The sequence below is a fragment of the Anopheles ziemanni genome, chromosome 2, assembly GCF_943734765.1.
Source record: "Anopheles ziemanni chromosome 2, idAnoZiCoDA_A2_x.2, whole genome shotgun sequence".
Taxonomy (NCBI): domain Eukaryota; kingdom Metazoa; phylum Arthropoda; class Insecta; order Diptera; family Culicidae; genus Anopheles; species Anopheles ziemanni.
In genome coordinates, this window is record NC_080705.1 from 32,374,883 (window position 1) to 32,632,850 (window position 257,968).

The following is a 257,968-nucleotide window of genomic DNA, read 5'->3' on the forward strand; positions in this document are numbered from 1 at the left end:
TTGCTTGTTTCTGTCGTTAAAAAAAGGCCCCAGCGCCCCTTAAACAATTTCAATGAAAACCTGCTGCTGGGTGTGGTCTACCATACGATCGAATAGCCACCAAAAACCAAGTTCATTAAGTTGACCACAAACACGGGAAAGGTTCAAAGTGGTACTGAAAAAAAACCAAGCAATGAAATATCAAAGTTGGTAAATACTATTATAAATTGAAAGCAAATAATGCTTTCAATTTTAAACCAGGATTCTAAAACAAACAGGAAAAATAATAAACTAGAGTAGCAGCAACCGAAAATAACTCTTGAGCCTGGACAAAAATTGTCGATCCAAAATTGCCTCCAATTGTAATAATGTGATAAACAAAAAAAGACTATCAAAAGTGCATAAAACCCTCTTCGGAATTCGACAAAAGCACCATCCCCGTACCCTTTTTCGGCTGCACAACACATGGCTTTGCAACCCCGAACCATTTCCTTCTGTCATTGCCGTGGCGGTGCAGTATTATTATATGCACCTGTGAGCGGTGTGTATCATTATTTTGCACTCTGCTGCCTTCGCCGTTATCCACACGATGGCAAAGGCTGGAGATAATAACATTTCCTGTATCCTCCCGCCGGCCTACTCTGTACCACAGCCACAGAGAGGCGACCGAGTTGATGATGGATGCAAGTACAACACACCCAGGGAGCCTCAGCCACACCAGCGTCAGCAGTCGAGACAGATGAAACTGGGCCCCACCCAGCCGAAGTGGCGCAGAACCGAACTGAAGAGTTAATTGCAAGCTACGTTGCATAATGTCCCGCCAAGCAGGGGCTTGCGATGGCAACGCGCTGACAGAGGACGGAAGACAGGTTGACGAGACACGGGCACGTGTACTCTCTTGTTGCCGGTGCAGCATCTGCGAGGCGTTGTTATATATGCTAGCCGTGCCGGGCGCCTTTTTGGACCATTTCAGACTGAGAGCAAATCGATTTGCATCACCACCCCACGGGGCGATATCGCGTTGTTGTATCAACAGCTCGCGGATGCAGGCTACCGAACAAACACAACGGAGAAAATAATTAGTTTGTGCAACGCGCGCAAAATTCATAAATGAGCACCCGAGACAATCGCGGAAGGCAATTTGGTGAGCTGTGCACAACAACAAAGAAAAGAAGATGAAAAATATGAAAACATTTCTCATCGGATTTGCGAAGAACAAAACCATCGAACACTACACGCTTTTGATTTAATTAAAAACAAAATTCCGAACTCCACCCGCGACAGGGCATGAATCAATTCACTTGCCAAATTTCAACACGTTGTTCGCAAATATATTCAACATATGCAATAAGCGGGATAGGTTCTGAAGAAAATTCCAAAACACAATTCATAATCAAACGAAATATGTTTCCGCTTTCACATGCTCCCATATGACAGAGGCGAAAAGCTGAGCTGAATATCAAACAGTTCACCCGACTATTCGCCGTACCGATTTTGCAACTCTTTTTCCATCCCATAATACCATCCGGAGCCATAAACATTGCTGTTTAAAAACCTTTCCCTTACCCATACAAATGTTTGATGCTTCCCCTGTGTTTCTGCCAAAATCTTACTTGACCTTTGACGGCTCAATCTTATACGGGCTTTATGATCCAGAAGCTCCAACCCTCGCTTTCCCCTGTCGATGGCATTATCTACGCCATTGCCATTTCGTCTTATCAAATACCCAACCCCACGGTGTCCCGAGGGAAACACAGCTGTTGCGCGCGAGACGACCCACGAGGAACCGGGTGTTCCAATATTTGCTACTACTTTATTTACATTTTAACTCAGGCCACCGCTTGTTGCGGAAAGAAAGAGGGTAGTGGAAAAAATGCAAACTCTCACTGAGCGCAAATAAACACTGGAAGTCGGCGCGCAGACCGAATCCCGATCAAACTGCCCCGTCTTTGCCGTGGCGCTTTCAAAATGGTCCCAAGGGAAGTAGAGGAAGTGCCGGACGATCGGAAAAGAGTTGACACCTAAGCAAACACATACGCTGGCGGAGATAAAGCTTGCTGGAAGGAAGGGAGAGAAAACTGAAGTTAAACATAAAAATAAAATGGCACACACAAATGACCACAACCCGGGCCCGATAAGCGCGTGCAACTGCAAGGGCGGAAGGAAGTGTGTACAGAAATTTCCGGTCTGCTGTTGACTCGCAAAAGGCACATGCATGTGCAGTGAGAAATGCAACGGCAAAAAAATCGGTCGATCGGTTGCTGCAGTCGGCGATAAAAAAGGGGACCGAGAAAATCCCAAAGTTAAATCATTCCCTTCCACATCGTCGTCGAAAGGGCGGCCATAACAACACAAGATGCCGATATAGCAGAGTGGCAGAGCTGTGTGGAAAAGTCAAACAAGATTTTACCAAAAGCGTACTTCGGTAACTAATTGCCATTAGCCACCGGCATCGGCAGCAACGCATGGTAAGCGCCAAATAAGAGCTTCGGTGTTCGTTGCGTGAACGATTCGATCGACACTTCTCATGCAGGGCAAACCATATCATCCAGTCATGGATGTGTCCTCGCTGGTGTTAGATAGACACACCAAACTGGTCATCGGTATTGCTGTGATTAAAAAGAAAGGTTTCCCAAACCCCCACCTAAGGCGAACCGTTTGTCAATATATTTTACACGAGGGTCATGACTAGCGATGGATGGCAATGGTATCGTCGATGGAGTTTGATGGATTGGATAGACACTGCTGGTGAGAAAAACACAACCGTGAACGTCTGCAGGGGAAACATTGTGGACAAATGTGTTCTGCTGTATCACATCCTTCTGTTTTTTGAGCCAACGAGAATTCCAATCAGTTCTTTATTGCTTATCACGAAAGAAGTATAGAGCAACAATAAGCACTCGATATACTTTTATAGGCCAAGAGTATAGTATTGGCAAGTAGTTTATCAAAAAACTGCCGTCATTCATTATCCAATTCTACTGAAGTAATCTATTTTTTATTGATAAATTGAACCATTTGGTGAATTAAAATAAACCAATCAAATAGACACAAATAATCAATTTCTTTTAAATACCAATTGGTATATTTAATGATAAGAACAAATTTGTAGCGTACTGTTGTAAAATGTTTTGAATTTGTCATTGAAATGAAATTGAAAAATCAGTATCATGATAATTGATTAACGAAATGTCAGTGAAAAGTATAGCGATCGATAAAATTAACCATGTATCTTTCTTTCACAGTTATAATATTGGACGATATTGCTCGAAAAGTTTGTATTTGCGGCCTAATTATTTATGTTTCCTCTTTAGCGATAGTTTAGTCGAACAAGTTAACCAAAAATGAACACTTATATCGCAAAATATTCGATAGGTCCCAGTGATACGCGAATCATCTGTGGGTGTTACGATATGTTTCCATATCAATACGCCAAAGTTTATCGAAGCCGTCCGGCGCCACACAAGTCCGACAAAGTAAACCAACACCCCAAACCGAACCGTTCGGTGTCAGGGTGAGATAGGAGCGATGCCAATGATCGATGGACATGTTTCTGTGCTACGGGCGGTGATGGCGATTGCAATGGTCACCAATCTCGTCGTGTTTCACGCATCGATGGCACTGCGAAGCATCGAAGGTTGTACCACTACGGCTCCCAATTATCCTTTTTCGGTATGTACCAAAGGACACCAATAAAACGCTTATGGAAGGTGGAGTTTCTTTAGGCTGTTGGCATAATGGCAGTTGGTGGAATGATTGGAATCTTAAAAACTAATTGAAGTATTATCTTAAGTATACCTTTAGATGAAATTTCTTTACTGAATATATAAGAAAAGTTCCCTTAGGGAATATGTATACAACAACGTTAACGTTAATAGAGTCACTAATCTTGTATTCGATGCCCCCGGGGGGTTTAAATATCTCCCCCACATACAAACACAGTTCTTGTGTATTTATTTGGCAAATATCTAAACACCTAAATGTTCAATCCAACGTGTCTCGCCTAACCTCCGCCCTACGCAGTCAAGCCGTTTATCGCCCTCGCAGTAGACTCTCCCCTGGAGGGTTTAACACAGCAGAGGGAGAGAGTGTAAAAATTGTGTTTACAGTTGCCTGTTCCGTCCAGCGTAATTTCCGCCAAGTCCAGCCCTCCATCTGAGAGATTTTCCCTTCATCTGAGAGATTTTCAGGAAAAACTTCCTCATAGACAAAGTTCTCGTAGAGCCCTCGAGGGTATTTTCAAAATTGCATTAAACTGGTTAAACGATGGATCGGCGGCTTTGGCCCGGAAATGGGACGAACACGTGGCGATCGTTTGGTTTATTGGGAGGAAAATTAAACCCCGAAAAACAACCCTCCTGCACAATCGACAGCCCGGATTTGGAGATGTCATAAGCTGATCGGACTCCCCCTATCGTCAAGCCAATTCATTGGAAATTAAGCTGAACGCCCTTCAAAAACACTCTTAGATGGGGAAGTCATAATCGGCATCCCCTGGCGATTACTTTATCGAAGGAACGTAGCCAAGGGCACTTCTGCTAATATCTAACAAGAATAGAACACATCTGGTGATAGTATAACGCTCTTTTGGGGGAGAAAACCGTCACCACGTGAAACACATTTTCCGCACAATTTGCTGACGACAATGCGATTGCGAAGAAACTATCCTTTTCAGAAGAAGAGAGTCAAGAGGACCCTCGAATTGTTTCTCCTTCCTTTCCCGAGGCGAATCGAAGCGACGCGGGTTTCAGCCAGGCCTTCTCTTAACATTTACACAGCAAAGGAAGATTTATGGCCGACCTCTAAATGCAAACTGTACACTCCCTGTGTTTATTGTACCCACACTGCCATCGGCAGACCAACCGTTTGTCGTTCGGGCGCGGCTTTGCTAGTTGCGTTTTTACACCACTTTCGAACCTTTCGACGAAAGCGCAACCTTTACCTTCGAGTGACGACCGGCAGCAAAAACTCCACGCAAGACGTCTCAAAATACATTCCCTCCTTTCCAATGGAGGTGGCGGCGTTCAGTCAACCGATGGGACAACAGGTGAAAACGGGGAGGAGGGGGCCACTCCACTGCACTGAAAGTCCGAAAATTAACCAACCAGACAAAACAATGTCATAAACCACCCTTTGGGGGGAGACCTTCACCACCATAATCAGAGCGCGGGGAAAACGCTTCAATTTTTGGGGTCTCTCCTTGCGAAGGTCGTTCGAAAAATGCCGAAAAAAAACCGGCGTTTCCACCACTCCATCCCAGCTGGGGGGAGGGAAGCCAAAACTGGTGACTTTGCGCCAAGAAAAATATAACCCCAAAATGCAACCGAAGCACATCGTCGTAAGCACCGCAAGCAACACATCCGACTCAAAAGCGCCGGACCGGTTCGTTTCGCGGCGGGATAAAGGTAAAAGTGTGCCATCGCCACACAATAAAACAGTGTCCAAAATCGTCTCCCCAAAATCCCCGAAAAAAACCCTCCATCGACCGAGGACGGTGGGTCAAAATGGACTTTCTTTTTGGCGCACTCGGCTTCCAGTTCCTAGTCTTCCTATTTTCGGGCGTCACTTTCTTTTTCTGACCAAACAAAGCAGCTAGCCTCACTCGGCCAGGAAACCTTCTTGCCTTGGGGGCTCCTTTTACTAGCAAATGTGTTTATGGCAATTTTGCTCTCGAGCGCTTTAGTTCCGCTTTCCTACGGAAACAATAAATAGTTGTGAACACAAAGCTAAACAACCCCTCGTACGGTTCTATGCTATCAAACATGCGCAAAACGCAAAGAATGTCAATGTCAGATGAAAATAGAAACAAGATGACGACATGCACAGTGGCTACGATTTCAGGTGCGTCACAGCAGTCTAAGGTATTGCAATCGCCGGGACCGGCGCTCGCACCGCAACAGTGACTTCAATGCCGGCAACGAAAACCGATTGACGACGAACCTCTGACAAATGAATTACTGAGGAGATTTCCACTCGACCCGTACAGTGGAGAGGGACTATACTCGCATTGCGTCGTGGTAGTCGTATGACTCATGATACACGAACCTTGCGTATTTTGAGTAAAATTTGTTACGTGATCCTATGAATCATATTTCAGCGAAACATTTTTACAATTACAATTGTACTCCGTGAAAGTTCCACCGAAAGATTAAAAAACCAATAAAAAAGAAACGAAACACACAGATGGTCATCATCTCAAGACTGGTTGTTTTACTTTCTTTGCTCAAAATTAGATTAAACCAGTCAAGAAGATAGGAATTTCTCCAATAACGAATTCTCGATCCTTGCCGAAGATAACAATGGCACAAACTAGACCAAAAGGAACCCGGTACATAAAAAGGATTCCCCTTCTGCCATTGAAAGCATTTTCAAAAGAACTTTGCCATTCATACGCATTTTTTAAGCATCAGAAGAAAGAAAAAAGAAAACGATGCGCGATGTGCTCTTTTTGTTCACTTTCCGGTTAATTTGTGCTCAAGTTTCTGCCGTCAGCATCTTCAATGCATTCATCCCCGCAAGGGGACAAACACATGGCAGCACGGGAAAGGTGGCAATTCGAAGGGCGGCAAGGAACAAAACCCTCTCTGCACAGCTGGGTACGAACAATTTACGCAGGCACATTCTTTAATGGTGTCCTTCCTCATTCAACGGGATGCGAGCCATTTTTACGGGTGGTATTTTTTGGACTCTCGAATCTAATGGCACGTGAAGGAAGGGAAATCCATGAAAATCTAAGTGAACATAAAAAAGCAGTTCGGAATACCTCCTTTCTTCTAACATTTTCTTCATTGAAAAATCGGAAAGTATCTCCGCTTGCACATGGTACGCCAATTTTAAAATTGAAAACATCGCTCACATTAAAATACACTCTCCCTCCTTGCATTCTGTAAGTAATTGAACCGACGAAAAGATGCACCCTACTCTTGGAGACACTTCATGATTGTGACTCGAGAGTCCCAAATTGCGTGGTGCTGGTTTTCTAATTTCTATAATGCAAGTGGGGTGAGTTTTTCATTTGCTGAAAGAAATTGAAACAGGCCGTGCCTGACTGTGTGAATTGCGGTTGCTGTAGCTGTAGCGAAGGTCCCATCAAGGGACTGCAAAACCAAAACCACCAATGAGAGATGTGAGGAAAGCATTTTATTGCCGACATTCTGTCTGTTATTTTATGACTTCTTGGCATGGAAAGAGAGTGGATGCTACGGCTGGGATGGAAATTGGAAGGATGTGACACTGTTTCACCCGGGAGCAAACAATCACAGAAGATGCCTAGTATTGCAAGCGTTGCGAGTGAAGATTAAATGGATATCGGAAGCATCGAAAAGACACGACTGAACGTTGCTGCACAGAAGGAGCGTTATTTTTCAATGAACATCAGAACATCCAATCGCTTTCAGGCAGAACTATCCATGCCAGGAAAATACCAGATCAAAGAATTGAAAATATACTGAATGAATCCATGTTTCCCGATGCAAGAATATTAAAAACTCCATGGTTCAAATGATGACTGCGCCGTACCTGAAGCCGAACACATGTTTCTCTGTATGAAACATGAACATGGCTTACAAAGTGCGCAGAATAACGCAGGGAGCACGTTCGAAATGGGTAAGATTCTGTTACATTTCATTTCAAAGTCCGTTTACTTTATTTGCCTCTTCCCTCTTCGACACATTACGAGTTTTCGCAAATTAGAACCAGCTGTCGGGAGAATAATTTTTCCGACTTCTGTCTCGTTTCCATTTTGGCTATGCACTATTCGCGCCACATACATGACTATCAATATGTTCGTCGGCGGTTGTGCCATCTGCAATGTCTGCTCATGGAAGACGAGGAGCCTTGTTACCATTCGTCCAGGCGCATCACAATGAACATGATCCGCAGAAAATGTGTCACATTTGAACAAAACTCTTAATATGTCTGTAGACACATCTTCGCCGACGTTTCACATTAAACAGAGAGCCTTTCGGAGCCAAAGGAAATAATTAAGCAAAAAAGTATCAACAAAAAATTAAAAAGCTGCAGCATGCAACATCCCGCAACATTTATCACCAAAAAACGTGAGCTTCTACTGGCAGACTTGCCGGCTCGAGACTCAAAGTAGCCGGCAAACGGGGTATCCGTCGCGACTAACTACTCGGTAGCTAGAAAGGCGCGGAAAACGGAATGGACAAGACCAAAAATCACGTATGCTGAAAACCATGTGTCGCATTAATAATGGTCCGTTTCTGTAACTCACGTCTCGGATGGAGACGCCAAATTCAAGAGTCATCAAATGGCAGCAGCTTAACATATTTGAGCGTGCCGAAACATGATTTATCCTGCAGCTAAATATGTTTTGCAAAAATTATGATGAGTTCAGCCATGCTTTACACGTTAATTGTCTTGACGTGTAACAAACAATTTTGTATCAAAGTGTATATGATCTGAAGAAATTTGGTTCTAGAATGACTTTTCAAAATAATACCCAAATACTTGGTAACTACAGAGAAAAAGAACCAACTAAGCCCATCTGGTCCTAAAGAAAGAATGCATTCCCATGACCAAGGCGCCGTTAAACTGTTAAATAATCATTCGCAAACCCTCTGTGCATGCACTCTTAGCTCAGCTGGCGTCATTTTCACGCCGATTATCTCCCCTAGTGGTGGTCTCCCGGTTCATCGGAATCGGCAACGCAATTCCAAACGAAAGACAGCCGGGGCACAACCTGAAGGGGTTTCGACCTATCTATCGACAGCTATCGTCGTGCACGAATCTTTAACACTTGAGCGAAACGCAGCTGTGTGTGGTTAAGCGAACACGGACGACGGTATCTGTAGAAGAGAAACCCCCAACCGACTGGTGACTGACTGGCTGACTGACTGATTGGTACCCCATTTATGCAAATATATCCAGAAATAAGCGCGACTTAAGCATGTCGCGCGTGTAACCACACACACATATACAAACACATACGCAACCATCTCGGTGGAAAATACCGACGAAGTTGGGAAGGGGGAGTGGTAAGCCAAGCCAGCCTTTCCGGTTTCGGACCATACTACCAGTCCGCCAGTGTTGAGGTCCCTCCATTGCTGACCCTGCAAAATATAAGACCGTCCTCCGACGGACGCCACTCGACGTGGCGCGAGGGTTAATAATAATTCCGGCAGACTGACTGGACTTGGTTTTGCATACACTGTCTGTACATACAGCTACAGCTAGAGTTACCATATAGCGAGTTTGATCAGAAAAGGCACATCACGCCGAAGCACATGCATCGGTTTATCGGAATGGTAAGCTCTTTTCATGGTCACACTCCAGTTGCGAGCAAACGTGTTCAATACGTAAGTTTCGAGTGCTAAGGAAGGAAAAACCCCTTCTTGAAAACATTCTTAGCTCGTTCCGCAATACGCGATGCTTATGATGTAACTTTAGAAATAAGCAGGTTAGTTAGGTTCGTCGACTGAAGTATTCTTTCTACATACGAAAAACTCAATTTCTGCACAATGTATTCTGTAAACATGTCTAGCAAAATGGAAAAGTACCAACCACACTACTCCCATAACTTTCAAATGGGTTGGGTGGTTCCACCGGTTGCACACATAAGTGCAGCAAAAATTAGAACAATTTTCCGTTAGAACTCCCTCCCACACTGGCGGCACACAAATGCGTTGTGTGCTACCTCACCTTCCGAAAACGGTAGCGTAGCCCCATTGCACCCTTTGCTGCCTACCTTTTGTGGCTAATTATGCATTTCCATACACGAAACCGTCACATTTGCGTTCACTTACCACCGCGAGACAAATGATTTCTTGTGCGAAAAAGGTATAGCTGTGAGCGAGGTGTCCAAAGAGGCAAGGGCGGCAAGCGGAGGACCACCACAATTGGTTGACAATTATTAGACATGAGAGACTGGCTGAAGAAAGACTGAGACTGTGGAACTTGTTCGTGTTTGAGCATAATAGACAAGCGGATAGGGAATTAAATTTAAACGTGTGATTACAAAAAATTCAAAATAAAACAAAAAACTTAAATATTACCAATCGTAAACTTTCCTCTTTTAAAGCCGGTAATAAATTAAAAGACGAACAAATTAAAACGGTAAACGTATGTCTTCATCCCTTTATCCAATTAATCTGTCCTTCCCGAGTCGATAAAGCGAATCTCACAATACAACAACAGGCCTCAACCCTCAAAACGGTGCGTTGTCATTTATGACATTATTAGCACACGCAGCCAAACAACAACACCAACAATCGCTTACATCAAACCCTCTCCCTTCTCTGAGTAGTTTTGGCTTAAAATGCCGACAGACAGGCTTTAAAAAAAAGCATCCACTCACGTTTCATCATCCTCCAACCAGGTGTACTACACAAACACACACCCCGTAGAGCGCATAAGGTCTCGCGGCAAATGTGCCCATTGTTCTGCGAGCTACATAAACCACATACCACCCACCCACTCCCTCCCGCTCTCCGATACGACCGCACGCGTAAGCAAAGCAATAAAGTGGTCGAATTTTATCTCCGTTACCTCACGATGCCTTGCACCAAAAGCAGGCAGCATCACGTCACTAATAAATCGTACTGTTTTACTCCGTTCGCGTCCTGCATATCACACTCCAAACAACCATGTTCTTTAACTCTTCCGTGTTTTTTTTTTTTTTTTGGGCCAAGGGAAAAACATGCGAAACATAGCGCATAACGCCATGTGTTGTCTGCGGTTTGCACGATCCGCGAGGGCACATGGTGTGAGGTTCTTCGTAACCGGTTTGTTTTTTGTGGTAACCGACCGAAATAATGGGTCATTTGAACTTCCCGACGATTGCGCCGCAAACCGATAAACACACACACAACGAATGAACTCGTGCGAAAGATCGTTGCATTGAAGTATGGTTTCCCAAAATTAAAATAGTTTGCGCGCCCTTAACGGCCTAAAACAAAGGTCCTCTCAAGAAGCGTCCCATGGGTTGTGGAAAGTGCATGTTTATAGCAGCGATTCGTAGACTAGAGACGAAGTAAATGCAAAACCAAAGTAACCACTAAGAACACACCATTGGCTACCCTTCGGTTACCTCGCGAACTTGAAGTTCACAGCAAACAGCTCGGATGGTGGTGGTGGTGGTGGTAGTAGTGTGCGACCAATTAGTGTGTTACATGGCGGCAATTGGTTTCCCTTGGTTTCTTCGTGGGGGCCAAAGTTTAGTCACCGGTTTTACCCAGCAAGGCGAAGAAAAGTCCGCAAACGATGCCTTGTTGTATGATTTTTAAACCCTTCATTAACTTCATCGGTAGATGTGGTTGGGGAGAAAAGGGTGGTGATGTAAAGTCTGACAAAGCCAAACATACTTCTTCTCACAACAAAAGGTTAGAGTTTCTGCTGTGAAGAAAAAAAAAACTGTGACTAGGAAAAAGGCTCGTTACCAGACGCAATATCGTTGGACTTTCAAACTCACCGCTATTCCGCCATAAGGAATGAGAAAAACGGCGAATGCTTCATATTTTTCGCTGGCGACACATTTCGCCGTTACATTATTGCGCTCCCCGGCACTATACGATGGGGCTGCGATTATGTTCGCTTGGTTTGTTGCAATTACAGCTCCGTGTAAAGGATGCGTTTACACACTGACTACACTTGCTGAGCGGAGAATTACGTTGACGTTTAACTATTTCCCCGTACTGGGTTACTGACTCGATGGAGAACATCATAACAGCAATTATAAGACGCACTAACCCTCATCAACCTAAGGCCCGGTGTGTTGTCCCTTTGCTAGTTACAGTTTAGCTAGATGTTACGCTTCTTGCACTTCTAAAAGACAAGCCTTTCAAAAGGAATGCACATAATGCACACCGGCACAAGAAACTGTCAGAATCCTGATAATACCTTAGGCTCTGATTATTAGGCGAACAAACATTTCACGTGGTAACTTAGTGGCCGAATGAGTTTTAGATTGACTTTGCGAGGTCTGAAAACACCATTCCACATTCCACACAGACTATTCATACCACTTTCGAACAACATCTAAGTCGAAATCTAATGATTATGGGACTACTATACACCCTTAATTAGCACCACGACGAACACAAAAATCGAACGGTATAAGTTGTCCGACACCACGACACATTCGGGGCTCGTCAATCGATTAGACCTATGCGTTGCAGCTGTTGTTCTTGGACACGGAACCGCTTTTAAGCTGTTGACGTGTCTCGTGCCGAAAACTGGGTTTCGGCGATAAGCAGCGCTCCGATGGCACACATTTCCGTCCGTTTGTCTTTCATAGAGGCCGGTCAGAAAATTTAAATCACGTTCCACAATGCAGCGTTGAGGCTTATCATCGGTAGTACGATTGCAACGAGCCTCCATTCGGTTTAGAAAAGTGTGCCGATAAAATGGAGAGTTTGGCCGACTGGAGAGAGGTGAAGAGAAATAAAGGCAGGGGACTCAAACAGCTCGGCAAGGGAAAGCAGGCTATCAAACAACAATTATCACCCTGGGTAACGGATCGTTGAAAATGAAACACATCACCCCAAAACTGGAGCATTTATATTTTACTTTCAGCGATGGAATGCGCTTCCATGGGCTGCAGCTAACGCAAGGCTGGGACAGTAGTGCTCGAAAGTATGATTCGATGCGACAGCGCAAGATTGTCGTTAGCTTCCGGAAATCTACCTCGTGGCAGATGCGATTCACGTGGACCGACGTCGATTGGACGAACGTGAGAAGTACGCAATCTTCAAACCATGCGCGTACCAACATACATCGTAAGTGAGAAGACGAAGTAATAGTTCCGGACGTTGCCAACTTCGGCCCTCGGTACGGAGATGTGTCTCGGTGCGGTTGCAGTTTCCTGCGGAACACAGCGGAAACCGGCTTGACAGTCGACCCTCATCCAGCGTACGATAAATGTCAAAAGTGTAGTACAGGAAGATGATTAAGTGCCCACTCCGTGGACTGTGGATGTCATGGTACGGTCCATGAGAAGACTCTTCACTTTCTCCTCATTCGCTAGACAAGCCCTTCTGGAGGTTGCCTCGTCTGGCTTCGTCTTCCACCCTTAGCAGCGCCTCCTGGCCAGACGCACAGAATGCATTGTGCCGGGTGACTTGCACGGATGGATGCTTTTATCCGACAGCATTCCCGAGTAGTGTGTTGATAGTAGCAAAGGCAAGTACATATCGCCCTCTCGCCACGGAGAACAACCGCCGAAGGGACAAACTTTCGCCGTTTTGCGGTGGCCACAAGCGCTGTTCTTCGTCGATGGCCGGAAAACTACCTTCCGGCAAGGCCTGCTTCGATATGACTGGCACTTTTTCGTTTCATTGTTATCGGCCCGGACTAGTCGGTGCAGCAGCGAGTTGGAGGAACAGGTCCACCCAGACAGCCGGCGAGAGCGAAACGAACGAGAAAATGTGTTTCATCCGACGTCAGTGGACAAAACTTTTCACCAGTAAGAAAGTTCGGGCGACATTTCCTGTCGCTGAATAGATGGCTCGCCGTTCGCAAATCATCCGCAAATCATCAAACAAAACAAAAAAGCACGAACAGGAGACATCATACTTCCGAAACACTTTTCCGTTCCACTTTTTTCCAAGCCCAGCAAAGTTGGTCGCCAACAATCCGAGGCCTTAATGAAGGCCGTCCTTCTGGATTTAAAGTACCATTATTTTCTGTTACAAGCTACGTAATAAACATTAAACATCCATGAGGCCGCCTTCCTTTCTAGAAACGTCAATCTTTTGGGGTTTTATCTTTATTTACCGAAGGAAAGAAAAATAAAACCCCTTAACTGTTGTCCAATAAGATGTGGTACTGGAAGTGTCTAGGGAGCTTTTCCGAGGAATGGTACTTGCGGACGGTATAGACGTCGCTCGGAGAGTTTTATCAATTGAATGATGAATTACAACCATAGTACCGCAGAAGAAAAAAAAGGAACACATCATCTGTCGTCTTCGTGCGAGTCTCGCGTTCAGTTCAGTGTGCGTCTTAATGTCGCCTCGCTCCGCCATCAAAAGTTGGCGGCTCAATGTAATGACCCCATTTGGATGCCTGGGCGACCGGATGCCCAGCACGGCAGCGCACGACAATACTATCTGGACAGAAATCTTTCCTCTCCGTCGCCACTGCGCCCGTCACCCAATACAATCTTCCGCCAGAAACCGATACGGACGACTATTATTCCAATCTTGAACGCCAGCTGCATTATGCGCACGCGACGAGAGTGAGTATGCGGCAAAAGTGCGAGTGTATGTGCACACTTGGAATTACTTGGTTCACTGGCCATCGACCAGCGCGGCACCAGGGGGTCACCGGAGTATTCCAGTATTGCCCATATGTGAATGGGTCACCGGCTAGCCAATCTTGAGACACATTCGTCAAACTCAACACGCCAAGCCTACAACTGGCGGTTGACGTTCTGCCAAAGATCAATTGGCTTGACTGATGATGATGATGATGTTGATGTCAATGCTCTCCCCTCCGCGACGACGATGTGGTTTGGCTTTTATGTCCGAAAATAAAAGCAAACCGCGTCGCTTCCAACATCTTCCTTCTGCTCGAAGCATTACATTGCATTTGGTCGCTGAAGCCATCATTTATCGGCATCGTAAAAGTTGCGTGAGAATGAAAAAAGAAACAAAGAAAGTTAAAAACTTTTGAAAGATAAATTAACAAACATGCGCCACAAAAAGGGATGGAAGAAAATTCAACAATGAACTGCAAGAATTATGTTCAATTCCCATGCCAACAAAAAACGAAGAAAAAACCCTCCGTGCATAATCATCCATAGCGGCAAACGCAAGGAAACATCGATTCTTGCTTGATCGTAAAATAAATCTTAGAATAAAACATTTCTCAACTATGAAATCGGTAATGCACGGACAACAGTGCGTAAGGAAGGCAGAACAAAAAAAAACATAGAGGTTTGAAGGAAAACGAATCGTTACTCAAACGACGCCCAGAGCCCATGACCAAACGGATGTAACGAAGGTATTGATCGAACGAAAATCAAAAACCCTCACACAGCCCACTTCTAAGCATAAACTCTGTGCATTGTTGTTACTTAATCTCCACAGCCTCCGTTCCTCAGCTTATTATCATCAATTCGGTGCGCCACTTCCGAAGGTGCGTTGCTACCACAGCCAATCTCCGCAACTTCCATCTAATGTCCCACCTTCATAGACCAAACTATGCGTCGTTACGCATCGTTATGTACGGGGGGGTTGCGAAAATAGATCACCTTCTTCTACACCTTTAACACGCTGCCTCTTTGCGGCCTTCGCGGCCGATATGCAATAATTGCACACATCATAACCGCTGTTTGGTTAGCTATTGGACATGCGGGCCGGTAAAATTTAAACGCACACCCGAAACACTTCATCCTCCCCCATGGACTCTTCGTCAGGTGAGGCATACGAATTCACAAATTAGCAACGATGATCTTCCGCAACATGGACAACGAGAGGAACAGCACAGGGGCAAATTGACGGCCGTTATAGCCGATCCCTCGAGAGGAGTGTGTTTTGGTGCTTTCGATGGCCACACCACATATTGCGTTGATTATTTTTCACGAGAAAATAACCATGCTCAATTTTCCAGTAGCCTCCAAAAGCTCGCTCGCTCCAAAAGGGGTTGCTTATATACATTGTAGGCAAAGCAAAACTGAATTCACCATCGCATTCCGCACATTTTAGCGGAGTCGAGGCGAGGGGTGAGTGTGTTTGGAGCACACATTTGGGCACCTTAAATACCCATTCCATGTGCCTGTTCGTGAGTAAATTATAGCGTTGCAAGCGTTAATGAAAACATGAACCATCGATGGGAAAGGAAAAATAACCTAGCTCAATTTAGATTAGTTTTTAGTTCTGCTAGTAGGTAGACGCGTGCCATGCGGGCTATTTGGATCCACATGACGCTCACCAATCAATGGTGTCTGTCCAAATGAATTCGCCTTTATTACGATTATTTTGGCGATAGGATTAATAAAATAAACAAAATACGTTCCGGCGACCGACATAAATGTCGCTTGGGAAAACACATCAGCCAGTCGCTTGTGGAGGATGTCTAATGAAATTCCTCACCATCAAAAGCCTCCCACACCAAACCAACCAACCGGCAGGTTGTACGGGAAACCAACGTGTCATTCGTTCAACGACGGCAAGGTGGATGGAATTCCGTATTCACCCTTGAACGTCACACACACGTCGCCTAAGGTGTCCCCAAAATCGAAGCCATCCAACCATTGATTAACGTAGCTGGTGATCTCATGGGGAAGTCATTCGCGCACTCGAGACTTCTCCGTTCGCTTTACGTCACGGATTTTTGCGATCGTAAGGTAACGCAAAAGGCTGGCGCCGAGCGACGCACGAACCAAGGGTTGTTATTACCGGTTTCGGGAGCCACCGTGGGTTCATACCCATCGTCCACCTTGGCCTTCAACTGACCGTCATCTACACGGTTGGTCTTCTAATAACTATGATCAACAGCTCTCGCAGCACCGAGACACACGTTATTTCACAGCTGTGGCATAGGAATCTCCAATAAATGGCGCTTATAATTTCTTCGCGTTTCTTATAGCCTCCGATTTTTGACCATTTTTCGTTGGTTTCGAATGTCGAGAAGCCCACCAAACGAGAAAACTGCATTCCATACCGCCCGCGGTGCAGCTGACGTTGATTAGCATCATTTAGAAAACGAAATAAAAATATGGTAATGCATACTCACGTTCACAACATCCGAAGAATCCGACGCTAACCGATGCTTGACCGGAACACAGAACAGAGCCAGACTGGCGGTCCTTTCACACCTTCCCGCTTGGCGCAAGAAGGGTCCACAATACTAAATTCCAGAACCAACAGTAAGGGAGGAGACTACAATCCTCCGATCCGATCAACGTTATCTAATTAGATGGGTATTTTTGCGTACACCCACCCACTGCACTTTCACCTAACGTGTGTTGTTTTCTTTGCTTCTCTTTACCACTTTTCACACCGCAGAATCGTGCGTTCTTAGTTACTTTATCGTGTTGTCGCTGGTGTCGTTTGATAGTTGCAAACGGCAGCACGGCGGATAATTGAATTTTTTTATTTACTTTTCCTGACACTCTTCTTCTCGACCACCTTCACAAACCGCGTGCGAAAATGCGAAAAAGATCGTGTACTCTGTGCACGTGGCGGTGGATTATTCTTCTTCAAACTCGCAGTTTACACCATATCACACACTTTGTAAAAATGATTTTCGTTCAGCTGTATGGGAATAAACAAGGGAAAATCAGTAAAAAAGAAATCACACTTTCCGCACAAAAAATGTAAATAACAGCAACGAGCACTTGGATTTTCACAGAACATAAGAAATCTTTTCGTTGACCCTTTCATCCGATTTTCAACTGTTGCTACGATATTGCGAAAGCCGATTACTTCTTCGCTAAACAGGAAAAGTAACGTAACCTAACCTCAAACGATCCATTTCCAATGCGCGCGGCTTCTCGCGGGTCGCTAGAAACCAGAGTATTATGGTACAAGATCATACATACACACACACACAACCCCTGAACACCGTGTGTTCAGATAATCCAATTTGCCGAGGTACACCCAAATGTGTTTTGTTTACGTGCCGTTCGCGACGCTGGAAATCGCCAAACGATACCGCACGCGCTCCTTTTGGTCGCGCTTTTTAAGGGGTCACCGCGAACTAAATCGTCACGCCGACGACGAAAGCGCGACTAGAGCTTCACAAGCGTTTTTTCTTCCTCTTCACAACTGTTGCCAAAAACCACATTCCAACGATGCCGCTTCCCTTCTTCCACCAGGCAAAGGCATCAACGGAACGCACGAAGGCTTCTTCCTTTCGCGACGCCACAATGACCGTGTTTATGTTGTTCCACTCGCTTCCTGTTTGGTGAGCCGCAAGACAGCTAACGCTGGCGGGTTATTTTTCTTCTCGCTTCTGGTACTGGAATTTTAGTTGATCGTAAAATGCCTATGCCTCACATTGATTGGATACACTTTCGATTCAATAGCCATCCCCGCTTGTTTTCCTACTGTTTTGCATGGTACATTTACAATTTTGGTCAAAAACTTAAAACTCTCCCCCAAGCATGCATGTTTCTCTAACAAAACAATGCAACAAGTTGCACTCACTGCATGTTACCGTGCTTGCACAACCTGAAGGGCATGCGGTTCGCTTGTAACACAATTTTGTTTATTTCATGTTTTTCTGATGTAAAGCACAATTTTTGCATCCAAACATACCAACACAAAACATCAATTATCGCGCTTGTAAGATTCGTGCCACTTTAGCTTGGACCAGGTATGACCGCTATTGTACGATCGTGGTTTCATAGATTTTTATCACTCGAACACAACAATCTAATAGAAAAGGTGTCATCCGTGAGGATACAACAAATTTATTAATTCGTTGATTTTGATGCGCCGCGTGCTTTGATTTCCGCCAAGCGACGAAAGAGACGCTCGTCGTTTGCTCAAAGCAGGCGATCCGCAATGCCGCCGACCAACGCTTCTGATACTCGCCTTTGCGTACTGATCTCTGATACTGAGTTTGATTTTGTAAAACTATAGATTTTACTGAAATACACTTCAATCTCGAAACACAAACAGCTCTCGGAAGGCAGACAAAGCTAAATTGTGGAAGATTTTTAGGGTTTTCCTCTAAGCCAACTGAACACCGAAACGTACGTCCATTCGCAACGACTGTTCAACTCAAACTAAACCAGAACTAGTGTTTGCAGAATGGGGATTCGAAAGACTCGAACATACGATCCGTGACGGCTTCTAAAGGATTGGATCCCATTTGGCGGATTCGGATCAGATTAAATTCGTTTGGGATTCAATTTCATTCGATTCTGACATGATTCGAATCTATTTGAATTTGATGTGACTCCGATGTAAAGACAACGAGAATGATTTCGGACTAGTCGTGGTTTAAAGCCATTTTACCATATTTTGATTTAAAATAAAACTTTTTATTGAGAATCTTTTTTAGTCAGAGACAAAGCCTGATTGATGTATTCGGATTCGGGTTCAAGTGTCTAGTACGGGTTCGAATTTCCCATCACTACAAAGAAGCTGACAGAGTATCAACAAGTCTTAAAGAACCTTGGTAATAATTTGAATTCAGCGAAATTCGGTCGTACTTCGGTCGGAATCGGACTGCCCATTTTCATACATATCACGCCAAAGAATTGACCGATTTGCTCATGTGTACCATGTTTATTCATCGTTTCTTGTTTTTGACGAAAAATTATAAACAATGACGGCCGTGTGTCATTTGAAGCATTCAGCACCGACCGGTATCGGTAAATTACCGATCCAATGACCTTCGCAAATTTCCCGTTAGCGGTTTGTTTACGGAGATAAGCGATTTGTTTACGTTTACTTCTGTGTTTCGGCATTCCATTGCATCAATAATTCCTTAGCCCTTTTTGTTTTCCGAAATGTCCATACACCTGATGTGCCTTACGTCCGATGGGGGTGTTCCCATTTATTCGAAGAAAAAAGGCGACAGTGAGAATGTAAGTTGCGGTGGCGCGTTTGTCGGATGCATCAAAATTCATCAAAAGTTCTCTTTTGTATGTTCAGCTTCCCTTCTCGACGACCGCTTCCTTGAATGGGGTGCACATGTTCTGCAAATCACAAGGTGTGGATCTACCCATTTCATATCTGGAAGACAGCATGATCATGTGGAAGGAGTATGAAGGAACCATCGTCATGATAGGCATAGCACGAGACATTACGGAGAAAACACTTCGCCACCTGTTGGATTACTCCTATCAAGCGATGGTGTTTTGCGTGGGCATTCAATCCATCAAGAAGATCAAAAACATCGATCGTTTTAAGCGCGAGCTCAAGAACTACTACCCACTGATAGATCAACTGCTGGAGGTGGTTGAGAGTGACCTCTTCCGGTACGTCGACTGTATTCTCTGTTCGGAAAGCATGAGCATGCTGACGAAGCTAAACGAATTTAGTGTTCAGGTCGGTTCACCCTTTTGTGCAATTCTCGTCCGACAACGAATCGCCTGCGGTACGGAGGGTTGGTGGGATTTGGATGTAATCGATCGAAAGCTACTCATGCTTCTGTTGAACGCATCCAGCACTATCCAGCAAGATGTGCCCGTTTATCTGCCGAAAAAATCACCCAGTATTGCATACCGCTTCATTAGCATTCCACTCACCCAAGGGGTCAGCATTTGTGCACTTTGCGGTGCCGAACCTCCGTACGATGTCCTGCAAGGTATGAGCCAACAGTTTTGGATGAGCGAACTCGATATGTTGATCTCGGCCGAGCAAAACTACCCGAAAAACTATCCTCAAACAGTCGAGCTGGACTCGCATATTTTGGGATTCCTGTTGCTCAACCGTGAACATGCGAAATACGTCATGTCGCGGGCTGTGCAAGGGACACTAAACAGTACGGCCGGAGGAAAACATCGTACTGGCACAATGGTGTCCGGTGGATCTGCGACCCATCGATTAGATATCCTTCGATCGTTCTTCCACCAATCGGTGGACGTCATGGAGGATACGCTACGTGAAGGCGATCGTGTTATCAACCTGGAACAGTACTGGTGCTCGGATTACCATAAATGCCACGCACTGATCGAGGGCAGCAATGTGCTGTGTGTCCTGTACACATCGGCTATTCCAACGCACATTATGAGGTATGTTCAATCTACAAAAAAAAATTTAGACGCTAATTGTTAAAATATGTAATTAAAATTGTATAATTTATTATCATTGGTTACACATTTGCTTACTTATGTAATGTCTTTTTTATGTCTTATGATTTGTCCCATGACTTCCGAGTACGAAACATACAATGAGGCCAATGTCGATCTTTTCCCTCTTTTTAATCTTTACTCTCACATCGCTTTTCACTTTTTTCTCTTCCCTTTACTCAATAGGATAGTAACACAAAAAACACTGAACACGTTAATATCGGATAAGGATGTGTGCTGGTAGGTGACTCGGTGGCCTACACTGGACTGGAATCCACCAATTGGAATTTGAACGCTAAGACTCACTACATTTAACTTATTAATCAGCAAAAAAGGACGACTATTTCTGACCACGTGGGTAAATTGTGTGTCCTTAATTTTACAACGTCTGCCAACTATTTTGCGTGGTAGAAGGAAGCACAATAAATTTTTGGGCTAGTATTACTATTAGCTTATGTCTACTGATCACACCCGAAATAGAGTATGTTTTTGGAGCTGGCAACAGAAAAGAAGAAACAGCATAGTTGAAAGAAACATAGAGCTTTTAGCACACTTATTATTGTCTTGAATAATTGAAACTGTTTCCGTACCAAAATTGGACGATAAAGCTTAGGAAGAATGATTTACTAGAATTATCGAAATGACATCTTTTACGATAACGATTTACGATACTCTTCGACTCCGCAATTACTCAATATAACAAACAAATTTTCTAATCAACGAAAAGGATAGTTTATATCAGATAACAGATTAGAGAAAGAGAGACGCCGCAACATTTCATTCCCTTTTGGTGCGTTTTCCCACTTCACGAATTAATTGTATTTTTAATATCGCTTAAATACTACTAATGCTGCACAGCTGTTTAAACCATAGTAGGCCCGGTTTTTTCCCCTTAAGAAAATGAAACGATCAAGAACAGCCTTTTCGTGATAGTGGCAATATGGTTAGTTGCGAGTAGCTAATAATTGCTAGTGATAGGAAAATTTGAGCCCACGTGTACATTTCAACCCAAACAGAAGAAACACCTAAATGCTCGCTTCGTATTATCCATGAGCACAAATGTTTGTATACCGTACAGATATTAGGTATACAATCGCTTTTCTACTCTTATTTTACATTATTATCACCTTCAAATCATGCACTGATGCAACCGTTCTGTTGTCCTTCCAAAAATTCGTATCCTTTCTTTATGGTTCGATTTCTCCTTGTCTTATTAGTTTACTTTTAGCACGCGAACCGGCCGTCGTTTCGTCTCTTGGGTAAATATTATTGTCATGAGCTAGTGTATCATATTTTTTGTAATTGAAATAAATCGCTGTACGTTTTTACATTGTTTTCTGTTTAAGATTGTTCATAGAATGCTATAAGATTAAGCAATGTTAGCATCCTGTTTTATTATGTATGCATGTATGCATGTGTATATCTTTAGCTTTTTCTGACCTTTATTGTGTTACTTGATGAGCATGTTGAATGGGGGAGTTGAATTACATGATTTTTCACTTTCACTAATTTTGTATTCCTCACTTGTTTCAACTTAACTAACTAATGCAAATAAATTTCTCTAAGACGCAACATATGACAGATGCACAATTAACAGAAACAACAAATCATGATGAGAAAATGGACAAAAATAACGTTACACCTACCGTACATATACCAGCAATGTACAAAACGAGAATATCTTTTCTTGTGTGTCCTCGGACAAAGTCCCCGTTGTAGCCTCTTGATGCCGCCAGTCGGAGTTTTAATTTAAATCCGGATTCAATATTTGTGCCACACTTGTGTACGTACCGAAGATGAAACCCAGAATACCGAACACCATGATGCAAACGTCCTTCCAGAGAATCCAGTAGTGTCGACCGAGTTTATCCGGCCAAAAGGTAACGATTTCGATCAGCGGCGGAAAGATGAGTGCAAGCGTTGAACTGCTTACGGCTCCCACCAGTGAAATGACTGCCCCGAGGTTCGGGATCATCGCGGCCAGTATGAACGTGAACACGACCAGCGAAACCCTCGTCAGATACTCGCCGATCAGGCGCGACTGTTCGGTGTGCAGCTTCCGGCGGATGTGCACATTAATCACCGACATCGGGACGAAGAATTGTAGCGAGTAGGAGAAGAAAATGGCCAGCGCCATCATGATGCGTACCAGCTGTGCGATGCTGCGGTGGAAAGAATAGTATATTATTAACGTGTACCTAAACGTCACGAACTTTGAGGCACCGTCAGAATCACTCACAGTTCCTCGCCGGGAAGGTTCAAGGTAATGCTTCCCTTGACCGCATCGCCGTACTTCAGATAGCCGAAGAAACCAACAGCCGTGTAGAGGCAGGTGACGATCACCATGCCCGTATTGAGCACACCGGACCAGCCACCAAAATCTTCTGGCGTTTTCATATTGTTCTCCAACGGAAGAACCATCCCGATACCTTCGAAGGCGTAAATAGCCGTGCCAAAGTAGAGCGGCAACTGAGCCCATGTCGCATACGGTTTAACCGTGTGCGTGTTAGGTAGATCCTGAAGCATATAGTAGAATGTACAGGTAAGTCCTGGGGAAGAAAAGAAACCAAAACCAGGTCAAGTAAACGGTGATACGGGTAATGCTACTTCTACCAGTTGCGTCTTACCCGCCACCGTAAGGATTGCTGCAATCAACGAAACCGGGGTCAAATATTTCAGATTCTTCACCAGGTTCAACAACACCATCGGAATCAGCAGCAGCAGCAGATAGACGCGCGTGTGTAGGTCGAAAAAGTAGTGCGCAACGACCTCGCGCAAGTTGGCCGCCACGAACACGAAGTACACGCAGCAGAAGCCGAGCTGCGTAATCACCAGGAACAGGTTGATAAGGTTGGTGGCCAGCTTCGAGTAGCGCCTCAGTCCGATCGGGCCGGACTCGAACGACCGTTGGCACACGTCGGCAAAGCTGAGCGAGGGCACCTGCAACCGGCGGCATAATTCGTGCGAGCAACGCACCAGCATGTGCATACAGTGCGTGCAGATGGCACCCATCAGGAGCGTCCCGAACAGACCAACGTACAGCCCGGCGTGTTTGAATGCGTCCGGCATCGCCAGGATGCCGGTACCAATGTTGCCCTTGAGGAGGTGTATCATCGTGTCCAGATTGGTTGTCGGGTGTTCCAGCGTTCGGTGCATCGACGGTTCGTACGGTTCGCCGGAGGAGGACCCATACGTGGGGTCTTCCTTCGCCACCAAGCTGTCGGTGTCGTTCGATGCATCCACGATCATGTTTTCAGGCGAGCTGCGCAAATCGGGCCGTGCCAACAGCTGCGCGTGTTCGGCCGCATCCGTTCCCGGTCCATGCATGTCGGCGGCATTTCCAAGCAGGGGTTCGCGTTCATTTTTCATCTTTCGCGAACCCTACGGTACAAAAGGGGGATAATAAATTAGATCTTCATAATAACAAATACTTAAAAGGTAAAGCTTAGGTTATCACCAGGTTTTTGTTAATACGATTAGTGCAATACGGGGTGTGGCAGTACGGAGATAAATCGGCAGGTACGGTGGTCACAGTGGAATATTGTGGGTACTGTGAATAATTGTGTAAATAGCAAAACTAGTGTTTGTGTGCACGTGTGCGTGAGAACTGGGTAAGTAAATCATAGGTATAAATCAAATATTTAAAAAAAAGGTTAATCAAAGTTATATTAAAAGAAAATAATTTAAAATTTAAACACCAGAGACTTGACAGAGACCCTTCAAGAACGATCGAGATCCCTGTGCGTCTAGATACAAACTTTCCATCCGTTTTTCCTTGTTGATTCTGTTCGCTTCACTATCGCAACAGTCCAGGCTTTTTCCGCACCAAGAAAATATGATAACCAGGATTGGGAAAACTTTCCATCGTGATTTCACAAGTACACGGAGGCGGATACGAACGGATGGATGAAAGCAAGAGAAAGGGCCATTCCTTCCTGTTTTGTTTGACCTACGTAAACAATTTCCATTTCGCGAACAAACACATGCTTAAGGGATAACGATAGCACCATTGGAAGATAGTGAGGTTGTTATACTTTGTTCATTCTGGAATTAAAGTAGAATATTGCTGACACTCACGTGATCAACAACTGATGTTAACGTAAAATTTCTTTGGAAGAGAGTGATTATCAGAAGAAGGGAGTTATTAGTAGAAAAAAGCCAAATTTGGGTTTTAAATATAAAACTAAATTAGTTTCAGAACATTTGCCTAAGATGACCACGATGCGACGTCTCTTTAATTAAACAAATTATCATTATTTGATAGTAAACAAAATTAAATTAAAACTCGTCCTCCAATCCATCCATTTACAGAATAGGTAACGTATTAAAGTTATCCTGTTGGAATCAAACCAGGAGTGTGCAACACATTTGGATAAAAATGCCTCAGCTTAAACAATTCGACGAGCAAATACGAATGGCAAAATTACATTCCTCTGCTGTGGCGGAATTCATGGGATGGCTCACGAACCGTAGCTCACATTCTTATGCCTCACTCGAGCCTCGAGGTGGTTGATGGAAGCTGAAACACCCCCGTTTTCTATCGTCGCCCAAGTTAGTCGATCCGTTCAATGTATCTCCCATAGTTGTGGGACTATGCCAAGCCTTCTTCAACAACTCTTAACGTGTTTGGCATAATTTTCGACCACGGCAATGCAAACAATTGTGCCACTGTTGCTTGTCTGCTGAAGTATTTGCCGCAAAGAACCCAAAAATACACCTTACAGTAATCATTCCACCCAGCAGATCGACAGAGCGAAAGAATAGTTCCAGAGAACTTTTTTCACAAGAAAATCTTTATAAGATTATGAGGGAGAAAAAAATGAGAAAAAAGGACACCCTATAAAATTGACAAACAATCCATCGTCGCTGAAACATCCATAGCTTAATCGAACAACAAGTCCTTCGAGAATGATGACACATCGCTTCTTTACATCCCCTTTCCCTCCCTGTTTTATCGTATGACCTAAACATCTCATATCGCTCGTCGTAAGCCTATTAGCAGTTGACGAAGGACACGAAACATGGATCGCTTCCAGCCAGCAGCATTTGCGATTTCAAAGAGCATTTCTCAGAAACGATACCATCATCAGTATGGTCATGTCGTTAGGTCCAACAAGCGCGGAGGACCCGCCCAATGCTGGCGACGTTCGATTGTATTTCTCGCTTTCATCTCATCTCAACTACAGTTTCCATTCCACTGCGGGGGCCCGAAAAAATAGAAACTAAACTTGAGCGAACTTCCGCGGTGTGCTTCCTGTTAAGCAAGTACCTGTAAAAAAAATTAAGCTTTTATTATAATTTTTGTAGTCAACAAGTTTCCTCTACATAAAACTCAATAGAAATTATTCGTTATACTGAACTGTGACAAGAATAACACTGAAATAACACCTTCGCGATGGTGCCACCTACAATCTTCAATCACCGGATACGGATTAATGAAATTCATTGAACTGAATTGAGTTCGATTTACAAAAAGACGAATGCAGCTAACAATGGGCAGACAGCATATACATAACTTGCTCAATTAGCATTACCCTTATCGCATTGCGTGACGATGATGATAATGATGATGATGCTACAGTCTCCAAAGACTCTGACTTGAACTTCAATTCGAAGTCAGCCATAGCCGAAAGAGGTCACGAAATCGGTTCCAGGCGGAGCAGATTACGTTTGAAAAAAAATTTGCCTTTTTATTCGAGGTATTTCAAGCAAGAAAGCAAATCGAACGATGAACAACCATTAAACGCCCTTATGGAAAGCTGATAATACATTACGCAGAGAAGTTTGGCGGGGTTTTAAATAGTCACTTGTTTATTTCCGTGTTTAGATGCCACGTGCCATAGAATTGTGCCGCTAATGGGATGTAGCGGAAACATTATCAGGACGCTTGAAAATGGAAAAGAGTTAAACAAGGCAGGCGATCGATGCGTTTTTTCAGCTTTTATTTGGCGCCTTCTGCAAGGAAGCATGTAATCGCGCTGGAAACATATGAGAGGGTTGTTAAAGAATTGTTTGTTTTCGCGGTACATGACCGGGTTGAGTCATGGATTCATTAGCAGTTAAAGAACGGTAAAAAGATCTGATTCCAGGAGTTTTAACAAGGTGGTAAAAAGACCCGATTCCAGGTGTTAACAAAACTGATGATGCTTGAAATCGACTCTTGGAGTTTAATGTTCTACGGACAGAGTATGCGAATGAGGTTTGATGTTCGTAACGTACATCACCAGTAATGACACAAGCTCAATTAGTATTGGGTTTGTGAAAATGGCACACGTGCCAACTATTTATCACCCCCAACATCATGAAAGCCAGCGTAAGTTCACCCTATTACGAAGAACATTGCGAGTGTACGAAGATAAGGACAAGGTCCAGTTGTTAATCCAGTCATTGGTATTCATGTGCCGTTCCGCAGGAGGGGTCCTTTTCCTTATTACCAATCCATCTGGGCTCAATGTGCCGCCTGGGTAACTTCGCAAAGTGCTGCGGAAAACATGGAAGAGATAAAAACCAGACTCCCTTTTTCAAAAAGGGTCATATTTCTTCTAGAATGAAAATACCATCTTCCGCATCAAAACGGTAGCAACAGGATTTAATTAAAACTCCTGAAGCATGCAGCCACTCTTCGTTGCAAAGTTCATCGGTCGTCACTGGTTGCTGCGTTGATTCAGTGGCTTTGACTCGAAGAACCATCCACATAAAAAAAGGGCACTAATTTGCACATCATGTACGATAGAATAGCCCGATAATGATGTCAGCTGTTGCTGTGGCCGCCCACGTTATCTGGCCGAAACAGCAACAGCCCGCATGAAACCATCGAACGTTAGGGGTGGTGACCATATCAACACAGTTTTTTCATCATGCCAACATGTAAGAGGAATCACTTTACCATTCTTACCAAATTCAACGGGAGGGAATTTCTGTGTTGGACAAGTGTCCCGAACAATTTGATTGTAAAAGAAACGATCAACATCAAAACATTCTTTACGTAGTCTTCTAATAAAATTATTAACTTATGTTATCCACCATTGCACTCAAACGTTGTTTAAAAAAGTTATGAAAATCAAAGCAACGTAGGTGGGATTGAGCATGAGTATGGACGAAAGTAAAGTCATGAATTAAGGCAAATAAGTGTTAGTACGGAAAAAACCAAACTACTTAAAGTGCAACGTAAATATAACTAAAAAGAAAGGAAATAAAAACTTACAGACAATTTGCCCTTTTGTCTTGCAAGGAGTGATTTGACGAGTTTTTGTTTCTTTTCCGCTAGATTTTTTTTGTATCAATCCTTCTTACAGTAGAGCCTGCTATGATGCACCGTAGATGCAATTCTTTATTATGCTCACGATGCTCTGCTTTCTTTCTTTTTTTACAGAAGCTTTTCTACCGCCCGGTCACAGCAATCTTTCGCATCCGGCATGTGAGTCAACAGGCATGGAAGGCTCCTTTTCGTTCCTCCAGCTAATTTGTCGGCCCGGGAGGAGTGAGTACTGTTGTGCTGCAATTATATCCTTTTCTCCTCGAATGATTCGGTTCTTTGTGGCCGCGTTGCTGAGGTCGTTTAGGTTGTGATTGCACGCATTAGTCGGAGAGTTTTTCAGCACCGCAGGGCCATAATGGGGGCTCTTTAAATGTTTTACTACGAAAGGCATGCGGATGAATAAAAAATAAAGTGAACATAACATTTTCATTTTGTTCTTCTCTGTTTCAGATTCTGTGAAGTGAAAGTGCTTGGAAAATAATACCACAGGTAAATTATATAACGTTGCCTATACGCTTTTCACGGGTTTCCCGTATGTTTCGCATTCGATTTCCTATACCCGCGGCTTTTAGGGCGATGCCCTTATTGTTGGAAGAGCCTGACTCGGATTCCCTCGTGAATGAAGGAATGCCAATGAGCTAAGATACTATCACCATAGTGTATCCTTTGCTTAGACGATTCTTCTGAAAACATCTTGCCTTGTCTCACCTAGTCCATCGGCGGTCCATAACATCTGTTCAATTTGAAAAAGTTGCCTACCTGTAGATTAATCAGTGGGGTAAAGTCTTCCATCGCGGTTGTACGCGCAAAATCGAGCAAGTTTACTAGTTGATGTAAAACGCGAGTAGTAGTCGAAGGTCACTGCGATTACGATATTTTCACATCAAAACAGGACATCGGTTGAGGCTGGTCGGGTTGGACACACTCAGTTAAACACTTTTAAAACACAAAGGTGATGATTCAATAGAACTTTATCGTAGCCACGATAGAAAAGGAGTGTTACACGATAGGACAAAAAAACCAAACACAACACACAACTCGACACAGCTGAGCGTGTCGAAGCAGACTTTATGGATCACAGATAAACGATAGCACTTCAATGTGGTCACAAAGAAACGCTAGCTTTATATTGTCGATGCAAACAGTCGATGTCGCTTTTAAATTTATTTAATGCTTCAAAGACGACTTCATATTTTGTACCACGAGCGCATCACACAACTGCACAATTCCCAGCGCTAATAAACACACCCCTGGATGAAAACAAACAGAAATTTCTTCTGGGCTGCGAGGAAAGAGGACTAGCGCGGACAACGACGTCGTGCGAACTGCGTTCGGTTTTTCGACCCGAGGGGGTGTCTTAATATTTCAAACAGTGCTTCTGACAGCTGTCAATTGTTCTGCGAAATGATCAGAATCGGTTCGTACTGGGTTCATATATTTTGTGGTTAACCTTTCTACATTACTGGCAAATATTTAACCTATAGTGTGAAGTAATAAATTATTGTTGAAGTAAACTACGCTATGCGTGGGTGCGCATTGCCTGCGCAAATTTTAAGCAATTTAATTCAAAAGTGATTTGAAAAAGTTTCATGATTCACTACAATGGAACGGATGCTAATGCGGATCTCCAGGCATAAAAGCACACGTCACAATAAAATAAAAGATTTGGAAGATTGTTCTGCGGTTTGCGTATTCTGCGTGGTGTAAAGTGTATTTTATTCCCTGTTGCCGAGCTCAATCGCCTCGAATAAAGTCAAAATGAAAAACGTCACGGAAGTGCTGCACAAGTTCTACGATGAGTATACCCACAAAACACCAAAGAAGCTGAAAATCGTGGATGCATACTTGCTGTACATTCTACTGACCGGCATCACGCAATTTGTTTACTGCTGCCTCGTTGGAACATTCCCGTTCAATTCATTCCTGGCCGGTTTCATTAGCACGGTGAGCTGCTTCGTGCTCGGAGGTAAGATGGGTGTTTTCGGTCGTGGCCTAAAGAGATTTTGAATAAATGTGTTCTATGTCTCTTCACAGTGTGCCTCCGCCTACAATCCAACCCCCAAAACAAGGACCAATTCCTGGGAATCTCGCCGGAACGTGGATTCGCCGATTTCGTGTTTGCTCACATCATCCTTCACTTGGTCGTGGTCAACTTCATCGGCTAGAATCGTTCGTGAAACATAGATTAAGATTTTGTAAGTTGATAAAACAATAAATCGAACAAGAATGTAAAGTACGGCGTGAAAGAGCCGAATTGAACAAAAAAAAGGTAAATTATCTTGACGTCTCAAATGTCACTACGGTATGATACATTCTTTGGCAATCTCGCGACTGGTGCGGAGTTTTTGTTCGTAATAGCAGCTGGACTAGATACTGATGCCACCGAAAACGATCGTCGTTACCGGGTTTGGACCATTCGTTGGTCATGAAGATCGCAACGCTAGTTGGGAAGCCGTACGCCTTTTGCCCGATGTGTTCCATTTCCGAAAAGATGCTTACGAAATCCAAAAATATGAAGTACCAGTGACGTACGAATCGGTTGATCGTATAGTTCCACGCATATGGGACTCGAAACCCGGCGTAAGTAGCTTCGTCCCTTAAAAATCGATTGTTACTGAACATTTTTCCCTGGCAGCTGGTAGTTCACGTTGGAGTCCATGGGAAAATCAATACAATCAATCTGGAACACTGCTCGTACGCTAGCGGGTACTGTAAGCCAGACTTCGCGAACCGTTGTTTGCCATGTGATAAGATAACTGTGAATAGTAAAACGGAAGAGCAAGAGATCTGCACAGTTCTACAAACTAATCTCGACGTTGAGCGCATCGCTCGGGAATTAAATCTCGAAACGAACGTAAAATGTTGCTGCTCCACTGAAGTTGGAAAGTAAATATGCTCAGCCGAGACGATCTTTCTCTTCCAGCAAATTATTGGATATTTTCCATTTCAGTTACTTATGTGGATACATCTACCTCAAGTCGTTGGATATTGACCCAGATCGGACACTTTTTGTCCACGTGCCACCGGTCGGAAAACCTTACAGCTCAGAAGAAACGATGGCGGCGGTTTATAACATCGTCGGAAAGTGTCTGGAACAACTGTTTGCCGAGAAAAAACTGCCTTAAATTGAATACTCTGGATGATTTTGTACCTATTTATACTAACAACGATTAACCAGAAGAAACCAAACCTTTTTTTCACTAACCATCTGATAAATTCACCCATAAGTGGGTTTTATTTTCCTTTGGATTTTAGTGTTCTGTTCACTAGTGTTTGCGTTGCTTTGAGCCTACTTTAATCAACTGTAAAATGTTTTTAACACACTTTTAAGCTCTGATTTTAACCCATCCACTGTTTCATGCTTATTAGTGTTTATCTGGAATGAAACAAACGCAAACGTAAATATATTGCTTTAAACTGTGCTTGAACTGAAGCTTACCGTTGCCTTTTTAATGGATCGATCCTCCAAGATGCGAGACTTCAGCTTCAACAATCCAACGGGAGTAAGCCCATCGCTCAGGCAATGTTTATCATCCATCACGTCCAAGTTCACCACAACACCATTCGCAAACTGCACCAGTATTCCCGCGATATTTAGATTCTTCACCGGAAGATTGAAGCGTAGCAGTGTCAGTGGCAGATCGCCGGCTTTTTTCATGTGGTTTAAACATTCAGCAACCTTTTGAAGCGCAGGCCGCACGAGGAACTCTGGTGCTGGACGATCCAGTACAAACGCGTCGCCAGGTTTCCTTATCGCCTTCACCATATCCATTGCCTCGGGAAGATCGATTTCGGCACAGCTGAGCAGTAAATCTTTCCTGGATTCAATTTTTGCACGTTCCTTACGAAGATTCTGCACCAGTGCACGATCCTTAAACAACAGCCGGAACAGGCCAATCGATTTACGATCACAAATCCACAAGGAGAGGACCGTATCGACAAGCACGTCCGGTATGTATCGATACTCCCCTGCTTCAACCTTCAACCGTATCGCCTTTTCGAGCATGTTAAAGTTTACCCCGGTCGCTTCCATCGGCACGGAGAGCGTGCCACAGCTCCACAGGAACGTTGCGATGTCTTTCGGTCGGCAGAATTGCGATTGCGTTTCGAAGCCGTTTGTTCGAATTTCCTGTTCAAATCTGGCCCAGCATCCTTCGATGAACAATGCCTCGAGCGTTTCATCCTTGATCCGATTGTCTGCAATGTACGCGAACAGGTGTGCTAGACCCCTGAAATCAAGTTCCTCCCGATGCCCGTTTGCCTGGACGTACGAGCGAACTTTTCGAACGATTTCGTCGGAAGCAAGTCGATTCATTCGAGCGCACTTTATCAGCGTTACCATCAGGGCCGGATCGTCCTCATTATCAAAGTCAACGATTTCTTTCACCAACCTGCTTTTGAACGCATCGGATTCTTCCGCTAACCGTAGACTCGATTTGTATGACGCGTTCGCCAGTATCGCAAAGTCCATTCGGGAGAGTTCCGGTGTTAGGTAGCGGTCAAGGTAGTGCTGCAAGAATTCCTTCATCAACAACGAACCCGTTTTGTTCCGTTTCCACATACCAAGGAAAAACACGATGGTCAGGAAATCCCGCTCATTCTCCGCACCCCCACCGAACAGTTCGATCAGTTTCGGCATGGCGCTTTGGTAGGATTTGAGCTGGGCAATTTTGTTCGGTAGCAGATACATGAAGCAGTGTAGCATTTCAAGCAATTCGTAAGTGGTCGAACCTGGAACGCGGCGTACGCACTCCTCGTCGAGCGCATTGACAATCTCCGCGTACGATCGAAAATCTGGTTTGCTGCGGAAATCGGTCGTAAAGGTGATCAGCTTGGCCAAATCTACGGTGGCCAGGTTGCGTATCTGCTGGCTGTACGATTCCACGTCCGGCAGTGGATAGAAGTTGGATACCTTGAATCCATACTTTGTTTTATCGGTGAAATCTCGCTTCGTAAGCGACACGTGCCGGGAGAACCGATGAATCAGCGTCCCGCTTTCACCGTCCGATGTTTCGTACTGAAATTCCCGAGGTGCAAATGTGCCATACCGAGCCGGGAGTGTAACTGATTGCACATATCGTAACGATAAGTTTCTTTGGGCAGTTGTTAGACTGAATAGTTGTACAAATTTCAACATTACACAACTTATTCGAGTAATACCGCGATTGTTTCTTGTTTTTAACGCTGTTCGCCGAACGAATGAATGTAAACAAACGCACGTGACGCCGACTGTCAAAGCACGCAGCCAAGCCAAGGTGGCGTATCTGGAGTTCATTTCGGTTCAGTTTTAAAATGTGATTTTAAAATTTATTCAATCTTTATTTTCGTAAATTTACTCAAAATTTCTTCGCAAACAGTTTAAATTGCACATCGTTTGATACATTTATTTGGAGACCACTGAATATAATTGATTCGTGCTGTTTTCCAATGCCATTATCTTTCTACTTCACCGAGTCATTGCTAATGGCATTTCTATGCTCGTGTATCGGTACAAAATATAAGGTTCTTTTCACCAATTTCAAACACTGATCACGTGTCTGGCAAAATCTAGCACTCATGTCTCTGTTTTTAATTCCTGTTTTGCCGCTAGTTTTCTGTTGAACCAATTTCTTCGCTTCTTTGAGGTGAAAGTAAATTCTGTTGGGTTGTTCGTTCGTAAAAAAGCTAATACGAGTTACTTGGAAAAATGTATGTTTCTGGTGATACGTGCAAGGGATAGGGTGCACCCTATGAACATCATAATGGTCCTGAACGGGTTCAGTATTTACAGAAATGGTGTATTCTACTCTACGGTTTTGCCTACTACTAACACTCTGTTATTGCTCTGCTCTATTCTAATGCATTGTCCGTATGCAAACGTTCTACGTGCGCTAGGATATTTTTGATTGCTTCGAGACATTAAATTAAAACTCCAACTTAACCCTACAAAGCGAAAACGTACTTTTATCAATCACTTAAAATGTTTTAACTAAAACCATACGCATAAACCTGAATACAACTGATCTCCTACAGCATAATGCGAAGTAATACTTTAATCGTTGGTTCATTTAAACAAACATATTTACACATTATTATGTACACAAACCCAACAAACAACCGATTCGATTTTCTTGTAAAATATAGCTTAACGAATAATACATGCAATATTGCTAACCGAACAAAGAAAACCCACGCTATAAAATTATCAACAATTAGTTAAGCTTAAGCTCGCATAGAATCTTTCGATTGGGAAAACCGATAGAGAAGAAACATGGTTGGAAAATTGATGTTGAAATCTCATATTGTTTTGAATCAACGGTTCCAACACAAAAGAGAGAAATTCGCATTGTTCCCCAAATTTTTCTTTAAAGCTTGTGGTATGAAAACGTAGGGAAAATAGTTATTGAAGCAAACAAGTTTATCCAATTATTCAAGTCACAAAAACAACTTGATGTCCTCTGCGCTGTACAAAAGGGTTGTCTGAGTAATGTGCAATATCATTTTAAAACACGGCGCCAGCCCAGAAAGCGTAGCAATGGTCAAATGGGCCTGGATTGCGATCTGTTAACTACTTTGGTACACACAATTACATCAATTCCTAGACAATTCACCCCTGTCTTGCTGTTAAGCTTTTACCCTATCCGATGGTAGATTGTTTGCAGAATCAATTCCGTGTAAAGTTGAGAGAAAACGGTTATACTTTAGCTCGTCCCTCAGGTAATCGTCCTATCTTTCTTACGACCCTTATGTTACCTGATACTTGCCACAACAAAGAAGCCATAAGAACGCCATACGTTCACCTGTGGTTTGCTTAAATACAATATTGGGAAGAAAAACAAAATTCCATGAGCACCGGCACCTCACAAAAAAGAACTAAATCAAACACAGAAATGTTCGAGCCATTTGATCACAAAAGATGGATTATTTTACCATAAAATAGTTTGAAACCAACACCGTTTCACTGGCGTTGGAATTTTTATGGTGGGAAAATCGTTGGTGCACGCATTGAAACGCATTACAATTGCATTCCGCGTAGCACAGCCAAGAGGTAAGTGTGGCAAAAACTAATTAGCGAAGGAACGATCATAAATGCACGATAATGCAAATAGGGCCTTCCATGTCTGGGCCTGGTAATGAAGTAGGCATTGGTATAAATATTTGATTCGCAACCTTGCTTGCCACCTACCCTACGCTTTCGCTTACGCTCGCTACGTCTTTAACCCGCTTCCCAAGAATCACTTTTATCAGCCTTAATGCAGGAGAGGTCACTGTTCGTCAAAAGTATGCATGCAAATGAAGCCTCCACAAAAAGGGTTCACACGTCGTGACTGAGCAGCGGTACGTCGCGATGCTTCCGATTGAGACTCGTACACGGTAACATCCACAGCATCGGGTGCCCACGGCCACAGACCTCCGCCAGCAGGGCCATCTTTGGTCGATGAATCCGGTACGGGCCCTTCTGCTGTACCGCCTCGACCGCCGTCTCGTCGTACAGGATCGCGTGCATCTGATCGACCATGATCGCTATCACGAACAGCCCGAAGAGGGCCGACTCCAGCAGCAGCAGGACACTGTGCATCATGCGGCTTTGTGCCTGCGAGACGTCTACATGGCAATCCTCGCACGGATACAGCCACGATATTACGATCAGGAAGATCGAGTACACTGCCAGGGCGCACACGTACAGTAGGAACTGTAGGAAATATTTCTGGTTCCGCTCGCCGACGCAGTTGTTAATCCACGGGCAGTGGTGGTCCATTCGGCGGATGCAACGTTTGCAGATGCGGCAGTGATGTGCCCTCGGTGGCCGGTACGTTTCACACCGCGTACACATGGTCCACTCTTCCCGCTCGTGGTTGTAGTTTTTCTCCGAGTGGAGGTCGGAAAAGTCGATGCGAATTTGGGGTAGGGGTACCGTTCCCGGGTCGAGCAGGACCGCCTTCAGATGCGCCATGGCCAGCAGGAACACTATCGTGTTGAACGCCACCACATGAAACGGTGCCCAGAGGCTATCGTGGAGGCACGGGAGAAATTGTAAAGTAAAATGGTTAAATTAAAGCATTAAAGCACGGCATTGAATGATTTGTCTATACAAAATTCGCAGCTGATAACTGATGATAAACGTTATCATACTGGGCCCTACCTGTTGGGCATAGTCTGTAGAATTATCCAATGCGTTACCACATAGTCTGCGTACAAAACGGCCATGTAGGTGACCAGCACACAAACGATGCCGCAAGGATCTTTGACGAAAGTCATCGTGCGCTCCAAGTCCAACACCGTATCCGCTGGTTCCCCGATGGGCAGCAATTTGTTTTTTTTTTTTAATAATTACTCCGCCACTATTGACAAACTACTTGGCTTGTCTGCACTACCGCTACCCGCTGCCTTGCTTCCACCACTCGCCCCTCGCGGGACGTTCCACTTTCTTAATCGCGAAAAAACAACTTCTACCTACTTCCACCTAATGTGACCCCCACCACAAACTTTTCACCGAAAACGATACAACACAAAGCTACACAACAAACGGCACAGGATTACCACTGATGGCGCTCATGCTTTTACGTCCAGCCAGGGGCCCTTCACGGATGGCGCAATGGAGTTTCGTTACAACGCCATCGTGATCAATTTGGCGAACGGATTAAATGCCTGCTTTTCCTAGCTATTTTTGACAACCCCGTACGCACAAAGCCGACACACAACAGACGGCTCCGCGCAAGAGCACACCGTGTTGATGGCGAGCGAAGGTTGTACTGTGTGGATTTGCTTTCGTCGCCGTACGTCCTTGCCCTCCGTTGCCTTCCTCATCATGCCTACAAAACATTTTTGTAAATCAAACTACTGTCAAACCAAACCGATGCTCCACTGTTAAATGGATCTACTCTTTTGCTTTTGATGAAAAATAAACTTTTGCACTACGCCGCAAACCGCTGCTTTTTCTTAGAAAAAATTAGATTTGATTCGAGCAACTTTTTCACAATTAAAGTTACAGGTAATACAACAAAATTGCTACAATTAGCTCACTCTTTTTAATTCACGATTAGCAGTGTATCAAAGGCAAACGTCAACATGACAGTTCGACAAAACGATAAATAAAACCCATGCAATGAAGTGGAAGAAAAAGAAGAACTGTCTGTCGATTTGATTCATCATCGCGAAGTTCGTAGAGAAAAGTAATCGTCGTCGCTGCTAGCTAACAGCCAGAAGGGATATTCCTAGATCAAAATTATGCATCCTCGTGAAGTGTAGTTACCGATCCAAATTTATTCGTTAACGTGTGCTGCCTGCTAGTGATCCTGGGTAGAATCCTGGTTTCCTTTCGGTACAAATTACCAAAGCTCTTTAATTCCGTGAACAAACGTCAATTGCGGGAACAAAAGAGGGTGAAAAAAAGTCATCCCCAATATATTATCGCCACAGGAGGGGGGAGAAGTGAAATTGTGTTGTGCACGGCGAAAGCCAGAGCTTGGCCAACCATCAAGCAGTGATTGTGCTGGATCAAGTGCTGCAAAACTTGATTTCTTTCTCCCGAACTGGACTTGAAAAGGCCTACGCAAGCATCAAACGCAATCCCCCCACGAAGGTTCGAGTTTTTGTCTCGTCGTCGTCGGTACGTGGCGCTGCTAGGGAGGTGCGCGGTGGGAAGGATCCGAACTTTGTCGAACCAACCAGAGCTGTCCCCTCGTCACCATGAGTCTGTTCGGAGCATCATCTTCACTCAACCAGGATATAGGTTGGTATTTTTGGGCTTCCCATAATCGTTCGATACTGCCCTGGGCATGTCATCGAATGGGAGAGACAGTTAAAACATATTCTCAGGTGAAGGACAACAACTTAACAACACCCTCATGTGACACGCCGCAGCATTGGAGTTGTTACTTTTTGGCCATCATCTACCAAACGACACCATTTCGCGACGTGTTCTTGCAATTGGGGTTTATTAATTAAATTAAGATGCAACCAAGTCACACCGTGGTGACCGCGGTTTGTAGGAAGTTGCACGGTGTTAGGTAAAGTGTGACGTGATACCCTTGATAACACAGTCACACTCTGCCGATATGAATATACTCACTATATACAGCTGGAAAATCAATATATTACGGTCGGTTCAATAACAGCACTGTATGCAAGTTTGCTACAAAGCAACTCGTTTACCCATGCTGCTCCACATCAAAGATGTTAGTAAAGTGAAGGTTGTTTGCATTGTTGTCTGGGATGTTCCGTACTGGGATGAATCATCAGTATTTAAACACCCCGGACAACAGGGTACGAACAGCAATTACTCTGTCTATTTTGAGATACATCTTTTTCTGCTCCTTATTTGACCTGAAAACGACCAGAATCAAGAATTACTCCATGGTACTCGTCAGCGAATCTAACGGCAAATGTAAAGACAAGTTTATTTACCGTGGGCCTAGATTAATGTGACTGCAATCGTTTTCCTTTTTTTTCGGTTGAGCCTACTACGACGCAACAGGAACGCGATTAACACAGTGCAAGAGAGATTACAAACGACTTCGGGACTAAAATAATAAGCAACCGATGTATTCCAATGTCTACGGGTGCTGACTAATACCCCAGTTCCATTCTGCAATGGGTTGTCCCTTATCTTGTGCTGTTCAGTTTGGTTGGCCTATCACTTCCTGGCTGTCGGCGGAATCCATACAAGTTTAAACTTTGGTAGAACTTTCGATTCGTTCTATGATGAAATTTCTCTTTTTTGTAAGCTTTTTGGAGGGGTTAACACAATTCAACGGGCATTCCCTTGGCAACATAAAAAAAGTCCAACCGCAGTAGAGATTAAAGGTTGATGTTGTCCAGCTGGGGAATTGGATGGTTTCTTGCCCAAAATTAACAAAAACGCAAACGAATCATTTGTAGGGATTCAACTCAGAAACTTGTATTTGAATGCCGTTTGCTTGGCATGGATCTTGCATGTGTAAGCAATACAGGCGTTGCGCAAGCTAGAACCACCCTCTTATGAAATTTGAGATGGTGCTTGGCTGATTCAAACCATAAAAAAAAAACATAAAAACAGCAGCATTCTGTTATAAACAACCCGGTTGAAATCAAATTAATGTGATCTTTACTTTTGTAGAAAAAGCCACCAGCGAAAATAGTACGACCGAAAACTGGGGCCTCATCTTGGACATATGCGATCGAGTTAACAACGGATCGGCAACTCCGAAAGATTGCCTCAAGTCCATCGTAAAAAAATTAAACTCTCCGAATCCACATGTAGTGATGAAGGCTATTACGGTAAGCTCATTTAAAATATGACCTTATGAAAAGATGTACTGCAACTAACCTTTTCCATTATTTTAGCTGCTCGATGCATGCGTCAATAATTGTGGCAAACAGTTCCATCTGGAGGTGGCCTCACGGGAGTTTGAAACGGAGTTTAAAAAGCTTTTGCAAAAAAGCCAACCCAAAGTGAACACGGTACGGAAGTGACTGTCTCAAGTCTGACTTGCGTTAGAAGTTTTATTTGGCTAATCTCTAGTTGCTTCCCACTTTCACAGAAACTGAAGCTCACGCTTAAACAATGGTCCGAGAAAGTGTTCAAGTCTGATCCACAACTCGATCTAATACCATCGCTGTACAAGAAGCTGCGTGAAGAAGGGCACGATTTCAGTGACCCTTCGGCGACACCAAAGCGCGAAACGACGCTCAGCAAAGACCCGAACGTCGTCTCTAGTCAGCAAGAGGAGGATGACATTGCGAAAGCCATCGAGCTGTCGCTAAAGGAAGTAAAAATAAACCAATCGCCTAAAATGCTGTCATCCTCTGGCACGGTAAGGATCGTTGGGAATAGTGAAGGGCTGAAATTGTTGTAATAATTATTTTTGCTTGTTTGATAGACTTCCTCGTCGTTGTATCCTTCCGCGTTGTTATCTGCTGCACCTGTGCCTGAACCGAGAAAGGTGAGTAGGGTAAAGGGAAATTATGAAGGGAAGTGTAAGATAATTCTCTTCAAAATCACATCGTACTCAGACGTTTGGTTTTGTAGTTCTAAGATTTTATTAATTTATATGATTAATTTGCTTTAAGGTGCGCGCATTGTACGACTTTGAGGCGGCGGAAGACAATGAACTAACGTTTCAGGCGGGCGAAATCATCATGGTCTTGGACGACTCGGATCCAAACTGGTGGAAGGGCCAGAACCAGCGCGGCGAGGGTCTTTTTCCATCGAATTTTGTGACCGCAGACCTTTCGGTGGAGCCGGAAACGCTAAACACCGTCACGACCCAGGGGGCGAAGAAGACGGTTCAGTTCTCCGACGAGCAACAGAAATCGGATAGCGACAAAGAACTGCTACAGGCGTCGACGACGGTGGAGATCAACGAGGAAAAGATCGACCGTTTGCTGCATCTGATACATGAAGCGGATCCGGAAGATCCGTCCCAGGACACGGAGGAGATGCTGCAGCTGGAGCAGCTGGTAAACCAGATGGGTCCGATGATCGATGCCGAGCTGGAGCGCGTTGATCGAAAGCATGCGCAATTAACTCAATTGAGCAGTGACCTGGTGGATGCGATCAACTTGTACCATAATTTAATGCGTGAACCTGACCGTACGTCGTCGATGAGGGCGGTGTCGATGGTGGCGATGGCGATAGGTAGTGGTGGACTGCAGGGTCCATATGGTTTACCACCACCACCACCGGGCGGTCATTCCTCGGGCCCAGCGTCAATGGGACCGATGTATGGAATGCCCGGAATGTTTCCAACTATGCCGGACGGTGGGATGTACCCGATGGGTCCGGGGCAGCAGCCGGTGTCAATGGATGGTGGTTCATCTATGCAAAGGTACACCACGGGTCATAATTATTATGATCCAGCAGCAATGAACGCAACACCGATGGCGGACCATTCTCAGTCGCATCAAACAATGCACCATCCTCATCCACATCATCATCATCATCAACAACAGCAGCAGCAACAACCACCACCACCACCATCCTCGCAACAGGTACCACTTCCGGTGGTTTCGCAAAATGGACCCATAACCAATGGCATGGTTCCTCCGCAAGCTAACGCCGCACCTGTAATGTCAATGGGACCGGGCGTTACTAGTCAACAAGTGCCGCCGCAGACCACCAACACGACAAACCCGCAGGGAATGCCACCAAACATGACCGTACCGCCAATGGCATACAATAATCCAACATCTCCACCTCCGACTGGACTTTCCGGACCACAGGCGCAAGCATTTCGCCAAATGCGACCCATGGGCCAACCAGGGCAACCAGGGCAGCAAATGCCACCAGTAAGCTTTCCGAATTACGTTCCCCAACAACCGTCGCATCAACAGTCGCAGCCAGCAGGGGCACAAATGGGGCAACCGCCACAAGGCGTACAACAGCATCAACAGGGTCCACCACAACATCACGTCCCTGTTTCTGCAGGATCGGCCGCACAGACGACGGCACCATCAGCTGCTAACATGAACCATCATCAGCATCATCATCATCCACAGCAGCAGCAGCAGCAGCAGCAGCACCAGTTTCCAATGAACATGCCACCGTCACACTTTCCTGCTCCCTCAGTAGCAGCAGCTCCTGTCCATCATCTTCAACAGCAGCAACCGCCGACGGTATTTATGCCCCAGATGGGACCAACTTCCAACCCGATGGGCAACTTTTCCATGGGACCGATGAGTATGTTTCCACCGGGAGCCGGAACTACGGGAACCGCGGGACCTTTATCGATAAATACCAACCATCCGGGGCCGCAAAACATTCCCATCTACCAACAGCAGCGGTAAGGCTGCAGTCTTAAGGCAGGACTGGGAAACGAAAATGTGCAGAACGTGTCAAAATTGAAAACACCTTTCCGTCACTCCAGCAACCACAACCACCACCACACCCCGAAAAGGGGGATGGATTTTGGATCGATGGTTGGGGTACAGTTTTGGCGGGTGATAAACGTTGTTAGCCATAGCTTGAAGTAGGGAAAGGATTGAGAAGGCAGTTTTTTCGGATTGCTTCGTTGTTTAATGCAAAAGTGTCAAATAAGAGCAAACCCCATTTAGGAGTCCTTTCAAGCAAAGAGAGACGACCAAAAAAAGGTTCGTTCGTCAGTTTCAAACAAAGTAGGTTGTTGTGGTGGAGGATTTGGTGTTTCCGGTACACAAACGGCTCGTTTAACCTGACGCGCCCATTTTTGAACTCATAGGTTAGCTTGGCGAGTGGCGAGAGAAGCAGGAGCGCGGTGGCAAACTGTTTGCTGGCAATAACATTACAATATATATTTTTTGTTTGTTTTAAATTCAGTGCGGCTAAATAAGTGGTATGTTTGGTATAGGAAGCCTTGTTCTGTGCACGTGTGCACAAGAAGCTGGTAGGTGATTGAATGGGATATCATTGACGAAAGATTATTATCAACATTCACAGAATCTACAAACGGATAGCGTATAACGTAACAATGATAGGACATGTATTTATACGATATCACGGCATAGAGCGGAGCTGGCGAGCATGTCGTCTTGTATCTCCGAACGTAGTTTTTCTTTTCGATTTGCAATATGTGCAGCGGCAATTCTGAAGCGTAAGGGAAACTACTGGATCTACTGCTGCTGCTGGTTATCTTTTGGAAGCTGTAAAATAGTTTAGCTATCTATCTACCAACCTACCTACACCCTGCGTACATACATACACGAAAAATAAATATTCTAAATTAATAAAATCGCAAACGTAGGCTTTCAATTACAAAACGGGCCCTCAAAAAGATTCTCATCATATTAAGGGTTTAAAATGTGGGCTTACATTCCCCCCTCCCTCTCTTCGTCTTTCTCCTTCAGATTGCTTAGATCTGTCAAACTGTATGTTTATATTTTGATACCGGCAAGATTTGGTGTGTTTTTAGCAGTAATGTTATCAAGAAATACACAGCGATTAATCCGTGCATTTTGCTCGAATAGCAATGCATCAAAACTGGTAGATACATACGGAATAAAGTCTCGCTCCCGGTGAAATCTCCCCAAATGCAACGGTTTTATTTTCAGGCTGAAACAATCGCTACGACCATCGGAGGTGTTGATAAGACAAGCGTAAGTGAATTGCTCACCACCGTGCCGCAGCTAGCAAAGTACACACCGGACCAATGGCAACAAACTCACAAACTACTCGCCTCCGAGGGTCTAGAAACGGAAAAGATTATCTCCATCATCGGCGGTCATCCGAGCATACTGACCCGACCGACAGAAAAGATCGCCGAGAGTCTGCACTGTTGGCGGTCGTGTCAATTTGGCGATTCAAACATGAAGGTGCTGATGGCGGCCCACCCGTACCTACTTGACTACACAAACCATGGCCAGCTGTCGCAGCGAGTCGCGTTCCTGCATTCACATTTTGAAACGCGCAAAAACGTGTACCGACTGTTTATGAACGCGCCAAATCTGCTCGTGGAGGAGCAGCGCGAAACGGAGGAAAAAATTGACTTCCTGATGGAAAAGATGGGCCACGAGGTGCTAGAGGTTGTGAAATCCTGCGCTTTCTCGCATGACCTTGAACATCTGCGCTGCCGGCATACGTTCCTCGAGCGGCTAGGGCTGTTTAAGCCCCGGTCGCTGAAGGCGGACCCAAACACTCCGACGGGAAATCCGAAGCTACACCAAATCACGGACACCAGCGATAAACGTTTTGCGGTAAAGGTTGCCTACGTCACGCTGGAGGAGTATGAAGTGTTTCAAGAGCTGTTCCGTCGTGAGATGGCCGCGGACGATTATGAGGACTGGCAGGATGAGTTCGATGGGGAGGACGAATCGGAGAACGAGTCGAATAGAGACACGTATCGCAAGAAAGGTAGATGAATGCAACATTAGCAAAAACGTTACAAATAGTAAGGTATAAGTAGCAAAAAAAGAAATTATCATGAGCAGCTTTTTGCTTATGTAAACACAGATAAAATAAAATTTAAGAAAATAGCAACTTTTCGTTGATAAAGGAATATGATTGGTTTCTGTTGCCTGGTGGCAAAGTATGACTCATTTATTAGACTTTTCTTTTAAGCGAATGATTCACTGGCATGCATCATACAATCAACGCTTGTATTCAATAGTAGTAATAAAATAATCGATATTTTTCATTATCCAATTAGAGCAGTTGCTTGTTTGTTTTGTTGGCGTGTGTATAGGTGTAAATCTTCATGGCGCAAAAATGGTGCAAGGCGATAAATAACTTGCTCACAGACAAAAACACACATCGATTCACATTTCACAGCTCGTTCCGTTTGATTTTGGCATCGAATTCGCGAACCATCTTCGCGAAATCCTCGTATCCCGAAATGTTTATCGCCTCCTCACACTCAAGCCATTTCATGTCCTGATGTTCGTCAGAAAGCTTAGCTTCCTGCGATGCATTTCGTAGTTCCGCCAGCCAGTAGACGACTACTTTGTCGTGTCCTTTTACCTTGTAGTGCAAGGTACAACTTTGTTTTCGGTGAATATTCAAATCGCTCTCCTGGTATCTGATGATCGCCAAAATAAATAGAAAAGAGAAAGCCACAAAGCATTAGTAAGTGAACAAATAAGGAAATAATAAAAACAACAAGAGGAAACGTTGTTACCCAGATTCTTCTGTAGTTTCTCGCAAGGCTGTCGCGTAGTCGTCTTCCCCTGGATCGACGTGACCTTTTGGAGGAGACCAGTGGTGCTGGCCATACGAGGCTTGTAACATGAGATATTCGATACGTTCGCACAGTCGACGAAATATGAGGAAGCCGGCAGCCCGTTTTGCCATCTTGCTATCTTTGTGTTCAATGATTGAAGATTTAAAGATACCGGAGTAACCGAAAAGGGTGCAGCGGCCGAATGGAGCCTAAGAAACACGGGAGAGATTCAACACCAACGTAATACGTACGTAATCCGTAGGAATTCGTGATTATTGAACTTTGTCCAATGCAATGCGGCGCGCTTGAAACGACCCGAGAAACTGCGGATGCACCACTATGAAAAACAAAACAAAAAGCATCTGTCTCTACCAAGGCAATGGATTGAAGTAGGTTAAATCAACCGCCACAGCTTGACAAATCGTTATCAAAAAAGATTGGTCATACAGTGATGAATGATTTTAAGTTTAGAAAGAAAGGACACAGAGTATTTCAGTGATTTTTGAAGAGATAAAAATTTCAGGCATTTGCGCAAAAGTATCCCGATAGTCCCGAACGGTCAATCCCGAACTTGAAATGTAGATCTTTTTGGCAATTGTGACGTGAGGCTCTTCAGCCATCAAAACAATGGCTGTCAAACGCTGACGCCTCATAATAAAAAAAAACATCTTGCGGCAAAACAACAAGAAGCCAATCTACTGCAGCTTTCGCAAAGTTTACGTATTTTTTGGTCACTATGTCGGGCCAATTTCCTGGAGGATACCAGAGCCCCAGTGGCCATCGTGGTAATTACAATAGTCCTATAATACAGCAGCAGCTGAACCAGATGAACGTCCCAAACCAAATGGGCATGATGGGTAAGCAGCGGAGACGCTTTTACTACGTATTCCTTGAAGTAACAATATCATACACAATGGCTCACAGGGTTCAACCAAAACAGTGTTATGAACAACCAACAAATGCAAGGTGGTCCAGGACAGGGTGGTCAGGACATGGGCATGAACCAGAATATGATGCAGCAAACCCACCAGCAGCAAGGTCAACCCCAAGGAATCCAATCCAATCCACAGCAGATGCCTAGCCAGCACCAACAGGGACAAAATCAAATGGTTGGTCAGAATCAACAGCATCAAGGGCCACAACCATCGCCCCAGATGGTCATGCAACAGTCCGGAGGCAATGTAGGACCAGGAAACGTGATGAACTCGCAAACTCAGCAAAACCAACCCCCACCAAATCAACCGGGTGCCGGGACCGCCGTTCAGCAACAACAAAAGGCAGAATTTAACCTGCTTTCGCTATGTCGCATTGGGCAGGAAACGGTGCAGGACATTGTGAGTCGCTTCCAGGAGGTGTTTGGCATTTTGCGTGCGATCCAACCACCGAATGGCACAAACCAGGGCCAGTTGTCAAGTAACGACAAGAAAGCTAAGGTGCAGGAACAGTTCCGGACGATCCGGTTGCTGTTCAAGCGCTTAAGATTGCTGTACGACAAGTGCAATGATAACTGCCAGCAGGGTATGGAATATACGCACGTGGAAAGCTTGATCCCGTTGAAAGGCGAATTGGAACGTTCCGAACCGGTCCACACGGAGGAGTACAAGAAGGCACTACAGGAGAACAGAGAGCTGGTTGCGATGGTACAGCTGAAGAACAAACAGTTGCGTGAGATTATAGATAAAATACGACTCACGATATGGGAGATTAATACCATGCTTAGCATGAGACGATGCTAATTGGGAAAGTTTTTTAACGGTGTATTGTGTAGATCTAAGCCCTTAGCAAAAAAAATAAACTATTGCAGTATACTCATCCAGCTGTATCACAAATCGTAAATGTCGGACTCCATTTATATTTTCCTGAACCTTTGTAGTTTATTGTTCAATTTAAAAATCAAAGTGCTTGTATTTCGATCAATAATTCTATTATGTTCGTGTCCACCATCTTTATGGGTCTAATGTTATATCAACATTACTGAAAAATCGTTAATATTCAACAATTTTTAGAATTCCATTGTACAGTTTGTTTCTTTTTTTTAAATTTAGGAATGGATTCATGGATATGCAATCTTTTATTTGGGTTTTTTAAGCGCTTCGTTATTCTACAAACCATGAACTCCGTACAGTGGGGCCGTCAGTTCGCTACGGCGCAACAAGACCTGGAAAAGTCCATACTCTTCAATCATTTGGGAAAAGCTAACGGCGCAACAATCGGAGCAGAATCTTTTTAAGAACCTCATAGGGAGCTTAGGTAGGTAGAGGTTACCTTGTGATCAACGTGGTCATTATAATATTTCAATTAGAGCTACTGAATCGGATATCGATTTTAAAGCAAAAGAGACTGTAGAGTAGTAGCTGTTGGCTGGAGTATTGTTGAGTTATAATGTAATTTCCCATGCTTTCCAGCATTTACTGAAACTTAATTTTTGAAAAACCAGAAATGGAAGATACACCGGATTGAGATAGCCGAGATATTATAACGAGCCTCAATATGAGCCACCAAAATTATCAGCAGCAAGGCACCGAAGGAATCCTAGCCGACTTGCCTACCAACCAACACCAGCAAGTACAAAATCAAATAGAGTGCCGAAATCAACAGCATCAAAGACTTATGCAACAGTGCGGGATAGGATCGGGCAATGCGATGAGTCATTCAGGCAGCCAGCAAAGTAAACTTCTGTCGAACCAACTAGATGGTGGAATTGCCGCTCAATGGCAATATCAAAATGAACAGTTCAACGTCCTCTCGTTGTGTCGCACTGGACAGGAAACGATGCAGGACATTGTTGGTGCCGTCGAAAATGTTTTTAACATTTTGCGTGAGATAGAACCACCGAGCGACATAGATCGTGAAGTGTCGGTTAACGACAAGAGAGCAGAGCTGCAGGAACAACTACAAACGGCCGGATTGCTGTTCATGGATTTGAGATTCCTAATGACAAATATAACGAAATTTGCCAGCGGGACGTAGATTGCACACACTTGGAAAGCTTGATCCCGCTGAAAGATAAACCGGAACATTCCGAAACGCTCCAATCAGAGGAGTACAAAATGTTACTGGAGGAGAACCGAGAGCTGGTTGCAACGGTTCAACTGAGGAACAAACAGTTGCTGGAGATCACAAATATTTTACATTTTTGAAGCGGTTAATGTGACATGAATATGTATTAATTTATGCTATAATATTCTTACATAAAATGTGTATATAAACATAACCTACAGAACATTTTATTTCGCACGTAAAAAATTCAAATTTGTTCAAATGTCGTATTTTGACAGTGCACCGTCTAGGATCCCCAACGAATCGTTGCACATGCACTCAGAAAGAACATCGCATCTGCGCTGGTATGCATGCTGTCAAAAACATGGAACGAAAATAACAACAAACGCGAACAAAAGAAATTTCTCAAGCTGTTGTGCACTTCGTCATCGTCGTCGCGTCGTAAATTTGCCTTCTTTGGCTTTGTCATCATCTTTTCTAATGGTTACGGGATTTGTATCTGTAGGAAAGTAATCAATTTCGTTAGTAATGTGTCATAGTGTCATAGGTTTAAATTGTAATTTATTACTGCCCCAGCTCGTACAGAGTAGAACGTTTTACGTGTGCTACAGCCTGACCTATTTCAATTCGTAGGAAAAAGTGTAGTGAAAAGGGATAAGGCCATCGCAGCTGTTTGTGAGGAACCCTGGGAATCGGTAGAATATTAAAATACACCGCCAGTACTGCAGAACGATACATCCCCGAGGCAGTACCCATCTGGGTTCCATATTGAACCAAGCAAATGTTATCTACGCAAGGCACCAAAAACAAAAGATAACATGGACATGCTTGACGCATACGTTGGTTACGACTTGAGTAGTTGCACCGAACCGGACGACATTCCGAAGACCAACGAAACGGTTTGGTTGCTTGGAACGCAGTATAATGCCACCGATGGTAATCTTCCCCAGCCAGGAATGCTGGGTCCAGTGTGTTTCCGGTAACGCAAATGACGCATCTACAAAATTGCATTTCTTCCCACGACAGACCTCGAAGCCATACGGGATGATGTTCAATCGCGACTATGGTGCACCTACCGCCGGGGGTTCGTCCCAATTGGAAACACCACGCTCACCACGGATAAGGGCTGGGGTTGTATGCTGCGCTGCGGTCAGATGGTACTGGCACAGGCATTGATTCAGTTACACCTCGGACGCGATTGGCGTTGGAGTCTAGATAGCAGGGACGAAACCTATCTCAATATTGTGAACCGATTTGAAGACAGCAAGCAAGCACCTTTCTCACTGCATCAAATTGCTCTGATGGGCGATTCGTCGGAGGAAAAGCGGATTGGCGAATGGTTTGGTCCGAATACGGTTGCTCAGGTGCTCAAGTGAGTGAAAAAAAACCCTTTCCAAAGCTTTGTCAACAAATTGAACGTTTAATTTCGTTCATTTTGCAGAAAATTGGTCAAATTTGATGATTGGTGTAAATTAGTGATTCATGTCGCTTTGGACAACACGCTAGCCACTGATGAAATACGTGAGTTTGATTCCAGAAATATTGTAAACTACAAACAAATTGACACACAGAGATGATAATTATTATTTTACCAATGCAGTGGAATTATGCGCAACCAAGGAACCGGACGCATGGAAACCCCTCCTTCTCATAATTCCACTCCGATTGGGTTTGAGCGAGGTGAATCCTATCTACATCGAGGGACTGAAGAAATGTTTCCAGCTACCAGGCAATTGTGGAATGATTGGTGGTCGACCCAACCAGGCCCTCTACTTCATCGGTTACGTTGGCGATGAAGCGCTCTACCTAGATCCGCACACGGTCCAGCGGGTAGGTAGTGTCGGTGATAAGCAGGAATCAACGGAACAGGAGCAGGACGAAACGTTCCATCAACGGTACGCTAGTCGGATTAAGTTCGCCTCGATGGACCCATCGCTGGCAGTATGCTTTCTGTGCGTAAATCGGCGCCAGTTTGAACTGCTTGTGGCACGATTTAACGACAGTGTTAACGGTGGCGGAAGTCAAGCCTTGTTCGAGGTCACGAAGACGCGCCAAGCACCGTGGACTCCGACGACCACTTCGTCCGCGTCGTCGCGCAAGAATAGTGGACCAATTGAGGCCTTCAATGTGATATCTGCCACAGAAATACCGAACGAAGGTAAGTGTGTTCGTTCGTATTTGGTGCACGATTTACGTATTCAGACGCATTTTTTTTTACTTTATTGCAGAATTTGAAGAGGTGGAACCGCGCACGTTGGATGATTCAGACGAAGAATTTGAGATTATCGCTTAACTGCAGGAAACCTTGCTTAAAGATCCCCGAAACGAATTGCGCAATATGAAAGCATTTGCTTTTCTTTAAGCTTCTTGCTTTTACCCGGAACCCCAAACTGAAGCTGCCCAAGTGTGCAGAATATGTAACGTAAGTGGCAGGGCACTGTTTTGATCCTTGCATCTCGTGTAATTGACCACAAATGGTGGGTTTGCTACGATAGCTTTTACGTTGTTTTTATCCATTTGAATAGGTTTTTGTTTGCAAAATCTTGTTTATCAATCATGACTGCACCTAGTTTCGTAGTAGGCATTGATTTTTTATTCTCAAATACAATTGTGTTTTCCACTCCGCCACATGATTCTTTCCGTTTGATAAAGTTTAAAAAGAAAAATGCAATCAGCCAACCACAACAATGAATGGATATGTTTCAATAAAATCTCGCGCAATATGTTTATTTGCTAATGCAGAAAAAGTAAATTGTATTGTAATTTCCACATCAATGTAAAATATGTCCTCTTTTGTTACACTGCTACCACATTTGGGAATGCATTTTGCTTCGATATGACCAACTTATTGTGCTGATAGCTTATATATCCTTTAATGCGGCTCTCGTAGATCAAATTAGCCACTATGCAGTGCGTCTCATCGATGGACACGTCTTCAACACCGGAAAATTGCAGTGCGGTATGTATGGCGTCCATGTCGATTTGATGTGTCTCCAGAATTAGATACACCTTCTTAATCAGATTCCGGTAGGTAATGATTTTCAGCTTTTCCACAATCAAATACACACCTGCGTTAATTAAGAACATTTCATGGCGTCGGATCGCTTCGTCGAACTTCCGTACGTTGCCTTCCTTCACGGCTGCGGCCAGATCGTGGAACTGGAGCAAATTGTACCGTTCCAGTATTTCTTTCCGGGGCATATAACCGAGCAACATTTTAACCGGCGTCAGATAGATCAGAATCAATCGCTTGTTCTTGGTGAATCTTCTCGGGCAGTTTTCGAACGCAAAGGTCAAATACTCTTCCGCACTCTTGAAGTTCGAATCGTACATTGCTTTCCGTCCGGCGAAGTATTTGTACGTTATACGTTGCGCCAGGCTAAAGCTTTCCTTAAAGTTTGAACTATCGATCGCCCGGATGAGGGGTTTGCACAGGTGCAGCTTGTTGATGCGAAAGTACACCTTCAGCAGTTGGTTGACGAGATTTAGCATGCCGAGTCGCTTGGTTTCCTCGTCGGATGACCGCGTATCGCCGGCGCACACTCGGAAGCATGACATTAGGCTTTCCGCTGCTTTCTCGAGAATTTCCCCAGCCTTCGAGCTCTTTGCGTGCATCTCGCACTTGGCCGCCAGCAGTCGCAGATCGATCGAAGTCACGTACATGATCGGTAGGACCCAGTTCTCTTCCTTGATTTGTTGTAACATTTTCACCACCGCCTGGATGCAGCTTGTTTGATGGCGATACGCTTCGTTGTAGTTGGGCGTGCTAGTTCGCATCAAATGATACACAGTCTTCAGGTGTGCGGTCACAATTTCGTCCAACGGAGACACGAGCTGGCGACTAACGACGGCATCGAGGTTCTCTTTGTGGAGGTTGGGATTGTTTACATGACTGTCCTGTAGGGAAAGGAACCGCGCGACCGCCTGACCTTCCTGTGCGTTCCACACGCGCATAATTTTGGTGAGATAATCGTTAAGATACATGATACCGGTCCGATTGTACAGTTATTTCCGTTCAAAACTTTTAATAACAATTCGCAACAAATTGTGTTGATACCGTTTACTACCCGACTTGGTAGGCGGCAATTTTTAATAACAAAAAACTGTCATTTTCCCCATGGAGTGCATTGGGTGTTCAAAAAAGTTTTGTCAAATCATTGACCTCGCCTACTCCTGCTGTCTTTTCGAACCAATTTCGTTGCTAGAAACAAGAAAGTTATTAGAAAGTCGCTTTTACGGTTTTACTCTAGTTGTACTAATTTGTTTCCATGTTCGTTAAGAAAGACTATTGCTACTGATTAATTATGAGTTTAAAGTAATCAACTATGCCTTATGAATGTCGGCATATCGATGTTTGTAAACAAAGCCATCCCGCATGGTTTTCACTATTTGCGAAGTCTCAGTTCGTTCGTTATACTTTCCGAAGCAAATTCTGATTGTACACCTTAAAATGGGTGTGCGTGGTTTAACAACGTTTATTGCATCCAAAGCGGAGATTTTCCTGAAACCATACGAGCTCCACGACACAAACTTAGTGATCGATGGGGATAACTTATGCATTCAGCTATTTAAAAAGAGTCAGCTCACATCGACCCCACTGGGAGGCAACTACGACCTGTACCATCGGATTGTGTTGGATTTTTTCCATATACTCAGCATGTGCAACGTAGTGCCGTACGTACTTCTGGACGGTGGTTACGAGGCACGGAAAATGTACACCGTGAAAGATCGTTTACTTCAAAGCACTCGCTTCATGAAGACCATGAACCATGGAGCGATCACGAGCACAAAGCCTTTGATGCTACGGGAGGTATTTGTCGATGCCCTACGGTGCGCCGGAGTAAGCTTTATGCGGTGTCCGTTCGAAGCAGACGACGAGGTAGCTATCCTAGCGCGTAAACTCAACTGTCCCGTCATGAGCTATGATTCGGATTTTTACATTCACAACGTGCAGTACATACCGTACGTGACCATGACGCACAAGGTGTACCGCAAAGTGACCGATAAGGAAGGGGAAAACTTTGAAATTGGCATCGTCGAGTGGAACCGGTCGAAATCCAGTGCAAAGAAAATGGAGCGAGTGAAATTTGTGGCACAGTATGGCGACGAAAGCGTGATCAATAGCGACGCGGCGGAGACGTACTACTACCTGGATTGCTGCATGTACACGATCGACAATTTGATTGGGCCAGATGTTCGGTTGGCGAAAGACATGATTCCTATGTTTGCGGTATTGCTGGGCAACGATTACATTGAGCGGAAGGTCCTTGCACCGTTCTATAGCACGATAAGCATTGGACGCGCGAACCGTGCGACGAGCAAACAATACAAACGGATAAAGATAATTTTGAAGTGGCTTCAAAATCACACGATTCAGTCGGCTACCCGAACCATTCTCAGCCATGTGCGGCAGGAAAGGAAAAGGCACGTGTACAGACAAATTCTGACGGCGATGCGTGGCTACAATTGTGAGGATTGCGTTTCGTTTCGATATTTTGGCTTTACCGATACCGTGTTGGAAGATGAAGAAATTGAAAGACACATTCAGGATGTTTTGGAATCGGATGATGACGACAACGATACAGATGCTCTGGCTGGCGAAAATGAATTCCTTGATGAGGAGGAAGAAGCGGAAGCATCGATAAACGAAGAGGAAGAAGGATCGGATGATTCTGGAACTGAACCAGAGGAGGAAATTGATAGCTGTGACAATGAAAATGAAGTCGAAAACATTGAAGATCGCCAAGCGAACGCACAGCAAAGTTCTGCAACGGACGAGCAGGACACGAATGACGAAGATTTGAAAAGAATGGTATCATTTCGTAACAAGTACACCGATCACGGTTGGCCAGAATGGTTTAGAGAGCTGTATGGTGGTGCAAAAGTGCCTCGATTTTTAGCAGACCTGTTGCATTCGAATGTGTACATCCACTACCCACAGGTGGAAGATATTACCAAACCGGACAGTAACACAATCAGTTATCCGATTTTAAGGACAATTTTTGCTCTTCTGAAGAGCTCATGTAGTCGGCCGGTGGATGCCTTTAAGTATGTTTCAAGGAGGGTAAAGGTGCCTGGTTTGCTCTACGTTACGTTCAAAGACGTCAAACTTCCTGACGGAGTTCGGTTCGATCCGGCATCGGCGAGTAATATCGGCGTTTTAGAGGAACTGTTTAAAGACTCTAAGATCGACGCGTGGCACGATCTGTTTCAATCGATCCTGATCCTACCAGACAACTTGCAGCTTTATTTCCTCATCATCATCTACTGGGCGACAAACTGCAAGGATGCTAACGTGGCGCACGTGCTGGCATTGATCGTGTGCATTTTGCAGCTGCAAATTATCGATCCATCGTTGAAGAGTAAAAACCGGGACGTGAAATTATTTCAAACACAGCATAAGGCCTATCTGGAAGAGCAGCGGAAAGCACTTAAAATGGTTAAAGTTGGCAAAAGCAAGGAGGACGATCAAACGGAAGAATTTAACCGAAAATTTTACAACCAGCTAAGTAGCACCACCTCCCGTTCGGAACTGATGCTTGCGTACGAGCTGCTCATCGGGCACTTTACACCGAACGAAAAACTGAATCGCAAACACACATCCATCGATCGGGAAATTGTGCACACGTTGGCCGAGTTTCAGTCGGTGTGCCATCACTTTTCTGCCCTGGTTCCACTGCTCGGCTATCCGTTTGCGAACATTCGCATGCATGAACTGTACAACAGCATGTTCGTATACAACCTGTACGATACCATGAAGTCCCGGGCGAACCCCATCGAGTACGCCTGCACTACTTTCTTCCGATCGTCGGCCAAGCTGCAGTCCGCGCTTCAACGGATGTGCAAGTTTGTAGAGAAATATGTTCCGGACTTGCAAGAAAGAAGGCGCACGGTGAGAGGTAAAGCAAAAGTGGCAGGAAAAAAGAAGACCACCGTGGTTGATAGTAAACCTGTGAAGCAGAAAAGTACTCCGACTAGGAAGCCAGGCAAACCGGACCCTGTAGGTCAGGAGAGCACGAGTGAAAGCGATAATGATGGTTTTATTGACATGAATAATAAATTCAGCCAACTTTTGTTGGCTTCTTAGTACGGTTTGCAATTAAATTTAGATTTATAAAGTAAAGATATGTTGTAAAGAGATATATTTTCGTTAAAAGTACTTTTAGTTTTGAATAAAATTTGTTAATTTTAAACTACCTCGTTTACCTATCTTTTTGAACATGTGGATAATTCAAAAATATGCTTCTCAGCAGTACTTCGAAGGGGGGACCATATTTAAACCACGCCTGCGTACACACGACGCCATTGTATGTGTGTCCATCGGATCCCCATCAGTTTCGTTCATTACAAAAAAAAAAAGTTGGCCCTGAAAAATGCGAGTGCGTTAAAAGAATACCGCCAATGTGTGCGTGTTGTATTCCCAAAAATTTTCTCAGGGGTCAAAAAGAGGCGAATATCGCGCAGTAAACATCAAACTATCGCAGCAGTTTCATACGGGCAAACAATCCGTACGCTATCCCGGACCGGTGGTCGACTGTTTTCGCTGTTCGTGCCAAGAGACAATTGTGCCTGAAACGAGAGGGCCACTGCCAGTGGAGTGTACTATCGCCACCGATGTTCAATCCGTATCTTTATCAACAAAATTTGCTTGCGAACAGTCCGTCGAAGGGATACGATGAGGTGTACAAGTGGGACAGTGCTCGGTGGGTAGAGGCGGCCGAAGGTGTGGTACCGCCGGATGCCGTGGTCGGCGGGTTCGAGGGTGGCGAGTACACCTACATTGGGCGCTGCAAGCATCACAAAACCATCACCCCCGGGCGCATCATTCCGTCCCGGAAGGCGTGTGTGATTTCGTACGATTGCCGGGAGCATGAAAAACACGACTATCAGGTACTGTGCGGGTACCAGGGACGGTTCGTACCGAGCGCTCACGGATACATTCCGGACGGAGCGTTGCGGGCCGGCGTGACGGAACACGGCAAACCGTTGTACATCGGATTGGTGCGGCTTGGGCTAACGTCGATCGTGGGCAAGGTGCAGCCCGATCACTGGTGCTGCTACATTTCGATGGACGAGTGGGAGAAAAAATATTTGGAGTATGAGATCTACGTTTCCGTCCACGACTACAGGGGACCGTTGGATTCGCCGTAGGGGCAGACCGGCCTGCTGCGCCCATATCTACCTCAGTGTGGTGATCGATCGATCGAAGGTTTTTGCCTGTTGTCTGGATCGTGAAACGCAAAGATGTGGAAGACAAAACGCTTGTGCTCTTAATTGCCTTTAATATTCAATAAAATTAAATACAGTTAGCATCAGCCAAAGCAGTCAAATGCATGTGTCTCAGAGTGAACCAAGATTAAACAGAGAAAAATCAGATGAATCATGTTCCGCAAGTAATATGTATATAAATGCTATGAGGAATCTATAAGAACCAGTTAAATGCTTTCTTTTGCTTAATACCATGCTTGATTTAAAAATTTTATTCAATCAATTTCGATCATATTCTAGAACAGCCCTACGATCGTTTCATAATGTTATAAGTGGTACCTATCATTCATAATATTGGTAACGAACCCTTTCGTTCTATGATTTTGGAACCATTTAGGGTAAATTTATTGGATATCAAAGTCGTCTCTGGTTCCAAGAAAATAATAAGACTCCTTTGGAGTTCCAACCGGAAAGGATTAACAGACAAAGATTTCATAATCTAAAAATCCCATTGCATCACCTTTGTCGGAAACATAACAACATCTGTGAGAGGGATGTACATTGCCCACCAGCGTACTACCTGCCAATATCACTCGTCCGATATACAAAGTTTCGCCGGCTTCGGATTGACCCGCCGGGAAGGCATTGGGTGGTATTTCATTGTTTTGCACCGGGACGAACCTTCCATTTACATTTATAAGCACTTCGAATTCTCTTTTAGGCCAAACCCTACCATCCCAAACAATAGTGCACGTTCTTTTTGATGGATCAATTACGCCCGGAACAATCCTTCTGTGAAGGTTAGTTCGGCCAATATACAGTATTTTCTCTGATGTACTGCTTACGGCAGGGACGGCATTTTGTGGTACATTGTCAAAAATGTAATGTACCCATCCACTGGTTGATGGTGGCACGATAAGGTTTGCAGGGTTTGTAACTTCGGGATGTACGGTAGATCCAACGAAAACATCGTATTCTACGAAGGCCCGCTCTTTTCCATCAATAGAGACATAGCACACCCTATCATGGGATCGTTGTACCTTTCCATAGTAAACCTGCCCGTTGTGTTTCACTCGGCCAAAGTGCAATGGTTCACCCTGTTCCGACAAACCGGCCGGCGTAGCACGCAGCAACGTGTTCGAATCACTAAACGGCACGAATTCGCCAGGGATGCATAGGATTTCTCCGCATTCTTTAGCGTGTCCTTTTCCACCCCACACGATAAAAAACTTCTTTTCCGATGCATCAAAATATCCTGGGGTCATGGATCCCTGGTACTCCGCCCGGGCAAGGTATAGTTTGGTTTTCCCGCGTCTTTCAATCTCGAATGCATGCGGAGGAATTATGGACCGGCTCCTTAATCGAACCCATTGCAGCTGATGCAACTTGTCCCATCGCAACAATCTAATGCGTGAAAGAGGCTTCGGTCTTTCTTGGGCAGGAGAGATACGGGTTTCATGAACTGAAATTATAAATTCGGGAAAACCCGGTTGAGATGAGTCATGGTTCTGAACTCATTGTGATAACTTACAGTGATTCACCATTGTCTGGTCATTTAAATTTATCACGCATGTGCTTGAGCAAATGCTACGTTCTATGGCGAATATATTATTCAAACACGGCGGCAGTTACGGATAATTGTTAAACTTTTCCTCGCAGTACGCCGAAGCTTCTGCAAACACCGAACTGAATCGTAAATACCAAGTACTGTAGTTAGAATAAGGTGGACTCCTATTGATCATGTATGACAACGCGACAATTCACAAGCAAAACAAGCGTGACAACAGAGGTCTTTTGAATCCATTTTGGCCAGTTCTTAAATTCAAATTCATTAAACTTAAAACAAATGTAGAAAAATAAAAACCCATTTTTCTCCCGTTCACCAATTTCTTTCTTCATATCTCCGATTATTTCACGCGTATGTGTTTTCCTAATCTTTTAAAATTGTTTATTTTATTTGTCTGTAATTTGTAAGTTGAAAGTGTATTCGGCTTTCTACGGATTACAGCACAGGAACCAACAGTACCAACCGCAGGTGTGGCCACAGGACCGGAACATTTGATGACCAGTAAACTTTTCCATTCTTGTGTACGGTGTTGGTCGAAACTCGAAAAACAATAAAATATGAATTTTTTAAACACCAAATTTACGCTTCCTTCCATCAGAGGGTGCGGTTTCGATTGGGACTCGAGCCCACGCGGCCGAGTGCTCCTGAAACTGGTTCTTCTGATGGTTGACAATTCATTCTTTTGTGTTAAGCGACCGGATGATATCACAGAACGAAAGTCAGAGTTTATAACAAAATATATTGCAAATCTGTTTGAGGTACCAACTGTTTCTAGTAAACATTATAACAAACCACTTTTGAACAGGGCTTTGGCGAGTTTCCTCAACCTTCACTAATAAAAAAGGCCCAAAAGTTAATCATTCAATTAAAAAAAAAGCAGGCTATGCCCATTACTCCTGGCCAAAGTTCAAGTTTTACCACCAATAAACATCGGCATAGTCTTCAAACCCCGTAGTTGGTGGTGGCTCGAATAGGGGTGCCGGTTTTACCGCAGATCTGATGAATATATCATATTTAGTGAAGGCGCGTTCTTTACGATTAACAGAGACATAGCACACCCTATCATGGGATCGTTGTACCTTTCCATAGTAAAACTTTCCGAAGCGTTTCACTCGCCCGAAGTGCAATGGTTCACCCTGTTCCGAAAAACCGACCGGCGTAGCACGCAGCAACGTGTTCGAATCCCTACACGGCACGAATTTGCCAGAGATACATAAGATCTCTCCGTATTCTGTAGCGTGTCGTTCTCCGCCCCACACGAATAAAAACTTCTTTTTCGATGCATCAAAATATCCTGGCGTCATGGATCCCTGGTGCTCCACCCGGGCAAGGTATAATTTGTATTTCCCGCGTCGTTCAATCTCGAATGCATGCGGTGGAATTATGGACTGGCTCGTTAGTCGAATCCATTCCAACTGATGAAACTTGTCCCATCGCCACAATCTTTTGCGGTAATTTGTCCATGGTCGTTCAAACTCGTCGAAGCCGAAGTATGCACGAAGCAGAACTATAAATTTGGGAAAACCCGATTAGTCAGATGAGTCAATGGCTTCGAACGTAGTTGGTCCCCGCTGTACGCTTGAGTTCTGATTAGTCAATTTGACTTTGTTTTGATAAAATGAAGTTTTTAATGTGCACTGGTTTCCTCTCAGTGTTAACTTTTCAAAATGAGGTTTAAACGATATGGCAGAGGAAATCCGCAATACGCTATTGCGTTCGGTTCCAAACATTCGCGTACTGCGGGGACCAACTGTATTATGAAAACTTACTGTAATTCACCATTCTGCAAAACACAGAAACTTTTAAACGTAGAGTTGAGAAAATAATACGTTTTATGTCGAGTATAACATTCAAACTTTGTAAGTTTTAAACGGAACTCAATGCACAATCGCAAAAATTTCCCTCGAGCTGCACCAAATGCATTTACGCATTTACGTTCTAAGAACGATCATAAACCAAGAAATTTGAATCAGGTAGACTAGACTGAATGTTTTGACAGAACGAGCAACAGCGAAAAATCACGGTTAATTAATGAGTATTACATTACCGCCCCGCTACACGAGCCGTAAACTCTGTTCCAGTTCGGCGTCGCATCAGAGCGGATGGTTAGCAGTGCACGAGGTTCCTAAAATAGTTAGCGGAAAAGTAAGGTTATCGCCGGTGTCGCCGAGCTGGAGCTCAAGTCAGAGAAATCCTAGCCGACGCACATCTCGTGCTGTTTGAGTAAACAAGCGGATCACGAGTTTCGTGCGATCTGACAAACGGAAGGAAATATTCCTTTCGTTACGGCGGGTGAACAGCCGCATTTTGATTACGCACTAGCGTGGTTGGCTAGCAGTGCTCCTGGCCGCATGGTGGCAGTCAAAATGTGACGCCTACAGAAAATCAGAACAACCACAGTAAATCAGGATATATGGCCTTTAGTGGCCAGTCCTTAACCAATAGAGGTCTATGTCTCCAGGTTAGGCTAGTGTCAGTGCTTTCTCGCACGATGTTTTGCCGGACGTCAGGTGCGCCAATTTTTATGTTATTTTTTTTGAATTGTAAGACAGTTAAATGAATTTGATTATTTTCTCGGATGGTCCATCCGATAAAATCAAATGATTTTGATTCTATTGTACGATAAAATCGTGCGAAGCTTGCAGCTGTCAAATCCCATACATTTTCGTCTGTCAAAACCTGACGCGGTAAAGCACTGACACCAGCCTTAGCTTGCGAAGGCCCTCGCCGAAGTGAAGAAGAAGAAGAAGAGCCGCAAACTCAACAAGTTTGCGGTGCAAAGAGGGGAACAGCCGAAAAGATTACGTCAAAAACTTTTCAGCTCCTTGAGCTGAAAACTGCTCCCCGCGTTTTGCGGTACCAATGCCGTCGCCAGTCAATGCAAGCGCAAAGTTTCTGACAGTCTATGCACGCGTCAGTCTCTGTTGTTTTTGTTTTTGTTATCAGTTAACTCCAAAAGCTTCCTTCGAAGCAAACAAGATCTCATCTTCAGTTCACACAAAAAGTAAAATATGCATCCATCACATTATCGCCTTATGCATTTGCACCGGGTGCCACATGATAAAATGACTAAATATTACCGTAACTACAAAATAAACACTTTAATTTTGTTGAACTTTGAACGAAATACACCAGCGTGTTATCTTTTATGGCTGATACACAAACGACTGACACTGAGCCGAGCGTTCCCCAACTAACAATTGACAAGCATCTTTGGAACATTCTGTCTGATCTTTAGAACGTTTTTCCACCTTCCAATAAACCGCTACATTAGGAAGTGTAACCCAGCCGTTTGAGTTTTGACAACTCATGGAGGCGGCCATTTATACCGACGGTCAAACCCGGTGAAAAAGTATAGCGATATGAAATAAAAAAAACGGTGAATTTAAAATAGTTTGTAGTTCCACTTGACGATCTTGCATCTCCCACTCTTTGGGATCAGCCGCTGTATTTCCACCGGTCTCGCTTGTCATTTAGTTGCAACTATTATTGTCCAACCTATTAGAGGGGAATATGGATCATTTGGTTCAAATCTTTTTATAACTAGTATTGTTACTTACTTGTGTTGGTGTTTGCTGCTTCTGAGACTCGAACTGCTTGGGACAAGAAGAGGTATGTTGTTGTCGGCTCACCAAATCACATGAGCCACGCTCCGCTTCGACGATTGGTAGCTTAATTGACAATATCTATCAACAAACATTTTCAACAGGTGATGACCACAGTTGGCACAACGAAAAGCACCAGTCTGTAACAGTAGCCGCAATATATCTGTATGTATCTGTATGCTGATGCACTGCTTTTGCTTTGATTCATTATATGCTGCCACCAAACGATTAAATCTTTCTTTTTGATCTTGGTTTTGCAGGTGCGTTTTGTGGATCAAAATTTGGTTGCTTGCTTTGGGTAATTCCGTGGAGATTCATGTCGGCGCATCACTTGGTGGAGCATCATTTTCATTGTGTGTTTCATTGATTTGGCTACTTTTCCAAATCCGTATGGTGCTTTTCATAATTCCATGGAATGATTGTGAATTGAAAATTGAAAAGTGATTTGCTATTGGGTTTTTTTTTAACTACACTATTGTGATTTCCATTTTGTTTATTGGTTTCTCTAGTGTTTATGTATTCTAATTAACGATATTTCTTTTATGTGTAGAAATATTTTAAAGTCAAACTCTAATTAAAATGAATCGGTGTCGTTATTTAACGAAAAACCAATATTTTGTATTTATTGTGTATGTTGGATGCCCATATATGTTACATGTTTATATTATTCTTTCGATTGATTAGTAGTTTCTTAACTTACTCCACTAATGAATGAGATTAACGTATAAATAGATGTTGACCCTCCTCATCTACTTGAATGGCCGCAAGCTTGAATTTTATTTCCCTGGTATTGGTTCCACTCAGTGAGGTAAACAAACCTAGTCAAACATTTAGGCCAGTAGGTTCACATAGATTAACAAACGCCCTTCAAAACTAATGTGTGGGAATTCAAATTATATTCGCCTTCGGTAGTACAATTTAAACAACCATGTTTCTCATTGAAGTTTGTCACACCTGAAAACGGACGTAACAAAGATGAGTAAAGTAACAATTAGAGAGAAAGAAAGTCTTACCTTTAATAAATGCTCGTGCCGCTGCATCAGCAATAATTGCACGAACTTTTATCTCATGTTGCACTTCGTTGGTGATGGCTCCGTAATCAAAGTCGTTAAGCTCCTGCAGACATGTCTTAGGAACTCTTCGACCCTTAGCGGCTTTGACGAGCCGCTGAAGATTGCCACCGAGCCACTTCTGGTAGCTCATGGATGTTCATAAGAATCGACCAAAACGTGTTCAGGCCACGTCTGTGTAGTGGCAACCCATCGATACATAAATTTAGAAATATCGACATTTCACATTGCTAGAAATAAATAATAATTCAACATCACGATACGTGTTAGCGCATTCGACTAGTATTTCAATCATCTTACCTGAATCGTTTGGACAAACTACATAGGATGGCTTTGTGCCAATATCGACCACCATTCACTGCAATAATGTTCGCGACGGTCTTATTAGATTTCAAAAGAGTACAATCGTTCTTCGGCAGCTGATTCTCTCGTAAAATATCTAACATCTTGTTCACAATCGAATTAAACAAATTTTGAACAACTGCCAAAAACCTTATACATTCCTCCATCGTCGTGTTGTACTACTATCTAAGCTATCTACACTGCTCACGTTATCCGGTAAACCATCGATTCTTGAGATTTCGTCTTGACCGTGATCGTCTCCAGAACGCGTTTCTTCTTCCGAGGCCTTCTTCGACAACTAGATCGAAGACGATCAAAGAATCATCATTAATCTCTAGCTGACCCACACTGGTACTTGGAGCTTCTAAAATAAATAATCATTTATTTAAATTTCGCATTCAAATATTGAGCAGCACAAGCACAAACACTTACGATCCATTCCACAAGAATGTTGGCTCTCCTGATCAAATCTTTTCCCATCACTTTGTACAAATTACCTGAACGCTTAAGCTGCCCTAGAAAGTTGTTTTTGTATGCCATTTTCACTAGTTATGGACACCACTTTTGATAAAATCAAAATTTCCGAAGTGCTGAAAGCTTGCAACGTTGCTTCTGATTTTGTTTACAAATTTGTGTGATGCGGTGGAAAGGGAGAGGCACAGTGGGATTGCTTCCTTAGTCGTGCGCTCTCGGTCTCGCACATGGTATAAACACTGAATGTTCCAAAGATGACAGCTCGTGGTTACCTGGGTCGCCGTGCTTTTATTCAGATGGTCAAAGTTCATACATATAGAGGTGCACCCTTGTCACCATCGCGGTTTGACATTTCTCCTGTCATTTGACACTTCTATGAACAGTACATTCATGCCAACATACATATGTCAACACTCCTCCTCATGAATCTAATGTTCATTCCGTTACTAACTTGCTAATACCGAGTCCTATCGAGAGTTCTTTAATCTTTTGTGCTCCTAGTGGTTTGGTTAATATGTCGGCTAGCATTGCTTCAGAAGCACAATACTTTAATTCGATAACTTTCGTGTTACAAAGATCTTGAGTATAATGATATTTCATATCTATGTGCTTTGACTTTCTCTTTTCATGACCTGACAAAGTAAATTCAATGCACGCACGATTATCTTCGTTAATAATGGTTGCTTCTCTTTGTTTTACATCCATTTCCTCCAATAGCCTACGCAACCAAACCGCTTGCTGTCCTGCTATTGTCTACAAGAGTCTTAATGTGCACTGATTTGCTACAGGTGCAGTAACTTCTTCGTAATCAAATCCTTTCCTTTGCCCGAAGCCTTGCGCTACAAGTCTTGCCTTATATCGATCAACATTTCCATTCGCGTCCAACTTTTTCTTAAAAACCCATTTACATCCGATAATGTTGCTGTTCTCGGGTGGATACGTTAGCTCCCACGTGTTGTTGGCTTCCAGGGATCGGAACTCATCTTCCATAGCCTCCATCCACCTGTCCTTTTCCACGGATGTTATGGCTTCGTTGTACGACGCTGGCTCATCCACACTCGTTCTTACCAAACCTAAAAAATAGTCGGTAAATTTAGCTGGTGGTTTACCTCTTGTCGATCGCTGTGTTAATGGATCGGCAACCGGCTGGTCTAGGTCTTCTGAGCCTGATGAGTAATGCTCGTTTTCTTCCGCTGTATCAAAATTCTCCTCCTGCACGTTGATCGGGTTGCTTTCTTCATCGACATCATCATGTTTGTATCGATCAGGATCAACGTCGAGTATAATTTCATCAACATCAACACTATCACCTTGCTCGCACGATGCTTCGTTGAATACGACGTCACGACTAATCACAATGCGGTCCGTGCTAGTATCTACAAGCCTGTATGCCTTTTCTTGGATGGAATATCCGACGAATCTTAGTTGCTTTGCCTTGGGTTCCATTTTTCCACGCTTTTCTTTAGGTATTTGAACCCATGCTTCGCATCCAAACACTTTGAAATGGTTGTAGGATGGCTTTCTACCGAACCATTTTTCAAAAGGTGACATTCCGATTATTTTCGATGGTAGTCGATTCTGGGTATATGCTGCAGTAAGTACTGCTTCTCCCCAATATTTGCTTTCTAAACGTGCATCTTGTAACATACACAATGCCATTTCTTGAAGTGATCTGTTTTTCCTCTCGGCGACGCCATTTTGCTGAGGCGAGTATGGCACTGTTAGTTGACTCATAATACCTTGCTCTTTGAAGAACTTTTGCAGCACCTTTCCGGTGTACTCACCACCATTGTCTGATCGTATGGCCTTGGGTGTTTTCCCGAATTGTGTCTTGCAGAAGGCCACGAAATTCTGAATAATTTCACTAGCATCTGACTTCTGTCGCATAAGGTAAACGAACGCCATTCTCGAATAATCATCTATAAATGTGATGAAGTAACGGTGACCACTCGGTGTGTGAGGAAACGGACCACACACGTCCGTGTGAACAATGTCCAACTTGTTTTCACTTCTTTTGTTTGTTCTTCTGAATGGGGATCGGGCCATCTTCCCTTCTATACAACTCGTGCAGACATTTGTCATGTTCAGTTCTTCCAACTTCGCCTTATCGCCGAATAATGTCTTTATTACTTGTGGGTCTCGATGACCAAGCCGTCTATGCCATAAATGTAGACAATGATTTGGTGATGTTCTACTCACCAACGCATTTTCGCCGATGATACACAGGTGATAAAGACTTCCGAGTTTATTTGCCACAGCTATAACTCGCCTTCCTTGTTCGATAAGACAATGATTTTCTTCGAAAATTACTCGCATGCCCTTCTTCACCAGGCAGCTCACCGATATTAAGCCACTTTCCAGTGTGGGCACATAAAGTACATCGCTAACTTTTATGGCCAATTGTTCGCCATCTTTTGTCACGCATACTAGGGTTCCTGATCCAACACCTTCAATTTTCGCCTTGCTTCCATCGGCCAGTGTGACACTACTTTCCGCACAATTCACTTTAATTTCAAAGAACGTTGGATCATTCGTCATATGCCGCGACGCACCACTGTCTATATACCAGTTTCCTGGTAGGCCTTTGCTTGCAGTCCAAGCCACCGGTCCTTCGTCACTCACCGTCACTTTCGCGGAATTGTGTTTTGCTTCCTGCATTGTTCTGTTAAGCAAACGACAGTTTCTTTTCATGTGGCCGGCTTTGCCACAATGAAAGCACACTACACTTGGTTTGTTCCTGTTCACTTTGTTCTTCGTCGTCACTTGAAACACTTTGCCTTCTGCCGAACTTGTTCCCGAACGTTCACGTCGTTTTTCTCCTTCGGCTAGAAGTTTGCTCTTCACCAACTCTAGGGTTAAATTATTGGTGGAAATCTGTTCCAATGCGGTAGTTAACGGATCGTATGATTCCGGTAACGAACATAGCAACATCGCAATTTGCCATTTTCTGGGTATTGGCTCTCCTAAATCAGCGATTTGTTGGACCAAGTTAGAGAACGTTTGTAAATGATTCTCTATGTCCCCGCCTTCTGCTAATTCTAAGCGCGTCAGCCGCTTTAGCAGGTACACTTCTGATCCCGCTTCATGGTACCCTTTTATGGCATCCCACGCGTCTTTTGCAGACGTTGCGTCACGCACTAGCCCAACTTGGCTATCGTCGACACACAGCCCAATCGTTGCACGTGCTCTCGAATCTTTCTGCTTCCATACCGGCGTCTCTGGTTCCGGCTTTGCTTCGCCAATTGTGCACCAAAGCTCATCACGCTCGAGGAGCATTTGCATTTTAAACTTCCACGTTTGGTAGTTTTGATTGGTCAACTTAGGCACCATAAACCGTTGCGTATCCGCCATTTCACCTGGGCCCATAACCTGTTGAACTTTGAACGAAATACACCAGCGTGTTATCTTTTATGGCTGATACACAAACGACTGACACTGAGCCGAGCGTTCGCCGTGCTTTTCCCAACTAACAATTGACAAGCATCTTTGGAACATTCTGTCTGATCTTTAGAACGTTTTTCCACCTTCCAATAAACCGATACATTAGGAAGTGTAACCCAGCCGTTTGAGTTTTGACAACTCATGGAGGCGGCCATTTTTACCGACGGTCAAACCCGGTGAAAAAGTATAGCGATATGAAATAAAAAAAACGGTGAATTTAAAATAGTTTGTAGTTCCACTTGACGATCTTGCATCTCCCACTCTTTGGGATCAGCCGCTGTATTTCCACCGGTCTCGCTTGTCATTTAGTTGCAACTATTATTGTCCAACCTATTAGAGGGGAATATGGATCATTTGGTTCAAATCTTTTTATAACTAGTATTGTTACTTACTTGTGTTGGTGTTTGCTGCTTCTGAGGCTCGAACTGCTTGGGACAAGAAGAGGTATGTTGTTGTCGGCTCACCAAATCACATGAGCCACGCTCCGCTTCGACGATTGGTAGCTTAAATGCCAATATCTATCAACAAACATTTTCAACAGGTGATGGCTGACCACAGTTATTCCTTGGCACAACGAAAAGCACCAGTCGGCTGTAAAAGTAGCCGCAATGTATCTGTATGTATCTGTACGCTGATGCACTGCTTTTGCTTTGATTCACTATGTGCTGCCACCAAACGATTAAGTATTTCTTTTTGATCATGGTTTTCCAGGTGCGTCTTGTGGACCAACATTTGGATGCTTGCTATGGGTATTTCCGTGAAGATTCATGTCGGCGCATCACTTGGTGAAACATCGTTTTCATTGTGTGTTTCATTGATTTGGCTAATTTTCGAACCGAATGGTGCTTTTCGTTGTTCCATGGAATGACTGTGGTCAGTCATCACCTGTTGAAAAAGCTTCATGATATGATATTGTTTTTTTGTCAAGATAGGTTTTGTGATTTCCATTTTGTTTATTTGTTCCTCTAGGGTTTATGTATACAAATAATCGATATTTCTTTTATCTGTAAAATTATTTCAGTGTTGAATTAAAATTAAAATGAATAGATGTCGTTATGGAACGAAAACTCAATATTTTGTATTTAATGTGAGTGTTGGATGCACATATATGTTACATGTTTATATTATTCTTTCGATAGATTGATCATTTCTTAAACTTACTCCACCAATGTATGAGATAAACGTACAAATAGATGTTGACCCTCCTCATCTGCTTGGGTGACCGCTAGCTAGTAGCTTATTTCCCTGGTATCTTGTATGTTGGTTCCACTCAGTGAGGCAAACAAACCGGGGCAAACATTTGGGCCAGTAGGTTCAAATGGAGTAACGATCGCCCTTTAAAAACTAATGTGTGCGAATTCGGATTATATTCGCCTTCGGTAGTACACTAACAACTTTCATGTTTCCCATTGAAGTTTGTCACAGCTGAAAACGGACGTAACCAAGATGAGTAAAGTAACAATTAGAGAGAAAAAAAGTCTTACTTTTAATAAATGCTCGTGCCAGAGCAGCAGCTATAATTGCACGAACTTTTATTTCATGTTGCATTTCGTTGATGATGGCTCCGTAATCCAAAAGGTCGTTAAGCTCCTGCACACATGCCTTAGAAACTCTTCGACCCTTAGCGGCTTCGTCGAGCCGCTGAAGACTGCCACCGAGGCTCATGGATGTTCATAAGAATCTGTCTGTGTAGTGGCAACCCATCGATAGTTAAATTTAGAGACATCGAAGCAGGTAAAGTCACATTGCTAGAAATAAATAATAATTCAACATCACGATACGTGTATTTGCCCATTCGACTAATATTTCAATCATCTTACCTGAATCGTTTGGACAAACTAAACAGCATGTCCTTCGGCAGCTGATTCTCTCGTAAAATATCTAACATCATGATCACAGTCGAATGAAACAGATTTTGAACAACTGCCAAAAACCTTATACATTCCTCCATCGTCGCGTTGTCTTACTTCGAAGTACTTCCACTAAATCTACCTAATCTGCTCACGTTATCCGGTACACCATCGATTCTTGAGACTTCGTCTTGAGCCTGATCGTCTCCGGAACGGGTTTCTTCTTCTGAACCAACTAGGTCGAAGACGATCAAAGAATCGTCATCAATCTCTAGCTGACCCACACTGGTACTAGGAGCTTCTGAAATAAATAATCATATATTTAAATTTCGTATTCACATTTGGAGCAGCACAAGCACAAACACTTACGGTCCGTTCCACAAGAATGTTGGCTTTCCTGATCAAATCTTTTCGCATTCACTTAGTACAAACTATCAGAACGCTGAAGCTGCTCTAGAAAGTTGTTTTTGCTTGCCATTTTCACTAGCTATGGACACCACTTTTAACAAAATTAAAATTTCCGAAGTGCTGGAAGCTTGCAACGTTGCTTCTGAATTTGTTTACAAATTTGTGTGGTGCAGTGGAAAGGGAGGCACAATGGGATTGCTTCCTTGAGTCGTGCGCACTCGCTCTCGCACATGGTATAAACATTGAATGTTCCAAAGATGACAGCTCGTGGTTACCTGGGTTATTCAGATGGTCAAAGTTCATACATATAGAGGTGCACCCTTGTCACCATCGCGGTTTGACATTTCTCCTGTCATTTGACACTTCTATGAACAGTACATTCATGCCAACATACATATGTCAACAAATTTATCACCGTATGTCCGTTTATTTTGTTTTTGAGATTTGTTATGTTTACATTTATTTCCTTTTCGTCTTCTTCTTCTGGCGCATTTGAGTTTGCGGTTAGCTGCCAAAAACTTTGCGAGTGTAGTTTTTAGCGCGCGACATCGCGCAAGGTTTTTTTTATATGGAGTTCAGCTTCTGTCAGGCGACGTCCCGGTGTAGTGTGGACCCCGAGGTACTGTGGTTAGAATAAGGTTGACTCCTTAGCATTTATAACAACGTGACAATTCACAAGCAATACAAATGTGACAACAGAAGACTTTTGAATCCATTTTGGCCAGTTTTTCGAAACCGTTGATTCTTACATTTAAATTAAAAAAAAAAATAAAAAAAGGTAAAAATAAAAAATCAACAAAACATACACATTTTTCACCCTTTCACCAATTTCATTCTTCATATCTCTGATATCAGTTTTTATTTTAATAACCTTTCAAAATTGTTTATTTTATTTCTTTCATTTGGAAGTGCATTCAGCATTCTATGGAGTAATAAAAAAGGCCCGAAAGTTGAAAGCAATCGTGCAATTAAAAAACAGGCTAATTCTTATGTTTTGTACTTTACTTAAAACATACTTTGTTTCACTTTGAACGATTAGACAAATAATACACTTTAAAAGATTTATGCGCATATAACGGACGAAACAAATGACAAATGATGAAAATTCTTCGGCGAGGATTTACTTTAGTACGTCTTTTGAATCCAGGTTCCTGTGCCTTTGCAAACTAACCTGGAGACATAGACCTCTATTGAGTTAAGTACCGGCTACTACTTCTACTACATCTTGCTAACCTATTTCAACAAATCCGTGCACTGCTAACCATACTGGAATTCGGTCAAACTGTGACTAACAAAGATCTTATAACTTGAAAAACTCCTTTCCTCACTACCGTAGGGAACATAACACAATCTGTCAGAGGAACGTACTTTGCCCACCAGTGGCCATCCACGCACTACCACTCGCCCTGTGTACAATGTTTCTCCGGTTTCAGATCGCCCTGTAGGGACGGCATTAGCTGGTATTTCATTGTTTTCAATCGGCACAAACATGCCTTTTACATTTGTCAGTACTTCGAACTTTCTTTTAAGCAAAACTCTTCCGCCCCAAACAATAGTGCAAATTTTTTTTGTTGAATTAACTACGCCCGGAATAACGCCCCCTCTATGTTTAGCACGGCCAATTAATAGCGTTTCAGCGTAGCTGCTATAGGCAATTACGATATTTGGGGGTTCATTGTCTACAAAATATTCTACCCACGCCGCTGTTGATAGTGGGTCGAATATGGTTGCCGGGTTTGTAACTTCCGGGTTCACCGCAGATCTGATGAATATATCATATTTAGTAAAGGCGCGTTCTTTACCACTAATAGAGACATAGCACACCCTATCATGCGATCGTTGTACCTTTCCATAGTAAAACTTTCCGTAGTGTTTCACTCGGCCAAAGTGCAATGGCTCACCCTGCTCCGACAAACCGGCCGGCGTTGCACGCAGCAACGTGTTCGAATCACTATACGGCACGAATTCGCCGCTGGTGCATAAAATATATCCGCGATTTATCATGTGTCCTTTTCCACCCCACACAATAAAAAACTTGCTTTTCGATGCATCGAAATATCCTGGCGTGATGGATCCCTCGTGCTCCGCCCGGGCAAGGTATAGTTTGGTTTCCCCACGTCGTTCAATCTCGAAAGCATGCTGTGGAATTATCGATAGTTGGCTCAATATTGGAACCCATTGCAGCTGATGCAACTTGTCCCATCGCGACATTCTTTTCTCGGAATTTGTCCATGGTCGTCCATCCTCATCGAAGTGGAGGTCTTCATGTTTTAGAACTATAAATTCGGAATAATAAACCGAATCGTCAGATGAGTCATGGATTCGAACGTATTGTAACAACTTACTATAATTCACCATTCTGCAAAACACAAAAACTTTTAAACGTAGGTTTGAGAAAATAATACGTTTTATGTATAATATAACATTCAAACTTTGTATGTTTTTACGGAACGATACGCACAATCTGAAAAAATTCCTCGGACTGCATCAAATGCATTTACGCATTTACGTTCGATCGAACGATCATAAACCAAGAAATTTGAATCAGGTAGACTAGACTGAATGTTTTGACAGATCAAACCACGGCGAAAAACAATGACATCCCGGTTGGCAGCAATCCAAATTCCCGGTTGACAAAAATTCAAATTTTTTCAAAACCAAAAACTTGGTACGGGTTGGCGAACGATGGTGTGCTCGAAAGAGCTCGATGAGGTGCTAGACTTTTCATATTGGTAAGAACATGTCGAGCAGTTATCAGTTAATTTCCGAAGAGCATCTACAAAAAAAAAATTGAAAAAACAGTATATTTGAGAATCATGATGGAGTTTAAAACTGTTATTATTACCCGGTTGACAGAAATTGACATTGTTGCTGGTACTATGTAGTTCCAGCAAGAGTCCCAGCAATCTGCCATGGAAAAACTTGCTGGTACTACATGACAGCTGCAAAAAATTTGAATTTTTGTCAACCGGGATGATGCTGTGGTTGCTCCAACAAGAAACACACTCACATATCTCAAATAGGTTTCGTACGTAAGTACATGCGTATACGCGAATAACGACACAGCAAACATATTGGGGATAGTTTTGCGTTGCATGATTGCAAAGGATAGAATATGCATAGGAAGCATTCGCACCCTCTCTCTCCCTAAGAAAACGACCAACGCACACATTCTCATTTCTAATCATAGAGTTGAGGGGGGAGAAGTACAGATTTTTGGATGCGGGGACCCAAAACCAGGATGAGCTGACATTTTTCGTCAACCGGGAAATTTTTCCTTTATTTTTCTAAAAAAATCAAGGCGATTTGTTCGGGATGAACCCACCTGGATAGTTCACTGGACGAACCCACCAGTTCTTTGGGTATAATTCTTAAATTCAAATTCATTAAACTTAAAAAAAAATGGAAAAAATAAAATATGTAGGAAACATACACATTTTTCTCCTGTTCGCCAATGTTCTTTCTTCATATCTCCGATTATTTCACGCGTATGTTATTTCCTAACCTTTCAAAATTGTTCATTTTATTTGTCTAAGCTGAAAGTGTATTCTGCTTTCTACGGACCACAGCACAGGAAGCAACACTACCAACCGCATGAATGGCCACAGCACCGGAACATTTTATGACCAGTAAACTTTTCCATTCTTGTGTACGGTGTGGATATTCGAAAAACAAAAAATTTGAATTTTTCGAACACCAAATTTACGCTTCCTTTCATCAGAGGAGGGTGCGGTTTCGTTTGGAACTCGAGCCTGCGCGGGCGAGTGCTCCTGAAACTGGGTCTTCTGATAATTGTCAATTCTTTGGTTTGTGTTAAGTGACCGGATGATATCACAGAACGAAAGGTCAGAGTTTGTAACAAAATATATTGCAGATCAGTTTGAGGTACCAACTGTTTCTAGTAAACATTAAAACAGACCACTTTTGCACAGGGCTTTGGCGAGGGTTTCCTAAAGCTTCACTAATAAAAAGGCTAAAAAATTGAAGGTAACCGTTCCATTCGAAAAACAGGCTGATTTAGTTAAAACACATCTTTAAAGAGTGTCATTGACCATGATTTTAGGCTGCAGGTACTGAGATTCGATGCGTCAAATAAAAAGAGCGCAATACGGCCTTCCCTGGTATACAGAGCCTGATAATGGTGATGCTTAACTAAGGAGGAGTTCAGCGCCTGTCAGGCGACGTCGCGCTGTAGTGTGGATCCCGGGTAACAAAGATTTCATAATCTGCATATCCCATTTCCATACCATTGTAGGGAACATAACAAACTCTGTGAGAGGGATGTACTTTGCCCACTAGTGACCACCTATCATCCAATCTAGCTCGTCCTATATACAATGTTTCGCCGGCTTCAGATTGCCCTGCCGGGAAGGCATTAGGTGGTATTTCATTGTTTGCAACCGGCATAAACAAGCCATTTACATTTAGCAGCACTTCGAACTCTCTTTTAGGCCAAGCAACTCCGCCCCAAACAATAGTGCACGTTCTTTGAAATGGATTAATTGCACCCGGAGTAATACTTCCTCTATGTTTAGCACGGCCAATGTACAGCGTTTCAAACGAATTGCTGTAGCCAACGACGGCATTTTTTGGTACATCATCAAAAGTATAATGTACCCACCCCGTGGTTGGTGGTGGCTCGAATAGAGGTGCCGGGTTTGTAACTTCCGGGTTCACCGCAGATCTGATGAATATATCAAAATTAGTGAAGGCGCGTTCTTTACGATTAATAGATACATAACACACCCTATCATGGGATCGTTGTACCTTTCCATAGTAAAACTTTCCGTTGTGTTTCACTCGACCAAAGTGCAATGGTTCACCCTGTTCCGACAAACCGGCCGGCGTAGCACGCAGCAACGTGTTCGAATCCCTACACGGCACGAATTTGCCAGAGATACATAAGATCTCTCCGTATTCTGTAGCGTGTCGTTCTCCGCCCCACACGAATAAAAACTTCTTTTTCGATGCATCAAAATATCCTGGCGTCATGGATCCCTGGTGCTCCACCCGGGCAAGGTATAATTTGTATTTCCCGCGTCGTTCAATCTCGAAAGCATGCGGTGGAATTATGGACCGGCTCGATAATCGAACCCATTGCAGCTGATGCAACTTGTCCCATCGTAACATTCTTTTCTCGGAATTTGTCCATGGTCGTCCATCCTCATCGAAGTCGAGGTATTCAGGAAGTAGAACTATAAATTCGGGAAAACCCGATAAGTCAGATGAGTCATGGCTTCGAACGTATTATGAAAACTTACTGTAATTCACCATTCTTCACGTAGTTTAGGGAAAAAAATACGTTTTATGTCGAATATACGATTCAAACTTTGTAAGTTTTAAAACGGAACACTATGCCCAGTCGGAAAAATTTTCCTCGAACTGCACAAAATGCACATACGCATTTATGTTCTCAGAACGATCATTAACCAGTAAATTTGAATCAGGTAGACTAGACTGAATGTTTTGACAGCTCAAGCCACGGCGAAAAACAATGACATCCCGGTTGGCAGCAATTCAAATTCCCGGTTGACAAAAATTCAATTTTTTTTCAAAACCAAAAACTTGGTACGGTCTAGCTACAGCGTATCATACCAAATGCAACCCAGCACTTCTGGGTTGGCTAACGATGGTGTGCTCGAAAGAGCTCGATGAGGTGCTTGACTTTTCATATTGGTAAGAACTTGTCGAGCAGTTATCAGTTACCCAAGAAGAACCTTGCTGCACGTTCCTACCAAAGGTATACATGCCTATCTAAAAGAACCTTGCCAAGTGTATTTTTGGTAGGCATGGACTCCTCATAACCTACCAATATTTTTTTTTTCGGAGGCACCGCAGTGGAAGGAGGTACTGGCTGTCAAACCTTTGTTTGTTTACTGTTGACTGTGCAAGTCTGGCCAACTAGCTGCGAGTTAAGAATAACGCTTTCGCGGGTTTGGGTGTCGGAATCGGAGTGAAGTTTATTAAACAAAGTGTTAAACAACATCATGAAACATGGTAGGAAAAGGGCAGGAAAGGAAATAAGATGAGACGACCCTACCAGCCATAGCTTCGGGTCGAGATAGGAAATCAATGAGCAAGAGCGAGATGGCGATATCCTTGTCTTTTTTACCCCAACGCAGAAATTCCCCCGTCCCGCCACAGCCAGAAATTTCACCCTGCCGCGCCCATCAATTCACTCGGGTTTGTTCCAGCGCGATCGATCACCAATTCATTTTTTTGCAGCTGTCATGTAGTTACAGCAAGTTTTTCTATGGCAGATTGCTGGGACTCTTGCTGGAACTACATAGTACCAGCAACAATTTAAATTTCTGTCAACCGGGAAGTTATACAGCATTCATACAGCATTGACATTTTGCAATCAGGTAGACATATGCAACTTATTGTGACAGATAACCTTTGACAGTAAACGTGTGATGCACCATTGCACGATGCATTTTCAGTCCTCGCAAATTTCTAACAAATTCAATTGCACAGTTTCTGGTTAAGACATCATCAGTAGTAAGAAAAATAATGTGAAAGCAACTATTTTCAAAACAGCTTGAAAGCTGAAGGCTTCTAAAAAGGCGCAATTTTTATTATACTGTAACGATGTGTTATAAATATATAAGGATACATAGTGCAACATATGCAAGCATGCTTTTTAAAAGGTGCTCGGATGCCAATGACTCAGTTGTGCGTTTAGTAACTCTTTAAAGCATCTCTGCTCCGTGCAGCGATTTCTTTTTCACGCGACAGTTTCTTAAGGACTAACATAGATTTCGTAGTCGGAAAATGCCATCTCCTGTCCACCGTACGGAATGTAGCAGACACCGTGCGACGGCTGAACCTTGCCGACCGTGACGGTACCCTCGTGGTTCACGCGCCCAATGAACAGTGGCTCCCCGTCCTCAGACTCTCCGGCCGGCAGCGCCGTCGGTGGAATATCGGAACCGCTAACGGGCACGAATGTGCCGTTAAAATCGCAAAGCACCTCATACTCGGCCTTTGAATTCTCGACGCCTCCCCACGGAATGTAGCAAACACCGTGGGAAGCGACAACCTTGCCCGGAATGATACCACCTTCGTGCTGGGCACGGCCAATGTACAGCTCCTCGCCGTCCGATCCACCAACGACGGCCCTTGGCGGTACTTCACCATTGACCGCTTGCACCCAGCAAGCAGCACCTCCGCCACTGGAGAGCGCTGCCGCGGTCGGTGCTGACGGTGACGACTGTTCGGAAGCCGGCTCAATAAGCCACGAGCCGGTGGCGCCCCATCCGGTACACACGCCGATGCAGTTGATCGGGAACGGGTCCGGGTTTTCGTACGATAGAAATGCGGCAGCTGCGCCCTCATTGCCAACCGTGATTACCTGAAAAGAAAGCAAAGCAATGAATCATTTCTATTTCGACACCGAGTGCATGTTTTACTCACGTTGTCTTGCCAGCGAATCCAGAAGCCGCGAAATTCTCCCGCGTTCAGTATATCGGGCGTTTCTACCTCGGCGACGTCGGGTTTAGTGCGGTTCTTGCGGATCACCGACTTTGTGTTTTTCCATCCACCGATAAACACCTCCAGCATTGGGTCAGATTCCTCCGGGTTCGTGGTAAGCGCGATGTGAGCATCGTTAGGGGCGCGAACCTTGAAGTTGACCACACCATTGCCGGCGGGGATGAAACGGTACTCCAGCTTGTCCAACGTTTCCAGCTCTAGCAAATATCGGAGGTCAGAAATCGAGAAAGAAAAAAAAAAAAAGAAACGATAATAAACCTTTTACGCCATAACGCAATACGACAAACAATATACTAATCCGCTGGGAAAGGAGATGCAATAGCTGCACTATTCCCACATCATTCTTGATACATGTCGTTAGTTTGTTAGTAAAGCTGCTGCAACTACAGCTCGTCGTGGTCGTCGTATAGGTACACATAGGTTCTAAAATTAATATCGCTCCACGTGACCGTGCTTGGTATCCGGTTTAGATTGCTTTTTTTTTATTTAAACGGAGTGGCAAGATGTGTTGTGGTTGTACACGCGACCTCTTTACTTACCAATCGAACCACGTTGGTCGTTCGATGATGCGTCTGGAACGGCAGCACCGGATACTTGGGCGCTACTATCGACGCCTTCGGCCAACTGCCAACCGATGGCAGTGGGACCCTTTACAACCTTTCTCTCCTTGTATCTACGGTGTGCGCTGGGGTCTGGTGCATTTTTTTAAGATACGCACAGTTTAATGATGGAGGAGGTAGGCAGGTGGTAGTATTACGTACATGAAATATAATATGAAGACGAATGCAGCCAATAGAAAACGAATGTGGAATTTTGATGTATTAAAAAAAATGTTTGTTAACTTTTACAAATGATAAAAGCATGATTTTAAATATGATAAAATGTACTGAAAAGGACGCTATGAAATGTTAAAAAAAAATAAAAATTCCTTATTATAAAAACACACCCTCACCAAAGGTTTCAACTAAATGGTGCTAATTCGCTACATCTAGAATAGGGCGTAAGCAGGTTGCTATACTTCACAGCATGCTGCGACGTGGATAGTTTGTTAGCACCTTTTTGTACTTAGCGATAAAGATCTGTGTAAGATGGTGCAAGTTGTTCTAAGCAACCCGTGTGAGGTGCGTGTACTTATCGAATTGAGGTTATTTGCCGGGTGACGACGATCGAAAATAAGAAAAAAGAACCCCGAGCATTACAAGACACATGTGTTGAAATCGGAAGGTGAAAATTGTTCAATTCGTACCGAACATCCTGGAAAGGGGTTTGAAATCAAGCGTCGTTGTTCGGAAGAAGAAAACAAACGGTACCGCTTCAAGCATTCCACATTTTTGTTTTTATTGCTCGCGGAGCCCGTTAAGGCGCCCGGTTTGTAACGGTCGGGTGGACACAGCTCAACTAGAACGTATCATTTTCTTTAAACATTTTCCCAGTTGATGGCGCCATTTCGTCGTACGACCCTGCTGGAAAAAATTACGTTAACAAGCGCTATAACACACCCTTAACATGAGTATTTTTGTTAAGGGAATTTGTTTGGTTGTGTGCGTTGTTGAGTGACTTTTTCTCCTTTTTCAAGCTTTCCCACTCCCCTTCCATACCCTTCCAACCATGCTCCCTTACCCGAGCCAATGCCCGGAGCTGAAATGTCATCAAACAAACGAAACCCCGAAACAATTTATTCTTTAATTTTATCACAATTTCACTTTATTCACTAATCTTACATCAGGTTGTTGTACTGAACCTTGAAACAAAAGAAAAGACAAGCAAACACATTATGTTAATGCCTTGAATAGGCAATTACAATTGTACTACACTTACCATGAATGCTGGACCACAAGGTGTTGCTGGAGGTATTAAAGATTACTGTATAAGGAATCTTACTTACCTATTTTGGTTTTTTGGTAGATTTCTTACCACATTTCAACAATAAGCACACTTTTCTGTACATTTTTTTGCACACCAGTCGACATCACACAGTCATCAGCACAACACAGCAATGACGTTTTGATAGCTTATACCAACGTTGTTGAACTCAAGGTTATGTGGTAAGTGTTGAAGCAAACCGAAATGTCAAAACCATTCATGCGAATCAGATTCTTTGCTATTATTAGCCAAATGGATAGCCTAAATCCTTGCAACAAAAATTTGGGATGTATTTTTATTTATTTTGCATCTAGATTATTCAATGTTTTCAGAAGAAAAACTGATTCGACAAAATATTTGCATGGTTAAGAAACGTAGACAAGAATACAAACGTCAAAAAACTTGGCTTTCGATACACCTTAAGCTTCAACTACTTTGTTTGAAGCAGGAGGCGGAATTCGGAATAGAGGAGAAGATAGTGTGCGTAGCTGCTCACTGCGTTAGATCGTGGACGGGACAGGCGAAGTAAGGGGAAGTGCATGAAGTACAAGAATGCGACATACATGCTTGTGGACCAGAGGGGTTAAATAAATGGTGGAAGAAGTGTGAAACGGGTGGAAATTAAGGGGAGGTGAGTGCCGTTTCCCGCGGGGGACCCCGCGGGAAACGGCACTCACCTCCCCTTAATTTCCACCCGTTTCACACTTCTTCCACCATTTATTTAACCCCTCTGGTCCACAAGCATGTATGTCGCATTCTTGTACTTCATGCACTTCCCCTTACTTCGCCTGTCCCGTCCACGATCTAACGCAGTGAGCAGCTACGCACACTATCTTCTCCTCTATTCCGAATTCCGCCTCCTGCTTCAAACAAAGTAGTTGAAGCTTAAGGTGTATCGAAAGCCAAGTTTTTTGACGTTTGTATTCTTGTCTACGTTTCTTAACCATGCAAATATTTTGTCGAATCAGTTTTTCTTCTGAAAACATTGAATAATCTAGATGCAAAATAAATAAAAATACATCCCAAATTTTTGTTGCAAGGATTTAGGCTATCCATTTGGCTAATAATAGCAAAGAATCTGATTCGCATGAATGGTTTTGACATTTCGGTTTGCTTCAACACTTACCACATAACCTTGAGTTCAACAACGTTGGTATAAGCTATCAAAACGTCATTGCTGTGTTGTGCTGATGACTGTGTGATGTCGACTGGTGTGCAAAAAAATGTACAGAAAAGTGTGCTTATTGTTGAAATGTGGTAAGAAATCTACCAAAAAACCAAAATAGGTAAGTAAGATTCCTTATACAGTAATCTTTAATACCTCCAGCAACACCTTGTGGTCCAGCATTCATGGTAAGTGTAGTACAATTGTAATTGCCTATTCAAGGCATTAACATAATGTGTTTGCTTGTCTTTTCTTTTGTTTCAAGGTTCAGTACAACAACCTGATGTAAGATTAGTGAATAAAGTGAAATTGTGATAAAATTAAAGAATAAATTGTTTCGGGGTTTCGTTTGTTTGATGACATTTCAGCTCCGGGCATTGGCTCGGGTAAGGGAGCATGGTTGGAAGGGTATGGAAGGGGAGTGGGAAAGCTTGAAAAAGGAGAAAAAGTCACTCAACAACGCACACAACCAAACAAATTCCCTTAACAAAAATACTCATGTTAAGGGTGTGTTATAGCGCTTGTTAACGTAATTTTTTCCAGCAGGGGAGTTTTGTTTTCCAAAAAGACCTCAGACAGATAGACGACATTGTATCAAACCACATCGGCCCCTGCTAAAACGCATGCAACACGATTAAATGATTTGTTTTAATTTGTTTTTCTTTCTATTTCCAGCCGACTGAGAAATCGATTGGGCGAAAAGACTTGCGCTTTCCTTGGGTTGTTTTCCCAAAATCTTGTTTTTTCCAGACCGTCGTATTGCATCATCACGCCAGATGGAAAGTTGCCAAAAATCGATCGCTTTGGAGACAGAGATTTTGGTTGTTAAATATGTGGACGAAATTGGCTTATTGTAAGCATTTTTACCACGTTGTATGCAAGTCCAAAAATGGTAAAGGAACGGAAACGAACAACAAGCGATAGACCGGCCAGGTGAGTAAAAGAGGTTTTAATAATGCCGGTGCAGTCAACCCTCCGTTCAGTGCCCGTTTAATCCGTTGCACCTACGGAATATTTTAACCGTTTTGTCGGGTGAAGATAGTCCGCACACGGAATGATGATGACGCCGATGGTATAGAGAGAGAGAGAGAAGGACCGCACCTGGGTTAACTGATGATCTTCGTAAAAAATACCATGCAAAACTCCAGGGCAAGGCAACGTATGCAACGACCCCGCACCACCTTCGTTACATCTTCTCCAGGCCCTCGATGTGGTCTCCCATGAAACTCTTGAATTACAGCTACATTCAATTAACATACTGAAACGATGGGGCCTTCTCGTGGACACCGTTTGTCCCATGCTTCTACCTCAACTGTGTATATTATGGTCTGCCGTTAAGGCACTCGGCGTCACACGCCGCTCCCCCGCGCTACTGATTCACAGAAATTGCGGCAAACGAGTCGGGGTCGCATGCTTGGTGATGGTGACATCATCGCCAAGAGACACGAGATCGCATGGGCGGTCAGCCATGGCCAGCTCATGGGATGATGATCGCGACTCGGAACTATGTATAAGAGAACGGTGGAAGGAATGCTATAGCAACTTTCCTCGCTGACGGAATCATTATCACCGGTGAGTTGTTGTTGATTTAATTCTAGCGATGACTTAATTGCATGATGACCTTCTTCGATCGAAGGCTGTGTCGTGGGTATAAACAAAAAAAAATCGACCACTACTAAAATCAGCGTCCCTCAAAGTAGACACCCTCAGGAATCGATAGAATAACCATTAGCGTATGGCGCTGAAATGTGGTGCAAGTTAAATAAGAAGGTGCTCAATTTCGCACGAAGAAGCAAAGTGCTGTAAAGTGAAAACGATTTTCCACGTTTTATTTTTAGATCACCGAAGAAAACAGTCAACCGCTGGTTTTGGTTCCCTTCATTTTGCTTTCACCAGAAAATGCCGGCTCAGCATCTGCCGCCGTGGCGCACGGCGGTAGCAAAGAATAATGTACGGAGAAGAGATGAGGAAACCCAAAAATCGAAACATTGCGGCATTGCACTGCTCACCACGGTAGGAAGTCGTTGTCGAAAGTCTTTTAGTACGTGGGTTAGAGGTCATTCTTTTAAATAATAATTTCCAAAACTGCTCCACAACCGGTACTAGCATATTTACCGAAGCAAAATTATAAAGGACCCAAGCCAATCTTTTCACCAACTTACCAATATTTGCCATGTTTGTGGACGGGGCTTGTATTGTAATACACTGTTACACTTAAACAGAAAAAAATACGTGGGAACTTGTAAAGATTACACAGAGAGAGGATTCGAGCTGGCGAATACTTCTAACGCTTGCGATGGTACAAACGCTACTGCGGAGCGATGACTGTTTTCCGTCGTACAAAACCGGTCCAACGGGAGAAATACGAAGCGTTTGAAATTGCGATGCACGTACATATTTGGTGGAAGGGAAGCATAAAAAACATTCGCCGCTCTCCCAACGGACGCGCAACCGCGCAATATAATACGTTTGAATTCTCTCCTGCTCTTGCCGGCATTCGGTTACAGTGTGGCTATCAGCATTACTAACATTACACGGTTTTGGGTTCGAACAACAGTTAAACAAACCAAAAAATTATTAAAAATTAAAAAATGAGCCTTAGCAGGTGTACCGTTGTAGATCATTTTATTTATTTTTGTTTCTCGTTTTCCTACAGTTACGATCAAACCCTGAATATCCCCAACCCACAGCGATGTTGTGGTTACAATAATGTATTCATAAGCTTTTCACTACCCTACATATGTACAATTTGTCACCGGGTTTAGATTTCGAGACCGTGTTGTGTTGGCGACCACCAAACAGTCGCCAGCACCAATAGAAGTGGCTAAAATGTATTCTACTAACTGCTTAGAATCGAAGATCGTATCATCGAAAATGGTGGAACCGTGTGCTACGGAGTGCAGTCTGCCTACGGATTGGCTAGCTACGTATCGACACTAGTTTGCTAGTAAACCACCATTCTCCGCGAATGGATCGCGAATAATGATATTTTGTTTACTGTTATAAGGGGCCAATGCTCCTGATTCCCTCTGAACGTAATATTGCTAGGATACAAAAGTTTGGTATTGTCATCGTTGGTATGATGGGTGGGTGCGAGGGGAATTCGTAAAACCGGGCGCAGCATCCCTTTCCCGGGTGGATTCTCATTCCTATTACCTTCATCAAGGCGTGATTTTAAAATTCGACAGGATTTGTTTTTTGAGTTGAACGAGTTGTCTAAAGGGATGATAATTAAAGAAATTACTAATTAATCTCCCGAATCACTCCTGGTACAGGGATCATACCTTATTCTTCTCAAAACATTCATAAGCACAATGTGTAGTTAATGTGATGAGGGATGACTTGATTCGCAGTTGGATCACCCTGAGAGAACGTTGACCTAGTTGAGGAGTCTCCGCGTGTCGATTTGTGTAAAGCGGATGTCGATCACAATGTAAACAATGTCGCAAACTAAAATGTTAAAATCGACAACCTAATTTAGGCAAAATTCCGTTTGCCATTGGTTGCTCAACGTTCGAAGGCTAAGCTTTCCCTCACCTACTCTAAATCACAGTTACAGATAAAACGAAAAAAAAACGAAACACAAGTCTAAACGTGACGCGTGCGTTTTGCTAGTGGGATTGTTCACTGTTGCTTTTTTCTTGCATCCTGCAAAATCCCTCTACGAAGCACTGGGAATTGAAGTGTGCAGACTATATCGATACTGAAAACAAAAGTGATATTCACAATAGCACAATAGGCCTATTTGGGGGAGTCTACGATGGTGCTGTGTATGGCCGACCTGGGGTAAACTTTAAATTTGTGCAAAAAACAGGCCCCGAGGAGCGTGCCACATGTTGCGTCAATTCGATCTAATATCCACTTGCACCTAAACTGGAGCGGATTTGCTCGAACGATAGCCAAAACGTAAGCGACCATGGTGCCATACGAATCCATACGGGCAGGAAACCCTTGTACATGGCGAAGAACCCTTCCTTGCCGATGGTCTGCTGGAGGCAATCGATCGAACCTTTATACAGCAGTCCTCTGAAAAAGGGGGAAAACTACGTTACAAACCGTGTATTCATTTGGCTGTAGGTCATATGTTTCGTACCTGCCATTTGCATCGGTCGGTTGGTTCATAATCCTCGTTTTAACCACGTCCGCCGGGGTGCCCATAGTAGCAGCCACCAGCCCAGCACAGATCGACGACATTATGTGCACCAGATGGCAATCCGGCAGTCCGGTTTTGTGCATGATGAAGTGCTTTACCGAGTCGTACGTCGTGAGATCGCCCAGGTTGACCAGGGCAGCACGCTGCACGTTCGGTACGCTACCCTTCCACAGTCCAAAGATTCCACCACGGCTCACGATCTCACGGAAGGCATGGGCCGCACTGTGAACACGTGGCTCGAGACCCAACATGCGGCGTTTGCCCTCCATCTGCACGTGCACCTTCACCAGGTCAGCGGGAGAAGCAAGCCATTGGGCGAGTGCACCGGCACCCACACCGGCCAGTGCCGACTGCCAGAGGGAAAATGTTTCTTTCCCATTGCGCAGCTTCTTCCGCAATCCGTCGTATGTTACGATCCGAACGCCGCTGAAAAGAGGCAAGAGATTCAAGAGTGAGTTTATACATTTCCGATTCGCACGTTACGCTAGGTTTCCATACCTGTACACCAGATGGCGGTAGAGGGCTGGCGTAATACCGCGCCACAGTTGCAGGGCACCTTCCTCACGGATAATGCCGGTAGCAGTAGCGAGCATTCCACGATATTTTACCTAAAATAAAAAGTATAATAAACATAGATTACTAGCGAGGTTTTTTGGTAGATGGAAATAATGGCAATGTGGGAAAAGGTCAATGTTAGAATAAGCCAATACCAAGCAAAGCCTTCTCGCTGTTCAAATATGAACATAAGTTAGACACGGTAGAAGTGAAAATTTATTGTGCAAATACACTTGTTAACAACAACACCCAAGATGCTCGTATCATTCTCGCGTTATATTGCACTGTTCAAAAACAAGCTACCGTGATTTATGGATTATATTATTTACCGTTTGTATTAGCAAAATAAACATTGGAATAGGATTAATTATTTTTACTAAAAGAACACGGTTTGGAAGAACAATGTGTGTAAATGCAGTTGATTAGGTTACATATTTCGAAATTATTTGTGATGAATTATTGAATAGTAGTTTCTTCTTCCTTAAAATTTTTTTTAAGTGCACACTACTGTACGGTATAATATACCCCGATAGTTTATCGAGGACACCTTTATCACGCGCAATTAAAGCCCATCGATTTCCCTGTCAGAGCCAATCGCAAAAAAGGTACTTCACAAATTCCGATTATCTTCGTCGGTTGGTGGGGGCGTTAGATAGCGCACGCGACCTACCTTTTTCACCGCAGCTCCATCCGCGGCGATGGCGGCCGCTTCACCCTGTATCTGCAGACGTGTTTTGGTAAGGTCCAACGGGTAGGTGACCGTTTCCGCGATGCTGGCCGCAAACACCGATATCAAGTAGGTGCACCAGAACGAGTCGGCGTAGTGGTACTTGACCGGCCGCATCTCTGTTCGGCCGGTGGCCGCGGTTTGCTGCATGGCTGAAGCTGTGTCCTCCGTTGATCCAGGAGTGGCCGCTCCACTATTCGCAGTTCCGACAGCCGTAGGCTCTGGAGGGGGAGAAAGGAGATACATTGTACATTGACCGAAATATTGTTTCTTTGCGTACCGTTAGGAATCGTGTTCTTCGGGATGGCAGAAAGATGGTAATAAACGGGCTGGTTTTGGGAGGAACCTCAACTGTGTGTTTACCGGCGACGTAATAAATCCTACTTTCTACAACCTTAACGCGGTCGGCTCATTATCGCGACTGCTCCGCCACTGGACCGTTGCAGGAAAGGGCCACAAAATTGACTCAGAATTGAAGCGTGTGAGTGTAATATTTGCACCCCGCGGAAAGCGCGTCATTGTATGAGATCGCTTTGGTGCGATAGGACGAAGCCGTCGTCCGCCGGGGATGTTAGGGCGGGATGGTATCATGGTGGCGATAGTAGCCCCGAGGGTATATTTTCGGATCGCGAATATGTACGCGTGTCACTTCTATTCTGCACCTGTGGGGGGGATTCTACGATGATAAGACAAGATCAGGAGAAGGCACGTCGATCGGAAGCGCCAGGGAGTGTGTTGGAAGATTTCCTTTTCAGTTGCATTGCATACACGGTAGATGATAACACGTGTGATAACCATTCTGCTATTGGCGAGCTCTGAATTGACCGCGAAACTGAATAGTTCGATCCAGGCAATCATCTAATGCCACTGAAACCTATTCATAAGGGTGCATGTATTTGAAAAGATTAATTTTTAGATTTAGTTTGAGTTGGTTTTAAAAAGTAGCGGTTTTTACATTCATAAATAAAATGATGAACATTGAGTTATTTCAAGCAAAACATCTGTACAGTGACGTTCCATAACAAAGTATAGCACAAAAATCAATAACCCGTCATAGTTGCCGCCCATCAAACAATTGTGATATGGATTGATCGAAGTACGCGATGGTTTATCCATTAATTTTTCCATTTTTTTATTGGTTATCAACCGCGCAACATTTGACCTCTGCAAGGGTAACCCCGGGACACAACACAAGACATGGCTCCTCCGGCCGGAATGACGCAAACATTAAAATCTATTGGCCCACCTCCCGGACAAACGGCATGGAATAGGATGGAAAATAAAAACGAATGTTCTGCTAACGAACGTGGTCGCGAAAAAAAAACGACAGAATAAAACGCACCGAAACTTCGCGGCAGCATAAAGGGAAACCAATATACACATTTGGTCATAATTTGAAATATCGGCGCCTCCTTAAATTGTGTCTACGTTGCTAGGGGTGTGCAAACAGTCTAATAAAAAAATGGGGGCCCGACCAAAATTAACACACCCAAAACAACGCCAAAAAGTCGTGCTTTCCTATCGCCCAAAATAAACAACTTCCTTCACTACGTTGGACGTGCCTCTCTCTACCTGTGCAACATGAAAATACGAATGGCAAGACGTTTGTGTAGGTTAAAGTTTCGAATGAACGATTCTGAGACAACCCTACCAATTTCTTCGCTAGACTTGATTGACGGGATTAGCTTGTTTCTTGTTTTAAGCTGCTTCTTCAAACTTTCCTTGATAAGATTGTGAACAGTCGCGACTGTGAACGGTGACTACAAAGTTCGCCCTACGCGAACCAGGCGACAAAGAAGTGCGTTCTGTTGCAGCTCTACCTTCAACCCTTGGCTTCAAACAATGTCTTGTTTAAATGCTTGAGACATTTAAACAAAGGTCTGTGCACAGTGCCGGAAGTATAAGATGTAAAACAACACGAACTGTAGTGAAGCGATATTGCACTCGATTGTTATTGGAACCGTTGTACAAATGGCAAATGCTAACGACTATCGACATTACATTTATATACATTTGTGGTACGGTTGTAACGATTTGTTTGAGTTTGCTTTATAATTTTAGCCAATCGCTACACGCGAGCACAAAAACTTAAGATCTGTTAGGTAAGAAAGAAGATGCAACGACACGGGTGCACGTGCTCTCGAGTTCTGCCGTGCAGGTTCATGTGTATGTTCTATTCGTGCAAGCTTGGATCATTTTCGTCCACTGCAACGATCGCATGAATGTATTGTGACCGTGTGCCAAAGAAAGAATTTTCCACCAGTCCTTCAAATTGGAAACATCGGAAAGCATTGTTCGATGATTTACGAGGTACTTGACCTACTGCGAGCCGAGATGAAATATTCATTTGTAAAAAATGGCATAATTCACTCTACTGTTAGGCTTCGTATAAAGTTTGGCTCTAGGATAGAGCTTATCGATTTTGCTATGCATACGGTAAGACCGGACAAGAGCCGTCCTTGCATACACTTCTGGCAACTGCCAGCACTGCCGATATCCAGCCAACAAGGAGCAAGTGGTTCAAGGATGAATCCACGCACCGGCCGTTGCACCGCACGCCTTCAACTGATTATTTAAAATCTTTGCCGTTCAAACTTACTGCCATCGTCCGCCAAACTGGAACCCATTATGCGTTGATCGGTTAGCAAACTACCGATCCCAGTCGGCTCACTTATGCTCGAATCTAATTAACTTAATCACTTCGCTTCCGTTTGCCTGTGCCAGCGCGTTCATGAGCGGTCCATTCCAATTCCCGGTGCCGACTACGATCACAGCTCTGCTTTGCGACTGTAGGTTATCGTAACGAGCACCGCCTGCCTCGAACTGTCTGCATGCATTCTGGTTATTGGCAACTCTTGCACTATATAGTGCATCTTGCTCGAGCGTCGTGCATTTGGCTTTTTTGTTTGCTATGCCGGGAGAGAGCCAAGGAAGCCACGAGATCCGGCTCTGAGGAGGTTTCTTCTTTCGGTCGGTGAAATGACGATTTATAAATAGGACCGCTTTTTCTTACGAATCCTTTAAGACCAACACGGGACACAACCAGAACATATCCACGTCTTAGCCACGTTTCGTGAACACGGTTACACAGATGTCGAACATTTTATTTTGATTTCCGTTTTGTTGTGGTTGTTCGGTGGCGGCGTCTTGCGGCCCTAAAGCCGGCGTTTTGGATGGAGCACTAGTGTGCATAGAATAACAACATGATAGTATAACTATTCATGGGCCAAACCCGCGATGCATCATTATGCTTCATCATCTGGTTCCTACGCATATGAAGTTAATTTTTTTTAAAATTAATAATTCATTACGTTCATACTTACGATTAATTGAAGCGGTATACTGGCGACAGACAGCTTCGTTAAAATGTATCCCAAACGTGAGGTCCAATTTGTGAACGAACTGGATAAAATTTCACGTTACCCGTGAATCGTTCCAAAGGAGGTGAGCTCAATATCTTCCGAGCGTGAAGAGCAAAAATCTTTGCTTGCTACTTGTGACCATCAACGAAGGGCGCATTTGTTTTCCATGATTAAAATCCCTTGCGCCAGGACCTATCTTCGATGCCGAGGCCAGGCCGAGGCCGACTAGCATTCAGTGCGCTGTGCGTATTACATAATACGCTTGCGATGCTGTATAAGCCTTGCCAATCGTCGACGGGTGTTTTAGGTCAGCACCCCGCACTGGTGCGTTAGTGAATCGATTCAATGGCTTTGAAAGTGCGGCAATCAACGGTAACCATTCGTGGGTGCTGCGGCCTACCGTTGATACGTTTCACTCCTGGCGACCCACAAACATAAACACATCGACAACAAATCAACCAAACGAATGAAAGAAGATTGCTGGAAAGAGGACCGGATTGTAAACACTGAACGAAAAAACAACACTTTTGCACAACATTAACACACTAAAAAAAATTCTCTTGGAAACGTGGAAAGAAACAAGTGCGTTCCTTCTAGAGGTGTTCTATCAGAAAGCTTTTTCGCAGGTTGATGATAAGTACGTACTGCCCGCTAGTGATCATTGTTCGGCTTGACCGATTTTCCACTTTCGACGAGGCACAGCACCAAAACTACGCACCGGACTTTGCACTCCGTAATGTTGAGGACAGACCAAAACAACGGACAGTCTGTGGTCTCAATTCGGTTCGTAGTTGTACAACATGTTGTTCGACGCACGGTCAAAACACGAATGGATGGAGCCAAAACTTAGATAAACAGGTTATGTCAAGTTGGAGCAAATGACGGGGTTGTCAAGGCCGGACGACTTAAAGACAGGAGGTTGGGTCAAACTCATGTTGTGCTCAACCGTGGCTGAATATTTATTTGGATTGTGGTGTCTTGTTTTGCTCAGAACTTCTTAAAAGGCATTAGCGAGACCCGTGCTATCTTCATGCATTAGCGAGTGCTGATCAATATTCTCGAGACATTCTCGATGATTCAAAACGACGCCACCGCCATTGAGACTCGGTGAGGCAACAAAACTACGTGGCCGGCCAAATTTTCGTTTTTTTTAAATGTGTTGTTTACTTTTCGTATGGGACAGCATCATTAAAACTAATAGGAGAGTAGCGATGTTCTCAAATGTAGCAGAAGGAAAAATGACTTCGACTCAACCTGTCGTCTTACATAAATCGTGGTACATGAATTTGACACAACTGACAAACGTAGGTGCGAAGATTGGACAACGTGTGGACACAGCATAACTATAATTTAAAAAAGTTATTTTCTGTTCAGGTACCCAGTATCTACCGACGAATAAAATGTTGTAGTAAATTCAAGGCGAAAACAGAACAACAAATTAACCTTGATGATTTGCGTTTTAAGGAAAGTAATAATGCTAAAACTAAAGCATTTGCGGTAGACGTAAATCTAACTTTTTAGTACCTTATCAATATGAACACTCCGATTATACGAAACAAGTTGTACACTTTGCAATAGGTCAATCGGTACTACCCATATTGCTGCCAATACCCCTAACATCAAAACAACACCAATTAGACTTATTCACCAATTTAAATGAATTTTATTTATTTTTATTGAAAAACTCCCTTCACTTACAATTCTCATTCAACCCACAGGCTGGTTACATGATAGTTTTGTTTAAAAACAGGAACCTTAAATGGCAGGGTTGCTTGTTGTATTTCTTGTTTCGTATTTTATTAAAACTAAGAACTCGACAAAATCTCTAAAAATTCGGAACAAAAGATGTGACTCCGTCGTTCTCGCTCTATGATCAGTAGTCTAATATAATGTCGTTACAATTACGAGTACATTTGCAACTTCTGCCCGATGGGGCACGTGGATTGATTAAGCAAATTGTGTTCTCCGGGCACTCGCCATTGTTTATGACGCAAGGGCTGTGGAATAGGGGACACTTGTCGGTTACGGCCGTCATTCCGTACATTTTATGGTTTCCAAACACAGGCGAGTTGATGGCCTTCTGTCGCACACCGTACTGGTCAATGCTTTCGATCTTCTTCCTGTGAAATTATGGAAAAAAAAACATACGATAGGTTTAGTAATAAGTCATTTAGCATGTGTTGTGCGCGTAACTCACGTGATCCAATCGGTCCAATAGAATAGATCATCAGTAACGGCCAATCCAAACGGATAGGTAAGATTACTAGCGATCGTTCGAATTCTCTTACTATAGGTATCAACACACTCGATCTTCTTCGTTCCGGCGTCCGCAAAACAGAGCTCTCCACTGGCCATGGAAACCTGGATGCTGTTTGGAAGGGCAACCTGTGGACTACCGACCAAGAGCTGGCGCTCCGTTCCATCGAGATTAGCCCACTCGATCTTTGGTGCCTCACGATTCCAGTCTGACCAGTACAGCTTGCTTTGATGCGGATCAATGGCGATTCCGCGCGGGTTAACGAGATATTTGTTGATCAGAACCGTACGAACTTCGGGGTTCTCCAGGCTGGCCACCTCGATGGTGTCCTTCTCCGAGTCGGCCCAGTACAGACGACGGGAAATCCAGTCAACTGCCACCCCTTCTGGCGAAATGATGTCCTTGGTAATGAATGGCTTTTGATCCGTGCCATCGTACTTCGCGCTCAGAATTTGTTGTGCCGCAATATCGCTCCAGTAGATTCGTCCTTCAACGCAGTCCCGATCGAGCCCGATTGACATGAACGCCATGGTTACTGGGAAACCTAGCCCTCCGTTCAATGGTACGCGAATGTTGGCAACACCCTGACTGATAAGCAGAAAGCCATCGTCGAGCCGATGAGCGGTATTGCACACGGTTCCGTTGCCAATGAAGCCATCTCTGCAGATGCACTGGTAGCCACTGGTCGTCGAGTCACAACGTGCATTAGGATCGCACAGGCTCGGAATGTTGACGCAATTACGCTCTGGTGTGCAAACGAATCCGTCACCGAAGAAACCGGAGTTGCAAACACACTGAAAAACTGACGAATCTCTGCAAAAACGGCAGAAGCATGAATATTTCATCCTTAGCAGAGGAATCCGATCCCGTACTTACCTGTAACTTGGAGCGCACGTTGCGTGTAAACCACAGTTATTGCGCACGTTGCACGGTGGTGGGACGGATTTGCACTGCGACACGCCATCACCGATGAATCCTGCCGGGCAGTGGCAGTAGGGAATCTTCTGCACGCCGTCTAGACGACAAACGGCATTTTCGGCGCAGTACGCTCCTCCGCACGATCCTGCACGGACGCAAAAATCGGATAGATCTCGTTCGTAGCCCTCCTGGCACACGCAGAGCCCGTCCTGACACTCCGAGTTCATACCGCAGTCGTCGTGCACCGAACACTCGGGCGCCAAGTGACACGTCCGACCGTCCCCTTCGTAGCCCTTGTTGCAGACGCAGATGGACATCTTAAGGTTAAGGATATAATTACAGGACGCATGAATGTCGCAAATATCTTCGTCGTCCAGACAGGATACTTCCTTCTCCACGCACGTATAGCCATTGCCATCGAAGCCCGGATTGCAGATGCACTCGTAGGCGTACACATTGTCACGCCACTCACAGTTCGCGTTCGGGCTGCAGTTGTTTTCCACATCGCACGGTGGCAGATCCGGATGGGGTGCCTCCTCTGGGTCAATCGCGACACGACGACAAATTTGATTGAACGCGTACTCAATCAAGGTGTATCCGGTGGGACAGGTGCAGCCGAGGATGGTACAGAATGGAGCAATTTCTTCTAGAATTCGTAAAGGGAAAGTATGGCAAGATGTTCCGGTTGGGTTAAACGTATCGGCACTTTTTTAGCTGAATTAAGCCATTTGAAACGAATTGAAATGAATATGTTCCTTGAAGTGTCTAATGCATACTTCTTCTTCTTCTTCTTCTTGGCGTAACGACCTCTGGGTCATGCCTGCCCGTTAAGGGCTTACGAGACTTGTTTCCCTGTTGTACGTGGATAGTCAGTCCTCTCGTACAGGGGAGGGTCCGGTCTCGGTTGGGAAACCCACGCCGTCGAGGTGGTGAGCCCCGGCGCTCATGGGCCGATTTTCTAACCGGCGCTAAAAATCTTTATTTTAATTACAATCTGAGAGTTTGATCTATTTGTTGGTCGCAGAAAAGAGGATAGGGAATCGAAGTGTGAAAATTTTGGGCAAGAAATCGAGGTTTTCCACTTAAGCACCTTGCCTCACATTACCCGATAACGTGCTGTGATAACTTTTTCAAATGACCGCCTTTCAACGGTTCAAGCACTTACCTTCCTCAGCGTAGAGCTGTTTTACGCAAGATTCTCCATTCCAGACGCTTTCCGCATCGCACAGCGCCTGACAGTATGTGGTGGCATCGCCGACGTATCCTGAACGACACTGACACTGGCCTTCGACGCAATCGGCAAACTCCGCACAACGCTATAGGAAGGGCACAACAGGTTCGTGAAAAACGTATTTTTGGTTGAATAAATGAACCAAATACAACAACTAAAAGGGCTTACATCGCAGTAGTAGCGTTCGTTATAGGTTTCCACCTCGTTGTCGCGGCTTGCCGGTGTGGAGACGGTGTACGAGGACGAGGTTGGTTCTCCGGCGTCGGTAGCACTAACTCTATCGCACTGGTAGCCGTTTCCTTCGAAACCGGCATTGCAGCGACAGCTGTAGCCGCCGGGTTCGTTATAGCACTGGGCGTTCTCGTCGCAAATATTGGTGCCGGAACATTCATCGATGTCCACGCAGTGCACACGCTCAGTCTTGCCGTAATGCACATACGTGAAACCATTCTTGCAGTTGCACTAGAATGTATCGTAAAGTTATCATTTGTTTGTCAAAATTCAAGAACGAAAAACGTACATCGTAGGTGTCGTCGGGTTTCGGCACGCAAACCGTATTATCACCACAGTTTGCCTCATCGCATGGATTAAACTGATCGCCGACGACCGTCTTGCTCAACATGCCTATACGGACGGCTTTCTCGCGCGGTTCGTAGCCTAGATTGACACGGGTGATCTTCAGCGTTCCCTGCTCCCGGCGTGCGTTGGCTTCCTCATTCCCGCGGCACACGTCGTACGAGATGTCCTGGTACAGAGTGCAGCTAATGTTCCTTCCCTCCGAAGCCACACGGAAACTGTGCGTACTGGAAGCCTGCAGCCGCCCGGTACCCGATACGCGCAAGCCAACGGTGTAGTCGTCCAGCTGGAGCTTCTCAAGCGCCGGCACCTTCGGTAGCGTGCCGGACATCTCCACCTCAAGCGCCAGCTGATCCCAAACGTTGAGCCCGCTGTATCGTTGCGTGATATAGAACATTTCGCCGGATTCGAACTGCAGTGTGCTGGTGTGATTAAACTTCCCACCGGTTAGCTGGTATCCGTTGATCGTGTCACCGAGTGGCTTCGCAAACAGCCAAGCGATCGTTCCGCCGACGGTTTGCGCCAACTGCAGCTCCGTTCCCAGCTGTTCCTCCAGTGGGCTAATGGCGGTGTACGTGCGCCCGTCAGCCATCACGATGTACGATTGCAGCTGTGTATCGACGGGCTCACCGTTCACGGTTCCCCCCACCTTTCCGGCGACTCGCAGAGGGACATCGTTCTTAACGCAACTGGATGTAAAAGTAAGCGATATGCAATGTCGACCGTTTCCCTATCGATCGGCGTATAAATAACTCACCTAAATCCGTTTCCGTAGTATCCCGCCTTGCACTGACAGCAATATCCCCAATTGCTGTTGACACACGTTGCCGCCGAATGGCACTTGTAGCGACCGCCATCCGCACAGCTTCTCGGTTCACTGGACTGCTGATCCAGCTTGTGACGCGGTTGTTCCACATTCTCCTGCTGCGCCAATGGTCCCACACGGTACAACCATAGGCCGGGTTGATTGATGTTGCTCGATATGCTCAAGTGACGCACCTGAGAAAAGCGTACGGTCAAAAACATGTTCAATGCTTTTTCTCCCCCAGAGCCCGAAAATACCACAACCGACGTACATTATCCGTTCCCGATCCTGGCAGCGAGAAGGTAACATCATCATCCCCGGTGAAGCCAGCCTGGGCACGCACATCCGGTAGCCCCGTGTCGCCGGTTTCGCCCTGAATCCAGTTGATGCCATTCTCGGGGTACAGGAACTGCACGAACGTAGCCTGCGCACCCTGAACGATCGCCACTTGGAAGGAATTTTGCACATCATTCTTCATGTTGAAGTGTCCCACGTGTTCCCAGGTGGCCACAAACACCTGCTGCGCCTGGAAGTCGTGCTGGTTGGCAAAGTTCTCCCGCACCAGGCGGGCCGTCTTCTCGAGCAGATTCGGATCGCGCGACTTAAAGAACACGATCGTGGCCGTATCGTTCGGGAGCGTTGTGTCGACGTTCGAGTAGAACGGGGCGATCGCAGGGTTACCGAGGGGGAAGGGTAAATTCAGGAAACCGACCATCTCCCCCCCGAAGGACAGTATGCCGTTGGTGTTGATCTGTGAAAGTGAAACGGAAACGAAAGGCAACCATCCGTGAATGCGCATCAACCATCCGTAAAGCTGTGCGTTGGGTTTGGTTCTACAACGGGATCTATTCATCCGGTTGCCATATAATCGCGCCGAGCTTATCATCAATACCCGGTAACCGGAGCGTACGCATCGGCAGCTCATCTTTCTCGTGAGTACGGACATTCTTCACAAAGTACGAAGTCAGTCGTATTGGTCAGCGTTTATGTAACATAAGATCGCTATTTTTACCAACCAATTGCTAATGTTTTGTTTAACCTGCTTTCGCTGATAAGGGAAAGCAAATCTTTGTAATTAGCGTTCAGCTGAGGGCCTTGCCAGTGCCGAGATGTTGGCAAACGATCGTAGCATTAAATGGCACTTTCCTTGTTGCGGACAATTCCATCACTAAAGCGTTGCAATTGGCACCAAGGACAGCAGTAACATGCTGTTATGCTAAGTATGTACAAGAATTGTTGAAGAATTGAAGTGAATCATTTGAATTATTTTTGATACCATTTTTAGGATTACCATTTTTTTTTAAAATATGCTCAAACTTCTTAAACCAATTTGCAGCAGAGAAAAACTTTTTTAAAAGTTTTTCAATGGTACTATTTCGCTGATAGAGCCAGGCAACCGTTCAACAGGTTCCTGCCTAAGGCCGAGTTCTGTTGATAACCCAGAGCAGTTCAACAATCGGCAATACTTGTACCATAAACTCATTAAAACTATACATTTCTTTTGCAGATGCCATGAGTGTCAGGGAACTTACGTAAACACGATCATATTTCTCGTTGTAGAAGAAGATTGGCATTCCCAAATCCATGTACCGGAACTCTTCGTCACCACGCGGTAACACTTCAACGGCCTCGTTCATATAGCTGTACAGATCGCGAGAATCGACCGCCACCGTGTGGAGTGGCAGTAGAACACCGATCATGAGAAATAGTCCACTTTTATAAGACATCATCTTGCCGTTTGTGAGGTAGTTCACTTATACCACTAAATGAAGGCCTTTCCTGTGCTGAAGGTTCTAGATCTTAGGAAACACACGAAACAAATGATATGAATTTAACCATTAATAATTTCGCAACATTCTCTGCAAAACCCTGCTGAAACACGTTCTTGAGCCCTAACTGTTTAGCGAGGGGGAAAAAATTAGAAAAATCACTTTCGATCTTTTCGTCTTCACTGCCTTATCAACCAGCGCCTCACGGGAGGCTTCGGTTCCAAGGCGCACTGCAAACACGTCCCGAAGGTCCGACGTCCTATCGCAACTGGTTCGGCGCTATCAGCAGCCACACAAGACTCACTGTTAGGTCTTAGACACGGATTCCATTCACCATAATCTCGTTGCAGAGACTCACTCACACGCTGTCTTCGAGACACAATCAATAGCTGCTCATCTTCGCGGTCACATAGATCAGCCAGAGCTTCCGCTGGGTGTGCTGCTGCCCGATTACCGAAACCCAGCACTGGGACGGTTTCACGTGCGTTCCTCGCAAGATCCCGATCTAGACTGAACGTTGGAAGGTTTTTGACGGTACGGATCAGCCGGCACAGATGCGTATGGTAAATTGTTTCTCCCTTCATGATCGTACGGGATCGTGTTGAGTTGGCTTAATTGGCCACGGAGAAGAGAGCGTGAGAATGTAAGGAGATGTTATTGTGCGTAAATTCCAATATTTCAAGGAAGAATATGTTCTTGAAATTGACTGAAAAATGTTTCAATATTTTTTCAAATATTAACCAGGACATAAAATAGAAACTATTGTTACAAAATTAAGTTTCACTGCTAAGAACAATACTAGCCTGAATATAGTAGTTTGATCACCAATAAAACCTCTAAATAGGGAACCGAATTTGTAACGCAGCATCCCTAAATGTTAATTAATACCAATTGTATCAATCTTTGCATCACTGGTTTGGTCCACATAAAAAAGAAATATGCTGATACGTTTGGGTATCCACAGAACAAGGATCAATTCCTATTGACACGCGACTTTCGGTAAAGCCCTCATGGATGTTGGCCCAATCGCCCTGATAGGCAGCCATAAGCGGCCATAAAACCTCACGCACTTGAATTAGTTCTCAAGCGTGACACGCACCGTCTGTCGCCACTGCTGACAATTAAAACTAATAAATATAACTGCGTGTAAACTTCAATTAATACCGTCTTTATTAATGGCCTTTCCTCACTTGCTATCCAGACACGGATACTCTAACGCACTCGGGAAGACCAACTCTCGTTGGCGGCCGCATTGGATGTTGACGAAAAAGTTACGAATGGTTATGAAACTGGCAGCACGCACTTCAATTGGAATACGCAGCGATTAGGCGTACCAAGGGGGAAATGATGGATGTGGTCAGGGACCATCCAGCAAAAGTGTGATGTCGAGACATATGAATTCTAAATTACATCAAAAGCCACTGGATCGTTACGCAGCGCGATGTGGTACACATAGGACGGTCGGTCGACGTCCCATCCAGGCAACCGTAGCGCAAGCATCAAAGAGCCGGTCACAGGAAGAGAAGACGTTTTGGTTTTCCTTTCTCGAGCAACATGAAAACGTTGCTAGACGGTGGTTATGGGATTAGGATCGGGAGCGTAAGATGAAAATGATCACCTCACCGGCGAGGGGATGGCCGCGTGCAGGCTGACGTTACGCACCAGCTGATGGAGGATCGACGGTTCTAAATTTGTGAAGAAGCAATTTTCGTGAACGTGAATAATTAAAAACATGTGTCTGGTTTCACATGGAACTTAACGTTTCACTCTCTATCCCTCGTTTCGCGCTCAACCATAAGTTTTCCTGCGCACCGATGAATTTTCACGAAGCACGTGTTTCACGTGCAAAGGTTTTATGCTGCAAAGAGCAATGGTTGATGCATTTGTGATAGTAAGTGGTTATTTTTAATACTTGAGTCTGAATGCCTTGGATTTGATATAGACGAAGTGCAGGGTAACACTGCATTGAATGTGCGGTGAAATTTGTTCACATGTTTTGTTTGTGCAACATTTTTTGTATTTAAGATTTCCTCTACAGAGAATTTTCGAAATATGTTGAATGTTTAACGTAAACAAACTCGAGGCTGGTCTAAATAAAGTTTCTACTTCATGTTCCTCATATCATATTTTTGGAGTTCCGGTTTTGGTATTTGTGTTATTTTTTCAACCTTTCTTGTTGTTCCTTTTTGCGTGATGACCATTTTTGGTTATGCTTTCGCTAATACTTACTAAAGTTTTTCCTTCTCGTACATGATAGTCCACGTGAACAAAATGATTTTGTAAACCAAGACCATCGGAACGACATGTAGGCTTCGATTGAAATGTAAATAATCATGTTTGCCCTTCTTTAGAGTAAGGCATAGTTTAATTACTTTATTTTATTACTTTTATACTAACTTAACGTTATCGGTGTGACCACATTTGTAAAACAACTTTAGATTTATGGAGTTCCCTGTTTTGGACTGTTCCAGGTACATTTGAGGTCATCGTGACTTTCCGTCGAGACCTGTCAATTTCAATGACGCAGTCACATACAAAACGAAAATAACTTTCATAAAAAGTGAAAAAATGGCTAGACGCGACGAGATCTTTTCGAAGTGAGGCCAAAACGACGCTACCCACGCATCGAGACTCTGCGCGAAGTGATCGGCACTCGTGACGCGTTGTTAGAGTCGTTTACGAACGACGAAACTCGTGTTTTTACGTACGTTATTTTTTTTCTATGAGGATTTGACGGGTCGCGTCGAGAAATCTGAAATATTGCGACGTTATCTCATGATCACCTAGATTTATTCAGCGAAGTGTAGCAACATCCTTCGTTGGCTGCGTGCTGTAAAATGAATATCTTTATTATTTTCACCAGGTTTCGCTGTCATTTTCAAAGATTTTTTATTTCATCGCTCGAAGCGCCAAACTTCCCGCATATTCGCTTTCAAAAAACATGTAAACAAAGTAGATCGTCTTCTTGTGGCTAATAGTTTCCAAACATGCCCTCCATACGATTACGTGCCCGTAAGTGTTGTGTTTAAATAGCTCTAAATGTTCACATTGTGCGTGCGATACAGGCGTCGTTAGAATGTCCAAACGAATGGGACATTTTCAATTGAAGCAACCGCTGGCTTCTAAAAAACCGAAATTAGACATTGAAATCGTGCCAAGTCAACAGTACAATCCGCAACCATCAACTTCGAATGGAAATTGGAAACCAAAAGGTATAATCTGTTTTATGTGCATGGTGGCAACACTAAAAAGATGTTTTTATTCCTCAAATAGCTTCCAACAATGCCGCGAAAATGGACGCGCTCTGGGGCGATGAGGATGACGAATTCATTGTCCTTGCCTCCCAGGCGGTGGAAGAGATGTCCCAGCAAAGCCAAGCGTTCAGTACCTCCGGTGTGGCTGATATGACCTTCGGAAAGTTCAGCCGGAACGTTCAAACAAGCACGCAGGCAATAGTTCGCTCCTCGTCTACCGTCTCTAAACCGCCGACGCTGGCCACGGACAAACAGGTCGCCGAACTGTTTGCCGACGGTGAGGATGATATATTCACCGAAAAGTTTGATGACAACTATGAGAACATAGAAAACAAGCTTGATAATTACTTCGACAATGAGTTCGATGATGATTTCAACTTGGACGAGTTCCGCCAGGAGGGACAAAAACCGCTGGTCAGTGGGCGTATCGAGCCACCCAAGCCGCCGGAACCGGAGCCCGAGTTTAAGGTTCCAATGCCTTTTTCCCAGACGAGTACGAGCACCGCAATCATTGCACAGTCTGTAAATGTTGTGAGGACAACAAGCACAGTAGGCGCTTTCACCCCCAAAGCCCCATCAGTCAATCAATCAGTAAAGCTTTCAGCGACCACTAGTTGGCAGGAAGTGAGTCGAGCTGATGAGCAGACGGCTAAAGAGAACGCCATTAAAAAGCAGGAGCACGCGAAGGATATTCAGATAAAATTCTTCACCAAACGGCTGGAGCAATGCGAGAAAAAGTTGGAAACTATGCAAAGGGAGCACAACGAAGCCCTCGAAAAGGTAAAAATAAAAGACGGCGAAGTGTCGACGTTACGGTACAGGCTTAAAACGGTAAACGATACGGTCGAGAATCAGCGCAAGGAGAAACTTCGCGAGACGGAAACGATCCAGAAGGAATGGGTCGAGAAGCAGAAGGAGCTGGAAAAGATTATTGCAGCGCAAACAGCGGAGCTAAGCTTTAAAGAGATGGAGCTAATGGACTTGAGGATGAAACGTTTGAACAACTCGAGGCGTGCCGCCGAAGTGCGAGAAAATCAAACGGAAGGACCACGGATGGAGTGTGTGACGGAGGACAGCTTTGTCCTGTGTAACGTACTTTCGCAGCTTTCCGTTACGGAAACCCAGGAACCACTCACGCTGGATCCAGAGGTGTTTTCCATTTCCACCGAAAGTGTTGCACGGCACGGTGTGGCAAATCAAAAGTTTTACCATTGTTCCCGTGGTGACGCCATCATTGAACAACAGCTGGTCACCCTGCAGATCTGTCTGTCGCAGCTTGTTAGCCGTGTGGATGGGAAACGTTCCGTTCAGCTCCCGATGGCGATGCTACCGGTGGTGGCAGAAGCGATCATAAAAGGGCTCGCTGAAGTTACCCAATACTGTCAGCGTTTGGTACCGGGGCAAGCAAAGGATAACATCGTGGGACGTCCTGTGGACGTCGGACAGGGTCGTCTGCAAAAAGGGCGCATGGATCTGGTACGGTCGATGAGTGTTTTCCAGCGGGATGAACTATATCCCGGCGAACAGAAGCGGATTATTCGTCGCTTTTTAGCCGTGCTGGGGCTATTTTGTAGGATATCAAGTGACTTGATGGACGAGACGCTTCTGAAGGAGCGACAGATAAGCTTGCTAGCGAGGAATATTAAGCTTGTCAGCAACGTTGTAAGTATTTGCTACGGTGTAATAAAAACAATTTATAACAACACCTGGCGGAATTAAAAACCCTGTTGTTTCTGAACAATTCATATAAACTCGATTATGCTAATAATGGGGTTCACTAAAGATTCGTTGGTAATTGAAATGATTTTTTAAAACTTTTTCTAGAGTGCCCTTCATGCACACCACGGGATGGTTACGGGAGCAGCCGCCCTCCTGAAGGGTTTGTCCTTCCATCTCCATCGGATAACGTCGGGGTTCACCGAAAACGGTTTGCAACTGATCGCCCTCTTCCGTTCCATCGTTCTGTGCCAAATCTCGGCCCCTTCGGCGATGCTCGAACTGTCCGAGTTCCTGCGACGGCTTTCCTACCGAAGGGACGATGCTGCCGTGCTTGCGCTGATCAATCAACTTTGTCGCAGCCATCACCCGACGGGAAATGGGCGACCGAAGGAGAAATATCGAATGAAAACGATCAGTTTTTCGGAGGAAACTTGTACTCTGCAAATGTACGCCACTTTGCTGCAGTCGTCCGTTAGGGAGGAGGTTCCGTGCGAGGCGTGGCAGTTCGGGCTGCTACTGGCGAACTTAGAGAACACGATCTGCTTCCTCCGCAACTCGCTTGTTCCCATTCCAGTGGAGTGGGTGAAGAATTTCATCGTGGGTAAGAGTTCGCGTGAGTGTAACCTGTGCCACATCAGAATGGTTTCGGCGTTTTTGGTGCTGCTGTACCGGGTGTTACAATGTTGGCATCAACGAACGGTGGTGGAGGAAAGAGGTTCGTATTCCATCGAACTCGGCGAATCACAGCTTTGTTGATTAATGATTGAATATTTATTTTTATACAAACAGAACTCCACAAGCTGTACAGCATTGCCCGGAAAGGGACACTTTTACTGTATGACCTCTTCGGGACGGCATACTGTAGTAAATTGCTTCTTTTAGGCGGGGATGCCGTCAAATATCGTCTCCGGATAATCTACGACTGGTTGCGGAAATATCAGAAAATGTTCCAGTTTCAGGCTGCACATGGTAAGCGAGAGAGGAGTTTTCTTGATTTAGTGGTTGGTTCTTTAAGGTTCCTGTTTTCTTCCCAGTGAAAGCTCTCGATAGGTTAGACTTGCGGCTCTTGATGAACGACCCACTGAAGTCAAACCACGAGCCCGACGATAGCAAAGATAAAACGGAATCAACAGCTACTGGCACGAGTACTGTCGAGAATGGCCGGAGTGACATTGTTAAACAGCTGTTTACGGGTTTCTTTGAGAATAAACGCTGCCTTCAGGGATAAGGGGTGATGTTGATACTAGGCGAGTCATGTTTATCCTTTAACATAAAGATGACCAAAGAAGCGGGGTTCGTTTGTCCAGTGTGGAAATTTTGAAACAGTTTATTTCTGACAGACTGCCATCTGGATTACCAATTATAAAATATATTTATATACACGAGAATAAAACCGACCTCCCGCAATCGAAAGCTGATATTCCATTCCAAGCAACCGTTTCCGTCAGCCCCGTTGCCACTACGAAGTGGTGCTCATACTCGACGGTATGGCTGCCTTTGCGTCCTGTACCTGCCCTTAACGCATCTGCGTGAATCTCGATGTACAATCTTTATGCGTGCTTGTGGTGTTTGAACAAACACGTTATCGCTACAAACTACGAAATATATAATTGATTAACAGTGAAGATTTTAGACCAAGGTGCAGTTTCAAGAGCACAGTGTTGGTGCAAGCTTCCGCTTCCTTCTTTTCCAAAGCCACGAATCATAGAATCCAGTGCATTCTCGACCGAGAATAGATAGTAGACATTGGTAACGTACTCTCGAAACAAAATGGATGAGGTTAGTGTACGTGGAAGAAAATGGAAATCTTTGCTACATTGGTTAGATTGGTAGACCGAAAGAAACTTGTCGACGTTAGTTTTTGGTTATTTAGTCCCCTATCTAATATAAGACCATTGAAATCTTCCCTGCGCTGTTGTCTGCGTATGGTTCGCCCCACCCGGCGGCGAGCGGTCACCGCTCTAGATGGGCTTGTAGAGCAGTGTGGTGACGTATTTTTTCCGATAACGATGGGTCGCACTCAGCACCATCACGCCGTCCTTGATCGAAAGCGCGTACAGATGGTTCAACATGACGTGATTCGGTTCCGGAAGAAGCGTCGGTTCACACTAGAAATGATAGGGTAGCATTCAAAGAAGGAAATGAACGTTCAAACGGAGAAGGACATGCAGGGAACGTCGATTTCTTACCGACAGTGGAGTGTCTTTGTTGAGGATAACCTGCAACAGATGGGGTGGTAGAACTGGCGGACCTGATTCTTTGCCCCATGGTCTTGCCGTTGGAATATCTTGGCCCCACTCCTTCGATTCATCCTTGCCCGTATCTTCACTGTCCTTGGCGAGCGCTTGGAATACTTCGAAATCCGATTGACGCACGGTAACCAGGTTGTTCGTAATGCCCGTGTCATTTTCAACGTTTTTCTAGAATTGTAATGAATGAGTCATCGCATACCACGAGGTTAACTGTGGTTTACCACTTACTAGCTTTGGATCATGCTTCCATTCCCCATCGACAAGAAACTTATACTGGTGATCTCCCTCCGGGATGTTAACGATGGTGACGAAATCGCCGTGCGACTTGACCATCGGCAGTGCCTTCCACTCGGAAAACGTTCCGCTAATGTAGACCTGCTTACCACCACCGTCCCACTTGAACACGGTGGGTACCGTTTCCGACTGTATACCGTCCTCCTGCTGGCCGGCGGTTCCGGATGGCGCATCCGTTGGTGTCGTCCCCTCGGACATGGTGTTCGAACGTTGACGCGGTTCGCGGGTAAACTCCGGTTCTGGGACCGACTTGGAGTACGCGTATGGACCGCCTTCCTCCTCCGGTGCGAATGGGTAACCGTGCATCGGAACTGGTTTTCTGTCGAACACAAATGCCTGGTCGTCCTTCATCGGTGATCCCGGAATGGGATCGTTTGATCCGGATTTATGGCGCTCCCTTGGAAGGTTACTTCCTGCGTTTCCCATGCTGCTGTGCGATTGGACACGAACGTTTACGGCAAGCAACACTTGCACTCCTGTGCGGGTTCACGTGAAGCTGGAGAACAGTCTGGATAAAGAACTTGATGGCGATGGCTAGAAAATTGTCTGTTTTCTGCTATTCCGTCTTTTGCACTGTGTTGGATTTGATAGTCAATGTTTTTATGCGATGCGAAATGAAAAATATTCCCATGACGCACGCAGCCATCTGTGCAGTTTGACAACAACGTCATCTGTGTATTCTTTTTTTTGTTTTGTAACAATTGTGTATTTTCACGGCATAATCAATATAAAAGGCTCATTGTTAACAAAGAAAGACAATAAAAATATCTAAAAAATTATGAAAATATTATTAGATCGTATAATTATGTGCTAAACAGCTGCGTACTTTATTGGTTTATTCTGACAGCTGATTCGCAAAGAATGTACGCTAGTGTGTGTGAGATCGTAAAAGAACTGTCAATTTGGTTGAAAAACGAAAATTCGGAACGAATTTATGCACAGGCGGCACTAAAAGAAAGGTTCTTAGTTTTGCGTGCGTGATTTCCTCGCTTTTCCGGTGTCGTGCGGTGCCGTTTGTTTTCTAACTCATAGTTCTGCATTTAAGTTGCAACATTTTCCTAGGGCGCCGTTTGAATGCGTACGGAATTAGGATGAAAGTGACGGTGAAAAGTAAGTAAACAAACCGAATGCAGTGGTGGTGGCGTTTCCTGAACCGAAGGGAAAAAGTATCATTTTCACGGCGTGAAAAGCCTTCCCTTCGCTAGCCGGCGCAAGCATGGAAAATTTACGGTTTGCTGGTGTGCGCCACGCAAATAACATGCGGAAAACTGAATTGTTTGAGTGTGTTGCTCTAACACCGAGCTGAAGAGATTTTGTTCGGGGCTAATTTGAGAGTGTAGTGGCCGCGCGTGGTTCCTGATCAATGCTCGAAGAGAGGCCGCGACGGAAAAAGGGGTCAGGTTTATGTTTATCGATTTTCTGTGGAAGGAAAATTCTATCGCATCGGTCTATACGTAGGTGCAAGTCGGTTGGCCGTTCTTAGTGTTTTTTAATAGATAACTATGAGGAAATTGACTCTACTTTTCTTGTCGGTAACTGATATTTAATACTTGTTTTCTTTTTTCCAGGTTGGATGGGAGTTTGTGCCTGGAAATGGCTTGCGAACGATGACAACTGCGGTATTTGTCGTATGGCTTTCGAGGGTTGCTGTCCGGATTGTGCCCTGCCCGGCGACGACTGTCCACTCGTTTGGGGTGCCTGTTCCCATTGCTTCCACATGCACTGCATCGTAAAGTGGCTCAACTCGCAGGCCAACCAGCAATGTCCTATGTGCCGACAGGCATGGAAATTCAACGACAAATAGAGGGATTGTGTGACAGACCGGAGCCTAGCCGCATAGGTCAAAGCAGCCATCTAAAATACGAGCAGAACCAGAATATTAGAATGTCGGAAAATCGTTTACCGTACGATGGCCATACGGACTAGTTAGTAAAGAAAAATGCAAACGCAACAGCAAAAGACACTCTTTAGTGGAAAACGAAAAAGAGAAACGTATGGTTTTCATGTCCGGGACAGTGTTCGTATTAGAATTAGGCAGTTCTAGCCCTTAAGGGTGACACCTATCGTTGGCCATATATATTATACATAATAATTAGTGTTAGCAAACGGGCAATACGCGTGCTAGCCAGTGTGCAACGGTGCCAATTTGTGCGAGTGTTTGTGCTAGGAAAAAGTGCTATTTTCTTCAATTGGGAGCTATACTTCACATGCAGGAACTACCTATCAGAGGGTTGTTAAGTTCCTAATACTTTCAACGTGACCTACATTTTAAAAGGTGAGTAGAATAAGTATTTTCATCAAACCAAATCTAACTCCTTTGGATATTATGTTATGGGTGCATTTTGCTTGACCATAAGGCACTAACTATCACTTATACCATGCCCACGATACCAACATTTGCGTCCAGATATCCGTCCATAAACCTATCTAGGTTCTCTACCAAGTGCCTGTTATCTTGGTTCTTTGTTGAAGAATCACAAAGCGTTTGCTGGCTCCCGAGGGCATAAAGCCGGAGACGCATCAGTGGTGCAACTTTCTACTCTTTAGGGACAAGTAATTCAAAAATTACTGCTATAGGGTGTTTGCAGTGGTGTCATTATTCAACCTCCATTTGCGTATTGGGCTAAATTTCCGCATATACAAATTCTTTTGCTAGCATAAGTTTGAGTTCGTTTTCTCGCTTTTCTAGCTTATAACTGAAACGAAGAATAAAGGTGTGAATAAAGGATTGTGGAAAGACCTTTAAAGAACCACCTGATGTGTTTGATGGAATGTAGTGGAGAAATTAGTTTCCCAATTACACTTAAAATAGCATCGAGTGTAGCCAGTTACTTCCCGCTTGTGTTCCGTACGCTGATGCACATCGAATCGTAAACATATTTCGTTACACATGCCACCAACGTGAATGAAAAAGATTTAAAATATGTGGGCATGTTGGTGAAGGATGTAGTAAAATCCACCAGTTAAATGGCGCTACTTCCTGTGTCATGCACTACCAACAGTTCAATTTTCAAGTCAACAGTACTGTTGGTCTGGTCCCGGAGGGGAACTGGTCGTGCTTGATAGCGTTTTTCTCCACCAATTTGACCAATGACGTCATGGCATACGGTTCGCCGTTGCGCTGCGTGCTCCCAACGAGCGTTTGAATTATTTGAAGTCGGTTTGATGAAAGTGAAAATCAAACAACAACATGAGGTGGATCCCGGTGGACCGAGAGGCGAAGGTGGTTTGTAGGTTTGTTTTCGTTGTTGTTTCAACTGATCTCTGTTTTGATTCGGCATCTGGGGTGGTGTTTATAGCAACACCCGTACTACATCATCCTTTAATGCGAGTGATGAACACGATGGAGGCTAGGTCGACCAATGTGCTGACCGTCTCGGCCTCTTTCCTTTACTTTTAGATCCTTGGAGCGAAACCACACCAACGAACAGATGGTGACCACCACGTCAAATGGTGTGAGAAAATAAATTTTCCGATAGACTTCTTTGAAGAAGTTCTCCATGGTTTTACGAATGGGCCATTTTTATGGTTTAAAAATTGAAATTTGTAAAATAACATAGTCTAATAGAACCATGCTAAATTTTCAAATATTATTAAATAAGTAATCTTTTTGTCACGATCCATAAAAGCCGGCGTCAATGTGTTCTCCTGCTTTTATAACTTGCTCGGAAGCGATTCGGTAGAGTTTTTTTTTTGTCTGCTTCACGCCTTTTTCCGGCTTTCTTTTGTGGAACCGGCACTGCCGTCGCGTGCCCACGGTGCATGCCATTTGTTGCTGCATTGTGGTTTGTTATTTTATTGCTATTGTTTTTCGAGGCCAGCAGGAATCGGTGTCGCGCATTTGAATAATTTCTCCCAGTCGTAGCTGGCGCTTTGGCGTTAGGCGGAAAGCAAATAAAACATAAAAAAGACTGGCGGCACTAAATGCTTTCTCGAAATGTCTATCTTCATTCATCAATTTTTGTGCTGCGTGTGTTCTACTAGCATTATGTTGCCGAATGTAATGGCAAACGGAATGGACACAAGAAACCAGCCTTACCAGTGTAATTCGGTTCGGTTTGCTTTCATACTTGAGGTACAGCAGCGATACCGAATAGCAAACAATGTATTTATGGCCTAGATATTGCTTTCCGGCGGGCCATTTAAGGGCTGGGTTGTACTAATTTTTCCTCGCAAAGCAGTGCTCATTATTTAACGCAAAGTTGAAACAAAAAAGTAGGAAAGCATGAAGCTGGCGAACGTTTCGATTTATAACCGCTATCAATGGGGGACACATCAAACCTACGTTTTACAAACGGGTGGGCGTACGATTTCTGTAGCTTTCATTCCATAAAACGTTCATCAATAAAGTTTGAGGATTAATGGCACTAGGCCTAGCCTATCGAAGTTGTACATTTTAAATGCAAATCCAGCGGAAAGAGCAAGTAAATCGTTTTTCATAGAGACACAATCCTGTTTCTGTCGTGATTAAGTTTTATCTCGTTCAGGGAATCTTCTTCCTTGCCGCACTGAGCAAGGGCGGCAAGCATCCCGACGCCCAGACCGAAGAACCAACTAGTATTATCGTAATAGAATTATGAGTATCATATTTTTAGACCATTAACCGTCGTTCTTTGGTTTTCCCTCTCGCGACCACCGGGTCTGTTGTGGGGTACCTGGGTGTGTCTTGTGATTGCAAAAAGATTACAAAAAGGAAAATAGCACACTATTGCGTGGGTGTGTGTGTCTGTGTAAGTGGTAATGAGATTTGCCGCTGCGTTTCCCCGATGAAATGGAAGGCCCTTTCGTCGGGCCGGTTGAGTTCAGTTGCCCATCGTTTGCTGGGCGGGCACCATGACAGGTAGGTGGAAAAGGTGGAGTTCCGTGCCATTTCTTGCGTACCGTTTCAGTTCGCTTTTCCCTTCCCCGTTTTCCACCTCCTTTGCCCCTTGTGGTATGACAAATTATCCGCCCGCAGGGACGATTTATCGACAAGTAATTCAATTACGCGTCTAACAACTCCTCACCTTCAGGCTCCTGGTGGTGGCCCTCCCTCCCTACCAACGGGGTCGTGCATTGGCCGTTGTAACCTAAGCTGGTTTCCTTTCGGTTTCGAACGCACGAAACTTTCCGGCGAAAGGGAAGCGATTCTAGGGAGACCGCAATGGGCGCCACCGTCTGTCGTGAGACAATGCATTAATCAACCGCAAACACCGTATGCCCGATCGGCGAGTAAATGATGCGAACTGGAGTGGCCGGAAGGACTGACCAAGGGCGAAAAAGTAGTTCCCTACCGTTGGGGGCTAAAACTATATGTGTATTTCTCATGCTTCTGTTCAAAATAATATTTACGTGGTGAGTTTGTTTAAAGTTAAATAAAAAAAAGGATGAGGGAAATTTGTTGCGCCGCGACCAAATCAACCTGACTTGACTCGTATTTTGGGTGCTTATTATTCAAGTTGATCAATGATTCATTCGTATAATTTTCAAATCTTAATGTATGTTTGTGTGATTGATATTTATTAATTTTATCATGTTAAATTTTTTCAAAATAAAGTGCAGAGTGTTATTGTGATTACTCAAAATGGAATGAAACAATTACTTTTGAAATTACTAGAAATTAAGGATAGTTTTTTAATTGTTCTAATCGATTTTTTTCTTTTCGGGTTTTTTTTTCTAAATTCTTCTATTTTCTGTAAACTTTTTTTATGCTTTAAAAGCAAGTATTGCTGTTTCATTATTTCATAGTTCATACATATTGGAATGACATGTTGATTTGATAGCAATGTTTTTGCTAGTTTTATTTTACAAAATGTGCCTTTACTCATACTTTTACAAAAACCATATCTGGATATTTTGGTAACGTTGAGGTGTTTTTAGCAATATTCGCTTGCCTGTGGTAATAGTCGTTTTTCAAAGTCGACGTAGGTCCATTTCGCACAAAGATCAAGAACGAGAGTCTGCTGCCGCCAGTGGGAAGATATTGCGTTTTGGAGTCGCTTGACCGTTTGACGCACAGCACCACCGGGAGGGAAAACTGCCACCCTAGCGTGCGCGCATCGATGCGATCGATTCCGATTTGTCCGTTTCCGTTTTAACCGAGGGGACGGCGCGGTCAGTGGCCAGGGTTGGTGGTTGGGATTGTTTTGCAAGGAGCTACTAGCAATATCTTTCTATCCTTTTTCCTTCTCTTTTATGTATCTGGTAAAGACTAAGACCAGAGGGGTTGTAATTTCGCAAAGTTCACCCACATCGCATGCAGTCGCTGTCTTTGTCGTTAATGGGATGGGAGGACGTTTGTGCGTTGTGTCTTTTTGTTTCTTTTCTGGGCCGGTTTTACTCTAAAACCATTGCTCAAACTGGCGCTGACAGTCGATTTATTATCGATCTCCCGGGATCCGGATATGATCTGCATGCGAACCGGCACGACGCCGCCGTGGAATGGGAAAATGGCTGGGAACCCATGGCGTCTTGTTGTGGTGGTTCGATTTTCTCTCGTCGGTGGTTTTTGACCGGTACGCGCATTACTTGGCCGGCAGCCGATAGCTTACCGTGGCCTCGCTGGGGACGCTTTTGCGCTAGAAAGTGTCTCGGTTCGGTATCGGTTTCGGGTGCAGCTTGGGGATCACCTCTTCCCCTTTGTGTCGTTCGTGGGGAGGAAAAGTGCGTCAGGGTGTTGCTTCATTCTTCTCTCTTTTGCGTATGATGAAATAGAAAACGTTGGTAAATGTGGTAGAGCCGCAGTTTACATGAAAAACAAATTAGAAAAGAAGAAATTCGTGAAACATGATCAGTCGCAATAAATAAACGGTTGAGCTAATGGCAGCATTACGCTGCGTGAGTGCATGTAAACTCGAAAGTACATTTGTCCGATTACCTATCATCGCCGTGGGGAGCCGTCCACTTTCCTCCTGCGATACGATGATCTCGGATTGCGTCGAGCCTTCGATTGTACGGGCTAGCGCAACTAATCTAAACGAAGGATAATCCCATTCGAGAACTGTTTAATCGTGCGTTGTCGGTGGTTGGTCGGTTTATTTGTTGTGCGGCACGACAGCGGCCACTTTAGGTGACATCCGATACCGAGTGCAATTTGCAACGTTCTCATTTCTATTTCGCATTATGGCGGTACACGCGTGTCCATGCCACTGCTCGGAAGGATCAATCGCAGGGTGTTGGCGAGAATTCGTTTCCGCTTCGAACAAGTAAGCTCAAATCGATGCAGCTACAATGGGCAAGAATTACGAGTTTCCAGCGTTGGTGATTGGTGTGACAGATGGCGCCCGTTCTGGGACGTATCCAGTTGCATCTAATCTTTATCTTCCGGTCGTGCGTGTCCGGAAGATTACATGCTTTGAAGGGAGTAGGTGGATGAAATCTGTTGTCGTTGGAGAAATAATATATTGGGTTTATTGAAATGTAGCAAATTGGATTATGTCTAATTTGTAGAGATGTATGGCTTCAAATGAAATATAAATCTTCGGCTGCAAGTTTTGATAAATAGTAAAAGTAAGCCCAACTTTCAAATGTTTATAGATTCATAAGTTACAAGCAGATTTTATTAGCCATGTCGGATAATTACCAGCTACAATAATAGATAATAGATAATTAACAGCTACAAAACACAAGATTTATCCAAATAAACTTATGTATTCTATGAAAAACCTTACTATACAAACAAGAAATTATGGAAAGGAAATCGGTACATCCCTAGTTTGTTTGAATAAGTCTATTTAAAAAGTTGCAAAGCAAAACTTTTTTCCTTAATAAAATGTTCGAAGTGTTATTCCATGCGTTTGTTTTAAATTACTAAATGTAAACATACAACTTCCTTATAATACAAATAGTTCATGTCATGTTTGTTTCTGAGTTTTGTGGCAATAAGTTTAAACAATTAATATACATAATTCTAAACTAAATAACTAAAGGGACAATATTGCATCTTACATCGCTTCAAAATGTTTTTTTAAAAACGGAACTTTTTCGAGAAATGTCTGCGCCGGACTTTGTTTTAGCTCATTTAAATTCTGCCAAAAAACACTTTTATATTACGCCCTTTCGTCTTCTTCTATTGTATTTTTAAATACATCAGCTAAAGTATAGGACATTATTGGTAGTATAGACATTTCCTTTTTCAAGTATGATTTATTGGCCGACCTATGGGTAATGGTCTTTTCCAAGGTACAAAGCATAGAACGGAAAACCCAAGTTTCGAGTGTTGAACGAAGTTACGATCGGTTCAGGCAGGCGATGGTGCATGGCGGATCAGTTCTCGCATGCATCGAAATAAAACACCACGGTTCGACCGGCGATACGAGCATAGTTGTGCGCATATGTCTTGCCGAACTTAACATTTATTGCATTAGTTAACCAACTGTTCCGCTTTTTTCCGCCGTTCTCCGGGAAAGACCCTTTTTGCTGCATTTTTCCAAATTCGAGAGGTTCGTTTGTGTATGTTTACGATTGGTTTTCTTGTTTATTTGGAGCATATGTTTGTGTGTTTTGAGTCCTTTTCCAAAATTTGTTTGGATTTTTTTTTTCTACCTTTTCCAAGTAACAAAACTCTTGAAAGTCCTCATGATCAGTATGGTAGGAAGTCAGCTGTTGCTTTATGATCGCATAGCACTGTACCCATTTGTTTTCTTTTCCTCTTTCTCCCCCACTCTCTCTCTTGCGCTCATCGAAACGAAACGGTTGGAAACGGTTTTCCAAGGCAGTGGTGTCAAACTCAGTTGACCTATCGGGCTGTAATTGGTTTGCGGGCCACAACTTTACATTGGAATCTTAAATTGACCAAAACTTAACATAGGAATGGATTTTTTTGGTTCTGAAAATAGGTTCTTATCAGTATCTTATCTTACACTTTTACATTTTGGGTGAACTATAATACTTCTTATCAACTTTCTATGAATCATATCCAACTTTTCAATCACGCCGATATATGGCAGTGGACAAGATCAAGTATTTTACACAGATTTTTCGAGACAAGCAAACAAATCATGTTCATGGAGAATTCTGTTCATTTTTCTGCAATTTATTTAAGGTAATTGTCAGGTTTAAGGTTTTTAAATTGTCACAGTTAACGCCGTTGCCTTGTTTATTATTATAAACACTGCTACACATCTGTAATTTAATTGTGAAAGCTCTTGTAGTTCAACAGATTAATTCGCTTGTTTCGAAAAATTTGTATTTAATCCACCGTCATATATCGGCATGATGTGGATCAATAGTGAGTATGACTTTCTTATAGAAATTGTTTAAAGTGTACGTTGGTTCCGTCCTCTTGCTCGAATGAAATTCATAGTTTGTAGAACCACGCCCACAAAAAAAAATTTGGCCTTTCAAATCAAAGCCAATACTAAAGGTTTAAAACATTCCATGTATTGTTTCAAAGGGGTCGCGGGCCGCATGTTTGACACCTCTGTTACAAGATATTCAATGCAAAGCTGAGCCGCGCTTTGAAACAAGATTGTTAACCGCGACCGGTTCTCCCAACTGCAACTTCGCGTTCGTCGATCAGTTCGCGTTTGGATACCTCCGCGTACGGTACGACGCAGAAGGAGTTTGGTCGCGCGCGCAAAGTCCTTTTCCAAGACGTTTTTCTTTTTCTTCAGTTTTAACGTTTGTTTGCCGCGTGCCGGAGCCGCCGCGGCTTCGATAAAGGTTGCATCGAAAAGGCCAATTTTATTCCCGCAAAAGAAGGGCTTCGCCAAGTGTGTTTGCTGCTATCTTGCGTTCGGTGTTTGGTGTGCGTGGTTTACGTGCCGGTTAGCTACCTTCCGATAGGAAGCTCCCTTGAAGTGTGTGACGGTTAAAATCATTAAAAAAATATTGTAAAAAGGAAACGGTGTCAGCGATTAAATTCGCTGCCAAACCTCGCCTACTCCCAGTCGATAGGACTTTGGGGTTTCTTTTTTTGATGTTTTGGTTTCCAGCGAGCCCAGCACGTCGCGTGCAATCGTTGTCATGGCGACAGATAATTTCCTTTTTTGGAGCAGTTTTTTCAGTAGCTGTCGTGCTTTTCCTTTTAGTTTTTGAGTACCGGTGACTAACCGGTGAAGTCAAATAATCTATCTCGGACCGCATCGATGTTAATAATTTTAGTAAGGTGAAGTTTAAAGATCGTCTTCTGCGCGTTGCACTTTGCGAACAGTTTTTCCCTGTTTCCTCCTTGGTGTCTGAGGTGCATAGTGGTGCGAGTACTTTCTCGATCGATGGGCGGAATTCCTCTACCATAGGCTCGTTGTGTCGTCAGTTTTCTGTCGTCGGTGTTTACGTCGCCATCGTCGTGGGGTGGTTTATACCTAGTTCGCGGATCCCCCGGCACGTGAAAGTAGGCCGCTGTCTCGAGTGTGCCGCTTGTTGTTGTTTTTTGTTGCGGCTAGGGCAACTCAATCCGCGGTGTACGTGTGCATGTATGTATGTCAAGCACACCGTTGGGCCATTTTGGGCGGAAAACGTGTGTTGTCCAGCAAGAGTAGGGAAACAGTCGACAGTAGCTAGGTGGTCCAACATTATGTCGCTTTTGGCACACAACGGAAAGCCCAGCGTAAGGGCGAGCCGGTTGATTTGAAGTGGTAGTGCAATTCTTTATCAGGTCCGTAGTTTCTTTGTGGTTAAAAAAGAAGTGAGATCTAGACAAGTGTCACTTGAAAACCACAAGACATGGAGCGAATCTAAGCACATCTTCGGTTGCAAAGTAGGCCTCGATTACTTAGATTATGTGGATATTGAACAACAATAAGACTCGTTTCTAACCATCCGTCTTGCATGTCTAAACCTGTCCTAAAACAACCCCGCCGGTGGAAGTTCCATCGTTGACTCAGCTCCAAAACACGTCAGTGCGAGTTGTGGCAAGAATCAGACGACGTGTTTATTAGAGGTCGCTTGAAAGGTTCGCGTTTCGTGGTGTTGTGTGTCATTTAAATGAACCAGCGAGCGGTGATAAAAGTTCTGTTGTTGCGTTGAATGTTAACTGGTTTTTATTGGTCGTTGTTCTGGTGGTCGGTTTTTACTACCAACACTGTGATTTTATCCAAGTTCATCTGGTTATGCATGCGCAGGGGACCACTTGTGTGATTCCAGGCGTGCCAAATACTTCATCAGCCTCTCTTTTCCTCTCCGTTATAGTGATCCTCAGTGAATCATGTGATCGTGCTGTTTGTGTCAGGCATTTGTGTGATGCTGTTTTACTCCCGCCTGTGGGATATGTGTATCAATAGTTGTTGGCTACAGTCAGACGAAATAGTGCACTAAATCGAACAGAAAGAAACCCAGGCAAGCCTACTACGATGTTAGGCATCAGCAAGAAACCGGGCCCTCCGGTGCCACCGCGCCCAAGTGCAGCGGCAGTGGCGACAGCCCTCGCTAAGCAGCGAGAAAATTCACCCTCGCCGACGACCCTGTCCGGAAAATCATCGGCCATCGCAGGCGGTATGGCGACGCTGAAGCCAGCGCATCCAGGCCGTACCGTGATTTACAAGTCTCCCGACTTCAGTCAACCGGGTAAAACCCCAACCCATCTATCTTCATTCGGGAAGATGGGATCATCGTCGTCGGATTCACCAATTCCTCAGCGAGAGACGACAGTGAACCATCACGACACATCAAGCGTTGGTGAAGGACAAGGAACCGATTCTGGTAGAAGTAACAGGAGTCCACTACCAATGGAACGTCACATTGGCGTTGGGAAGATACCGTCAGCCTCCAACGGCGTTATGTATCGTTCCACCTGTAGCATAGTGGAGATAAATACGTCCAGTTCTGGATCCAGTTCGGCTTCCACCTCGCCAGTGGCCACACTGCAGAAACCGGCGGAGCAAAAGTCCAAGTCTAAGGTGGTGGAGTCGCAGGTGACGCTGCCCGTGGCTCGGAGGCGCACACGTCCCGGAGAGACACCACTACAGACCGAAGGCCAGAACGGAACCGGGGATGTGATTATCGTGAATGGCACGAACGGTACCAGTACCATAAGCTTGTCGCGTGGATCTCTCAAGGATGAGGTTGGTAGTAAGGGCCTTTCCGGTGCGAGCATTGGCATCGAGTTCCATGACAGTGGCACCGAGCGGGGCGATAGTTCCGGTTCTTCGGCATCGGCTGGAAGTACGCTCGAGCGGGAGAACAACCTTAGGAATCTCGAAAGCAACGCCAAGAGTAGTCACTTTACGGAAATCATCATCGGGTCGAATCAAAGCAGCACGGTGGTGCGGAGTGGCAGCAAACCGAACGTCGCTGCACGAATGGTGGAAGCCGGAGCGGTTCCAACTTCCAACGGTACGAATGTGATACGATCGAATTCGATACGGCTTCCGCTCGCCGTACCGTCGTACCATCGCCCGGAACCGGAAGGTGGTGAGCATGTGCTTCCGTCCAGCGACAACCGAGCACCGGCTTTGGGGGCCGGAAACGTTTCCCTTCTGGAAGCCGCGTCCCGCCCGTCGACCAAGAAGACGACCCTTGATCCCGCCACGCTTGATTCGAAGCTGAGCGAAAAGAAGTTTGCCTTTCACGAGCTGCTTATCTCCGAGTTGACCGCCATGCGCCAGAAGCAGCAGCAGCAACAGGAGAAGGAGGATGAGCAAAAGCGGGCTTCGAAGGAACATCAAGAACATACACATGGCCAATCGTTGGACGCCGCGGTGCAGCAACGGAGCGAACAAAAGTCGGCAGATAATGGCGAGTCCGAGCGGGCCCAACACAACGGCAGTCCTGCGGTCGATTTGGCAAAGATTAACCGGCGCCAGCGATTCCCCTCGGAGCGCCGGTCTTCCTGCAGCGAGTCGGAAGCGTCTCCCAACGGAACGGCGGCTCGGATGCCGAAAATTCGCACCGCCGACTGGATCGAGGTGGGCGATAACGGCAAGCAGGTGGTCCTGTCCAGCTGCCAGATAAGCCTGGAGGACTCGGGCATGGAGGACGAAGAGAAGCTGGACGACGCGTCGTCCGGCGTTGGCGATTCGTGGGACAGCGTCAAGGAAGATGTAGAGGAACGGTGAGTCATGACGAGGGACCGGTGGAGGGTCGCTGAAGCGGTCGCAAAGAAAAGGGGGTCTGCATTTCAAGGTCGGGAGAGTTTCCGACTCCCAAGCGAACCCCGCCGTTCGCGGGATGACAAGAAAGACTAATAATGCTTATCTGCTGTTTGCACAATCGAGCCACTTGAGTTAACAACCGACATCGAAAGCATCGAAAACACATCAGCTAAAATGTTTTGATGACGGCATGTTAGTGGGTGTGTTATCTACCGATTTGTTCTCCTATCTAGTGCTTGAGGGATCTATAAAAGGTTGTGATTGGTTTTGCTTTTATTACCATTGAATCTAGCCAGTATTAGGTAAGATAAGAGTTTTTGCTCACTCGCTCGGTGCGTTTGTGTTTAACTTGTTCGCCATTCTATGGAGCAAAAAACGTACCTGTTGGTTCATGCGTTATATTTAAAGTCCGTCGAACAAACCCTTTTAAAGGTCGGCCAAGTTTAAGAAGTAGACCGATGGCAGTTTCCCTTTTTCGAAAGCCGAACCAGTTGCATTAAAATCACTTCGAAAAATGGAGCACCACTCACACTGCCACGGTGGGGACGACACTTTTGGGGTCTCCTTGTTTTGCACCTGCTGTCTCTGTTTCTGCCCTTTCCCGTAGTACTTCTTGGATGAAATTGATCACATCGAACATGTTTTCCAAGTTTTACTTTATCGTCGACCCATAAATATCAGTCAACCATCCAGTGCCCGCGGGTATTAACTCAGAATGCACAAGTCGCAAAAGCATAAACACACACATACAGGCCAGGTCGTCGGCGCACAGTGGACATGATCGAATGCATGTTTTTCGAACCCTCGGACTCGTTGGGAAGGAGAAGGGGGGATATAAATGTGAAAAGGGCTTTTCGATCACTTTGTTGACCTCCGAGGTGCATGAATGAATGAATGGAGGAATGAGCTAGCATGAATTGTTGGACCGCTAAGAATGAAAAACGCAAGCATTGGTGAACGAGAGATATAAAGGAAAAACATGCTGCAACGGTTGCAGAGAAAACGAGAGAAAGAATCAAAGACCCTTGGTAGTGGTGGGTATTTCCTTCGCCATCGATTTTTCACCGCAACAGCAATGTGCGTCGTCTCACATAGGCTTAACATAAAACGGGGGGAGATGGTTTGGATCTGATCGCGTTTTGCGCGGCCCAGCATATTGTTTTCAACCCCTCCACTCGGTGGCTGTTACAAGGGGGTAGCACTGCAGTATGAAACGATCGAGGGGTAAACTTACGTGCATGGACAAAGCACAAAGCCGCTGCCGATCGACCCCGGCAACAATGGACCCTCACGGTGCGCGACAGGCTAATGGCTTAGCCCTTCCTCTGAGAGTCGGGAGGTTATTGCAGGGTAGCGCGCAAGGGGTTGCTGGGAGGGTGTACGGGGACTCGCGGACGGACGACATTGAACTGCACGATCAGTTTGTCTGCTGCTCATTCTACCATTGCAATTTCAGCTCCAAAAGAGGCTTACCGTTGTTTGTAGTTGTTGTTTCACCATATGGCAATCGAATGTGTGTACGATGCCGTGTGGCGTTGTGGTGGTGGTTATGGCAGAATCATAGAAATTCGCTAGCAACGATTCTAGTAACGTCATCCGAGCGAATACAAGGTGGATCCCCGCGGCAAGGTTTGCCAGCGGTTGCCTCTATCGGTGAGGTAACAACGCGACAAACGCATTTCATTTGTTAACCTCCTTTCCGCGACAGGAAATGGCACACTGCGCAGAGCTCGTAATGATCGTACTCTCGGGTTGGATGATGATGATCTTCCATCTTGGGGGTATTGTGTTCAAAGAACCTCCCCCCTGCTCCGCAGTGGGTGTGTGGCCTCAAACAAACAAGGGAAGTTCATGTCACCTATGTAGAATGGTATCCGCATTGCAGATTGCATTGGTTTGCACCGTAGCAAAGAAAGTCTCCATTCAGTTACTGGTATGTCTTGAGTTCTCTGAAGTGAAGCATAATGAATAGCTGCACCTGGTGGGCTCGTTATTACTGTAGGTGACCCGGTTGAGCATCATCGTGTGTCTTTCCGGGACTCGGCCGTGTTCCTAGCGACCCGTTACGACCGACTGACTTAAACCCAATTCTCATCGCAAACAGTGGATTTCGTCGACACTTGTGTAATCCCTGTGGACCTTTTACTCCCCTTATGCAAATGTCTCCGGCGGAGAATTGGAGTTGCATTTGTTTCATGCTTGAACATTTTTCAACTCAACGGCGCTTTTGGTAAACGAGGTAGAGACTCGTAATGAATTCAAATATAGCATTGCCATTCCGTAAAATTGCTGATGATTAGAACTTGAAAGTTCTCAAACATCTATTGTAAGATTAGAATGCTTTACTTGAAAGGAGCAGTTCCTGTAGAGCTCGTTGTTCATTATGGTAGTTTTCAGAAAGACTTCATCTCGATTGCATACTTCACGCTGTAACATTTGATGCTTGTTATCTTTTTTCTTATCTCTTCAGTCTTCAAATGTCTGTACCGTAAAGTATTAAACAGATCACTTGATATATTGATTGTCATATAGTTTGTTGTGGTTACGTTTATTTTGTCAAACATAGAGTCGAGAATTATTGGATCAACTTGCAGTGGTACTGAGTTTAAGTACAGTACATACAGATTCTATTCTTCATCCGCAGCTAAAATTGCCCGGCTCATAATTAGATAAACGGGAGAAGTAAAACGATCGAAATTGGTTGGATTGGTTGTGTAGATTTTTTTACTTTCACAACCGCAATCCGCTGCACTGGACACCATACGTGATTTACGGCTAATCGTCTACCGTTCAGCCATCTGGTTCATAATATTTCGATGGTCTTTCCCCTCCAATGTTTTTAACTAGTTCTCTGATGTAAAGTGTGCAGCAATGCGATGCTGTAACCGATGCCAACTGCCACAAGCCTCTCGTTCGGACATTCGGTTCGTTGTGTTTTGGCGGTGTTATATGGCCCTGAAATTTAACAATTCCACGAAACATTTACCAAACCACATACACAACAATATGGTTGCGGTATTGTGTTTAGAAAGGGCTTTCGTTGCTTGTGTAAGTTTCTCTTTCCCTCTTGAGGAGTATTTTTCCATCGGACGCTGGTAGTGAACTAGTTTCCAAAGAGCTCAACCCGGCCGATCAAAAGGCAATGGCATCTCGCGCGCATCCGGCGTTGGACGCTCGTCATCTAATCGCACATCTCATCGTCGATGTCCAGATCCGATGTCTGGTTCTGAAGATGGTAAATTTTCTGGTTGGACCTTACGCAAAAATTGAAACACGATCATCAAATGGTGAACGGAAGACGCACCAGTAGTCAGAAGACCGTACGGGCACAGGAAATAAAACACGTCCAACGCGCTCGGACAACAACGCTGACCTAGATTTGGAAACGAGTTCTGCTGTTTCTGTTTCATATTTTTTTGGGCCCCTCTCGTCCATTGATCCAGCGTAGAGCAACCTAACCGACGTTGATCGAACTCGTTAAGTATTCGTCCGGACTTCCTCCATTAGGAGGATGGTTCTGGGTGGCGAAATGGGTTTAAATTCTTCTTTTCCCTCCGGTTGCTTTTTGGTTGGTTGGTGGCACATATGCTTATATGTGCACATAGTCCACACGTACCATGAGGCTATCTTAGGTGGTCAAGGTTTGCGATGTTGTCGCAGATATTGGCCCAATCCACCACCTCACGCTAAATAAAATCACACGCATCTTGCGAAACCGGAAGGGGTATGGAAATTTGATTATCTATGTCGTAAACCCGTTAATCTTGCCACATGAGATAACGATCGGCAGATAGCGGTCGAGGATACACGAAAAGTGTTTCAAACTTGAGGGAAATAAGTTAACAAAGTCCGTGGAAGAATGTGGAAATATTTCCAAAACTTGGGCAAACAAAGTTTTTCATTTGACACATCATTGCCATTCCTTTTCAATGGGAGACTTTCTTCTATCTAATGGTGCTGATATTGCGCTAAAGCTAGAGCCAATGTGTAAAAATCCCACACAGGTTTTGGCTGCACATTGAATTCGCTTAGCGCTGCGCATCGTAGGTGTTATCTTGCATAATTCGCTTCTGACTCGATCGTTAGTTCAGGTTCCCGGTGAAGTTGCTGATAGGCACTTGCGTGCTTATGATTCCTATTTTGCTAGCTCAGTGTGCGTTATTTGCTAATCGTTTGCATAACACTGATCGCGCACTTAGGCTCAACTACATTCATCTGGTGACTTCAAAAATACCGCGTGTTGGTGATGCTTGTCCTGTGTCGAATTACGGCTTCTAGACATGGAATTATCACCATTGCAGCTGCTGCACTCATTAGTTAGTAAATTTTGATGTGTGACGACTTGTTCGGTTTTCTCTTTCGGCCAGACGGTATTAGTAGTGACGATTCAATATGTGCACTTTGGTAGTTGGTATGGATGCTCGAAGAAGACTAGGCCGGTTGTTTGCGTGCAACGATTCGCTGGAGCGCCGAACTGAGTCGACTTCGCAAAGAGCGAGCGATTAGCGAGATAATGACCCGGAAATTGGTGCGTTTCGATTAGCCAAGTCTTGAGTGCCGTCTGGCTCCATCTAGGTGGGGGTGTGCGGCGAAAACGGGGAAAACCGAAATATCGGAGAAGTTAAATCCCACCATCATCTCTAGCGTGGTGTACTTTCTTTCATCTTTTACTCTCTGCCCCTATCTCGCAACGCTAGTCCATCGTTGGCGTTTAAGTACCCCTGCGTGGCGTTTAGTAACAGGATGAGAAATTGGAACGCTTAACTAGCGATCGATCGTTCCCGATTGCGCGGCGGCACCTACCGGCTTAGGCTGACGGCTCGAGTTTCACTTGCATCATGCATGCTGCACGCAAACGACACGCATCTCCGGCAAGACTCGGCTGAACTCAGCAGGGGGAGTTTGGGTTAGTACGTTCCCTGCCGATACGCAGTACGCCTTCTGGTTGTTGGATCATAAAGTGCTAATATTGGTCCCATTAGCGCACGTACACTCACCATACGTCGGTCTGATTGCTTCAAGCGTCGTGACAGGTGGCGGTAGAGTGTGGTTTTGCATAAGACAATTTGTCTAGTGTCAACAGCGTAATCACCTCCATCGATACGGTTAACTATGGTCCACATATCTGCCATACCTCGTGCAAATCATACCAGATCCCTAAACCCAACTTCTCTCCTTGGTCCCCTGTACCTGGAAACGCACTCTTTTGGAACCGAGGTATTTGAAACTAAAGTTGTTTCTGAATCACAAGTCGCCCAATCGATAAGCAATCCTATTGCCTAAGGCGGCACCGCACAGTGACAGTTTGCCCAGCGAGTGTCGATCGAGGTCCGAAACTAATCGGAGGCACGCTTTAGGGCATCGCTCTTCGTGGTTATTCCCATTTCGCTGGTTCGTTCGATCACTGTTTGGCAGTGATCTGTATCGAAGCACATTCCTACACACTCACTGAACGGACAAGCGGGCTAATTGATTTTTGACCAGACCAAAATAGTACCCGCCAGCTTTTTTTTGGTTTGGAAAGAGGTACGAGATCTGGAATTTGGGATCGCGACCGGGAACCACTTTTGACTGACGCCTTGCTTCGTAGATGTAGTAGCAGGAACAGCTGCTTTTGGGAGAGGTAGGAATAGCACCCACCGTAGCATGCTAGGCCAGCTGTAAATCGTTAGCAAGATTAGCGAACATGACCATAACGGAAACATTTCGGCACGTAGTCGAATATTTCAACACCTGGGCTAAACTTCCTCTGTGGTCCAGCTTGATGGCATCATCATGGGTCCGTCATTAGAGGTCTCTCACATACGCTAGAAATATTCCACGGGATACATAGACATTCACGTACACGATCGCACACAAAGCCACTTGAAAATGATGTAATAATATGGCAGAACTAGACAACGATCAATTCGGAAAAAAATGACCGACTCAAGGGAAGGTTGGCGTCAGATGGCAATCGGAAAAAATAAAACCATGCGTGAAGATGATTTCTGGAGAGCCTCCACCAATGCAGAGGAAAAGATAGGTCACCACGCCGTACATTAGCGTAAGAAGCGTCCAACGTGGAACGATCGTTGGGCGGAAGATATGCTCACATCTCTTCTTAATCGCCCGAGCTCGGCCGGAAATGGGAGGCTTTCTTTTTTTTCCTCCCCTGGCCAATGTGGCACTTTGATTTCTTAGTGGGTCGACGGTCGAGTTCCCATTCTTCGGAATTTGTTTCTGCGGTTTGTGAGTCCGCAGAGGGTGGGTCAGAAGGTTTCTGCGATCCCAAGTGTCGTCTCCAGCAATCCAACGCATGGCGCTCCCGCCTTCTGTCGAGATGAGATTGACGGCCTCGCTCGGTCATCACGACATTGGGATGATGGGATGCGATGAGGAAGGCTCTTCGAGGGTATCGAGGTCTATCGTATTCGATGTCATGCTCTTTCTGGGTCGCTCCGTCAGTAATTGGCGCTGGTCTTTGTTTGGTCGCTGGAATTTGAACTGTAGGACTGGAAAGCGAGGAGAGAAGCGCTATTGGCACTAGTTGCAGCAAAGAAAACCTCTCCGCTCGTAACAGGATGAGGTAGTTGCAGCCGACTGGGAGGGCGGTTCAATCGGGAAGAATGTGAACTTTTCCACTAAATGAGCTTTTTGTAAGTGCTGCAGACGGGATCGGCATGAGAATTTACCTCGCGAGCAAAGAGCGCTGGGAGGGTGGAAGCAAACTATCATTTGAAAGTGGAACGCGCAATGCTACTGATTGTTTTCGAAACTCTTCCCACCGACGGCAGCGATTGCCACCGGCTGCCCGAAAGATGATGGAGGGTTGGATTGACACGTTTCATTTGGGGTCGATTAGGAGAAAAACCGGTTAATTTTGGCATATTTGAGGTGGGATCGAAATTCCAGCAGAGGGGGCATGTTTTTGGGGGTCGCTCGCTTCGTGGAACTTTTGTTGTTGCCTTTGGGAAGCACCAAGGAATGCTAGAATTACAACGCGGCCAACCTGACAAGGTGATCTAAGGGAGGAAGATGTTAATGGGACCGAAAAATAAGATCATCCATTTGTTATACGGTAGTTTTCCGAATTGGCTATTTGGTGCGAATCTATTTTTTTCGGGTTTCTTCATTATCACCTTTATTTAACAATGAGAAATAGCACACTTTCGGGAGTCTTTTTTGTATTTAAAACTAATGGGTCTATAGCTCATGAAGGGAAGGTAGAAACAGTGAAATATTTGTTAAATTAACGATTGGAAATGACACTTTTCGAGCAAATAATGTATTACTGTCAGATTTGACAAGACATTCGTTGTATTTGTTTTAATGTTGTTGTGGAATTAACAAATGAAAGTCAATAAATTTATAGCTTTGTTTAACGAACTGTACGAAATTTTTTTTTTATTCTATATTCAAGTAAACTAACGTAAATATTTGTGTTTTTTCTTTCTTTTACAGCATCATAATGTCGCTTCCCGGATTGCCACCATTGCCCAAAAGCCTGAGCGGTTTCGATCTCGCCGGTATACAGTTCCAGTCGCACCATCACCATCTGGCCCCACACCACCATCACCAACCCCACCATCCCCCTTCGGCCCAGCATAGTAATCCGCACTATCCGCCGCGGCATCCTCCGGCCCATCATCAGCAATCGACGCCATCGACACACCAGTCCCATCTCCATCAACAGCAGTCCTTCCACGCCTCCGCCCTGCCGCCACCGTCCCCTCAGATGCCCGTCAACCATCACCACACGAACCCGTTCATCCCGATCGGTCCGTCCAGTATGCTGCTCCACGGTGCCGGGGCCGGTGGTGGTGCGGGAGGTAGCCTCGAGGGTCAGCAGCAGCAGCAGCGTGGCCATTCGCCGGTCAGCAGTACCCTGTCCGGTGGCCGGAAGGCATCCCCACAGCCACCGCAACAGTCGACGGCAGCAACGACGACGACCTTGGACACCCAGTTGGCCATACTGCGGCGCGAAATGGTGAGTGTAGTATCATCGCCATCAACAGCTCGGTGACCTGTTTCCATGGGAAAGGTCTTCGGCAGGTTCGTTCGGGCTCGCGCGAAGGTCTCGAAAGTCGAAGGTGGTGTAGTAGGGTGTGGTTTTGCAAAATGGAAGTTTTGCACGCTCCGCGCGACCCGGTTGACCTTCACCGACAGTCTCAGTTCATCATGGCGGCGCTGCCGTGGTCAGGCGGTCAATATTTGGTCTTGGTCCAATCCTGATTCCATTCCACCGTCCGTATCCTTTCGCTCTGCATGAACCAAATCGAAATTAACTAGCGCAGCACCAGACCGAATTTGAATGTTCGATTAAAACACATGAGTCATCTTGGAGCAATTTTCGGCTCGGCAAATATCAAGGTCTTCCTCCCGGTCGTCACTTGGCAGAGGTGCTTTGGAACGAATTAGGTGAGGGTTAGTTTTTGCCCTCTTAGACTGTGTTGGTTGATCTTTTTGCAGTATTAATCTATAATTGAATGGATCGATATGTTGTGTTCAACCTCGAAAGTCTATCTTTAGTTTTTTTTATTGTTTTTGAATGGATTTGACTGATTCAAGGCCATGTTTTCTGCCCGCTAAAGATTTAGTTGCAAATCGCCTTCGAATTAAATCGCGAGGCGGTGCCGTCGGAAAAATGTGGGAGAAGCTATCATATTGACCCGCTGCATTTAGTCTAACCCACCCGATAAGGATCAACATTTTGGTCACGAATGAATTAAAACCTCTTTGGCCTCTGCCTTTTTTAGAAGCTACGGTCAGAAGTAACCCGGTCGGGGTCTCATTTGGAATGCAAAGACTGCCGCCAGCGCGGGAAGAATGATTTTGGAAGCAAGAAACAAACTGCATTTCATTTATTCCGGAGGCTACAAACGCATTCCGAAAAGAGGAAACCCACATCCGACGATGCTCTGCGGTCCAATTCGATTTCCCAGAAGATGTTCGTACACGGAACGCACGCGAGTGTTTTCGCAGAATTTTCGGAAACAATGCTCTGCCTCAAGTAGCGTGTTTCTGCTTGAGAAGAAGTCCGGTTTCTGGAGGTTTCTAAAAGGAGGGAAAGCTTTGCGCCGCTCGGCAACATATTGACAAAAATGAAAAAAAAATTGAGCCACACGAGAGAACGGCGTAGGGTTGCGGAAGACACAACAGTCTTCTTCATTTCTTTGCTCGCCAACGCCGGGGCGCATTTAGTCGCGGTAGGTTGACGTTTGAAGATCGATCCGCGACGGACGCTTTCGGCGCGAATTGATTCGGCGTCGATTTTCGATTGTTGATTCACTGTGTGGAAATGGTGGCAGTGTATTTTTCTTTTTCGCTAATCGATTTTGAATGTTGTAGTTGGGAAATCGATTTAAGTCGCGTGTTGAACAGAGGCATAAGAATTACTTATTTTCTCTAAATGAACATTAACCCAAGATGTTTCAGCCATGAAATTCATTGATGATTGTGGTGCAAAAATGGAATTAAAAGAAGGCTTTTTGCTCTCGTTTTCCTATTTAGATTTCCCGTTTGTGGTTTGATTTAGCAAAATCCATAAATATTTTATTACTTCCGTTTCATCGTGTTGCTGTAAAAAAACATGCAAGACAATGACGGTTATTTCTAGTAGTGTTAATTCAAGAAGTAAGCCCATTTTACGTCTGATTAAGAACACCATTTCTCTTTTATTACATCCGCGCGGATGAATTAAACTACTCCAATTTCAAATCGTCAACATCGGCCGGGATTGCTCGTATTTTCTATGACCGCGTGTGTAGGGAAGAGCTCGTTCACAATTTTACGAAATCACGTCAAGATCGACCAGATCCCGCAATTCTTATGCCACTATGACCCACGTTTTCTTTTATGGTGACCCATAAAAGCAACGGTGTGGTGCGTGCGGGAAGCCGTACGTACTATTTCTTGCCTCTTTTTTCACACAGGCACCGGAAATGATTTTTAATTTCCGATGGCGATTCGATCGGTCGATGTGCGTAGCTCCGCGAATTCCAGTCCGTGGCGCGAAGGAAAGAGAAAAGGCGCAAGTCAGCAGTTTTAAAGAGACCACCGGTCACACACACACACACCCATTCGACGACGTCGAATATGCTGCTCGCCTACCGGACCTCAGCTGGCCGGGCAAGGGTCCAACATTTTTGACCCAATTTCGGTGGCCGATGGTGAGGAAAAGAAGGAAAATGAAAATATGCTCGCAGTAAACTACGGACGTAAACAGCTGTTTCGAGCCTATCGTTTGCCGCCGGCTGGTACTGGTAGCGTCATAAGAGCAGTTTTGTGTGCATTAAATGGAATGTCCGGGGGGAGGAAAAATAAACAAAGTTGACCGTCAGCTTCCGGTCGCATTTTCCGATCGGATGCAAGTGAACGAATGTGCATACGTTGGTCGATGCGATGCCGATGATGGAATTGAGGTAAAAGGTTTCTCCTTTGGATGCAATTTAAATGCCCATGGGATTTATTTTGCTAACCTTCATTCATTTAAAAACTATAATTTTAACTTGAAAAAAAAATGCTGATTAGAAAAACATCATGAAAAAAGATTTTGCCAATCGTATTTTCCTCAAACTGTCAATAAACCCCACGTTCAAGAGGCTAAATGAATTATTTACTCAACTCTCAATCTGGTTCGTTTGGAAATGGACTTTGTTTAAATTAAAGAAAGTGTTGATTCGCAATGGTGTGCCTGCACTTGACTTCCCGTTCTCTCGTTTGAAACTTTGTATCCCGCGAACGACCCCAGGCATCGTGATTTTTCCTTTTTCATTGTAGCAAATTCGAAAGAAACTCATTCGCGTCTCAAGCCGGCACGGATGGCGTCGTTCGACGGTGGCGGTGCATTTATTATCGATTATTAGTGCCAATTTGGCTTCGGGCATCGATTTGGCACGCACGCAGAAGACCGACTCGCTTGGTTGGTTGGCGATGGTGCCACTCGAGATTTTATTTTCCCTTCAATGTCTGACGGTTTTGTCGGTTGAGAAAAACAGCTCGACTCAGCGGCATCGCGACCGTGCAAGGAAATCCGAGTGTAGCAGCCAAGATCGCCGAGGATCACGAGATCACGTGCGTACAGAGGCGCAGGCGTATCGGAAAATGGGTTCCGGGAAAGCGGGAAATGAATGCTGTTTGATGAAGAAAAAAGGAACTCGTGCCCTCGAGGCGTTACACTCCGATGAACACGGGCGGGGGAAGAAGGGGGCCGAGATTGGTTCGGGAGTTAAAAGTCTCGTCGACTTCGCAGGGGGAGCTCAAAAGCGGTCCTGCATGGTGGTTTTCTGGAAGTCAGTTTCCATTAGCAGGTGCACTGGAGCGTGACGGAGTCTGAAGATATGGCACGGAAACCGCGTAGTGCGAAGCTCCCGAACGATATTCCCGTGGTGAAAATTCCACCATTCTTCTAACCTTGGTGGTATTCTGTTCAGACCTCCCGGGTAAGTGCTGATGGATCCTCCCTTCCCGACCACTGTTTCTCAGGTCACCATTGTCGCCAGCCCGTCTCGCCCCTGAAGCGTTCTATCGTAAGTTCCACGCGTTCTATCGAAGGTTCTTACCCTTGAAGCAAGAGCTGACAGTTGGCGTTTCGTGTCGATTCTATTCGTTCCACGATTTTCCACACATCCCGTGTGTTTTACCATTTTCGAACAGGCGCCTCCGGGGTTCTCTCCAAGACATTCAATACTGCAACCCGGTGGGGGCCCCTGCGTTTGTGTTTGTTGATTTCCTTTTATTTTATTATGTTTCACTTCGTTGGATTGTATTTTCATAAAATTATCATTAAAAAACATCGTTCGACAGCAGGAAATCACCGACCGGAACCGAAGCACGCTGCATTACGCCGCTCCACCTACGGATCCGCATCCACCGGAATGGGAAATTCTGGCTCGAAGCGTTACTGGTAGCATTCGGTCCGAACGATGCCACCCCCGGAGTTGTTCCTTTTTTTCCGTTCTATGCTTTCGATGTCAATGCCCTTCACGGTCGCGGAGGGAGGAAGTAGTCGTGGGTCGGTTTTCCATTTCTTTTGTTTCAATGTTTTCCCTCCTCTACTTTAGTTTTTTTTTATTATTTCGTATTCTGGTGACTGTGAGAAAGTTTCGTTGATTTATTGTTCTCGTACAATAAAACAAAAAAGTTATGTTTCAATTGCACGTGAATGAAAACGTGACGGCAGAATCGTGGCCGAGGTTTTATGTTGTTTCCAAAACAATCGCCCTTGGCTGGGAGGATAGCACACGAAGGTGAGAGACCTTCCCTCTTAATGTCTTAATAATACAGCACCTTTTCAAAAGCACCCTTGTTCTGGAAAGTTCCCCTGAGGAACCATTCCATACCGAAATGTTTTCGAACACGCAAAGTACACGGAATGGTCTCTTCATTACAGTGCGCATACTTGTGGCTAATTAAGCCGCTCGAGCTTCGGCGCAGGTTGTTGTGTTGTGGAAAATATTTGTCTGAAATTAAGTCTACATTATTTGTACGCGCAAGCTCTTGAACTTGGCCAATCGTGCGCGCCCGTCTCTCTCGAAGGCTATCGAAGCGGAAACCCTTGAGCGCAAACGAGATTCGTCGTTTGAAGATGACGACGGCCTGCCACAGCCTCCGCAGTGAGTCACGGTGTGAGGCATGAGTCATTTTCAGGTGCTTTTTCTTGCTCGCCATGCGTTGTTGTTGCATCTTCCAATTGGCACTTTTCAAGTCGGTGCCTGTTTTTTGCAAACCTGTCGCTAAGAAGGAGAAGGTCGCTGAGTGTGAGAAGAAATTCAACGTCGCCACAAGAGGCATGCTCTTAACAAACTTAAACAAAGCCTAAATCGCAAAACAAAATAACATCAATTACCGGCCATTTTGGCAAAAAAGGTTTGCAAACAATATCGATTGAAACTCCATGGGACGCCATCAAGTGCTGAACTTCCAAATAAGAGGGAAAGATCTTCGCTCCTTGGACCTCAAGTTTTACGAAATTGAAATGACTCACGGACAGGTTCTACATGGTCGAGTCGTAATCGGACGAGCCTATCTCGGCATATCGTCGATTGTAGGTTGTTGTGCAGCGGAATCCCAAGGAACCCACCCCAGGGCAGGGTCTCGTGGAGCTGCTCGTGACTCATCGTTTATTACACCGCAAAAAGGGTGTGGTTGGAGCCCTCGAGGTGATCGCAAAGATGCTTCAAGGCATGAAAAAACCCTACCTCGGAATGCTTTCTTGTTGCTTCAAGCTCCGGTGCGTTCTAGATATGAAGATGTACTTTTTTTTTCCTCTCCCTCGAAGACGATCTGTTCGTGCATGCATGCCGATGATCAACCGGAAGCAATCATGGCTGGACGGTGGTTGCAGGTGAAGGTGCTGCCAGGTCCGATGATGATGCTTTTCACAGCCGACCATGAAATGGAAGCGAAACATTCAAATTGCGAACCCCGACCGGCACGACTCTCGTTTGGGGCGCACAGTCCGAACCGTGTGTTCGCTTCTGTTGCGATTGCTGCCCTTGAGTGTTGAGCGGGGGGTTTTTTTTGTTGTTGTTGTTGAGCCTTTGTGGTTGTGAGCTTTTACCACACGATGCACGGTCCCGACGTGTTATTACGTATGCATTCAGCGTGAAAAATTGGAGACTCTTCTCCTCCGACACCACCGAAAGCCCCTCGTGCCTGGTGGTGATCCTCGTTTGTTATTGAGTGTGCGAGTGGCTCTTAATTTTATGGCGGAGGGTGGCAGGAAAAACTTTTACAAGCCGGAAAAAACCTTCACCAGAATGGACGGAAAGAACAGAACACCATGTTCTGAGGCTTTCCTTCGCCCGGAGGTACCATTTGCATGCTTGGGATGGATTTCTATCGTACTCCACTTTCGAAAGATTTTTCACACCCGACCGCAGCACCACTCATTTCCAATTCTAATCACCCGAGTGCTGATTGGAATTTGACACGAAAAATTCCCCGTAAATCGAGCATGAACAAGGCTGGCCTGGCGAGGTGTAGTAACTGTTGTGTTGTGAGTCGTGCCGTCGATTTGGACGATGTTTTGCTACCGCCGTCCCCCGTAACAAATGGTTTCATGTACGCGCGTGTTAATGAAAACTCGTCATCCGATGTGATGTCAGCGCAACGGGCCCTGCGATGTTGGTGGTGTTGTATTTTTACACCTCAACATCCACGGGCAACTCCCCTGTGCTACTAACGTGGCCTGTACCAAACCTGAGATCAATTAGCATGCAGTCACGAGTTTCCGTGCAGCTCTGGGGATGCACGACCGGTGAAGTAACGGTTTTCGGAATTCTGGAAGAATTGGAAGGCGTTGTTCGGTGTCAGGTGATTCTATTTTATCACATCGCCATTAGGTTATACCTCCTTTTAGATGGCAGCTCGTAAGAAACTGCGCTGATTAAATAAGAACGGGCACTTGCGGTACTTTCGCTATTTCGCATGCACAAGGGACGCCCTGACTCGGACCTGTTTTAATTACAGGCAAATGGAGTGTAACGCAAATAGAGGCCATCAAACGGGTGCTAGCGAACAAGACTCCGGAAACACACGGAGCATCGCTTGCTGGTGCCGGAATCTCATCAATCTGGCAATCAGTCCGTTAAGCTCGAGCAACTGAAATGGTCCGGCTGGCGGTGTTGATGGTAGAGATTGTAATTTAACGTTTTTAGAACTCGTCTTGATCGATATAACATCGACAGAGCTTCAGGGGTAACGTTAGGATTGGTAGGTTCCGTTAGAATGAAAGACCCTTTATCATTAGGGGGTTTACTAAAAAATATTCTCTTCATTTGATGGTTGATGTGTTTTTGTTCGAAAGAGTTCCAATGAACGCTATTATGCAATCAATTAGCCAATTTGTAGAACGCTTAAAAGAAGCTTGATGATAGATTTCGATCAGATTGAATAAAACCAGCACCAAATCAGTGAAGACACGTCGGAGCAGAGGAAAACCACTTAAAACTTGACAGTAAGAGGCCAAGTTCATCATCTCGAACCCATGCCGGTTAATTATCATTGAGATCTTTATTCATGGGGCCCGTGGCAGGCGCGATATGTTGGTGTGTCGACCGCTGTGAAATCGATGAAAACAATCAAAAACAACCTGCAGCACAAAAGCATCAACATAAAATGGAGAAAAACAAAACCCATAAACCAGTGTGGCTGGGGTTGTCTATGTGCCGTTTTTGAATTGAATGTTTTCGGGGTGTTTTCCAACGGTAGGTAGGTTAGGTTTTACTTTCACGATGCCGCTCTGCCATGGGACCGCCAGTGGATCAATCTCGACATGAAAATAGATTAAACGAAAGAGAGTATCAACAGGTTTGCTAAGATAAAGGGGAAGGATGTGTGTTTTGAATACAAAACCTTATATTCGCAAGGAATTAATGCTAACCACTACTTTTGGTTAAGACTTACATATGTTATGTCTTTTTCGAGGACGTTTTTTTTTAAATTTGTCGAAAGTACAGCTTTAAATATGGTCCGTTGTCGTAAGATGTGCTGATGCACTTGCTTATTTAATTACTGTTTTCTCCTTCGTGTGGTGGAAATGATAAATATAACACGCTCCTAGTGAATTATTCACCGTTTGAAGGCATGCCTTGTGTTTGTTGATTATAAGAAAGTGTGCCTGTAAATTAAAATGACTAAATAACACATTTTTTTTATTGTGGAACAACTTGGTAATAGCTCTTTGCGAGCAGCCTGTTGCTGGTTTGTTTAGGGTGAGTTAAGTTAACGTATGGTGCACAAAAACCGCTCGATGAAGGAAGACAAATCAAGTAGATCTTTAGCTCCGTTTGTGAGCATTCGATCTAATTACCTGTGTCTTGATTGAGCGTTAGGGAAGCCGTCCCAAGCAAACAAACACCAAACGGTTGGGGGATGGTATGCTCTGCAAATCTGTGCGCCCTATATAATTGCCTGTTCGCGTGGTAGGAATCGTTCCGTTTCCGAATGCTGCGGTGCACTGCTTATCCATCACGGCGTAAACGTCAGCAGGGGCTCCAGCATGTAGCCTGTAGATCTGGCAGCGAGCGTGAGGTGTTGTGATTAATTGCCTGAATTTGCCTAGCGGACCGGCGGGAGCTGATAGGAACCTGATGGGAGTCGGCCGATAGGCCCCGTGTGTAGTCAGGAGGCTCAGCGCGCACCTATCAGCACCATCGTTATAAGTGGGTGGAGCGGCTATAGAGCCACTACGAACAGGTGTTCCAGGCTATTGCTCTTTTTTCTTAAAGTTTCGCTAACGTGCCCACGAAAGCATATAGAGGGACAGGTGGGGGAGCATAAAACGGGGCAGCAAACCGCGCGGCATGTTTTCCAACCAGCGTGTTTCATCGTGGGTCACGATCGCGCTGCTGCTCCAAAATGTGCAGAGATTGAATGTTCCGCGAGAAAAGCCGAAAACCCGCGGGCCTCGTCTTCTTCCGCGTCTGGGGTAGGCTACAGTTGTTGAAGCGGCTGGCCTGAGACCAACGTACGCATACACAAATAGGTTTTCGGGATCAGTTCTTCGGACCCCGGTTTGTGGAGTTGGAGGCACTTGAACTTTTGGCTTTGCGCGATGGCGTGTCGGTGGCCACTACCCTCTCCGGCCAGTACCCAGGGCTCATTTCCAACGCAAAGCCGAAACTCACACTGCTTCCCACATCAATTTTCCGAAACCGGAGGTGGAGAAGCGATTACATTAGTTCCGCAATTGTTGTGAAACCTCGACAACAAGTAACGCGATCGGCACGAAAAACTCGCAAACTAGCTACAACAAACTCCTCTACCCTACCGTAGGGTAGCCCTCAAACTAATCCACCAGCGAGGTAAAAGCGGACAAACATGCAGAGCTGCAGACAACGACCGCGGTAGTGCATCTGTTGCGGTTTTGCAGCGGGAAGTTGAGGTTCGAAAGTCATGCGGCACGCAAATGCCTTGGAGTGCTTAGGAATTTTTAGGTAAATTTCCACGCCATAGTGTATGGGGGCGAGAAGAGATGGTAAAAATGCAGCTTCAGAGGGTATCCCATATCCACTTTGGACGTTCGACGTTTAGCTTCCGAGATCAGTTCGGGAGGTCAACTAATGGGATACAGATAGCCCTGAGGGGGAGCGAGGATGTTACGGCAGTCGTACGCTGCTGTTGCTTCCCGATCGGTGATCGTGAGCTATAAGATTTTATTTTATTACCCCGGGAGGAAGATGTGTACACGATTTCGGTGTGGATAAGGAGGGGTGGACTGTGGATAGTTGACAATACGCCTGCCCCCGGGGCCCGACGTTCCCGGGATATACTTTGTGTACATTGTCGTCTTTGTTTCGGTACAAGTCGATCGAGCCACTGGATTATCGAACGCCCGTAAAGTAACGATCAACACGTTACACTGCGTTGGATGTTTGGTATACTTGTAGCGTACCGTGGCTCACGTCACGTCTCATCCTCAACCTGCTGGGTACACACACTCCCAACAGCTTCACGGGATTGGACGGTAAGCCATGGATCTGAACAAATGCAAATGACTCGTGTGTCGGACCCGGCCTCCGTATTGGAAAGTAAAACATGCCCGTAATGATGGCGTTTTCGTTTTGGAGTACCGTTTGCAGAGGTTTCGATTGGAACAAAATCAATGCACCGGACCGGTTTAGTGAAATGGCGTGGTTCAAGTGCTCGCAAAACGACTAGAACGTGATCGGTGTTGGCAAGTATCGGCGCAGGATGACGTGCGTCATCGATTTAATGCAGTTTATTTTGGTTTTCGACGACGCCCTGTCCGGGTTCGATGGCCTTACCAATCGCTAAGGTGCGGTGCTGTTTGCGCTCATCCCTACTAATTGGGTGAACTTGATCCAGTTCCGGAAGTTTTATCTGAGGTAGAAATGCGATCTACCGGTAGGTAAAAACGATGGCGAAAGTGTGTTTCTCAAAGATGCCTACCGGAGCTGAGTGTCAAGTAAACGACTTAGGTGCCCGTGACCCGTGACAGGGAATCCTTACAAGTAGGAAGTAAAGGCAGGCACTACCGCCTTCACAATATACGTCGTGGATAGTAGGCAGTGTGGCGTTTGGAATGGGCCCGCGGGTTACTCGGGTTAAATGGGCCAAATCGGACCACCGGGTCATCGGGCCGTGTCATGAAGTGTCAGGTGTCATGTCCGCGCTGGAAGCTAAAGACGTAGTGCTGTGCCGTAATGAGTTTAGCTTTCCGTGCCCGTGGAAATCGAATTAGGCAAAACCGTGTGACGCCCGTACAGTACGGAAGCGATGTGTCTAAGGCTTAGCAGACCAGCAAGCCTGTTAATCAGTGATACTTATCTACGTTAGGAGCTATTTTCGTACCAATATTCATACTTTTTTGCCACCACGAGTTAGCTAGCGTAGGCCGTCTATGAAGTCATCAATTAACGCACGCGTCGTTTGGTTAAATAATGAAAAATTATCGCATTTCTGTTATGCCTCAGATACGGTGTGCTAACCTCTACCCCCAAAATAGCTTACGAGCTTCAAATGGAGATAATTTTAGCGTCGCGTTGGGCACCGTTTGTGTGCATCTATTTTGCACATTGAAAGCAAGTTATATCGAGCGTGAACTGCGTTATCGGGGATGAATGCGAGTTCGAGCAGCAATTAGTTTACCTTCGCTATAGATGGTGCCACTGATGGTGACGCAATGACGCCTGCAATGATAGGATGCATATCGTTTAGCAGGGCGATTATATTCTCATTTGGATGGAAATGAATACGTCACCTGATGGGGCTGATGTGATTGAGGTATCCGTTTTGTTCCAGTTAGCTTGATACGATCGCTGATTTGGTGGAAACTCATGACGAAGGGTGGTCCGGCGGGGAGTGACTGTTCGACCCGGAGCGATTGAGACACATTAAGGTATCGGGATGGTGAAATCTGGCGTAAGATTTCAAGTAGGTTTTTCTGCTGAAGCAGCAGTACTTCTATGTGACCGGAGAAAATAAATTTCCCAATGTACATACAATTTGCAAACCTTATGCTCCTTCGTCTCCCAGCGTGAAGATAAAAGGTGGCGAACAACATTGGTACCCCGGGTGAACCTGACGAAATGGCTAACGAGCCGGGGGATCGGTTGTTCGATCGAAAATGCAAATCAACCACCGCACGCCCGCCAGCGCGCAGAACCGACAAGAACCCGGTAGACAGACAGGCCCTCCGTCGTTACCTATCGATCGGCAGTCGTTGATTAAAGCTTGTACACCTTGCACAATAATCTATGTAGGTTCACGGGGATAGAATCACCCGAGTAAAAGTCGTTGTCGTCGTCGTCGTCGTCGTCGTCGTCGTCGTCGTCGTCGTTGTTGTCGACGGTAGACGGTAGTTGTACTCATGATTCCGGAGTTGGGGTAAGATTTCCCGCTCCTTCACCGAGCACGATCGATCGGTCGGTAGGGTCGGATCAACGTGTCGTCGCTGCTTGTAGTGTAGTGTAGGTCGGAGGTGGTCCGGTCTAATTTGGTACAGAAAAATATCTAATTGCACAACGCAGCCGGTGTGTGGTTCGAGCTGGTCATGTCGAAATCCGTTACCCACGAAAGCGACTGGATTATTTTGGTCCGAAAGCGTGTTTGGCAGCGTTTGAGAAGAAGGTTGAAAAAAGTTACCCGCGATCTTTATTGGGTCCCTTTTCGAGAGGTAGAGATGGTGGGTAGGTTGCGCTCTCAGGGTCCGTCACGCCGGATAGTCGGTGGCCTCGCTGGTGCAAACAGGCTCGTTGGCGCTGATATTCGTTGTAGTCGTGTTGTCCAGTGAGGTGACGCTCCGAAAGCGGCACCTCTGTATATTTCAACTGCAAATCCACCTCTCTCCTAATGAGGTTAGTACCAGTTCCATTGCTCCATATTTCCGTGGGCTGTTTGGATTGGAGGGAAGAAGGACCGAGTTTGGAACGGCGATATCTGCATCCTCTCAAGGAGGTCCGACCAGCACGGAGTTTCCATGGGGAAAAGGAAGTGTGGACTCGAGTGGACCGGTAGTATCCGGTTACTGGTTGGATTGATTATATGGGTCTGCGACTTGATGAAGATGAGGTCGTGTGATGCGTTCCATGAGTAACATGTGAAAACACTTTACGGGTTTCTATATTTTCTTTTCCCTCCTTCTGCTTACCGATGTCACGATCTCCTGCGATCAAACTTCCGCATGCTTGGGAAAATGTATGATCAATTTTGGAAAGGACTAGTTTTTACCTTTTATCTCCAGTGTTGGTAAGGTAGGTCGGAACTTGATCACAACGGTTTCCCGGTTTGAGTTTTTTGATGTTGTGTCAGGAAGATCGCCTGAGATCCAGAGAAAACAGGAGACGTCATACGTGATGTTTACGATTTCCGGAAGTCTATATCCATAATCGGATGACAAGCGTCGACCTTGACGGGTCGTTGGTTGTTTCTCGCCACATTCGGAGGGAATTTCATGTATAAAAAGAAGCTTTTATTTGTTCCTCTCAGCAAGATCTTTCGCATGATCATTCTCGTGTGACGGGGCTGCTGTTTTGAGTAGGATTCTGAATTATTTTTTTCGCACCACAAATTAATTTGCCTCCAGGTCCGGTCGGCGTCGCGATATCCGCGTGGTGGACCCAGTAATTGTGGGAAAAATAATTTCCTCATGCCGCGAGGCTCTAGGGGATGCCCTTGAACTGGGCCAGCGGGTCGTGTCGCTGTGACGGGGGATCGTAATTCATATGCACAAACTAGTTTTGGTGCCGTACGGTAATCCATGTTAAGCCCCTTTTCTTCGTCGCTAACTTAGACATGAATCTTAGAACGCGCTGCGTGAATCAGTGGTAGAGACAGCTTTAACACGGTTCGCCGTTAGGGCCAGCTTGTCGAAAGCCAGTAGCGACCAAAGTGGTTATTTTATGCCGTTGGAACCACTTTTAATCCAGTCGGGTTTGAAGTGAACCATAAAAGTGGTATAGTTAAAATTAAGGCGAGGCAAACAAATATGATGGTTGCGTTAAGGGCTTTACTCTCGTTGACCTTCGGGTCGGTTGGGCAGAATAAATTTGTGCCGGGAGCAGTCCAAGAAGTTTGTAGAATTATCTACCGATCTCGTTCCGGTTGAAGTAAATGTATGGTGTGAACTGTGTATGGCTCAAAAGACTCTACTAAACCTGGACATATATATCTCATTAGATTTATTACATGTTTATGACCGCTTATTCTGCAAACTGAGCTATATCGCATACCTTATCGGGTAAATCAGCTCAGTTTCTTTCTAAAAGAACCGGAACTGTGGTCTGTAAGCAACCATTTCCAAAATAAAAACCACACCTCTGCGTGTGGTCAAATCAACAAACAATGTAAGGATATGGTGGCAGTTGGCTTTCCCACGGCTATTGTTGATGTCTGACCATGGGAAGCTGACATTCATTGGCTGCCCAATAATCAGCGGCTAGGTTAGGGTAACGGGATGGACTAGGCTGTGGGGCAATATTTTAAAGAACGAGCTATCTGTTTTCGAGAATCTACGCATTTTTGGAGATAAAAGCGGAATACAAACTGAACAAACAATCCAATATCCTATACGGGAAGGAGAGCTGTATGAAAATATATTTTCATTCGGATTTTAGTTACGTTTTCGCCACAAAGCTCGGGAACGAAACCGAGCGAGGAAGTACAATATAACGCCCTCTGAGAGCCGGTTCATGTTACAGGCCGTTAGCGATAGGCTGGCTCACCTATCGTAAATCTTGCCCTGATGGAGGTGTTTAATCAAAAAATGGCTTCCCGACTGGCGAGGGAAGCAAATAGCCACGCTCTTCTGCGCTCGCACATTAGTTCGCGTTCGCACACCTTACACGCCACCGATATCCAATTTCTGGCGTGCATTCTTTGCAACCGCGCCAGGCGTTGATCGATCGCTTGGGGTTCGTTGTTTTGCCATCAGAGTGAGTGAGTGAGTGTGTGTTTTGGTGAAGCTGCACTTCGCGTGCACACGCGGACCTCGTTGGCATGATTTGCGGCTGGTTCTCGCGGAACTGCGAGCGCGCGCGCGCGAAACACGTTCCAACTTCAACGATCATAAATATATACCGCACACATAAATATATACCACCACAGCCTCATGCGACGCTGGGTTTGGTAAATGGAACTGTCTGTGGTGTGGTGGATTTGACTGACTTGCGGGCAACGGCTCGGTGCACGATCGAAACCCAAACCAGCCCCAGCGATGCTGTGTGTGTTGTTGTGGCCAAAAGAATGGTCGGTCGGCGTTAGGGAAGGGCGAAGGCCCAAACTGGTTTGACCACCAGAAAACCGGCGTCGGCCCTGTGGTGGCGAGTTTATGAACGTCCGCGAACGCCAGGTAAAACACACATTCCACAGATCTTTTTGCGATCGCGGGATTTGGGAGAAGAATTCTGGATTCGCTGGAACCACGGAAGGTTGGATGGAGTACCTAAGGGCAGAAAGAAAGAGATAGAGAGAGGCAGTATTCTTATCCTCATTGCCCTGTGGCGACCTTGAAGCACTTCAACAGAAGGCGAAACCTGGGGATACAAACAATCTTTACTCAAAGGAAAAATCCCTCAATCGCGTCCCTCGGGTTCACCAAACTGTCAATCAACTGTCGATCGATGGTACGGGTTATAAATGATTTCTTTTATATTTCAGGGTTCGCTCGGGTCATAAGTCTTCCAGCCACGCAGTAGTAAACTGTCAATCATTACCTACATGAGCACACTTCAACAGCCATAAGCTCACGATCACTTACTCACACGGTCAATGCAAGGGACAAATTAGTCACAGATTGTCTTCGAAAGGGAACTTTTGTTAAGACCTTAAGGAAGATTGGAAGATAGTAGGTAGGCATGCATCACGGGGTCTGCATGCACCCTTCATTTGCAAATGATGAAATATTCCACCAGCTACCGTGTGCGCAGGTTCTCCTCGCATCAATACGTGACGAGGCTGCATTTGCCAAGTGTGTGATTTGTGTACGAGCTGGGATTGATGGATTGATATTTATATATCTGACGCTACCGGATATCGATCTTACCGAAGATCGTTGCAACTCTCGCCGCATTCCGTCGACGATGTTCCGTGTGGCTTTCGCAGTCAATTAACTGTAGTTATGTGCAGTGTGGTTGCTACAAAGTGTGGTGTATGCACCCGGCAAGGCCACCGTGGTGACCATTACTTGTCGATCTTTATGACTGAGTGGCATTTTCGGTCGTTCGGTCGTTGAATGCAATCAGTTCCGAGTGTGCTGCACCATCGAGAAGGAGTCTTTTGATTTCGTTCAACCAGCATCGAACCACAACATGGCGCCAGGATTTAAATTGACGAATCTTTGTAAATCCGCTTTGTACGATTCGGTGCGAGATGTTATTTGGAGTCATTTGAGCGGAGTCCTTGTACGAAACTGTGGGTCACTGATCGTTGATCATTAACGAGTAGTGTGTTGCGATTTTCTTCAGATAGGTAAGGTTTGAAACATGAACCGGATTTTCGACGCACAGAATATGTGAAGAGTTATCTGGAGTCCGATGATACTTCGTGGTAAAACAGATCTTGGCTGGAATGTTTGTGAATTTATTTTTGCTTTGACAATATTCCATTGAAGTTCATTATCGTTTCATGCATCGTTGTATCTCTGATCACCAAGGGTGGATAGCCGACCTACGGATCACTCCGATTGTCAACTGGGATGACAGCAGCTTATTCGCATTCGGGTCACACAAAACGTGCCATAAAATGATCACATAATTTTTTTAATAATCACACGCCAAATCGTCGTTGGCAATGTTTATTTTGCAAACTTTGACTCCCCTTCAGAACGGTGTGTCGTTTGACTGAATCCTCTTGGGCAGCCTAGTTAGTGGTTTCCAATACTAGACAATATGTTATTCTGATATACGCACCCGCTAGATCGGGGTGGAACGGTTTTTGATTGCTTGAGTACGCAGTGCACGTACTAACAAGCGTCCGGTTGTGGCTCGGTTGACGCATTTTGCGATCGCTTTCGTTTTGCATCCCATCGGAAAAGTTGGGGAGTTGGTCTCCCCTGGCACTGGTAGTGGAAGGTGGAAATACGGTAGAGACCACTGCGTAAAATGTTGGTCACCGACGGAGCTTATGGCAGTCGTCGGCGATATAGTCGAAGAGATTAAGCGTACACGGATAGACCCCCAATGCTTGTCGCCCATAGGTTGCCCATGACTTCAGTGACTCCACGACGCGATGCAAGGGGGTTGCGGTTTGTTATGAACTCAATGTGGCATTCACCAACGGGAGACCTTTTATTGCACCAGACTCGGAGCTTTCCAGCGGTTGGTGTGGTGATGGAACCCAAGTCAACCGAAAGGAGGAGAGGGAACACAGGAGGAGGACGGTGTATATCTGTGCCGTATTTTCGTCGGTGTGTCTTCTCATGTCGCGCGATATTTTGCACGCGGGCGTTCGCACCAAGTAGCTGATGTGCGTATGTGGGTCTTCGACTCTCACTCTTATTGCTCCCCCGGATCCTCGCCACTCTTTCGCTGGTGGTTGTTCCTGGTGGGTGGAAGTGCTCAGACTGGAGGGAAATTGAATTTTGGGAAAGTGGACACCATCCGCGTTTTTTTTTTGGACTCTGGGGGCACTTTCGAAATGGGAACCCTGTCAGCACCTTTAAAGTTTCGGGTAGCTGGGATCAGTCATCAACATATTCCCCGTTTTCGTGTTTATTTCGTTGCAAATATCATCACCCCGTTCACCGTTCTTTATCGTTTCCTGCCGACATCGTCATCGTCGTACCTTACATTGATTTATCTTCTGGCAAAACATCACCTCGAACCTTCGAACCCCAGACCTAACCCGGGCAATAAATCCACGGACCGAGTCGTGCCGTACATCCTGGTTGGATTAATAAAGTAATTCTGGTTTCTTTTCTCCCTCTCCTCTTACTTTCAGGTGAGTGCCCGGGATACGGACATACATTGTTGCAGGCGGCTTCAAAGGGAGCCACTTGGCGTTACGTGATCGAACGCAGTTTACGCTATCGAAAAGACGCCGGGCGCCAGAATGCTGTTTCGGTATCGAGAGGGTCGGTGCGAGTAGCGATCGCTACTTTCGACGAGCGCTAAGGGACTGTTTGTTTGCTAAACTTTGTGTGCGAAATCACTGCGGTATGGCAGTGGAGGTGGAAAAGATAGAAGGAAACCAATCCTTCGCCGGCGCTACGTAACCTAATAAGGAAAACATCGTAAAAGCCAGCCGCACACTAAACGCACGAGATACGCACGACAATGGTTCTCGGGAGCTGCGTGGATTGCGTAATTTCTTGCCCTTTGCACCCTCCTGCCCAAAAGCTTCAACGGGTTGAACCTTCTTTTCAGCTTGAACCATCCAAAAGATCCAAAAGCCTTGAACATTTGATTTCCTTTGGCCCCCGGAAAGCTGGAAAATGGTGTGTTTTTCGGAGGTTCGACCACCCGCTCACGAAATCGTCGAGAGGTTCACTCATGTTCACTAGCGCTTGGTTTAGTTGGCATTCAAAGACGATGCACTGTATTCCATTTAACTGCCATGTTGGTACGGTTTTATGATTGTATTTCTTCCGCGTTTCGATGCTGCTGCTGCTGCGTAAGGCAAACAGCGGTCGTCGACGTTCAACTTGGCGGTTGGATGTTGTTTCGATACGCGATCGCGATAAGCGGAAACAATAAAATCATTATCCTATCATTAATGTTACAAACAGAGGACGGAACACAAGCCACGGGCCTGCAGTCGAGATCGCACCGCACAAGTCGAGCAGGTTCGGGAGCAAGGAGTCCATAATGTCGAACAACTTGCTGCGGTTGCACGCGCGATTTATAGTGCACTCCGGTCGCTATCGTCTGTTGACTTACCCGAGGCATTAGACATCACATTTCGACACACGCTTAAGCTCAAACCACGCGCATCTAACAAGGCTTGCTTGATGCTTAACGCGACCATGTTCGATCGATTGGCTGTGAGTGGTGTGCGCGGTGCGGGCAAGAGAAAGGCAGGCCTGTGTTGAACAGATTAGACACCGATCGATATCGTTTGCAGTGGGTGAGTCGATTGTTTTGTCGGCGGCAGGATTGTCTCCCGAAAACAAGCTAACTCATTCGTTCCGTTCCGGTACAACTTCCTCCTCGACGCTCGGGAGGGTTCGAACCCGCGGTAGTGGATAAAATTACAAATGCATCCACGTTCGCCACCGCCGTACACTTTCACCCTCTAAATGCAATAGAAGCGGAGCAGGGCGCGCGCGAAAGCATGGCGAAAAACAAACGTCGTAGAATAATTATTTGCAAGAAAGCAACACAACAGCAAAAACACCCTTACGGAGGGCCCCAGGGGAGCGGCGTCCAATGATATGATGTCAGCGCGCGAGTGCGATTGTTGGCGCTTGTAAAATAATAAAAAGATTGCGAGAGGTGAACGGAACTAAAGCAAAAAATCGACAAAAACAAAGGACGGATTCCAAACCGGATTAGAAACATCACGAACAAGTGTGCGCTGTTTAGCGGATGTTTTATTCAAATGCAGATGGTTTCGCCACCGCTGTTCGCGCTTAGCCGGGAAAGCCCAAGGGCGGCTGGAAAAGTGACGCATCCTACACGCTTCTGTTTGTTTTTTTTGTTTTTGTTGTTTTGCATTAGGTACAGGGTGAAAGGGTTTTTTTTCTATCTGAAGAAAGTTCAAGGGGAAGGAAACCCACGATGGTGTATATTATTGCTGTGCTTTGCATATTGATCGTTGAGTTAAAGCTAAGGGGAAAAATGGTTCAGGGGCACTTCATTATGATCTGGCTTGCCACATTTTATGCAAACCAATGATGAATAGCAATTTTTGTCCAGTAAGGTTTTGCCCAGTTTTGTAGCTTGATCATTAATGATCAGGTGTTTGCATGAAGTACTGTTTTTTTGCGTTTAGGAAGTTTAATCCACGATTATGATTTCGAATAGTATTGTTATACAAGGAAATTAATTTTAGTATGTTTGTTTGACATTTTTAAATTTAACTGCAAACATTTTCTTGTTAAGCAAAACTGAGGCGCGAGTAGGTCACAGACTATTTTAAAGAAATATCAGCGTTTGTGTAACGGAGGAGGAGCATTGCTTGAATCCAATCCTATACAAAGAACCTTTGGAGCCTTTGGAGTATGCTTTCCTTCTAATGCTTTCATCCAACTCATCACTCGTTATGATGTAACATCCGGCTGTGGGTGATGATTATGAATACCACTTGTCGCGGACATTAGCACCCAAGTGGTGACAATATACATCCAACAGAGCGCTGTGACCGTTAACGATCGATCCTGGCTTATGTTGGCTGGTGCTGGCTTTATGTCATCGAAAATCCATCAACCGTACCGTCGCCATCAATTAGTGCACACACACTAGGCGTAGAGGTTCGAAAAAAACCTTTGTTAGGAAAATGTATTTCCCAACACAACGTCGCCTCTTGCGGCAGGCTAATTAACTTACACCGCCGCGTAGGGTGTCTAGTGTCTAACCCACGGGCTTCGGCGTTTTGCGGGTGCTTACGGCGTGCTTCGGTAATTGATAGAAAACTGTTAATTACATCGATTGCTGCACACAATGCGCGAAACACCGGTGTACGCAGCCGTAGGGTTCGACCCTTACAAGTTGAAAACGGCGTTCGATTAGGGTCGGTCAGTCTGGATGGGTTCGTAGGTTTGAAAACCCAATCGAAGGGATCATGTAACTTTCGGTTTCGGTTTGCATTAAAGGTGAAAGAAGGGTGTTAGTATTCCTGCTGCGCGAATGAAACCGTACGCATTCACCATGCCACGGTGTCACTGGAGCATCATTGAAAAATTATTCGGTTCTAGGGATTTGGGTCAGCCGGTCGAGACGACGCCAGCCGCCGGATCACGACGGGTGTCATCGAAAGCCCGCCGTGCTGCTGACCCAGAAATAGGGCAACGTATTCTCAAGCGCACGAATCTCGATCACTTACCGCGCGGATGTTTCAACATCATCTTCTCTGGAGTGGAAGGTTCGAAATAAATCAGTAGCCATGTCTGACGCAGCTGCATATGAAGAGCAAACCAGATTCTTCCACCGGCAGTCGACGTGAGCAACGTGCTGGGCAGGTCTTTCCAGCGACGACGAGCCGTTTCAATAACGGCACGACCACGAAAAGCCGACAAGATTAATGAGCCTGAAGATATTCCTAGAAACACGCGTACAACGCGGTGTGTGGATTTGGCAAATGGAGCGGAAAATTGTGCCGAATGTTCGATTACTCTGCGCGTGATTGATGCCGGCATGCTGCCGATTAGCGATCGTCCTATGGGTCGCAATGTCGACTCTTCTACGGCGTTCTAGGAAGTCCGGCAATTGATTGCTACAGTGACCTTTCAGGGTTTGCGGATTCGTGCTGGAGATTGAACTATAAAATTTCACATTACACAAATGCCCGTTCGATGACGGTTCGTTTTGCCACCTTGCGGTTTAGTAAGGTTGGATCGTGTTAACCTGTCCAGTTGGTTATTGATTGTGACATGAGGATGATAAATCTGATCCCAGAAGATGGGTGCGCAGAGCTTTCACCTGGACGTGGGCATGGTACGAATTAAATCCATTCTTAAGCACTCTCTTTGCCGTTGTGCTTGAATAACCTGAAGCGTCGGGAAGGGCACGACGCATTTAGCATCATTTAAGCTGACGTTTCGTTGGCCCCGCACCTATAACACTTTTTGTTGCAGTACATCACCTATTAAGATGCAACTTTATGGCGCCATGCATCGCGATGCAAACTTTCATCAAAGGATCAGGTTTTCACCCGAAGCCACCGGCAAGTGGATAATGCAAATTCCCTCCGCCGTCACATCAGTAACTCGTGTGTGTATGTGAGTATTTACCCCGAGGGGTGACCTTTCGCGGTACAACAAGAGTTGGTGGAACACACGGCGTAGAGTGCCGCTGATTTGCGGCACACGGTCGACAACTTGTTGCAAAATCGACCCGATGAGGAGGCCATCTTGATCGCTAGTTGTCGCATTGATGACAGACGACGGGAGGACGACAGGATACCGTTTTGCTGTTGCCGTTTTATCGATTTAAGGTAGACTGTGGGGGTGGGTTGTCTTTTATTTGACGTTCATCCCTCCGAATCTTCGCATCGTACGTGGGGTGAGAGTAGGGGAGGGGAAACTAAATGTAAACTGCAGCAACAAAACAATGGCCATCTCAAGAACACTAATGTGTACGACTTTTATTGCTTCATTAGGGGTCGTTACGAACCTCAACCGGTTACTACTGCGTCGTTGTTGTGTTGGATGCTGACGGATGGGAGTTTTGCGTACGGTTTTGCAACTTTTAGTACACCGGCACCCTGTTCGTGTGTGTGTTGGTGGTGAATGTTCAAGCCTCTATAGACCGTTTTTCCCCTTCCCGGTGCACTTCTTCTCCGTTGCATTGCGCAACAACAACAACGAAAAAACACAACGTAGATTGCAATAGCTTCTTCAACGGTAACATCTTTCTTTCTCCACTCGCAAAGATTTGTCAGATTGTTGAAGAGATTTGTGTATAATTTTTCTTACCGGCCCATTGTGCGTGAGTGCGTTTTACTTGGTTTGATGTGGCTTCTTCTTTGTGCCTTCTTTCTTTCGTCGCTCCGCCATAACTCCACCGGAGTTTTCGCTGCGTTAGGTGAATCGTTCCAGCCCCTAACGAAGCCTCTAAGTGGTATAATTAAGATTCTGCATTTTCCCTCCATCGACTCTCACGAGTGTTTTTTTTTTTGCGGTGAAGCTTATGCTTTTTATCGCACCAAGTGGACGACCTGGAGTACGTGCGGCGGTGTCCAGGTTTATGTTTGATCCATTTAAAACCGTGTTATGCCTATCTGGTGCATGAAAGCCGTCCCCTGGCATATTCCCGATGCACCGAAAGCTAATTGCAGACATCGGTTTCAATCATCGGCATAGTATATCGTGGCCGGTTTGGAGGGTTTTGAGGTTCACTTTTCCTCCCTGCTCATTTTCGCACGGGTGTTCGTGTGTATTGCGTGTGTGTGTGCATGGGAAAAAGGTTGTTCAGCCGCTCGATGGCGAAAAACGAGATACAGTTTCGAGATTTGTGGACAGTTTGTTTCAGCTACGCCTAGCAACGTTGCGGTTGGGTTGTGGTCCGTCCTGGCCCATTACGTTAATTAGTTTATTGACTTCGACGCGACATCGCCGCATCGGGGCTGTCAGTCGGATGGAAATTTCACCTCGAGGAGAAATTTCCCTCCCGGTTCGTTTGGTGGAACTGACAATCTACATAAGTAGATCGAACGGCATAAACCCGCGTGCGCTTCTTGCGATTAATGGAGCATTTGGAGATAAACCGATGTTACACCAATTTACTACCGTCTTTTAAAATAAGCTCCTGGGTAAAGATAACCTAAGTCTCTTTAGCATTTGAAGTCGCTCGTTATTCAAACTCCCATTCATGCGAGCTCGCTGTGGCACTGGGTTTGCACAGACGTGTGTACTTTCGTTTTCGGTTTCTCGCCAACCTGAAATTCAACTTCCCCCGGGTTGTCCAAAAACATCCAGTAGCCCGGCAGTCCGCACGCACCACTCCGCACGGGACGGTGTAAGGCAGGTGCGCCGGACAAGTGTCAACTTCAATTAAAGCCCCGATATCCTCGATAAGCCAGATTCCGTTCGTTTCCGTCAAAACCGACTGTCTTACGGAAGGTCCCATGTGCGTCATGTGTATGCGCGTGTTGGCGGTTGTTGTTACTTTCAAACAAGCTTATCTTCCCGGGGGGCTCTCACAAGACGGGAGTCGATCGTAACCAGCTACCGTAGGTTTTGGGGCGTGTGTGTAGTTTACTTTTACAGGCCGGGCCAGAAATGTGTGTGAATGCTGTACAACATCCACTTTAAAGGCATTCAATTGCCGTTGTCGCATTACAAACTCTAATTAAATTTACGCTCACGGTGACAGATCGTGTGTACTATCCGATCGGGAGGCAGAGCTTACAACAACTTGTGCGTTGGTGGTGTTCTCCTCGAGGCTGCTGACTTCGCGCTGCCTGTCTGTCGTCATCCACAGGAGGGCCAACAGCTTTTAGCTACTGCTGGTTTTCGTCAATTAATAAATCTTGTTCTAGTACTTTGTTTGACTTACGGTTTTGCATAAGGCCATCATTAGAGAGTCTTCCTGGTGCGCTTGTTTTTCTTTCTTTCTCTCGGTACACCTAACGTGTCAAGCGTCCGGTTGTAGTTATTTATCGATCGCAGGATATAAATAGACACTATCGCAGTTCATGCCCCCGCCTTCCTGATCCACCGGAGTGTGGGTTTTTCCTTAGAAGCGAAAGCCGCCATCCGTCGCCATCGTGGCGTAAAAGGATCGTCCGATCGTAACCGGGAGGGTAATAGTTGGAAAAGTGTCGGTGGACTATATATCCCCAACCTTTACCGGGTGGGGGTACCTCTCCCTCTCTAAATAGCAATCAAATTGTCTCAATTAATCATAGTTAATTGTTTTTGCCGCTTTGGGTGGTGGTGTGTGTGTGTGCGCGTTTGCGTTTTCCGGCAGTAACGGGTTTTCCATCCGAATGAAAATGAAATTTCCTCCCGCAATTGACGGCACTGAAGGAAGGAAACGTTCAGCCGGGAGCGGAGCTGGTTTTTTTACTTCTTTGGTTAGGCTCAAACTGGGGGAGGATTGCGTCGGTTCGGAAGAGTTGTCCTACCTTTTTATACCAACGCGCAAACCCCCCTTAACGCCTTGGAAAGCCTGATTTATCGCTCCGCATGCGCTGCTCTGTGGCTGTCGTATTGCTGTCCTGTGGCAATTGCATTTGATATCATCATGCCGTAGATTTTCTTCGGTTGGCCAAACGAGGCGCCATCCGTAGGAAACGTTGCACGTGCGACAAGCGATGCCTTACACCCGAGATCATGGAAATGTGCTCCTATTTCCCTTTTGCCACCAGGGGGGGTTTCTTTGCGGTCCATCCAGATGCAGATGCACACGCGTGCTACGAATGCGTTTTTTCTTTTCCGCAACGGGGCTCGTTGGTGTGTGCCATGCAGGAGGTGTCTCCCTTTCTGTTTATTTATTTTTCATAATTATAGGAATTGTTCGATTGACTGTTGGACAGAAGCGAAGAAGGCGAAACACGAGGAGGATGTTGAAAGGGATCGTATCGTATGCCGGATGCTGCAATCGCATGCAGTGGCACACATGCGAACCATCGATGCAATGGAACTGTTCACCTCGGAGCGGTGCGTTCGGTCCACACGGAGGTGAAGCTGTCGATCTGCCAACAACCCCGACATGTGCAATGAGCGGAACGCTAAAGGAGCCCCGTCTTGTCACCGTAAGCAAAGTAAACCACAAACTCTGTCGTATGCACCAGAAACAGTCTTTGTCCGCCAACGTCGGTCACGAGTCAATCGAAGAAGAAAGGGCTCCAACACGCTTACCGGACCGGACTCGTTCTCTCCGCCACCGAAGATGGCAACGTGATTTGAATTGACCGGATGGAAACGGAAAGTAATCCGATATGACGACCGGGAAACCGAGTGTACCACTTTAAAGTGTGTCAAAAGGAAAAATTGAACCACAAAACTAACCATCCGACCGACCGACGGCTGGGTAAATCAGAGACTGGCTGTGTTCATCCACTTACGATTGATCTGCTTTTAGGGTCTGCTGCAGGCTGTGGCGCAGTTGCATACACTTTCTTCACCGTTATGGCGCGCCGGAGGTGTTTAATCTAATGCCAGAGAATCGGAATTAACATACACACACACTCACATCTTGGTCGGGACGGTTCGCGCTAACGAGATATGATTGGGAAGTGACACCATGGACGCAGCGGCCGTACGACACTTTACGAGCGGAGCGTAAATAATATTTATAAGCGAAGAAAGGAGGATAATTTTATGTCGTTCCATCTGGCGTCACCCTATCGTTGCTGTCGTTCCACGTGCTGTCGATGCGTTGTGAGTGGTGTCGAATGGCGCCTCTCCTCGCAACAGATATCGTGTGCCTCACCTGGCCGAATTCGTTGTATACACTTTAAGGTTGTGCTTAAGCGTTACGGTAGAAGTGTTATACGGCCGTTGAAAGTGCTTGAAGAAAATGGTACACTGAAACCGCGCACGCCGCTGAGTCGCGAGAATCAGTATTCTCCGGTGATAAGAAAACTAAAACCCCATCCAAAAAAGGGTGGTGCTGTTGTGTTGAACATGCACCATGGTTCGCTTCGGATGGCTTCTTCGGCTTGCCGCCGCACGTTGATTTGCGGAAACGTTACACTCTACTAAGCGCGAGAGGGTAATTGTAATGTAATGTAAGGCAGAAACCAAACCGTGCCGTGCTTAAGCAGTGCCCACTGAGCTGGGCATCCAGCCAGTCCGTCCGACCGCTGCTGATGGTCATTGGTTGGCGAAAGTGACATAACATCCTGCGCCAACCGCTTGCTTACTCGGCTGTGCCAGATACCAACGGAAGCACCATCCTTTTGCAGCTCGAGCGCGCGCTTTTCACCACCCGGCCCGGCGCTGGGATGGAAAGTACCATCGTGATCATTTCTTGTGTCCTAGTACCGACCTCATCCTCCGAGCCACTTGTTTGGTTCCATGCTTCCGAAATGAGTTCAAACGGCTCTCGGGAGAAAAAAAGGTTTTACTTATCGGCCAACGTTTGGAGCACCCTACAACCTCGCGATTACTTAACCCAGTGTGGGGTGAGTTTCGCTTGTAGCGCTTGTTTTTTTTTTGCTTACCTCCTCAAGTCACTCTTCTCCTATCGATTACCCTTAGGTTCTCTTTTTGTTTCGATGCCACTCCTTCTGCCTATTAATACCCCGGGCCAATTATGCTCTAATGCACAAAGTGGTGCACGTTAACGATCGGTTATTGAAATCGATTGTTCCAAGAAGAAAAGAAAATTGATTTTTCTCATTTATCTTTTGTCTGTGTGTGTGTGTGTGCGTCTATGTTTTCCTTTGCCCGATTGTGTGTCAATGGGCGCCCCAACGCAAAAGGCGGGATGATGGCGGCTTCAAATCGCCGGCGTTTACCAGCGTTTGAAGTATGGGATAGCGGACGCTCGTATGCTCGTTGGGTCTCGGTCAGTTGGTTCATTCGATTGGAATCATTATCTTCTGACCTAACGCAACGTTTACGCCTCTGATTCGCGATCCGTCCCCAAAGAGAAAAACCCACACGTATGTGACCAGCGGCCGCGGAGAGGAGACCATTTTTACAACCGCTTTACAGCCAAAGCGGATTGTGGAGGGCCCAGACAAAGTGTAATACTTAAATAACACACTCCTCTCGTGGGGCGACCGACCCGTATTAGCTTCGGCTGGGACGAGCTTCACCAGCAAGCGAAACTCCCAGTAGGTCGCTTTAACCACCGGGCAGCTCGGTTGGGGACGACGGTTCCGCGTTTGTGGCTCCGGCTGCTTATGGGATAATTGTAATAGCCTAATGATTGAACATTTATAATCGTTACCGTCTCGTTCCCCTCCAACCCGGGCGCTCCGTTTTGACGACCACCTATGTGCGGTTGCGCCTATTTTGCCTATTTGGAAGCGATGGTTCAACAGTGAAAGAGGGTCAGTTTCAGTGGCGGTTTGTGCCATGCAGCATAAAATGCTGGTCCCAAGTCCTGACATGGATGGATCGTTTGAAGTGCGTTTGTCGCAGACCGCTAAGTGCTCGTCGTTGTTGTGTTGTGGCGGTTGAACTCAATTTCGAACCGTTTGGGGAAGGTCGATCCACTCGACCTCCATCCATGAAGTGTCGGAAGACTGGACTTTGCTGTCGTTATAAAGCACCCATTTGATGGTATTTAGTCAGTTACAGTTGCGTTTTCCTTCTGTAACCGGTATCAACATTGCTGAAGTTCCTTATCCTACTTTATCTCTTACTCTGGATTTTTCTACTCTTTTCCAACTTCCTTGACGATATTTTCCATCTCTCCATTTTTCTGCCGTCGTATGTTTTGCTGCGTTTTTGCTCGCATGCCCTGATTCCCACTTGCAGAAGGTTCAATTTCAATTTGCTTTTGTGTTATGTAAATAAATGACGGTCATTTGTTCGTGCGTTTAATTTAGTTTCCGTTTGGTTACGTTCCATTTGTGTCCCTGGGTGTGTGTGCGTGTGTGTGTGTGTATTTTTCTGGGTCTCTGTTTCGCTATCTGTCTCTGGTGGTGTTCCCTGTTTTTCTCCATGCGTTGGTAGCGTAGGGCCGCACAATCGGTGGGAAAAAATCCTCCACGATACCGTTACGTTAATTAAACATTCACAAATCGCCGCCGCGACCACCGAAAAGGAGGACTTCGTGGGGTCACCCTCGGGTGTTGGCGGCGGGTCGCAAGTCAACCGAAACCGGGGAAGGTAAATGTCATCTGAAGCGTTCTGAAGTTGTTTGCATCGGGGTGTTTATGTCTGTTTGCATGTTGGTTCAGCCGGTTTAGAGGTGGTTTTTTTTAATTTTGATTTTTGAAGTGGAAGTTTATCAACGTCGGTGTGGTACAAACATCCTTTGGAAGCAAAGCATATCCTACGTTGTGAGTTATCTTTCAAAACAAACTTTGGCATGTATTTCTCACTCCACGAATGCAACGATTAAAGGCAACTAGCAATTCAGATCGTTTCAAAAGTGATCCATTTTTAGCAATTGGCCTAACCCCGACCCCGGGTCGTCTTCTCGCCGCTTGGAACCAAAGTGGTGGTGGTGGTGGCTTCTCAATGCCAAAGCTCAAGCAAATTTATGAAGTGTTATGATTGCAGTCCACGCATGAACCGAAGGCGGGTGTATGCCAACCCACCCTCGACCGAGCGCATCATCGCGAAGCCTCCTCGCTCACATTAGCTCATAGGCATTAAACACGGGTGAAGACATTCCACCGTTCCGCGAGGCTTAGCAGAGGGCGAAAAGAAAAATGTTTTCTATATGTGGAAAGACGGAGTAAACGGCGTCCCCTCCGGTGGAGCGAAGGTGGAGCGAGTAGCAACACACATATCGACCTCGAGCATAAGGTTGCATAATTGTTAGAAATTGTGCTGTTGATGGCGGATTTTTTCCTCCACGCGCTCGGGTCTGGCTTTGCGTTTGAGATATGGCTTCGGTGCGCGATCGGCTACTGTTACGGACGGACGATAGGTCTCGTTCGAGTTAGAAAATCGGTTCTAAAATTGGCATGTCAAAATATAAAATTCATACACAAACCACACAGACAAGAATTAAAGTAAAGGAAGGAACAAATAGCCAACAAAGATGGCCATAAAATGCTTGGATTGGCCAGAAAAGGTTGTTGGTTTAACAGAGAACAACCACGAGTAAAATTTAGGAGAAACGCATAGTATAGAAACAGCGATTACCGCTGTCGTTGCACCAATGCAAACTCGCATGTAGATCACGGTAAAGGAAACGATTGTTACTTTCGGTACCGAGTACAATCGTGAATCAAAATACACATGACTTCCCGGATACGATTCATCGGGAACGAGATGTGTAGGCATGCGTGCAACGACAGCGCTAAACGTATGGCGCGACAAACATTAATAATTAAATCAAAACATGGCTTGCTCAACGCGTGGGAGCAAAGACCGGGAAAGCGAGATCGCTTAAGACTACAAAGTCGAGACGCCACACGTATGCGTACGCGAAACAAATTTCACATAAACAAATTCCAACATTGTAGAACGAACGATCGCGAGCGGGCGCGATCTAACAATGTTTTAACAAGTACAAAATTCAGCATAACCAAACTCCAACATTGTAGAAGGAATCGCGAGCGTGCGCGATCTAACAATGTTTTATCCAGTACAAAATCCAGATAACCGAATTCCAACGAAACAACATTGTAGAAGGAACGATCGAACGTAGCGAGAGCGCGTTGACGAACGTTGCGCTCCGATCGACCTCGTAAACAATCTTCAATTGTTTACGCGATCGACATAAGTTCAAGTACATGGCCAGCATAAGATCCGAATACGTGACCAAATCATGCGAAAGTCAGTGAGTCAGGCCAAAACATAAGCATCTAAGCCTAGACAACAATGTAGTTACAAAGGCCAATGTTCGATTTCAAGTTCAACAGAAAAACTGCGAATATGTTCGAACGAACATGAATGAACAAGTTGGAACAGGAATTTACGTTAGTTCAACGCAATTCAAACAAATCTGGATTCTGAAGCGAGATCTTCTAACTCGCTCGCGCTCTTTAGTCCATAGAAACCATTTAGGTATATAAGACGCAGAAATTCGGAATAAAATCAGACTTTCATGGGAATCCATCCGAGGCGGTCACCTTGACCGTCTTGGTACGAGGCTCGTGAATGTTCTCATCATCTTAACCTCGACGTTTTAGAGGAAAGGAAGTCCGGTCTAATTATTTTCTTACCCTTTCAGCAACCTTACCCTAAGAACTTAGGAAATCTTGAGAGCGTCCCCTCCGGCGTCGGCATAGTCACGGCACGGACCAAACTCCCAGGAAATCCACAAGTTCAATTCCCTCCTTACCCAAGGGCTTAGGAAATTTCGAGAGCGTCCCCTCCGGCGTCGGCGTAGTCACGGCACGGACCAAACTCCCGAAAAATCCGCGAGTCCCATCCCAATCCGGTTACGATTTCTCCGTTGTCGGCGTAGTCACGGCGCGGACCGATCGTACCGAAAGCCAACTTCCTAACCCTATCCGAAAGACTTAACGATAATTCGCCAGAATCTCTCTCCGTTGGCGGCGTAGTCACGTCGCGGACCGAATTCTCGGTTATCGTCAAGTCAAGGTTTTAGTATCACACGTTGTTTTCTCCGGTGTCGGCATAGTCACGGCCCGGACCGAACACGTTGATACTAAAGCCGAAGGAGTCGAGCGCATTAAAAGGTGTTCGCGTTGGAGACGACCAACGCACACGGTCAAGCTACCTTCGCGCTTGATCGGACAATTCCACGTCGTTACATGGTGGCTCCAGAGAGGAGTACAGCATCGCGCGCGGTTGTACTCGTGAACGAATTCACAAGGCGTGCTGTCGCCTAAGAACAGCAAGTAGTGAAAAGGTGTGCTGTCACCTGAAGAACAGCTGTCGTGACTGACTCAAAGTGAAGTTTGTGAGCAGTATTGTGAAATTCGTATAAGTGACTTCTCAAGGTACAAAGTGCAGTACAGTGAAGTTCAGTCAGCAAGTGAAGTGAAGGTGCTTTAAAGGACACGACTGAAGTCGCTGCACTGTTTCGAGTTAACGCTCGAATGCAGCGAACGAGTGAACATCGACTCTTCTGACCCAGGCCAATTAGGGCCTGTGCTGCGTCAGCATATTGTCGACATAGTAATTCCTTCAGTTCGTATAAGGGAAGAGAAAATTCTCTCGGCCAACATATCCCCACCAGTTAAGCCGGAGAACTCTTCAGGTGTTTGCGAAAAGAAACGCAAAGAGATCATTATCTCCGGTCGCCTAAAGGTAAGGGACCGCACCAATGCCAAAACGGCATTAAAAAACGGCACTGAAGCCTCTGTCCGGGATAGCAGAGGACGAGTGAACTTCGACTCCTCAGGATCAGGGAAACGGGCCTGGTTCAACGATTGAGAGAGTACGACTCAGTAACTCCTTCAGAGTCCAAATTGGACAAAGGCCGGTTGACTCTTGATAGCCTCAACAGCGTAGGGAATCGCAGGTCGTGATCCCTACGAACGATCGAAATTCGTCGATCGAAGAATCTCTCAGCTGGAGGGATTAACGTCGCAAGGTGACGTCGACTATCAGGAACTGGCTCCAGGTAACCCCAAAGGTTAGTGCAATCACGTGCGTTACCAGGCCAAACCGCGAACGGTTCACGGATCTAAATGCATTGATCAATGAGTCTCTCACAAGGAGAGATTGGCGACGCCACGGGACGTCGACCACCGAAGGAAATGGCTTAGGATAGCCTTAACAGCGAAGGGAAAGAGTGCCTACGTCCGATCTAAAGGCCTTGATCATAGAATCTCTCAACTGGAGGGATTAACGACGCAAGGTGACGTCGACTATCAGGAACTGGCTCCAGGTAAACCCAAAGGTTAGTGCAATCACGTGCGTTACCAGGCCAAACCGCGAAACGAGGAAACACAGTGTCAAGTGTTAAACCGCGGACAAATGAATGAGGTGGCAGTAGAGCTCCGAAGCAGGCACGAGGCACCTGAAAACTGGATCATCTACGGCAGTGATGTCAAACTCGTTTCACCTCGCGGGCCGCATTTCCTCCCAAAATAGGTTCGCGGGCCGCATTTCCTCCCAAAATAGGCTCGCGGGCCAAACCATATAATTGATTGGAGTGATGAAAATATGTTCTTATCAATGTGGTTTTATCTTAACAGTCAATCATGTTTTACATTTTCACATTTTTTCATATTATATTACTTCTTATAAAATTTATAAATTTTGAGTAAAAGAGAGGGTTTGTTGCTCAATCATTTTCCAAATTTTAACGAATTCAAATCAAGTTTATTGAAATATATGTTGCAGTTCAACACTATTGTGTATTTTGTTAATGATTTTAGAAAAGTAAAGGTATTGTAATTACAATAGCTAACTTATTGCTCCGCATTTGTTATTTCGTTTGGAATGGTCTTGTAGTATAGAAACGTTTGTTTTCTATAAACACTATTTATCCACTTGTCTAGAAAAACTGTGTAAAACCTTTGCTGCAAAGTTGCATATCACTTTCTTATTGAAATAGTTTAAATTGACATTCGTTCAGTTCTCTTGCAATTCGCAGTTCGTGAAAAAATTTACATTAAATATTTTGGTAATTGCTATAAGCCAATACTCAAGGACCCAAACTTTCGATGTAATGTTTCAAAGGGGTCACGGGCCGCACCTAATGGTCTTGCGGGCCGCATGTGGCCCGCGGGCCGCATGTTTGACATCCCTGATCTACGGAATAACGACCCACCTAACGAAGGAAAGCGAGAAGGAAATACCAGGTATGGAGTTATTTCAAATTCATAGGAATTTGAATGACAGGTAAGCAAATCTTATTATTATCAGCTCCATAAATTCTCATCGCAACGGACAATGAAAAGACCCATCAAAAGGGGCAAGACAGGGCCAAACAGGGAATAGAAACAATTCCAAGGCACATCCCGAAAAAAGGAAAATCACAGTACAAAAATTGGTGATTCGGGTAATGGAACATGGTTTGTCACAAGGCAAAACAATAAGGCATCTTAAGATGCGCAAAGGCGTAAACACGTCTATTCGGTAACAACCCGAACTAATAAGTAACCATGCCATAAATAAAAAACTTCAAATACATACTATCAAGTGTTACAGCAATCTTGATCAACACATTGCAAGTTAAAACTTATCAGTTCTTAATTGTCACATCTTGCAAAACAAAACATAAAACCAAAAGGTTTCAAATAAAGGAAAACAGGTCAACTAATGGAGGTGTTAAAAGGAATACGCCTCATTCTGGAAATCATTGACAACAATATAAACTAACCTGGGGTGGTTGGTTTATTAATATTTAGCACAGCCCAAAATGGGTTAACTAATACTATCTCCTTTCATGAGATTTAATTTCAGGAACATACCTCTAGTGCAACTACAGAAGCTCCAATCGATTACGGAGTAACAATCCCAGGCCGGTAAAGGTAAAAGCTGAGACGCAGAGTGGTCAAGGCATACGGCCAAGGGGACAAATGGACACAAAAACATGCAAGTATAAACAAGTTCAATCAGGCAGTATTGAGAAAACGGCACCGGCTTACCCGGTAGAAGACATGCCAATTTCAAACAAAACTGACAAAAGTTAAAGTAACCAATCGAGGTAGTTCACTAGTATTGCACACAACAAAATTTAAACTTAAAAAACAAGTTTAAAAAGTAGAAGGACCATGCGATAGGAACATGCCAATAAAGGACGGCATTAGGATCCATTCTTGAAAGTAGTTTGAAGGGATTGATTGCTCACGATTGGACGACGAGTGCCGCATCAACAGCAACCCATAGGACATCCTGGACATCCTGGACAACGACGACGCTGAAGTCGATTGGCGACTTGCAGCAACACTCAACGGTCAACCTTGCGTCAGGTCTCAACAAAGTAACCAGAGAGAGAGAGAGAGAAGCTGTATGCTGAGAAACACCATTTCGACAGAACCTTGGAACTAGAAAGCTGCTCACTAGACGACGCAGCACGCTATCATCAGAGAAAATGGTTCAACGCAGTCATCGGTTAAGCACGTGGTGGCCACACGATACTTCAGCCGGAGACTACGAAGCACCTAACGTTACACCCGTAGACGCGTTCGATTCACACCAACGTCCGCATCTACCAGACACAATAGATCAAGGAGGAAGAGAATGCCATCGAGACATATGCGAGTATCGTACCAACAGGCAGTGCGTCAAATACTGAAACGGCAGTACCAACAACAAAACCGGTATTGCATACGATTAACAGGAGATGGTCCAACCGCCATTAATGTCCATCTCACTGATTCCGACGACTACAAGCAGAAGCACATCCACATCCTTCATTTTGGATGCAACTTACCTACTTCCGATCGTATCGAGTACGTTCGGCTACTTCACTTCGCTGCCCGCCTCGTAATAATCCGGTACAAGTTACAATATGACCGGTTTCGGCGGGAGCATCATCTGTAAACAGCAAACGCATATGCAGACTCCTGGCATCAGCTGTAAACGAAAGAATTCCGTCCCAGCAGCAAGGCGCGAACGCGATTGACTCGCAATCTACTCAATAAGCGTCCAAATTTGTAAACCGATGTAAACATAGTTACATCAAGCGCCTGTATTTACATGCGGAGGAGACGAACGTCACGTCTCCGTCCGGCATCTTCGTACACAAACAGCAAGGCAGACGACTAGACATGCCAAGGGCAAGGGCAACTCGTCAATATTCGGCTGCAACTAAAGTATGCATCGTCAGCTTCATCTGGACAACAAACGGCAAGCAGCAGCAAACCACGATCGACCAGCTCAACATAAGTTTATTCAACGAGCAACGAATAACTGACCTGACGCAACGCAAAGGCTCACAACGCAGCGACGACTGTGGCAGAACGAAGACATCCCATCACGCAGCGTGGAAGCAGAGGGCGTACAAATCGGAGCGAGAATCAATCCCAACTTGAGTAACGCATGACAAATAACGAATTACATTGCGCAATCAAAATATCATAAGGACAGATAGTTATGTCGAAGGTCGCGTTTCAAAGGTTACTTAAAAAATAACATTTTACAAGCGAGATATCGTCCTACACTGTAGCGTAAAACTTAGTATACTCGCGTTTTACGAGGGGCGGTGTTACGGACGGACGATAGGTCTCGTTCGAGTTAGAAAATCGGTTCTAAAATTGGCATGTCAAAATATAAAATTCATACACAAACCACACAGACAAGAATTAAAGTAAAGGAAGGAACAAATAGCCAACAAAGATGGCCATAAAATGCTTGGATTGGCCAGAAAAGGTTGTTGGTTTAACAGAGAACAACCACGAGTAAAATTTAGGAGAAACGCATAGTATAGAAACAGCGATTACCGCTGTCGTTGCACCAATGCAAACTCGCATGTAGATCACGGTAAAGGAAACGATTGTTACTTTCGGTACCGAGTACAATCGTGAATCAAAATACACATGACTTCCCGGATACGATTCATCGGGAACGAGATGTGTAGGCATGCGTGCAACGACAGCGCTAAACGTATGGCGCGACAAACATTAATAATTAAATCAAAACATGGCTTGCTCAACGCGTGGGAGCAAAGACCGGGAAAGCGAGATCGCTTAAGACTACAAAGTCGAGACGCCACACGTATGCGTACGCGAAACAAATTTCACATAAACAAATTCCAACATTGTAGAACGAACGATCGCGAGCGGGCGCGATCTAACAATGTTTTAACAAGTACAAAATTCAGCATAACCAAACTCCAACATTGTAGAAGGAATCGCGAGCGTGCGCGATCTAACAATGTTTTATCCAGTACAAAATCCAGATAACCGAATTCCAACGAAACAACATTGTAGAAGGAACGATCGAACGTAGCGAGAGCGCGTTGACGAACGTTGCGCTCCGATCGACCTCGTAAACAATCTTCAATTGTTTACGCGATCGACATAAGTTCAAGTACATGGCCAGCATAAGATCCGAATACGTGACCAAATCATGCGAAAGTCAGTGAGTCAGGCCAAAACATAAGCATCTAAGCCTAGACAACAATGTAGTTACAAATGCCAATGTTCGATTTCAAGTTCAACAGAAAAACTGCGAATATGTTCGAACGAACATGAATGAACAAGTTGGAACAGGAATTTACGTTAGTTCAACGCAATTCAAACAAATCTGGATTCTGAAGCGAGATCTTCTAACTCGCTCGCGCTCTTTAGTCCATAGAAACCATTTAGGTATATAAGACGCAGAAATTCGGAATAAAATCAGACTTTCATGGGAATCCATCCGAGGCGGTCACCTTGACCGTCTTGGTACGAGGCTCGTGAATGTTCTCATCATCTTAACCTCGACGTTTTAGAGGAAAGGAAGTCCGGTCTAATTATTTTCTTACCCTTTCAGCAACCTTACCCTAAGAACTTAGGAAATCTTGAGAGCGTCCCCTCCGGCGTCGGCATAGTCACGGCACGGACCAAACTCCCAGGAAATCCACAAGTTCAATTCCCTCCTTACCCAAGGGCTTAGGAAATTTCGAGAGCGTCCCCTCCGGCGTCGGCGTAGTCACGGCACGGACCAAACTCCCGAAAAATCCGCGAGTCCCATCCCAATCCGGTTACGATTTCTCCGTTGTCGGCGTAGTCACGGCGCGGACCGATCGTACCGAAAGCCAACTTCCTAACCCTATCCGAAAGACTTAACGATAATTCGCCAGAATCTCTCTCCGTTGGCGGCGTAGTCACGTCGCGGACCGAATTCTCGGTTATCGTCAAGTCAAGGTTTTAGTATCACACGTTGTTTTCTCCGGTGTCGGCATAGTCACGGCCCGGACCGAACACGTTGATACTAAAGCCGAAGGAGTCGAGCGCATTAAAAGGTGTTCGCGTTGGAGACGACCAACGCACACGGTCAAGCTACCTTCGCGCTTGATCGGACAATTCCACGTCGTTACAGCTACTCAACAACCGTGTGTACGCCATTGTTTGTGTAGAGGAGATAGTCGTGAGCCTCACGCATGTGCGTCGTCGTACCGGTAACTTATGCGGGGTTGATGCGAGCAAAGCGTTGTTGAGAAAAGGGACACAAAAAAGAGGCAACCACAAGGGTTGTTTTTACTTTTACAGGTCTGTGTATAGCCTTTGGGGTGGTAGGGGCGTTTAGCTAATGACTCCCTAGGTCCCTAGGTTCCCCACCGAAAGCTATCCGGCCGAAAAAAGTCAGCACTAAACGGTGGGGTCCAACTGATATCGCCTATCTACGATACTAATGTGGTTAAAACGGACGCGATCGACCATTTGTTGCTGTGAAGGTGTGTGCGCTTGCCGGTTGGGTGCCTAATGGCTTTAGGGTGGCCAATTCCCGATGGCTCATTGAACTGGTTTATGGTTGTTTATGGGGGTGTGTTTAAGAGAATCCGTTTCTCGTTGCCATTTGGACGACTTCCTGTGATTAAACCGGCTTCGAAATGGTGTGCGTCTTGTGTGACTAAGTGATTTACGGTCGATCAATTGTATTGAATGAGAGGGAAGGCACAAAATGATCATCGTTTACGACCATAAACATGTTTCGGTAAATATATACTCACACGCAATGAATTTGTTTTTTGTTTAGAGATATTCTCAGAATTTGAAATGAATGCAAATAGAAGTAGAAGAAAATTTAGTCCAATTAAAAAACCACACAAACCAAGATGGAGCACACACCTGTCTCTATTATGTCATCGCAATAGCGGAAAGCGGTTCTACGACTCCTAGGCCTAATCACCATTTAATACCCCATGATTACATTCCGAAGAAAGTATTTTTCCGGCTGATTACTGCTCACGTGCGGTAGAACCTCCTTGGAGAGTAATCTAAACGGGCGACGACTTCAATCAAACTTCCATTACGCGGTGGTCGTCGACTTCTACACGGTTCTACCCTCCTGTTGAGAGGAAAACGTATGATGATGATGATGATGATGAGGTTCTGATCCGCCTCTTGTGTGATGTGACAAACGAGACCTAGTAGCTATCCGGTGCCGGTGACCACATCCTAGTGAATCAGAGGGTGATGGCGTCTATGGAGTTGATAACTTCCGTCGACGAGATCCCCACATCGTCAGATGGACAGAATGCAATCCCCGTCATCTCCGTTCCCCTTAATCGCATCCTATTAAGTATTAACTGGCGGTAAAAAGGGTTCTCTGCAGGGTGGCTTCTGTTCTGCATGGTCGCACGCACGCAATCGAGCTGGTTGGATTCTCTCTTGGCGCTGATGGTGTGCAGAAGAATATAAACATCGCATCGGAACGAGGAGACGAAGGCTGTGATAAGTGAAGTCTAGACATTGTCTTAATCCCACGATAATCACCCAACGGGTGGGCGCATGGAAGCAAGAACGCCCTCGGGCCTTGGCTTCCGAACGCGATGACAATGCGACATGCGAGAACCATGCGTGGAATGGCGTGGAATTTTATACCAGATTCTCTGGCCGGAAGATGGCATAATTAACACCCGGAGCGCGATGGTGGTGCTGCATTCTGAGGGCAATTATGTGCTGCATCGCCCTTTGTTTCTTTTCGAATCATCGCCTCCTCTACAACTCATGCTCAAGCCGTGGGATGTAACTCGTATCGCACACTTGCGTCCATTACTCATCATTTTAATTGACATTACCGAACCGGCGGAAAATTCTGAAATTCGAAAGAAAAAAGACCCCTCGCTGGTTTGACGTGGATCAAGATCAAACATTCGGTTTCATTTGTTAGCAGCCCTAAAAATTAGTGTTTCCTAAATTAAATCATTCGAACCCCCCCGGCCTCAATGAGATCTCGCCTTCGGCCATAATGATGAGTTCAACATATGCATCCGGAGCGACAGTGGGCGAGTGCATTCTTTTGTCTTGCACTGCGTGTGTCCCGACTGTGGTGGAGATTATGGTGGTTTATGTTTCAATTCGATCGTTAAAGTGGATCGTCTCGTGGTCGTGGTGGGTTCAACCAACTTTTTCCCTATGGCTTCCTACATGTGGCGCACGATGGATTATGTTTCGAGTGATCCCAGACATGTCCGGGTGTCATATCGTGGATCAACTTCGGGTGAAAGTGTTTTGGTATGGAGCTTCTTTATCTATTTGATCCACATATAGAATTATTTCCTGATATTGAGTTTATTTTCACTCGCCTCTAATTTTACTCCGATCGTGTGAGTTATACGTCTCTTCTGATTCGATTCGAGCAGTTGTTTGGTGCTAATTGAAGGTGATCTTTGGTCCGCTCGCGGGTTTGACCAGCATAACGGTCCGCATTCTGGCCATTGAACCACCCTTTATCAGCATATACCTATGCTCTCCAAACGTGAGTGAGCGTCTGAAGACAGTTTGTGTCAGATAATATTAGCACGCCATTGAATCGCTGGATAGCTCCGGGTACGGTTTGGTGTGGTATGAAAATTACCTATTCAAATGTATGCACATCATGCTTGACATTCATTCGTCTACGATGTCTGCCGGTCACCGGTTGCTGCCGGTGACCACTTTCTGCACGAACCAATGTGACACTTGCGAAGGGTTGGACCACGCCGTGACAGTGGGCAATTGATGGCGGAGAGCATGCGCCACGGCATTTCAATGCGTGTGCACTTCTGCTACGTGCCTGGAGAAATTAATAACGGTGTCAATATGACGATGATGATGGTGGTGAATCAGCCTAGCGTCCAAGGGCCTTCGGTATTGGAGGAGGTGTAGAGGTTGGGGAATAAAAAGGCGGATATGCGTTTGATCGTGTGTTTGGAAGGGAGGGAGGGAGCGTGTGTTTCAAGGTGATGAACTACGACGTGCTCAGTGGAACGCGATGTGGCTTTTCCCGTTCCCAATGGAAATGCGCATCCGATTGTTGACGTCGCAATGTTGTGGAAAGCGATGTGTCATCGTTTGCAGTTGGACGTGGGCTCATTTGAATACTCTTCTCCGCTGGAACCGTACCTGCGAAGGTTTTTAATGCAATTTACATTGATTTGTTTGCCATATAATGTTAGTATAAGCATCCAATACAAACCCAACCTATTCATCTGCCGACCATTGGCCGTCGCATGTCTACCTGGGCGAATCCGTCTAATTAGAGTAATCTTTCAAAACTGCGCACATCGAGAACTTTCCCTTTTTCCTCCGGCACCGGCGTTCGATGTCACTTTCAGCTTAAACGGCGCGCAACGAGGCGCAAACGCTAACGTCCCTTTCCCTCCCCCCGTGGCGTCCCTTTACCGAGTTGCGTCTCACCGGGAACCTTTTAATTACCGTTTTCCCCGTGTTGGAGCGATCCATCCAACGTTGGATGGTTTTCCATTTTACTTCTTTTTCTTTTTTCGTTTTGTTTTCAAGTGCGTGTGGCTTGTGTGTGTGTGTGTGTGTATGGAAAACCCGCTAGTTGTCGCTCGACGTATGTGTCTCTAGCCCTCGACGGCTCGATATGCCATTTCTACTGCATCGTAACCACCGAGTCGAGGGCGAACAGTCCGGTACGGTTACGGGGACGGAATCCCCCGCCCCCCCAGCGAAACTCTTCGGTGGGAAGCCGTGCGAGGTGTGGCAAGGAGAACGCCATTCTAAAATTCCTTTCCATCAGCGAATGTCTTGTCGCTCCGTGACGAGACGAGTCTCAGCTCTCGTGGAAGGTGGCAGCTGTTAGACCAACACGACACTTTTTTTTTCGCTCCCTCCAGTTCCCTTCGTGTGAGTTTTTCGTGGGCGGCAATCGTGTGTGACACTTGCGCCAACTCCCTTGCTCCCTTCCCCCCCATTCTCCGGAGTGTGATATGGTTTTACTACCTACTTCCCACTTTTGGAAATGGTCCGCGAATGGGGTGCGCCAGCGTGAACCGGAGATGGCATTCCGAGCGCGATCGCATACGAGACCTTGGCTATTTTTATCTCCACTCTAGGGTTTTCTAACGGCCGCCCTGATGTGATGGGGATGGTTTGGATGGATTTATGGAACACACATACACACACGCTGGCGGGGAAGCGCTGGAATGGCTTTAGGGTTGTGATTCTAAGTGACGTTTATTTTACAAGAAATCGCTGCGTTTGTCACTTTTATTATGTCATAAACTGCGGACGAACGGATTAGGCACCCTATCGATACATCAATTTATATGATGATGGAAGGCTAAAGTTTATTCTTAGCCGCTTGAATGTTTATTTAGGATTTTAAATTATTGTCGTTACTGAGTTTGAGATAAATTTTCATAAAAGCTTCTTTGAGAGTTTTGTTTTGCGCTCCTTTTTTGTGCCAAAGGAAAGACACTTACATGAACAGTTTGCAATTTCCGTTTCGTCAACTTTGTCCTCCAAAAAAAGAGCTGGAGATAAAATTAACGTCACACCGCATATTTTTGGGTCATAATAAACGCAAGGTGGGCTTGCCCAAAACCGAACCTTCTTGCCAAACGACTGGACAGCCCCACCGGACAAACAAACCCCCTCACCTCAGTACCGTTTGCGGCCCGTGCCGAGGGGCCGAGGGAGATGCTAATCGCGTTCCGATGAAGGATTGGACGGTTATATATGAATGGTGGCAAATTAGGAGAGTCTAGTTTCACCGAAATGGAAACATTGATTACCAAATGAACCGAACGATTTGTGTGTGTGTGCGCGTGTTTGCTTGCGTTTGTTTATTTCCATCAGTTTTCTTTCCCTATTTTCCGAACCGCGCTCGTTTTTTTTGTCAACTTGTGCCGTTTTTGGCGCCGGTGAGCTTTTATGAAATGTGTGTGTTTGTGCGAGAGGAAGGAGAAGCAGAAAAGTTGTCATACAAAATTGGACTGATCGAAGCCCGGGCATATGCAGGCATCGCAAACCTCGGCTCGGTGTGGAACCATTTAAGTTTTTGAAATTAATTTTGAGGTCGATTGGTTTCAGGAAAGGCCCGGTCTGGTAATGTCCCGCGCAACCGCCGAAAAGAAAGGGGGCTTAGCTTTAGCGCCAATGCCATAAATTTACCGATGTCGCTACGAAATGGTAATCTCACTAACGCTAAATGTCCTCCCCGGAGTTGTTTAATCCATCCGCGGCGGAGGAGACACCGTGCAGTACACATTCACCTTTGCCGAATTTCACCTGAACGATCGTAGGAAGTCCCAAAACTCCCCATTTTGCTCTCCTGTCCCGAATACATTACAAGAATCGAGAGATTATGTCCTCGCACCTCGCCAAAAATAGCTCCGTCAACCACCATCAGGCCGTTTTTGGGGATCGTTCCGTTTCGCGGGGCTTGCTTTATCTAATCTCTGTGTTCCGATGAAGGGGTAAATTTAAACGAAACATTCTCGCGAATCTCGCCGGGTGAAAAGTAGAACGTTGAACTTTTCTGTGCAACGAAGGTAGACCGTTTCTTACTCATCGGCGCCCAAGGGAGGGTTCTTAAATTCGCCGCATGCACCATCCAAATGTCGCTACCGAACAGCTATTTTAAGACGGAGCGATAGAGCGAAATTCCTTTATTGCATAGGGCGTAACATCGTTTTTGATTGCCATACTTCCTTGAGTTGGTAATGACTCACTTCTTGGCTATAATTTTCATACTCGCTTACCTTTGAACATTTACTTGCGGGACCGGTTTTAATTCATCACGTGTACCTTGGACCTTGGATGAATGTCTTTAGGTTTCTGAACCGAAGATCACAGCCGAAAGCACATCGAATGCCTGCAGGCGGAGTTGGCAAAGTGCAAACTTATTATTACACTATTTTGGGCTGCCCGCTAGCTTTTTTTCTTATGGCACGTGGTACCTCCAATTGAATCTCCTTTCGAAGCTTCTTCAACAGTTCAAGAGAGGCCTTAGAATTCCAATTCTTTTTGCTACGTAAAGTGTTTTAAATGCTCTCTAATTGTCGATCAGATTGCCATTTAGGAAAATTGCGGACGACCGTTTGAGTTTTATTTTCTGACTCCATTGCTCCGGTATGTCCCGTGAGTGCTGAACGAATAGTTTTACCGACATCGAGAAACAGACAAAAAATGAAAAACACAGAAGGCAAATGGTAAATAATAACCTTAGCCTTAACCGATGTTCTCGTCTCGTACGTCGGGGAACGTCCTTCTCGTGGGGACGTTTACATTGCGTGGGTCTTACCTTTCGCGAGTTTCTTGAATTGTTTGCTGCCGAACGCTCACTGTCTTCACTCCCACGCTCGATGGACGATTTTTCAATTTTTGAAAGATTTCTTCTTTTTCCGATACTTTTCTCCGTTTTTTTTTGTTGGTTTTGTTGCCGCAACGAGCACCTTGACTTCCAAATTGTTGTCGAAAGCGCACTGACCAGAATATTCTCACACATTTTTCATCCCACTTTTGGCGAGCTTTGGTGTGTGAGCCAGGGTTTTGGGGCTTATAAATATTCTATTTGAGTAATTTGGAGTGCGGGTTTATTTTTTGTTTCATGAGAGCAGAAACCAAAAATTTGGCACGAAAAAGAACGCTTTTTGCAGTTTAGCTCAATGACCAACCACCTTCGCGCAGAAGAAGAATCGTTGGAGGTTATGCTACGTGAAAAAAAAACCCGCCTGAAAAGAGCGTGTATCTATACGATGAAAAAAACACAGCTTCTTCAACAAGCGAAATGGTCATTAAATGGTACAATTATTCACTAATAACTGACCCCCATCGGTGGAGGAGTTGTTGCGTCATCGTCCCAGGCGGAGTTTTCCACCGTGAAGACATGTTTATGTGTTGGTTTTCTTTTTCTTTCTCTCTCCCCTCCGTTGCGGCCAAGCGCCACCGAAGAAAACGCCTTGATTTCATTTCCATCCGGCACTCGGGATGATGGAAACATTTCCTTTCGTTTCCGTGCAAAGCGAAATTCGCACCCAACAACACAATGCAATACAATGTGAGGGGGGCTATCAAAGAAGCGAAAAAAAGTAAACAAAATGGTTCACAAATGTTTCCACCAACCACCAAGTACGCAACGCAACGGAAGTGTGTGCGATTTTTCTTTTCATTTTATTTAAATTTCACAGCGAGAGTGATCATTTTCCACCAAGGCAGGAAGGAGGGAGCTTGTCTATTGCTCGTTCGTGTTACATTCGCAAATTCACAGCATCGGCCCGCGGTGTGTTGCTGCGGTAACATGGCAAATAATGAATCATTTTCGCGGCATTGACCTTGGAGCCCGTTAGCTCGGCCCGGGATGGGATTTTTTTTTTCTCGGTCGGTTACCGTTTCGAGAAGATGATCGCAGAAAAGTAAAGTAGAGCTGGCCGGCTGGCGGCGATCGTATTTTAAACTTCGCCTCAAACAGACCGATTTGAGGTTATCAAAATGTTGACGAAACTAACAAATCAATATTTACGTGTGTTTTTGAGCGGCCTGAAGAAATGTTTCAAGTCAACACCAGTCAACAGCGCGCTCCGGTTGATGAGGAAAGAGTCTTAAAAAGTAGCGCCACCAAAAGCCACAAAAATTACAGACAGACTTTTCGTTTGGTTGGGCGAAACAAAGTTCAAGCCTAGAGCAAACAGGATCGATTCAAATATGGAAATATCAATAAGCGTGTGGCCACGGTGAAGCTTTTGATTGTTCAATCGATTTAAAAAGTGTGCCCACTTAAGAAAACTCCCGGTGCTTGGGAGAGAGGAGAAGGGCTTCAATAGAAGTGTGTTTTCCTTGCGGGATTAAATAAACCGCGGATGAAGCAACACCGACCCACGTTCGGCTAAATGTTACCGCAATCTGGTGCGGGAGCAGGAAAAGGTTCCGTAGTGCTGACGTTGATGGAGATAAGATACACGAGCATAAACGGTTACTTAAAAGCCGGGAGTAAGTAAATGATCTTTGCTGATGAACGGAGGGAATAAGAAAACAAACTAGCTCCCATTGGCAGCGGAATGTGGGGGAAGAAGGGGGTTTGTGGTAAGGAAATTATCGATGCTTCTCGATGGAGATTCCCCTGCCTGCATCTCCATCAAGTCCACCAAGAAGCAACCAGCGATATCGATCGTCATTTTCCGGTGAATAAATTTATTCGCTTCCACTGATTCACTGAGCGGGAAAAAGCAGAAAAAATCCAAATTAAGATCAGCAAAAAAAAAAAAATGGGAGAAAAAGTGTGTTCTACGCTTTATTGCTTAAACATGTTTTTCGTGGCTGGCGTCGTTTCTTCTTCCCCCCTTCCGCACGCTGTTATTTCTTCCCGAACGGTTGCCCATGCAAAAATCTAGACTACCTCCGGCGAGACGAGACTTACATAATATTGGCGGTATTATCTTGTAGCTTTTGCCTCGCATGGTGTTTTTTTTTCATTTGCTGCCCCTTCGTCTTTCTGCTTCTTTCAATTGCACCGTCATTTATGCTGCCGCCATTTAATTCACGAAGTCAACGCGGACGACCGCGGAAACCGGTGGAAAACTGGCGGTGTTGATGGTCATGTTTGCTTTCATTATTACGTTAGGAAGCAGGAAAGGGGAAAGGGGACGGTCCAGGGAGGATGACCGAGGGCTCATCATCATTCCCGGCGTAGGGCCGCGACGATTCCGTTTTAATGGTCAAGCAGAAGCGAGGCTCAGGACTCCTCAGCCCGCGAGCGTCCGCCCCCCCCCCCCCCCCCCCGGCGTAACGATCCGTTCTGGAACGAGTTCTGGTACCGTTAAGTCCCTTTTTCCATGCAATCCGCGTTTCCCCTCGGCGAGGGTGGGGGGAAGGGAAAATTGGCGGGGACGTACGGTATGATATGTTGTGAATATGCGCGCCTCACACACGCTCGCGCGGGCAAGTTCATCGACCGCTGGCATGCTACCGGCCTCGTCGCGCCCTTCAATGGGAAAGAAATGTCGATCGATTACGCGATCGACGATTATGCTAACGTGTGCGCGCAAATGAAAGTGCAGCAAGAATGCCGCCGGGAACAACTCCCTCCCCGGCAACGGGTCCAAGAACATCAGACCGGGGCCTTTTTCTCGCGTTTCACTCGGCCTTGAAGGAGAAGGTGTTCGCTTCCCGCGGGGTGCGCACTGTGATTGCATAATTATGATAGAGTTTTATTAAGTGCCGCCGGGAGCTGAGGAATGTCGCTCGATCGGAATGTTTGATGATGCTCGCTGAAGGGTTGTGGCGAGGGGATGGGGCGTTTTACAGTTATGGTAATTTACCGGACACTTCTAGGTCCTGTTAGAATTTATGGCGTGCTGTCGGGGAAAACCCCTTTGGTCGATAAAATTGTTTCCAATTTATTTGCATAAGTCAAAGCATTGCGTTTCTGGATGTCGCCATGCATGGGGTACAGCACGGTTTTGATTGCTAGCTTTGTTTTATTTTTAGATATTCAAACAACAGATGTAAATAGTCACTTTTTTATAGTTTACCTTTAAGATCGCTCGTTAGTTTTGTCTGTAAAAAGTTTTTAGTTGTTTTGAGAGTGTGATATATTTTCAAGATTACTCCAGCTTCTTCATCCAGCTTTGGATTCAAACGGATTCTACCCGGATTCGATCGGATTCAACCGGAATCAACTGTATGCAGAATGTATTTAAACCGGAATCAACAGGATTCAACCGAATTTAAACCGGATTCAACCAGATACAACCGGATTTTAACCGTATTTTACCGGTTTTAAATCGGATTCAATCCGGATTCAATCGGATTTAACTGGAATCGATCAGATTTAAAATGGATTCAAACCGGTGTCAACCGGATTTAATGCATCCACCATCTGGTTTAATCCTGTTAACTCCGGTTGAATCCGGTTGAAATCCGGGTGAATCCGGATGGCTCTGGTTGAATCCAGACGCATCCGGTTGATTCCGGGTTGCTCCGGTTGAATCTAGACGCCTCTGGTTGATTCCGTGTTGCTCCTATCGATTATGGCACCAATGAATGAATACAGAATACAGAATACAGAACGGAACTGAATACAGAACACGATCGTTGCATCGATCAAAGTTGGTAGATAATGAATCCAACGGCAACTCAAACTATTTGGTTTTAGCCTGCGTACCCGCCTTAATCCAGTCTGTTATTCAACTCGGAGACACTCAAGTCGTTCATCGTTATGGAGGGAGACCTTTCTCGCCTTAGGAAATTGCAATTGCCGAGGGAAGGCACCCGTTTCCCTTTCATTCGTGCACCAAAGCGGCATCCTCCGCACTCAGCATGCCACAACCCCTCGGGGAGGGCACGTGGAATTGAACGAGGAATTGCACCGCGCGACAAACTTGGCCATCCGGTGCATCGCCGCTAATCGTGCGCTTCCTCTCGCCGGACCCAAACGCGCCGGGCCCGAACTGCACTCGAGTTGTGAAAAGAAAGGGAAACAAAGCAAAAGAAGTTGAGCTGCGAGTAAAAAACAAAAACAAAATAGGGGAAAAAAGCTCGCACATACTGCTCCGTAGTTATGTAAATGGAGCGAAGGGAAACAGTACAAGCAGCAGGGGTGCATCGGATCGGGACAGGAAGCGGCTAACCCCTCTCGGTACCGAATCCGGTCGCCGATCGGAGTCCGGCTCGCTCGAGATCGATTACTGCAAATTAAGGTAGTAACGCATTTAAAATGCATTAATAATGCAGACCCTCGCGCTAGCGCCGCTTCCAGTCGGGGGGCTAGCTTTTGCATCTACGGAGCCGTCCGTGTGGTGCAGGATCGGATTTCCGGTGACAATTTTGTTTGGCTCCATTTTTAACGACGGGACGAGGATCGTTTTATGATATAATTGCGTTAATTATTCGGTCCGAGGGAGCGATGTAATGGACCGCCCGGATCGTCCCTATAATTTATTAGAGATTTTCTTTTAATACACGATACTACAAACAACAAAATTTGTCAAACAGAAGCGATATCGTTTGCGACAATAAATGATAATATTTACCAAAAATCTGTTACGCTTGATCATAGCAAATTTTTGCATTGGTTTGTTTTTTTTGTAAATTCGTTGCGAACTAAGTTAGTTATATTGACTAACGTACGTTACGGCACGCGTGACATGATACACGAGAACGAATTGGCAACTGTTTCGAAATGCTACACGGGTATTTGTCACTCTCTCTTCGGTTTGTGTGCATATCGAATGTCCAATTGGATCCCGTTGGGTGCCAAACTGTGGCGGACCAGACGCGGATGATGGAATCGATCTGGCACCCAACCATCACCGAACCAATTTTACTTAAGAAGAACAACGAAGCAGGAGTTTTGCCTTTGCGGGACTGCTTCCTGGTCAACCAAGAGACTCGATAAAATAATTAATTTAAATGAGCTTGCAACCCCGGTGGATGCTTTAGCAAACGACGACCCTTGAAAGTTCGTCTAGAGAAGTCGGAAGGTAAAGGCAATTTAATTTCCTTGTTTGTATCAAGCTTCCCTTCAAGTGCGGCTCTCGCTCTACAAAGAAATGGAATTAATAAAATATGGCCTTCTCATTGCAATAAAACACTCTCTTCACAGACAATTGCTCGAGTTTTGCTTTGTCTTGTGGGACGAGGCATCAAGCAGCGGGAAGCCAAAGGCCAACGGGGTGGCCCACCATCATTGCAGTACGCGTTCTATAATTATAATATGGAGCACAAAAATATCGCAATCTCAAGTCCGTTTCGTATCAGCGGAGGAGAGGGGGATGGATGGAATAAAAAACAGGACCATTCGAATCGAACGACGATTCAGCACCATCCGCTCACCCCCCGGGGGAGAAGGCATCGTAAAAGGGCCCACCGTTGGGAGCTTAGGAATGGGAAAAAACAAATAGAAAATGATACCAACCGAACAGGGGGGAAAAAGACTCGATCGCGATATTACGCGTCCTACGGTACGAGGCTCGCTGATGGCCGTTTCTTGCCTGCCGGTAGCTGTCAAGTGGCCGTTGTAAACCTCCGATCTCCTCCCCGATCCGAGCAGCTGTGTTTGCAGGTGTCGCGCCAATGGCTTCCGTCCCGTGTTGGTACAGGTTGGCCAGCAGACCCGGCCCGTGAAGGGTGAGATCGCGCGAAAAAGCGAAATGCGCGAACTGCATGACGCGAATAATGGTGTCAGCGTCCGATCATATGCGTTCGCGTTGCGCGCCCACAACTGAAGCAAATCTGTTTCGAGTTGTGTTCCTCTTTGCCTTTGCCCCACCGTGGTTCAAGTTTCTTGCGTCTTGTAATGGGTTGTAATGGTCAGTTATATAGGTTTCGAAGGCGGTGAGGTGGTGGTGGTGGTGGCAGCGAGCAAGCGAGATCATTTCACCTTACCACCAGGCTCTAACCGTACAATTTAAAGTCTAAACCTCTGCGCCAGGCCAGTAGCTGATTGCCCCTTTAAGGACAGATGAAGAAAGAAGCAGACTCTCACCCGCTTTGGTGACCTCAAAAGCGACACCCGAGCGAGAAGTGAAAAGTGGAGAAAAAAGCCGCGCGTAGGTGGGAGTTCGCTAATGATCGGAAATTAAAGAACAAACCGCTGAAGCCAAATTTACGGCGCGGGAGCTTAGGGTGTTTAGGAGGACATGCATTTAATGGCTCCGTGGAGGAAAAATATGGACACAAAAAGGTGGTGTCTCATTATTGAACGGGTTTTGTTTCTTATGGTTAAAAATGGTTCAAAAATTGAGGGTGCAAAACATGCGATTTGGAAGAAGTACGAGTTAGGCTCGCTTGATGTCTCGGTAGTTTTAGTTAGAGGTCGATGAAATTGTATCGTACGGGGTTTCATCCGACATTGGCTTTACAGGTGTTATTTTCTCATCTTTGGGGATTTTACTTACAAGGTCACGAAGTAATCTTCCTTCGGCGTTTGATATGTAGTTAACTCTCACAACCAAATCCTAACCTGCACACTGTTCTGCTCTTCTCATTTTAGTACGGCCTCCGGCAACTGGACCTGTCGTTACTTTCGCAACTGTGGGCCCTAAACGAATCCATCCAAGAGTTCCGCACGATGCTCCAGGAACAGGAAACACTTTCACCGCCCTCACCGTCGCCCTCCAACTCGGACGCCAACTCCGTCTCATCCGATGACGATCTCGACGAAGAAGACTCGTCGGCGACCACCAACAGCACCAACCGTATCAGCCAGCAGCTCCTCCAGCAGCAGCAGCAGCAGCAACATCAACAGCAGCAGCAGCAGGCACAGCACCTACTTCTGTCCGCCCATCATGCCCTGCAGTCGTCCACCCATAGTATCGTCGGTGGCAGTGGTGCAAGCAACACGTCCGGCAGTGGAGGAGGCAACGCCAACGAATCCGGTGGCTCCACCACGACGACCCTCTCGTCGTCGGCATCGTCCCGCATGAGGGCGCCACCGCCACCGCCACCAAACCGGAAGGCACCTTCGCGGCCCGTCTAGATAGATGGTGGACAGGACATTCACGATCCCCAGTCAGCGATTGTTTTTTGTCGATCCTCCGTAAGGGAAAGAGAGTTCGCGAGATTTCAAGAAGGACATCGGCATCGAAGTTGAATACAAGCAGCAGCATGAGGGTAGAAGCGAATGGGATAATAATTCAATACGTGGACTGTTGGGGCCGGGGGAGCGTATGAAGCGATAGGCGATCGTTAAAGAAACCAAAAGTCACATTAAATAAAACTATAAGCTAAGCAGATGAAGACTATTTGAGGAGGTGTTGAAACGGATGAATCGATAGGGAAGAACAAGCCAAGAACAGTAAACGGCGACAGTTTTGTTTGTCCGGTGTTAGCGTGCGTTAAGGATATAATATGGAACAGACGTGTAAGGGACGAGACCGTTAAAGAGTGCCGTTTAAAGGCAGGAAAGGAAAGGCAGGTTTGTTTTGAAATTCATGTTCAAAATTTAGTTTTCTCTCTTGCCCCACAGGGGGGGAACGCAAGTGCTAAAAGTATTGCCCGATTTTTTCTCATTAGTGTACGGCATGTGTTAGTCGATCCTGGGGGGCGATATGTTTCTGATTCACTTTAAAATTTAGTTTGAGAAAACGGTAGGAAGATGATCCAGGCTTGATTGTATCAACAAAATTACAACACACGAATGCTTGAAGGAAGAACGGCAATCGAATCGAGTTTCCCCGTTGCGGGGACAAGTGATCGGCTATTCAGTAGCTTCGAACGTCCGTGCAGTGAGTGCTACGAACAAAGAAAATATCTCTAGCTGTAACACGAAAAAAGGTTCTTTGCTCTGTACATACTAATTTGCAACTAAATAATGTTCCCAAACCTAGTAATAATATGAAACGATCCAATAAAACTAAAATTGAAATTGTGCGCATGTCGTTTGATACTCGGAACGAGAAAATTGTGGGAAACGTAAAACCGAAACAAAAGACTTCAATTTTCAAATTTATTTTTAAAATAAACATCGCCAATGGAGTAGTGGTAAACATCGCCGGAGGTGCATGCATACCGCGTTGCCTACATTCAGGCGTTGTATTATAGCATGGTCCAAGATGATGCTTGCTATAAATTGCTTATGATCGTAAAGCGACAATTCAAAACGATCATTAGAAAAGCACGGTTTTTGCCTAACGTTTTCTTTCCCGTAAAATAATCAATGCCTTTGTTTGCCATTCCTCTGAAAGACATATTTATTGTCAAATTCCTACGCACGTGCACAATTGAACGTCGCGCCGCACACGCACAGCAATTAGCATAGCTCGGCCATATTTCACACCTTGATCTCGGCGTCCGTGATCCTTTCGCTCGCTCCGGACCACCCCTTGCGCATCAACGGGGTGTTTGAGAACGTGGAATTCGCAATTGGCACAAACCGCGATCGCAAACCCCACCACGAGGCGAGAAAATTGATGCTGATGAACCTTTGCGCGATCGCATTTTCGTGATACGTCCCTCAACCTTAAATGGTGGAGAAAACGAAGAGAGCGTCCCTCAGACCGAGGGGGGCGAATAAATCTGGCATCAACAATTCCACCAGCGGTTGCCTAGCTTTGCCGAACCACCCGACCGTTTGTCTTCCTTGATGAAGGTGCCAGCGGTTGAAAAAAGTAGAAAACGAATCCCAATAAAACGTGCAGAAACAATTACCATTGTCGCCCAACATTGGGTAAAGAGGCTCGTGAATGTCGTGGACACGGCAACAACGGGGACGGCCGTGCGGAAGATTCTCCATGAATGAGTGATGTTGGGCGGACGTCGAGCGTTTTCCATAATGAGCCAACGGCGAATGTGGATTGCGATCGTCTTGTTGCGTTGCTGATCGAGCCGCAAAACTTCGGGCAAAAGACTTCTCTAGCGTTGGTTGTCGTGCCTCATAAAACTATAGTCTATGACTCGTGCCAAAGTGTATGGCACGGCAATGCTTGGCTGGAGGAGGGAATGACAAAAAAGGCGGATCCAGAGACAGCTCAACCCACGAATGCGATTTGTTTTTTGTACAGAGAAGGCGGAAGCGATATTAGTGGAGGATTAAGCAAAGTTCCAAAAAGGTATAAGATTTGGAATCAGTCAAGCAAAAGTATTTTCCTTTCGTTAGTGGTTTTGGAGGAAGCTGTCATTTCTACAATTTATAGCTGCATATTCAAAAAAAAGTGGTGGTAGTTAAATTCGTTTTCAATTGCCATTTATCCTTCTTGCCTCTTCTCATCATATTTCGTTCACATTTTCATTGCGTAAAACGCGCCCTCTTGTTCCCTCGGAGAATTAAATCGTTCGCGTGTGGATGGATTTGTTTAAATGCTGAAAAACGCGCGTTCCGTTCAGCATGAAAAGAGGTCCGGCGTCGAAATGGTAGTCAATTTTTCACGCACATCTTCTGTGCAAGCATAATACCGCATTTCGGAGCATAACCTTCCCCCAATTGCGCTCCAATAAGTAGAACGATCGTACCTACGTTCGGTTGGGCGGTAAATGGTAATGGTGGAAGATTCAATTTCGTTGTTTATCTTCTTTGCTTCTTCCTGACGGTGGTTACTTCCGTCGGGGGGTTTTCTTTCGGTGGCCGGTAGTCTTGGGACAACGCGGCACTAATCTCCGGCACCGGAAGGATCGTGGCCATTCACTGATGAATGATGAATGAACTGAATGGTCGGCTCGAACACCGGCGTCGGAGGCGGAAATGGATGGTATTCAGTGGCGCACCAGAGCGCAAGACGAAACCTGGCCACTCTTATTGTTGATCGCACCCCGAATGGACCCAAAAAAGGTACACAATGTGATATTCAGGTGTATTTAACGAGTTTTTTGCCTGTTTCGGGTGAATGAAGTGTTAAAGTGAGTAATGTTAGGTAACCCGTTTTGGGAACCCTGAAGAGTTCGGTAAGACACGTGTTGATTTTTAACCTCAATTATTTTTGGATACATTATACAACTTGGAAATAAAAATAACGTTACTATCACAAAGAAGTTCTTTATATAAGAAAACAGAAAATATTATTGATGTGTTAAAAATACAAGAGTCCATCATAATTACAAGATCGTAATACAACCTCATCATAGATTAAAATAGGATTGAGTCCTCCCTATGTCATACGATATGTGTCAATTCGACTTCTTTTTCTTCGTTTTTCGATGGTAATAATTTTGTGCCCACTTTCCACCAGCCTGTCGTTGATTAACCGGTTCAATTTCTGGCAAGAAAACAACTCCAACGACAGCTACCGTACCGTCGGTGATCGAATTACCAATCCAATTCGACTCGATTTCGATGTGTGGGCCTCGAACATCGACCCACGAGAGAAAAGGGTCAAAGGATCGAACCAATCTCGAACGTCTACGTAGTTCTTGACGACCCCTTGAAGTGGCGCTAGAGAGAAAACGGAGTCCGCTTGCCGATGGTAAGCCGAATCCGTCAGTCTGTCAGTCAGCGTCACCATCCCATAAGACCGTAAGTCACCGTGGAGTGTCACGTTTCATAAATCATAACGTTCGCATTCCGGGGTCCTTGGCTGAAGCTTTTTTCTTTTCGAGCGGGAAACAAAAAGGAATTTACGGCTCCGAGACTCCGGCGGCCTAATGAAGACCGTGCTGATTTTTATAACAGTTCCGGAGTCTGCGCACGTCGCCAAGGCGCCAACATCTGAGGGCGTTTTTGCGTAGACGGTTTACCCTGGCCAATCATGTCACAGCGGGGCTAGATATTAGCCATGAGTTTGGAAGGAAACTGGCGCAAACTTGCCTCCAGCCTTAGCTGGAGACCGTCCGGTCGGTTCTGAAGGGGAATGATTTACTTATCGTCGAAAGGAAGGAGGGTGTGGTTCGTTGCCTTCAATCATTAGCGGGAAGTTTGTTCTGTGTCCGTCAGTTGGTGACGTCGTTTGACATACCCGGTCGAACTTCCAGATCTTCGTCGGCCAAACAAGCGGCGGCAAAAAAGTATGGAGCGAAACCAGACGTGTCAAAGTGACACTCGAGTTGAGATTGTTATTCATTCCCCGGGAAGCTCGGTAATTTGCTGTTGTTTCTACAGAGTCGTGCGTCACGGCGGGGGGAAATGTTTGCGCCCTGGACCATGACCGCACTAGGCTGGTAAGTAAGAACAGAACGCCGTTCTCCAGGCACGACTCAGAAGGAACATCGCCCCGGGCGTACCGATGAGCCACGGATCGGCCATTAATCGATGAAATTGTGCATGAAATTGTGACCACTGGGTTTCAGCCGTCGCTCACTTTGTTTGTTATTTTGTCGTGTTGTTGCAAAAGGAAGCAACTATCGCAACAAAGTGCTAGATTGAAGTAGACCAGAATAGGGAATTGTCTAAATATGGCAAATGGAATCATAGAGGTTCAATCCAAATCAAATTGTTTTTGGTGAGGTTAAGCTTGGTGGAGAATATGGTATGAGATTCCATACCAAATATGTTTGTTGATCTCGTAATAAAAAAAACGTATTTTTGGCTACCGAATCCTGAATTAATCATTTTTGCTTGATTCGCAACTTCCATCTCTCTTTGAAAAATTACCCTAAATAATCATTTCTTTATCTTTTGCGAGATCAAATTGAAACCCAAAATAAAGTTATAAAAAATAGCAAACTTTCCTTACCACAAGAAAAGGTATGTACACACACTCTCTCTCTCTCTTTGGGTTTCAAATGAAATCGGATCGGAATACGGTGGCATACTTAAATTGAATCAGCTGCTGCAAGGGAAACTATCTGAGCTACCGACGCAAGATTCGGGCCAAGATTCGTACGGCCATCCATCATCCGGCAACCAGTAGGGCCAGTTGTAAGTGCCTCACAGGACCCCACGCATTTTTCACCGCGCGTGCAGCGTTCCTATCGGCGTCGATCTCGCCGTGACGTTACGCATAAATATATTGCACTGGGGAAAGAGAGAAAAGCTGCGGGAAGCGAAGAGACGAAATGTGTATTCGAAGCAAATAAGGATCGAAAACGAGGCAAAATCATGCTTCCAAACCAACGATCCAGACATCTCGGGGTACCTCGCGAGATTTGAGGTCGGGCATTGAAATGAGTCACCGAGAGATTTCTGGTCCGGGCGTAATGTAGGCATTACGGGATCCCACCGGTTTGCCCCCGGGTTTGGAGTGTTGGTTATTCTTTATCCGGCCTGTTTGCGTAGACGAATTTCTCCAAACAACTTCCAAAGACAAACAACCCGCGTTGCTGTGCCTTGGATGGAGAGAGGAACAGCTTCCGTGCAGGGGGAGCGTGAAGAAACAGAAGACGGAAGTGTTGATTTGCCCTCGAGAGGTTGGTTCCGTTCCGTTCGCAGGAAGCCGGAGCGATAGGAAATCCGAGTTGGCGAAATGATCTCCGCCGGCGAGGAAAGCAAATGTGGTGTAAGAGAATGTATTCCCGGTTTCAGATTACGCATCTGAGCGCGGTTTTGCGGAGATTGAACGGGAACGAACGGGCGAAAAGATAAATAAAAAAAAAACAGAAACACTATGCAGAAGTCAGATGTCATCTTCCGGGCCAGATGCCGCGCCACTTGAGTCGGAAGTCGTGAGAGCTCGAGAGCGCACCGTGATCGTGCCGGTCGGTTGTTTATTCGAAGAACCGACGGAAGCATCCGCAACCGTTGCGCTTTCTCAGTGCAGTGGTCCTCGAGATTCCTCCAACTAAGATCAATTTGATTCGAGATACTTCAAGTACGCCTGTGATGCACCAGTGTTGCCAGAACAGCGCCAGAAACGAATCATCGTAGGCCACCGGAGTACGATAGAGCACAGCGCCTACCTAGACCAACAGTTGAAACGTAAACCAACATATATAACCTCCCCGACAACAAAAAAAGGCAACACATCCAAGGTCTCATGATGACGTCGACCTCGCCCGGGTTATTCTCCCGCCCATCTCGGGACGGATCCCTGGAGCATGGGTCTGGAGCTGCGAAGTCCCGGCATAGATCTGGCACTTCTGACGCTGGGAACGAACCGGAGACGATCGTCGCCGGGCACGTTCGTGTGTTTGTGCGAAGGAAAAGGTGATGCCAAAGGGATGCCCCCGCCGCGGAGGATTGTCCTTATAAATTATTTATATGCATTCCAGCGAGTAAAGGAGGGCGCACAAGGTTGAGCTTTGTCCGCGTTGCGGTCTAAGCAATGCTGAGTCGGCGCACAACCGAGCGAAAATACCGGAGAGTTGGATGAACTCTATTGGGAAGGACTTTACAGAAAGAAAAAGTTTACGGAGTTTACAAACAAACAATATTTCTTCATAGATCCTACAAAATATAGACAACGATTCTTAACAACGAACATTTTGTATTATAGTCTGCGCTAAGAAGTAGTACGAAAGTGATTATTCAAATTCCTTTCACACAACAGATTTCTGAGATTCAAGATCCGACGGTTCACAGAGGAAGGGATTGTACAGAGGCCGAACGCGGAATACAAATTAGCACAGATTAGAAACGGACCAACATCAGAAGGATGCTGAATCGAATGTGCGAACCATATGTTTACGCTACGATTAGAATGTTTCCCCAGTTTTCAAGCTCGGGCGGAGGAAAGCACTCACGCGTAGGAAATTGTGATAAACAAACCGTCCCGAAACGCCAGATTGTGTTTGGGCCGTTCGAATTTTCCGTGGTTGTACGTTGGCGTAAACAGTCGCTTGATGGAAACCAACCCGCGATGACGGTGGAGGTGCAATTTTCGATGGCCATTTGGCAAGGAGGAGCTTGGTAAGGGAGGATGGAGGAGGATAATTTTTCCTCTTTTCACATTCTGGCGGAAGTGCAAAGAGCAAAAGGCAGGTTTGTTTGTTGTTTTTTTTTGCGTGGGGTCGTCCGGTTCGGGCGAAAGCGAAATCAATCAGAAAATCCACCCCCGGGTGAGGTTCCGAAACGAAAGGCGAGATACACCTCGGGTATCGAAGGTATCGATTTCGATCGTTCGAGCACCGCGGTTCGATTGTCGATCAAGTGACATCGTTCCGGTTGGATAGACCGAGTGCGAGTGGGTGGCTTCGAAAAGACAACGAAGAGTGAAACGGAGATCAGGCGGATCAAGACGGCGTGCAGACATCGTACTGCTTGATGCCATAATTGTCACGACCCGTGGGAGATGGTGATTGTTGCTGACTTCGGTTTGGCAGCCCTCCGCCCAGGCCCTTCGGATGGTGCCATGTTTATGTCGTACACGAATCTGATCTCGATCGTTCAAAATGTGTGTCGCATATGGTGGGTTTCTTAGCCGGGCATGATTAATATCCATTCGCCGGTCGTTGACATTTCACTCGGCGTTATGGCGTTAATTTTCGTCATCGAAAATGTCTCGCCCTATATGACTTATCCATCGAAATCCATTGGGAAAAATTTCATTATTAAGAAAAAGATCCCATGTTTTTCACCACCATCCCATTCGTATGTATCGTAGCCACGCTTTGTCCGGTGGCAAGTAGGTTGATTATCAACGTCATAAACATATCACAGCATCCACAGAAACCTGCTCCCGATTGGCATCGCGAAGCCGACCAGACAAATCTGGTTTAGCCGTGGATGAAGTGGAGCACACAGACAGACAAATACGTGGTAAGTGGAAAATCTTTTAGCACCGTTCCCGCCCGAATGGCTTCGAATCGATCGTGTGTAACCCACACCATGACCAGATGCAGCGCCTCACAAAGGCTTACCCTGAGGGTTGGGCAAGCGATTGATCCAATTGCATCGGATGAAGAAAAGTCCATCGGTGTCAAGCTTCTTGCCTACCGATCCACCTATGGGAAAGGTCTTATGGCCCTAAGTGTTCATGTGAAAAATGTTGCGCTAAGGACCCTCTAGCAGTTAAAGGTTTGAACGAAAGAATAAAAAATATTTGTAAAATTTTGCATACTCTCTAAATCGTGCCATTTTCAATACACTTCCTTCAATGCAACTCAGCTGAATCGTAATAATGAATCCCCATGGTAGTAGAAATGACGATGAGCATATGTACTACGTCGAACAGTGATACACTCTGGTAGCTTTCGAGGTGTAAACTTTTCCGACAACTGTTAACATGTGGTCAAGCTCTTCCTATAGTCTCTTTCAACGTCGCAGTTTGTAGTCATCCGGAGTTACCTGTCGTTCCCTCAAAGATGGTTGCCTGGTACGGACATCTTCCAAGCAAGATCATGACTACTCCAGAACTAACCCCGGAACGACTTCAACGGTAGTGATCGGTATCCAAAAAAGGACTTCATGATGAATCCAAAGACTCACGAAGCTCACGTAAAGGTTATCGACAAACTTTGTGGACAGACTCGGGTAGGTACTCGGATGGCCCCGGAGTCGTTTGAAGGTCTCGCGGAGAGCTTTTCCTCAAAGCCGGCAAGCGAGGGTCTCTGATTGTTTGTTCGGTCCGCAGACGCGGGTTACAGTTTCTAATAAATTCACTTTTCAGCAATCATCTCATTCGGTGGTTTGCGCGCGGGGAAACGATGGAGGGTACAAGTTATGTTGGCACCGGCATAGAACAATGCGCTACCGAGCCAAGGCCAAGAGCATACTTTTTTTTTAAGGCGTCTTTATGCTCCGGCTCCAACGTGATTCGGACGGAGTCCATTCCGAAATGGAGAAGAAACTTTGCCTCAAGAGCACGAAGTAAAGGGATCGAACGGAAAGGGTGACCGTCGGCGTCGGTGGAGAGTGTGTGTGTGTGTGAACTCCGCGGATTTTTTTTGCTTCTGTCGTATAGAAAAAGCACCAAAAGAGAGAAGTAAGGCGCAGTCCCGGGCGGTGAGTGCGGAATTTATTTGCCCCAGGGATGGCGAACATAATGGTCTTTGTTTCGAGTTTGTATTTTATGGCGAAAGAGGTTTCGCCGGTGGATTTCAGGCAAGGGACGGGGAAGGAAGTATGTGCACCGGTAAAGTAAACATATTGGACGTTATACGTCGGAGTGGGGAAATGAGGGAAGAGATGTCACGGGTTGCAACGCGACGCGTAAGTTATGGGAGCGGAAAAATCCTGCCCAGAAAAGGGATTTGCGCATGATCGGTTGCGTGATCGTCGTCGGAGGTCGCCTCTCTTACACGCTTAAAGATTCTGCGAGGCTGAAGTAACACAAGCTAACAAATACACACACACACACACACACATAGAAACGATGCAAGTTGGGGTTTTCCTTGACCATTAGCAAACCAGCTTCACCGTGACCCTGGAGCAGGCCTGGGATGGGAATACATTTATCATAAATTGAAATAGTTTAAATCATCACCGAAGACAATGAATGATTAGGCTTAGTTTGGAGGACGAAACTAGTGTGGCTCAAACCGCTACCGGATCAAATAGGTGCACTCGTCCAAAGGGAAAAGCGGCCAGCTGCGGTTGGATGAATCGACACAGATCGACAACGAGCAAGATGCCCCCGTCTGAAGACGAAGACCTTGTGTGCCGGTAGTTTATTGCCATCCGATTCCGATTTATTATGTTTGTAAACATGGCCGAACCGCGAGCGCCCTCTCTCCGAAGAGGTTGCGGGCGGGAAATTCGGTGACGGAAGATAAATTACTCAACGCAAATCTGTGACGCGTAGCGGATCGCGATGGCAGTTCATTAAGAAGCCAGAGCAAATGGAAACGTTTGTGGAATTTGTTTCTACTACCAGGAGACCTTCTTTATTTGCCTTTCTCCCCCTGCCATTTTTCCGTTTTCCAGAGCTAGGCACGGGTGGAAAATTCGGCAGCACAACAGCCACCGCCATATTGTGGCTAATATGAGATGTTGCCTTCGTGTCGATACACTTTACGACAGCTGTAAGCTGTAAATCGCGCCGAGTGCGTCCCTTGAAATTAGAGGACGATCGCCGATGGTTGGATGATGAGTGATTTAGGTGCGGAGGTATAATTGAGAATCCGAAGAAAGTATGATGTCATTTCCAGCGACTGGTGGGGATCAACATTTTCTTAGGGGTGAATAAAATGATTTCCTTAGACCCAAGAAGTATAATATATTTTAGACAATAGAAGATCAGTTTCTATAGTACAGAAGAAAATTGACCCAGGAACATTTAATTAGGCCGATGGTAAAAGAATCCATGGGATTTAGGAGCAGTTTTCAAAGGATTTCTTCGGATTGTTTTCTTTACAGAATGTTCGGAATTAGAAGGTGTTTGGGGATTTGCTACAGAAGATACAGAAGCGATTCGAAGACGACCTAACATGATGAGGATCGCCCTGGTAATGATGAGCAAGTGCGCACTTCACATCCCTTTTGCACCCCTGCGGCTCCGGGGACCTCGTAATTCTCGGGATAAGCCGGTCAACCAACGTGAGGGAAAACATGGCTACAGAAAGAGAAAGCAATCGTCACTGGAAGTGGGTAACGGCAAGCTCGAACCGGAGAAACCGGCGAGGAAAATCTCGCTCAAAGCCCGAAGGTGAAGACACCGCAGGGTCGAGGAATGGAATCTTGAGCGCACGACAGGACACAGCCAACATTAGTGCCACAAAAGGACTAAAGGAAGAGATGAGGAATGACGAGTTGGAAAGGTGCGGGGGATGTGTGTGGGAACACCGGCATAAGCGAAACGTGGTTAAGGCGGAGAAGAAGGTGCATCAAGAGAACGAACACGGAATGAAGCCACAACAAAATGCTCCGTACGTCACGATCTTTGCTGTGTGCGCACACCGGGGGTGGAAGACCCAAGACTTCGGAGGACACCATTCTCGGGACTTTCGGTGATCTTCAGCATCCTTTCGGGTGTACTCGAAGATGGCCGGAGGATGTGTAAAGTGTCCGAGAGCGGGAGAGAATTAATAGGGCCGGGAACGGGAAAAAAGCAGAAAGTGAACGAACGAACTACTTCTAAGTCACTCCCGCAAGCCACAAAGTCTCGAACTTCGAGCGAATTCTCCACTTTGCACTTTGTGGAGTACCTTGAGCTGCTCAATGGAATATCTTTACCATGCGATCGCCATCAAGGTGAACAAAAGAGGCAGAATGGAAAAAAACCAGGGAAAGAAAATCTGAAACGACTACGGGATGTGACTTGACATCTCACCGTAGGGCCAGGTTTTTTTATGTCTTTTGCGAGGCTGCGAACACTGTTTGCGGAGGTTTCGCCGAGAAGTGTTTGCGTGTTTGATGCTCAAGAGTTTTCTGATTGTGCACCGTCCATATTCTAAGCGTACAGACATTCCAGAAGCTTCCCAGACCAGACATTCGGTGAAGTGGCTTACGGGATTCGCCGTGTGTACCGACATGTCTAGGTGGGCTCGTTACAAATGAGTTCTCCAGGGAGAACCCTGTCGATCTCCCGTTGTCTTGGGTTTGTTTGGGAGTACACCGGGTTTTCTTTACTCGTACATTTTTTTGCCAACTGGAAGGTTACTGGAACTGAGTCGGAAACGTGGTTTACCTTTGTACGGAGTTGTAAAAACCGACAGCTTGTTGGACATTACCGCGGTCACTATCATGTTAAGCTCGTCGACTTTTTGTTCATTCGAGACTGTGGAACTGTCAAATTAGTGAAAAGAAGCCCACAGAGGAAAAAGCCCGACTACGGAGAGATGTTTATGGCCGTTGGGTTGATCCTTTCCTTCGTGGAAATTATGCAATGTGCGGCTTTCATTGCCGCCCTACACGCTTTGCATCTACATGACCTGCATTCTTGCCAACTGCAGCTCCCGACGAGGGTTCGTTACACAACGTGACATTCCATGCAGAACGACCCTTTTCTGTGCCCTCTGTTGCCGACTACGTTCCTCGCGGCCTGGGTTATCAGTTCATCCCCAGCGCCACGGTACGGGACGTACCTTTCCGGAACGAAGATCCTATGCAGGAGAGGGGCAATGAAAATCCCACCGAAAGGGATGAAAACGGAAAAATAAAGGTAACACTGCAGGAGACGAAGGACGGTAAACGAGAGAGCAGACAAAAAATTGATCACAACACACTTTAGCAAGAAAAACCATGAGACGCAGAAAATCCCCTTGAGAAAAGGTGAAAATCGTCTCGACCAACGGAGCCCATTTTTGCGCGCTGCTGGAACGATCGAGTGATCTTGACAAGAGAGCGAGAGATGAAAAGAGTTGGCAGTGCGTGCGAGAAAGGGACAACTATAGGGATCGCAGATTGCACTTTACGTTGCGAGAGAAAAACCGTTGATTTGGAGAGTGAAATTATGTTTCCTACCGCCTTAAAGAGCATTAGAAAAATGAGCATAGGCTGTATTTATGCTGCGAGCAGAATTATGTACAGAAAAAAATTATGCTGCAATGTCTGCTCCAAGTGGCGTTTGACAGGCGGGAGAGTGCGTGAGAAATGTCAAACGATCGACGGCGGTTGCTACAGCAACCTGAGAAGCGCGCTTTACGGACTTCTCCGGAAGATCGGACCAAAATAGAGAAACGCGGAGAAGCGCAGCATGCGGACAGAGAGCAAGAGAGTAAGAAAGGTCGAGAGGGGGAGAGAGAGAAGCCCAGCTGGTCCACCGGGAAGCCAAAGCAGTGTCGGTGGTTGGCGGTGCGTTTCAGTACGAGCGTCAAAGCCGGCAGAAGCACAGTGTGCGTTTTGGAGAGTGTAACGTCGCGTTTCGCATTCGAGGTTTGAAAAAAGCGGTTCATGTTTGTGGAAGTAGATCGTTGGATCATCTAACAAAATTGTAAGTTGTTAAATAAGGTGTAACAAAAAGTCCCAGTATCCAGTCTGTCCCAGTCCAGACTTGTTAATTCGGTGATATGATGTGATTTGATCGTGAACGGTAATAGACCAATGTCCAAACAGAAGCAAACAAGAAAAATCAACTGTTGGTAGAGCCATTCGTCACTATTTACAACGCCTACTCCAACGAGTCGGTGTAAGTGTCCCCTTAGCCAAAAGTGGATCCGCTGTTTGTGAATAGAAATCGGCCTTTACATTGCAAACTGTCTTGTGCTCGTGAAGTGCTTAAATGAAGTAGGAAGATCACTGCTAGACAAATGGACCTGCCCCGCCTCCGGTAGGGAAACACCAGTGCACCCACACGACCTCCTCTGGAGAGGGTCCAAAAGCTGCCCAAGTTCGCCTCTTCGCTGGACCGGCCCTGGGGTGGCGAAGTGGCGATTCCAAGGTTGTGGTACTGCGACGCAAATCGAAACCAGCGAGCCGACGTAATCTTCCGCTTGGGACGCCCAACGTCGCCCAACTGGATGAAAACGTGTTATGTGATGTTTTAGCGGTTTGCTGCGAAGTTTTTCGTAAATATTTATACGTGCTCCGTGCCCCGGGTGGTGGTTGTTGGTGGTGGTGGTGTAGGTTCACTAGAGACCGCTAGGTGCTGCGGATTTAGTGCGTGGTGTGTGCGAGACGTCTTCAGAAAGAGGGTTTTATTGTGCGTGCGCCAAACAAGAGGCGAATTCGTGGTCCACTCGAAGACACGTGTTTTTTTTGCCTAATCCCAAAGCAGCGAAACACACCAAACACACACTCCGAAAGGGCGACGAAAGAATCGATCAATCAATCGTACGCGATCCTTTGATCGATCGGTCATTAGCGAGCTGTGTGGCGAAATTAGGAGAACCCACGTTGTGGCGGGACTTTTCGTATCGCATCTCTCCAGTTCGAGAATTTCCCGTATTCTAAGGTAATTTATTTTCGATTTCTTAATCTTTTGGTTTGTTAAACGTTTACAGAAACTTCTAATGTGACCCAATGTATATCGATATAATGAAGGTTTGTAAGTAGAAAACGGTACACCTAAAGCTCATGGTGGAAAATCCAATTTGGAACTTCATTCATAAAAATATTCCTAAGGGAAAACATAGAAGTAAGGAAGCCTAGGCGCATAAATAGGGGGAGAAAAACAAAGGGGCCAAAAATAACATCGGCCGGCCAAAGTGTGGCGCACCGGTACTACTCCCGGTCACCGGGGCTTTTTCGGAAAACAACCTGGAAAAAAGTGGGAAAAAGTAAAGTAAACTTCATTCTCGCCCCGTTCGCATTCAACCTTCTGCGCCAAGGACCGCGAAACGGGCCGGGAAAGGAGGCAGCATAAAATTGAAGAGAAAAGGAAGAAATAAGAAAGGAGCATAGAACCATCGGTGCAAACTATCAAAACAACTGCGTTATATTTATTGGATTACCCCCTTAAAAGGGAAAGAAGGTGAACAAAACGGGACCTGCGTCGGGTCCGCCTCGTCCGCCAGCATCTCCTGCCGCCCTCAGGCTAAGGCTGTGAATGCGTGTGTGTGTGTGTGCGCTTATGCTCGAAGGCAAGTACCACGAACGCGAAGTTTAGTGCTTAGGTCAAGTTCAGATGTTGTTTGGTTGCTTTTCGCTTCCTTTTTCTTTGCGGGTTCCAAAAATACATGCACGCAACGCATAAGCAAATTGGAGAACGTTGCCTTTTCTTTCATCTTCACCTTACCTTACCTTACCTGCTCCGGTCGTCCTTCCGTTTTCTTGCGGCTCGGGCGAACCGGCACTGAGGCTGTGTGGAAAAGTGCGCAAAGTAGAGCCCGCGTTCCGCGTAAGTACTTACTTCGCCGGTCTCGCAAAGCGATCCTCAACCCGTTACAAAACGCTTCGGCTTCTTCTGCCCATGCCCAAACTCAAAGGCTGGCTCTTTTCTCCTGAGGGTTTCGCTCGGAGGCAAACGAAACCAGGGACGGAAGGAATTTTATGCTACCGCTTTTTAAAACGAGTTCACAAGCCACTTGAGCGAGTCTTGTGTACGGCTTGTATGACTATCCCTTCCATTGCACGAGTTTTTCAGCCTCAACTTCCTTGGTTTCCAATGTCCTTGGGCACGGAACGTTCTTGTGTCTTGCGCGGAAGGACCTCACTTTGAGTGTGCTGCGCAAAAGACAAGGTTCGTAAAGGCAGAGCTCACACACTCCGGGGGGTCTAAGCCGGGTTCATCGGCGACGGGGAAGGACGTACCAAAACCCGAACGCACCTTGGAACCTCTGATAGTTCGGCTTTCGGTTGGTTTCTTCAGCCACATCCGAGAAGTCTTAAGCACAGTTTGAACCAAACACAAAAAAAAAAGAAATAAGGTATCGAATCATGGTTGGTAAAGTGAAGGCGTACCAAATGGTTACTAACACAACGAGCCGTGAACGAGGCCCAAGTGTGAGATCTTGGCTCGACGAAATCGAAAGTAGGAAGCTGTAAAACAAACACTCCTTGTTGCGAGCACTTTTATGGTGGTGGTCGGTATCTCGCATTATTGTTGCATTATTTATGAACGGCGATTGACGGGGAGAGAAAGAGCTGGCGAACTGTTACAGATAGACGCTAAATGAATTTGCACTCCGCCCGTTCGACTACATAGTTGCACATCTCTGATAGCTGAAAAAGCTCGGCTCCGATGGATGGAATCGGTTCGAGAAACCGCCGCGCGAGTACTTGCCGTTCACCATCCAGCAAATTGCACTCCAGAATGCGCTTTACATTCGCATTGCGGGGCGCGCTCATTTGTGGCCTTTTTGTTGCCCGTCCAAATTGCCGCCATTTAAAGAATAAGCAAAAACACAGGGACGGCGATGGCATTGTGTGTATGCAAAAATCGGGCGACTGCATCGGCGTTCACCTCGCGTCGCCGTAAGGCACGTTTTTCGCCTCGGCGTAGACCCATCAATTTACACGCTCCAATTTGCTTGTTGGCAAATCCTGGGTGATGGGAGAGTGTCGGTGTCGTGGGGGTTGGGGATGCGGTGGGTAATGTCTGATTGACAGGCGACACTTTACGATCGCGGAGCGCGGGCCCCGGTCAAGGGGATCGTTTTTCGGATCGAAAGATCAACCGTGAGATCATCAATTTGGTTACTTTGTATTTTGGGCATTTTTACGCTCTCTCTCGAAGCCTGCGGATCCAGCGTGATCGTTGTAATTGTAGTACTCGCGATCGCGATCGAATGGGTCGAATTTATGTGGCCGGGGTTCGTCAAGTGTTTCAAGTCGCCAGAGGCGAAAGGTGATCTACGGCTCGTTATTTTGAGTTACAATGTACGGGAGCACGATCGAGTAATTTGTTTGAACAAGCAGGGAACTATGTTATATTTGCAACAAACATGGGAGGGAAAGTCTATTATGATTAATTTTCAATGCCTCCGATAGATAGGGTAAGTGCTCCCGTAGTGGTGCTAGTACCAATAGTGGTTGTAGTGGTTATTTGTTCAAGGATATGTGTTCTAGTATCAAAAGTTCTTTGATCATCTGCGTTTAATGTATTCAAAAAATATATCTTCCAATTCCGAAATAAATTAAGAAAGAATTTACCAGGTATGCCATGATTTCCTTAAAGTTATAAACACCAGCAAAATGTATTGGATTATGAGAAGTCTATGAGGCTAATGTATTGGTTTCATTGCCTTTGAAATATGCTTCAAAAATAAGTTATAGTCAAAATATATTCTGTCTTTTACATATTTTCTGTTCTAACAACACTATAGGTATGGGCGGGTTTTGCATAATTTGTTACAACCATTGAACGGCATTAAAGAGAAGGTAGATAATGAAACAGTACGTCAGCTATTGGTGAGATTTCCTGTTTATCAGTCGTTTGAAAACTATCCATAACTTTCAAAGAAAAAAAAAATAATTAGAACACTTGTTACCGAACGTGTTACACTTACTCGAAACATTGGATTTAGAATTATCTGATTTGGTCTGGGGGAAGTATATTACAGATAATGTTGAAACATTTGGGCTGGAGCAGTGCTTGGAATAAATCTTAAAGTTATGTATCTTTGTGAATTTAATATTTTTAGTTTAATGTCATAAAATGTAATATTTATTACTATGCAAAAGAAAGAATTAAGTTGAGCATATTTTTAAAATTTAATAGTACTATGCTTTCAACAATCGCTCCAATTCAAGTAATTGAAAATAGTCATAAAATGGCAAAATTTGTTAAAATGGACTTGTTTGAAAGATTTAATTAGTTGAAGATTTCATAAGATCGTTTCCAACCTTCAATTATTTTATTTTGAGAATTTGAGCAGAGGACATTGACGTTTGGTTTGTTAAAAAGAGCTTGATTAAACAAACTGCTGCCTTGGGTATTTTCAATTTACTGCATAGTTTACTACTGGCTTGGAATGGTATCCTTTGCTTCCAGACAGGGCCTTTAAGAAAAAGACTACACCAAATAGATTTATAGAGCAGCAACGAGCTTAACGCCGTAGCGTCCGTTCCGTTTTCCCGCTGGACGGGTATGCAAATGCGGTTTATCCAACTGAATGCAACATAAACCGATCATTCGGGCGCATCGAATACCGCCCGTCAACGCCATCGTCGCCCCGGCTTTCCGGATGCAGTGAAGAACTAGCTAACCTCCGAACCGATGAACCATATCCGATCGCATTTCCATTCCGCCAGTGCAAAAATTCTACCGAGCCCGAGCCCGGGCCGGCTACGGAGGGAAGGTTGTGTTGGCCTTTCTTCTCCTTCTTGCTGCGTTCTTTTTTGTCTCCCCGGAGCTGGAGCGCTGTTCGGTCCCATTCCTTACCAAACCCGGTTACCATGGTTGACTGACTTTGGGTGGCCCTTTCGGAAGTGGGCCCGAGATGGCGAATCGCTCAAGCACGTCGCCGGAGTGCAGCGTTGCCGGGCAGATAAAGTTTAAAAAAGCAACACAGCGCCCGGTGGAAACGAGTGACAGAAGGGAGGCCGAAAGGCACCGGAGGAACAACAAGAAACAGCAGAAAAGAACAGTGCAAACCGGAGCACAAGCTGGAGACAGGAAAATTACCGTAGTCTTTCCCGGTCGGTAAAATGTGCAACCCTGTTTTTCCCCCTGTTGCTTTCACTCCTCAGCCCTAGGGGGTGGAAGAGCGAAGGGGGAACGGGCAGGGAGCACTGGCAAAAAGGGCCGGGACCGGGGGGTCGTTGGATGGTTAAATGTCAAACTCATTACCTTCCATTATTTCATGTGGTGAAGTTACTCTTGTTTTCGCTCCGTGACCCTTCCGGTGAGGCCCATTGTTGTACGGGATGGATGGCATCGCAGGGACGGGGTTTGTGTGTGTGCGTGTGTGTACGTGTGTAACATGTCCTGTACGATTCGAAGGGCAGTTTTGCAAATTTGGAGGAAAAAATTTCCCCATAACAAAAACCCTTCCCTAAAACTGCCCATAATGAACGGAAATGGCGCGAACGAAGGGCCGACGACGAACGAAACCGGGGAAGGAGAGCCGCGGTGGATGACATTCCGGATGCAAGCCCGAGCGCGCGGCCACAAAGAGCTCGACCGGCACAGCACATACTCGAGTGTAGTTGCACTTTTAACTGTCACGTTTTGCGGTATCTGATCTCCTTATTTTCATTTCTGCGCTTCCTATCACTCACTCTGCTCCGGTAAGGGGAGGGGTGAAGGCTAGTAACGGGGGTGGGCGTGGGACAGGAAAATGAGCGTTTTTCGTTCGTGCCCGCCGAAACGGGGAACGAACCATTTTCCGACCGAACTCCGCCACGCAGCCCTGGACGAACGAGAAAAACTTCATCTCCGCGGCCCGTTTGTCAATGTGAACGAAATCAATAAATTTCACGAATGTTGAGTGATTTAAAATGCCTTTGTTTGTATACACCGAAGGGTAGGAGGGTTAAATGGTGGGAGAAGGGTGGGTGCGAAAACGAAAACGGACCGAAACGGAGTGACAAGGAAGCGATCGGGACGGAGAGGACGGAGACGCTGATGGACAGATCGATTGTAGAACGAAGCCGAAGGGCTGATCCTTTCCCCCTGCGGGAAGGTGGGTGACCTGGGGAGGTGGAAAGGGTGCTTATTTTCATGCCAATCGTCAATTATCCACCCCCGACGCGGCGCAGAGGAGGATGGTTCCGCCATGTTTGGAGTGGAGAACTTCGCGCGCCAGCGCAATCGATCAATAAATTGTGAAAATAAGCAATTGGCATTCCTTCTGCCGGGGGAGGATGCGCTTGTGGTCGAGGGTGGGTGGCTGGGTGCGGTTTCGGGCTCATTTCCGTTCAGATTTGTTTTCTTTCTTGCATTCTTTCTTCCGCGGTAAGAGCAACGCCGAGATGTCCTGGATGATCTTGGAATTACAGTTGTTTAAACCCATTTACAATGGATGTCTTTGAAAAGTTCCTTCATGCTCGGTTATTTCCTCCGCCATTGGACCGAATCGAGAACGAAGAACTGTAAAACCTTTTTGAAAAAGGCTAGGGTTTAATATGATCCAAGTTTTTACAACAGCTTTGGATAAAACTTTGAAATATATGACAAACATAAAACATCAACCAATCATTTGCTTTTTGGAAATAACTATTTAGATGCAATATATTTTAAAAAGAGTGCATTATTGGCAAAAACTGCAGCAAGGCACAACAACGGACATAAGTATTGTTCAATTACCATATACATAAAATTACCTCATTTTATTACCATTATCTTTTTAACTTTCACATAGGGTCAAATAATTAGTAAGGTAGAATAACGTTTTTCCTATTTCTTTGCTTTTACATTCTCTAGGCTTGCGTTATTTAGTTAATTCTATTTTATAAGTTACTTTGATAATTTCCTTCACTTATTTTCATACAAACCTTACCCAGGCCGGCCCCGGTTTTTGTCACCAAATGGGACTTTGACAGCGATGTAAATCGAGGCAAGCGGCTAAAAGTTTATGTCAAATTTCCATGATTTCCACGTTTTGTAATACCTTCCTAAGATTTAACAGACACAGTATAAACGCTACTTACGTACATTCTTCTCTTCTGAATTTTCAGCGGTAGATGGTGTTTTTCAAACAAAAATAAAGTTTGTGTGTTTTGCCATCAAATCAAAGGCTATCAGTCATTCTATACTTCAAGCAGTGAAGGTTTACAATAATACATTCAGTGCTTCAATTGGAAGACATTTCTTATTGAACAAAAAAGTCTGAAGCGGGAAACCTGTACCAAGTCGTTTATTCGTCCATGTTCGAATAGTCTGTCATACAAAATGCGTCAAATTGTATGAGTAAAGAACAAAGCATGTTACTATAAACTAGCTTTGAATTCAATTTCGTCAAACGACCTAAACCGAGGTCGACGAAAACCGGGACCTGCCTGTACTATCTTCTTAAACCTGTGACTTTTTCTATATCACTGACAAACATACATTCACTTAGGTAGAACCTTGAGTAGCTGTGTGTTAAAAATCGATTATCGGGCAGATCGTTAACGGACTGATTGAAAAACTCCCAAAAAACCGTCCGCAAATACGGTGGATCAGTTTCGGTTGGTGGCGCGGCGACTGGCGACAGTCCTAAAGATCCGTGAAATTAGTTATTTGTGGACCACGGTCACCCATCTAGCCAAACCAAGCCGATTCTCCAAAGGTTGATCACCAGTCCCTTCCCCTTCCCCGCGGCAAAGCGAACTCGGTTAAATATTTACGTTTTTTTCCGACGCGGCCTAAAGGCAGTTTCAATTCATTGGGCAATCGTCAGTAAAATATGCTCAACTGCAATCTGACCAGCTTAGAGAGCATGAGGCTTAGAAGGAAACTCATTTCAGGAAAACTCGCCCATTTAAGATGCGGCCTAGAACGGGGCAAGCTTAAATTTTTACTGCATACAAGATGTAAGAACTGTTGCTACAATATATCGGAACGCTCATAAATACCGGATGATTTGACTATTTACAACCGCGATATCGTAACCTTGGCTGAAAGAGAGAGGGGAAAATGTACTACGGTGATTTGGTGGACAATCAAATCTGCATTTAGAGAAGCTGAAGCTGCGCTCGGCCCATCAAGCGGAGCTATCATTACGCCGAAAGCCGCTTATAGGAGCCATCCGGCACGGAATTGGAGTCCGATCCGTACGAACCGAGGCGATCGATCGTCGATACACAATTCAGGCGGACGATGTTTTGACAACGATGTTGCAACGGTCTCCTCTCGGCCGTTTGGTTTGGAGAGCACAAAATCGAATTGAAATGGTAGGATTATGTGGTGGCACGTTGCCTTTGGAGGAGCGGAGGTGTTTGATAGCGCACCGAAGGGCTGGAGACTGATTTGTGGGCCGTCACGAATGCGTCATCGAACAAATCATTCTTAGCGTTGCATCGTCAGTCCGAAGGTCCAGGTTATCGTGGGCAGGGCCCTATGGTTCTTAATCCGCAGTCCAAGGGCTTTCCGCGGCTCGGCTCTGCAGAGTCGGTTGGTGACTGCGATTATGGCTCGAAAGTATCATTTGTGGAACCTTTGATGGGGTTCAGAACGAGTGGTGAGGCAAAATAAACCAACCCTTAAAAACCAAACGTGCGCAATGGGTTTTATGTGTATCGGAAAATAGCCTTTTGAATGCAGCGTCATGCCCGATGGCGAGAGAACGGGAACGTCCAGCAAGAACCGCAGACGATGAGAAAGCAAGGAATCGGTTGGCCACGGACTGTCGCCCGGGAAATAATCTCTTAATCCGGTAATTATCGAACTGAAACATTCCAAATAAATACCGATCGGTGTTCCGGTACACCGAAAGGGACAGAGAGGAAAGGGAAAAACTAACGAAGAACGGTGTTGAGGACAGATCACCCGCGCCGAAAAGACGAAAGATCAAACGATCCTCACAAGAAGCAAGAGGCGAAGGGGTTTGTGTGTGCACTGGAGTGAAAGGAAGCTGCCGGAAAGAGGAAGGAATAGGCAGCGAGATAGTGCACCCCCGAGGCCGGGAAGGAGACCGATCAAATAATAGCAATAAAACCGGGTCGAGACCTGTTGCCCTTTTCGGTCGGCGAGCGCGAGATGCCGTGGGTTTCTTCTAAAGTATCCGCAACCTCCGCGGGCACGTTGTCTAAACTCTTCGTTTTCTCGATCCCTCCCGGGTTTCTCCAGACTCCAGGAGAAGAGAGGAAGAGAGAGAGAAAGATAGTGACCTTAGCAGGGACCACCCATTGGAAGCTTCCGATCGGATCCGCCGGCCGTCTATGAGAACTCTTGGTCGATTAATCCGAGTTTTATTTGCCGGTCGCTACGGAACGCACCGCTGAACCTTTGGGAGAGACTATTAGAGAATCGAAATGCCGTAGAACCCGGAATTACAAGACCCTGTCGACCGGTCATCGGGTCCCGTCCTAATGCGTGAGACATACTTCCGGACCGTGCCTGGGAAGGGTACGCGAACGAAAAGGAAAGGCGACAAAAGAAATGTTTCTTCCTGTCCGGTTCGCCTCCGAAGGTAAGAAGGAAGCTGGAAGAATCTAGCAGGTTCTTGGTTGCTAGGTGACGCCTAGAGGCTGCATGCATCGGTCATAGGGTACTTTCGTCTCATTCGAGAGTTTGGACGATCGTAAAAAGTGAAAACGAGTCGACTTACACACTTCCTGACTAAAACCTATCTAACATTGGGAGGTTCCTGAGCCTCCAGAAAAGCCAAAAGACTCTCCCATGGGTGTAAGTGACAAATTACCACTATCGTCCTCTACGAAAGACGGTCTCCACGGAAACCTAAGGTGCATGAGAACATTCGGTTGTGTGCTGTTCAACCTATCCGATCGTTCCTGGGAACGGATAATTGCTGGGCGAACCCTAGAACCTACGATTGCCTGTGATTCTGTAGATCGTTGTCTGGGCCGGAAGTCATGTTGGATTTGTTAGAAATCTCGTGTCTTTTGCTGTGTATTTCGTTTGCCGCTTTTTCCGGAGTCTCCATGTTGGGAGACTTGCTCAAGGTCGAGAGCCACTTGTGCCAGGTGCTTCCTAGCGACTCCAAATGCCGCTGGCCGATAGATCGCCGCAAACAGTGGAAACATCCGGATATACATAGGTAGGAAGAACAATCCCCCCCAAGTCCCCGGCTCCCCCTCTCACAGACCCCATGGGAGTCTTCGCTTTGCCGGACTTTGGTAATAATAATAAGACGCAATAATTATTCAATCTAAACCATGACTCAGCTCGAAGCTGGACGGACCAAATTTTCGACACCGCAAATTGTCCATCAAAAAATCGCCCGCGAACGCGCGCTGGTGGTCGTAATGATGGGTTAATGTTTCCTCGCCGCTGAAAACCAGATTAGGCAGCGGCGGGGAAGCGGTTGCGAAATCCAGCCGACGGCCCAATAATACGGTAGGTTTTGGTTTGTTTTTCGGGAAACCAAACCTAGCAAATGGGCACTTCCCTCCGTCGTCGTCGTCCACTAAACAACATGGTTGAGGTTAGTTTTTCGCAACAGGTTGAAGTTTATTTAGCCAATTTTCCTGCCATCGTCAGGGTTGAACTATAATCTTCTTGGAGTGCGCCCAGGTGCTCCAGGTGGTCACAACGGTTGAGCTTCGTTGCTCGCGGATTGATCGCCGGTTAGAGCCGGGAAAAATTCCCATCAACCCGCCGCCTGGCACACACCTCCAAGTGCCTCCGATCGGAGGGAACATTGTCTTTTCAATGGCTTTCGGTAATTTGGCACGGAATGGCTCCCAAAATCCGCTCGAAATTGGATCTATCTGCAGCATGCAGGTTTTCTATGGCGGAGGCCACCTAGACACCGCACAGAGGGGCTCTTATATGACCACCGTTCGCACGCATTCAGTGGACTGGTACTGGGACTGGGGTTCTCACACATCGCAACACAATCGAAGTGTGAAGCCATGCCAGGCCCGAAGGTTTGTCGACCGTTTGTCTAATGTCAAACTTTTTGCTGCCCGCTTTCGCCCTAGCCCGGGGGTGGGTTTTTGATGGGAATGGGTGGTCATAAAACAATTTCCTCACCCCGACGAGCCTTGAATCGTTTGAAGTTTTTGACGACGCTTGTGTGACGCAATAATTGGTACGATCGTTATCGAAGCGACAAAAATGGGGCCGGCCTGAGGCTTATCTCTGCCCGGTGGTGATCAAAGCGGAGGTTTTATCTCTTGGGAAAAAGTAATAACCGGAAAAGCGATTTTTGGCCAGATTTGGGGAAGTTTTGTCGCTTTAAATGGATGGTTGTCTTTTGAGGAAGATTCATCTGCGTAAAAGGGGGGACATCAAGACAATGTCATACTTACTTCGATTCGTTTTCTAATGAAGATGAAAGTGTTTCAACTTTTAAACCAGTGGTAAGTTACATATAAAAGCGTAACACTATCTGAAGGAGTAGTTTCGTTTAGCTTTTTCGATTAGTCCTCATAAATATCCATGCTAAAAAGAGCATAAAATGAGAAAAATAAAGGGGTTATTGTGGTTTTACCTTCATCCCTCTGGTAATTGAATCGTGCCACCCTCGGTCGGTGATCCCTCGCGGGTCAATCAATGCACAAGGAGACCATCCAGATAATAGGCTTTCTCGGTTAGTCTCGAGCAAATCGACGGTAACCGTTGTCCACGTGATAGCGCCGTATACTGATTGAACGGAAGGGAGAGATTATTCAGCACAAAATTGGCTCATTTGCGGGCAACTTTGATCGGAGCGAAAGCGGTGGCGACGATAACGCCACGTTTGGGTAAACATTGTTGCAAGCCCGCGCGTGACCTGGACCGCGCCTTCGGAAAAATGGCCGGTGGCCGTGAGGGAGAAAGTTAGCCTCTTCGTGTGTGTAGCGTTGTGGTAGGTTGTCCGTACGTGGTTTGAATCGATCGGCTTCATAAACATTTTGCCTCGTCCTAGCGTCCCGATGCCGACGTACAACGGTGGCGAAGTGTATTGATGTAATGAGGCTGGAAAGTGGAAAAGTGATAAAGAAAAGCCTCCAGACTCCCAGCATCCTTGGCGTTCCCGCCTTCGGAAAGGTAGAGCGAGCTAATTTTCTCCCATTATGAGATGCTCTTCATTCGTCGTCGTCGATGGTCGTCGATGGAGATCACCGCAAAGATGTGCATGTGAGGGTCGGTTCCGCCAGTAGCATGGGGACAGTTTTACAACCGACCATCTTTGCTGCCTGGCTCGAGGTCACCCTTGGCGAGGAATTCAGTTCTCGAGAGTGCCGACACTGAGCGAAAGATAGATGAGTCGCAAGTAAGCACAGCACGTCGCTATAGCGATCGATGGCGCATCCCACGGGCGGTGGAAAACCCGCGGAGGAAAACGGCAAACAAGCCGGGCCGAAAGAAACACATACACACAGAACGCTGGTCGCGTCACTGATTGCTGTTTGATAGCGTTGGAATTAATGTTGGCCTTTTTGTCGTAATTATTTTACCTTCCGTTCCGTGACTTCTTCTTCGGAGGCTGAAATTCAGCGCGTTGAGCTCTAAGAGGGATGCTAAGGGATGCCGATCGGGACAGATTGATTCCGTCCACTCGCTGCGGACATGCCGTCCCTTCCGTGGTGTCTCCGAAGGGCCTTTCGAAGGTGGATTTGGCAGAGATGGAATTAAACGAGGGTTCGCTCAAAATCATTTTCCATCCCCCCATCAACCAAAGGGCAGTGGCTCTCAACTGTGAGCTGTGACAATGTCATCCCTATCGAATATTGGACTCATTTATGTTACTTGAATTATTTATTTTATTTATAATACATGAAATACATGAAATAGATTGTTTGTTTTAGGTTAAGGCTCGATATTTTAAAATAGTTTGATGATAATTTTTGTTTGTTTGTTTGTAACTTTGATGATAACCTAAGCGTATTGTTTTGCTTTTCACTACTGTGGTAGGTTAAGAATATCTGGCTTGGGCTCTCAATGTTGTAGAAGCTTTATAGTGCTTTTTTATAATATTCACTACCTTAGCAGGCAACAGGCTAAGCTCGTCTCCAAGTGCCAACCGCTCGAGTCCGTCGGAACTCATTTATCCGCGGCCTCTTTGGTGTTGAAAATCTTTCATTAATTTCTATATCAACGCCAATCGCCACTCGGCTTCATTCCCCCAAGGTTCCAATGACGAAGCGAACGGGGTGTGCGGATTCTCAAACCTTCACAACATCACAACCTGGTCCTCCCTGTGCGGGGATCTTCAGCTGATCTCGTTGGGCTTTGGCGGTTGGGCCGACACGCAAGACAGCGTTCGTCGCGGTTGCCAGACGGTTTAAGGGAAGAGAGTGAGCAGAGCTGGATTGGGTGGTTACTGAGGGGTCGGGCGTGTTGTTGATGGTGGCAGCGAGACAACATTGGTAAATCATTATTACTATGATTTGTACTCCCGTGGTCCGCGCGTTGCGATACCCGATGGTGAAGGTGATGAGCCGACTGGAATGACGGTACATTGCGTCGTAATGGGTATAGCAAAGGGGGAAGGGAAGGACTTGTACCGCCGCCCTCTCTCCCTCGCGGTGTAAAATATGTTTCTGATCAAACCCTTCCTCGGAGGCTTCAACAGCTGTGCAAACATATCACTGCGATCAATCGAGTGGTGGGACAACATTTTTGTTGGCACTTTTTTATTCCCTTCCCCGTCAATGTCAAGCTAAGAAAGACCAGTGTTTTTATTGTTGGAGAGCTGTTATTTTTTCCCTTTACCTTCCCTTAGTTCTAACGGAGTAGTGAGTGAGTGGCGAGGAATGTGAATTAGATTTCTTGGGAACGTTGTTTGGTAGTTTTTTTTTCCTGCCTTCTCCAACCGAAAAAGGGTCCGAAGGACATTCCGTGTTGGTTCTCATAGGGAAGACAGTTTTTTCCATATTTTTTTCTCCTTTCTCATGTTCGTGACCTTGTTTGCGTAAGAAATCAGATTGTTTATCGAGGCGAGCTATTGGTGGACGGCACGCTGACACGCTTTTACTGTCCGGCAGGTGATTATTTACCTTAACGTTAATAAAACAACCCATTTCGGAGACAACGGCGGATGCGGGCCGTCAAAGAGAGGGTAAATATCCTCCGCCGAAACCGTTTCGTCTATCGTTTCGATCAAACAACGACTCAATCTAGTCGTATCTTTCGATGGATTGAATTTTTTCCCCCGAGGTCCCTCGCTGGGTACGTTGGTTAATTTATTTTAATTTGTCATACTTGTCACGGAGTGTTTGCACGATGCAAACGGCTGGTATTATGTGCTGCAAATGAGTTTCTCAACTGTGTGCTTCATCCTCATCGTTCTCATCGGCAAAACTAATGGGATGTTATTTCATAAATTTTTCCCTTCCCCAATCCCCCCCTCCCCATCGGATTTTTACGAGTTTCATTTGATCGAAGTACTGCATGCTTTCGCTTTCGTTCACTCTGCTAGCCCGAGGAAAAGCCTCTAGGTGTACATGATATTCTGGCGAGCAATTGTAATCGGTGGGGGTTTGTGTTCTGCCTCCACAGCAACCCTGCGGCCGTGCGGCGACGCTGAAGAGCACGACGACCGCCTACTGGTTTTCAATTTTCCCAGCACCGCAACCGCGTCCGTAGCCGCAGGTTTGGAATTCTTCTAGAAATATGCACCTTCGCGCGGGAAGCGGCCGGTGGAAGATAATGAACGAGAATAAAAAAAAAGAACTGGGAATGGTATAAAATATAATACTTATAACAACGAATAACTTACGGCGCTGGTATGTGGTAGCGTGTCGGTCGGTCGGCTGGCTGGCTGCCGGCAAGTGGGCAGGTCTTGCGGTTGATTGCGATCAATGTGCTCACGAACTGCGCGACCATGGGCTACAAATGTCGTGAAGAAGCTGTGCGGGGAAAGTGGTCGGTGGCGTACGGACCATTGAACTCACGGGGAGGATGAGCTTCAACGGCGAAAAGCATCAGCTTGATGTGGGCAGCAGCAACAGCGTTGACCGATCGTGCGCGATCGTGTCTGTCATGTCCATCAAGTCCGGAGAGACGTTCCGCGAGCCTCGAAGATGACACCCGGGCGAGGAAATATGAGATATTGGCCGGCAGCGATCGTTGGTGTGGGTCGTTCGGTTGAAACCGCTCGAAGCAAACCGACGGACAAAGCGATCTCGGTAGAAAAGGGTTCGTGTTGTGGCATATTTTTATCCACCGGAAGGGACATTATGAGATCCTCGTCCGAAACGAAGTCCCGTGCGTGGTCCTGTCTGGTTGCGTAGGTTACTCTACAACCGGACGAATGCGGGAACGGTTGTGAAAGTAGATGAAAGGTTGTTGTTCCCCCCGTTCCGTTACTCTCAACTCTCCACTCCATATGTTGGCGGTAAAGTTTAAAGGTTAAAATATCGAAAATACCTTGACAACAGCTCCGAGCCCCAAACTCGCTGCGGCGTTGCCGATGGATGGGGAAAAGTTCATCCCAATTTCAACCCAAACGCCCGGTATGCCGGGGCGGACTTTGGCGGGTGCCTTAGGTTTGGGTTTTCTGGGGGGGTTGGAAAAGAAAGTTTAGTCCGTTCGGTGCGGCGGTAGCCTGAGTGGCGGAGTGGTTGCTGTGGAATGGATTTTTTGTTCGTTTTTTTTTGTGTTTAATTTTAGACATCGAAGGTCCCCACCAAAACTGATACCCCGGCCGCAAAAGCGAAACAAAGAAACGAAAATTTAAAAAAAGCAATCGGCCAACGGAAAAACATGCCCACCAGCCGATCGAGCACGACGCGACGCGAGGTGATGAAGATCGTGGTAAACTTGAACCTGATTTCAAACGCTCCGAAACCGATCCGAATTGGAGGTTTTTGTTTTTCCGTATATTTATGAACCTCCCCCAATCGCCCCCCCAAAGTGACCGAACGCTGAGATGGAGCTTGGGGGAGGTGGGGGGAATGTTTAGCGGATAAAGGTTTCTTCACGCGTGGCCAGAGTGCGCCTCTTGCCCGCTTCGATGTTGCCGGGAGTTATATTTTTCCCATTTTTGCCTTCTTCTTTTTCTTTGGTCCTCTCGAAAAAACAAAAAAAAAACTAAAACAGTGATCGATGAAAGAAGAAATTATGATTCGATCGAGAGAACGAAAAGGGTGGGTTTTGGACGGAGGTGGGGAATGATGCCGGGGGAATAAAAGTGTAGTCTGAAGAAAGCCGCACAAAAAACAAGGTGACAAAATGAGAAGGCAGCAAGGAAACTGAGGCCAAAAGGAAAAGGAAGTGCCACAGTGCAGTGGATCGAAGTTGGTGGAGAAATGAAAAGAGAAGATAAAAGTGCGTGAATATATGCGAGAAGAAGCAAAAAAAGCCCCCGGAAAACAACAACAACAACACCAGAAGAAGAGTACGTAAATGAAGCAACCCGTAAAAAGGCAGCGAAGAAGAGCGAAATGTTAAGGAAAGGAAAGGAGAAAAAAAACCCACAGTTGAAATAAAACCGAAGGAGAAAAAATCCCGCCAAACCCGGCGTTATGAAAGTTGACCGAGCGAGCGGTAGGAAAAAGTAGTGTCCGCGAGTAGGGGGGAGGGGGGGGGGGGGACCGAAGTGGAAGAGCGGGAGTGCGCCTTGACCGGCGCTGGCCCGGTGTCGTGGGGTTCAGTGAACTTTCTCCCCGTCTCTTGGTGGAGCTTCGATTTTTGTGAGGTGCTCAGGGGGGTGGGATGGAAAATTTCCTCCACCATCCGTGGAAGGAGGTCGCTGGAGAGGGTGGAAACAGGGTGGCCCAGAGAGAATGGGCGAGAGGGATAGAGAACTCTTTCCTGGGACTTTCGCGGGACAGGCTGCTGCAACGGGATCGTTTGTGGATCTTGCGGATGATCTGACGAGTGCGCTTGAGGGCGTTGGGGTGTGAGGAACGGGACAGGGGCAGATGAGGATGCCATCATTTTTCCCCTATTAAGCTTATGCTTGCGGCATGCAGTATGCGTCTCTAGCCGTGTCCGGTCGTGATGCTTCTGAAATCTTCCACCGAACTTGTGAAAGATCGCTAAAGATGAGGAGTTCGAGACAACAGCTATTTTCTCTCACGGTTGGTTTTATGCGGCTACGATAAATTTGGCTCGTGTTGGTGAGATGCTTTGGATGAGAAGAAAAAACGAAGAAAAACTCACAACAGATGACGATGAAAATGAATCGTTCAATCGACTTGCAGAGAATGGTCAATGAGGAGTTGCGCTCGACAAAACTGTTGAACTTGGGAACTAAGTAAGCTCCTCTTCAATTGACCAATCTTTTTGAACCTTCGCTCGGAGACTCCTTTCTTCAGTCAGCTGTGCGCCTCGAATCAGTGGTCAAAGAGGAGGGAATTTGATGCGCGTAATGGAAGCTGCATCAATTTCCGCCACCGATAGAAGTAAAGAAATGAAGCAAAAAACCAAACCCACACACTTTCCACCCGCACAATCATCAAGTCACCCGGCTTAATCCGATGCAGGTCACCCGCGCGCTGGCCTAGGTTTGGCTTGGCAATAAGGTAAGGCAAACTACGCCACCGCATGACGGCGAGCGGAGCGGACCTAACAACAGCAGCAAAAAAAAGGTTGATTTTCAAACGAGAAGAAATGATGGACCACTTAGCGAAGGAAATGGTTAACGGTTTCAAAGGCAGAGGCAAGAAGCCAAGAAGTTTTACAAGAAAAACGCTTCGAGATGGCGCACGGGCTGGGGGGAAGCACACGAATTGAAGGTTAAATTATCCCAGGCGGTCTCGGATGGAAGGAGAATGGCGAAAGAGCCATCCCCGGAACGATTCCGGAGCGGAATGTTTGCAATGCGTTTCGTTACATCATTGCGGCCGGAGGGGAGGGTAAGTTACGGGAGTTTGGCAACATCGGAATTGTTCGCACGAACTACAGTCACAATAAGCTGAATTGAATATTTTAAACGTTACGTAAAATGGGAGGAATGAAAATATTGTTAGTTGTTAGTTAGAAATTATCCTAGGAAATCTTTGATTTTGATGTATTTTAGATATTTAGACATTTGTAAGGCAGTTTATAAACATAAGGAAACATGCCAAAAAAATCGGAAAACAATGTTAAATACGGTTATACTTAAAATCGTCCACCATCAGACCAGAAGTAACCTTTATCGGTGCATGTTTTGAACGAATAACACGACGAACGTTGCCGACGATGCACTCGGTGAACCCGTTTTCGGGATGGCTCGGCTTCTGCCTACATAATTTATTCCGACCGATTTATATCCGATCGCACCAGCCCCCAACATACAATAAATATTGTAACGTGATAAAATAATATGTATCACACCGGCTGCCACAACGTACGACACCGCAACCGGGGTCCAACCCGCTCGAGCAACAGCATCTTCCCTGCCATTTGCGCCATAAATCATCACCACCGTCTAATCATCTATCGGGCCGATTAGTTCGCTTTCGATCGGCCTATGTGGCTTGAGGCTGTTCCCCCTAAGGGCCGAGAGTCGGTCGGTGAAAATTAGTAGCCCCGCCCGACGGCATACCCGAGATCGGAAGGTTGCCGAACCGGAACACACACACACACCCCTCGGTACCATTATTTACGATCAACATCCCATAAATGTCGCCGGTCGACTTTTGTCACGCACCTTTGGTTGAACCGGGGTGGGTTTGAACCGGCAGTAGAACAGGCCACCGGTTATGGCCACGATTGTCCCCGCCCGCCCTTGTGGATCTCGCTAGAGCTCCTGCCCACCCCGGGAAACATGTCCGAAGCCGGTAGCGCGAAGCGTTGTGCAGCGAAGGAGTCCCGTCGTAGTACGAGCAGCATCGGTCACGCCATACGCTTGATAGGACGCAACCTAATCCGAACTCGATCCATAAATCAAACCAGCCCTCGCCAGGCTTTCCGGATGCCGCGCCAATGGGCGAGAACTTGTTTGCGCCGATGTAGGCCGGACCCTGGCAGTGGCAGATGTAGGACGCATCCGTAGCGGACGTGCCGATGCGCTTCCGTTTTGCAGGAACAGGCTAGCGGTGCGAAAGTGTAACAATGGCGGCAATTAAGCCGGTGACCATATGCAGAAGAGACCTTCCCGTGCAGAAAAGAAGAAAGTGGAGCAACCAGCGACGATCCTTGACGATTAGATCGATATCGAAGAGGGAAGTGAAGGGGTCCTCGTTCGGAATTGCAGGATCGCTGTAGACCGATAAGGAGGAAAGATATGCACGTCACAGAATCTACGCGCGCTTGGAATGCGGTGGTCTTTGATATCTTACTGTACCGGAGAATTTATAGCGCTAGACTAAAATTGCAAAGGTTCTTATATACATTTCCTCAGGCACACTCTCTACATTCACTTCTCGGACAAGGGAATACAGAAAGACACGAAATATGTCGATCACATCTATGAAACGCTGATCGCGAGCACCGATAACATCATCAGCTCGTTTCGCTAGCTCCCGAACGAACTCTCTGTTGAAAACCTGGTTCCTGGTGGACAAAAACATAACAAGCAGCATAACGCAACGCTTGGAACCGGCTTGGGACCTTCCATCTCTCCCCCTCCATTGTGGGCCACCTCACGCACTCTAGTCGCGCTCAATGATAACAGCTTCGACATCTTTCTACCTTTTGCTTGTTGACTTAAAACATGTCGATAAAATCGTCAGCGGTGTCCGCTACGACGGCTCTTGGATTCCTTCCAGCTCGAGACGTGCATTCTGCAACACACGCTGCATCAGCAGCAGTTGCAGCCGGTGCACGGTGGTAGCCCACGGAACAGGTTTTCCGCTTTTGGACTCCATTGGAACCTTTCCACAGCTCCCGGGTCCCACTTTTCTGGTCGGTCGGTCCAGACACCCGGTGGAAGCGGACAGGTAATGTAATGCGCCCGCCGGCTTGTAGGATTCATGAATGGGAATGAGAGGCTCGTTTCGAGATATTGGCATGTTCGGGTTCGGCGAAATCTCTGGTCCTATGGCGATCTGGACGGCAGGGACCAAGCAGATGCCGCAGTGCGTACGTCCTAGTGTTCGAGTGGTTAAGTTGAGGCACTGTTAAAAAGGTGCACTTTGGACAGCGTACGAAGGTTGCCAGTACTTTTATGCAAATGAGTGTCCGTCTCCTCCGTGGATATGCTCGTTCGATTCTGGGGTGAGGGTCATGCTGTTAAAAGCGCACCGGTTCGTTCGAAAGCCACCACTGGCCGGGCGTGTAATTACCCACTCGCGATGTCACCGCAAGTGTCTAGTTATTTTGGAGGGGTCGATTAAGGTGAGAGGTGCATCGAGGGTGTGGTTGGTTTCGACGCAATAGAGGAGAAGAGCTGGAAATTTAAAGATATTACACCGTCCGCGGACATGATTACACTATCACTCTCGCGAATGCCAACAACTCATAAGACGCACATCTCCGAGAAGGTTCCAAGGTCTTGTGGTGAAGATGAAAGCTTGCGCCCCGAAGAGGATAATTATACACCCTGAGCGCAGGTTCAACGAAATGATGACGGATATTAAAGGGTCTCGCGGAGTCCTAGGTCGGTGATTATAATGGAATCTTTTTTCTCGGTCTCTCTCTTTCAATGCATCACCATCAATGCCCCTAGTATTTTGTCGAAAAGGGGATCATGGCAAAGAAGAACCTACGTCTCGAGCCGGTACGCAACCACTCGCCTTTTGCATTGCCGTTACAGCTAAACGGTCGATTTATTACGCTCGGAAACATGATCTCGCCGTGGAATGTGAGACAGAGTGACATTCTCGTGCCCTGTGGAGACACACACTTGAAACACTTGTCCACTCGGCCCCGGATAAATCTTGCTGTCGGAACGAATCAAAATAACTTCAATCGATCACTTCGGCTGTCCGGGCCGTTGCTGGTGAGAGGTGCTTGGTTTTGATTAAACTGACCGCTGACTCGATCGTGGCGTAATACGAACCTCGATATGGTTATGCCTTGCTGACTCCGAAGAAGTTGAAGCAAAGAATAAAACAAGCAGGACAAGATTAACATTGAATAAGCGATCATTCACTTCCTCCGCCGGTTGCCAAAATAAACGAAGCAGGCTAACCTTGACTTTAATGTTTGGATAACATTCGTTGGTAGCAGCATCGGAGTAGGCTTCGACATCGTGGGATGGTCTCCGGAAAGAGGTCATTGAGAATCGTAGCAATAATTTAACCAGTTACGGAACAGTATTTGAATGAAGAAGTCTCTCATCATCGTGACTCCGTTCTTACCCATCCTTGCGTAAGTTTTGTTTCTCCAACATCAATTCGTGATCTACAGCTAAAGGCGTCGTGTTGTGGCCTTGGTGAGAACTCATTGCGCCAGCACGGAGCATCAGAACTTGATCGATCGATCAATCCCGTGGCCTTTGGCTGGGTGAAGTCTAGCGATGCTAGCGATCGGTGGTGTTGTTCATGTTGCAAAATTCTCCGCCTTCACACGGTTGGTGGTACGATTGTGGCAAGAACTCGAAACAATGCCAACAAGTTCATTAATCACCGGAGATGCAAGGTACGGACGACACCCAGCTTAAGATGGGATGTCCTCTCCTTGGAGTGACATTAGCAGAACTGTCTAAATGGTTGAGTTAAGATAGAATCGCAAGTATTGATTGAGCATCGAGACATTTCGTATCGCAGATTGTACTGACGGGGAACAAATGGCGATGCGGGTAAGAAATAGTGCACGGATTGATGGTAATGTCTTGCAGTTTGCGACAGCTAGGCGTGACGGAATGGAGTCCCGGAGTGGATCTATTTGAACACGTCTGAAGCCTGTACTTTCTCTTTGCACCGCATTATGCAACTGCCACGATGCCATTGTTCTAAGAGGCCCTGTAGACATCGATATCGGTGCAGACGAAGGAAGTTTTCTCTCGTAACTGGTAGATTACTTGGTTCCAAGAATTCCGGGTTATTTCTTAAGCTCGTGCTATATGCAAAGACTCGTCGTTACACACCCTTGGAAGGGTGTGATCGTCTTTTTTGCCAACCGCTTTTACTTGGCAATGCTGGGAACTTCTCCTTTCCGAGCAAGAGTAGAAAGTACCGCAAAAATGGTACCCAACCTTCCGTCACCCGTTGTTGGTTACTTTGCTGCAATATTTTGCCAACACCGCGCTGGCCAAGGTTCTTAAGCTTCGGTCGAGATTTATAGTGGTTTTCTACGCGAGTGCACAGCTTCATCTGGTGCGGCGGAATGGAACGCGACGGATCGAGGTTAATAAACAGATGAAATTTATAGTCTCTTCAGTGGTAGGGTTGGGAAAAGGGCACCAAGTCGGGGAAACGCACGCGTTTCTTTCCACCAGAGTACACGACCTGTTGTGGTCGCCATGGAATGAGATGTCTTTTTGCTTTGATAGAGGGGAATTGTTTTTGCGCCAGGCATCGGAGTGGGAGACCTACATCGGCGGTTCTTGCAAATCCTTAAAGGTCCCCTCTAGTTTATGGGTTCCCTGTTTTTGCTCTCTAACATTTGCGCCTAAGTAGATCCAGTTTATCCTCCCGGGGCCGGGCGTCATTAGTGGCTGACCTTTTCCGCTTCGACTCTCGCGCTATGAACGCCGCGGCCAGGTCGCTCGCGTCCTAGGCGACAGGCCATGCCAAATCGTGCCAATCTGTCAGATGTTGTTGCCAATCCGGATGGAACTGTTCCGAGGAGGTCGGCAGGCGCCGCAATGCACTCCAGCGGAACGGAATGTGACCAAGATGGCGATGGAGGCGTGTCGTTCTAACTCCTCGTCACGTCGTCCACCATGAACGTGTCAGCACACACATAGCTCTGGGATATCTGCATGCCGGTATGGCACTCCTCCGGTGCGTTTGAGGTGTCATTCTTTTCACCAACGTCCGTACCGACATCTCCACACTCGGTTTTTATCCGCCGAACGAGGTCAACCGGTGTTTTATTACAAACGTTACATGTCCAACAGTGGGTTTCCACCAACAAAAAAAGGGTTCTGTTTATTTACATACTTTTTTGTGTCATTCTCTTCCTCTCCCTTAACAGCATAAGAGAGGTCATGGAGTTGAATGTAGGTTGTACTTACAACGGTTGACACGCACGGAAATGGCGGCGGTAACCCAACGTCAGGCGAACATTGAGGGGGTTTGCTGGAGATAAACCACAACCGGAGCGCTTATGAAATACGGTTCCAGTAGCACGTACGCTTGGTGTAATACACTTCATCGTGATTAATGCGATGTTGATAAGTTTTTGCTCGCGGTGTTTGCGAACCGTGGTACAAATTATAGTTGAGGCGGTGGTTAACGAAAAAAAAAACAACGGAAAAGGGAGCTGTATGCATATCGTCCGGCTCGTCGGTTCGTCTGTCATGAATTAATAGGTGGTACTTAAAATATGGCCCTGTTCATGTTCGCCGGGATCTGTAGAGTCGTTAATAACTCGATAGTGGATCTTGTTCGTGCCATGTGCAGCATATTTTATCTTCGCCAGCGAGTTATCTGTGACGCCCTCGGGGAGAAAATGGGGAGAATTAATTGAATTTAGTGAAATAGCAGTTAAATACATTGTTTTATTCTGTCAGGAGATAGACGTTGCAATTTGTATTGTTCGACGTTTTACATTTCAACGGTTAGCGTTTGTTTCAGGGACGAGGAACCAAGGAAAGGAATCGAACTCTTTTCCCGGTCGTTCGCTCGTTCGGTATCAACAATGGCGGCATCGGTTCATTTATGTTTCAACGACCAACCACCGGTAGAAAAAGAATCGAAGTAAGGAGTTACATCAGTACCTGGCTCCATGGCGCGATCAAAAAGGGTATGCGAATAAAAACAGTAACTTCCAAAAAAGGACCCAAAACGTTGCCCAAACTCGACCACACTCTGCTGCGTGTGTGGCTTTGCACGACTGCCTGGCGAAGCGCCGATGGTGGAGCTGGATAGAAACATGCAGCTTGGAATCGGTACACCCGGTGCAGATGCAACGACGGCGACGGCATAGGCTGTACTTATGAATTTCGCTACGCAGTTTGGTCGATTCGGCGGCGGAGTCTCCCTCCTTGGTTGTTGTGTGTTGTGGTGTGTGCCAAAAGCGACCGACATTTATGATGGAGAAACTGTGTTACATTGCGTTCCGATGGCCTTATCGGTTCGCGCATTCATTCTTGGGTGTGTTTTTTCTTCCCGCGGTCAGCGACAGCCATGCGTGAGAGCATCTCCCGAGATCGTGGTCCCGATTGGAAAGCGCGTGGTGCCAACGGGCCCGAATCTCGGAAGCCGTGCGCACGAAATTCAAGATACACGCGGCGACGGTTTGCGCAGAACTGGATGGAGCATGATCACGTACGCGCTCCAAATGAAGCTTCCCCTTGCAGTACTCCAGCCTTCAGGAGAGACCAGGTCGGCCCCAAGGTTTGAGTTTATGCTCGAAGCGTGTTGTTCTTTTCTGTGCTGCGTTCCACGACGTGATCGAAGATCGTTCCCGCGGAAGGGTTATCATCCTCGCACAAACACCTTTTCAGCGTTGTTATGCTGCGCTCTGCTCGGCATGGAATGGGAAGCAAGGGTGTCCGTGGGGGTCTTAAAAAAGCGCGCATAACTTCCGTTGGTGTTGGTGCCAGGTTCGTTCGTTCGCCCGGGTTTGTTGTGCAGAAAATCGGAGCCCGAGCGGTGTGGCATTTTCGTGAAACCACAACCCGGCACCAACGTCCCCACAGAGGATCACGAATGGCGGAGGAGGCCCTTTTCGGGCGGCTCCAGGCCAGCAGCAGCAGCAACAACGCCACGTTTTCTCAAATCTTGCGGTAGTTGTGTGCTGGCTGCTGCTTCGCGTTCTCGATGTTGTCAGGTCGAAAGCTGTGCGGACCTGCCTGCGACGCAAGACCGGTTCCCTGTCGGTCTCCCCGGGGGCTTCTTCGCTTCGCACCGACCCCAAACAATCTTCCTGCCCCGGTTGCCGTCCGCCTCGATCCACCACCCCTTTGCCCGTTTCGTGCTCACTTATGTTGTGCCTCCCCGCGATGTTTGCGCCCCCCCCCTCGTACGGGCTCGATCCCTCCCCGAGGTTGATTTTGTGTTCCCTCCACTTCACTTTTTCGTTCAACTTATGTTTTGCCCCCCGAAACCGGGTCCCCATTGAATGCGGCAAACTTCGAACGGTTCGCTCAAGGATGGGTACAGCTTTGAAGACGGTAGAAAAGAATGGGGGGAGAGAGAGAGAGAGGGTGCACAAGGGGGTGGGGATCTGTAAAGGGAACATTTTTCGCCCGGCGAAACACGACGCGAAACACGACGCTGTGTTGTGTTGGTTGTTGTGGCGCGCCCGTTTTCGTCGTTTCTTATCGTCGAGCTGTCTTCAAGTCGAGAAGAAGTCCTTTGCATTTCTTCTCTCCCTCTCTCTTCGCTCTCGGACTCGGGTTGTTGTTTTGGGGCGGGAGGTATTTTCGTTCAGTTCAGTTTAAATTGTAACGAACTTGTTTTTGAAGACGGCATTTTTTTTTTGTCTTGTGTGTGCCATGCCCACTTGCTTCCCTGAAGGCGCGCTTCGGTTCGCAGTTTTAGCGTGTGATGCGACCTGCCGGATGATCTTTTGCCTACTAGAGGCGAGGCCTAGTCGTTTCTGGGCGAGAAATTTCAACCGGATTTGAACGGCGCAAGACGACGAACCGTATGTTAATGGGCATTCTATTTTTAGCGCTTTTTTTACGAGACTGCCACATGCTGACATGGACTGTTACTTTGTTTTGCTTCACAAACGCGCGTGTCATCGTCTTCCTTTCATCGTCTTAGAATAAAATGACATAATTTTGGTGTATTTTTTTCTAATTAAAACATTTTCCACCAAATTCTACCCTCGGTTCGCTGCAGGTGGAGTGTCCACCTCGTTGTTGGTTGTTGATGGGTTTTCTCATTTTCGTTTTCTTTTCTTTTCTTTCCATTTATTTTTCAAATTTAGGTTTCCAACCAACGGTCCGCGAAAACCGCAAGGAAGGCTTCGCCGTTTTTTCGCCGTGCCTGTGTCGATGTGTGAGTGTTTTGTTCCCCGTGCTTCGAGCCGGCATTTTCAGCAGCATCACGCAGCCGTCGACGCCGTCGTCCCTCGTCCCGCCTGCCCGTCCGCTTCGGAGCTTGTTTTCTTTTCTGTCGCTCTCGTCCTCTCCCTTTGGGGGGGAAACTGGTCCGGGCGCGGACCGAACCGGCGAGGACCCACGAGGATAACCCGTCACGAGCGCGCGCGCGGTGGTCTCAGGCTGTGTGTTCAGAAGAGTCAGTGATCGTCAAACGATCGTCGCAAGCGGACGCCAGAGCCGTAACCGTTCGGTTTTCGGGACGGGCAACTCCGGTGGTGGGCTCCGTCTGTTGGCGCCTTTGCCGTCAGACACACACACACACACACACAGGCCGGTGGTGAATTGCACGTGAGATTTGAGTGACGCTGAGGAGTGAATCGTGTGCTCAAGAATTTCCCCTTCGAAGGCGAAAGAAATAACAAGGAAAAAAAGGTGGATAGCACTAGCGTTATCACGGGGAAGAAGGTATTCCGGTGGTCTGCCGCAGCAAAATCCATAAAGCAAAAGCTTCCAGTGGCCTTATCGCGTACGCCGGTGAATGTGTTTCTGTCTAGACTGCGACAGAACTCGCTCGCTCAGAACGGATCGAAGGCTGGCAGGCGTTTTAGGGCGAAGAGTGAGTGATATGATAAGCGAGCTTTAATTTTCCCAAAACCATCCCTTTTTCCCATCAAGCGGGAGGTCGACGACGTGAGGAATGCCCATCGCGGTGACGGTGAACCCGCCGACGATCGTGGTGATGTTGAAGATGAGCCTAATGAGCATGATGATGATGATGATGATGATGCCGATGTTGTGTAGTGCTACGAGTGTCACGGGAAGTGCTGTGGAAAAAGTTCGTGGTTCGGCTAGCGAAGCGGTAGTGTGATTGTGTGTGAAACCGTCTCCGGGGCGCTTTAAAAAGGCGGTGAGAAACGAAGGCCAGCAAGTGATAGTGGTGGTATTTCCTTTTCCAGGATCCCATTTGTGTGGAAAACGTGTCGATTAAGTAAATCGTGCCGCCAGCACAGTCGTTTGTTATCTAACAATTTGTTTTTTTAGTTGAGATAAAAGTCACATATTGTGCCCATAGTGCAGTTTCGAGGGAGTTGAAAGGAAGTGAAAGAGTGAGCGTACCGGCACGAGTCGTCTTTGAGACAAGCGTTGGTTGGTGTTTGCAGTAGGAAAAGAAATCGTGCCGTTCTAAACCGCATCGAGAAGCAGCAGACCGCGTTGTCGTGCTTCGCCGCCAACTAATCCTAGGTTGATTCAATCCAGCTTTTTCCACGCCGGCAACCATTTCCCTCCCCCGTAGTCATGACAACGAATAGTAGCAACCTGAAGCTATCTGGAAATATAATCAGTCTGACAGGCAAACAATCACAACAACCGCACAACCAACAGCAGCATCAGCAGCAACAGCACCAACAGCACCTCCACCAGTTACAACAGCAGCACCAGCTTCAGCAGCATTTACAGAAGCAGAAGCTGAAGCAGTCGCAACTTCAGCAGCAGCAGCAGCAGCAGCAGCACGCCTTGGGCAGTGTGGCACCAAGCTCGGTGGTGACGACCACCACGCTCTCGAACGGAACGGGCCATCACCATCCTGGCGGCGTGTTCACGTCGGCCGCCAATGGTGGTGGAATCGTGAAGCCCGCCAGTGGCATCCCCTCCAACTCGTCGTCGTCGTCGTCGCCCTCGGTGCAGAACGGAACCGCTCTCCCCGGGAGTCACATTCCGCCGCGTTATCAACCTCCGCCCCACCCACCGGGCGGTATCCTCAAGAACGGCTACACCAACGGGCATCTGAAGACGTACCCGCGAGGAGCGGAAATCGGTGGCCAGAACGGTGGACCGACGTTCAACGGTGCGAAGGGACCGGGCGGTGGATACGTCGGTGATAACCTGAAGAGGCCTCCGAATCCTTCGCGGTTGCTCGCACCCCGACAGCACATTCGCTTTTCGAACCTTCCGCCGCTGGTGAACGGTGGTAGCGGGACGACGGCAGCACTTAGTCAGCAATCTCAGTCACAGCAGGCTGCGGCGATTGTCGCACATCACCAGCAGCAACAGCTTCAAGCACATCACCTTCCGGCACCTCACACGCGGCTCAGCTCGGAGTCTTCCTCGGAGGATCAGACGACCAGCTCGACTAGATCGTTGCAGGCGCACCTGGCGCACGCCAAGCCGCCCCAGCAGCAACCGACCGGGCCCTCCGCCAGCCACCTCCACCAGACGACGGCGATAGTGCACCACAGCAACAGTCATCAACCGGTGAGCAACAACCCGAGCAACGGTCCGAGCAACGGCGTCCCGAACGGACATCCGCCGACCGGACTCGGGCTGGTGAAACCCTCGCAGCCATCGCACCTGCCCACGGCGACGTCCACCGTAGCCCCCTCCGCTCACCCGATCCACGCACTCCAGCATCCGCCTCAGTCACAGCAATCAGTGCATCAGCAACAACAACAACAGCAGCAGCAGCAGCAGCAAAACCAACAGCAAGAGATGTTGAAGTTCGTCCGGAAAGCCGAGTCGGAGACCTCGTCGACGCCGACTTCCTCGAGTGGCGGCGGCGGTGGTGGCGGTGGCCGGATCTCGGCGCTCGAGCAGAACCGACACTTTCAGGTGAGGGAATGTTGCTGTTCCCCCCGGGGGAGTGCACAGAGGACAGGTGCCTAACGTAGGGAACACTTTCGAGCGGGAGGTCCGGCTTTCTAGGCATGCGCGTCTCTCGCTTGCGGCAAAATTCGATCGGTGGACCTCGCCTTACCAACCGTTTCCCGATTTCGAACCCGGCCGTCTAAACCTGTTTTCGCACAGGTTCCGGCGAAGCGAAGGGAGAGAAAGAACTGGCTCCAGCGGATCCCGAAATGCCGGCGTGGCAGCCGTTTCCCCGAGTGTTTCGAGTGGAGCAGGAAGGAGGGGGGGGGGGGGGCGGGGAGGCTGTTGTTTTGAGGCTGGCGGCACAAACGAAGGAGAAAGTTTTTGACCTTTTCCAATCGTTTCCAGCGCGTTGCGGGATTGGTGGATGGACGGTTTCGACAAGAGTGTTTGCAGTCGTTAGCTCAACCCTACCGCACACCCTAACCTTCTCGTCCGTCCAAGATCCGCCGGAACTGGTTCGAAAGTTGTACATGTGTGTTTATCAGTGATAAAATTTCACCCAAAAAATGTCCCCTATTTGTGGATGGGGCCAAGCGTTGGGGAGGGTTGGTTTTGGCGGAGCGATTAGCGTTGGGAGCTAATGGGAAGCCGAAAGAGAGACTGGGCCAAGTGCAACCTGCTCGCCCGTACTCGTCCTCGTTCAACTCGTTTTAAAGATCCGACCCGAACCGAACACAAAAAAAACAAGGTGCCAAAGAGTGGACGAAAAAGAGGAAAGTTATCTCGCCACCCCGATCTCCGACGAAGGCTTCCCTTTGTCGCGGATCGTTGTCGTCCGGATTATGAATCTCGAGATGTTGCCGATGTTTGGAGTCGAGCACTTTCTTCCTTGATTTTTTTTGCCCCTCAATCGCTGAATGTCGGCGTAATTTGTCAATTCGATAGGGGTTGTTACATTCCAACGGGTGAGGATTTTCTGGACCCGGAGAGTGTGTGTGCTGGTAATTCGCCTTTTGTGTGCTCCCATTAGATTCAGCGGTCGACTTTCTTTCCTGGCGAGTCACCGTCGATCGGTTTGCAACAATGTTTTACCCCGGAAGGGATGAAAGGTTGCTTTGGCACGTTGTGGGGTGGGAAGGAAACTATCCACTCTCGGAGTCTGATTGTGATGAATGTTTCGTGTGTCAACTAGTAACAAGTCTGGGGTCTCAGAGTGGACAACGAAGCAACGATCACTCGATGCAATGGATTGTAATCGTGTGTAATGCAACGCTATTTGTCATTGCTTCCGGTGCAATCTAAGCCAAGGCCCTTTCCCTCGTGCTTACACATATTTTCCTTGTGTTGGAAAAATTGCATTAATTTTGTGCTCCTCTCAACGGATCGTGCAGAGTTTATAAAAAAAAATCAAAACTGCTTTTTGTCTACCCTAAAAATAGGTTACCATACAATGTAACACACATACCCAGAAATTACGTAGCGCGTTGCTGCAATCGTTCCGCTGCAATGACCGACGTGTACTTAGTCCATCAGCGGAGGTTTCGGTTTGATTGAAAAATGCCAACAAATTAAAATCACATACAGCGTCCCCGCAAGGCTGTCATTACGGGAAAAGGCCACGGCATTCATTGAATTTTTCACACTTTCCCACCGACCGGCGCGATCAGGTGCGCCACCGGGTACACACAATGATACGCAAGATTCGTATGACACAAGCGAGCACCAGGGAGGGAGATGGGGGGGCGGGGGGAAATAACCCAAGAAGAGAGCGAACTCAACCACCAACCCTTTTCCAAAGGTCATCGCTTTCTCGTTCCGCATATGTTTTTTTTTTGTTGTTTACGGAATATTGCTTCCATTTGCACGATTATTTCATTAACTCGAAAAAAATTACCCTTAATCAGCCCCGCCGCCGGAGCCAGCAGCCCTTCCTCCCTCCCCCCCTCTTCGGTGGCTGTTCGAGGGCTGCCCTCCTCCGGCCTTCTTGGCGCTCGCGAGTGGCGCGATCGCGATCGAGGCAATAAAAACAAATGATTCAACTTTGTTGTACGCCTGTGGCCATACCATACTGTGTGTATGTGTGCGGCTGTTCACGGGATCCGTTGCATTTGCAAAAGGAAGGGAAAGGGTGGTTTGGGTGAAAAACCATCAGAGGAGGTGGAGGAGGAGGAGGAGGAGTCTGGATTCTTCTGGTTTGTTTTTGCTGATTGCTTTTCGGCGTTTTGCGCATTGCGGATCGAGGGAGTTGGTTTGAGGTGCGGTTGGACTCCGGCATGCATATATTCTCATGCTGGCCAGGTAATAATGCCCCGTTAGGTTAATTTTGCTGGTATTATTATGCCGATCGAGTGAGTGAATGTTGCACCAGTCAATGTGTGTGTGTGTGTTTATGTAGGCCCAATCAAGGAAAGGTGAACATATTGTAGAGAGAGGCTTTGGCAATTTGTTCTTCGGTAAGTGGAAGACATGCTTTTAAAAGCATCAAATATTGTTTACCCAATGATAACAAAAACTCTGGGTTTATAACAAATTTATTTTAAAAATTTTATCAACGTATTTCTGTGCCAGACTCATGAATTAGATTCGAAGTAGACTTCATTCAGGTGAAGCTTCATTTGGGCAATATTCCCATGAGCATAAATTATTTATTGCTTTTCTGGTGTGCCAATTCACACAAAAATGCTCCGGGAAAGGAAGCTCCCTCAAGTAAAAGAAGTTTGAAATACAATTAAAAGCATCTGGCAATCTTCTGGCAACCATTACCTGGCCCGATTCGAATCGCGTTAGCGTTTGTTTCGGTGGCTATAAAATTGTGCTTTGTTTGGAGCAAAACATGGAGTAATAAACGGGCAAGATCGGATCTGTTTCGCGGAACATAAAATGGAAATGGCTTCTTTTTTCTCTGTACACTGTCGTTTCGTTTGGGTTTGTAGCTTTTTTTTACATACGATCCAACCGAAGTGAAAGTGAGTGAATAAAGAACTAATCTGCATCAATTTATCTTCCCCGGTGTGGCAAAATGGAATAAAACGTGCTGTAAAAGTACGCAAACGGACAAGAATAGACCATTTCCTGTACCGATGTACGTTCCGGTTCCGGCATTACATACACCTTGCATGAAGGAATTATAATGGTCGCTTGTGTTGTAAGGTTTTCCCCCTCGAACGTCATTTCGCTCCTTTCGTTTGTTTGGTTGGCATTTGCACCGGAACCAGCTGGGTGCGCATCAGCTTCCAAATATTGTTTGTCCATCTGCTGCTGCGTCATAAAGAAAAAAATCCAACACTTCCTTTCCGATCCCCACCCGGGTGCCCGGGTTCCTTCACTCAAAAGATTTCCTCGCTCTTTGTCAATTTATTTTTCCTCTCCTTTGTGCGCGCGCGCGCTGGCGAGGGTTCCTCGGCTCCAGTTGCGTTGAAGTCTTTCGTCCGAATTGGCTCCATCTGCTGCTGTGGCTTCCGAAGTAAACGTGCGGTAGCGTTCGCGGTTCCGGGCGGTTCGACGCGGGATGATGATGAAATTTCAATTGCCCGTTTCGGTGGCATCTGTGCGCTTATCCTCCCCTTCTCCCCCCTCCGGCCGGTCGTGTCTAATTACGGAACGCGCCTTCGGATCGGATCAAGTGTACACCGGTAATGCCACTATGCAGATCAACCGTAACACCCGGCCGCCGACTTCACGGTGCGTTAGCTCGGCTTCATCCCTTCACCGAATCCGATTGCGTGCGGCGGTTTGGGGTCCGTTTTTTCGGTTATTTCTTTCCGCCGTTTTGTGTCCGAAAAATCACCGATTTTCGGTTTTGGCATTTTGGTGCCAACCTTTGGCGGTGGTTTCGTGTGGTTTTTCTGCGGTCATTTAGCCACTAAGACCTACACGAACGCACGCATGCACACATTCGCCCCCCGTTTTCGCACCCATTTATTAGCAATTGCGGAAAAACGAACCTTCCAACCGAAATTCCTTCCGAAGGGGCCAAACTAATGATCATTTGCGTGTCGAGCTCCGGAGGTGGATGGGAACTTTTCTTGGTCGATTCTTTGAATTTGGTTTGCCCGGGGTTTGGCGCTGCTGACCCTGGTCCGGTCCCCGCTGGCGACGGAAGTTGTAGCCTCGATAAATCTGGGCATTATCTTAATTTTCTGTCCATGGTTTTGGGTCCGCGGTGTGTGTGTGTGTGACTGGTGTCCGGTTTGAGCGGTGCGGGGCCTACCGAAGCATAATGACTAAAATTATGACCCGGCCAGGAGATTGTGCAGGGTTATTTTTTTTCGCCAGCTCTTCAACACGTTACCACGGTGGATTGTAATTTCCACATTCCCCTCCGCGTGGCCATTTGTCCTCCGCTTGAAGTTGTTCGCCTGTTTTTTTTTGTGCTGTCTCCCTCGCTTTTATCGTGTGGAGGATGTAAATTAGAAAAACAACTCTGTACTCCAACTCCAGCTCGTGCTGCAGCGACCTCCCGGGGCACGCGTTTTAAACATTCGGGCTGCGGAAAACGGGCCTGTCAAAACAAACCTACAACTCGAGTACAACGGCAACGCAATAGTACCGACTCCGAGCGCACACGCAAAACGCCATAACAACCGCTTTAATTGCATTAACAACATCCCAACCCTCCGCCGTTGCAACACCGACGACGAGCCCGGCACGCCATACGCAAATAAACATCTGTTTACGCATGCGGCCGCAGTTTCGTCATTTCAAAACGGCCGTTAAATAAACGGGCCGCGTGGAGTTGATTGCGCTGGGAATAAAGGGTGCGAAGAAAACCCGGGTTGGTGGTGGTGATGGTGGTGGTGCTTTATTGTGACCCTGGTTTTATGGTTTGTGCCGGCTCTTTCGGTGCCTTCTGCGCAGTTTTCTTGCTATTTTAGCAACTGATTGTCGTTTGGGCGGGAGTGAGTGTGCGAAAGAGTCCCACGCCCTACGAAATAAACCTCCTCCACTCCAGCGAACGATCGAACAAAGGGTGGACGAGTTCTTTTTTCCGCTCCCCCACCGGAATGGTGACAGGTGAGCATAAATTAGCATTATTTTCAATTTGAATGAAAATTGGGTGTAACATGAATGAGTTTTTTCGGTACGCATCGAGGGCTCCAAAAGGAAGTCTCTATTTCAAAAGGGAAAGAGAAAAGAAAATGAGGGCTCGGTAGAGAGTTGGAACCGAAAGCTTACACCGAACCATTCGAGATGTGTTTCCTACACAAGCCACGTATTTTTGGTGCTGATTGTGTTTGTTTGCGATGTGATCTACCTTTCCTGGGCTGTTTTGAGCGACATGACAGCAAACGGTTTGTAATGGTTTATAGTTATGCACGATGTATGACATGAGAATGTGTTCCAGAAAATGGAATTAAAAATAAATCTTCACCCCCCGAAATGGGAATAAATGTTAAACACGAACAGCGTGGGTGTTTGATTGAGGGTGTGTATCGTTTGTATGGCAAACAAACTCGATCATCCGTTCCAAAAAAGGGATTGTCAGATTTAGCAATTGTTTAACACGAATCAGTTTGATTTCGTCTCGAAACAAGACCCGCTTGGAGTTGCTCAATGCAGATAGCATTTCATAACTTCTTCCATCATAGCAAATAATCACCAAATCACGCTTTTGTTTTCATTCGAGTGATTGTTTTTCCTTCGCGCGAGCTGTGTTTCATAATTCTTCGAAGAAAAGATCTTTAACTGGCCATTAAAATCCATTTCCATCTTCGGTGCATCAATTTATGGGACAGGAAATCGAATTATACTCCCACGCCTGAGGAGGGTTCTAGCTTGAAGGCTGCCTGTGGTTGCAAGGAAAAACTAACTTCTAGTTCACCCTTCATTCTAAACCACGAAAACCCCTCCCAACCACCGGGTACCGCTTCTCCACATGCTTTGGTCTTTGATTGGGTCGTTAATCAGCATAAAACCAACAGTCGCCCACGATTGATCGTGCAAGGGGCCTAAATTCGTTGATCTATGTTGAGGCGACGAGGCCTTTCCCTTGTCTTCAGTCCCCCAGCGACAACAATCACCGGCAAGATTAGGAAGACTCGTACCATTCCGATCGAGGGTGGAGCGGAAGAACCGAAGCTGGCTTGATTAGCTTAAGCTAGTACCGTCGGATCGGTTGTCTTAGCGTTTCTTCATTCCGCAATCCGCACGGTTGTCGTGAGGCTGCTCAGCTAGTGAACTGGTTATTTATCTACCCACCGGCGTGGGTCCCCGGGAACACTTCTGCCGCTGGATGCCGCTCTCGGCGCTCGTTCGAAAGTCGTTCGGATGTATCCGATACTTGCGTCTTGTGCGACGGTGCGCCGGGTAGAGCTTAGACAACACTGGAAGGCGGCTTAACGAGTGAGTCATGTCATAAAATTTAACGAACCAAACCTTAACGCGACGGGTTGGGCGTCCTGTCGCCATGGAGAGGCACCCTGTCGGTATCAGCGTGCCAGAGTGTGGCCCGACGCCAGTTCCAGATAAATTCCACCGATAGGGCACGGTGTGCTATCGTCAACCAAACCAATTTTCGCTACTTGCCCGCACCTTCCTCCGGGGCTAATGTCGCTGGAAAACAATATTTACACACACTGGGGAATTACTCGTGAGAGATCGAGGCAGGGTGAACGATCGCGTGGCGGCAAAGGTGAATATCAATTTACGATCTGGATAAAATGCATGCGTGACATTTCACCCACTTGTGCCCCCGCTTCGGGAAAAACCTACTCAAAACCCCTGGATCAGTTCGATCCCACCCACCGGGGGGAGCTGTAGGGCTCGGGTCTCTGGACGGGATTTAAATCATTTCATACACACACTCAACCTCATCCAGCCGAGCCAGAAGCCTATCCAATGTCGGTGTACGCCGGCATGTAAACAAAACATAACTCATTCGTCCACCCGAACGCAATTACACTCCGGATGTATGGGGTGCACATCGACCGGGGACCAACCTGGTGGAGTCGCTGAACCGTGGCACACCGACCGGCCGACCGTTCAACCGACCGAAACCGGAGCGGATGCAATGGCGTTGCACCACTTGAGGTCCGGTGTGGGAAGTTACCAAGAATGGAGGCGTTCTGGCAAAGGCGTACCCGCCTCGAAGATGTAGAACAACGTCGAAGTGAAAGTAGTTTTCTCAGCCTTCGGCGTTCCTATCAGAGCAGATCTTTCCCAAAGGTCTTCGGGCTAGAAGACCGCCCTGTTCCGGGGCGTATGATGGAAATGTTTTAATTACCACCCTCTCCGGGTTGTTTCCCAGTTCCGGTTCGTGTTGTCATCGGAAAGTGAGAACTTTTCCGCCCCGGGACGGTGGGACAATGAGGCGGGAGCATTGGTGAATCGGTCGGAATGCATCTCACTGCAATCACGACGAAGAATTAATCATATTCCTTCGACCTCCTCCCGGTCGGGTCTGTCGCGTGACGTCTCTGTTTTCTCATTGTGTGTGTGTAGAGCGTCGAGGCACGCGGACGGGAATGATGTGATTATATGCCCCACTCCAGGCGTCATCGAAAAGGAAAGTGTTTTATGGCGGTGCGGTAATTTATGCAGCTAAGAACTCCCCAGCAAAAACCCGTGGAACGCCCGAGGCTTCGGTCAGAAGTCGACCTGGCACATTAAACTGCGGTAATAATTATGTTTTTTCCCTCTGCGAAGCAACCCTCTCGTGCCCAGTTCGATTGCAATGCAGTTCTGAGGGCGAAGGTGCAGTTGAAGTCGTATTCTCGGTTAGTTATATGCACCCATTACCCGGTGGCGTTCCGTGGGCGCAGCCGTTTTCTTCATGTGAAAACCCGTCGCTTTTTTATTATGGTTGTATGTACCAGACGTAATTTGGAAACGCTTTCGAGCTCGGTGGCTGTTGCTTTATGTTTTTACTGGTGGCCAGTTTCATTTATTTGTGCGAACAAAAGATCGGCAGGAAAGTGACTTCACCGGCCTTCAAGGAACTGGCCGGTAGTTAGCAGACATATTTATCGGTGCTATAAAGATGTTATTACCGACATCGGGTTATCGGGTTGTTTTGCGGGAAAGCGGAAGGCTCGAAGCACCACTGCGAACGTTGGTGCTCGTTTCGTTTTTTTATTGATGATCAGTAGGGAATATTTTCCAGTAAAAGAAAATTTGTTAAAACGCTTCCTTTCGTACACTTGCCGTGCGTCGGGGTTTCTTTGTATTCTCCCAGAGAAAGTGAGCGAGCGGAACGTAAATCATTGTGTATTTAGATGCATTTCATTGCACCATAAAAGCGCGTCCGTGTACTGCTGCACATTCGATACGCTCGATCCGGTTGTTTACGTACCATTACCGGCCATTACCAGACGTCCCGGGCTCGCCATCTTGGAGGCCACTGGCGGTTCGAGAAAATCTGACGGCTCGCCCCCCCCTCCCTCGATCCCCAGGTCTCTCGGTGGTTGGTTCAATAAACTTTTATGAACTTCTTCATCCCGGACCGGAGAAGAGCCGACGAGTCGAGCGGGGTCGAGGGGTTAGATGCCGAGCACCTTATTTTGCAACACTTTTCCTGCTTTCGTGCGGGAAAGAAGGGTGCCGGGTGTTGGATGTGAATTCCATGCCTTGGCGTCCAGTGATGGAGAATTTTTGCAACGTGGGCTTTTATTTCTACATCATTAAAATAAAACTGAAACAATTTAATGAGGTTTTTCATCGTAGACTTGATCAGAAGAATTTCTAAAAGTTTATTTGTGAATGTTATATTTTTCATTCATATTTTTCAATTTAATATTTTTCGATCATGAAATATTAAGAATGCTAGATTTTATAGAATAGAATTGAAAGATCGAAACAATTTATTTTAAAACATACACAATACTTAGAGGCCCACCCCAATACTGGACCAACAGCTTTTCCCATGTGATTTTAAACACCTAACCAACATTATGTTACTTTCGGTTATGATCAGTTTTCTACTAAATATTCAAATAAAAAAGACATGATCACTCAGTGTCATTGAGTAATTTAATATTCAATCGGAAAAAATGTTTAAATGTATATTTCAAGACTTGGCAGCTAATATGTTTCATTAAAGAAACATTGAACAACGATTGAAAATAGATAAAAATGCATTCAAACGTGAATGTTGTCAACTAACCAAGGTTAAAAAAGTATATTTAAAAACAAACAAAATTTGTATAGGTTTGCCAGCACTGCCGGTGTAACTTTCCGCAGGTGGTTCCAAAAACCCTACCAACATTATGTTGCTTTCGGCTGGGCTCAGCTTTCAACCGACGGGGAAACCACACAAGTCCATCGGAGAGAAGCTGGACAGGTGAGAAGCAAATTCCCGCTGCTTCACCATTCCTCGCGGTCTGTCAGATGATCGATCGCTCGCAACATAGTCGCCCTGTAGGGGTGTGCGTGTGCTCGTGTATGTGCCCCTCAAGAACAAGATTGTCAGGGTCAAGCCTCTTCGATCGATCTCCTCCCTTCGCGCCCTTTCCTTGCCTTCCCTTTGCGGGATATTTTTCTGCCCCGTATCCCTTTTCGTGTGTGTTTCTTTCCGATTCGCGGTTCGCAGGGTTTTCGTTTCAGTTTTGGTGGTATGCTTTATACTGTTGTTACTTTCTTCGCGGTCAACCAAAACTCGCGCTCTGATACGGCCCGGGGTACACACCTGCACTCGGCGCACCTCTCCTTCGACGGTCGACCCGCTGACTTATTGAGATTGTGGGCAAATATTTGCCATCGGAGGAGCGTCCAATCCGTTCCTTCGTTTCTTCCAGTTTTTTTTTGTTCTTGCTCATGTTCCTTTCATCCCGCGCGAGCCCCGGCGAGTGTCGATCAAACAGGATTTGGCAGAAAAAGGTGGCCGGTCCCAACAATGTGTCCATTCACATTATCCCCGTTTGGTTGGAAAATCGAGGACGCTTGGAGTTCGAAGCCGGTTCCGACTCGTTGGCCAATCGATCTTGCACTGGCTGCGATTCACCTGACACTGAATGGATGATGATGGTGATGATGGCGGTCAGGTTGGCGCGATTCCGAACAATGTAACGCGCGCGCACGCTCTGATGAGAGCGAAATTCCACCCGACCGAAGTTCCGCCGGACGAATCCGGTGGTGGCTTAAGTCGATGAAAAATGATTCCGTTCCTTGACGCGAAGGAATCCTCTACCCGCTGGAAGGGGTGGAAAAGGTGGCGGCACAAAATGAGGTTCCTTTCCCTTCCAACCGTTTAACGTGTGCAAAAGTTGATTAAGTGATCTCTCAAGACTCGGCGATCACCGGTTTCGGGCACGTTCCTTCGAGCAGCAACAAGTGTCGAGATTCGGAACCGTTAAGAGGAGAGTGTTTAAACGACCGGAAGAAGACCGCTCGGGGTGGTTTGTTTTTCTTCTTTTCCGCCCGGAATCGATCGTTAATTGGCCATTGTTTCCGGAGTGCGTTTTGATCCGGTAATAAGCGCCGAAGTTTACCGCCGATCCATTTTTCCTCGCGATCGTCCGTTTGAAGCGATTTAAAACCAAACTCCCTTCCGAGGCTCGGGTTTTCCGAAACGACGCGTTGATGAATTGTTTGCGGTGGCGCGGAAAAGTGGCGTTGTTTGCCAAACAACAAATCGCCCCAAAACTGCATCCGTTTACGTGCTGCAGGGGGAGGGTGAAAAAGAGCGCCCGAGGGCGTTCGGTGTGCGATTTGGACTTGTTTGACTTGATCATCACCCGGCCCCGGGCAAGATTGCCGTGCAGATGATGATGATTATCGTTATTACCAGCGCTTCATTAGACGGAGAAAGGCAAGCCCATGGTGGTGGTGGTGTGGATGGTGGCCTCACCCATCGCACGCCTGTAATGACAGGCCTGTCTCATTAGGCAAAGTGACGACTTTACTCCAAAAAATGTGGTGCACTTAAAGGCGAACCCGTCGAAAGCAGGCAAACGAGAAGAAAACGGCAGACGAAATCACTCCAATATCACGAGACGCACCCGGGAGCCCTGGTCTTGGTGCGGCCTTTCACTCCGGTGCTGGAGGATTTGGAACAATTGGAAACATTTTATCATCATTAGTTGCGACGTCGCCATCCGTTCTTTTTTTTTCGCTTTATCTCTCGGGTTGAATTTGTTTTAATCCTGTGCGACGTTGGACGAGGTGTTGGTAATGGTAACAAATTGTCCCGAGTCCCGAAGAAAGGATGATTAATAGTTTGTGCGCACATTTGGTTTCAAGCGCACATTGCTCGGCAGGTTTTTTTTTCTTTCCCTCAATCTTTTCTTCCGACGAACAATCGGCCGGTGGATAAGCAAAGAAGATCATCAGCGTTTTCAACAAAAAAAAAGGGTGACCTACAAGAAGGCCTCATAAAAGGTGGCGCGGCGTAATCGTATTAGTGGTTACTCCCCTTGCGTCCACCCGCATCCAACAGTTGTTGTTGTGTGTAACCCTGAGATATGTGAGGCGCAAATGAAAGAAGTCGCGCTAGTCCGCCATCATCCTTCGAGAAGTTGGTTGCGGTCGGGGGGTTGGTCGCGTCTCGAATATCGACATTTTCCATGGGCCGAGGTTTCGAATGCAAAGACCTTGCTGACACGTACACACACACACACACCCTGTGAAGCACCATTTCGGCTTCGGTTCCCACGGTGTTTTCCGAACATAGTCTGGAGAACCACACGGCTGGAACTTGCCCAAAAATCGGTGCGACCAGGGAACGGGCCGGGATCTCCCGGGAGGAAGCTGCAGAAGAGCGTGCTAACATGTGTTTCTGTACGGTGGGTAGAATAGAGGGACTCAAAGACGAATGGGTCGGAGGGACTCCGAAGTGAAGGGGGAACGCCGCTAGCCCTCCGCCAAACCGGACGCATTCGTTATTAGAGGCCAACTTCCTCGGGGTACTTAATTAAACGCACGGTCCCTCACCGCAATCCCACCGAGATGATGGCCGCGGTCGCTGCATGGAGACCTTGCATTTGCACACATCCCAAGTGTGTGTGTGTGTGTGTCCATGTGTGGACCCCAGTGGTGCAGAGGCGCTCCAGCTTCCGGAAGCGCACCGGGTGGCTACCGCTCGATTTACGATCGCCGGGCGAATCGGCGTCCACGCTGATTGATTTCCCAGCGACTGCTGCTGGCGGCTTCTCCCTGGCGATCGGTGGGAATCGGTCACGGGCTGCTGATCCGCACCGAGGCTCTCGGGTTTCAGGTGCCCGCCCGCTCGTCCGTCCCTTTCGGTCCCTGCTCCCGGTGGCATGCGGCGGGACGACAGCGTATCTCCTTTTAATCTCTTCATCGATGATGGAGCCTTCCGCCCGGGTGTTTATGACGGGCTCGAACTAATCATCGGTTACGCAGCCAGAAGCTATCCGCACACTCGGGTGCGAAGGCTGATTGAGGTCCGGTTGTGAAGTGGGTCATGCAACCCGCTCACCGTTTCCCCTTTGATGTAGGTATTAGCATTCTTCACGGTTGGAGTAAAAAAGTCAAGACCCTCAAGTTTCGCCACGCCATTCCTCGGGGGCCACGATCCACCACCGTCCGCCACGCCGCCAGGAGGATGTTGGTATTAATTTTTGTGTTGTGCTTCGATACGCGGGGATGATATGTTTATAAACAGGGTGGCCGTGATTATTGGGCGACTCTCGTTTGTTCGTTCGTTCGTTAGACAAATCAATCTCGGCACATCCCGGATGAGCTGGAGCTCGAGAGTCATTAGGCCGAACAGCGCTGGCAATCAACATTCCCGGTCTGGGGGAAAATCGGTTTCGAGGAACGTGTGACACTTCGAGAGTGTCAATCTGGGTTTTCTCGAACGTTTTTCTTAGACGGAAACATATAGACAACTTAGAGATTAGGAATGTGCGAACTGACTTAAAATAAGTGATTGAGTTGAATCTTACTATTGAATGATTGACTTAAATCCTACCGGATGATTTTTGGTTATTCCTTTTCGATTTGAATCCTTCAAGAGATTCACAAAATAGTGAATGAATGAGTAAAAGAGTAGCTGGTCGTCATAGAGAATCCCAAATATAGATTCGAATCCCAAGTAAGGATTTGAATCCCAAGTATTATTAAAAGAGTTACTAGTCGCCGCGGAAAGTCGAATCCCAAATTTGGATTCTACTTACGAACTATATGTGAATACAGATACAGTTTGGGATTCCACTCTCTGTGGCGACTAATAACTCTTTTATTCGCTGTTGGCATTTGAATCTCTACTTCAAATTCGAATCTCAATTTGGGATTCAAATCTTTATGACAACTAGCAACTCTTGTACTCACTTTTTCATTCTTTTGGGATTCGAATCCATGTCAAGGATTTAAATCTCGGTGACGACTAATAACTCGTTTTACACGATTCAAATCACAAAAGAGTGACTTTGTGAAGATTCGTATCATGATTGTTCACTCTAATTCAAATCTTTAAAAGCGTTGTTATTCTCATCACGGTTAGGGATGTTGTATGATTAATTCTAACTGTTCCACTCGACCTGAGATATCAACCATAGTAAAATTGGTTTCGAGGCTGTTAACTTTAATTGATCCACTGTGCATTTGTAAGATATATTTTCATCTTCCATCTTGAGTACTTTCCATGTGGGAGTTACCGTCAAATGAAGGAATTCCCATTCCTTGTCGGCAAGATCGGCGAGATTCTTCTCCAATTCATATTCTCTATGCCGCGAAAGATACGTGTTGATGTGATCCGTAACGGCTCGGGTTAAGCAAGAGGCCATAAATAGAATTCATAATCAAACTAATGACCCAATTTCAACGCTCTTACATAATGCTTCCTCGGTGTACGCTCGCGATGCCGTATGCCGTATGCCTTCTAAACCAAAACAAAACTCCAAACGGGCAAACGGTTCTTTTTACTTCGACCCCGAGGAGAGGGTTTCCTCGGTGGGTTTGAAGAACATTTGAAACACGAAAAAAGATTATCATCAAAGGGAACGATCGATCGACGGACCGGGCGGACCATTTCTCTTTATGCTAGCGACAAGGCACACGCCACAAGCATCACCCTCACCAGACCGGCCCAGTCCCCCTGTCTTTGATCTGTTCGTCCTGGAGCATTTCATGGATCGGGAATCTGATCGGATTCCAGATCGGCGGCTTGCGATAAACGCACGACAACATGCTGCCGACCGGAGGGATCGATTTTCGAGCAACGCTAGAAGGAGGATCCTCTCGCTGTCCGAGCAGTTGTTTGGTGAAGAGGGTTTTTCCCGTTTCCCGGAAAGTTTACTCTATCGGAGAGGTGTACTGAAGGAGGGTCGAGGCAAACAACATGATAATTGAGACCCAGGAGGGGTTTCTCAGGTTCTGGTTGAATTACGCCGCGTGGATGAGTAGTCCCCGTTGTCTGACATTCGAGTGTCCCCTTCCGCCTTTACCCTCCCTCCGATGCTTTCCATCCCTCCGCACTGCCGGAGAAATTAGGTGTGAAAAGTCACTTCGTTACGATAGGCCTTCCCGCCAGCTGCTGCCAGAAACGAACGGTTTCGGTTGTACGTTTCGGCCGGAGTTTCATCCCTGGAATGAGGGATTCCATGTTCCAACTCTCTCCCCGCCAGGCTCCACCTCCTCCCATTCAGTGCGGCAGGGTGGGAAAAATTATAAACAACTTGACCACATGACTAGCTTCCAAAGTCGCGCGAGTTTGCCAAGGGGACCGAAACCGTTCAAGCAAAAATAGGTTATGTTTTGTTTATTTGACTACCCCTCTTCCTGTCACGTGCCTTCTGGTGTTTGGTTGTTTTTTTTTCTTTCCTGTTTCGAACCCGACGACTAGAAGGGTTTCCTTCATTTCGGATGGTTTTCATTTCATTCCGAAACAATTCTCGCCGAAGACACTTGCAGCTTAACACTTGGAGCACATTCCACACGTTTTTCGTGTCGGTTTGCTGTGGCCTCATTACAAATGTCCAATTGCAGGGATGGAGGGGGTGGGGGAAAGGGTCGCTTGTCCATTTGAGTGGAACACAGCTGCTTTGCTGGTGGCGCGGATGCGGGTGTAGAATGGGAACAGGAAGGAAAAACATTATGTGAAAAAGAGAAGAAATGGAAAAAAACGTACTTAGAATAAATAGACGCGCCGTTGGGGCTAGTGCAAGATGACACTGGAGAATGATTGATTGGAAGGGAAATAATAAAAGAAGTACGAGCAAAGGAGTGGCGAAGAAATCGAGACGGAGAGAAAGCCAAGAAAGAAGTCTCAGAAGAGCAGTTGAAGACGGTCATGAAGTACAAAGGAGTGAAAGAATAAAAACGAATCATAAAAGAAAAGAATGCCCACGGAAAGTAGAGAACGACGGCGGTGGTTAACAAAAAGAAAGAAAGAAAGAGCAAAACGTCCGACCTAAACAGTTAGAGATGGGATTTTCTTCATGGGGGCCCTTTTGTGTTTACTTGCATAAGTGGAACATTAGCGGCACTAAATCGGACACTTTTCACCTTCCAGCATTCCGTGGTTCGTTCTCGAGGCGCAGTACCCCGAGACCTTCGGTTCAGTTTTTCGTAACGTTCGTTCGTTTGATCTCCATGATCGGTTTGCTCGGTGGCTTACGGGCTTTGGGCCTTCACTCGGGCGTCGGGCGCGGAGTTTAGTGCACTAAAAGCGGTGCTAAAGTGCTGGCAATTAACGAATTATAATTTACAATCACAATAAATCGCTCGTAAATGAATTGAGCGCGAGCGTGAGGAGGTGATCAGCCAGAGGAGGAAGTTGTCCGGTTTCGGCGAAGGTGGTGGTGGTGGTGGTAATTATGGGTGGGGTTCGTAACATTTCTATCGGCAAAGTGTGAAGTTGATCATTAGCCATGTGGAGGAGAGATCAGGCGAGGGTGCGGGAAAACGTTTGGAGCATAGAAAAGGGCTGCCAAATGAGTTAATCGTGACGCTACGTACGTGCGATATTATTTCTGACATTTAACTCTGGCTCTTGGACCGTGATCAACAAACCTGAAGGCAAATAAACGACGGCACCGCGATCGTAATCGCGAAAGTGGATCAAAGTAGGCTGTTAAACAAATACAAATCGCCTTCTGTAGGAATTAATTTGAAACATGTCGAGCACCATTTCTCCTCCCTTCACTGGACATAAATTGTATTCCGCGGAGCCCCAATCCTACCGGTTTTTATCCAGGCTGGCCTTTAAAGTGATAATTCAAAGGGCTCCCGCGGCTTTATGTGCTGTTATTTTTTTGTGTTCGTTTTGCTCTCGCTATTATTACAGTCCAGTTCATTTGCTTTTTTCTACCCCCCAACTGTCCCTCCAGGACGACCAATCCCTTCGAGCGGAGCGAGAAAATTAGATCTCGCCGGAAAAGGTGCAGCACAAATAATGTGGCGGGTTTATAAAGAAGGAAAAATAAAAACTCAGTACAGAAAAGAGAATAAATAAAACCCCAACCTTTTCCTTCGTCAGTTCGTGGTACGGTAGCAAAAGGGATGGTCTGGTGGCGAGGACCATTAGAGACTTTTTTGCATTTGCTACAATGCACCTAATGCAACACTGGCCGGCGAACCCAGAAAGGGTTGTGCTTCAAACAGCGAAAAGCAATTTAATTCAATCACTCAAGATGAGCGAGAGAGAGAGGAAAAGAAAATGAAGGTTTAGAAATACAAGGGAGGGGGAGGTATGCACAGAGAGGGAACAGAATAAAAAACACTAGTGAACGGGAATGTTGAGGCGTTTTTCGTATGCATCCTCTCCTTTTCTTATTGATCACAAGAAAGCCAAGGCGCAGAATGATCGCTCCCGATCGAAGGGTGGAAAATGAAATGAGCCCGCGAAGGAAACAAAAAAAGGCCCAAAGCATTTTCCAGCCTCTAGCTCGTTTCGAGAACGCTCCATTCTGAATGTGACCGGCGAAACGGGGGGAGAGTCCGGGATAAATTTGTAGCTTCCTGCTTCCAAACCGGGAAACGGTACCGAACGAAAAACCGATCGTTTGCCGAGAGTGCAGCTTTTCATTTATCCAAACCCCCAGCATATAGTCATTTTTCTTACGTTCTTCTTGGGTCGCCTTTTTGTGTTCATTTTTGTTGCTGATCATTTTTCTCTCCATTCCACCGTTTCCGACCCGACCCCCAATACAGGAGGAAGCAACATTTTATTTACCGTTTCATAAATCGCACCTCGCGATCGGTTAGCCACTTTGGAATCTTTGTTTTTCTCATTTCATTTTCTTTTCCTCCCACCGTCCCCGATCGCTGGAATGGGTGTGGGGTGGGCTTGGTGGTAGGATAATTAAAGCAAAATTCCAACCGAGCGAAAATTATGCTCCGTATGCTGTTCTTGATACCCCCCTCCCTCCTTTTCCGCCACTTTTCTCCTCCGTTGCATTCCCATTTTAATTCGTCCGCGGCTATTTAAGCAACTTCTCTCGGGCGTTCGAACACGATGCAGAACTTTGACTTCTTTCCCCGTCTTCATGGGTTTCTTACCGCCTTCCTCTCCGTGCGAATGAATCTGTTCTGTTTTCGAAATTGCTCCATCTGGCAGCGGCTTTGCAGGAGGGAAGAAAACTTGATTTTGCAGGTGAATGTTGTTGAATGAATGTGTTTGCGGAATCCTCGTGAGCCTCTTGCCGCGATGGAATTGGCATCGGTGTGAAGAAGCGGGGGGAAGGGGGGGTAGTCGGTTCACCCCGCCGACGGTGGTTAAGCTTTGGTGCAAAATTAATTCCATCCATTCTCATGATTCCTGCGCCGATGCGAGAGGTGTCGGTTTGCGTGGATCAATTCCAGAACTCGGTGGACTCGGTTGCTCGGTGCTCGGATAAATTGGATCACGGGTCTTTTTTCCCAGCGCATCAGTTGTGCGGTTGGTCAGCGGGAAGCTCGACAAGTCGTCTCTCCGTTGCGGTCGTGGTTGTGCCCGGACGGTGATTTTTCCCCCAGCCGGCTTGTTAGCGCTGTTGCAATAGTTTAAAATTGCTTAATTACGATAGCCATCGCTTAACCCTTAGTGGTCTTTGGTGGTTTGTTTCTTCCAATGGCAATAAACATCTCTACAGATTGATGTATGTTTACGACGCTGCTAAACCATGAGTGTTGAGCATTAATCCAATGGTGTTGCATTTTAATCTTCTCATGATTCAATTCGGACATCTTCAAGGTCTTTTACACTTCCGATAAAAAACAAACCAACTTAAATGCATCCGTTTAATCGTTCGACTGAACCTTCACATTATCTCGTCACTTTAGTGCGTTTGTGCGTATTATGCTAATTCGTGAGATCGTTTACCCTCCCATCCGGGGCATCAACCATTTTTGAGGGTCATTTAATAAACGCGATCACTTTAATTCGGCGCTTCGGCGCTTCAAGGTGTTACGGTTGGGTGGTTTTTAACTTTCGACCCGATTCCGTACGCTCGAGTTGCTCGTGGTACATGTGTTCTTTGTATTCGGGGCAGGTGTTTTGCCATGTAAGCAATTTGTTTTGGTGTTTTAAAAGTACGAAGATCTGTTTTCAGTTGCGTCATGCTTCGTGGGGAGTTTTTTTTCCCATCCCTTTTGTTTTATCTTAATCGCGGATGCTAACGACTGGGTTTCAAAAGTGGTGATAAAACTATCTCCTACCTTTCTTCGGAGAGAGAGCTTGATTTGATATGCACATTTATTAAACGATTATTTTCTTTTTAATCTAAATTCATTGAGTTTGTGTTCCAAGCTATTACTTTTAGCTTGTTTTTTTTTCTTTTTTTCACTGAATCAAATTAAAGATAACTGGAGTTTTTAATCACATTTCGTTTGAAATAAAACTTAACTGCATCCGATAGTTCTTGTCCGACGAAGATACCACATTCCATCGCACGCCATCCTTCCATATTGCACTCAAACCGAGCCGAAAGGTCAACAGCCAGAAAATGAGCCACAACACGAGATCTGCATGGGGAGAGATTTGCGAGCGCGCAAAAGCATCTTCCCGGAGCCTTCCCGTAAAGGCGGCAATTTTCGGTAGTTTTCACCACCCCCCTCTCCCCCCCCCCCTCCTTCGCCACACGGAAAAAGAGGTGGAAAAATTTCATAATTTGAAACCTACACGATTTTTCATCCCATCTGTCTTGGCCCGTCTTGGCTGGTGGATCGGCGTCGGCGAACATTTGATGGATCATGTTGCCCGCGAGCCCCGGAGGCCTCGGTGAAGATGGCCTCCCGACGGATCGCGATGATGGGTTTGAGTTGCGCGAAAGTCCCCCAGCTGGGAAAAGACCGGGTTCGTTACCGGGTGGCGTGTCCACGGGTTTGCCTTTCCCTTCCGCACCGAGCGACGTTGAAGTCTCATAAAAAGAGGGCTCGGCGGAGCGAGAGAGAGATTTCATCATTATCACCAAAACGTTTGAATTGCCGTTAGGCCGCGAGCAGACCACCCCTGCCCAAACCGGGGACTGGGTAAAGAAAATGAAATAGAAATAAAAATAAAATAAAAAAAAACCCGTCAGGAAAAGTCGCCCAGCGTGCAAATCCACCGGGGGTCCGATCGTGGAATTTGATTTCACGACGGCGAAGAGATGGGGTGGCGGTTTGGGGGGGGGAAGATCGCGGGGGCAAATAGAATGAAATGTAAATTAGTCTCACCGTACGTGACTTTTCACGACTCGGGCTCGAGCGTTCCACCGGAGGTTGCCATTTCGCCGACACCGACCGGTGGTCCGGTGGTTTGGTGCATCATCCGCTTGCGTATCATCACGAACGTGACGCATTTTCGTGATGGGATCTTTTTGCCTCGTGGATCACCATTGAAAGGCGATCTGGAAGATACCCGGTGGAGCACATAAAGGGAATTGTGACAGATACCGGGACCGGATGTGCCTGCTGTTAAATGTAGCTCATATTCCAACCGTGCGTCCATAAAGGAGGTTTGTTTAACCTCTTTTATTTTTTCGGCGTCCTTCTTAGGTTTATTGTTGTCAGGGGCAACGGCAGCGCATGGAGGCATGTTTGTTGTCGGAACGCCCGCTCGATGTAGGTTAAGTCCACCCGTCAGCGTCGTTCAGGTCGTTTTTTCTTGGGTGCGGGAGTACTAGCGAAATATCCAACTGTTTAACGACGACGTTAATGTTTACCATTGGTTTTTTTGGTGTTGTGTGGTTTCGTTTTTTTTCAGAATCTCCTCGCCGAGCTGCGGGCGCTGAAAGAGGCTAATCAGCGGTTAAGTGACGACAATCAGGAGCTGCGCGATCTCTGCTGCTTCCTCGACGACGATCGGCAGAAGGGCCGGAAGTTGGCCCGCGAGTGGCAACGGTTCGGACGGTACACGGCCAGCGTTATGCGGCAAGAGGTGTCCGCCTATCAGGTACGGATGGGTGGATGGACCCAAGAAACCCGTTGTTTTTCCATTTGCCTTGGGATGATCTAATTTTGACGGTTTATTTGAATTGTTTCCGTTGCAGACGAAGCTACGGCAGCTGGACGACAAGCAGCAGGAGCTGATCCGGGACAATCTGGAGCTGAAGGAGCTGTGTCTGTATCTGGACGAGGAGCGAAACAACACGAACGGTCGCACGGCGGTGGTCTGCACGAGCTGCGGCAACTCGGCCAACGCCGTGCCGCTGCGGGACGATGGCGATGGAAGCAGCTCCAGCACGAACGCCGACGAAACCCTGCACAACATTGGCCAGTTTGGACGCAACGGAATGGTACGTAAGGGGGAGGGGTCGAAACCGATGTTCAGAGGCGTTGGTGACAACGAACATTTAGACGGACTGCGAGCGAGTTCGAATATGTTTTTCTAGTTGAATTTTTGGCTTGCTTTGATAATTTCACCTTTAAAGCCTACATAATTTAATAATTTTTAATTAGAATATCTTTTCGTTTGTCTTGTTTCGGGCTGATCTATTCGTATGCTTTAAAGAGTTTGTTATCCACGCAAGAGGATTTATTTCCAATATAAATTATTAGGCAATATCGATTGAGGATTTAGAGGCTATAATGAAATGCAAGATTTGGACAGAAAGTGACATGTTTTTACTGATGTACACGGTGTCCAATATATTCTCATACAAATTCGTTCATACGTTTTTTAATCATTATTCAGTAACACAAAGACATCTGTTTTTGGTCTTATTTTTCATTGCATGCTGAGGCTTTAAAGATCAATTACAGCCAATGTTTTGGACCCATAGAATGTTTATACTCGGAATACCTTGGACTTGCTTTGAACAGTTTTAGACTGCTACAGGACAAATAAATGTCTTCGGAAAAGACTAACGTTCTGCCAGTGGGTGGCGAAAGTAGGAGAACTGCCTTTTTGAACTTCTTTAAGTGAAAGTTTTAAAAACTTCATAAAACACGACGTTTTTTTTACAGTTTGATACTCCAGGTTTTGTAAAAGTACATAGTGTGTGGCCTTTTTGGAGCCATTTTACGTACCTAACTTTTGATTTTCAACTTACGGCTTTAATCACTGAACGACATAGGGTAGATCTTTTTTCTTCACCAAACAGACTCTCAGATACTGGAAATTCTTCAAACCTATACAATATATGTGCTCTCTGTCTTAAGGTTAGGGTTTCATCACAACCCAGAACATTTTGAGTTTTGACTGTAGATGAACGGTGAATGGTAATAATCAAAAGCTATTTTCAGTTACTTGTCTGAACACAGTAGATGTATGGCAACGGAGAATGATCTGAAGAACCCACGGTTTATCCGAAGCACTTTAGGGCCCGGATTGGATTACCCGTCTCTTCCGATGGTGTTTGACTGGTTCGCTAATGAAATGTTGTCCATTTTCAGGATCTTAACATGCGCTCCACGCTGAGCGATCAAACGTTGCAGTACGTCCGAGCGCTGGAATCGCGAATACGGCAGCTGGAAGAGGAACGGGCAGTGGTGTTGAACAACTCGGCGGCGGCGACAACGAACGGCGGACAGGTGACCTCCGGTACCGATCCCATTTCCGGACGACCCGAGGCCGTGGTGCGCGCCCTCCAAGTGTTGGAAGTGCGCGAGCAGCTCGAACGGGAACGGATCGGCAATACGCCACCGGATCAGCTGGACGACGGCGAGAAGGCCCTGGTGCGCGAGATGTGCAACGTGGTGTGGCGCAAGCTAGAGGACGCTCCCAAAGCCGGCATCGACCAGCACGTTTGAGAGTCGGGAAGGAGCGGGCACAGGATGGTTGAAGGGATCGGGTGCGTGACTTGCCGGAAATATTGAGGTGTGAAGGTGGCGAGATAGTTATGTTCAATATCTTCATTTCTCTACGGCCGAAAGGTCGAACGTTTGACCCGATGTGCTCGTATTTTTCAAATATGACGATGTACAAATTAATTATAATGATCCTACGAAAACGTAACCAACGAAAGAGGCGTAAACGAAAGAAACTTGGACACACACGTACACACGCACACCTCGTGTACGAGCACATCCCGACGGTTAGATCGTTTGGAAAGGAGACGCAAGATTCAAGTATCGAGGCGTCGACGTCTGAAGCGTCTGGAGAGCGATCTTGCGTTCGTTGCAAGATCTACTCTCCACTTAGCGCCTTTATCGCGTGACGCCCGAGGCGAAAGGTTATCGAAAAAGTATTTATCATCGGTCATCGTTTATGTTTAGACACTTTCGCTTCGGTGCGCTCTCGTTTCCTTTGATCCTTGCGCCGCATTTTTCCCGTTATGATCAGTGTTTGCCGGCAATGTACAAGCTTTAGCATAGATATTTGACAGGAAAAGGAAACACAACACCGTTTCCAACCACTAAAGCAAACTTGAGAGGGGTTTTTCGTGAAGTTGCGTTAACGTGTCCCTTGATGTTTGGCTGTTGCTGTTGGGATGATATCTAACCGTACGTGACCGTACGATTAGAGTATCCGGATCGATATCAACAGGATAAGTAGGGTAGAACGGCTATCAAATTCAAACTTTATTGTACAGAAACCAATACAAGCGTTGCTTGCTACAGGGAAACAACAGATACAGCAGATTGGTACGATTTGTAATTCAGCTAAGGTATGATTAAGATTTCTTTGTTAGTGTTGTTTATGTGTGCATTCATATTTACGTATATGTATTTTATATTATTATGAGTAATATTTTATTATCATTATTAAAATCATAAATTGTTATCTTACCGGTTGCCTGCCGATTTTACTTGACGAATATCACAGTTGTTCAACGAATTGTTTTGAAGTTTGAAATATTTTGGACAAATCAAGGTAACTATAAAGGTAAGCCTGAAGACCAAGGTGTAGACATAATGCATTAAAACAAGGTTTCTAATACATAGCTGTACGAACTAAACCAAGGTTTAGATAAAGTAAGTAGTGCTTAGCAAATAATACAACAGATGTCGCTTAAATACAATTGAAACTGGTTTGAGTTCAAATGAACCGCAATTTTGTTTCCTATTTTAGATTATTTTTTAAAGAGTTCGTGCAGAAAATAGGAGGAAATGCAAAAAACACATTTCTTAAATGAAAAACCAGTCTTTGATACATGAATCTGCTTCACATCAACTTCTTTATTGATGCTTTTTAAGCAATTTTAAATGAAAGAATAGGAAATTTCTTGTTATTATTATACATTCTAATTACAAAACATTTTAGACAATGGTAATTCAAGTATTCACTTCGGATGAAATCGAAAATGTTTTTATCGAATCATTCGTGGCTCTTGCTTGTTATTAGTTGCATTTCTACAAAATGTTTCCTTAAGCTACAGTTCTCTTCCAGTTTAATGTTTCAAATCATCACTCCTTGCTTACTTTGGTCGTTTGCCGGAAATTTCTTCCCTCTACGCCTTGGTGACGATAGACAGATTGATGGAGAAACATCCAGTACACGTGCACCTTTCAACCCAACCCCGGATGGTCGATCCCGGCCAGTGCGGTGGGGAGTGTTTCATCAAACATGTCACCGTATAGCCCTGCCTTGGCCGTCGCACTTGACTTTCGTTTATGTGTTCCGTGGCAGTTCTGCGTTTTGTCGACGAAAACGACGAGGTTGGATGCCAGGAGCTCCGGAGGTTTGTTGGTGGAGTAAACACGCGGTCGGAAACACTTTCCACCTGCAATGGCACATACAAGCACACACACACACACACATGCATACATATCTCGCGGGCGTGAGGTTGATGGAAACCAGAAATTGAAAGAAAAGTGAAATTACTACAAACGAAGGGATCTCGTGCGGGCGTCGGGGAGAAAATGGAGAACGGCATGCGACGCCACGTGAAGATGAAGACGCCGCGCAGTGGACGAAGATAATTCCCATGTGAGCTCACGATGCTGCTGCTGCTGCTTAGTGGGTCGGTAGGTTTATCTTGCGGCTTAGTTCATTGCCTGATAGCGATGGGTAGTTTTTACGATATCTCATTTTACGTTTAGTTTGGTTTGTTTGTTCAAATTGGTTGGGGGAAAACATTTTTCTTTTAATTAAAAAATGCACCTACGAGCGGCATGGAGTAATTATTTTTTTCCGCTTGCTTAGGCATACGTTTTCAATAAGCCCTTAAGAAATGACCATGGTTCCACCCGCAAAGACCACCCGTGCATTTCTCCAATCCGGTTTTCCGACCTTGATATTTTTGCTCTTTTAAAAACGACATGTAACCCACTGAAAAGTAGGTCATCCGGTGGAAACATTTTGAGCAATGATACGAAACGGGAAACGGAAAGCAAATTGAACAACGAAAAAGCTCTCACAATCGAACAGCCCCACTAAGAGGGGTCGATGACACGCGAACATCAAGGGCCTCTCAGGCAATGTGTGAGGTTTCCTTTTAAACTTTTTCGGACACATCAGCAGGGCAGGCTTTGCTTTGATTTTCCCTCCTCGGGGTTCGGAGGAGACGAAACTGCTTGGCCTCCTGCGAGTTGGCTATTTGTCTGGCTGCGAAAAAGATTAACGATTGCTTCGATCGATCGAGAGGTGTGGGCATCTATCATTCATCATCGGGGATCGGTTTGAAAATGAAAGAAAGCAAAATGATGTGCTTTAAAGCGAGCAAACGTGAAATGGCGAAAGCTAATGAAAATTAAACCGGGGCTATTTGGAGATTAAGGGACCTTCTTTCCAGCGGAGAGCAGTGAGGGAATGGTTATGGAAAGAATTCAAATTGCTTTCGATACCGTTAAAATTTGCGAACGGTTTGAAAAACGATTAATAACGAACCATTCTGGAGCGACAGGTTGACGAGCGTTGGAAATTGCAAATTTACCGTCACCCGCAAAATTGAGCGTACACTAAGTGAAGTAAGAATAGTATCAACATGTTTTTGGCCATATTTCCAAAATTCGTGTACCAATTGTGCCTTCTTCAGTGTGCAATGGTATTTTGAGCAATCGTTTTGCTGTGAATCATTTGCATTTAATCCAAAACAGTGTGCCCAATATAAAAAGCTCTCTTTTTGCTTTTGTTAATTGATTGCGTAAATCCCAACAAATAACAATATGAAATCCATAACTGTTGTGGATAAATTGTGAATCTCTGGGACCAAAACAGGTTTCCATGACAAAATCTGCCTTCCTTTAGACTCAAATCGATCGACTTCAATGGTGACTAATCGATGAACAAAAGTGTAATAAACAATTAATAGGGGTTATCATGAAATCGTCGTTTCGTTTTAGCGGTCGCTAAAGGCGCTCATTCGTCGCTAAGGGTGCTCATTTGTTCATTATAATGAACTTTTAGCGACTGAAATGAACAAATGAGCACCTTTAGCGACCGCTAAAACGAAACGACGATTTCATGATAACCCCTAAGGAGTTATAACAAAGAAAGTTTACCGTTCTATTTTTCCAATAAACATGTTGTTTTAATTAGTTTTTTATATGTTTGTAAAAGACAACCTATTCCTCCTTTGGGTGTACGCTCAATTTTGGGGCCGACTATATTGGTTTAGGAATTAGTTTTCAGTGTCAAAATGCAATTCTTTAGGAATTTGTGGCATGATTTGATATAATTGATTTGATAAAATCCGCTCGATATAAACAGTTCAAAAACAAGAATTTTTCAAATCCTTCCTATGAAGTTTTCCAAGCTGTGGTTTATTATAATTGATTTATGCTACTTAAGACCTCTTCAGTCAATTGAATTCTTGGTTTCAAACAAATCAAACATTCATGAGCGAGTATGTGCATACATTTCCTCATCTCAAGTGGCTTTGGCTTCCGTTTGAACGAAAACTTTCCGCCGATCTCGACAGCGCTCGAGTGGCACGCGGCTCGGATTTTCTCACTCATCAACCTCAAGTGCATCGGTGCATCCCGCGCTTTTCCCCCGGTAGGCCCCTTAACGAGGTGCAAACGGTAGCGAAGACAAGCGGCTTGACCTTCCCTCTCACCGCGTTCGGATGCGAGTTAACCTCTTAGGGGTCTTAGGGCGTATGGGATAAAATATATCAAACCCCCTTTTGCGGTGGGCCCCGAGGCGTTGGAATTGGAGAACTTCCACCCAAGAGAAGCTCGGGGCTGTGGAGTGGGCTGAGAATGAGTCACGAACGAGATGAAGGAAGCTGTTTCTCCAGGGAAAAGAGAAAGAGAGCGATCACGACGAATCGAAGACGAAAGTGATCCGCCGGGCGCCGCACGCCAGGTAAGTCCATGGCGATCTTACAGCTTCAGTCTCAAGTGATCGGTCGAACAGGGACGGTTGGGTTCGGAGTTGTGTTTGCGAGTCGCGATCGCGAGTGAGCAATTGTTGTTTGTCGACTTTGTGTGTTGTTTCTGGAATTTGCGCATTGTGGTACGAAGTTCAGTTTCGAGGAAGTTTTGCTCAGTGTTTTGTTTACAAGTGTGTGCCATAAATAATTCGTAATCTTATGAGATGTTTGTGTATTGTTATATGTGTTTGGCATCATTACTTTAAGTATGATTCCTTTAAGTTGTAAATATAGAAGAATTTTAAACTTTCTGTGAAATTGTGGAAAAGCATGAAAAAAGGGGGCCAAACTTAAAATAAAATTTTAATTATTGTCATTTTTAAATTCCATGAACTCTATAAGAGCTACCCGAGGGATTATTATGCACAAATTAGAGAATGACCTTTGGTGGTACAGGTGACACGGTAGAAGAACGATTTCCCTTCCGTTTACCTCGTCTCTTGCCCGGATCCGAATGGTACGCCGCTCCGCCGGCCCAAAGCCAATGATTAAATTTACATTATTTTTGTGGGTTTCGTTCCACGCAAATGACCAACTTCGCACACGCATGTCGAACGATGATGGGCTGGAAAGCCAAACCAAAAAATGTAAAAAAAAAGACAAGCCACCAGCACAACACACGCAGTAATACTACAGTAATTGGAGAAAGTTTGTTGCCCGAAGTTGTGGTCTTCCCTCCCGGTGTCTCCGGCGGCCAGATCTGGTCAGACGCCATTCCGCACTGTGTGACCGGGTGCCTCAGTGCTGCGGGGTTTTTTTCCCTTTCCGATTCCAATACGTCGGGAAATGTTGGTGGTGTGGTTGGTGGTTGAAAGTGACATTTTTCTCTCTTCGCCTGAACCGAACGGTTGATCCGTCCATGGGGTTCGTTTTCTATCGCGTGTGTCCGGCTAATTGCTGGTCGGTTTCATTAGGTTCGGATAAAAATGGATGTTGGATCAGGCGTCAGGTGTATTTTGCAGCAAACCGTGTGAGCTGATGTGTTCCCAAACGAGTGTGTTTAAGCATTAGTTCAGAGCGAAGAGGACGTGCGGACCTTTAATAAAAAGGATTGTTTGTATCGAAAAAAGACTACACAAATATATTGTGAATGAAGGCAAGCAAATATGAAAAGAATTGATTTATGGCAACTTTTAATTTTGTGTAACGAATAACGTATGTTTTCATACAAAAATCCAGTGTAAGGCAAGCAAGAAATAAAAATTAACCTGATGGACTAAAAACAGTGGATTGCTTGAAAGTGCTTATTACCTGCTCCTAAACCATCGCCAGGCTTAAGTGTGTTAAAGAATTAGTTCAGAGAGAAGAGGAGATGCAGACCTTTATTCAGAAGGATTGTTTATAGCGAAAAAATACTTTAAAATATATTTTTTTAATCAACAAAAGCTAAAGAAGGCAAGCAAAAATGAAAAGAAATGATTTGTGACAGCTGTTAATTTTTTGTAACGAATAACTTATGCCTTTAATAATAAAAAATAAAAAAAATCCAGGGAAAGTAAGAAATAAAAGTTAACGATTTGTAACTTCTAATCGAGATCGGCTGAACACAATAAATTTCGTGTAAAGTTTATGCCCGTTATTACCCGACCAAAAACGCATCTCCGGGCGTAAACGGTTCCCACTGTGTCGTCGAGCACTGTCACATCATATTTTTTTCTCACCCCTCCAACCAAAAGGACACTTCCCGGCGTACGCTAGAGATTGTTTTCGAAAACAGTGCTGTTGAGAACGTTGATGTTGTGTTGCAATAATTTACGATCTGAAAAGTGCTTTTCGCATCCTTTCCACTCCCCTCCCCGCCCACCCATCCAAGAGGGGGGCTCGTTTTTCCGACCGGCGCGTGTGATAAGAACGAGTAATTTTCATCACTGCTAGTGTCGTAATTTATGCATTAATTTTACGGTACCATTCGTGCGTACCGCGTTTTCGTCTCTCGTCTAGGCCGCATCGTCGTGTGTAAGGATGTGCTTTTTGAAATGTGTAAATGTGTGTTGGAAAGCCTCCCCGCATCCCCCCGCGGGGTTGCAGTGCGAAATTGGAAAGATCTGAGCCAACGTGATGCCAGTAGTGTTGTGTTGTTATTCTATCCAGCATTTAAAGAATCCTCCGAAACCGAGCCGAGTTCTTCGGTGTGTTTGTGTTGTATCCGGTACGGTTTTGGGGTGAAATTTAGAGGGCAGTCGGTGGCAAATACGATGCGAAGCACAGTAATGCCCAAATTTATGGGATCGGGTCCTTAAAAACAAATCATACCCGCCAGAGAGCTACTGAATCCTAATAAATGATGAACGTTGGATGGAATTGCGGGGGAAGGGAAAACCCGTCTGGCAAAACGGTAAAAGCCATTTCCGGAGGCGCGCCTTTTTGTTTAACGTTACTGCAACCGTGCACTGCCAAAACGAGCCCCACCGGGCGGAAGTAAGGATGATAAAGAAAGCCGAAAGTGGAGCCGGGAAAGAAAACAAACAGAAGCCTGAACTCCAAAAATTCGCTCGCCCTATAAAAGTTTTATCGTGTTGGCCAGCCAGAGTTTCTCCCGCCTGACCTTTGGTGAATTTTGTGTGTGTTTTTTTTATCTAGGTTATTTTCGGTTGCTTCTCGTTCAGTTTACGAACCCATCGGACGGAGGCTGTTTCCGTGGGAGCAGCCTGGGAGCTTCGCTCGTCTGTGGCAATAATTTCTAATTATGTGAAAACGAAAAGTTTCGTGTGCAAGGAAAACGCGCGAACAGAACCGGAAAAGATGGTCGGCCCATCGGAGTTGCAAAGGACGGAGTTGGAGCATGTGCTACGGGTGGTGGAAGAACGAAAAATTGGGGGTTTAAAAAAGGACCCTAAGCCCCAAAACAAAACACACCAACATGACGTGCTTTGGTGCAGTGAAAATCGAAGTGGAAATAGGAAACGAAGAAAAAGGACTCCAATTTCGGCGGTGCCGAGGAAACTGCTGCCGATGCTCGTGATGTTACTGCTGTTGGTCACACTCTGGCTGGTGCCCCTTTCCTCCCAAGGTGCCCCCTCGCTGGCCGCCAAGTCTTGGCCCTGGATGAAGACGTACGACATCTGGGGGCCCGCGGAGGATGCCCCGGGTAGGACCGACCGGCGGTCAGGGGCAAGGTCGACCGAATCCACCTCCTTTGACCTAGATTCGGGCCGACCGAACGGTACAACCGGTTCCGGCGGACGTCGCAGCCGGTACAGCTATGGCGGTGGATCGACCGCTTCCTTCTACGGTGACGCAAGCGACGGGAATGGGTTGACCGGGGGCGGCCGGGCCGGCAGTGGCAGGAGACGTTCCGCGAAAGGTAAATTAAAGTACGCGGGAGAAAGTCGCTAATCGTTGGGCGGTGAGGGAGCGCAAGGGCATTCTATATACCGCCATGCCGTGTCCGGGAATGGGTTTCTGGAACCGTGAACTCATCGAGAAAGTGAGATCGTGCTGCGGTTAAAACCGGATTTAATCGGGACGGGAAGAACGGGACGGCGGAATGGCAGAGCGACACGTTCCGGTGTTACGGCGTCATTGCAGTGCGATTGCATCGAGCCGTTGATGGTTGTTTGTTTACTCGAGCGCCATGTTCATTCGGGTTGTGATGCAGAAAGTTCTGGAACATTAATCTTCCGGGGTGATTGTTTTTATCGTCGGTTGATTCAGGTTAATTGGCAACGTTTATTGAATGTTTTACTATAAGAGGTTTTACTTTATTGCATTTCGATCGGTAGGTTAAATCTTTCTGTTTCCATTTGAAATCGTTGTATTAATTTCGGGGATTTTAATGTGGATTTCGTGGGTTTCTGAAAAACTAGTAAGTTTTACGAAAAATGCTTGGCTACTCTTGTGTAGATCTAAAAGATGGCTATTAGAGAAGTAATAATAATTACGTAATATTTAAATTAATTTCCGTCGTAAGTTTTACTGTTTTACATTTTAGGTATTTCGTCAGTTACCGTATTTTCGCATGTGTAATGTCGTTTTAGTTAAAAATCAGTCACCTATACAATTTTTATTTTCGTATGAAGTAGAAATACCAAACAGAGAATTGTACTAAATTTATTTAACGTAATGGAAAATACTAACTATTTTTAACGCCGTACCGTTAACGCTCACTCAACTGTTATGTTTATTGCCACCTTGAACATTATAAAATTACAGTTTAATTCTGTTTATTTAGAACATAGTTTTTTTTAAATTAGAAATTCATCAGATTTTAAATATATTAAAAGGAATGAAAGATGTAAACATATCTAAAAAATAAACAATACAAAACCATGCATCAAGTTTTACTCGCCACGAATACAGAACTTCAGAAATGGGTAAAACAAATAATAGAAATTTAGGAATTCAGTTAGCGAATTTATTAAAAATGGCAACAGAAATATACAAATTTTCAATACATACACAATAAAAAACCATACACTAAGTTTTAATCGACGTGAGTATAGAACTACATGAATATAGAATGGCAAGAGAGATATAAACATTTCTAATAAATAAACAATACAAAACCATACAAGTTTTACTCCACATGAATATAGAACTGAAGAAATAAGTACAAAAAATAACAGAAATTTTGGTATTCTTCAATTCACGAATTTATCAAAAATGTGAAGAGAGGTATAAATTTTTTTTATAAATAAATAATATAAAACCATACACTAAGTTTTAACTGACATTAATATATATCTGCAGAAATGGGTACAAAAACTAATAATGAAACAAGTAGTGCTATTCAAAACAGTAATCGAAAATGAAAAAAATGATGTTACCCACGCGACAAAATCTGTGTTGGTTTGTAATAAAAGTTTTCCATAATTCAATTATTAAAAAGAAAACTTTTCTTGTCTCATAAAACTATAAGTTAAATAAATTGTAACTCGAGACACACAATTCTGCCACCGGCGTTCCTCGAAGTGGGTTATTTAATCAAATGCATCACACGCCCTTAAACAAAGCTCACGGAAAGCAAGTTGGTTGATAAACAGGAAAGTTAAGTTATTACTAAAGCAAAGATTTAACTTCACCAACGGTTCCAGGAGTGTGCTGAGACTTTTGAAACTCCTTCCTTGGTTCGTTGGACGTGGAATTGAAAAGAAACTTAGTTGTTCGTGGCTTTGCAAGGAGGCTGCAGGTGCTGGTAGCAGTCTAGGAAGTAGCAGTAGTAGTAGTAGTAGTAGTAGTAGCAGTTTGTTAAACAGATCTGACACCAAATTAACAATCGTCTGCGAGTTGGCGAGCGGGGGTTTGGAAGGGTCGCTGAGGACTTAATGCGCTTACGGAATATATACTTGTTACCCCGGTGTGCTGTGGAAGCACACAATAACAACAATGCGTCGTCCCAGAAGGTAGCTCGGAGTGACTTTCGGCGAGGCAATGCTTACCAACGGGTTGTAAGACTCGCTTGTCGAGCAAGCCGAACACGTCCCATGTCCTGGCGGTGCTCGTGCAGCATGATCCCGGTGCGAGCGTGCTGCATCTTGCCGTCCGCATGATGGCACAAGCATAAAATATGCTTACCAACGCCAACGCCGCCAAACGGGACGTCGCAAAGTTTGTCGTACGGGACGAGACCTCCGAGAAGCTCCGTGACGTACACACGGTTGGGGGCCGGGATGGGGGAAAGTGCATCGGTGAGAAAGGTCGAACCGGACCGCATTCTCGGCAAGGACCTTCTGTTTGTTTGCGTCCGCTTTGCACGAAGCAACCGAAACGGAGCAGGGAATGCAACGCGAATGGGTTGGGCTAATTGGGTACTGAATAATCCATGCGGCCAAAGCCAAAGTAATCGTAAATGGTTCTGTTCGAGCATCGTTCGAGAAAATGGTGGGAAGTTTTCGGTGGCACATCTTCCAGCCGGAGTTTGAAGCCTCGGGAAAGTCAGCGCCGAGTCGGTCAACAGTTGGTCCGGTCGGTCTGGTGGGGGGGGGGGCTAGCGATTTTCCGCACTGCAATTAATTTGCTAATGTAAAAAGGGCCAGTTAAGCTATCAGTTCGATTGGAACTTTTTTCTTGTAGCAACCATTATTGACGTTCGATTACGTGCTTTCCCGTTCCGCCGAAGGCGGATCAATCCGAAGGGATTACATGGCCGATTTAATTCCAACCGTTTTTAATTCCACCAGAATCTATCGAAAAACAAGGAATGAGTAAAAATTTAGCCTCCCTCTTCCGAATGTGGAAGTATCTGCGCTTTGGAATGTGGTGGAAACCCTATGGATGATATGAATTATAAACGAATTGCTTAACGAGTTGCAACTACGGCCTTATCCGCTTTGGGCCGGCCTTAGATGGGTATCGTGGGCGTCCGGGAATCGTATCTCGTCGGATTAAACCTATTTGCGGTGCAGTGATGTAAACAAACGTGCCATAAATCCCTTCACCAGGTAACGCTCCGACCAGGGACCTTCGAAATGGATTATCTTTCGAGCGGAGTGCGATCTTAAACTGCTCCATAAGCAATAGGGATGGACGTAGTGTTGGTGAATAATTTAACGACTCGTCCCGTACCCTCGCATCCTCGGTTCCGTTCCTCGAGCCTTCCGGAGCACACACACACACTAACCGAGTTCTATTTCGTCCACAGTGCTGAACTTCCTGCCGGTGCCGGTCGATGACGAGTGCCTTTCGGATGATGGACGCCGGACGGGCATGTGTATGAACGTGTACGAGTGCCGCATCCAGGGCGGGACAGCCCGGGGCCAGTGTGCGCTCGGGTTCGGCGTGTGCTGTGTGTGTAAGTACCGTGTACCATATTGAGCAATATGTGGACGTCCGGAAACGGTTGCTTCGGTGTGACGTAGGACGCCGTTTCCGGCGCAATGGTATCGTTTGCCTTAATGGGTTCTTCTTCCCTATCGGGTGTTGCTGGGTCCAGTCGTCGCCACCTGCAACGAGGAAATCGCCAACAATCTCACCTACTTCGTGTCGCCCAGCTTCCCCGGGATCGTGCCGAAGGACGTCGGTAGCTGCAAGCTGAAGATAAAGCTGATGAACGCCGAGATTTCGCAGCTCAAGTTTGACTTCATACAGTTTGCGCTGGTAAGTTTGGCTTTGGTGTTGGAGGAGTGCGATCAAAGGAGCCGATGTTGGCGATGACAGTTTTCGGTTCAATGCCAACTTTGTCGTGGAGATGTCTCATTGTTTTGTGGGTTTTACTTCTTCCAGGGCCAACCCAATCGTCGTACGGGTGTTTGCGAAGGTGACCTCTTCCGGCTGATCGGCGGCGTCGCACCGTTCGATCTGTGCGGGCAGAACTCCGGCCAACATCTGTACTACGACCTCAGCCCCAAGAGCCGTGCCGACGAGCAGATCGAGCTGGAGATGAACTTTGCCTCGCGTTCCTTCGCCCAGCGCCTTTGGGAGATCAGGGTGTCCCAGATCCCGTTCAGCCAGCGATCACCTTCTGGCTGCATGCAGTACTTCACCGGCACCGAGGGCCTCATACAGACGTTCAACTTTGCCGAGAACGGCCGGTACCTGGCGAACCACAACTATCGCGCCTGCATCCGGCAGGAGAAGGACATGTGCTCGGTGGCGTACGAACCGTGCGACGATCAGTCGTTCCGCATCGGGCTACCGAGTCAGCTGAGTGGAGGAGGACCGGCTGGTGGTGGTGGACCGCTGGGTGGCGGTGGAATACCGGGCGCACCCGGAAGCACCGGCGGCACCGGTCCATTTTCCGACCCCTCGCTGGCGGATGATCCACTTGCACCGGCGGCTGACATTCCAGCGGAAACGGCACCGGTTGTGGACCAGGTTATCGAGCCACCGGAGGCGAGTCCTCCCGCGGTGGAGGATGGCGCGGTGGCCGATCAGGAAGTGGCGGCGGATGAGCCCGTGCCGGCCGAGCAGGAACCGGCTGCCGACGACCCCGATACAGCAGCGGCCGATGACGAAGGTTCCGGAGGTGGCGGTGGGTTCTTCGATGGATTTTTCCCATCGTTTTTCTCCCGCAGCATCTTCGACGACGATGATGACGCTGTTGGCGTAGGTGGAAAACGAGTGAGAAAGCGCAAGGGGCGTGAGAGTTGGCAGAGTCGGCAGTTCGAGGGAATCAACTGCATCGATCGAATCACACTTCCGTGCATCGTGGAGGACTTCATCGGAGTCGGAATGGGCGATCTGCCAACATGCCGACCGGTGCATTGCGGGAACTCGCTCTGCCCGCCGGGAGTTTCGCCGTGCCGGGTGGAGACGTCCGTCACGCCGTTCCGACTGGGCATTCACTTCGGCGAGGGTTCGGACCGGGGAAGCCCGGAGGACAATTTGGGCGCCTGCATTCGGTACAGTCAGATTCCGTGTGCTGGATGAGCGCCTTACTAAAGTTTACTTCATTCAGGTTATACCCATTAGCGTTAGGTAGGCAGGCAGTAGGCCTTGCACTTACTGCGTAGCTTCGTTTGCGTGTTGTATATGAAGAAGTATTTATTTGCCATCGACGAAGCAGTGCCGGAAATAGATTAATAGCCCTTTGCGGAATGAATGTGCGTGCGTTTAGAGTGTATGAGTGTGTGTGTGTGTCAGTACAGTACCAAGAAAGTAAGTCAAATGTTGACGGAGGAGCGCGGGAGGGCAACAGTCAGAAGGATGTAATAAAATCGATTTCCCCACCCGCGCACCACGATGGTTTCGCGTGGACGTGAAATAGAATATGGAATGTCGTAAAAATATGATTCAATGTTGGGAAAAATTGTCCACGGGCAGTTATGGGTCCTAGTTTTACGATCCACGATCCCACGAAGGGAAAAGTGGTTCCACCGGGGAAGTAAACGAGATGACAAAATGGTAAGCGCTAAATGCTTGGCTCGGGCTCGGGAAAGGAAGAGACGTGCTCGGTCGGTTTATGCGGCGGGTGACAATAAAACATAATTTCTATCACTTCACGCGATGATAAGCCTCGCCGGCTTTATCCGTTCGTATTCGATGCTGGTGTTTGGTTCTTTTTTTACTCTTCGCTTTGATTCTCCCTAGGAATTTAACCGTTTCAATACGACCAGAAAGAAAAACATCCAAGGCTAACAATTGATAACAGACCTTTCGCCAGGTTGGGGATGCCATCATCATAAAACGGCATGGAATGTAAAAGCAACACCGATCCAATTTCAGCCTGTCGTCTGTCCGGTGATGAAAAATGGTTCCCCAGACTGATTTAAAATGGAGTGTTTTATGGGAAAGGTAAGCGTGCGAGAACGAAGCGTCAGTTTGCTTGAGACAGACCGAAAATGGGGAAATATTTGTTACCGATTTTTATGGACCTAGTGGTTTCAGTAGTACCAATGGAGTTGTACCGCTTACATTCCAGAAAGAAAGATGTAAATACCAAAGGAATGAATTATGTAACATCTGGATCACGCTGCAATTGGAAAAATGAATGTTACATGAAAATGTATAGGGTCGTATATCAGTCAAGAAGTGTTAAATTAGTAATGTACTATTTGTTAAAAAAAAAAGAATTATCAGTAGAAGCACTCATTGGAGAATCACTCAGTCAAGTGCAGTAAAAAGAAATAGCAACGACAGAAGAACGATGATAAACGGAACTGCATCGTTTCCACCTGTGCAACTGTATGTGTTGGAATATGGTGCGCTGTCGGTGCAGTTAGCATCTGGAATAGTATTCTTATCAATCGTTAACAGGGTGCTTATCACATTTACATACACGAATTCTGCAAGCGTTCAACTCGAGTACAGGCTGTAGGTTTTCGATCCGGTTGCGCTTCAGGTCAAGGTTATCTGTCGGAACGAACATGTGTATGGCTTCAGTACTTCGGGCTCCCATTCAAAGCAGGACACAATTCGATCGTTCAGTTTGTTACGTGACACCGATTTCGAAGCACACCGTCGTAGAGTTTGGAAGGACCATTGATTTAGTACCGAAGGTAGAAACAAAAGTACCAAAAGATGTTGTACACCTTGCTTACTGCAGTTGGTCTTTACACCTGTGTCTTCTGGTTGTATGAAAACCTCCGTGCACCAGTTCTTCTGATTTTGCTAAGCCTCAAGAACCTCGTACAGGGACGCAAGCTCTCCGAACGTTATGGAAAATGGGCTGGTAAGAAAACTGTGGACAGAATGAGTTGCAAAAATGTTACACTGGAACACATTTTACAGTCATTACTGGTGCGTCAGACGGAATCGGCAAAGGTTACGCAAACTACCTGGCTAAGAAAGGAATGCCCGTGGTGTTGGTCGCGCGAAATGAGTCGAAGTTGAAACAAGTGGCAGATGAAATCAAGACCAAGCATGGTGTGGAAACGAAGATCGTCGTAGCTGATTTTTCCCATGGACAGGAAATCTATGCGCATTTGGAAAAATCACTCCTTCCATTGGATATCGGCATTTTAGGTAAACTTCGCCTTTATCAAGATTATGAACCGTTGTGTTTCATAACTGATAACAATGTTTCGTTATCAACATCACAGTAAACAATGTGGGAGTGACGTATGAAAGGCCTAAACCGGTGTACGAATTGTCCAAGGAAGAGCTGTGGAATCTGATCAACGTGAATGTCGCTTCAACAACCCTCCTATGCTCTATGCTGGCTCCTGCGATGAAACAACGTGGTCGCGGGCTTATAGTCAACATATCCTCCATGACCGCGGTCTGCCCTATGCCCTACCTTACGGCGTACGCGGCCACGAAGGCCTACGTCACGAGCTTCTCCATGGCCCTGCGGGAGGAGCTGAAACCGTTCAACGTGGAGGTCCAAACAGTACTCCCAGGAGTCGTTCATACCAACATGACGGAATTCATCGCGTCTGGGTTACAAGACTCGTTTTACAGCAAATTCCTGGTCAGCGTGGACGGTTATCTTTCTTACGCAGGATACACGCTAGGAAAACTGGACAGGACGACTGGCCACTGGTCGCATGGACTTCAGGTAAGTTTTGCGTACTTCATAATGGATTTGGTTTTACTTTAATAAAACTTTATCAACAATTTTTCCAGACGGCGGGCTTGTATCTGTTTCCAGAATTCTTGCGGATATATATCGCTGGCAAACTAAACAAAACTATTGGAGATGAAGTGAAAGCTAGTAGCAAAATGAAATCTCGTTAGTTTATTGTAGTGTGCATATTCATATTACTAATGCGTTACTTTTTGATGCATAAACTATTGTAGTTTGTAAACAAAATGTGATAAAAAACTTTATAGTGAAGTTTAGAAAAATATAAAACTTGCTTCAATTGACTCAAGTTAATGAAGTTTTGTGCCAACAAATAAAAACCCCGTTGCGATTTCTAGCTGGAAGGGACAGTTTAAAAAAGTTGAAAAGGAACGGTTACGATCATATGGCACAGGCAGATGATGTAAACTAAAACCATTCAAGAAAGATGTGCAATGAGTAAACAGAATTGCAACGTTATCAGCCGTTAAACAACATGAGTTGCATCGCGCATGGCGCCTGGATTAGTGTTCTAATCAACCTTTAGCTCGGTGACTTTCGAAATCCGCCAAGCCTAGCTTTCGTTCTAATTTTGACAAAGTCCAACTCTTACAGCTGATTCGCGGTGTGTCATTCTGATAGCGCTTCGGGTCCACAACCCTTATCTACGCTGAAGTTTATCGGTTGGAACGAACATGTATGGCTTCAGACCTTCGGGAACCAATTTAAAGGCGAATACAATTCGGTCGTTCAGTTTGTTGCGTGTCACCAGCACATCGTTGCGGAGTTTGGGACAACTCCAGTAGTAATTACTCTAGTGGTCTGGACAGAAACTATAGCAGGTAAAAATGTTGTGTACGTTTCTTACTGCGGTCGGTCTTTACACCAGTGTCTTTTGGTTGTATGAAAACCTCCGTGCACCAGTTCTTCTGATTTTGCTAAGCCTCAAGAACCTCGTACAGGGACGCAAGCTCTCCGAACGCTATGGAAAATGGGCTGGTAAGAAAAATGTGGACAGAATGAGTTGCAAAAATGTTACACTGGGACACATTTTACAGTCATTACTGGTGCGTCAGACGGAATCGGCAAAGGTTACGCAAACTACCTAGCTAAGAAGGGCATGCCCGTGGTGTTGGTCGCGCGAAATGAGTCGAAGTTGAAACAGGTGGCAGATGAAATCAAGACCAAGCATGGTGTGGAAACGAAGATCGTCGTAGCTGATTTTTCCCATGGACAGGAAATCTATGCGAATTTGGAAAAATCACTCCTTCCATTGGATATCGGCATTTTAGGTAAACTTCGCCTTTATCAAGATTATAAACCGTTGTGCTTCATCTCTGATTACAATGTTTCGTTATCAACATTACAGTAAACAACGTGGGAGTGACGTATGTAAGGCCAAAACCGGTGTATGAATTGTCCAAGGAAGAGCTGTGGAATCTGATCAACGTGAACATCGCTTCAACAACCCTCCTATGCTCTATGCTGGCTCCTGCGATGAAACAACGTGGTCGCGGGCTGATAGTGAACATATCCTCCATTACCGGGGTCTGTCCTATGCCCTACCTTACCGCGTACGCGGCCACGAAGGCCTACGTCACGAGCTTCTCCGTGGCCCTGCGGGAGGAGCTAAAACCGTTCAACGTGGAGGTCCAAACGGTACAGCCAGGAGTCGTTCATACCAACATGACGGACTTCATCGCGTCTGGGTTACGAGACACGATTTATAGCAAATTCCTGGTCAGCGTAGATGGCTTTGTTTCTTACGCAGGATGCACGCTAGGAAAACTGGACAGGACGACTGGCCACTGGTCGCATGGACTTCAGGTAAGTTTTGCGTACTTCATAGTGGATTTGGTTTTACTTTAACAACACTTTATTCACAATTTTCGACCAGACGGCGGGCATGTACTTGTTTCCAGAATTCTTGCGGATATATATCGCTGGGAAACTAAACAAAAATATGGGAGAAGGAGCGAAAGCGAGCAACAAAAGGAAATTCCGCTAGAGTATTGTAGTGTACTTATTCATGTTAGTTATGCGTTACTTTTTAATGTATAAATTAATGTACTTTGTAAACTGAACTGTATAAAAAAATTTATAATGAAGAAAAATGGTATTGTAGCGAAAAACTAACCTTTTTTCCTGGGGATCTTTTTAATTCTATCGTCAGGTCTGATTAATTTAGAATGGGTATTTTTACAACATGCCGGAAAGCCAATTTTCCCTGCATATTTGCAGTATTTGGGAAGATATAAAATATGGTTTAATTGGGAAGGGACAGTTTAAAAAAGTTAAAAAGCAACGGTTACGATCATATGGCACAGGCAGATGATGTAAACATAAACCATTTAAGAAAGATGTACGATGAGTAAACAAAATTGCATCATTATCAGCCGTTAAACAATATGAGGTGCCATCGCATGGCGTCTGGATTAGTGTTCTAATCAATCTTTAGCTCGATGACTATCAAAATCCATGTAGGCTGGCTTTCGTTCTAATTTTGGCAAAGTCCAACACTAACAGGTTCGCGGTGTGTCATACCGATAGCGGTTCGGGTCCACAACCCTTATCTACGCTGAAGCTTATCGGTTGAAACGAACATGTGTATGGCTTCGGACCTTCGGGCTCCCATTTAAAGGCGGACACAATTCGGTCGTTCAGTTTGTTGCGTATCACCGCCTTTGAAGCACATCGTTGCGGAGTTTGGAACAACCATTATTCTAGTAGTGTAGGCAGAAAGTATAGTAGGTAAAAATGTTGTGTACGTTTCTTACTGCGGTCGGTCTTTACACCAGTGTCTTTTGGTTGTATGAAAACCTCCGTGCACCAGTTCTTCTGATTTTGCTAAGCCTCAAGAACCTCGTACAGGGACGCAAGCTCTCCGAACGTTATGGGAAATGGGCTGGTAAGAAAAATGTGGACAGAATGAGTTGCAAAAATGTTACACTGGGACACATTTTACAGTCATTACTGGTGCGTCAGACGGAATCGGCAAAGGTTACGCAAACTACCTAGCTAAGAAGGGCATGCCCGTGGTGTTGGTCGCGCGAAATGAGTCGAAGTTGAAACAAGTGGCAGATGAAATCAAGAGCAAGCATGGCGTGGAAACGAAGATCGTCGTAGCTGATTTTTCCCATGGGCAAGAAATCTATGCACATTTGGAAAAATCACTCCTTCCATTGGATATCGGCATTTTAGGTATACCCTCACCCTAATCATAATCAGCGGTGCCTCGAAACTGATAACAATATCTCGTTACCAACACTACAGTGAACAACGTTGGAGTGTCACATGGAACGCCAAAGCCGGTGTACGCACTGTCCAAGCAACAGCTTTGGGATCTGATCAACGTGAACGTAGCATCCACGACTCTCCTCTGCAACATTCTCGCCCCAGCGATGAAGCAACGTGGTCGGGGGCTGATAGTGAACATATCCTCCATGAGCGCGGTCTGCCCGATGCCATACCTCACCGCGTACTCAGCCACGAAGGCCTACGTCACGAGCTTTTCCGTGGCCCTACGGGAAGAACTGAAACCGTTCAACGTGGAGGTCCAAACGGTACAGCCCGGATTCGTGCACACCAACATGACGGACTTCATCGCGTCCGGGATGCGAGACAAGATTTACAGCAGGTTCTTACTCGGCGTAGATGGCTTTCTTTCCTATGCAGGATGCACGCTAGGAAAGCTGGACAGGACGACTGGTCACTGGTCGCATGGGCTGCAAGTAAGATTTGGCAACGTTGTTGAGTGGGATCAATTTTCCAGTGTGTCCTCACTGTTGTTTTATAATTTTTCAGACGGCGTTCTTGTACCTGTTTCCAGAATTCCTGCGGACATACTTTACCGGACAGCTAAATAAAACTTTAAACGAACAAATTAGAGCTAGCAGCAAAAGAAAAGCCCGCTAGATTTTGTGAGGTTCAAGTACAAAACTTCATTGATCAATAAATTAGTCATTCCCAACAAACAATCAACGATTACAAACAATTTTTGTCGTGCGGAAAAAAACATGATTGAACCGAAAAAACAATGCCGAAACATCTATTTTTATCCGCTGTATAACAATTACGAGGACTGAATTGGTTCTGCGGGTTATGATTTTAGGTTTTAGTGGACTTGTGGAGGAATGGCTATAATCGCAACCATTGAAATAAAAATATGAAACGTTCAGGTTGCGAGTGAGTTCGGCCATTTTAGCTCGGAAAGTTCTTAGTCATGTCGTTCGTTCTGATTTAATTCGAACGGGAATGTTTCCAACTTGCCGGAACGCCACGTTTCTCTCCGCGCTGGCAGGTTTGCTAAGGTATATAACTTTCTCCAATTGACTCGAGTTTAATGGTTTCTTTATGAACTTTTGTGCTACCGGACAAAGGCCCCGGTGCCATTTCCGGCAGGAAGGGACCAACATGAAAAGGAAGAACTGGGCGCTCAACTTCGGAATGAACGGTTCCGGTGAACTGGTGATGGGGAGGTGCTGTGAAGGGAGGTCGAAAAATGAAGAAAAAAAAACATGGCGGAATAACTGGGCAGAGTCGACTTTGCATTGTAGTTTTTCCATTCCGAAGCCCGGAGCTGCCCACTGTGTAAGTATATTTCCCTGCAGTTTTTCTTCGCCTCCTGCTACCGCTTCCATTTCATTCATATCCATGGCGAGCCAAAAGAACAGCTTGTAAAAGAACGCCTTGTTCTTTTGTTGAATGAAATTTTAATCTCGCACTTTATTACCTCCAGCTGTGCGATCGGAACAGAAACGATGTACACTTTGTACGCCGGGTCACGGGTTGTTTCGTCGGCAGATCCTCGACCGGTTGACCTCGGCCATGAATTGATTGCGAACGCGCGTCCTCGTGCTCGTGCTCGTTCCGCGACGCGATTTTAGTTTGAACGCGATGGCTACCAACGCCATTGCTCTACGACCTAAAAGCCCTCCCCATCGTAGGCCACTTTCATTTGGAAAACAGATTGCCGGATTGCTCCTGATGCTGAAAAAACGGACGGGTTTTCTTTCATTGTTATCCATTGTTGCTCTTTTCTACCAGTGAATAAAATAATAAGGGTTATATTACAAGCGAATGAAGTAAACAAAAAGAGATGAATGGAAAGCTTTCACACAGGATGGAAAATTACACCGAATGCTGGCACACTGAAAAAATGGCAGGGTATTAAATTGAAGGAATCGATTACAACATTTGTCCGAATGAGAAAATAAACACTCGCAATGAAATTAAAAACAAAATAAAGATGCGAAACATAAGATACACACCATTTGCAAATGAATAGAATGAGAAAACATTTCTTGTGCTGTCTCTTGCAATCTCATGGAAATTACTTTTATTTCAAACGTTTGAACATTCAAAACATTCTTTTTAAGTTTCACATCTCGTTTTGGTTGTAGCATGATTGATCGAATGGTTAGAGATAAAATAACAGGATAATAATCAGGATCCCGGTCGATGGTATAATGAAATGTGCAACTCACTTTTCCATTTTTTTATCCTATATTCATCTCTCATTCATTCTTCTGAAAATATTAATGACAGGAAATAAGATGGTGGATGTATTGAAATCTCTGCGCAAATATGGTGGTTCAGTAGAAATAAGAATTTCAAATTTTCACCGCCAGCCGTTTGAGTGACAATAGAACGCGCGCTCTGGACCTCATTTTTACTCCATCTTGTTTGTGTGTGGATAATAAATTTCTCATTCAATAATTTTATTCTTTGCCATTTATTTATTTATATCTTTTAATCAAGCTTCAAACGTTTGTTAGAAGAAGATTTGTGTCTGCTTTGTTGCGTAATGTTTCTTGCCTATAGGTTGCTGTTTCCATTATCGCTACGCTGACAACTGTTTACCTCGAAGCAAGTGGTAAGGAGCGGATCGGCCTAAGTTTTAATCGGTGCATTTGGCGCCCGTGGCAAGTGTTTGGCCCTGCCCCGCCCGACCGAGTTGTTTTTTTTAGTTTATTATTTTAATGCTTTCGCTTTGAAATACACGTACTTGAACTTGGCTAGGTTGGATCAAGTTTGAATGATACGC

At 45.9% G+C, this 257,968-nt stretch overlaps 28 protein-coding genes across 31 annotated transcripts; 18 read left to right on the top strand and 10 right to left on the bottom strand.

Annotated features, from left to right (window-relative positions):
- Positions 1-19,355: 19,355 nt before the first annotated feature.
- On the top strand, positions 19,356-21,156 carry LOC131294997 (protein fuzzy). The gene is made up of 3 exons (XM_058323057.1): positions 19,356-19,480; positions 19,548-20,629; positions 20,873-21,156. The coding sequence occupies exons 1-3, from the start codon at positions 19,403-19,405 to the stop codon at positions 20,928-20,930; spliced, it is 1,218 nt and encodes a 405-aa protein (XP_058179040.1). The 5' UTR covers positions 19,356-19,402; the 3' UTR covers positions 20,931-21,156.
- A 1,155-nt stretch (positions 21,157-22,311) lies between these two features.
- LOC131288614 (proton-coupled amino acid transporter-like protein CG1139) lies at positions 22,312-28,928 on the bottom strand. 2 transcript variants are annotated; one of them, XM_058317801.1, is made up of 4 exons: positions 28,704-28,928; positions 23,314-24,067; positions 22,926-23,235; positions 22,312-22,848 (listed from the first exon to the last, which is right to left on the bottom strand). In XM_058317801.1, the coding sequence occupies exons 1-4, from the start codon at positions 28,734-28,736 to the stop codon at positions 22,431-22,433; spliced, it is 1,515 nt and encodes a 504-aa protein (XP_058173784.1). In that variant the 5' UTR covers positions 28,737-28,928; the 3' UTR covers positions 22,312-22,430. The 2 variants fall into 2 exon arrangements, with proteins under 2 accessions (XP_058173784.1, XP_058173866.1); XM_058317883.1 differs by lacking the exon at positions 28,704-28,928 and adding an exon at positions 27,615-27,656.
- A 650-nt stretch (positions 28,929-29,578) lies between these two features.
- On the top strand, positions 29,579-30,195 carry LOC131281238 (dolichyl-diphosphooligosaccharide--protein glycosyltransferase subunit DAD1). Its single transcript, XM_058310507.1, has 2 exons — positions 29,579-29,910; positions 29,979-30,195. The coding sequence occupies exons 1-2, from the start codon at positions 29,703-29,705 to the stop codon at positions 30,107-30,109; spliced, it is 339 nt and encodes a 112-aa protein (XP_058166490.1). The 5' UTR covers positions 29,579-29,702; the 3' UTR covers positions 30,110-30,195.
- A 78-nt stretch (positions 30,196-30,273) lies between these two features.
- LOC131281418 (pyroglutamyl-peptidase 1) lies at positions 30,274-31,340 on the top strand. Its single transcript, XM_058310752.1, has 3 exons — positions 30,274-30,524; positions 30,580-30,830; positions 30,895-31,340. Exons 1-3 carry the CDS (start codon positions 30,321-30,323, stop codon positions 31,067-31,069), a joined length of 630 nt encoding a protein of 209 aa, XP_058166735.1. The 5' UTR covers positions 30,274-30,320; the 3' UTR covers positions 31,070-31,340.
- LOC131281408 (uncharacterized) lies at positions 31,145-33,081 on the bottom strand. The gene is made up of 2 exons (XM_058310740.1): positions 31,384-33,081; positions 31,145-31,320 (listed from the first exon to the last, which is right to left on the bottom strand). The coding sequence occupies exons 1-2, from the start codon at positions 33,079-33,081 to the stop codon at positions 31,243-31,245; spliced, it is 1,776 nt and encodes a 591-aa protein (XP_058166723.1). The 3' UTR covers positions 31,145-31,242.
- A 1,096-nt stretch (positions 33,082-34,177) lies between these two features.
- LOC131284432 (palmitoyltransferase ZDHHC3-A) lies at positions 34,178-36,615 on the bottom strand. The gene is made up of 2 exons (XM_058313293.1): positions 36,067-36,615; positions 34,178-35,932 (listed from the first exon to the last, which is right to left on the bottom strand). The coding sequence occupies exons 1-2, from the start codon at positions 36,180-36,182 to the stop codon at positions 35,239-35,241; spliced, it is 810 nt and encodes a 269-aa protein (XP_058169276.1). The 5' UTR covers positions 36,183-36,615; the 3' UTR covers positions 34,178-35,238.
- A 647-nt stretch (positions 36,616-37,262) lies between these two features.
- On the top strand, positions 37,263-42,575 carry LOC131293439 (signal transducing adapter molecule 2). The gene is made up of 6 exons (XM_058321515.1): positions 37,263-37,656; positions 39,022-39,182; positions 39,249-39,365; positions 39,446-39,718; positions 39,785-39,847; positions 39,975-42,575. The coding sequence occupies exons 1-6, from the start codon at positions 37,614-37,616 to the stop codon at positions 41,688-41,690; spliced, it is 2,373 nt and encodes a 790-aa protein (XP_058177498.1). The 5' UTR covers positions 37,263-37,613; the 3' UTR covers positions 41,691-42,575.
- A 169-nt stretch (positions 42,576-42,744) lies between these two features.
- Positions 42,745-43,764, top strand: LOC131281165 (uncharacterized). The gene is made up of 2 exons (XM_058310424.1): positions 42,745-42,861; positions 42,930-43,764. The coding sequence occupies exons 1-2, from the start codon at positions 42,796-42,798 to the stop codon at positions 43,734-43,736; spliced, it is 873 nt and encodes a 290-aa protein (XP_058166407.1). The 5' UTR covers positions 42,745-42,795; the 3' UTR covers positions 43,737-43,764.
- Positions 43,765-43,886: 122 nt separating this feature from the next.
- Positions 43,887-44,856, bottom strand: LOC131294859 (bis(5'-nucleosyl)-tetraphosphatase [asymmetrical]). The gene is made up of 3 exons (XM_058322911.1): positions 44,785-44,856; positions 44,492-44,672; positions 43,887-44,392 (listed from the first exon to the last, which is right to left on the bottom strand). Exons 2-3 carry the CDS (start codon positions 44,662-44,664, stop codon positions 44,140-44,142), a joined length of 426 nt encoding a protein of 141 aa, XP_058178894.1. The 5' UTR covers positions 44,665-44,672; positions 44,785-44,856; the 3' UTR covers positions 43,887-44,139.
- A 349-nt stretch (positions 44,857-45,205) lies between these two features.
- Positions 45,206-46,363, top strand: LOC131294946 (mediator of RNA polymerase II transcription subunit 30-like). The gene is made up of 2 exons (XM_058323001.1): positions 45,206-45,390; positions 45,458-46,363. Exons 1-2 carry the CDS (start codon positions 45,270-45,272, stop codon positions 46,267-46,269), a joined length of 933 nt encoding a protein of 310 aa, XP_058178984.1. The 5' UTR covers positions 45,206-45,269; the 3' UTR covers positions 46,270-46,363.
- Positions 46,364-47,023: 660 nt separating this feature from the next.
- LOC131293440 (mediator of RNA polymerase II transcription subunit 30-like) lies at positions 47,024-47,503 on the top strand. Its single transcript, XM_058321517.1, has one exon. The coding sequence runs from the start codon at positions 47,024-47,026 to the stop codon at positions 47,501-47,503; it is 480 nt and encodes a 159-aa protein (XP_058177500.1).
- Positions 47,504-48,116: 613 nt separating this feature from the next.
- Positions 48,117-49,939, top strand: LOC131282472 (cysteine protease ATG4B). The gene is made up of 5 exons (XM_058311949.1): positions 48,117-48,469; positions 48,560-48,905; positions 48,975-49,054; positions 49,134-49,691; positions 49,762-49,939. Exons 1-5 carry the CDS (start codon positions 48,352-48,354, stop codon positions 49,824-49,826), a joined length of 1,167 nt encoding a protein of 388 aa, XP_058167932.1. The 5' UTR covers positions 48,117-48,351; the 3' UTR covers positions 49,827-49,939.
- A 278-nt stretch (positions 49,940-50,217) lies between these two features.
- Positions 50,218-51,601, bottom strand: LOC131282471 (PCI domain-containing protein 2 homolog). The gene has a single exon (XM_058311948.1). The coding sequence runs from the start codon at positions 51,515-51,517 to the stop codon at positions 50,330-50,332; it is 1,188 nt and encodes a 395-aa protein (XP_058167931.1). The 5' UTR covers positions 51,518-51,601; the 3' UTR covers positions 50,218-50,329.
- A 382-nt stretch (positions 51,602-51,983) lies between these two features.
- LOC131285782 (protein asteroid) lies at positions 51,984-54,659 on the top strand. The gene has a single exon (XM_058314641.1). It carries the CDS (start codon positions 51,984-51,986, stop codon positions 54,618-54,620), a length of 2,637 nt encoding a protein of 878 aa, XP_058170624.1. The 3' UTR covers positions 54,621-54,659.
- A 328-nt stretch (positions 54,660-54,987) lies between these two features.
- Positions 54,988-55,838, top strand: LOC131281273 (uncharacterized). Its single transcript, XM_058310549.1, has one exon. It carries the CDS (start codon positions 55,148-55,150, stop codon positions 55,682-55,684), a length of 537 nt encoding a protein of 178 aa, XP_058166532.1. The 5' UTR covers positions 54,988-55,147; the 3' UTR covers positions 55,685-55,838.
- Positions 55,839-56,150: 312 nt separating this feature from the next.
- LOC131294982 (uncharacterized) lies at positions 56,151-57,422 on the bottom strand. The gene is made up of 2 exons (XM_058323038.1): positions 57,273-57,422; positions 56,151-57,203 (listed from the first exon to the last, which is right to left on the bottom strand). Exons 1-2 carry the CDS (start codon positions 57,283-57,285, stop codon positions 56,218-56,220), a joined length of 999 nt encoding a protein of 332 aa, XP_058179021.1. The 5' UTR covers positions 57,286-57,422; the 3' UTR covers positions 56,151-56,217.
- Positions 57,423-75,026: 17,604 nt separating this feature from the next.
- Positions 75,027-81,335, bottom strand: LOC131282722 (uncharacterized). Of its 2 annotated transcripts, none has more exons than XM_058312253.1 (3): positions 81,183-81,335; positions 75,915-76,189; positions 75,027-75,852 (listed from the first exon to the last, which is right to left on the bottom strand). In XM_058312253.1, exons 1-3 carry the CDS (start codon positions 81,193-81,195, stop codon positions 75,241-75,243), a joined length of 900 nt encoding a protein of 299 aa, XP_058168236.1. In that variant the 5' UTR covers positions 81,196-81,335; the 3' UTR covers positions 75,027-75,240. The 2 variants fall into 2 exon arrangements, with proteins under 2 accessions (XP_058168236.1, XP_058168237.1); XM_058312254.1 differs by lacking the exon at positions 81,183-81,335 and adding an exon at positions 76,532-76,679.
- Positions 81,336-82,284: 949 nt separating this feature from the next.
- On the bottom strand, positions 82,285-84,643 carry LOC131294874 (mitochondrial uncoupling protein 4). The gene is made up of 4 exons (XM_058322926.1): positions 84,408-84,643; positions 83,672-83,781; positions 83,114-83,599; positions 82,285-83,046 (listed from the first exon to the last, which is right to left on the bottom strand). Exons 1-4 carry the CDS (start codon positions 84,603-84,605, stop codon positions 82,872-82,874), a joined length of 969 nt encoding a protein of 322 aa, XP_058178909.1. The 5' UTR covers positions 84,606-84,643; the 3' UTR covers positions 82,285-82,871.
- A 5,047-nt stretch (positions 84,644-89,690) lies between these two features.
- Positions 89,691-95,334, bottom strand: LOC131293441 (nidogen). Its single transcript, XM_058321518.1, has 9 exons — positions 95,137-95,334; positions 93,876-94,355; positions 93,557-93,798; positions 92,744-93,488; positions 92,392-92,685; positions 92,158-92,308; positions 90,951-91,638; positions 90,015-90,887; positions 89,691-89,937 (listed from the first exon to the last, which is right to left on the bottom strand). The coding sequence occupies exons 1-9, from the start codon at positions 95,332-95,334 to the stop codon at positions 89,691-89,693; spliced, it is 3,918 nt and encodes a 1,305-aa protein (XP_058177501.1).
- Positions 95,335-98,338: 3,004 nt separating this feature from the next.
- LOC131282095 (uncharacterized) lies at positions 98,339-101,729 on the top strand. Its single transcript, XM_058311489.1, has 5 exons — positions 98,339-98,594; positions 98,647-100,289; positions 100,452-101,061; positions 101,136-101,315; positions 101,381-101,729. Exons 1-5 carry the CDS (start codon positions 98,450-98,452, stop codon positions 101,572-101,574), a joined length of 2,772 nt encoding a protein of 923 aa, XP_058167472.1. The 5' UTR covers positions 98,339-98,449; the 3' UTR covers positions 101,575-101,729.
- LOC131282096 (5'-AMP-activated protein kinase subunit beta-1) lies at positions 101,714-103,482 on the bottom strand. Of its 2 annotated transcripts, XM_058311491.1 has the most exons (5): positions 103,205-103,482; positions 103,064-103,168; positions 102,827-103,021; positions 102,536-102,766; positions 101,714-102,454 (listed from the first exon to the last, which is right to left on the bottom strand). In XM_058311491.1, exons 1-5 carry the CDS (start codon positions 103,316-103,318, stop codon positions 102,308-102,310), a joined length of 792 nt encoding a protein of 263 aa, XP_058167474.1. In that variant the 5' UTR covers positions 103,319-103,482; the 3' UTR covers positions 101,714-102,307. The 2 variants fall into 2 exon arrangements, with proteins under 2 accessions (XP_058167474.1, XP_058167473.1); XM_058311490.1 differs by having other exon boundaries at positions 101,715-102,454; positions 102,827-103,482.
- A 380-nt stretch (positions 103,483-103,862) lies between these two features.
- LOC131281568 (anaphase-promoting complex subunit 11) lies at positions 103,863-104,696 on the top strand. Its single transcript, XM_058310909.1, has 2 exons — positions 103,863-104,002; positions 104,461-104,696. The coding sequence occupies exons 1-2, from the start codon at positions 103,984-103,986 to the stop codon at positions 104,694-104,696; spliced, it is 255 nt and encodes an 84-aa protein (XP_058166892.1). The 5' UTR covers positions 103,863-103,983.
- Positions 104,697-114,162: 9,466 nt separating this feature from the next.
- LOC131285534 (AF4/FMR2 family member lilli-like) lies at positions 114,163-174,170 on the top strand. The gene is made up of 3 exons (XM_058314395.1): positions 114,163-115,862; positions 123,346-123,871; positions 172,817-174,170. Exons 1-3 carry the CDS (start codon positions 114,163-114,165, stop codon positions 173,300-173,302), a joined length of 2,712 nt encoding a protein of 903 aa, XP_058170378.1. The 3' UTR covers positions 173,303-174,170.
- A 39,022-nt stretch (positions 174,171-213,192) lies between these two features.
- LOC131281900 (methylcytosine dioxygenase TET-like) lies at positions 213,193-236,532 on the top strand. Its single transcript, XM_058311263.1, has 4 exons — positions 213,193-214,503; positions 234,545-234,733; positions 234,831-235,076; positions 236,176-236,532. The coding sequence occupies exons 1-4, from the start codon at positions 213,193-213,195 to the stop codon at positions 236,530-236,532; spliced, it is 2,103 nt and encodes a 700-aa protein (XP_058167246.1).
- Positions 236,533-243,782: 7,250 nt separating this feature from the next.
- Positions 243,783-249,347, top strand: LOC131293442 (uncharacterized). The gene is made up of 4 exons (XM_058321519.1): positions 243,783-244,344; positions 247,621-247,770; positions 247,912-248,075; positions 248,202-249,347. Exons 1-4 carry the CDS (start codon positions 243,783-243,785, stop codon positions 249,345-249,347), a joined length of 2,022 nt encoding a protein of 673 aa, XP_058177502.1.
- A 1,590-nt stretch (positions 249,348-250,937) lies between these two features.
- LOC131293443 (inactive hydroxysteroid dehydrogenase-like protein 1) lies at positions 250,938-252,095 on the top strand. Its single transcript, XM_058321521.1, has 4 exons — positions 250,938-251,088; positions 251,148-251,381; positions 251,459-251,916; positions 251,985-252,095. The coding sequence occupies exons 1-4, from the start codon at positions 250,938-250,940 to the stop codon at positions 252,093-252,095; spliced, it is 954 nt and encodes a 317-aa protein (XP_058177504.1).
- A 675-nt stretch (positions 252,096-252,770) lies between these two features.
- Positions 252,771-253,930, top strand: LOC131293444 (inactive hydroxysteroid dehydrogenase-like protein 1). The gene is made up of 4 exons (XM_058321522.1): positions 252,771-252,921; positions 252,981-253,214; positions 253,292-253,749; positions 253,820-253,930. Exons 1-4 carry the CDS (start codon positions 252,771-252,773, stop codon positions 253,928-253,930), a joined length of 954 nt encoding a protein of 317 aa, XP_058177505.1.
- A 749-nt stretch (positions 253,931-254,679) lies between these two features.
- LOC131293445 (inactive hydroxysteroid dehydrogenase-like protein 1) lies at positions 254,680-255,837 on the top strand. Its single transcript, XM_058321523.1, has 4 exons — positions 254,680-254,830; positions 254,890-255,123; positions 255,196-255,653; positions 255,727-255,837. Exons 1-4 carry the CDS (start codon positions 254,680-254,682, stop codon positions 255,835-255,837), a joined length of 954 nt encoding a protein of 317 aa, XP_058177506.1.
- Positions 255,838-257,968: the final 2,131 nt, after the last annotated feature.

What these genes read in the sequence shown, in the direction of transcription:
- LOC131294997 (XM_058323057.1), top strand. Translation starts at nt 19,403, where the DNA reads ATGTCCATACACCTGATGTGCCTTACGTCCGATGGGGGTGTTCCCATT. An exon ending in AAAAAGGCGACAGTGAGAAT is followed by an intron (nt 19,481 to 19,547) that starts GTAAGTTGCGGT and finishes TTGTATGTTCAG; the next exon opens with CTTCCCTTCTCGACGACCGC. An exon ending in ATTCCAACGCACATTATGAG is followed by an intron (nt 20,630 to 20,872) that starts GTATGTTCAATC and finishes TTTACTCAATAG; the next exon opens with GATAGTAACACAAAAAACAC.
- LOC131288614 (XM_058317883.1), bottom strand. Translation starts at nt 27,656, where the DNA reads ATGTTGATCGTTTCTTTTACAATCAAATTGTTCGGGACACTT. An exon ending in TCAAATTGTTCGGGACACTT is followed by an intron (nt 24,068 to 27,614) that starts GTCCAACACAGA and finishes TTTGTACCGTAG; the next exon opens with GGTTCGCGAAAGATGAAAAA. An exon ending in AGCAATCCTTACGGTGGCGG is followed by an intron (nt 23,236 to 23,313) that starts GTAAGACGCAAC and finishes TTTCTTCCCCAG; the next exon opens with GACTTACCTGTACATTCTAC.
- LOC131281238 (XM_058310507.1), top strand. Translation starts at nt 29,703, where the DNA reads ATGAAAAACGTCACGGAAGTGCTGCACAAGTTCTACGATGAGTATACC. An exon ending in GAGCTGCTTCGTGCTCGGAG is followed by an intron (nt 29,911 to 29,978) that starts GTAAGATGGGTG and finishes GTCTCTTCACAG; the next exon opens with TGTGCCTCCGCCTACAATCC.
- LOC131281418 (XM_058310752.1), top strand. Translation starts at nt 30,321, where the DNA reads ATGCCACCGAAAACGATCGTCGTTACCGGGTTTGGACCATTCGTTGGT. An exon ending in TATGGGACTCGAAACCCGGC is followed by an intron (nt 30,525 to 30,579) that starts GTAAGTAGCTTC and finishes TTTCCCTGGCAG; the next exon opens with CTGGTAGTTCACGTTGGAGT. An exon ending in TGCTCCACTGAAGTTGGAAA is followed by an intron (nt 30,831 to 30,894) that starts GTAAATATGCTC and finishes TTTCCATTTCAG; the next exon opens with TTACTTATGTGGATACATCT.
- LOC131281408 (XM_058310740.1), bottom strand. Translation starts at nt 33,081, where the DNA reads ATGTTGAAATTTGTACAACTATTCAGTCTAACAACTGCCCAAAGAAAC. An exon ending in GATCCATTAAAAAGGCAACG is followed by an intron (nt 31,321 to 31,383) that starts GTAAGCTTCAGT and finishes GTTTCATTCCAG; the next exon opens with ATAAACACTAATAAGCATGA.
- LOC131284432 (XM_058313293.1), bottom strand. Translation starts at nt 36,182, where the DNA reads ATGACTTTCGTCAAAGATCCTTGCGGCATCGTTTGTGTGCTGGTCACC. An exon ending in CTACAGACTATGCCCAACAG is followed by an intron (nt 35,933 to 36,066) that starts GTAGGGCCCAGT and finishes CCTCCACGATAG; the next exon opens with CCTCTGGGCACCGTTTCATG.
- LOC131293439 (XM_058321515.1), top strand. Translation starts at nt 37,614, where the DNA reads ATGAGTCTGTTCGGAGCATCATCTTCACTCAACCAGGATATAG. An exon ending in TTCACTCAACCAGGATATAG is followed by an intron (nt 37,657 to 39,021) that starts GTTGGTATTTTT and finishes TTACTTTTGTAG; the next exon opens with AAAAAGCCACCAGCGAAAAT. An exon ending in CTGTGCCTGAACCGAGAAAG is followed by an intron (nt 39,848 to 39,974) that starts GTGAGTAGGGTA and finishes ATTTGCTTTAAG; the next exon opens with GTGCGCGCATTGTACGACTT.
- LOC131281165 (XM_058310424.1), top strand. Translation starts at nt 42,796, where the DNA reads ATGTTATCAAGAAATACACAGCGATTAATCCGTGCATTTTGCTCGAAT. An exon ending in ATAGCAATGCATCAAAACTG is followed by an intron (nt 42,862 to 42,929) that starts GTAGATACATAC and finishes TTTTATTTTCAG; the next exon opens with GCTGAAACAATCGCTACGAC.
- LOC131294859 (XM_058322911.1), bottom strand. Translation starts at nt 44,664, where the DNA reads ATGGCAAAACGGGCTGCCGGCTTCCTCATATTTCGTCGACTGTGCGAA. An exon ending in GAAACTACAGAAGAATCTGG is followed by an intron (nt 44,393 to 44,491) that starts GTAACAACGTTT and finishes GGCGATCATCAG; the next exon opens with ATACCAGGAGAGCGATTTGA.
- LOC131294946 (XM_058323001.1), top strand. Translation starts at nt 45,270, where the DNA reads ATGTCGGGCCAATTTCCTGGAGGATACCAGAGCCCCAGTGGCCATCGT. An exon ending in AAACCAAATGGGCATGATGG is followed by an intron (nt 45,391 to 45,457) that starts GTAAGCAGCGGA and finishes AATGGCTCACAG; the next exon opens with GGTTCAACCAAAACAGTGTT.
- LOC131293440 (XM_058321517.1), top strand. Translation starts at nt 47,024, where the DNA reads ATGAGCCACCAAAATTATCAGCAGCAAGGCACCGAAGGAATCCTAGCC.
- LOC131282472 (XM_058311949.1), top strand. Translation starts at nt 48,352, where the DNA reads ATGGACATGCTTGACGCATACGTTGGTTACGACTTGAGTAGTTGCACC. An exon ending in ACGGTTGCTCAGGTGCTCAA is followed by an intron (nt 48,906 to 48,974) that starts GTGAGTGAAAAA and finishes TTCATTTTGCAG; the next exon opens with AAAATTGGTCAAATTTGATG. An exon ending in GCTAGCCACTGATGAAATAC is followed by an intron (nt 49,055 to 49,133) that starts GTGAGTTTGATT and finishes TTACCAATGCAG; the next exon opens with TGGAATTATGCGCAACCAAG.
- LOC131282471 (XM_058311948.1), bottom strand. Translation starts at nt 51,517, where the DNA reads ATGTATCTTAACGATTATCTCACCAAAATTATGCGCGTGTGGAACGCA.
- LOC131285782 (XM_058314641.1), top strand. Translation starts at nt 51,984, where the DNA reads ATGGGTGTGCGTGGTTTAACAACGTTTATTGCATCCAAAGCGGAGATT.
- LOC131281273 (XM_058310549.1), top strand. Translation starts at nt 55,148, where the DNA reads ATGTTCAATCCGTATCTTTATCAACAAAATTTGCTTGCGAACAGTCCG.
- LOC131282722 (XM_058312253.1), bottom strand. An exon ending in GGATTCGCTGGCAAGACAAC is followed by an intron (nt 75,853 to 75,914) that starts GTGAGTAAAACA and finishes CTTTCTTTTCAG; the next exon opens with GTAATCACGGTTGGCAATGA.
- LOC131294874 (XM_058322926.1), bottom strand. Translation starts at nt 84,605, where the DNA reads ATGCAGCAAACCGCGGCCACCGGCCGAACAGAGATGCGGCCGGTCAAG. An exon ending in TCGCCGCGGATGGAGCTGCG is followed by an intron (nt 83,782 to 84,407) that starts GTGAAAAAGGTA and finishes TTTTTATTTTAG; the next exon opens with GTAAAATATCGTGGAATGCT. An exon ending in CCGACCGATGCAAATGGCAG is followed by an intron (nt 83,047 to 83,113) that starts GTACGAAACATA and finishes CCCCTTTTTCAG; the next exon opens with AGGACTGCTGTATAAAGGTT.
- LOC131293441 (XM_058321518.1), bottom strand. Translation starts at nt 95,334, where the DNA reads ATGATGTCTTATAAAAGTGGACTATTTCTCATGATCGGTGTTCTACTG. An exon ending in CAGGATCGGGAACGGATAAT is followed by an intron (nt 93,799 to 93,875) that starts GTACGTCGGTTG and finishes CGCTTTTCTCAG; the next exon opens with GTGCGTCACTTGAGCATATC. An exon ending in ACGAACGCTACTACTGCGAT is followed by an intron (nt 92,309 to 92,391) that starts GTAAGCCCTTTT and finishes CCCTTCCTATAG; the next exon opens with CGTTGTGCGGAGTTTGCCGA.
- LOC131282095 (XM_058311489.1), top strand. Translation starts at nt 98,450, where the DNA reads ATGTCCAAACGAATGGGACATTTTCAATTGAAGCAACCGCTGGCTTCT. An exon ending in TTAAGCTTGTCAGCAACGTT is followed by an intron (nt 100,290 to 100,451) that starts GTAAGTATTTGC and finishes AACTTTTTCTAG; the next exon opens with AGTGCCCTTCATGCACACCA. An exon ending in AACGGTGGTGGAGGAAAGAG is followed by an intron (nt 101,062 to 101,135) that starts GTTCGTATTCCA and finishes TTATACAAACAG; the next exon opens with AACTCCACAAGCTGTACAGC.
- LOC131282096 (XM_058311490.1), bottom strand. Translation starts at nt 103,318, where the DNA reads ATGGGAAACGCAGGAAGTAACCTTCCAAGGGAGCGCCATAAATCCGGA. An exon ending in GGAAGCATGATCCAAAGCTA is followed by an intron (nt 102,767 to 102,826) that starts GTAAGTGGTAAA and finishes TTACAATTCTAG; the next exon opens with AAAAACGTTGAAAATGACAC. An exon ending in ACAAAGACACTCCACTGTCG is followed by an intron (nt 102,455 to 102,535) that starts GTAAGAAATCGA and finishes TATCATTTCTAG; the next exon opens with TGTGAACCGACGCTTCTTCC.
- LOC131285534 (XM_058314395.1), top strand. Translation starts at nt 114,163, where the DNA reads ATGTTAGGCATCAGCAAGAAACCGGGCCCTCCGGTGCCACCGCGCCCA. An exon ending in AAGGAAGATGTAGAGGAACG is followed by an intron (nt 115,863 to 123,345) that starts GTGAGTCATGAC and finishes TTTCTTTTACAG; the next exon opens with CATCATAATGTCGCTTCCCG. An exon ending in CCATACTGCGGCGCGAAATG is followed by an intron (nt 123,872 to 172,816) that starts GTGAGTGTAGTA and finishes TTCTCATTTTAG; the next exon opens with TACGGCCTCCGGCAACTGGA.
- LOC131281900 (XM_058311263.1), top strand. Translation starts at nt 213,193, where the DNA reads ATGACAACGAATAGTAGCAACCTGAAGCTATCTGGAAATATAATCAGT. An exon ending in AGCAGAACCGACACTTTCAG is followed by an intron (nt 214,504 to 234,544) that starts GTGAGGGAATGT and finishes GTTTTTTTTCAG; the next exon opens with AATCTCCTCGCCGAGCTGCG. An exon ending in AAGAGGTGTCCGCCTATCAG is followed by an intron (nt 234,734 to 234,830) that starts GTACGGATGGGT and finishes TTTCCGTTGCAG; the next exon opens with ACGAAGCTACGGCAGCTGGA.
- LOC131293442 (XM_058321519.1), top strand. Translation starts at nt 243,783, where the DNA reads ATGGTCGGCCCATCGGAGTTGCAAAGGACGGAGTTGGAGCATGTGCTA. An exon ending in CAGGAGACGTTCCGCGAAAG is followed by an intron (nt 244,345 to 247,620) that starts GTAAATTAAAGT and finishes TTTCGTCCACAG; the next exon opens with TGCTGAACTTCCTGCCGGTG. An exon ending in ACTTCATACAGTTTGCGCTG is followed by an intron (nt 248,076 to 248,201) that starts GTAAGTTTGGCT and finishes TACTTCTTCCAG; the next exon opens with GGCCAACCCAATCGTCGTAC.
- LOC131293443 (XM_058321521.1), top strand. Translation starts at nt 250,938, where the DNA reads ATGTTGTACACCTTGCTTACTGCAGTTGGTCTTTACACCTGTGTCTTC. An exon ending in ACGTTATGGAAAATGGGCTG is followed by an intron (nt 251,089 to 251,147) that starts GTAAGAAAACTG and finishes CACATTTTACAG; the next exon opens with TCATTACTGGTGCGTCAGAC. An exon ending in ACTGGTCGCATGGACTTCAG is followed by an intron (nt 251,917 to 251,984) that starts GTAAGTTTTGCG and finishes CAATTTTTCCAG; the next exon opens with ACGGCGGGCTTGTATCTGTT.
- LOC131293444 (XM_058321522.1), top strand. Translation starts at nt 252,771, where the DNA reads ATGTTGTGTACGTTTCTTACTGCGGTCGGTCTTTACACCAGTGTCTTT. An exon ending in ATTGGATATCGGCATTTTAG is followed by an intron (nt 253,215 to 253,291) that starts GTAAACTTCGCC and finishes TCAACATTACAG; the next exon opens with TAAACAACGTGGGAGTGACG. An exon ending in ACTGGTCGCATGGACTTCAG is followed by an intron (nt 253,750 to 253,819) that starts GTAAGTTTTGCG and finishes ATTTTCGACCAG; the next exon opens with ACGGCGGGCATGTACTTGTT.
- LOC131293445 (XM_058321523.1), top strand. Translation starts at nt 254,680, where the DNA reads ATGTTGTGTACGTTTCTTACTGCGGTCGGTCTTTACACCAGTGTCTTT. An exon ending in ACGTTATGGGAAATGGGCTG is followed by an intron (nt 254,831 to 254,889) that starts GTAAGAAAAATG and finishes CACATTTTACAG; the next exon opens with TCATTACTGGTGCGTCAGAC. An exon ending in ACTGGTCGCATGGGCTGCAA is followed by an intron (nt 255,654 to 255,726) that starts GTAAGATTTGGC and finishes ATAATTTTTCAG; the next exon opens with ACGGCGTTCTTGTACCTGTT.